This window comes from Bos javanicus, chromosome 12 (genome assembly GCF_032452875.1).
Source record: "Bos javanicus breed banteng chromosome 12, ARS-OSU_banteng_1.0, whole genome shotgun sequence".
Taxonomy (NCBI): Eukaryota; Metazoa; Chordata; class Mammalia; order Artiodactyla; family Bovidae; genus Bos; species Bos javanicus.
The window spans coordinates 18,758,404-19,021,301 of NC_083879.1; the positions used below are offsets into that span (position 1 = coordinate 18,758,404).

General features: G+C 40.0%; 3 protein-coding genes, 3 long non-coding RNA genes and 1 other non-coding gene across 15 annotated transcripts; 4 read left to right on the forward strand and 3 right to left on the reverse strand.

The window, feature by feature from the left end:
• The first annotated feature begins 74,738 nt into the window (after nt 1-74,738).
• Nucleotides 74,739-188,224, forward strand: FNDC3A (fibronectin type III domain containing 3A). 8 transcript variants are annotated; one of them, XM_061434622.1, is made up of 27 exons: nt 76,226-76,314; nt 89,562-89,722; nt 96,559-96,696; nt 115,408-115,483; nt 139,390-139,466; nt 152,244-152,481; nt 155,199-155,468; nt 156,554-156,612; nt 157,987-158,144; nt 160,063-160,122; nt 161,332-161,470; nt 163,593-163,646; nt 165,911-166,035; nt 166,408-166,582; nt 168,158-168,244; nt 170,786-170,924; nt 171,444-171,512; nt 172,299-172,417; nt 173,782-173,887; nt 173,975-174,150; nt 175,480-175,593; nt 176,273-176,422; nt 176,518-176,801; nt 176,904-177,116; nt 179,402-179,568; nt 180,756-180,883; nt 185,717-188,224. In XM_061434622.1, the coding sequence occupies exons 2-27, from the start codon at nt 89,720-89,722 to the stop codon at nt 186,029-186,031; spliced, it is 3,639 nt and encodes a 1,212-aa protein (XP_061290606.1). In that variant the 5' UTR covers nt 76,226-76,314; nt 89,562-89,719; the 3' UTR covers nt 186,032-188,224. The 8 variants fall into 8 exon arrangements, with proteins under 8 accessions (XP_061290608.1, XP_061290606.1, XP_061290607.1 ...); XM_061434623.1 differs by having other exon boundaries at nt 76,227-76,314; nt 89,565-89,722; XM_061434621.1 differs by lacking the exon at nt 76,226-76,314 and adding an exon at nt 76,706-76,994.
• TRNAW-CCA (transfer RNA tryptophan (anticodon CCA)) lies at nt 92,552-92,623 on the forward strand. Its single transcript has one exon. It is a non-coding gene; the product is annotated as a tRNA-Trp (tRNA).
• LOC133258240 (uncharacterized) lies at nt 140,161-145,977 on the reverse strand. Its single transcript, XR_009739882.1, has 3 exons — nt 145,907-145,977; nt 142,345-142,410; nt 140,161-140,397 (listed from the first exon to the last, which is right to left on the reverse strand). It is a non-coding gene; the product is annotated as an uncharacterized LOC133258240 (long non-coding RNA).
• A 16,838-nt stretch (nt 188,225-205,062) lies between the features above and the next one.
• On the forward strand, nt 205,063-207,867 carry MLNR (motilin receptor). The gene is made up of 2 exons (XM_061434631.1): nt 205,063-206,050; nt 206,853-207,867. The coding sequence occupies exons 1-2, from the start codon at nt 205,153-205,155 to the stop codon at nt 207,221-207,223; spliced, it is 1,269 nt and encodes a 422-aa protein (XP_061290615.1). The 5' UTR covers nt 205,063-205,152; the 3' UTR covers nt 207,224-207,867.
• A 14-nt stretch (nt 207,868-207,881) lies between these two features.
• On the reverse strand, nt 207,882-214,548 carry LOC133258238 (uncharacterized). Its single transcript, XR_009739880.1, has 3 exons — nt 214,461-214,548; nt 212,066-212,237; nt 207,882-209,247 (listed from the first exon to the last, which is right to left on the reverse strand). It is a non-coding gene; the product is annotated as an uncharacterized LOC133258238 (long non-coding RNA).
• Nucleotides 214,549-214,723: 175 nt separating this feature from the next.
• CDADC1 (cytidine and dCMP deaminase domain containing 1) lies at nt 214,724-245,517 on the forward strand. Of its 2 annotated transcripts, XM_061434629.1 has the most exons (10): nt 214,724-214,927; nt 215,996-216,093; nt 220,644-220,718; nt 223,770-223,947; nt 226,675-227,244; nt 231,289-231,338; nt 234,223-234,392; nt 236,019-236,208; nt 238,693-238,753; nt 242,603-245,517. In XM_061434629.1, exons 1-10 carry the CDS (start codon nt 214,846-214,848, stop codon nt 242,674-242,676), a joined length of 1,548 nt encoding a protein of 515 aa, XP_061290613.1. In that variant the 5' UTR covers nt 214,724-214,845; the 3' UTR covers nt 242,677-245,517. The 2 variants fall into 2 exon arrangements, with proteins under 2 accessions (XP_061290613.1, XP_061290614.1); XM_061434630.1 differs by lacking the exon at nt 220,644-220,718 and having other exon boundaries at nt 214,738-214,927.
• LOC133258239 (uncharacterized) lies at nt 243,236-247,796 on the reverse strand. Its single transcript, XR_009739881.1, has 2 exons — nt 246,532-247,796; nt 243,236-246,272 (listed from the first exon to the last, which is right to left on the reverse strand). It is a non-coding gene; the product is annotated as an uncharacterized LOC133258239 (long non-coding RNA).
• Between the last annotated feature and the right edge of the window lie 15,102 nt (nt 247,797-262,898).

The following is a 262,898-nucleotide window of genomic DNA, read 5'->3' on the forward strand; positions in this document are numbered from 1 at the left end:
ACTTTGATTACTTGGTTAAAGGGATTTCTGCCAGGTTTATACTTTTAAAAGTTACTATGTGGGGTTTCCCTGGTGGTCCAGTGGTTAAGACTTAGCCTTCCAATGCAAAGGGTGTGGGTTCCATCCCTGGTCGGGCAGCTAAGATCCCACACGCCTTGAAGCCAAGAAACCAAAACAGAAAATAGAAACAATACTGTAACAAATTCAATGAAGACCTTAAAAATAGTCCACATCAAAAAAAAAAAGTCTTTAAAAAAATAAATAAAAGTTACTCTTTTCCTTTTACATTAAGAATGTCTTGAGAGGGAAATTGTGCAAATATCTGTTTCTCATGATGTCTTCTCTGCTGATTTTACCATCCACTGATGGTACTTGAAACAACTATTACAGAAGTGTTTGCAAAAGAGTGGTTTTTCTATTTCAGTCATTCCTTCTCCATTCTTTAACTGGTCGTCCATAAGGAAGAGCAGTTCTCTCTCTCCCTCTCATTATTTACTCAATTATTTATTAACATCAATATGGATTCTTGGTTATTTGTCTTATTTTATGCATTATAATCAATCACTATCATTATTTATTCTGCTGCGCAAATTGTCCTCAGCTTGGCCCTGAGGAGCTCCAGAAAGGCCTAAAGGTTTCAGCTGTCTCTGACGTGACCTGCAGAGGAGATCGAAGTTCACTTGAGGGCTTTTGAGAAAACCAACCAAGGGATGTGTTTGTCACTCTTTTATGAAAACAATTCTGGGCAAGCATAGGTATTAAAGAGGAAGTTTGGACTCTGTTCAAAATTGCCTGGGGAACAGACATTCATTTATGTTTACTACCATAAATCCAGGAAGTATTAACATGGGTTAATATCCTTTGGAGTTTCTCTGTTCAAATGTACAAAATCACTTTCATCCCTTTTGGGAAGTCAAATTCTCCCATAGATAAAGGAGTGTCCAATAACATTTCTTATTCCTCTCTCCAGTTTATTACAAGCTCCTCCCCAAAGGGAAGGAGAATTGCCAATCTGATTAGAGATTAAATGCTAACTGCACTGTATTTAATAGTGGGCCAACTTACTGTGCGATATAAAAGATAGATAGTCATGCTCGGCTTTTTCTCTTGCTGAACCTGTGAGGTAAGCTAGCCTGCAAGGTTTGCTGCTGAAACAGCCCAGTCAAGGCCTCTCTCAGGCCCATTCTATTCTATTCCAAATGAACAGAGACACTGCCCTTCTGTTTTCAAGCGGAAATGAATCCAGAGCCTTGCTGGAGCCTCCCAGTCTAAGCCACACTTGAAAATACAGCTTTTGACTAGAGAACCCTACTGTGGAGAATGTTGGGTGCTTATTGTGTTGTTGATTAGTCACTAAGTCCTGTCCGACTCTTTTGTGACCCCATGGACTATAGCCCTAACCCTAACCTGCTCCCTACTAGTTTCATTTGGCTGAGAGCTCAACCCACTCTTTAACCTTTCCCCACATATACACAGGGGAAAAAAAAGACCAAACTCTGACATGTGGGGATTATCCTGACCTCTTACCTTCCACCGAGCTTTGTTTTTTTGGCTGCACTGGGTCTTCGTTGCAAAGTGTGGGCTCTTCCTTGCATTGCGTGAGCTTCTCTAGTTGTGGCACTCAAGCTGAGTTGTCTCTTGGCATGTGGGATTTTAGTTCCCCCACCAGGGATTGAACCTTCGACCTTGCATTGAAAGGCAAATTCTTAACCACTGGACCACCAGGGAAATCCCTCCATTAAACTTTTTAAAGACAGGAACCAAGTCATAATATTTTTTAATAATCCCAGAAATAATTAGCATCTTGCCTTAAAATTTACGATACTAAACTGCATGGAGAGGTTCTAGTTTCAGATAAGATGGAATAAGCACATGCTACCTGTTTCTTTCACTGAATACAGAATGCATGGGGCAGTCATTTGACGATTCTGTAAAGAGTGGTAGGCAGATTAGGGGAGAAAACCGATTTCAAAGTACCCTCAAATCCACAGTGAATTAATTACATTTCCCTTATATTTCCCCCTACTGTCTCCCCTGGTCTAGGCTAAAGGCAGCCCAAAACCTGGAAGTGGGCATTGATGTGGACAGAGAGAACTCCAGGAGAAACCCTGTAGTTCAGACTCAAGGAGGAGTCAGTCCCAGCAGTGACAGCAGGGCTAGTGGGGACCCACAATGTCTGCTGTCGAGTTGGTGCTGAATTGCCCAATAATGACGGTGATAATAATACATTATACAATGATGGTATTAAAAACACTAGCTAGTATTTACTAAGGTCTTATTATGTGTCAAGAACTCCTCTTGAGTTCATGGCTAACTTCAGCTTCATAAAAATGCCATGATGTAGATAATATCTATTCTATTTCAGGGATCTGCAAGCTTTCTATTAAAGGGTGAGATAGTAAATATTTCAGGTACTATAACCAAATGATCTCTGTCACAACTACTCAACACCACTGTTACAGTGTGGAAGCAGTCATAGACAGACAATATGTAAACCAATTACATGGCTGTGTTCCAGGTAAACTGTATTAGTAAAAAGAGACAAGAAGATGGGTTTGGCCCAAAAGCCGTAATGTCATATATGTATACATACACGTGTATGTGTGTGTGTGAATAAATATTTATTCTTATCTTTTCTCTTTGTATTAGGGTATGCTGCTGCTAAGTCGCATCAGTCATGTCCGACTCTGTGCGACCCCATAGACGGCAGCCCACCAGGCTCCCCCGTCCCTGGGATTCTCCAGGCAAGAACACTGGAGTGGGTTGCCATTTCCTTCTCCAATGCATGAAAGGGAAAAGTGAAAACGAAGTCGCTCAGTCGTATCCGACTCTTCGCAACCCCATGGACTGCAGCCTACCAGGCTCCTCCGTCCATGGGATTTTCCAGGCAAGAGTACTGGAGTGGGGTGCCATTGCCTTCTCCGTGTATTAAGGTGTAGTCAGTTAACAATTCTGTGATAGTTTCAGATAAACAGCAAAGGGAGTCATGTATCCATTCTCCCCAAACACCCCTCCCATCCAGGCTGCTAAAGCCCATAATTTTCTAAACCCTTTCCCATTTCGAAGATGGGAAAATTGAAACCCAGGGTGGTTAAGTAACTTGCCCAATGTCACAGAACCAAGAAATGGCAGTGGTCGTGTGCGCTCAGTCATATCTGACTCTTTGCGACCCCACCAGGCTCCTCCTCTATCCATGGGATTTTCCAGGCAAGAATATTGGAGTGGGTTGCCATTTCCTTCTCCAGGGGAATCTTCCCAACCCAGGGACTGAACCCAAGTCTCCAGCATCTCCTGCAACACAGGTGGAATTTTACTACTGAGCCACTGGGGAAGCCCATAAAGTGCAAACCTGGTTGAGTCTTAATCAACTATGCTACATTGACATTTTTGAGTTAATGAATGAAATGATGACATAGAGATGGGCCCAAGAGACATCTTTGGTATGAAACTTTTCAGAGCCCGTGAGTAAATGCTGAATGTCAGGACGTGCCAAAGAAGATAAAATTACAAGCCTGAATAGGACTGTACTTGTTTCCCATTGCTGCTCTAACACGTCACCACAAATGCAGTGGCTCAAAACAACACAAATTTATTATCTTAATATTCTGGGGGTCAGAGGTCAAGAATCACTCACTAAGCTGAAATGTTGGGAAAGATTGAAGGCAGGAGGAGAAGGGGATGACAGAGGATGAGATGGTTCATCTAACCATGGACATGAGTTTGGATAACTCTGGGAGTTGGTGATGGACAGGGAGGCCTGGCGTGCTGCGGTTCATGGGGTCGCAAAGAGTTGGACACGACTGAATAACTGAACTGAACTGAAGCTGAAATCAAGGTATGCACAGGACCACACTCCTTCTGGAGGTTCTGGAGGATAAGCCACTTCCTTGCCTTTGTTTCTACTTCTAGGGGCTGCTTGTATCCCTTGGTTGTGAACCCTTCCTCCATCTTCAAAACCAGCAGTGTAACATGACTGGCCCTCCTCTCTAATAAAACCCTGGTGACTTCACTGGCCCACCTGGATAGTCCAGGATAATCTCCTCATCTTAGGTTCCTTGATGTAATCACACCTCCAAGTCTCTTTTCCATGCAGGTAACATTCACAAGTATTAGAGATTAGGACATGGAGATCTTTGAGGGGCTGTTTTTTCCACCTATCACAAAGACCTTTGGGACAAACAGCACTGACTCAGCTGCCTTTTTCCTCTAATGTCTGCTCACAACACCTCTGGCAGTGAAAGCAGAACTCGTAGAAACTGTGCTGTGCCCTCGTGTCTTCGTGCAATAAGTGTGCACAGCACAACCCACTGTCGGAGGAAAAATTAAACACTTTAGGACCTGAGATAAACCAAAAATAAAACAACATGACACTTTATCTGGGTATTTCTGGTCTAACTGAAACTGTTTACCTTGGACTGGAACTTGAACACATGTGCTGGGACTCAAACCCAACCAAAACCCATGGAATCTGTTTTCAGGACCTAATGAAGCTTGGGTTCTTGATGCCTCATTGCAGAAAGAATTCAGTGAGAGACAAAGTGATAGATAAGAAGTGGATTTATTCAGATTCAGAGAGAAGCACACGCCACAAACAGAGTATGGGCCATCGCAGAGGGCAAATGCAGTGTGATTAGTTTTTATAGGCTGGGTAAAATATGCTAATGAGTTGGAGGGTTATTCCATCTATTTTGGAGAAAGGGTGGAGATTTTCAGGAATTGGGCTACCGCCTACTCCCTGGTCTTTTGATAGTGCCTTGGAACTGTCATGGGTTTCCCCAATAGCTCAATTGGTACAGAACCTGCCTGCAATGCAGGAGACCCCAGTTCAATTCCTGGATAGGGAAGATCCACTGGAGAAGGTATAGGCTACCCACTCCAGGATTCTTGGGCTTCCCAGGTGGCTAAACTGGTAAAGAATCTGCAGGCAGGAGACTTGGGTTCAATCCCTGTGTTGGGAAGATCCCCTGGAGAAGGGAAAGGCTCCCCACTCCAGTATTCTGGCCTAGAGAATTCCATGGACTATATAGTACATGGGTCGCAGAGTCAGACACGACTGAGCGACTTTCACTTTGGAACTGTCATGGCGCCTCTGGGTGTGTCATTTCACTTGCTGATTGAGGATCAAGGTCTAGTCTTGTCTGCCATCTTGGTCCCGTTTGATTCTAATGGGTGTATGTTGTATCCTTGGGCTACGTCATTCTTTCAACAGTGGTGCCCTGCCCCTTTCCTTTCTGTTACATAACTACCAAAATAAGTGAAATCTTAAGCCTTTCTTTAACAGAATGGTGATGTTTCGGTTTTGTTTTTCCTAGCAAAAATGTCAACCCTGACCTGTTGCTGGTCTCTGAAGATATCAGTGTTGGTCTGGGTTTTCTGGGAAGCAGGGGTTGAGATGGAATCAGAGATGCAAATATTTATTGAAGGAGATGCTTATAAAGAATAAGGGGACAAGGGAGCAGGAAGAGGCTGAGAGCTATCTATGCCAGGAGAGGAGAAAGAAGACACTGTCAAGATGAAGAAGGGGGCTTCCCTTGTGGCATAGTGGAAAGGAATCTGCCTGGCAATGAGGAGGACATGGGTTCAATCCCTGGTCTGGGAAGATCCTACATGCCTCAGAGCAGCAAAGCCTATGCATCGCAACTACTGATCCAGTGCTCTAGAGCCCATGTTCTGAAACAAGAGAAGCCACAGCAGTGAGAAAATAATTTTTAAAAATACATGTTTAAAAAAAAAAAAGATGATGAAGAGAGCCTTGCATCTCCTTCCTGCTCTTCTATCTCCCACCGCAGCCTCCCCTTGGCCAAATCGAGTCAGACACCAAAAGGCAAGAAAGCCTGGGAGATGCAGGCTTCAGGGATCAGCCCCTGTGAAACAGAGCTGGACAGGGAAAGGGCAGAGCAACCTAGTCTAGGATACACTCAAGCTCTGTGCCACGGCCGGCTCCCTAGAACCTTCTAACTAGCTTATAAGGAAAGAAACTGTCCTCGAGACAGATAAGGATGCACAGGTTAGAGGTTTCTTTCTCATATGATGTTGCCACATTTTCAATAAACTAGCTTCAGATGGAGTTATGTAGCCTATAAGAGGAACTCTTTGTTTTTCTACAAACTGTTTATCTTCTCTAAATGAACAATGCTTCTTTGAAAATCAGTTGCTCACGACTTCATGGTCATTCTTTCAAAGAACCGATATTGTGCAATGGTTAACTTACCAAATAAACATTGGTAAACATAAACATTTTTCAGGTATCTTTTTAAATTGTAATTATAGTAATTATATTCAAAAAAATTTCACACCTCTTCAGGATTTAAAATAATCTGGGATATTCAATTCAATACTTTAGCCACCTGACGTGAAGAGCTGCTCATTGGAAAAGACCCTGATGCTGGGAAAGATTGAAGGCAGGAGGAGAAGGGGATGACAGAGGATGAGATGGTTGGATGGCATCACTGACTCAATGGACATGAGTTTGAGTAAACTCTGGGAGTCGGTGATAGGGAGGCCCGACGTGCTGCAGTCCATGGGGTCGCAAAGAGTCGAACATGACTGAATGAACTGAACTGGAATATTCAAAATTCCTTAGAATTCTCAAGGGCAGTAGGACAAAATATTTGAGTTATACACTTCTTCAAATTTTTAAATGTAGAATCCTTCCACTAAGATTACATTTGCTCCCAAGTAAAGCATATGCCTATAGGAAAACACATTGCAGTCCAGCTCAAAAGACCAAAATACATTTCAATTTCCTGTGAAATTCAAAGTGGGATTGTTTATCAAATGTATGGATTCCTTTTGGAACTGAGGATCCAGATAGATAAGGGAACATTGACCTTAAACAAATACTATCTTCATCTATGTACCAGAAAATGGGTTAACAGCAGTCCGGTCATGGAAGTAGCCGTGTCTTATACTGTAAGTAATACATAGTCACAAGGACTTCCCCAGTGGCTCAGAAGGTAAAGAATCCTCAATGCAGGAGGCACAAGAAATGCCGGTTCCATTCCTGGGTCCGGAAGATCTCCTGGAGAAGGGAATGGCAACCCACTCCAGTATTCTTGCCTGGAGAATTCCATGGACAGAGGAGTCTGGTGGGCTACAGTTCATGGGATCACAGAGACCTGAAGATGACTGAACGACTATCACTTTCACTTTCACACAGTCGCAAACAAGGTCAGAAGACTACCCGCACCTGTCTATAAGCCAAGTTATAGCTTGGGGCACTGCTGGGAGGATTCACACTCATGTCAACAACTGCAGGTCACCATTCTAGGAGTCCTTTGTCTGGATTTCACTGTCCTCCTTCTCCCCTGGGCCTGCATTTAACTGAACATCCAGACTCCCAGTCATCATAGGAATTTTCAAACTTCTTTCTGGCTCTCCTTCTCAGATTTCTTTTTTAATTTCATCCCTTTGGTTTGGCCCCTAATCATGACTTCATCGGAGAAGGCGATGGCACCCCACTCCAGTACTCTCACCTGGAGAATCCCGTGGACGGAGGAGCCTGGTAGGCTGCAGTGCATGGGGTTGCTAGGAGTCGGACACAACTGAGCGACTTCACTTTCACTTTTCACTTTCACGCATTGGAGAAGGAAATGGCAACCTACTCCAGTGTTCTTGTCTGGAGAATCCCAGGGACGTGGGAGCCTAGTGGGCTGCGGTCTATGCGGTCGCACAGAGTCGGACACGACTGAAGCAACTTAGCAGCAGCAGCAACAGCATGACTTCATACTCATTTTTTTTTTTTTTTTGATTGAAGTATAGTTGATTCACAATATTGTTTTAGTTTCAGGTTTTCAGAAAAGCAGTTTAGTTTTATTTTTTAGATTATTTTCCATTATAGGTTATTACAAGATATTGAATATAGTTCCCTGTGTTATACAGTAAATCCTTGTTGCTTATCTATTTTATCTGTAGTTGTTCATATCTGTTACACTCATACTCCTAATTAATCCTTCTTTGGTAAACATAAGTTTGTTTTCTTCGTGAATCCGTTTCTGTTTTGTGAATAAATTCATTTGTATTGCTTTTTAGATTCCACATATAAGCGATATCTATTAATAGCTGCCTCTGTCTCACTTACTTCACTTAGTTTGATATTCTCTAGGCCAATCCGTGTTTCTGTAAATGCCATTATTTCATCCTCTTTTATGGCTGAGTAATATTCCATTATATATATCACATCTACTTCTGCTTTATTGACTATGCTAAAGCCTTTGACTGTGTGGATCACAACAAACTGTGGAAAATTCTGAAAGAGATGGGAATACCAGACCATCTGACCTGCCTCCTGAGAAATCTGTAAGCAGGTCAAGTAGCAACAGTTAGAACTGGACATGGAACAACAGACTGGTTCCAAATAGGAAAAGGAATACATCAAGGCTGTATATTGTCACCCTGCTTATTTAACTTATATGCAGAGGACACCATGAGAAACGCTGGACTGGATGAAGCACAAGCTGGAATCAAGATTGCCAGGAGAAATATCAATAACCTCAGATATGCAGGTGACACCACCGTTATGGCAGAAAGTGAAAAGGAACTGAAGAGCCTCTTGATGAAAGTGAAAGAGGAGAGTGAAAATGCTGGCTTAAAACTCAACATTCAGAAAACTAAGATCCAGGCATCTGATCCCATCACTTCATGGCAAATAGATGGGGAAACAGTGGAAACAGTGGCTGACTTTATTTTTGGGGCTCCAAAATCACTGCAGATGGTGACTGTAGCCATGAAATTAAAAGATGCTTGCTCCTTTGAAGAAAGGTTATGACCAACCCAGACAGCATATTAAAAAGCAGAGACATTACTTTGCCAGCAAAGGTCCATCTAGTCAAGGTTATGGTTTTTCCAGTAGTCATGTATGGATGTGAGAGTTGGACTCTAAAGAAAGCCGAACACCGAAGAATTTATGCTTTTGAACTATGGTGTTGGAGAAGACTCTTGAGAGTTCCTTCGACTGCAAGGAGATCCAACCAGTCCATCCTAAAGGAAATCAGTCCTGAATATTCATTGGAAGGACTGATGCTGAAGCTGAAACTCCAAAACTTTGGCCACCTAATGCAAAGAACCGACTCGTTGGAAAAGACCCTGATGCTGGGAAAGATTGAAGGTGGGAGGAGAAGGGAACAACAGGATGAGATGGTTGGATGGCATCACTGACTCAATGGACATGAGTTTGAGTAAACTCTGGAGTTGGTGATGGACAGGGAGGCCTGGCATGCTGTGGTCCATGGGGTCGCAAAGAGTCGGATACAACTGAGTGACTGAATTCAACTCAACTCAACTCAACTCAACTCGTATACCACATCTTCCTTTTGATGTGGTATATACATATATATCAGGTTTCCCTGATAGTTCAGTTGCTAAAGAATCCACCTGCAATGCAGGGGACCCCTGTTCGATTCCTGGGTTGGGAAAATCTGCTGGAGACGGGATAGGCTACCCACACCAGTATTCTTGAGCTTCCCTTGTAGCTCAGCTGGTAAAGAATCTGCCTGCAATGCAGGAGACCTGGGTTCAATTCCTGGGTTGGGAAGATCCCCCGGAGAAGGGAAAGGCTACCCACTACAGTATTCTGGCCTGGAAAATTCCATGGACTGTATAATCCATGGGGTCACAAAGAGTTGGACACAACTGAGCAACTTTCACTTTCATACATATATATCTCATGTATCTTTCTGAATTAGAGTTTTCATCTTTTCTGAATATATGCCCAGGAGTGGAGTTTCTGGATCAGGTAGGAGCTCTGTCTTTGGTTTTTTAAGGATGTGGCCTCATACTTTTGACTCACAGTACCAAGTCTGTCTCCTCCCTCTTGTTCCAACACACCTTCTTGTCCCTGAGTGGGCTTCTAGCCCCAGCCTTTCCTGGCTTGGCCCACCCTACCCCACTGTCCCCACAACAGGATACCTTATATTTACACAAGTATTAATAACCTTGCCTGGTTGACCAGGCCAACCCCTTAGTAGTGACTACTTAAAATCTACTTTTGGAAAGTATTCTGAGGCCAAGCTGTAGAACATACTATGATTGATTGGCAAGATCTGCCATGGGCAGGGTACTTTTTATATTAACTATGATGACAGAGAGAGCTTCTAAAGTTTGAATGCTTGCTGTACATCAGGCCCTGGGCTTAATAGAGCACTTACATGCTTTCTTATTTAATCCTCATGAAGAAAAGGAGGCTCTTGTAGTTAGCAACTTCCCAGAATCACATAGTTAGTAAGGGAAAGGCCTGAGACTTGAACTCAGGTTTGTTTCATCAAGAATCCTTGCTTTTAGATCAAACACTTCTTGATATTCTGAAAAAAGACATAAGAGAACAAGCGCCCATTCCTGTGGATTGTACACTCGTTAGGTGTATGATCATCGGTAAGCCATGTGCTTGTCTATTAAAATATACCTGTTCAGACCTATAAGGAAACTGGAAAAAAAGCAGAAGCTATGAAACTGAACCACTGTGGTGGGCCATCAAATAGATGAGTGCAATGGAAAGATCAAGCAAGAAAGATCTAGAGAAGACAGTAACATATGCTATTTTAAACATGGTGTTGAGAACAAAGCATTCATCTTACTCCCTCGATCACTGTACCCTGTGTTGCACACACTAAGGCCCTGCAACTTGAAGTCTCCCACTTGGGATTTTTGTTGGAGAAAAATTCAGCAAAGGAGCTTCAACATGCAGCTATCTGTTCCCCAGCCAAGGATTTGTCTTTGCGTGCATGTTCAGTCATGTCCAACTCTTGGTGACCCCGTGGACTGTGAAGTCTACCAGGCTCCTCTGTCCACAGGATTCCCCAGGCAAGAATACTGGAGTGGGTTGCCATTTCCTCCTCCAGGGAAATCTTCCCAACCCAGATATTGAACTTGCATCTCCTGTGGCTTCTGCCTTGGCAGGTTAGCAGCTGAACAACAACTCAAAACTTTCCAGCCACTGAAAGCTGGGGGGCCCTCCCAATACAAAAGCCCCATTTCTTGTCTGTAGGTTAAAGACTTCAGCTTTCTAGACTTTCCCTGAGTTCCAAAGGGTATATTCAAACAGTTATTAATTGGGAAATAAGGGGATGCAGAAACAAAGGAAAAGCTGTGCAACAATAGAGCAGCAATAAAACAGAGTCCTGGTTCCTCCTCAAGGGATCCACATACAAATATGTCTTTGAATTTTTCTAAAGGAACTAAGGCCCTCGCCCGGAGGGAGGATGGTAACTTCAGGCTGAGGACAAGATTCCTGGAGCACCACCCCACTATTTCACCACCAACCAATCCAAAGAAAATTACACACCCTACAACCCTCACCCCAAATTTTGCCTTTAAAAATTCTTCCGCCTAAACCATCAAGGAATTCAGATCTTTTGATCTTGAACTGCCCGTACTCCTTGCTTGACCCCACAATAAACATTGTGCTTTCCTTCACCGCAACCTGTTGTGAGTGAATTGACTTTGCTGCCTAGTGAACAAGCAGACCCCAGTTCGGTCTGGTAACAGCACCGTGTGACTACACCCAAGCAAAGGGATCTCAAGGAGCCCAGAAAGGGTGGAAGGGATGCCAAGTATGGGTCTGGCTCCACTCACCAAACTGGGTGCTCCAGGCTCAGCTCTGTCAATCTTGGAGAAAGAATGGGACGGTTTTCTAATTCTTACCCAGAGGGCACACATTTTTTGAATTCAGGTAATAGCTATTTGCCTGCTTGTAGTTTTTTCTTGGCCTCACCAGACCAGATTTTGTCTATTCTGTAGTTCCTTAGACCTTTCTCTGGGAGTGGAATGAGCTAGAGATGGAATTTGTTTATGTTGTCGTTCAGTCACCAAGTCGTGTCCGACTTCACGACTACATGGACTGCAGCACACCAGGCTTCTCTGTCCCTCACCATCTCCAGGAGTTTGCCCAAGTTCATTTCTAATCAATCAGTGATGCCATCCAAACATCTCATCCTGTGTCACCCTCTTCTCCTTCTGCCTTCAATCTTCCCCAGCATCAGGATCTTTTCCAACGAGTCAGCTGTTTGCATCAGGTGGCCATAAACAACGTTTATGTTGTTACTTTGATTATTTATCAACAGCCTCAGAAAAGAACTTGGTAGACTCTCTGGAAAGCCTATTGATATCTCTGAAAAATACATTGAATGGTTATCAGTAGATCAAAAAGATATGTTGGTAAATCTCTAAAAGAATTACAGAGAAACAAAAGAAAATGTTGAGTATTGGTTTATTTGCTCAAAACCATAAAATTCTAGAGAGAAAACCATTCTCCACTGCAGAGATTGGCTTTAGTGCCTAACAGCCTCCCTACCAGCAGGGGAGACTGGAAAACAATTTCACAAAGAACTCTACAGTATTCCAGGCTCTGAGCACGAGGAATGCAGAAAGTCAACAGTCAGTCTTACAGAGGTCTCCACAGTGGACATCCAATGACTACATGAACCAATGACCCAGGTTCTATTTCTGTCTTTTAAAACATTAAACCATATTGCTCTGTTCAAGGCAACGTTTAGTGATTTTGATTGATTCAATTCCTATTCTTGTAATATCCAGATGAAGGCTAATTACTCAATAAATATTAGTTGCCTTAAGCTGTCAAATTCCAATAATATTTCATCATTTTCAAAGGCACTCAGATATAGTGCTGAAATGTTAAAAAGAGACAGAGGGATCAGCATATTTATTTGATTAAAAATAAACTACCTTGTTCACTTTCTTTGCTGGTTTCTTTATCTCATCACTGTAGCAACACAGAAGAGTTTGGGAGCAACTCAACTGCATCCCACTGCACCCATCTCCCCAGTCCTACACAAAATGGTACTGGCAACCAAACGTCCCTACATCACAGCAGGAGCAACTCTGGTTCTGCAGGGAGGAATCTCAGAAGCCACACTCAACACACACGGGACACAAGTGACAGGTTGGCATGAGCTCCTCAGATTTCCACTGGGCTAATTCAGCTTTAGCTATTTTACTAACACGTGGACAGCCCACTACCTCGGGGGCTCATGCTCTTAGTTCACTTTGCTGGATTCCAAATCCTTGGCCATGGCTGGAAAGCTTACACCATGGATGTTGTCCTGGATACTGCACCTAAAAGGACTTCAGTGACTTTGCAATGTTGTTTTCCTCTCTGAAGGGAATCATTTGTTCATACAACAGATACTTTTAAAGCATCCAGTAATGTACCTCAAACTATTCTAGGCTTTGGAGACATAGCAGTAAGCAAGACAGACACAGTCATAGTAGAAGGGGGAGTCAGATAATATACAAATATAACATGTGGCAATGATAAAATGAGCATGGAGCAATGTAAGAAAGTGAAGGGAGGAGGTACCATTTTCGAAAGGGTTAAAAAGCAAGACCTCTTTGACAATGTGACATCTGAGCAGAGAACTGAAGGAGTGAGAGAGTAAACTATAAGGCTCTTGGAGGGCAAAAAAGCGTGTCTTACAGAGAAAAGGAGATGCAAAGGTCCTAGAACAAAAGTGGGCTTGGTGTGGTCAAGGGACAATCGGGAGACCAATATGATCAGAGAGACCAGCAGCGATCTGTAGGAGAGATCAAAGAGGTAATAGGGGCTGGGGGGCTGAGGCTTTTGCTCTGGAGTAGATGGGAAGCCAATGGAAAATGTTGAAAAGACATAACCTTTGATTTTAAAAGAATCTTTAGGTTTTAAAAGGCTGCTGTGCTGAGAATAGACTAAGACAAGGAGCTGGGAGGAGCCAAGAGTAACATCAGAAAGAAGAGTTAGGGGACACTTGCAATAACCCAGGGAAGAGATCATGGTGGCTGCAGTCAGGGCATCAGTTGAGGTGAAGAAGTGGTCAAATTCTGAATTTGTTTGAAAGATGGTACCAATTGGATTTGGCCAATGGATTTGATGTGAGATGAAGAAAGAATTAAAGTTGACCTTGAGTGCCTGAGCAACTGGAAGGATAGAGATAGATGAGGTTTGTAGGCGGAAATCAGAAGTTAAATATTGTACATATTACATGTGAAACACCCATTAGTCTTTTAAGAGGAGGTGTTGAATAGAGGAAGTGAGAAAGTGGTGTGCTGGAAGGCATTGTTTCAAGGAGGAAGGAAGATTGTTTTCAAAAGCTGCTAAGAGAGTAAGTAAAATAAGGACTGAGAATTGACCTGCAGATTTGGCAATTTGTGGGTCGATCGATAACAGTCTTTAGAAGAACTGTTCCAGTGAAGTAATGGGGCAAAAACCTGATTGAGATAAATTCAAAGGAGGATGAGAAGAAATGAAAGTATCAATAGGAACAGTGAGTGGAGGCAATTCTGTCAAACATTATTAATGGGAGAGAGAAACATAGCTGTAGTTGGAGAGGGATGGGGAAGTTATAGGGCAATTATTTTGATGGAAGACACTATAACTTCTTTGAATGCTAATCAGAATGATCCAGGACTTCCCTGATGATCTAGTGGCTAAGACTCCATGCTCCTAACTCAGGGGGCCTGGGTTCGATCCTTAGTCAGGAAACTAGATCCCACATGTCGCAACTAAGATTTGGTACAGCCAAATAAATAAATAAGTTTTTTTTTTTTTTTTTTTTTTTAATGAGAATGAGGGCTTTCCTGGTGGTTCAGTGGTGAAGAATCCACCTGCCAATGCAGGAGACACAGGTTTGATCCCTTTAGTCCAGGAAGATCCCACATGCTGAGCAGCAACTAAGCCCATGCTCCACAAATACTGAGCCTGTGCTCTAGAGCCTGGGAGCCACAACTAATGAAGCCCACACACCTAGAGCCCGTGCTCCACAGGAAGAGAAGCCATTGCAGTGAGAAGCCTGCACGCCACTAGAGAGTAGCCCCCGCTAGCCACAACTAGAGAAAAGCCTGCACCGCATCGAAGACCCAGCACGGCCAAAAACAATAAATACATAATTTAAAAAAAAAGAAATTTTAACATTGAGAATTATCCAGTGGTAAGGGGAAATTTGATGATACATGAGAGAAATACCCCTGAAGAGGAAGGAGGGGAGGAGGTCTGTGTGCAGGTAGCTAGGTTGGCCTAGATAGGAGTTCCAGCTGGGCTCTTATCTTCCCACTCTAAGAATAGATAAACATCTCTTATTGAAATTCTTTGATTCTTTTCCTTCACCCACCCACACCCAAGCAGGTTTTTCTTATCTGCCCACAGCAACTCCAATATGTAACCTACTTTCCCCCTATTTCCTAACTAACTGACATTGCCGATTTTCCTTGATTTCAATAAATTTTTCTCTATCACAAGCCCTTTGCTTCACTGGATTATTTAGTCAACAAACACACCCTTCTAGCTCTCCAGTTCTCACCATCCTTAAGTTGTGGAAAATAACTACCATCCTAGAATTCTACATCCAGTGAAATTACCTATCAATAACAAAGTCAACATGAAGACATTATATAAACAAAAACAGAAAGAGTCAGCCACTAGCAGGACCTCAAGGAAGGAAATGCTAAGGTATTATTGTTGTTCAGTCATTAAGTCATGTTCAGCTCTTTGCAGCCCCATGGACTGCAGCAACCAGGTTCTTCTGTCCTTCACTATCTCCTGGAGTTTGCTCAGATTCATGTCCAGTGAGTCAGTGATGCTGCCTAACCATCTCATCCTCTGCTGTCTCCTTCTCCTTTTGCCCTCAATCTTCCCTAGCATCAGGGTCTTTTCCAATGAGTAGGCTCTTCACATAATGTGGCCAAAGTATTGGAGCTTCAGCATCAGTCCTTCCAATGAATATTCAGGGTTGACTTCCTTTAGGATTGACTGGTTTGATCTCCTCACAGTCCAAGCTTAAGGATGTACTTCAGGCCAAAAGAAAGTGATTGCAAATGGAAGAAAAGAAGTGCATTGAAAATAATAAATATGTACATAAATGTAAATTAAGATCATATGAAACAACAATAATACTTATATAGTAATAATTACTATATTAATAATACTAATAATACTATATTATTAATGTTTAAAACAAAGTAAGAATTAGATATTTAACATTTATACCATATTGGTGAGGAATGTGAACAAATGCAGTGTAAGAATCAGAAGTCTTCATGTTATCTGGAAAGAAAGTTAAGCTATTAAATTTAGAATGATGTCAGTTAGGGCCCACGGTATAATTTCTGGGGGAGTGAAAACCAGTGCAAGAATAAAAATGAAGGTGTGACTGTTAAGCTAGTCTATTACTTCAAGTTCATGGAGAAGCAGATACCACAAGAGGATTAGGAAAACAAGAGGTTTGCTGGAGAAAAAGTCTGTGAAAGAGAACAAGCCTGAAGTCAGAGACAGCAGAAAAAACCTTAGACAGACTCGGATGCAGATCTGACATCCATGAGGGACGGGGGAAGGAAGAAGGATTGAGTAGGATCTGAGCTACTACTGGGGGAGAATGTTCCAGGAAAAGGAGGAACAAATACAAAGGCAGAAAGGAAAGCTTATGAAGCATTTGTCATCGTCATTCAGTTGCTCAGTCGTGTCTGACTGTTTACAACCCCATGGACTGCAGCACGCCAAGCTTCCCTGTCCATCACCAACTCCCAGAGCTTGCTCCAACTCGTGTCCATTGCGTCGGTGATGCCATCCAGCCATCTCATCCTCTGGGGTCCCCTTCTCCTCCTGCCCCCAATCTTTCCCAGCATCATGTCTTTGTTTTTTTTCCTAGTGAGTCAGCTCTTCTCATCAAGTGGCCAAAGTATGATGTATTCAGCAACCTACAAAAGGTTCAGTGTAACAGGAATATTATGCAAGGAGCTCCAAATAGCAAGACAGCAGGAGATGGAACAGCCTGATAAGGGTACAGTCCCAAGGACCTTACATGCCAACCCAGGAAGAAGTATGAATTTTAACTTGAAAGTGATAGGAAGTCATTGGATGACATTTTCTAAGAAAATGGCTTCTGTTCAACAGGTATTGGAACACCTACTACACACGAGGCAGCCTGGCTGCCTCGGAACAAGACAGGTGCAGACCTCACCTTCCAATCAGGATTGGCAAAGGAGGTCATAGGCTTCTGGGGAGGGCCAGTCAGCGGATAGCAATGTGGGGAATTAGCGTTATGAAAATGAATCAGTACAAGTAAACAAAGGATAAGACTCAAAATGTAATACCAGGCCAATGGCAGAGTTCCATCGTGTCTCTGTGGGGCCCAGACTAGGGAGAGGCAAGCAAGATACCCAGGGGTCAAAATTTAATGAGGCATTTACTTCTAGGCTCATGCAAGTGTGGGGTTCACACCCGAAATGAATGCCACCTTATTTTTTTCTTTTAAATAATGGCTTTATTGGGAATTCCCTGGTGGTCCAGCAGTTAGGACTCAGTGTTTTCACTGCTGAGAGTGTGGGTTCAAACCCTCTTTAGGGAATTAAGATCCTGTAAGATTTTCAGCCAAAACAAAACAAAAGAAAAAAGTGGGGGGGGGAGTACTAGCTTTATTAAGATATAATTCAGTACCCTGAAGTTCATCCTCTTAAACTACGAACTTTAATTCTCAGTATTATTCACAAAGTTTTGTCTCCACTACCGTTCACTCCAGAACATTTTCATTACCCTAAAAGAAATCTCATACCAACCAACCCTCAAATCTCTGTCAACCACTAATCTATTGTCTGTTTCCATGAATTTGCCGACTTGGACAGTTCATATAGATGGAATCAGACAATCTATCTGGCTTCCTTCAGCTGGCCTTCTGTTTTCAAGGTTCAACCATGCTGCCGCATGTATTGGCACATACATGTGTCTTTCCTCTTTCTTGCTCAATAATGTTTCATTGCATGGATCTACCTTTTCTTTATCCATTCATCCATTAACACTTCCATTGTCTCTACTTTGGGGCTCTTAAGAATTCTACTGCTGTGAACATTCACATACAGGCTTTCGTGTGTACATTTATTTTCAGGTCTCTTGGGTATGTACATAGAATCATATACTAATTCTATCTTTAACCTTTTAAAGAACTACTGAAGTGTTTTCTGGGCTTCCCTGGTGGCTCAAATAGTAAATTGCAGGCTCCTGCCTGCAGTGCAGGAGACCTGGGTTCAATCCCTGATTTTGGAAGATTCCCCTGAAGAAGGAAATGGCAACCCACTCCAGTACTCTTGCCTGGAGAATCCCCATGGACAGAGGAGCCTGACAGGCTACAGTCCATGGGGTCACAAAGAGTCAGACACAACTGAGAGACTAACTTTCACTTTCAAAGTGTTTTCTAGGGCTGCTGTATCACTTTGCATTCCCATCAGCAATATATGAGAGTTCCAATTGCTCTACATCCTGACCAACATTTATTTTTCCTTCCTTTTCATTATAGCCAAGCTAGCTGGTGTAAAGTATTATCTCATTATGGTTTTGGTTTGCATTTCCCTAATGACTAATGATGTTGAGCATATTTTCATGTGCATCTTTTCAACACACTCATCACCCAACCGTCACCTTAGAATCTAAAGAAATGAGGAAGACAAAAACATCTCCTCAATAATGTAAGAGACTCTGGGCATACCTGTCCTGTGTCATTCCTATACCCAGGAGGTGCTTAACTAATTCCTCCTAGCAAGAGAAGTTCAGGATGTACACATTTTACCAATAGGTAATCAAGCATCCTAGGTTTCAATCACAGACTCATGCTTACATCAAAATCACCATAAGATACCATTTCCCTTATCAGGAGAAGACTTGGGGTTTCCTCAAAAACAACTTGCCTAGAAAGACCCATAGAAAGTATGACTCCTTAACCTCATTATTGAACTTAGAGCTAAACCACATTTCACTCTTCTCCAGACACAGGAGAATAAATTCAAGCATTTGTTTTTGTTTGTCTGGGTTGAGCTGAAATGTCAAATATTCTCTATGCAGACAAAAACACTTGCCAGACTATCAGGCTGGCACAGCTAAACTTAAATGTTCACGTGTGATTTATTCAGTAGTAGAGTAAATTACACAGCTTGTTTATATCAGCCTTGTCAACAGCAAAATGAAGCCACATACCAAAAAACCATATTGATAGAGGTTGCTGCTATGACACAGGACTGAAATCTGACTGAAAGATATCAAGAAACACCATCTGTGTTATGATTTATGACAATGCTTAAAAAAAAAAAGTTGTAAGACTGCTTTGGAAATACTAAATGCATTAAGGGCTAAATGCAGCACTTGGTACTACATTTTATAATTTGAATACATTTTAAGTATATCTGTCTTTGAAATGCACTGCAGTTTCAGGGGAAAAAAAACATTTTTCTTAAGTCTGATTTGTTTTGAATAAGGATAATCATGGGAAAGTTAGACATCAGCTTATTAAAACTTAAGCCAACACTAAGAACAGTTTAATTACAGAGAATCCTTGCAATTAGACCCTGTAGGAAACTTCTCTCTGACTAAAATGTTTCCATATTTTGTTCCTTATTTTTAAGGCGAACTTCATCAGCCATGAATCTACTATGAATCACTGAATTGGAACAAATGTATCTTAAGTTATAAAGAATGAGAGCCTTTCTCTATTAGTGTGGTATCAATTAAATTTGAATTTTGCCTTTTAAAAGAGTTTTCTCACAGTAAGTTTCAAGATTTTATAAGGAATCAGTTGAATGTCAAATGGCTGCAAATTACACAATAAGAACACAAATAAATCTATGTTTAAATGAAATTCCAAGTTGCATTTTTCTTTATTATTTTTCCTTCTAATTAAACAATTCAATTCTACCTTTTTTCCAGCCTTCAAGACTTCTGTCATTGGGATACACATTCCAGTTCTTATAAGCAATAAGCACAATCCTTTAAAGGCTTTTGTTTTATAACACTGGATTTCTGAGTAAATAGTTACCTCTACTAAAGTGATAATTATTGCTAATGGTTTGTAAATAAATGTTTCTTCAATTCTCTCATCGCTTTGCTGTCTCAGAGTATTACTCACTCAGGGTAATAAGAAAATTGTAAGAAAGAGAGTCAAACAGGGGTCTGAACAGTTGTCCCATAACTTCGAACATATCCTTCCATTCTCTGCTTTGTAGTGCCCATGCCAGGACCTTGCAAACCACATTTCTGCTTTGCCACCTGGTTCCCTGTCAGACTCACCGTAAGGCAGCACTAGAGGGAGACCGCAAGGCTGGAGGAAGAAGAAAGGACTTGCACTTCCTGTTTGCTTCCTCTTTGCTTCTTGTCTGTTTCCGGCTCCTGTGACTATCATCCTACATCCCGGCAACTTCAGTCCCTTCCCGTTCCAGCAGTTCAATGAGTTTGCAATTTTTCCAACACTCACAGACAAACCTCATTACACTCCCTTAGAGGCACGAGCACCAACTGGCTAGTGTCCCCACCTCAGGAGTCTGGGCCCCACCTCCACAGGGCTTCTCCTTCAGGTTCAGAGACGTCACAGACAAACTGTGTCCCCTTCCCAGTGGTGTGAGTTCCTACTCACAGCTGGGGGGGCGGTGGGAGGCGTCTCCTCCAAATTTTTGAATTTTAATAACTCCAGGTTCTTCCCTTTGATTGCCCAGCCACAAAGATGGAAACTGTCCCCCCAGTTGCTGTCTTCATGATGTATTAGTGTTCTCGTTCTACCTCTTCTGTTACCTAGTTATAAAAATTTTCTTTTAAGATTATTTTGGGACTTTCCTGGTGGTCCAGTGGTTCAGAATCTGCCTTGCAATGCAGGGGATGTGGGTTCGATCCCTGGTGGGGACACTAAGATCCCGCGTGCCTCGGAGCAACTAAGCCTGTGTGCTCTGGAACCCCTGTACTACAACTAGAGAGAGTCCAGGGGCAGCAACTGAAGATTCCACATGACGCAACAGACATCCCTCGTGCTGCCTCTAAGGCGTGACACAGCCATAAATAAATGTTTTTTTAAGTTTTTTTTTTTAATGTGGACCATTTTTAAAGTCTTGATTGAGTTTGTTACATTTTGTTTCTGTTTTATGTTTTGGTTTTTTTGGCTGAGAGCCATGTGGAATCTTAGCTCCCGTGACCAGGGCTCAAACCCACACCACCTCCATTGGAAGGCAGTCGTAATCACTGGACCACCAGGGAAGTCCCACATAATTATCAATTTAATACCTAGTTAATCACTCTTTATATTAAATTATCTCTGTTAAAATAACTTGTATAAAGTCTGTCTCCTGAGACATCAACTACACATGAATTAATACCAGAAATTTCTAAGGGAAATTATTAAAACTATGATTTAGGGGACTGATTTGGTTGTGTCCTTGAGCTTGAATGTAGTGCCTAGAGTGAATACTAGTGATTCATGCATTGGTAGTACAGTTAATCAAATTATACCTGTGGTTGGTTATGATAAGTTCTCAATGGATTAAGTACTTTGGAGACACAAATGATTGCTTCACTTGATTGTTATGTTGACTACAAGGATTGTGGCATTGAATGGATTCTTCTGAGTGCAAAGGGAGCAGTTACAGAAAGAAAATTACGACTCCAGGTCTCTACACACTCCAGCTTGTCACAGATTATCGGGTAATTTCTGTTCTATCCCTGAAAGAATCTCTTATATCTGGTTCAGTTCAGTTCAGTCGCTCAGTCGTTCCGACTCTTTGCGACCCCATGAATCACAGCACACCAGGCCTCCCTGTCCATCACCAACTCCTGGAGTTCACTCAGACTCACATCCATCGAGTCAGTGATGCCATCCAGCCATCTCATCCTCTGTCGTACCCTTCTCCTCCTGCCCTCAATCCCTCCCAGCATCAGAGTCTTTTCCAATGAGTCAACTCTTCGCATGAGGTGGCCAAAGTACTGGAGTTTCAGCTTTACCATCATTCCTTCCAAAGAAATCCCAGGGCTGATCTCCTTCAGAATGGACTGGTTGGATCTCCTTGCAGTCCAAGGGACTCTCAAGAGTCTTCTCCAACACCACAGTTCAAAAGCATCAATTCTTTGGCACTCAGCCTTCTTCACAGTTCAACTCTCACATCCATACATGACCACAGGAAAAATCGTAGCCTTGACTAGACGGACCTTTGTTGGCAAAGTAATGTCTCTGCTTTTGAATATGCTATCTAGGTTGGACATAACTTTCCTTCCAAGGAGTAAACGTCTTTTAATTTCATGGCTGCAGTCACCATCTGCAGTGATTTTGGAGCCCAGAAAAATAAAGTCTGACACTGTTTCCACCGTTTCCCCATCTATTTCCCATGAAGTGATGGGACCGGATGCCATGATCTTCGTTTTCTGAATGTCGAGCTTTAAGCCAACTTTTCACTCTCCACTTTCACTTTCATCAAGAGACTTTTTAGTCCCTCTTCACTTTTTGCCATAAGGGTGGTGTCATCTGTATATCTGAGGTTATTGATATTTCTCCCGGCAATCTTGATTCCAGCTTGTGTTTCTTCCAGTCCAGCATTTCTCATGATGTACTCTGCATAGAAGTTAAATAAGCAGGGTGACAATATACAGCCTTGACATACTCCTTTTCCTATTTGGAACCAGTCTGCTATTCCATGTCCAGTTCTAACTGTTGCTTCCTGACCTGTATATAAATTTCTCAAGAGGCAGATCAGGTGGTCTGGTATTCCCATCTCTTGAAGAATTTTCCACAGTTTATTGTGATCCACACAGTCAAAGGCTTTGGCATAGTCAAGAAAGCAGAAATAGATGTTTTTCTGGAACTCTCTTGCTTTTTCAATGATCAGCGGATGTTGGCAATTTGATCTCTGGTTCCTCTGCCTTTTCTAAATCCAGCTTGAAAATCTGGAAGTTCATAGTTCATGTATTGCTGAAGCCTGGCTTGGAGAATTTTGAGCATTACTTTACTAGCGTGTGAGATGAGTGCAATTGTGCGGTAGTTTGAGCATCCTTTGGCACTGCCTTTCTTTGGGATTGGAATGAAAACTGACCTTTTCCAGTCCTGTGGCCACTGCTGAGTTTTCCAAATTTGCTGGCATATTGAGCGCAGCACTTTCACAGCATCATCTTTCAGGATTTGAAATAGCTCAATGGAATTCCATCACCTCCACTAGCTTTGTTTGTAGTGATGCTTTCTAAGGCCCACTTGACTTCACATTCCAGGATGTCTGGCTCTAGGTCAGTGATCACACCATCGTGATTATCTTGGTCGTGAAGATCTTTTTGTACAGTTCTTCTGTGTATTCTTGCCACCTCTTCTTGATATCTTCTGCTTCTGTTAGGTCCATACCATTTCTGTCCTTTATCAAGCCCATCTTTGCATGAAATGTTCCCTTGGTATCTCTAATTTTCTTGAAGAGATCTCTAGTGTTTCCCATTCTGTTGTTTTCCTCTGGTAGCCACAGGCAAATATCTTTGAAAACTGAATGCAAAATTTAACAATACAGGTTGCAGAATTACAATGTAAATTGAATTCACAGTCTGCCTAAGTCTCTAATGTAAAAGTGAAGGAATTGATTGGATAAGAATAAGATGAGGTTTGGAATGGAGATGTCTGCTTGGGTTCAGAAGATGAGAATTTTAACCAGCTCCCCCACACAGGCCCTGCCACCATCACCATTACTAAATCACTTCGAGATTCTCTCACCAGTAGAAGGAGCCTGCCCTACATGTCTAAAGTGAAGCGAAAGTTGCTCAGTCATGTCGGACTCTTTGCGACTCCATAGACTATATGGTCCATGGAATTCTCCAGGCCAGAATACTGGAGTGTGTCTCCTTTCCCTTCTCCAGGGAATCTTCCCAACCCAGGGATCGAACCCAGGTCTCCCGCGCTGAAGGCAATTCTTTACCAGCTGAGCCACAAGGGAAGCCCCTTCCTGTCTACGGAGACTCTCTATTCCTTGCTTGAATACCCCATAATAACATCATCTGAGGCCGTTGCCTTATAAAGTGCCACTCATCCTCCTGACGAATTTGCCTCAATGTTCCTTGTTGTCACCAGGTACCTACAAGGTTAGGTCTCATCGTGTTCAAAAGGGGAAAGTACATAGGGTGATTCAGGAGAAAATGGCTTAAAGAAGTGCAAGCGTTGTTGATTGTGCTGACATAGACATGGAGAAAATGTGTGAGAATGTAAACCAGAAGGTGAAAGATGAACCCCATGAAAATTCAGGCACCCATCTCCTCAGTAAAGTTTCCGGATTCCCATGAACTAGAACATGCTGAGAAATCTATCCAGGCCAAAAAGAAAAACAAGTTGCTGCACCTTCTACCACCAACCACTAAAAAAGTGGCACGACACGTGGTGGGCTTTTATTTTGGATTTTGGAGGCAATTTATACCACTTTTTTTTTTCTTTTTCTGGCTGCACCAGATCTTAGTTCCTGCAAACTAACACAACACTGAAAATCAACTGTACTTCAGTAAAAATAAAAGCAAAAACAAAAACAATAAAAAGAAAAAAAATGTTTTTAATTTTCAGCAAACCAGAAAATATAATTTAGAAATAGAAGCAAGCTCGAAACTTAAGAATAAATGTAATACATATCTATAAGAACTTTATGAAAAAAACTTTAGACTTTTATTAAATATAATGTTCTTTAAAAAGACCTAGAGAAATAGTTCCCCCAAGCACAATTTTAAGACAGGGGTGTTTTTTTTTTGGAGGGGAAAGGAGCATGGTTCTATGAATCTTTGCCCTGGAGGACTGCTGGGATTTCCATCAACTTAGAGAGATATAAATAACCTAGCTTGATAAAAGTTATAGTCTGTAAACAATATTTAAAGTCCTTACTGCTCCAACCAAGCCTTTGGCAGCCCCTCAAGGAATGTATACTATGCTCTTGCCATAGAAGCAGAAGTTCTGGGGTCCATATGGTTTCTGCAATTAACAATATTGGGAGGAGTGATTCATCTGCATGATGGGCCCTCTCCTTCCCTCTTCTACTCCTTTTAAAGGTAAAAGATCTCCCTAATAAAAAAGGCAAGGGAGGTAATTATGCAAGTAATCACAATATTGATAAATTAGAAATCAACTTGAACCATAAGTACGGTAATAATGATTGCCAACACATATGGAGCTCTCACTGTGTGCCAGAAGCACTTTACAAGTATTATCTCATTGAGTCATCACAATAACTCTAGGAGTAGGTAATAATATCCTCTTCTTTTTATAGAGGCAGAGACTAAAATATAGAGGGTTAGTTAACCCCAAAGTCACATCTAGTGTATTGGTTTCTTAGGGCTTCCATAACAAATTATCACAAACTTGTTGGCTCAAAACAACACAAATTTTTTTGTGTTGAGTCTAGAAATCAAGATGTTGGCAGAGATGATTCCCTCTGGAAGTTCTGAGGGAGAATCCCTCCCATGCCTCTCTCTTAGCTTCTCTGCAGCCCTTGGTGTTCTTGGCCTTGGGACTGCAGAACTCCTGTCCCTGCTTCCATCTTCATGTAGCCTTTTTATGTATCTCTGTCTTTTCTCCTTTTCTGCTTCTAATAAGGATAATTGTCATTAGATTTAGGGCAATGCAGGAGAACCAGGTTCGATCCTTGGGTCGGGATGATCCCCTGGAGAAGGAAATGGTTACCCACTCCAGTATTCTTGCCTGGAGAATTTCATGGACAGAGGAGCCTGGTGGGCTACAGTCCATGTGGTCGCAAAGAGTTGGACGTGACTAAGCAACTAACACTTTCACTTTCTAATCCAGGATGATCTCGTCTTAAGAGCCTTATCTTAATTACATCTGAAAGACTTATTCCAAATAAGGTCACTTCCTGAAGTTTCTGGTTGACATAACCCAGTACAATTAGTAAATAGTAGAATCAGGGACTTATATACAGTCCCGTTTAAGATCTCAGTCTCTTATCCATTATTTTATACTTCTTTTTTTTTTTACCAAGTATTACATATAGTAGATGCTCAATAAAAGCTTCATGGCTGGACAAGAAGTAAAGAATAAATAAGATACTTAGTCTTAGAGTTTGTTGTACTGGAATTTAATCTCTGGTCACTTCTCAGAAGACTGATTCTGATTAATCACACTGTGTATAGTTACTAGTCCTTCTACAAAGATATCACTAACTTGCCACTTCCTCCTTGTCATTATCCAGTTCCTCTTTGATCCTTCACAATCTGTTCTTTTAAAAGCAGAAACCAAAGGCAAATTACAAATTCACTCAGGAAAGAATTAAAGAGAGAGGTGTGGTCAGTGCGCCCCACTAATGAGGTAAAATGGTCAGTACCATGCTTTATTCCCACTGATCAAAAGGCAAAATGAGCAGTCACAGGCCTCTCTCGGCGTCTCTGTTTTTGACTCTCGAGTAAACACTGGACTGTAACACTAATCCACTTCTAATATTTTCCAAGAACTAGAGAACAGAGTTCCTAGAACAAAAAAGGTAGCCGGGTCATGGGGTGTTCTTGGGCTTTACTGTGATTTGAGCCTCAGGATGTTTCTGAGGTGGTTAATCTCTCATGTCTGTGTCCCAGAAGTGGAAAAAAGACGAGAAAGAAAAAACAAGAATTCCATCCTAAGTATCTTTTTAATTGAAAAATGTGGTCATGTGAATGATTAATAAAATGTTTGAGATGAGGTTACCAGTGAAGGCTATCAGCTCTTTCTTTTTGAGATGACTTCTCAAATCTATGAAAAGAAAGATTTAGGTTCAGAATCATTAACCATGTGAGGTCATCTCAGTATTTGTACACTGAGGAAGCATGTTATATTCCCACAGTCAGTAAAACCATTTCAAAGTCAATTTAGTGCATATAGGTTATTGTGAGCTATCTTTCTAATTATGATATGTCAAGTGCAATCATGTTCTTAGAGGATGACAACGGAAAATTATTTTGGGGGCTATGTGGTATGGAATTAAATTCTTCTCAAATTGTCTGATTGCCTCCTCACCCCTACAAAAGCAGGGCTGGGGAAGGAAATTGAGAGACACAGTTAGGAACTGGTGGATTGGTTGGTTGGTTGCTTGCTTGCTTTTATCCATGATGTCAAGCTTTCTAGAAACTTTCTATTTCCAATCTCCCCACCAGAAAGAATTGGTTTAACCAAAAAATTCATTTGGGTATTTTTTCATAGAAAAATCCGAACAAACTTTTTGACCAAGCCAATAGACAGTGTTTGGAGAAGGAAATGGCAACCCACTCCAGTATTATCACCTGGAGAATTCCATGGACAGAGGAGCCCACAGGCTACATTCCGTGGAACTGCAAGAATAGTACTGACTTAGCAACCAAACGGCCAACCACCAACAGACACTGTTATCTTACTGAGAAATGATGTCTTACAGTGATAACTTATTAAGTCAATGTCTTTATGCTTCTTTAAGACATGTTATCCACATTTTAAAATTAAAAAGTAAAGCCATGGAGCTCACAATTCCACCACTCCAAAGCACATGTTTGCTATCCAGAACTAATATTTGATGCATCCTGAGCAAGCCCTGGATCTCAGATACACCAAGAACTTGACTTCTTTCTCCTTCTCACCCCAATCTTCCTTGAATGGTCTAGGACTCATGGTTGAACTTCAGCTTGCATTATCCCAGTTCCAAAATTTTGTCCACCTTTGACACAAAGCTCAGTGGTCTTAGGATGGTTTATGTCCGGTTTCACCCAGATCCAACATTCCTACTTCATCTCTATGTTGTTTTTGTTTAGTTGTTAAGTCATGTCTGACTCTTTGCAACCTCATGGACTGTAGCCTGCCAGGCTCCTCTGTCTACGGGATTTGCTAGGCAAGAATACTGGAGTGGGTAGCCATTTTCTTCTCCAGGGATCTTCCTGACCCAGAGATAGAACCCACGTCTTCTGTATCTCCTGCATTGGCAGGCGAATTCTTTACCTCTAAGCCACCTGAGAAGCCCTTCATCTCTCTGAAAGCATTTGTTAATGATGCAGGTACACCATTACTTTGACTTCCAGGAGACTTCTATATTCTAATTTTCTCCTGCCTCTCTGACTACTCTTCTTCGTTCTCCTCCTTTGAATTTCTTTCCCAAGTCAACAACTTTTAACACTGATGTTCCTCTGGATTCTTTCCAGAGCTTCTGGCCTTTGCAGCCTCCCGCCCCAGGCAATTTCACCCAATGCTATGGTTTAAACCAGACGTCAGCAAGCTATAGCTCCTGGGCCCAATCTGACCTTTGCCCTTTTTTTTATAAAGTATTATTGAAACACAGCCACGTTCATTTACTTATGTATTGTCTATGGCTGTTTTTGTGCTACCACAACAGCACTGAGTCATTAGACCTCAGGAAGGGAATATTGGTGGAGGAACAATTTTAACAGGAATGAAAGGTAGCAAGAGAATAGGTTTAACTTTGCAGTCTTTTCAGTTGTGTGCCAGTAGGACAGCAGTTTACATCAAGAAAAAGTCAGAATACGGAAACTCGAGGGGAAAGTGTGAGAAACCAGATTTGGGAGTCATCAGAGTTTACACAAGACCTGAGTCCTGAACTAGGAATGAGATCTACTGGCAGGCATGTGGAAAGTATATTCAGCAACCCCAGGCAAAGGAGGCCAAGAGAAATGAATATCTTCTTTGGTGTAACCCTAACTCACTAATTTGGTAAATGCTGATACTGCTTAAGAAAAGAGAGAAGTTAATCCACAGAAGAAGACAACAGATCTGTGCCCCAAGTGCCCCATGCCAGAGATCAAATGCTCGAAATCTTTGTTGCTGCAGTAGCTGCTGTCGCTTTAGGCAGCCAACCTTGTAACTTTAGATAGTTTGATAGAAAGATAAGCAATTCCCTGGCAAATTTAATCCATGCAAGCCACCAGTTCAGATCAATCTTAGCATTCATTCTCAGTGACAAATTCTTTTATCTGAATATCCTGGCTAACTATTCCTATACTCAGTAGACTTTTTTCATTAAAGGATTTTTGTGTGTTGACACATATAGTTATATTTCAAATAAAACATATTACTTATGTTTACATGTAATGGATTTATTTTTTTAAGTAAACTTTTCATTTTGGAGTGATTTTACATTGACAGAAAAGTTATAAAGATAGTACATGGTTCCTATACACCCCTCACTCAGTTAACCCTGATGTTAACATGTGACATTGTTATTATTGTTTAGTTGTGTCTGACTCTATTGTGACCTCATGGACTGTAGCCCGCCAGGCTCCTCTGTCCATGGGATTTCCCAGGCAAGAATACTGGAGTGGGTTGCCATTTCCTTCTCCAGGGGATCTTCCGAATCCAGGGACCAAATCCACATATCCTGCATTGGCAGCTGTATTCTTTACCACTGAGCCACCAAGGAACCCCCAACATATGACATTACAGTATAACATTTGCCAAAACTAAGAAACCAAGATTGGTACATTACTATTAACTACATTCCAGACTTTATTTGGATGTCATCAGTTTCCCTACTCAGATCCTTTTTTTAAAATTTTTTTAATTTTTGGCAGTGCCACACAGCATATGGGATCTTAGTTCTCTGACCAGGGATTGAACCTGTGCCCCCTGCAGTGGAAGCTCAGAGTCTAAACCACTGGACTACCAGAGAAGTCCTTCAACTCAGGTCATTTACCTGCCCCAGAATCCCAAGCAAGTCACCACTTGGCATTCAATCATGTCTCCATTGTCTTTTCTGCTCTAGAACAGTTTCCCAGTCTTTTGCTTTCTTTCCTAACCCTGACAGTTTTGCAGAGTATTGATCAGGCATTTTGCAGAATGTGCCTCCATTTGCATTTATACGATGTTTTCTCATGATTAAATCAGGGTTATGGATCTTGGGGAAGAATACCTCATAGGCAAGGTGCCCTTCTCATCACATCGTATCACTGGGCACATGATCTCAACATGACTTATTGCTGGTAATGCTGACCTGGATCATTGGCTAAGATAGGGTTGCCAGATATCTCTATAAAGTTACTATTTTTTTCCTTTGCATACTCTATTCTTTGGCAACAAGTCGCTAAGTTCAGTCCACACTCAAACTTCATGTTGTGGAGAGGGGAATATCTACTTATATTATTTGAAATTCTTCATTAAGGAAGACTTGTCTCTTCTCTCCTATTTATTTGTTTATTCAATTATTTTTTAAGTTTTACTGATTTCTTTATTTTTGGTTGTGCTGGGTCTTCACTGCTGCGTGGGCTTTCTCTTGTTGCGCAGAGTGGGGGCTCCTTTTTGTAGTGCTTGGGCTTCTCATTGCCATGGCTTCTCTTGCTGTAGAGCACGGGCTCTAGGCAAGACAGCTTCAGCAGTTGCGGCACTTGAGCTCAGTAGTTGCGGTTCCCAGGCTCTAGAGCACATGCTCAGGAGTTGTGGCACCTGCGCTTAAGCTTCCCTGCATTGGAAGGCAGATTCTTTACCACTGAGCAACCAGGGAAGTCTCTGTTTATGCAATCATTTATTTATATCAGTGTGAACCAACACATATTTATTTTGTATTTGGATTGTGATCTAACGCTGTGCTGTTCCCTTTGCCATTCTAATTGTTCCAGGTCATTGGTAGCTCCTTTAGGTTGGCTCCCGTGTCCCTTTAATATGTCTTCATCTTTTATTTTTTTAGCACTTCCAGGCTTTCTTGCACTACAGATGCCCCAAGCTCATCTTGTATTTTCTCTGCTAGAATCACCCACTTCTTAGCCATTTAGAATAAAGGAAACAGTTTGGCAGTAGCTTCAAGCATTAAACATATAGTTATCATATGACCCAGAAGTTTCCTTTGTAAGAGAATGGAAACATATGTTTACATAAATACCTGTATGTAAACGTTCATAGCAGCATTATTCACCATAGCCCCAAAGTGGAACAATACAAATGCCCATCAACTGATGAATGGGTAAACCAAATGGAATACCCTGCGGAATAATATTCAGGCATAAAAAGGAAAGAAATACTGATATATGCTCTAACATGTCTAAACCTTTAAAACATTATGCTAAGTGAAAGAAATTAATCACAAAAGGCCACATATTATCTGATTCCATTTATATGAAATGTGCAGAATAGTCCAATTCACAGACACAGAGACTAGGTAAGTAGTTGCCAAGGGCTAGGGAGAGAGGGAACAGTAAGTGACAGCTAGAAGTTATGGGGTTTCATCAAGGGGTGATAAAAATTTCTAAAGTTAGTGGTGAGAGTGGCATAATTCTGTGAATATTCTAAGAACTACTGAATTGTGTACTTTTTTTGATTTATTATTATTATTTTTTAAATTTTATTTTATTTTTAAACTTTACAATATTGTATTGGTTTTGCCAAATATCAAAATGAATCCGCCATAGGTATACATGTGCTCCCCATCCTGAACCCTCCTCCCTCCTTCCTCCCCATAATTGTGTACTTTAAAAGGATCAGTTTTATGAAACGTGGATTACATCCAATAAAGCTACTGTTGAAACAAAAAACTTTATATGATTGTCCTTCGGACACCTAAAAGCCTTCATCAATATACAAATATGGTAAGATTTTTCAAGTAAATAAATCTTTAAAATACTGAATGAGCACGGCAATAATAATGGCAATTTTTTTTTTTAACTGATTTGGCAGTGTGGGGTCTTAGTTTCAGCACTTGGGATTTGTAGTTGCAGTATATGGGATCCAGTTCCCCGACTAGGAATCAAACCCGGGCCCCCTGCATTGGGAGCACAGAGTCTTAGCCACTGGACAACCAGGGAAGTCCCAATAATGGTTACTTTTAACTGAATACTCACTATATCTGGAGAAGGAAATAGCTATCCAATCCAGAATTCTTGCCTGGAAAAATACGTGAACAGAGGAGCCTGGCAGGCTGCAGTCCATGCGGTTACAAAGAGCCGGACACAACTGAGCATTCGTGTGTGCAAGTCAAGACTAGATCCTTGAATGCATATCATTTTCAGCACCATAAATGTCCCCACTGGCTAGCAAATAGTTCCAATGAGGTGAACTGAGTTGCCTGAGGTCAATGAATACCTGGAAAAGCCAGGATTTAAATCCAAATCTGCCTGCTGCCAATGCTGAGCTCATTCTGCTGGTCCTTGGTGGCTCCCAGAGTAAAGGGGGCTATTGAATCTTACATGTGATGATTCTAACCATTATTTTAATGAAAATTAGCCATATACAAATATACTTGCATTTAAAGGGGGCAGGGAAAATTGAACTACTCAACTTTCAACTTGGCGTAGACTCTTGAAAAAGCCCATATCAGAGCTTAGCATCTTCTGATTTTAGACTTTTCAATTTTAAGGTGTTAGTGCATCTCTCAAATTGCTAATAGTCCTAACATCTGTAGGTAGGCAGAACGCAATATTTTTAACCTTCTGACTCTTTTCTAGGACCAGAGGGGACGCAGGAACTTTATGCAAAACAGAGACAATCAGTGTACACAGGTTGGACAAGACTGTTGACTCTGACATAAACTGCTCTTTAAAAAACTTTTGTTATGTGCATTCCATTTGCTTTTTTGTTTGCTCTGTTTTGGTTTTTAGGCCTCCCAGCATGTGGGATCCTAGTTCCTGAACCAGGGATCAACCCACACCCCCTGCATTGGAAGTGTGAAGTCTTAACCACTGGACCACCAGGGAAGCCCCTGACATAAACTGCTTTTAATCTTCCTTGATTTGTTTCTAACTTTATCTCAGGATTTCTCTATCCTATAATTTGGTCTTGTCCCAAATTCTCAGAGTTTGATGTGAATGCAAATTTTTAATGACTAGAACTTTTTCTCCTCTGTCTCATGCCAATTTCCTCTTTTATTTGATGCTTTATCTCTCTATGTCTATTTCTTCCAAGTTTCTCCATTTGAGAATTAGCATCAAACCTCTTCTCTGTGTTGAAAGAAAGTGAAAGTGTTAGTTGCTTCAGTCGTGCCCAGCTCTTTGTGACCCTATGGACTGTAGCCTGCCAGGCTCTTCTGTCCATGGGATTCTCCAGGCAAGAATACTGGAGTGGGTTGCCATTCCCTTCTCCAGATCTTCCCCACCCAGGGATTGAACCTGGGTCTCCTTCATTGCAGGCCGATTCTTAACCATCTGAGCCACCAGGGAAGACTCTTATTTGTGTTGTCACGTTAAATGTCATATGAATGCTACAAAAAAATAAAGTTTAGACTGTATCTCTAAATATATATTTATAGGCTGGGTTTTTTGTGGGGGAGGGGTGGAGCATGTTAGCATTTTCTACATGGTCTTACAGAGTGCAGAGGGAGTATGTGTGTGGTTGGAAGAAAATAGAAAGGAAATAATAGCTTCCCCACCCAACCTCACACTCCCAACACTTACCCTGTTTTGTCTCCTTAGACCTCAACACCATCTGACATAATATTCGTTTGTTTCTCTCTCCCCACATTCAAATGAAAATCCCAGAAGGGCAGAGTGGTTTGTTTACAGTTATATCCCCAGTCTAAAATGGAGCTCGGGCTATTGAAGGCTCACAATAATCATTTGTCATATAAACAAATGACTTAGTAACAAAAATACAAAAGAAACAATTACCTTAAGGAGAATGACAGGCCTTTTTTTCCTCTAAAATTTTCTCTACAGTTATGATATCGTATTTAACAACCAATCAAAAATGAAAGGAAAAAAAAATGCTTCTTATTCAACCTGAAAATGTTAAGTTCAAATGCTGACAAGCTTTGTGAGACTAGCTGACCGGTCTGAAACATGAGAGGAGGGTAAAGATTAAATGATTTATCTCAGGGAGAGGAGCAAGCATGGGGGCCCCTGAGCAGGATGACAGAAGGAAAGAGAAGTTCATTTGACAAGACCATGGAATACATTTTTCCTTCTTTTATTTTTTTCCTCTTTCTCTTCCTTTGATGCATAGCTGATTCATTTGTCTTCAAATTAATTGCAATAATCGAAAAGATCCTAATTAAGAGCAAACTCTGTTTAAGCAGGGCGAGTAGATTATAACCCAGTTTGAAGGCATGTGGCCTTTGGCTGGGGGAAGAAGTGATTCTGAATGGCTGAGCAAGTCAGGCCACATGCTCAGAGCCAATTAGATTTGCCGAATGTCCAAAATGTAGCAATTTCTAGTTTAAAAATGAGCTTCCCCCCCTCCCCACTAAAGAGCCTTACTGCCATTTAAAGACAAACTCCTTATTATTATGAGGGTTTTTTTTTTTTTAGTAACTATAACCTGTCATTCACCAAAATGACACCTTAAAAAAGTCAATTTCAAGAATCACCTTGGCTGTCACTCAGTCTCATAAATCTTTCCAAATCCCTTTAGAGCCTGCCTGACAGCACAGCCTCACACAATTTAGGATGTAAGTCAGCTACACCTGTTGCCTATAAAATATGGTTTATTACAACAAATACAATTGTAAACCTATACGCCCCAATGCTGTTTTATGGCAAAAAGCAAGCACTCTTGACTCTTGTATTTGATGCTGAGTGGTTGTCTTGAATAACACACAACATTTAATCTCTCTCAACATGGCTGTTCTTGATGCACATAGATCATAAGCTGGACTTTTGTGAATCATGGCTTCCCTAAGATAAACCATATTGCCTATGAAATGATTAAAAGGTAAACAAGTCCATCGTGTGATCTCTTGAAAAGCCTTGCATTTTTCTCAAATAAGAATACAGTATGTCTTTGACATAAGTTTCCTGACCAGATTACAAATCTAGTAATTATATCCTGATGCTATAAATCTACCCCCCTTTCATTTCAGATGAATGAATTATATTCATCTCATCTTAAATGCTAGGGAGATTTGCTCTGCACAGTTAAATTGCTGCCATCCTTCTCCCCAGAGAGTAATAATAATTTACATTTGTATAACTTGTCACAATTTGCAAATTCCTTGCACATAGCTTTCTGTCTTTTAATTTATCATAGAATACCTCTGAGCCAGGTCTTATTAGCTCCAATTTTACAGAAGAGAGAATTGAGGCTAAGAAGAGAGTGTTAGTCACTCAGTCATATCCAGTTCTTTGCAGCCCTATGGACTGAATAATGGAGTAGGTTGCCATGCCCATCTCCAAGGGATCTTCCTGACTCGGGGATCTCCTGCATTGCAGGCAGATTCTTTAGCGTCTGAGCCTCCAGGGAAGCCCAAGAAGAGTTAAGTAAGTTGCAAAAAGTCAGACAATGATCTTTCTCATGCATTTCGGCCTCAGGCAGTGCTATCTTTTATCAGTAACTTCAGCCCTGTCTGAGTTCTGACCAAGGTGGAGGGTATACGAACATTAGGAACCTCAGGCACTGATCAATAGAGGTTTGAAGCTGGTCTTGGTGCACACCAGAGTCAGCCAGTCCTGGGCATTCTGATGCCCGGGGACCTGCTACTCTTCCCTGCCTCTGCTTCAGCTCCATCCCAGAACCTGGTTCCCATCTCAGTTCTCCCCCTGGTACTGGAGTTACAGTGAGAGCCCACTCCCGCTCGTCTTGGCTTAAAACTTGACAATATGCCAAACTCATGCCAGCTTCATCTCTTTAGGAATTGAATCCAGTACCCTTAACTGCTGCTGGAAACTTGCCCTAATCCATCTATCTTGTCTGTGTGTGAGCTCAGTGGTCTCAGACTCTTTGCGACCCCATGGACTATAGCCTGCCAGGGATAGGGCTATAGTCCTATGGGCTATAATCCTCTGTCCATGGGATTTTCCAGGCAAGAATACTGGAGTGGGTTGCCATGTCCTCCTCTGGGAGATCTTCCCACCCCAGGGATCAAACTTGCATCTCCTATGTATCCTGCATTGGCAGGCAGATTCTTTTAATACTGAGCCACCTGGGAAGCCCTAACCCATAGAATTCCCCTAAAACTACAATATGTTAAGGCCAACACTGACCTGCAAAGAATGAACCACTCTCTGGAGAATGTCATCCAAGAGCTCCAGATACCAGATAAGACATGAGCCCTGTGAAGACTATGGAAAGAGACCAGTCACTAACATAGCTCCTGGAAAGAAAGTCCTACTGTACAAAATTGCACACATTTGTTTTATTTAAGAATTGATTATCAAAACCCAAATTTGCTCTCAGTTGTTTCTTAGCAAGTAGTAAAACACCATGTTCTTGAGAGATCACCACCTCTTCTTGGGATCCTTCAGACATGCACATATAGAACAGGAAAATCCTGAGTCAGTTGGGATTAGGTTCAGCTTTAGTATTAGAAAACTCATATTAATAGTAGCCAAAACGTGAAATACTTTATTCTAAAGTTCTGAATTGATACTAACTACAGAGTTGGTATGAAATCCATAAAGTTCTAAGGAACATAAGTTCCGTCCAGCTTTCTGCTCTGCCAACCATAACATATGGGCTTTATTGACCTGGGTCAAAATGGCTGTTTGAGCTCCAGCCAATGCTTCCATATTCCAGCCACTAGCTAAAGGGAAAGGATCAAGAAGAGAACACCACAAGCCTTTGAAGATTTCCCAGGAGTCACATATGACACTTCTGCTTAAATCCCATTGGCTATATTTTAGTTACATGCCTACACCTAACTGCAAGAGAGGTCAAGATTTAGCGTTGAGTCTAGGTAACTGTCGGAGAAGGCAATGGCACCCCACTCCAGTACTCTTGCCTGGAAAATCCATGGACAGAGGAGCCTGGTAGGCTGCAGTCCATGGGGTCGCTAAGAGTCGGACACGACTGTGCGACTTCACTTTGACTTTTCACTTTCATGCATTGGAGAAGGAAATGGCAACCCACTCCAATGTTCTTGCCTGGAGAATCCCAGGGACGGGGAAGCCTGGTGGGCTGCCGTCTCTGGGGTCGCACAGAGTTGGACACGACTGAAGCAACTTAGCAGCAGCAGTAGCAGCTAGGTAACTGCATGTCTCTCTGACAATTTTCCTAACAGAAAATTAGAATTCTGTTAATAAGTAATAAGGATTCCCTGGTGGCTCAACTGGTAAAGAATCTGCCTGCAGTGTGGGAGACCTGGTAATGAATGTGTTCAGTTTGTGAAAATTCAGCATTTATACTTAAAATATATGCATTTAAGATGTATACTATACAGCAGAAACGAACACAACATTGTAAAGCAATTATACTCTAATAAAAAATTTTAAATATATATTATGCTTCAATAAAAAGAGTTTCTCTTAATGTTTAAAAATATTTCCAGACGATTCTGTTGCATGTCAAGCTATGGAAGCACAGAAAACAAGCTTAATCAAAACTTGACTATAACTAGTTTCTGGAGTCAGAACCTTTATCTATGCTATTTCTCCTGGCTTAACTGCCATTATTTTTCACACCAATTTTACTGAGGCACTCATTTATTCACATATTGACAACTGAATGTAGGTTTGAAACAGATGGTAGGAGAATGTGAGTTGGAATATTCTTCTGCATTTTTTGGGAAGATCTGAGTCCATGCTACCAATTTTCAGCCTCTAGGAAGCATTCGAGGATATGTTTTGTTTATATTTTTTATTGATTTCCATTCATTTTCTCCTCTCTCTACTGGCTTCTCCTCTGTGTGGGCTACCTTTCACTTGGAGAAAGACTGGCCATTGTCACAAAAAGCAGTAGAAGTAGAGGCTTCCCTGGAAGTCCAGCGGTTAAGACACCATGCTTCCGTTGCAAGAGACACAGGTTCAATCCCCAGCTGGCAAACTAAGATCCCAAGTGCCAATGTGGTTCGGCAAAAAAAAGGTAGAAGTAAAGAAGAGGTCAGATGGACAGGAAAATGAGTTGTAAAAGAAGAGATTCTATCTACCTAAGCCAATCTTGCTCTGCACATATGAGAGATGAATGCAGGCCTTCTTGCCCCCGTGAAATGACAGGAAAATCACCAGGGCACGGCATGCCATCAACAATTCTGGGCTCCATTCCTATTTGAAGTGTCAAGGCATTGTACAAAGACATGACCCAACATAGGCCTGTCTTGAAGTTAAAAATATTAGAAAATTCCCTGTAAGAACCAGCATGCTGAAGCAAAAACTACCTCACAGTCCACCAAACCTTGCTTTTCCCACAAAAAAGTATGGGTGGAGATGTTTTGAAATACTTGCCTATCTTATCAACTCCAAATAAAACTTTCTGCTGCAGTCATAACAATTTTTACCTTAGATCCATTTTGAAATGTTTGCTGATGATGCAAACACTCCTGTTGGAAATGTGCTTGCCTTTAAGACAATGCCAAATGAAACAATTTTTTGTGCATATAGAACATTTTATTTTGAAAACCCTTGCTGATGTATGCAGGGTCTGTGCAATGTCAAGAAACATGTTTAATCAAACATCCCTGATAGAGCAGCTTAGTACCATTAGCCTCATCATACAGATAAGAACACTGGGATCTAAATAGGTTAACTAGGGGTTGCAGAATGCTCCGTAACAGCAGAGTGCTCTAAAAATACTGTGCATACAGAAAGAAAAATGTGATCTCTCATAGGAAAGAGACCAGGGAAAACAGCTCAGAGGCAAGGAGAAGTTATATTTTTGTTTTGAAAGCTTTCATAGCTAATGTCAAAGAATACATTGTTCTCCTGAACCATGTACAATTTTCTCATCCAATATTTTGGGGAATTATGGCACTTCATCTCCAGAATTCAAGCAAATTAGATGCATATCTGTGGCTTTCCTCTATGGAGTGCAAAGCATAGTAAGAAAAGTCTGGCTATGTTATTGCTATCAATATCATGCATTACCAGCACATTGCTGATGGCACCATATTCCATACACACCTTATAAATAAATTGCAGGAACATATCAATTCTTGTTTCTTCATTCATCCAACATTGATTGGGTGGCAGCTTTGGATCAATCAATGAGTTAAGCCTGGAGATTCAACAACAAATAAGATAACCCCTACTCTCTAATAGGGACTTTCCTGGTGACTCAGTGGTAGAGAACCCATCTGCCAATGCAGGAGATACAGGTTCAATCCCTGATCTCAGGAGATCCCCTGGAGAAGGAAATGGCACCCTCTCTAGTATTCTTGCCTGAGAAGCCCATGGACAGAGGAGCCTGGCAGGCTACAGTTCACGAGGTCATGAAGAGTCAGACACGAATTAGCAACTAAACAACAAGTCTCTAGTAGCTTAGCATGTAGGAGAGAGAAACAAAACATAATCAAATAATTGGAAGATAAAATGATTAGTTAAATTAGAAATACATACCAAGTAACCAGAAAGTACAGAGAAAAGTACAATCTTCTCTGGTTAGAGAAAACAGCAAAAGAATTAGGGGCTGTGACATTGAAACACTAAAACAAAACAAGGCAAACAAGGTCAAAGGCATTGCACATAGATTAGAGGTATACATGGAAGGGCAGAGAAGTACAAAGGGCATACTATGGGAAGAGATGGGAAAAGTGAAAGTTTGATCACTCAGTCGTGTCCGACTCTTTGCAACCCCATGGACCAGGCTCCTCTGTCCATGGGATTTTCCAGGCAAGAGTACTGGAGTGGATTACCATTTTCTTCTCCAGAGGATCTTCCTGACAACGGAATTGAACCCAGGTCTCCCACATTGTAGGCAGATGCTTTACCATCTGAGCCACCAGGGAAGAAATGGGAAATGAAGATAAAAGATCAAATGAAGAGCTACACCATTCAAGGAGCCAATAAACATTGTAAAGAGGAAAGGGACACCATCACACTTGTATCTTAAAAAGACAAATTTGAGTATAGGAAGACAGACTGAAGAGGGACATACTGTAGGTAATGGGGCCCATGAGGAAATCCTGGGTCTGTGCAGTGATTCATGACAGAGGTGATGAAAACTCAAAGCTTCTCAGTGGCAGTGAGGGTAGAGAACAGAGAATGGATTCAAAAAATGGTTGGATGGTAGAATCCACACGACTCGGAGACCAATGCTAGAGGCAATGACTTGGGTTTTATGGGATGCTGGTATCATTATCTGAGTTAGGATTATGGGGAAAAGAGCAGGTTTGGGAGAAGATAATCACTTGGGATTTTATGTATACATGATTTTCTTCCTGAGTGAACAGAGTGCAGGAAATATACCTGAACCCTTTATTGATTGTCTTGCATTAACGTACAAACATTGTCCTGAAATGAAGAGTTCTCCAAGTCCATCAGAAATGTATAAGTATATGACTTTGGCAGTGCTTGTTTTGAAGTTTCCTTTTTGCTTGCCTTGAGAGAGAGGCTTCCTTCCTGGCCCCCAAATATAAGCTTTGCAGAGCTATTTCAGAATATATTTATTGAGTATAAAGCCTGATAGAAGTCAACATAGCAAAGGTGCATGTGAAATGGGAATTGAAAGAGACAATTCAAGACAAGCCTTTCTGTCCTTGTGTTCCCAGCTTCTAGTAGAGGATACAGCCCATGGACCATGCTAATGAAATTTGAATCTCATTATCATCCACTAAGATCTGTAGTAAGTCAGTGTGGGAGGTCCTGGCTTTGACCATTAGAAGCAATTAATGACACAGATTTGGAGATACTGTTATTCAGGAAACGCTTCAAAAAGAAAGATTCATAACACACTGACCTTGTGAGTGACATCGGCCATGGAAAAGTTTAAGCATAAGCGTCCTTGGGTAACCGCAATTGTGTTTAATAATCTGACCCAGAAGTCGCCATGGCACCCATGTTTCTGCCTAATGGAAAAGTTGCTTCAGTTTAGACCCCAATTAAGAAATTATTCTCCCCATCCCCATGACACAACAGATCACAGCAGCTGGCCAGAACAATTAGATTAAAGATAGAAAAGGTATAGAGCCACAAAGAGAAGAAAATTATTCCCAGGTAATGAATAATAAGTAGTGGAAGGCATTTTATAGATCACAGTAAAGAGAGTAACTTCATTTACACATTATTAAAATAAGATTTATACTCTGAACAATCACATAAGAATTGAGATTTTTGGCAAATAATGAATTTGATTTTAAAAGAGTCATTTTAATCTCTCATTTGACTAAAATTTTAAGATTATATAGCACACATGACTAAAGACTTCTGTCTCTCAGAACTATTCAAAGCCTGCTCTGATTAGGGGACTGTAGGACTCACCTGTTTACCTTCACAGGCATGATACATATACAAGGATGCAAATGTGGTCTTTCTGTTCTTCAGTAAATTCCCTTTTCTCCCACAAATTTGGATGTGTCAGTTTGTTGAATGCTCTATAAAAACTTCAACCAGCTTCCCTTCTCAAACCACCAATCTGGATTTCTCAGTTCATCATTTTGTTCTTGTTCAAAGGCTTCCCTGATGGTTCAGATGGTAATGAATCTGCCTGCAGTGCACAAGACCTGGGTTTGATCTCTGGGTTGGGAAGATCCCCTGGAGAAGGGAATGGTCACCCACTCCAGTATTCTTGCCTGGAGAATTCCATGGACAGAGGAGCCTGGCAGGCAACAGTCCATGGGGTCACAAAGAGTGCGATACAACTGAATGACTAACACCAAAGAACAAAAGGATTCAGGTACAATTAGACATTTACTGATTATTGTCATATTATTTACCTTGTGGAGAAATCTGTCAAGAATCACATGAATCTGTAAACATTTTTTTACCTTTACTTGCATTCCTTTGAGAAACAAGAGTTGATTACAGACAGTGCAACACAAATGCAAGTTCAGTTATTGATCCTCATAGATGGTCTGTACTATAATATTTATGGTCAAATGGGAAACACCCTTGCAGTGCAGACAGAACAATTCAACTCTTATTTCAATTATTTGAAGGCGTGGTCTCCATTTTCCTCTAGTAATCCTAGTGATATTTTCATTTTGTTTTGTTTTATTCTACTTGTTCACTTGTTTATTTTACTTAACTATTTCTGATGCCTGATTATCTTCAGAAAAAAAAAAGAGACTTTCATATAAGTCCCTGAAACTAACACTATCTTTAAAATATGTCCTCCAAAGGGTAATTGACTCATATTTCCTGATTCCAGGCAAAACATTAATCCATGTAGTAACTTGAATTACATGGTGAGTTCATCAGAAAGCTATTTTGTTTAAAAAAAGAAATATTCCATGGGAGCATTACTGAGATTTTTCTTGGCCAAAATTATTTGTCATGCTCAATGGGTTAAAACTTTCAGGAATTCAATCATATATTTTTCATGGGCCTAAGAGGGCTCACTCTTTCTTGAAGAAAGCTTTTCCTCTGAAAGTTGCTTGCGATATTAAATTATTATCTTCACCAGCTTTTCCTGTAGCTTGTCTGAATCACCCAACTAAAAAGTGTAACAAATGCATTTCAGGTTAACTGATGTTTCTAGATAACTGAGCTCTTACTATTATAAATGATTAATAATTTTTTCAACATAGATTCCATGTATTGAATGTGACTTTAAAAATGCCTTTTCAAAATAGCTTGTCCTGTTTCAAATGAATAATGTCATTGCAGACCACCTCAAGGATTGTGGCTGCAGTTCAAAGGAGGTTTCTTCAAACATAAATGCTTTATGTTTCATTATTTGGTTCTCTGTTACAGCCATTCACATTTCTGTCTGTTTTAAATAATCTTACGATAGACATTAGCCCACAGCTTTTTACTTTATGAATACATGCAAACTGATTTCAATGTTTTTAGTTCAATGTTTTATTTGGAGGAAGAAGTAACTGTGGACTGTTCTTAATAAGCATCAATTAAAGAAGAAATTATCTTTCCTGGAAAAGTGGAGTGTGGTAGAAGCAAATGGTCATTATCCTCATTTCAAACTATTCCTAGGAATGTTTTCACCTGAGTATTTTGGTCAGTGGGATTAAGGGGAAGAAAGGAATGTATCAAGACTTTGTCCAAGAGAAATAGGATCCGAGTCATTTCGTCTGCAAATGGAGTCAGTTTACAGCCAGGTCAGCCTCCAGACAGAAGTGCTCTGCCATCCGCACCTTTGTTCTCTTACAAGGCAGAAACTTGTGTTCAACAGGAGGAGGGGGTGTCTGGAGATACCCTAACAAAAAGAAGTCATTTACTGCTCAGCGTTTACATAAAGCATGTAACTTTTCAGTAAGTCTCTTTGCTCTCACTGAGCTGTGGCAGATACTGAAATTACATGAATCTATTATTTCCTGTGACAAGATACTGATATCGTTATGATTTTGAGATTGAAATTGCCCTCTCAAAAATACTGTTTGGATTTGGTCAACATAAAATGATGTCTATCCCTTGTTCCCTATCAAAAACATTGTGCTAAAAAAAAAAACCAAAACACTGTGTTAAATCCCACATTTAAAAGTTTCCAAAACAGTATATTTAGGACCTTTGGATCACAAGTGTTTGTTTCTAATGTGTTAAACTTTCCATCTTAATGTTTATCCAGTCATTCATCCATTCAACAGTACTTATATGTATAGTTCTGTGTTGGTGCCATAAGGCGTTCAAAAGAAGCATGAGGAAAGGCACACTCCTATTAAATATTTAAGTGACATAAGACAAAAATTTAGCAATAAACTGAGTGGTGAAAGGAATTCAAAAGAGAAAACTATGTGTGTGGGCAGGAGTGGTCTAGAGTAGCTTCATTGTAGAGTCATCTTAAAGCCAAGATTTTGAACTAAGATCATGGCATCTGGTCCCATGACTTCATGGCAAATAGATGGGGAAACAGTGGAAACAGTGGCTGACTTTATTTTTTTGGGCTCCAAAATCACTACAGATGGTGACTGCAGCCATGAAATTAAAAGACGCTTATTCCTTGGAAGGAAAGTTATGACCAACCTAGACAGCATATCAAAAAGCAGAGACATTACTTTGCCAACAAAGGTCCATCTAGTCAAGGCTATGGTTTTTCCAGTAGTCACGTATGGATGTGAGAGTTGGACCATAAAGAAAGCTGAGTGCCGAAGAATTGATGCTTTTGAACTGTGGTATTGGAGAAGACTCTTGAGAGTCCCTTAGACTGCAAGGAGATCCAACCAGTCCATCCTAAAGGAGATCAGTCCTGAGTGTTCATTGGAAGGACTGATGCTGACGCTGAAACTCCAGTACTTTGGCCACCTGATGCGAAGAGCTGACTCATTTGAAAAGACCCTGATGCTGGGAAAGATTGAGGGCAGGAGGAGAGAGGGATGACAGAGGATGAGATGGTTGGCTGGCATTACTGACACAATGGACACGAGTTTGAATAAGCTCTGGGAGTTGGTGATGGACAGGGAGGCCTGGTGTGCTGCAGTCCACGGGGTCGCAAAGAGTCAGATACGACTGAGCGACTGAACTGAATTGAAGAAGTTGCTCCCTTCCACTGCTTTCCTTTCAATACCCCTGCCTCCAGGTACCCGTTCCCTGCTGTCACCTTCCTCATGCCTCCCTCAATCACATATAAATCCAGCACCAGTGGGTGCAAAGAAGCCCATTATGAACTTCTTCAAAGCAGATTGCATGAGATCTTTCCTCCCTATTCTTTTCCTATAATTCATCCAGTCTTACTATACATTAGACTATCTTCCACGGTGGGTATTGTTTTCTGCTACACAACTTTCCCACATATCCCATGCCTTCATGACTAATTCAAAGAAATGGTTTGACCATGATAATATTGAACACCAGAGTGAACAGGTTGGTGGTAGTAATATTTTGACAAGAAAGTCAATCTAAGCAGCCACAGCTTTCGCCAACACAACTGGCCACACTTGGCGCTAGTGGTAAAGAGCCTTCCTGCCAATTCAGGAGATGTAATAGACTTAGGTTCGATCCCTGGGTCGGGAAGATCCCCTGGAGGAGAGCATGGCAACCCACTCTGGTGTTTTTGCCTGGAGAATCCCATGGACAGAGGAGGATGGTGGGCTACAGTCCACAGGATCACAAAGAGTCAGACAAAACTGAAGCGACTTAGCACGCAGCATGTATGCATGCATTTTGACTATCTCTGTGTTAAACTGGCTTCCCTGAGAAGAGGGGTAGATGAGGTGTGAACTGCAAAAACTTCACTTAGAGAGTGCTTTCAGGACATTGTCCTATAAGGGAGTGAAAAACAAAGTTAAAAGCAAAGGAGCTGACCTGCAAAGTTGTTGCAACTGAGTCCTCAGTTCAGTTCAGTCAGTTCAGTCGCTCAGTCGTGTCCGACTCTTTGTGACTCCATGAATCGCAGCACGTCAGGCCTCCCTGTCCATCACCAACTCCCGGAGGTCACTCAGACTCACGTCCATCGAGTCAGTGATGTCATCCAGCCATCTCATCCTCTGTTGTCCCCTTCTCCTCCTGCCCCCAATCCCTCCCAGCATCAGAGTCTTTTCCAATAAGTCAACTCTTCACATGAGGTGGCCAAAGTACTGGAGTTTCAACTTCAGCATCATTCCCTCCAAAGAAATCCCAGGGCTGATCTCCTTCAGAATGGACTGGTTGGATCTCCTTGCAGTCCAAGGGACTGTCAAGAGTCTTCTCCAACACCACAGTTCAAAAGCATCAGTTCTTCGGCGCTCAGCCTTCTTCACAGTCCAACTCTCACATCCATACATGACCACAGGAAAAACCATAGCCTTGACTAGACGAACCTTTATTGGCCACTCAGCCAACCCTTTAAAGGGCTCTGGGGCTGGGTGTGGTTCCATACTGAGGCGTGGGGGCTGGTCCTTTTCTCTCTATATCCTCCAGTCATCGTCACAAGCCGCTGCTTAGTGAGAGCAGATCCTTGGGGGCAGTTCCACTGAGAAATACAGAGTGAGCTGAAAGCAGCCAGTGTGCTCAGCAGCCGGGGGATGAGAGTATTATTCCTGAAGAGAGAATCTGATAGGGGACCAAAGTATGAGGGCAAGATTGGGAGAGTATCTATTAGTATTAGGTAACCCTTGGCTCCCAAATTATTTTTAAGAATAGGTTTCCCACATTAACAGGGTGAATGCTAACATTACTCCCTTATATATTTTGTGATCAGTAAGTTTGATGACTCATGATGACTGTCTCCATCACCTTAATAGAGCTCCCAGGTGACAGGAACATGGTTCAAGAGAGCCTCGTCTAAATGATGTCATCAGGTTCCTGATGATCCTTCTGGAATCGTTCAGTGAGCTCTTCGATTTTAGACTGCTGTAACAACCGCCTGACTACTAGCAAATGCATTCAGGCTTTTAAATTCATACATACAGAAAGAAGCTATATTTTTGAAACTCTTTATTTTGCAATGGGGCAAGAAATTTGGTCTCTACACGTGCTCAGTCGCTCAGTAGTGTCCAACTCCTTTGCAACCCCATGGACTGTAGCCCAGTTGACTCCTCTATCAGTGGAATTTTTCAGACAAGAATGCTGGAATGGGTCACCATTTCCTCCTCCTGGGTCTTTATGGAATCAATTCATTTACACATGTGGAAGCAAAATAGTCCTCTGAGATACCACGATTTTGCAAACGCTTGATTTCTCAAGTAATTAAAAATGGGATTTCATGCTTTCAATTTAGTATGCAGTTCAAATTTTAATTTATTACACTGTACTTCTAACAGGGATTCTCATGAAGAGGACAAAGTTCCTTATTTTAGAACACATAATTTAATGTGGTGCCATTTCATTTGAAATATTCAGACTCAACCTTCTACCAAAACTAGCTGGTGTTGAATTCAAAACACATCCCTCTGGGCTAAAAATTATATCCTCTAATTATCTGGTCTAAATTTATGATGTTCTCTATTGAGTCTCTAATCTGTTTAGACATACCCTTTTCTGAATCATTGTACTTGTGACAGATATTCAGATTGTTATTTGGAACTCCTTAACGTCATTTTGAAATTCAATTTATATCCCTCGAAATATCATTTCTATCAAATCATGAGCTCTTTGGCCAGTTTAAAGCTGGATGACTTTGGAATTATAACTCAAGAGGTTGAAAGCTATGGGAGATTGCTGGGTAAGCATCCAAGTCAAAACTGACTTCACACAAAGGGTCTGATATTCAATTAATTTAACTGGCAAGTTAAGGCTGTTATTGAAGCATTGGACTTTACTTCCATCACCAGTTACATCCACAGCTGGGTATTGTTTTTGCTTTGGCTTCATCTCTTCATTCTTTCTGGAATTATTTCTTCACTGATCACTGATCTCCAGTAGCATATTGGGCACCTACGGACCTGGAGAGTTCATCTTTCAGTGTCCTATCTTTTTGCCTTTTCATACTGTACTGTTCATACATTCTCAAGGCAAGAACACTGAAGTGGTTTGCCATTCCCTCCTCCAGAGGACTATGTTTTGTCAGAACTCTCCACCATGACCAGTCTGTCTTGGGTGACCCTACATGGCATGGCTCATAGTTTCATTGAGTTAGACAGGGCTGTGGTCCATGTGATCAGATTGGTTAGTTTTCTGTGATTGCGGTTTTAGTACTTCAACAGTACATCAACCATGAACTTCCAGATGTTCAAGCTCGATTTAGAAAAGACAGAGGAACCAGAGATCAAATTGCCAACATCCACTGGATCATCAAACAAGCAAGAGAGTTCCAGAAAAACATCTGTTTCTACTTTATTGACTATGCCAAATCCTCTGACTGTGTGGATCACAATAAACTGTGGAAAATTCTGAAAGAGATGGGAATATCAGACCACCTGACCTGCCTCCTGAGAAATCTGTTTGCAGGTCAAGAAGCAACAGTTAGAACTGGACATGGAACAACAGACTGGTTCCAAATCAGGAAAGGAGTACGTCAAGGCCGTATATTGTCACCCTGCTTATTTAACTTCTATGCAGAGTACATCATGAGAAATGCTGGACTGGATGAAGCACAAGCTGGAATCAAGATTGCCGGGAGAAATATCAGTAACCTCAGATATGCAGATGACACCACCCTCACAGCAGAAAGTGAAGAGGAACTAAAGAGCCTCTGGATGAAAGTCTTTCACTCCTCTTTCAGGAGAGTGAAAAAGTTGGCTTAAAACTCAACATTCAGAAAACTAACTGGTCCCATCACTTCATGGCAGATAGAAGGGGAAACAATGGAAACAGTGATAGACTTTATTTTGGGGGGCTCCAAAATCACTACAGATTGTGATTGCAGCCATGAAATTGAAAGACGCTTGCTCCTTGGAAGTTATGACCAACCCAGACAGCATATTAAAAAGTAGAGACATTACTTGCCAACAAAGGTCCATCTAGAAAGCTATGGTTTTTCTAGTAGTCATGTGTGGGTGTAAGAATTGGACTATAAAGAAAGCTGAGCGCTGAAGCACTGATGCTTTTGAACTGTGGTGTTGGAGAAGACTCTTGACAGTCCCTTGGACTGCAAGGAGATCCAACCAGTCCATGCTAAAGGAATTCAGTCCTGAATATTCATTGGAAGGACTGATGCTGAAGCTGAAACTCCAATACTTTAGCCACCTGATACGAAGTGCTGACTCATTTGAAAAGACCCTGCTGCTGGGAAAGATTGAAGGCGGGAGGAGAAGGGGGCAACAGAGGATGAGATGGTTGCATGGCATCACCGACTCAATGGACATGATTTTGAGTGAGCTCCGGGAGTTGGTGATGGACAGGGAGGCCTGGTGTGCTTCAGTCCATGGGGTTGCAAAGAGTCAGACCCGACTGAGTGAGTGAACTGAGATGAAGACTATTGTTAATTCCCTGAAAAGGGTAAAAACTTCCCAGTAACTAATCTCTAGAAGTATATGACTCTTTTAGGAACACCTAGACAAATTTACATCACCATATTGCAGTTAAAGGGCCTGCACAATGCTTTATGAGACCCCAAGCTAAACAGCCGCATGTTCTTGTATTATTCACTCAACTGGGGGGAGAGGGGCAAGCAGTACCACGTACGAGCATATTGTTAAACCTCATTAGCAGAAGCAACCTGACTTCTCGAAGATACAAACAAACATGCAGGGAAGCCCTGTAATAAACTGTGTTTATTAGAGCTAAGAGGAAAATTAGAGGTTAGATTCCTGTCTCTCTCCACGTGTAGATTTGACTGAAATGTAGCAGCGGGGGTAGTGGGGACTCTTAGGAAAGATTAGATGGTTTGGAAATAATTTATCCTTCCCAGTTTAATTGGAAATACTAATAAGGACAGGTCCTTTTGTCTTTTCCTTTGAGCTCTTAAAAGACAGGATGTTCATAATAATGCTTAATACCTAAATAATACCTTTCTTCTTCAAAGAGTTTTAAATACAGTAACTACCTGCTAGAATCTGTACCCAGCAGGCCAGGGGAGCCTCTTACCTCCAACCTCATCTAACTGCTGAATGGCACTTGTTAAAGTGCAGTGAGAGTGGGAAATAGGTAGGAAATAATTGATCTACAATCACCCCATACCATAAAATCATAGAGTGACTGGTTAAAATCCTGAACCCTTTTATATCCTTTCAAACCTACTGTATTTTCAAATAAACATTTAGGATTTTTTTTTTCTTTTTACAAAAGGAACATGTGCTTATTGCAAAAAACTTAAGAAGCTCAAGCAAGGGGAAAAAAAAGCTTAGTGAATTGCTAATTCACTTTATATGTTGTGATGGTTGGCCTCATGACCCTTTTTTGTCCCTTTTTTGTTTTTAAAAAGTGCAAATGGGCTTCCCAGGTGACTCAGTGGTAAAGAATCCGCCTGCCAACGCAGGAGGCACAAGAGATGTGGGTTCCATCCCTGGGTCAGGAAGATCCCCTGGAGTAGGAAATGGCAACCTGCTCCAGTATTCTTGCCTGGAAAATTCCATGGACAGAGGAGCCTGGCAGGCTACAATCCAGAGTCAGACAAAACCGAGAGACTGAGCACACACAGGCACGAACGCACACACACACACACACACACACACACACACACACGCATACAATGAATCACAATAAAAGACTGAAGGTTTAAACCTGAAAGCAGTTGCAGTGTAACTAGAGAAAACAATGAGTATGTACATTAATGAGAAAGAGCAAGGTACATTTAAATCAAGCAACTTGATTTTTTTTTTGTATGTAATTTTAAGCCAGCTATTCTTAAACAAGATGCTTTGGTTTCAATTTCAACAGCCAAAACATTTACTGGAATGTGTTAACCAGGTTTTGCTAATTTTTTTCCCCTCTGAATCTTCCTTGTTCTTTATTCATGTAGTTATTCATTCAGCAATTAAGTACTGAGACTATCATGTTTGAACAGCTTGTGCCAGGAGCTGCAAAAGGTATTTAAGCCAAGAAAAAACTGAGAATCTGACTTCTTGTTCCCTGAATTGGATTCATCTAATTTTTAACATTATAAGTAAATAATACTAACATAAGAAAGAAAGATTTGAGTAAGTATTTAGAAAATAAAAGCCTTTAAAGGTCTCGGATTTCTCTTGTTTTGTTTTAAATGTAATATTTTACAACAGATTCTAGATCAGGCTGATTAAAGGATTTATTTTTCATACTACATACTTGCTGCTGCTGCTGCTAAGTCGCTTCAGTTGTGTCCAGCTCTGTGCGACCCCATAGACGGCAGCCCACCAGGCTCCCCCATCCCTGGGATTCTCCAGGCAAGAACACTGGAGTGGGTTGCCCTTTCCTCCTCCAATGCATGAAAGGGAAAAGGGAAAGTGAAGTCGCTCAGTCGTGTCCGGCTCTTAGCGACCCCATGGACTGTAGCCCACCAGGCTCCTCCGTCCATGGGACTTTCCAGGCAAGAGTACTGGAGTAGGGTGCCATTGCCTTCTCCGACTACATACTTGAGCCTTATCTAAACTACATAGACCTGTGTCCTCTGTTGAGAAACTACCTACAGTGCTTCATATATAACACTTCATGGAATGTGAATTTCACTGCTAAGAGAAACATTATATAAATTATAGGGTAGGAAATTTTTTAAGGGTAAAAAAATTTTACTTAACTCTTATTAAGTAAAGAACTTCTAGTTCAATGAGCTCCTTTGGAATAGGGAAGGTGTTCTATTGTGTGCCTGTAAGATTTCCTGCCTACCTTCAAGGACCAACAGGATGATGCTCTTTCCAGGCACTTTCTAGATCATGCTGGCCTATGTGATTGTCTTCTATCCTTGAAATTCTGTGGCACTTATTATACGTGTGTTGTACATAAGATATGCATATAAGACAGAAATCTTATTGGTTATCTTGCTGCTTGAATATATTTGCCCTCTCAAGCCGGATTATAAGTCCTTGGAGGAAATGTTGTGATGGCTAATGTTACTAAAACAAACCAAAAAAACCTCATTATGTCTGGGTGTGTCTGTGAAGGTATCTCTGGAAGACATTATCATCGTAGTCCAGGCATGAGTTGGAAAAGAATTTCCAGACACGAGGCAGAATGAAAGAAGAATAAAGTTTATTAGAGTGGGGAGGGGCGAGTCACTGCCAGCACAGCAGGCTGGCTTCCTGACAGTCAGGGAAAGCCGACAGTGAACAGGGGTTCTTGATTCATTTTTATACCCTGGTGTAAGGAGTGGGAAAGTGGTCTTATGGGTCATTTGCTGAATCAATGAGGTAGGTATGTTGGGTGCGGGGTGAAGAGTAAGGCAAATACCTTCTCCCTATATGGGGAAAGGGTGGAGAAGGTTATACTGGTCAGAAGGACCTAAAATTCATTAATAGTTACATCATTGGGGATGGGAGGGAAGGTCAATAAGAGTCTGGTTTTTCTGTTCCTGGCATTCCAAGACCCTCCTGGGTTTTATCTGCTCTTTTGTTCTTGGGTCATCACAAACATCATTTGAATCAGTAGACTGAATAAGGAAGATCACTGTCACCCATATGAGTGGATGATGAAATGATGAAAGCCGTTCAGTCACGTCAGACTCTTTGCAACCCCATGGACTGTAGCCCGCCAGGCGCCTCTGTCCATGGGATTTTAAAGGCAAGAATAATGGAGTAGGTTGCCATTTCCTACTCCAGGGGGGGGTCTTCCAGACCCATGGATCGAACCCGAGTCTCTTGTGTCTCTTGCAATTGGCAGGTGGATTCTTTACCACTGTGCCACCTGCAGGCAAATTTGTTCTCTCTTTGCTAAAGCTGGCACTTCTGTTTTCTCCTGTCCTAACACACCTGGTGCTCCTGGTTCTGGGACTTTTTGATTCAGACCAAGAGCCGCACCATCAGTTCCCCTGGTTCTCAGACCTTCAGACCAGGCCTGAATGACACCCAGGCTTTCAGTTCTTCTGCTTGCAGACACAGATCATGGAACTTCTCACCCTCTCTAACCATGGGAGCCAATTCCTATAATACATCTGTTCTTATATCTATACATCCACATATATCCTGTTGGTTCTGTTTCTCTGGAGAACCCTGCCTCATACAGCTGTATCCCTTACATTTCATTGTATTTTCCCAGAGTACCTCCCAAACCACTGTTGCTATGTAACTGCAGGAGATTCTGTTTACATAAAATCCTAAAAAGCTGCAACACTGTAGCCCTGGAGATTTTCACAGTGATGATTGTATATGCTAGTACATGTTCTCTTTAGAACTACTCTAGCGAATTCCCTGGTGGTCCGGAGGTTAGGACTCCTTGTTTCCACTGCAGGGGGCACAGGTTCAATCCCTGGCTGGGGAAATAAGATCCCACATGCCATGCGGCACAGTCAAAAAATAAACAATGAAAAAATTTTAAATAAACAAAAAAAAAAGAACTACTTTAAATCCTGTCTACTTTATCCAATGTCCCCATTCTTCTTCTTAAACATACTGATCACTTAGTAGCTTCCTGTGTTTAACTATAGAAAGATTTTAAGACGGCTGCTTGTAAAACAGGTGGGACAGGACAAAAAGTAACCCTGGCACAATGCCCTCAGTCCCAAGCAGGGCCAGGACACTGTAGAGGAGAGTCACCCTTAGACAGTAAGTCTCCAGCCTTCGAAGTGGATTCCGGGGTAGGTAAGACCACTATCCCAAGAGAAGAGAATAGTGAGAGCTCAAGATCTTCTCTTTTTCTCTAACAAAAATCATTTTATTATCTATCACCATGTTGTAGGTCAGGGATCAGCCAGGTGATTCTTCTTTGCCATGTGGAGTTGATAGGGTCCAAGATGACTTCTATCACCACCTGGTGCCTTGGTGACAATGGCTAGAAGCCTGGGCTCAAGTAGGGCATGGACCTATATGTGGCCTTTCCATCACAGTGGTCCAGCCAGACTTTCAGTGGCAGCTCAGGGCTCCCAGGGTCCTCCTGGAGCCCAAGTACAAGAGCCCAAATCCTTTCTGATGACTTAAAAGCTTGTCCTTTGCTTCATCCCTACAGTTGTTGTTTAATTAACTAATACTCTTAGGAAAGATGTTTTGTTTTTAAGACTACGAATGTTCTTACTATTATATATAACTTTTTAAAAGTTGTGTTATTATTTTTGGTATTAAAAGTTCATACATCCACAGTCATGTAAGAGATGCAAGAAAAATATAAAATTACAAGAAATGAAATAAACATAATCTAAAATCCCACCACTGTCAATTATTGGGGGCTTTGGTAAACATCTAAATAGCTACGTATTTGTATACATATATACTTATTGAATATACACACACCATATATGACTATAAACATGACATTGATTTTATAAATGCCACTTTAGGACTTCCCTGGTAGTCCAGTGGTAAGAATCTGCATGCCAATGAGGGGGACATGGGTTCGATCCCTGGTCCAGGAAGATGCCACATGCCACGGGGCAACTAAGCCCAAGGGCCACAACTACTGAGCCTGTGGCCTACAGCCTGGGCACCAGAACAAGAGAAGCCACTACATTGAGAAGCCCCTGCACCGCAACTAGAGAGAAGCCCCTACTCTCTGCAGCTGGAGAAAGCCTGACCATGCCAGCAAAGACCCAGCCCCGAAAAAATGCCACTTTATAAATTAGTCATGGAGAAAGCAGATGGAATATATATTTGATCTCTGCTGCTGCTGCTGCTAAGTCGCTTCAGTTGTGTCTGACTCTGTGTGACCCCATAGACGGCAGCCCACCAGGCTCCCCCGTCCCTGGGATTCTCCAGGCAAGAACACTGGAGTGGGTTGCCATTTCCTTCTCCAATACATGAAAGTGAAAAGTGAAAGTGAAGTCGCTCAGTCGTGCTCGACTCTTAGCAACCCCGTGGACTGCAGCCTGCCAAGGCTCCTCTGTCCATGGGATTTCCCAGGCAGGAGTACTGGAGTGGGGTGCCATTGCCTTCTCCATTTGATCTCTATAGTGGTCAAATAAACAACCAAGTAATAGCAAGGAGATCCAACCAGTCCATTCTAAAGGAGATCAGTCCTGGGTGTTCTTTGGAAGGAAGGATGCTAAAGCTGAAACTCCAGTACTTTGGCCACCTCATGCAAAGAGTTGACTCATTTGAAAAGACTATGATGCTGGGAAGGATTGGGGGCAGGAGGAGAAGGGGATGACAGAGGATGAGATGGCTGGATGGCATCACCAGCTTGATGGATGTGAGTTTGAGTGAACTCCGGGAGTTGGTGATGGACAGGGAGGCCTGGCGTGCTGCGATTCATGGGGTTGTGAAGAGTCGGACACGACTGAGCGACTGAACTGAACTCAACTGAATAACAAGTTCTTTCAGTGTCCTGCTGCGCTAACATAGGTTCACAGGAATGCAACCTTACTCATTGATGAGGCTAGGTAACTATCAGCCAAATGTTTGCATTTTACTGCAGAAACCCCCCAAAAAATGGAAGGTGGGGAAAAGAAGGAGGGGTGGGAGGAGGAAGGAAGGGGGGGAAACAAGAGAGAAAGGGAAGAATAACTTGAATAAATTGGGGTTTTATTTTTCTCTAGCTGCAAGAAATCGAGAAATAGAAATTCTAGGGCTGGTCAGCAGTTCCATGATGTAATCAGTTTCCAGGTTCCTGTATCCTTCACTCAACCATGCTTCTCTGCTCATCACTTTGGGCTCCCAAGATGGCCACTTCACTTCCCAACAATGTGTCCATGTTCCTGATGGAAGGAAGCTGAAGGTCTAAAGGGAAAGGGCAAAAATGTTCAAACCAGCTAAACCTGTCCTCCTTCTAAGGGTTTTCCTGGAGGTCTTGCTCAATAATTTATGTTCCCATCTCAGCATTGGGAACAGGATTGTCCTCTTCTGCAAGGAAGATTGGGAAATATGAGTTTTTGTTTTGTCTTGGCAGCTTGCTTGTAAGAAGGGGCATTCTCACTTTAGGAAGGCAACTATCTCTGCCACAATAACTAATATGTGGTATTTTCAATACACGTTGGTGAATGTATATGTACATATTCCCAAGAAACTTGATCGAAGAAAGGAAAAGATGAAATGGATAAAACTTTTTTTTGCCAGTGAAGTTTCATTTGGGGCAAAATGAGGACTACAGCCCTGGAGGCAGCACCTCAGACAGCTCTGTGAAGCTGGCTCCTAGGAGGCAGTGGGAGATCAATATATGTGATTTTGGTGAAGGAGGAGTTCACATAATTAAGCACTTATCTTACAAAGGTTTTCTGCTAGTCACAAACAGCTGATGTCACCATGAAGGGATTTAGTGCTCTTCTAGATATGAGGAGATGCAAGGATTGGGATCATGAAATCAGTTCCTGAAAATATCTAACTATCTAAAGACCTGTTCCACCAGTTTTCCTGGAGCACAAAGTGCCCCAAAATGAATAAAACTTTCGTATAGATAGAGAAGTCTGAAAGTTTGAGATTGATTTTAGAATAAAGTCTATGAGAATTTTCAATGAAAAGAGAATTTCTTCATTTTCAGTTCAAGTTAACGAATATCTAAGATATGAGAAGGAAAAAACCCATGATGGATAGAAATATTTTCCTGCCCTCAAGGATCTTAGCCTAGTGACACAGGTGTTCGAATAATTTAATATAAAAACCCCTTTTGCATGAGAAATGTATAAAGGAATATGTGAGGGGTGGGAGAACTTTGGAAAGGAATAAAGATAGGGTCTCCCTGTGCAGTAGGCTTAACAGATAAGTAAAAGTACATCAAGGGGATGGAATAAGAGAAGGACTTTTCAGGGCAATGGAGTGGGAAAATGCAATGTATATCAGGTTCCGACTGGTCCCTTTAAAATATTGTGTAAGAAGCCCATGTGTAGCCCGGGTTGCGCAGAGTTTGGTCTGTGAATCACCCATATCACCAATATGATACTCCAACCCCTAGTGATTCTGATTCTACTAACTCAGTGTTTCTGAACTTACTCTTCAGAATTCTTAGGCACACCAAAGTTTGAGAACCCTAGGTCTAGCTTGATGGAAGAGAAACTGGGTCAAAGAGACTATTATCTTATCAGTACCTTCTTGTATTCCTATCTTGTACAGTCTAACTATATTTCTGAGTTATGTTGACTTCTGACTCCTTCTTGGACACTCCCTCACTGAGGTCTTGGTTCTGAACCCCTACCATGGAGCCAATGTAGGCCAAATAATTTGAAGATGTTAAAGCCCTGGCTCTGAGATTTTATCCACTTTTTGGGTGAAAAACCCCTTTGGTAATCTAGTGAAGATATGGCACTCACTTCTAAAAATAATGTTTTAAAATTAAATTAAATTAAATTAAATTAAACACATAAAACAAAGTACATCAATTATGTTGAAAAATAGTTATCAACATATTGAAAGAAGGAAGTAAATTTGCCCTACCATTATATACTTTTCTTAATGTTCTATATAACAGGCAAATGTATATAAATTATATGCAGAGAGATATAAGTTATATAGGTTATACAGTGATAAATAGATGGGGTCTATAAGTTCTCACATTATAGACCAATGTGAAGGTTATTGTTGCTGGGCTTGAACAGAGCGTTAATGGTGGTCTTTGACAAAGCAACAAAGTATGTTGTATCAAGTGTGAAAGTCTATGTATTTTTTTTTGGAGTCCACAGATCTCCTGAAATCACATGAGCTTCTGCGGACCCAACATGAAGAACCACTATCCAGGAGATTAACTAGTTGAGTTGGCCTCAAATAGGGCAGTACTGCCCTTATGATGTATGTGAGAAATGTGAGGAGGCAATTTGAGTTATCACAGTAATTGGGAAGATACTATTGGTCATTAGAAGACAGGCGGGCCAAGAATGCTGGATGGTCAGCTCTATGCCGAGGAAGTCCCATTCAACAAAATACTGTTCTGTCCTGAATGACTCTCTAATGTTCTACCATATATACATAGAGATGAAAATCCTCTCTATAATCTTCTGAACCTAAGACCTATCTCCATTTTTACATAGGAACACAAAAATTGTTCATAAGATAAGTCATATCTGACTCTTTGTGACCCAGTGGACTGCAGCATGCCAGGCTATTCTGTTCCCTACTATCTCCTGGGATTTGCTCAAATTCATGTCCATTGAGTTAGTGATGCTATCTAACCATCTCATCCTCTGTTGCCCCCTTCACCTTTTGCTTTCAATTTTTCCCAGCATCAGGTTTTTTTCCAGTGAGTCATCTCTTTGAATTAGGTGGCCAAAGAATTAGAACTTCAGCTTCAGCAACAGTCCTTCCAACGAATATTCAGGGTTGATTTCCTTTAGGATCTACTGGTTTGATCTCCCTACTGTCCAAGGGTCTCTCAAGAGTCTTCTCCAGCTGCTGCTGCTGCTAAGTCACTTCAGTCGTGTCCGACTCTGTGCAACCCCATAGACGGCAGCCCATCAGGCTCCCCAATCCCTGGGATTCTCCAAGCAAGAACACTGGAGTGGGTTGCCATTTCTTTCTCCAATGCATGAAAGTGAAAAGTCAAAGTGAAGTCGCTTAGTCGTGTCTGACTCTTAGCGACTCCATGGACTGCAGCCTACCAGGCTCCTCCACCCATGGGATTTTCCAGGCCAGAGTACTGGAGTGGGGTGCCATTGCCTTCTCCATCTTCTCCAGTACCACAATTCAAAAGCATCATAAAAATAATATATGTTGAATTACCCAGAAAAACAACTATGATGCAAACTCAGAGAGGGACCATTGTAATTTGTGTCATTTAAAACTTTGTACTAAAGATTTTTCACTATTTTGGAAAACTATGTCACCAATAGCAAGGCCACTGAAGAAATTTGAGTCCCAATAAACAACACATCTGCACCCTGTAGCTATCATAGTCATATGATTCTATGTATGGATGTGCACACATATTTAGCCTCTTTATTTAAATGTAAAATGTGAAGTAAAATATAAAATAAGCAGTAAATAACATAAAAAAGAAAATGTAAAATTAAAATATGAAATAAAAATACTGATAATATTGAGTTAAATATTGCTTTCCTTCCCTTAAATCCAAACTTAAACATGATAAGTGTATGTAAGCATGTGATTACTTCATCATGCCTTCTAGTGGTTGTATTCAAACTTTTATTTACATTAAAAAAAATAGTGCTTTTTAAGAATTCGTTTATTTTTGCTGCACTGGGTCTTCGTTACTATGCACAGGGTTACTCTAGTTGTGGCCAACCGGTGCTGCTCTTCCTTGCGATTCTAGGGCTTCGCACTGTAGTGGCTTCTTTTGTTGCTGAGCACGGGCTCTAGGCACCCGATATTCAATAGCTGTGGCATGTGGGCTCAGTAGCTGTGGCTCTTCTGCCCTAGGGCACTGGCTTAGTAGCTGTGGCACATGGGCTTTGTTGCTCTGCACCCTGTGGGATCTTCCCAGAGCGGGGATTAAACTCATGTCCCCTGCATTGGCAGGCAGATTCTTAACTACCAAGGAAGACCTCCAAGGAAGCACATTATTTTTTATAATTTCCTTTCCTTTCACTAAGCAGTTGTGACATTATATTGATTGCTTAAAATTTTTATGTATTGCTGTTATATTATCTATGTATTTTATTTCATGAAGTAAAGAAGGCACTACAAAATACTAATTACAAAAAGATGTATCTAGGTCAGATATGGTTAAGAATCATTTGATCCTGACCAAAATTTTCACCAAAAGAGCTATTAAAGTACATGCTTCATTCCACTAGAAGAAAAATGAACTTACAGGGAAATTCTAGGATATGAGATGTCACATGGAGAACAGAAATAGCTAAAAATATGCCAGTAAATATGAATAACAGTATAAATTAATGCACAAATATGTATTTTGCTCAATTAAGAAATACACTAAAACTTTAGATATAACCAAAAAAAAAAGTAACAAAATGGGAGCACTGAGAAAGCAGAGGAGTTGTATTTACTAAAGAGTAGGAGATCCAACCAGTCCATTCTGAAGGAGATCAGCCCTGGGATTTCTTTGGAAGGAATGATGCTGAAGCTGAAACTCCAGTACTTTGGCCACCTCATGCGAAGAGTTGACTCATTGGAAAAGACTCTGATGCTGGGAGGGATTGGGGGCAGGAGGAGAAGGGGACGACAGAGGATGAGATGGCTGGATGGCATCACTGACTCGATGGATGTGAGTCTCAGTGAACTCTGGGAGTTGGTGATGGACAGGGAGGCCTGGCGTGCTGGGATTCATGGGGTCGCAAAGAGTCGGACACGACTGAGCAACTGAACCGAACTGAACTGAAAGTTTGCCAAGGTGGCACTAATGGTAAAGAACAGCCTGCCAATGCAGGAGACATAAGAGACATGGGTTCGATCCCTGGGTTGGAGAGATCCCCTGGGGGAGGGCATGACAACCCACTTCATTACTCTTGCCTAGAGAATCCCATGGACACAGGAGCCTGGTAGCCTACAGTCCATAGGGTCCCAAAGAGTCGGACACAACTGAAACAACTTAGCACGCACACAAGGTCTGCCAAAATGGGAACTGTGCTCAGCGAGAGGACAGAAACAGAAACAAGTAAATAAATCCACTCAAGAACAGAAAAATAATCTGCAATTTCCAAGCCAGCAGAGAAAATTATGGGGCACATGAAAAACTTTGTTTAACCCATTAGAGAGCAGAAAAGGAGAAAGCAAAGAAAAATACAATTTAAAAAATACAACTAGTGTGTAGAAATATGTCTAAATAGATGAGTAATCACGATAAATATTTAAAAATTACATTCATCTATAAAATGATAGAGATAATCAGAATGTATAAAAATATAGGCTCTAGATGTTTATACAAGACACAAATAAAACAACTGCACAGAAAGACAAAAAAATAGAGAGAAAAATGATGTATGCTAAATCAGACAAATAGAAAAGCATTTAATAGCAAAAGTAAAATGAGCCAAAAGAGAATTAAGGCAAAGGTATTAATAAGATAAAAGAGACATTGAATAATAAGAATGATCCACCAAGAAAATATAACAACCTTCAACGTGTAGTGTGAAAGTGTTAGTCACTTCAGTCATGACCCTCTGGATTGTAGCCCACCAGGCTCTTCTGTCCATGAAATTCTCTAGGCAAGAATACTAGTGGATTGCCATGCCTTCCTCCAAGGGAAGCGTGGATCTTCTATCCTTCTATCCTGACCCAGAGATAGAAGCCAGGTCTCCTGCATTGAAGGAGGATTCCTTACCATCTGAGCCAACAGGGAAACCAATGTGTACTTTAAAACATAGCTCCAAAATTTCTAAAGCAACATCTTGCTAAATTACTAGGAGACATGAATGAATTGATAATCTCAGTGGGAGATTTTAAATGGAGAGCTCAAACTCAAAATGACTAGTAAGAATTTTCAAGAGTTGAACAACTAAACTAAAAGGCTTAAGCCAATAGATATGAATAGATCTCTGCATCAAATAGAAAATATACATTCTTTTCAAGTGCACGTTTTTTTAAAAATGACTACATATACATCACCAAAGAGAGTTCAACCACTTCAATGAATCAACTATTGTATAAAATATGTTATCTGCCCAGGATAAAAAATATTAAAATTCAAGAATAAAACATGAATTTAAAATGTTTGGAAAGAACAAAAAGTACTCCTAAATAACTCTATGGATCATAGAGAAAATCACAATAAGAAGTAAAACATTTGTAGAACTGAATGGCAATGGATGAACTACACAAAAAGGCCCTCAGGAAGTACTTGTTGAAAGAGTAAACTAGTATCCAGAATTTTTGACTCCCAGGTTGGTGGCTTTCAAGTGTTATTATGAAAAATACAAAATGAAGAATTTTGAAAACAACAGATGAAAATAAAGGACTAGGTAAACTCTAAATTAAAAAGATAACAATTTTCAAACTGTCAGGCTGGCTTCAAAAGATACTTAGGGTATCTAATGAAACAAAAATGTTTTTAATTTAAATTTTAATTTAAATGTTTTTAAGATCTCACTATAAAGGGTATTTATAAGATCTTTATATATAAGATATATATAAATATAAAGATATATATAAATATAAAAAATATATAAATTTTTATATATAAAAATTATATATAAGATATATATAATATAAAGATTTAAATATAAGATATATTTATTAAGATCTCACTATAAAGAGAAGGAAATGGCAACCCACTCCAGTGTTCTTGCCTGGAGAATCCCAGGGACGGGGGAGCCTGGTGGGCTGCCGTCTATGGGGTCGCACAGAGTCAGACACGACTGAAGCAACTCAGCAGCATAAAGGGTATTATCCCTACCACCTACATGATAAATAGACCAGGAAGAAACCTGGTTTATAAAAGAAGCAAACAAAAATTCCAGGGGTAAACAAATAAGCCACCATTATGAATGATAATGGAAACCATTTTAACTGATGGCAAATCAGAACTTCATATCATATACTGTCCCAAACTATCAGCTATAAATTTAAAAAGCTTAAAGAAGTCTCCAGTTGAGAGAGTAGCATTGAAATATATACACAACCATGTGTGAAACAGATCGCTCGTGGGAAACAGCTGTATAACACAAGGAGCTCAGCCACGTGCTCTGTGACAACCTAGCTGGGTGGGATGGGGGCGCTCAAGAGGAAGGGGGTATAGGTATACACATGGCTGATTCAGGTTGTTTGGCAGACACCAACATAACATTGTAAAGCAATTATCCTCCAATTAAAAATAAATTTAAGTAAATAAATGTCTTCAATAAAGTACAAGTTGAAAGAAAAGAGAAATATCTCTTATTTTGCTGTATCTATTTCAATTCTTTCTAAAGAGGAAAAAAGAAATCACTTGAAAGAGTAAAATTAACTGGAAATCCAGGCAAATGTTTTATATCATTTTCCTGAACAACAAATATTTCATTCCCTGGCAAAGAAAAAATTTAACACCAGGTTTCATTTACACGTGTTTGCCTACATCTTTTGGTGTAGTGTTCAATGGAAAATTCCTGCAATAATCCCTACAGTTCTAGTCTAGAAAATTTTCACCTACAGGATACAAAGATCATCATTAAGCATAGTTTAAGCAGGCTTTTTAAGATTAATGGATGCAGTTCTTTTCTTTGAGTTACCTTTGTATCGTAGAGAAAAGCTATGCAAAAAGATAACAAATACTGTCTTCATGAGATAAATGCTCAGGTGTTTTTTTAATTCATCATTTTACTCTTTCTACTTATAGACAAAATGCTTGCTTCCTTATAATCAGACCATTAATGGGAAAAAAAGTCATTGGGTTTGCCTTTTCTTCACACTAGGTGGGTTGCGATTTTAAATCCCGTTTTCCCAAATAAGGTATTGGATTTGAAAGAAAGATACTAATTTGAAATCCTCTGAGATTCAGTAGAGTTAAAACCGTGTTATAATAGACAATCTACATTCAAAGCACAGGCAGTCCCTAAGTTGCAAATGGGTTATATTCCAAAAGTTAATTTGAAAGTCTGCTGTTTAGAACTTGTAAAGGCATTTTGCCATGGAAACAAAGTTATAAATGACAGTTGAATTTCCAGACTAGCCCACAAAAGTCTATCTAACCCATAATGTGTCTGAATCCAATTGCTTCAAGGAGAGGTTTGTAACAGAACATAATAGTCCACTGACAGGTTGATGGGTGGCCCACTTTATTGGTGTCTCTCAATTTAGGGTTGCGGACTTGTCATTTTAATATTTCTTCATTTTATCCCTGAAAAATGTATTAGTCAAATAATAATACCTTTCTACAGAAAGTCCTTAACATTTTTCATGGCCATGTAGATTATTTTAGGACTTTGACTTACCTTACAGCAAAGGAGAAACAGTACTCTTCTTTTTCCTCTGTGATAAAAACCAGTTTCATTCTCTAAAAGTTTTTCTTTTTTTTTTTTTTGCTTGATGTTTGCTTTTTTGCTAACCCTGAAATCTATGCAAAGTTAAAATTCCTTTTCTAATCACTTGTTTTGATGGTTAATCCATAAAGGTTTTTCTCTTGTCTTGTTTTTGTTTGTTGATTCTTTAAAAAGCCTTTGGTAACAACATCGGCTTGACAAATAACAGAGATGAAGTCCATTAATCAACAATACCAAACAGCTTTTCACTTCTGCCATTTCACTTCTCGGATCCCTGATTTAAAATATGTGGTTTCTAAATTCCTCATGTGCCACCCAAGGTCCTTCTTAATCTGGCCCCAACCTACTTTTTTTGCCCTGTGTGATGGCTTTCATCACAAACTTTTGCACAAGTTTTATTTCTTATCCCCAGGAATACTTGGCATTTCCCCAATCTCATGCCTTTGTTAGCTATCGTTTCCACTAAAATGCTCTCCTCTGACCATTCTATTTGAAGCTTATTCTTCAAGATCCACCTCAAGTATCACCCCTTCTGAACTAACATGGAATAATGGAAAGGATGCATACACAGACCTAGGTATGAATCTCAGCTTTGCTACCATCTTAGCTGTATGTGAGCATATATTTAACCTCTCAGAACCAGTATTTCTCATCTATAGAATGAGAACTAATAGTACTTTGATCACACTGTTGAAGATTAAATCCAAAAAAAATTAATTGAAAAAGCATGGGACTTCCCCAGTGGTCTAGTGGCTAAGACTCCTCGTTCCCAGTACAGGGGACCTGGGTTTGATCCCTGGGCAGGGAACTAAGATCCCACAAGCTGAAACTAAGAGCTCACATGCTGCAACTAAGACCTGGCACAGCCATACAAATAAAGAAAATTATTTTTTAAGAAAGAAAAGGCATGATGCCTGTGTTTGATCAACCCATAGCAACTGATTGGCTGCTTTTTTGAATCCCAGAAGGATATTTTATCAGAGTAGTTTATTTCAAAGGTTATTTTTCTGAATGTTTCTTTTTTTTTTTTTTTTGGCATGAGTAAATATTGTCTCCTTGACCAGGTATTTTAAATCTACCTGATTAAAATCTACCAATAGGAGTCTAGGCAGGAAATCAGAAACCATGCTAGGTATTTCAGATGGAGGAATTTAATTCAAGGAATTAGTCACATGGATACTGTAAAACTGAAAGGGAAACAGGAATGGTAAAGAATCTACCTGCAATACAGGAGGCCCAGGTTCAATCCCTGGTTCAGGAAGATCCCCTGGAAAAGGAAACAGCAACCCACTCCAGTATTCTTGCCTGGAAAATTCTGTGGGCAGAGGAGCCTGGTGGGTTACAGTCCATGGAGTGGCAAGAATCAGACATGACTTAGTGACTAAACCACACTCACATGGGGTATTGAAAAACTGAAAGGGCAACAGTAATGCTGAAAGAATTAATAGCTAAAAACTGCTGAGTTGGGCTGGAGCAGGACAGAGAACTAAATGAAAACACTTCTTGCTTATGGGAAGAGTCTTCGTATTGTTAATACCTGGGTCTATGAGGAAAGTACGTCAAGGCTGTATATTGTCGACCTGCTTATTTAATTTATATGCAGAGTACATCATGCAGAATGCCAGGCTGGATGAAGCACAAGCTGGAATCAAGATTGCCATGAGCAATATCAATAACCTCAGATACGCAGATGACACCACCCTTATGGCAGAAAGTAAAGAAGAACTAAAGAGCCTCTTGATGAAAGTGAAAGAGGAGAGTGAAAAATTTGGCTTAAAGCTCAACATTCAGAAAACAAAGACCATGGCATCCAGTCTCATCACTTCATGGCAAATAGATGGGGAAACAATGGAAATCATGATAGACTTTATTTGGGGGGGGGGGGGGGCTCCAAAATCACTGCAGATGGTGACTGCAGCCATGGAATTAAAAGACACTTGCTCCTTGGAAGAAAAGCTATGACCTATCTAGACAGCATACCAACAAGGTCCATTTAGTCAAAGCTATGGTTTTTCCAGTAGTCATGTTTGGATGTGAGAGTTGACTATAAAGAAAGCTTAGAGCTGAAGAATTGATGCTTTTGAACTGTGGTGTTGGAGAAAACTCTTGAAAGTCCCTTGGACTGAAAGGAGATCAGCCAAATCAATCATAAAGGAAATCAGTCCTGAATATTCATTGGAAGGACTGATGCTGAAGCTGAAGCTCCAATAACTTTGGCCACCTGATTGGAAGGACTGACTCATTGGAAAAAAACCCTGATGCTGGAAAAGATGGAAGGCAGGAGGAAATGAGGACGACAGAGGATAAGATGGTTGGATGGCATCACTGACTCGATGGACATGAGTTTGTGCAAGCTCCAGGAGTTGGTGATGGACAGGGAAACCTGGTGCACTGCAGCCCATGGGTCACAAAGAGTTGGACACAACTGAGTGACTGAACCGAACTGATGAGGGAGGTGTTGTATGGCTGGTGTTTACACTAATAAGGAAGCAGAAGTTGACTAGTCCTAGCAGCATTGGAGAGGTGTGGCATCGCTGGTCTAAATATGCCCAAAGATATTGAAATCATTTTGGAGCTGTTATATTTTGACAGGAATTGCAAATAGAAAGCAAGCCCTGTCTCCCCTTTACCACCCTTCCAATATCTCTTTAATTACCACAGCCTCCACTAGGTGACCCTAAGATGAAGGTAACTGGTAAGGGAGTTTGGGAAATGTAGTTTCCAGACCCAGACCCAGCATCCCAGAGCAGAATATGAAAGGGTGGGCATGGAGCTGAGAGCACAACATAAATAATCAGCACAAAAAGTAAATTTGTTAAGGTCAAGGCATTTGTTCTTTGTACAGAGCCTTTAATATAAAAGGCATTCTATAAATATTTCTTGATTGATTCCTTTGCAATGGAGAGCTTCCCGGATGGCTCAGTGGGGAAAGAATCCACCTGCAGGAGACCCTGCTTCGATTCCTGGGTCAGGAAGATGTGCTGGAGAAGGGATAGGCTACCTACTCCAGTATTCTGGTCTGGAGAATTCCATGGACTGTATAGTCCACGGGGTTGCAAAGAGTTGGACGTGATTTTCACTTCACTTTTTTGCAATGGACTTCTCTCTGAAGCAGATTTGGATTATCAGTTTAAATTCTTAGGAGGAAGTAGTTGTTCTTTTTCAATGTTGAGTACGATGCCTAGTCTAATATGGATGTTTAATGAAAGTGAAGTGTTAGTTGCTCACTCATGTCTGACTTTTTTATGACTCCATGGACTGTAGCCCACCAGGCTCCTCTGTCTGTGGAATTCTCCAGGCAAGAATACTGGAGTGGGTTGCCATTTCCCTTCTCCAGGGGATCATCCCAACTCAAGGATGGAACCCAGGGCTCCTGCATTGTAGGCAGATTCTTTACCGTCTGAGCCACCAGGGAAGTCCAATGTTCAATAGAAGCTGTTATTAAGAATATTAATATAGTAAATCATCTCTTAAACATCCAAGACCCTGTTCAGAAGTTGTTCTTGTAGCTGGGGTCACAGTTTGAGCTAAGCTGTTTTTTGGTCTAGGATTTGAGCATGTTTGGGCACATTAGCAAAGCAGTAGAGCAGTCTATTTACAGAGGAAGGGAAAAAGCAACTCACCCTAAGTGAAGAGAAGTACGAAAAGTTCGCTTTAAGGTCAATAGCCCAGTGTTAGAGAAAAAGGCTTAGTGGAACATGTTGCCTATTCCATGAACTCATGCCTAAGTCCTAGAGCTACAAATAAATTATATAATTATATGTTTTGCAATAACGTACATGGGAGTTTGGGAGCTAAAGACAAGAGCAAGGGGAAATAGTGCCGATGGCAAACTGTATCTTGGTACAGACATGAGCGCCCTTCAAGTTAGGGGTTGGCCCCTTTGGCACAGACAGAACTGCAGCGGGGGAGTTTTGTTGGGTTTGGAAATAACAGGAGAAAATACCTCAGTACAGCAGGGGAGGGAAGGAGGAAGTCAGTGAACGCCACGGGGTTTCTCAGAGGGCTAATTTCTTGGACTGTACCTGTGCAAATCCCTGGGGATTGTTAGAATCCTGTGGAAAAAATTTGCAGGTGGACGGGAGAAGAGGGTGAGACTACTCTGCGAGTTCTACCACAGCTCCGTTTTTAATTTTACTTTGCTGTAACTTGAGAAAATGGGCTACATCTGAATTTCTAATGTTTTAAGTCAGTAGTTTCTCTAATTTGAATCTAAATATGTAGTTGGTGAAGTCATCTTTCATTATTTTTAAAGTGAATCTCTTCATTTTACTTTATTTTAATAATGGTAATTACTTCTAGTAATTCATTTTAGTTTTTGTCTTTTCAATAGAATGGTACTAGATTTATATCTTGGATGTACACTGTAAAGAGAAAATAAGATCAAAGGTCAAATGTGTCTTGATTTTTAAAAACTTTATACATGAAAATTTGAAATTAAATTAGTATTTTATTTACCTCATTGAAAGTATTCAATTTATAAACAATTTCCCTAGTTTTTCCCATTCGGAGAAAGCAATGGCAATCCACTCCAGTACTCTCACCTGGAGAATCCCGTGGACAGAGGAGCCTGGTGGGCTGCAGTCCATGGGGTTGCTAGGAGTCGGACATGACTGGGCAACTTCACTTTCACTTTTCACTTTCATGCATTGGAGAAGGAAATGGCATCCCACTCCAGTGTTCTTGCCTGGAGAATCCCAGGGACGGGGGAACCTAGTGGGCTGCTGTCTCTGGAGTCGCACAGAGTCGGACACGACTGAAGCGACTTAGCAGCAGCAGCAGCAGTTTTTCCCATTACTATACCTCATTGTATATTTAAAAGATGCCTGTTTCACTTGTATATGTAAAAATTAATGATAACATTATATAAAGATATTTGCTCTACTTACCACGAATAGTTGATTTGCCTGTTACTTTGAAAATGCAACTCAGTTTAAATATTTACTTCTGAAGTTTGCGGAAGAACTTTGGTGACAATTGCATTTAGATTATCTGAATTTTCATTTCTTAACTTCTTTAAATTTTATTTTTATTTTTTCCAGATTAACATCCCATTGTTATCTTGATAAAGTATTGCTCTGGTTTTGAAATTTGATTTTTTGAGAAACAAAAGGTAGGTAGTTTGGAGATAGTTTTTTTTGAATCCTAAGTCATCTTTGGCGTTATTATCCTTATAGATGGCTATCTCCTTCTTCTGTCTTTAAAACTGATTCATATGTCATCTGGTTATGCTGGATAATGATTGTGGTGTGTTCAACTCCAGGGCTGCTATCACTGCCTCCTAAAGCTGTACAAAACATCAAAGACCTGTTGACAGTCTAAAAGACAGATATAAAAACCTTATTTTCTCAACCTAGAGAAAATCCTTATAATCTGGCTATTATTGTACAGCCCCTTCAAATCAGGAACCTATTCAATAAGTCCTGGCCAGTAATCAGATAAGACTTTTCCCTCTTTGGAAGTAAGACTGTCTCCTGTAGCATTGCTTTGAAATCATATCACTAACATTAACAAATTTGGACTATTAGGATATCATTTTGTGATTAAGGCATTAGGAATTAGTCTTTCCTAATTGGTCTCTCTATAAAGAAACAACATGAAAGACTTGAACCATAGACGATCAGTTTTCTTGAACAACTAAGTCAATCCTAGTTTAACTCCATGTCACAGAAAAACCATCTCATTTGTGAAAGCTGACTGCTGTTTGAGGTGTTCTAAGATGTTCAAAGTATGGCCCATGGACTGCCTTTTTCAGAAGCTCTTGGAGTGCTTATAAAATAAATTCATGAATCCAAATCTTTGTGTGGAGGACACATGGTAGAACCACTGTATTTTAAGTAAGCCATTCCAGGTGTTTTTCATTCATGCCAAATTTTAAGAACTACTTCTGTAAAACAGAGTTAACTCTTTATCAAAAATCACTGAATAGATCTTTTTTATTTTTTGAAAAGAAAATAAGGCTTCCGAAGCTATTTGGGATACAAATGAGGACCAGAAAACAAAAAGCAAAATATCTGAGTAATAAATTGAACAAGAATTTGGAAATTGTCCCAAGACAGATTTGGGGGGTGGGTCCCAGAAATTTAAAAAATCATGGGGGAGGTTCTTAGCAGAGTGAGGATCCGAGGCAACAGAGTGGCAGAGTGGGATCTGAGGAGAATGATGGCCTGTGAGAAATTTCCTGTGATGAGAATGGCCAGCGTTCAATGTCAAGTTGCTTTCTATTTTATTCCGTGTTTCCTTTGCTTTTAGGGAAGCAGCTATTTCATCCACACAGGAAAGCATGGGTGGGAAAGTGCAGTGAAGCATGGAAATTGCAATAGGATCAAGAATTTGAAGCAAAATTTGACTCTGACCAACTCCTGTCTTTGGAAATACTGAGGAAGGTTCTGAACTTTCCTACCCTCACCAGGACACAATTATCCAGGACATCCTAATCATACAGTTAGTAATATTACTTATTTATTGAGCACCGGGCATATACCAGGCATTGTCATGCATCATGCCACTTACTCCTGCAAAGTAGATATTTTATCCTAAGATTACAGGTGAGGAATTGAGGCTCTGGAGGATAACATGCCCAAGATCGATCAATCGGTCAGAAATAGAGCTGAGATTTGAGCCCAGATTTACCTGATTCCAAAGCCTTTCTCAGGCTTCCCAGGTAGCGCCAGTGGTAAAAGTACCCACCTGCCAATGCAGGAGACATTAGAAACCTGGGTTTGATCCCTGGGTCAGGAAGATCCCCTGGAGGAGGGCATGGCAACCCACTCCAGTATTCTTGCTTGGAGAATCCCCCATGGACAGAGGAGCCTGGTGGGCTACAGTCCATAGGGTCACAAAGAGTAGGACATGACTGAATTGACTTAGCACTCTCACACGCAAGCCTTTATCTCCTCCCCCACATTTACATCACACCCCTCAGAGACAAATGAAAAACTTCAGACTGCTTTAACTGGTGTGCCTCCAGATCAACTGCTTTTACCTCCCTTTCCTCTTCCTGACTTGCAACAGTTCCCTATCCAAAGAGGAGCAAATGACAATCAGTGTTCTCTCTGGCTCTGTTCTGAGTTATGACTCCCAGGGTTGCTCAGGTTTGACCAGCAAAATGCTCCCACTTCAATCTCTTGTCCCAGCTCTCTTCCTCACGAGACTTTCCCCCCAAATTTCCCAAAAGACAAATCTCCACCTGCTGTTTGACCTTTTCATCTCTTTCTTTCACTTCAACGCATTGTAGCTTGTTAAGAGCTGTGAAGGGTCTGAGATTTTACACTCCTTGCAAGCTAATAACAGCCTGCTACAGTTTCTTGGATGCTAGCAGAAGATCTGAATCTTCTGGGTGAAAGGAGTGTAATACATATGGCATGGGCTTCCCTTATGGTTCAACTGGAGAACCAGCCTATAATGCAGGAGACTTGGGTTCGATCCCTGGGTTGGGAACATCCCCTGGAGAAGGGAAAGGCTACCCACTCCAGTATTCTGGCCTAGAGAATTCCATAGACTGTACAGTCCATGGGGTTGCAAAGAGTCGGACATGACTGAGTGACTTTGATTTTCACTTTTTCACAGCAAGGAGCACCAGCTTCCTGTTCATAACAGTTCCCTTGCCTCCCAGGTCTCAGCCAGGGAAATACGGAGTAACCCAGGTGATGCTGCATATGCAGTGGGTTTGCATCAGAGCTGAAGAACCTCAAGCTTAAGAAGCCTACATCTTTTACGATAAGCTACAGGTAACTTATATGTAGAGTACATCATGTGAATTGCTGGGCTGGATGAAGCACAAGCTGGAATCAAGACTGCCATGAGAAATATCAATAACCTCAGATACACAGATGACATCACCCTTATGGCAGAAAGTAAAGAAGAACTAAAGAGCCTCTTGATGAAAGTGAGAGAGTGAAAAAGTTGGCTTTTCACTTAAAACTCAACATTCAAAAAACGAAGATCATGGCATCTGGTCCCATCACTTCATGGCAAATAGATGGGGGAAAAATGGCAACAGTGAGAGACTTTATTTTTGGGGGGCTCCAAAATCACTGCAGATGGTGACTGCAGCCATGAAATTAAAAGATGCTTGCTCCTTGGAAGGAACGTTATAACCAACCTAGACAGCATATCAAAAAGCAAAGACATCACTTTGCCAACAAAGGTCTGTCTAGTCAAAGCTACGGTTTTTCCAGTAGTCACAACTGGATGTGAGAGTTGGACAATAAAGAAAGCTGAGCACCAAAGAATTGATGCTTTTGAACTGTGGTGTTGGAGGACTCTTGAGAGTTCCTTGGACCGAAAGAAGATCAAACGAATCAATCGTAAAGGAAATCAGCCCTGAATATTCATTGGAAGGACTGATGCTGAAGCTGAAGCTCCAATATTTGCAGTTAAAAAAAAAAGGAGGTCTATGAAGGCTAAGACAACTATTATGGAGGTTGAAAACTACTTCTCTAAATTAAGGAACTGTTGAATAAGGAATCTGGATAGTTGTTTTAATTAACTCTGGCATGCATGCTAAGTTGCTTCAGTCATGTCTGACTCTTGAGACCCTATGGACGGCAGCCCACCAGGCTCCTCTGTTCATGGGATTTCCCAGGCAAGAATACTGGAGGGGGTTGCCATTTCCTCCTCCGGGGGGATCTTCCTGATCCAGGGATTGAACCAGGGTCTCTTACCTCACCTGCATTGCAGGCAGATTCTTTACTGACTGAGCCACCAGGGGAGCCCATAGATAGACTATATGAAAATAAAAGATGACTACACTTAGATCAAAGTGTCAAATAAGCCTGGTCCTGAGTTAAGAGAATGGGGATAGGTAGGGTAGGGCATTAGGAAGGAGGAACAGTGATTGTTCACTCAAGTGCCCTCTTTATATTTAACCTTTAAATAAGATGGAATTTCTTGTCGCTTCCAGTAACTACATTATCTTTGTGTGAGTTAAGACATCCTACCTTCAGTTTACTTCTCCACTTATTTTTTCTCCCTGTGTCCATTTACTTATATCTAAAATCAATCCAGTACTCTTGCCTGGATAATCCCATGGACAGAGGAGTGTTGTAGGCTACAGTCCATGGGACACGACTGAGCGACTTCACTTCATTTCAAAATCAATCTTTGGCCATCTAATGTGAAGAACTAACTTATTGGAAAAGACCCTGCTGCTGGGAAAGATTGAAGGCGGGAGGAGAAGGGGACAACGGAGGATGAGATGGTTGGATGGTATCACTGACTCGATGGACATGAATTTGAACAAGCTCTGGGAGTCAGTGATGGACAGGGAAGCCTGGTGTGCTGCAGTCCATGGGGTTGAAAAGAGTCAGACATGACTAAGCGATTGAACTGAACAGGTAAACCCATTCAACCTTCACTACAGAAGGAGAAGTTATCATATTGGATGGTAAACAAGGTGCGCCTCCTGCTCCAGTGGGAAACACAATCTCAACCTTCTAAATCTGATATACAAACATCTGGAAAAGATAGTCTAGAGAAAAACCGCTGGTGTCTCTGCTTACTAGATGTTACTGAAGTATGACAGCTCTGTGAAGAATTGTCTGCCAACGTATACCATATCTCTTTCCACTAATCATACAAACGTTTCCTCTCTCAGATCTCCTAATTGCATGATTCAACAACTTTCCAGAATGCCATAAGGAACGTCAGAGGACAGCATTCATTTAAGAAATATTTATTGGGCAGCTATTAAATGCCAGGCACTGTGTAAGCAAAAGTAGGTTCAGTCCTTCTCCTCTTGAAGGGAACAATAGACACATTTGCAGTATATACGCATACCAAATGCTACGTATGTGTGCTCAGTCGTGTCCGACTCTTTGCAACCCCATGGACTGTAGCCTGTCAGGCTCATCTGTCCATGAAATTTTCCCAGCAAGAATACTGGAGTGGGTTGCCATTTCCTTCTCCAACCAAATGCTAAAAACTGAGGTAAGTCATAGAGGGAAAAGTACATTAGTTGTAGAAGGGCTTCATCAACAAGGGGTCTTGAACTTGTCTGGGAAGTTAGAAATGCTTTTTCCATACTCAAGTTAAAAGGGAGAAGAAGGTCATGTGCACAGAGCCTGTGCTGTTGAGACTGCAGCATGTTTGAGAATATAAAAGGTGGTGGGGAAGTCTTCAACACAGGAAGCCAGGGGAGAGTGGTATCAGATCAGACTAGAAAAGGCAAGACCTCACATGCTCTGTTAGGCCACCTTAAGAATGCTAGTCTTATCTTAGAGCAGGGAGATGCTGTTTAAGGGTTTTATGTGAGAAGAGGAATAGTCTTACTTGCTTTTAGTAAAACTGTTTTAGCTGCAAAGTAGAGAACTGATGGAAGGGCTCAGATCATATGCAGTGAGACCAGATTAGATTGGTGACAACAGGAAAGAAGTAGGCCAATTTGAGAGATTTTGGAGAGAAAATTGCCAGAACTTGGTGTTGCAATGAATCTGAGGGAGATGCCAGGGGGTGACTACTGCCTGTTTGATTTGAACAACTAGATAGATGAGGATAGGGCTTCCCTGATAGCTCAGATAATAAACACTAATATAAACAATCTGCCTGCAATGCAGGAGATCTGGGTTCAATCCCTGAGTCGGGAAGATCCTTGGAGAAGGGAATGGTTACCCACTCCAATATTCTTGCCTGGAGAATCCCACGGACAGAGGAGCCTGGCCGGCTACAGACCATGGGGTCATAAAGAGTCTGACAACTGAGCGACTAAAATGTGCATACACACACATAGATGAGGAGAAAGGAAAACAAGAAGAGTTTATCAACTAAGTTGGTCTAAACTTTGTAACTTTGAGACTTCAAGTGACTAAGTTAATGAAGCAGTTGATTTGGAATTTAGGATAAGGGTCAGGGCTAGAGACACATACCTGGTAATCATCAACTTTTGACGGTAACTAAAATAATTGGGGTGGGTGATGATGTTCAGACCAAGAGATTATAACGAAAACAGAAAAGAACCCAGACTAAATTGTGAGGTACTCCTATATTTAACAGTTAGGGAGAGGAGAAGGAATCTGTGAGGGAATTAGAGAAACGATACCCAGAAAGGTATCTGGAAAAGCTAAGCGCGTATAGTGCCAAAGGAAGAAGAACTCTTCGAGGAAATAAGTGATCCAAGTGTTGGGTATTACTCAGAGCTCAAGAAAGATGAGAATTTTAAATAACTTTTATTGATAAGGAAAATGAAGCACTGAGAAGTGACTTGTTCAAAGTCAGTGTAAATTAGTGTCCCTCTCTGGATTCCCAAAGAATTCATACTGGTGGCCATGCTAGGGTTATTTATGTGTGTGATTCATTCTCTCCACAGAACATAAATTCCCCAGTCCTCACTTGACTCAACCTTACAGCATCGCATATTGTTGACTAATCTATGTCTACTTCAATGGTATTCTGAATTATGTCTTAGTCTCCTCCAAAATAGCTGTTCTTTCTTGTTGTGCCTATACATGTAGGCATGCCCCAAATATAATTTTTAATAATATAGTTTTTTTAAATGACATTTTTTTCCCCCTCATCCCTACCCCAATGCCAAAGGAATTAAATTTTGTGGGATAGATTACAAGATTCTGTCTTTTTAAAAAGCTCCTGAATAGGAAGCTTTGGAAATTACTTAGAGTTGTCTTTGGAAACCACTAGCTTAGTCTTGCGGAGAAGGCAATGGCACCCCACTCCAGTACTCTTGCCTGGAAAATCCCATGGATGGAGGAGGCTGGTGGGCTGCAGTCCATGTGGTTGCTACCAGTCTGACACGACTGAGCGACTTCACTTTCACTTTCACTTTTCACTTTCACATTGGAGAAGGAAATGGCAACCCACTCCAGTGTTCTTGCCTGGAGAATCCCAGGGACGGGGGAGCCTGGTGGGCTGCCGTCTATGGGGTCACACAGAGTTGGGCATGACTGAAGCGACTTAGCAGCAGCAGCAGCAGTAGCTTAGTCTCAGACCAAATAGAGCTAGGGAAGCAATATGGAGAAGCCACCCAACTCACCCACACTCTGATAAATCCTATTTTAAAACATAGAGTTATGCTTCAGTTATTCAGAGATCAGCTTTCCAGCAATTGTCTGGAAGAGGGCCAAATCTGGAAGTTAAGAAAAGGAAACACCTCTCTCTCTTGCAGGAAAAGAACTTTTGAGAGTGAACAACAATGAAAATATCTCAAGATACCATTTTATATAGTCACTGTCCTATTTACTGATGGGAAGAAGAGGAAGAAACCAAATCTCTCATTGGCTGATTGTGGATATAAACACCTCATCAATCATTACCTGGCGCCATAAAGAACACAAGAAAGGAGAAAAGAGTAAAAAATAAACAGTAAAGTAGAAAGGATGAGAAGAAGGATCTGAGTGGTTCAAGAGGCAGATGAGAAGAGGAGCAGCAGTAACAGATATTAGGAAAGGTGATGAGAACATTCCAAAGAGAGAGAGAGAGAAAAAAAAAAGAGAGATCACCTAAGTAGAGACCCTATATACCTCAGCAATCTTTTGGGACTTTAGGTTATGGCCAAGGTATGGCATCTGATGGCCAGTCATCAACAAAGGATTTCATTAACCACTGTATTCCTTAAGAAGGTAGGGAATAAATACATTTTCAGAGAATTCCTGTTAAAAGGTGGAAGAAAAAAGCACTGCTATTTTTGAAAGGCAGCACAATTAAAAAACCGAAATAAAGCCAGACAAAGAAGCCTGGTTACATCACCATTGTTTCTGAAGGGACAGTTCCTGGGTTAGACTCCCCGTCCCAAGGACTACCCCCATCCCAAGTCTTCTAGTAGAACCCGCAAAAGGAAGCAGCCCAGGGCAGCCCTCAGGCATTATTGCAGCGCCCCCAGTCGCTGGAGGTTCAGGGAAATCTCGACTGCGTTCCCTTCCAGGTCTTCGGGCTGGAGCACAAATTAAGGTAATGGGATTCCACGCGATTTGATTGGGGAAGAGACTAAAAAACTAACCCCCACATTTTCAACTGCAGTAAATATCTAAGTATTTTTGCTTGCTGAGGAGATCCCGGGCACTAAAGCGTTTGGAATTGAAAACATCCAAGCCCACTTCGGTTGGCTTCCTGTTCCTCGGGGGAGTGTCTTTAAAAGCACCTGCCGGCATTAAGTTTTGCGCTTTCGGAAAGAGGCAGACCCGGTGCGCCTCACAGGGAGCCTTTTAGAGTTTGGACTGAGAAATTGTGTGAGTGGTCCCAGGAACGTCCATTATTAACTCCTCATTTCCCTAGTGTCGCCAGCAGCCTGGCCGCCGCGGCGGCTACGACGACTCGGGCGCAGTCGGGCCTCGGGAAAGAGCCCGGAGCCCGGGAGGGCGGTGGGCGTCCGGGCTTGCGGCGTGGTGGGGTTACTCGGCCGCCCGGCGCTCCGGGGAAAGACCCGCGGGGCGGCGGGCGCGGGGCGGGGACGCGGGGTCCGGGCCGGCCGGGGGCGCCGTCGGCGGGGCTCGCGCAGCCGCACTCGGCGAGCCGACTCCGGGCTCCTCCTCCCGGCTCCGTAGTAAGCATGGCGGCGGCGGCGTTCGCGGTCCCTCGGGTGAAACAGAAAGCGGGAGCTACGCGGAGAGGGAGCGAGGAGCGGGGCTGAGGCGGCGCCGTCACTGCCGGGAAACCACCCCAACAGTCAGTGCGCCGGCGGCTGCGGCGGCCCCGAGAGCTGGCTCTGCCGCTGAGGTGGAGCGAGGACGATCAGGAACCCGAAGAAGAGGCACCGGGGTAGCCGCCTTCCTCCGCCTCAGAGCGGCGTGACTCGGAGGTGAGAGCGCGGGCGCTCCCTTCGGGAAAGGCGGGCGTCGCGCCCCGGGGCAGGCGTCACGGAATCCGTTAGGCTGAGTGTGAAGGGCCGGGGCGCCGAGAGGGGGTTCGGGCCCGTCGAGGGGCGCGGCCCACCCCGTCCTGGGGGCGCGCGCTCTGCCGAGCGGGGGGAGTGGGCCGCGGGCGGGACGCATCCGCTTGTCGGGCACCTGCCGGGCCCCAGTCTCTCCGGGAGGCTCTCGCGGGGGCGCGGCCACGGCCCCGCCACCAGCCCGCGGAGGCGGCGCGGGGGCGCGGGCGGTCCGCCCTCCGCCCCCCCTGGCCGGCGGCCCGCGGCGAGCAGCGCCGCTCCTGGCGGCGCGGGGGTCGAGTGCCGGAGCCCTCCAGGAGAGGATCGCCGAGCGTCCGCAGCGCCCGGGCTTGTGGCCGCCCGGCGGCCGCCGAACTTGAACGCCCCTCTGAAGAGACCCCCGCGCCTGTTGGGGTTCAAACCTCGAAAACCCGCCCCGGTGTGTTTGATCTTGTTTGGCTGGTCCCGGTACCTGGCCGTTCCTTCAGCGGGCTGAGTTAACCACCTGTTCAGTCGCGGGGGGGTTGGACTCCAGGCTGCAGTCCTCGCCCTGTTTAACAACCTGGATCTTTGAACTTTTGACACGGCGGTGGAAGGACGTCATGTGTTAGGTAAAGGAAAATGAACTCATAATTTAGCCGTAAAATCGCGGGCAGAAAAGGGGCTATTTTAATTAATGTAAGTCGTTCTTTTATTAAACTGTTAGCGTTAAAAAAAAAAACCTTGGGATTTTTTTTGTAGGGGTAGGGGGTGGATAATGGATAGTGGGGGTGCTAGGAATCGTAAATTCGGGATTTTCTTTTGTGAAATTTCATGTAAGTTCCTTTGGACACCTTTGCGTCTGAGCATCTATTAACTAAGAATACCAGGCTGACAGGATTTTTTTTGACTCTGTAAAGCTCATGTGCATGTAATTTGTGGACTCGAAATTGAGCGGCAAAACAATTTTGCTGCTTTCCGTGTTTTTAGTTCTTGAAAGCAAAATTGGTTTTTTTCTGTACTATAAGAATGAAAAGTTGAACTGTTACTATAATATTTTATCACCACGATAGTACCAGCACTAGTGCTAAACATATGCCACCCAGGAGTTGGAGCCATATGTTAGGCAGAAACTAATTGAGTCTTATGGCTATGATCTTGTATTTGGATAAATATTTAGTTTTTGTGTATTTGCTAAATCTGTAGTTCTTGCCATCGTGTAAGCTTTTAAATCACCTAAAAATAGTCCAGAGAAATGAATCTCCTGCCTTTTTGATATTTTCTCGGTTGATTTGATTTTGCTCAAGTAATGAGATAAAAGTGCACACTGAGACAGATGGTGGACTTAAAACAGTGATAAAAAGGATTGGTTGTAACACATCTTCTATAATGTAGTGCCTAAAATTTTGCTTTCAGCTTCTTAACCCACTGATAATTCTTGCCATCACCACTTATACCAGTTAGTGGGAAGAGAGGGTACTGACTTGACAGGAAAAAAAAATTTTTGTTAAAATTTTTATAAGTAATTTTGTTTCTGAATTTTAGCACTATCATAGTAAATTTTATGAAATTTTCTTTTTTCCTTTCAGAGAACATGTCTCAGTTTTCTTGGGTAGGTTAACTGAAAATTTTTTTATCTCAGGCTGGCTGCTTTTAACCACCTGTATGCTTCTGAATGAACTCCCTCTTTTTCCATTTTGTCTGAACCCTCAAAAATCATTGACTGTTTAGGAAAAATTAACTGCTAGTTAACATTGGTTTCAATCAAACATAGGGGTAATTTACTTCTCCCAAATTAATGGTATGCATTCAAAAAAACAGATTTAGGATTATCTTTTGATGTCATCTGTGTCATCACTTTCCCCCTTTATATGAGTAACTGAAAGCTGATTTATTTTCTCCTGCATTTAGTAATTATGTTCTAATTTTTTAAGTTCTATGGTATAATATTGAGCATATTTTATTACTGATTAAGAAAAAATTTCTTCCTCTTCTCTGACCAGCCAGGCAGAGGTCAGGATTGAGAGGCTACAAAACGCAGAAAAGAACAGGGATGCATGATTAATATTCTCATCATCTTTAGTAGCTTTACTTGGGTAAAGAGCATTTAATTTATGTTTTTAGTTTAGATTGATGGTTAATAGTTATGTCTGTTTAAAAAATATTTGTATATTTTAATGTGTATATACCCAAGGCTTGTGCATCTTCTATTTTGCCTGTATTTTTAAAGTACAGTTTGATGAGGTAATCTAAGGTTTTTTTTTTTTTTTAATGTTCTTGTTGCATTTTTCTATGAAAATGAGTCTAGATGATGTCTTTGAGAATGATGTAGGGCTATGCATATGATTTCCAGTTTTATTAGCCAGGTGATCAAAAGATAAATGATTGCTTTTTTCCCTCGAGCAGTCTCTAGCAGATTTCAAATAAATTCACAATATTGTAAATCCAAAGGTTTAGAATGCTCTGCCTGCAATTCCACTGAGTCTTTTTCAGTGCTTCTGTTTATCACATTGCAAAAAGAAAAAGAAAAATGGCCCCTGTGGATATCAGTGTCGAGAGCTGCTTGCTTGAAAGAAATGAATGACCAATAATGGTGAAAGACAATTTTTTTTCACCTGTTTTGAGAGCTTTTAGTATTTTCTTAATATTTTGGCCTCATTTTATTTCAGAGTGTTATGCTGTGGCCTCCTTATCCCTTGATCTTATCTCCATCCTCCCACTGTGGTAGTTTTGCTTTACCTTTCACATATACTTTATAAGTTTGTGGTGTAATCTATGGTCTTACATCAAGTTCCTTTGTATGTGTCTTCCTTTGATATTTCCAATCACTTATCATCCATTACCAGGCCTCAGGCTTTTTTTTCTCAAGATAGAGAGTTGCATGTGTCATCTCTGGGGAGATGACATGCTCAGACGATGGTGAGCTATTAGAGTGGGGATACAAAAGCAATGGGATGTGTTTCCTTCCTTCAAGTAGTTTACAGACTAGTTGGGGATACTAGACTAACACACAAGAAATCCTTAACAAAAAATACAAGATGGCCTTATTAAATTATGTGGTAAGGACTGGAATTTAAAGGAAAGTGAGGCTACTGAAGGCAGGAATGATCCTGGAAGGCATTCAGAAGAAGTCAGACTTGAATCTTAGGAAGGATTTCGGGATCAAGCAAAAGGAAGGACATTCAAGGAGACCAGTCTGCGAGGGTAAGTATCAGGAGGAAGATGAAAAGAAGGTTAAAGACAAGATTTTGGCCAAGTGCCAAGACATGGTCAAGAAAGGAACAGGCAGGGCTGGACAGGACAGTTTGCCCGTATCATTGTGAAGCCATCACTGGAAGAGTGCTGCATCTACTTTGACATATTAATAACTTAAGCTTTATGTTTGAAGAATAGCTTATATATTTTATATGTGTGTGTTTATAGCTTAGATCAGGGATCAGCGGACTTTCTGTAGAGTGCCAGATAGCTAATACTTTAGGCCTTGTGGGCCACTTATAGTCTCTATTGAATATCCTTTTTTATTTGTTTCTTCCAATCGCAGAATTTGACCAGCGGGCCTACTTTGCTGATTGTTGGCTAATAATTGGCTAGTTAATTGTCCATATAGCACATAATGTGAGCTGCCTTACATCATTTGTCTACATGGTTGTTTTGTGTTTTGAGTATCATTTATCTTTTTCCATATGTTAAGATAAAAATAAAGAGAACATGCAGAAATAACTTCTATTGTAATTGTTATTTTGTGACCAGACTTCTAGCAACTGCCTAGACTGAGTTTCACAACTAGGAAGTGAAAGAAGAAAAGCCTTTGAGCTAGTCCTTAGAGCAGTGAAAATAGCTACTCCAGGGATTGATTTAGAATCTGTATAAGACTAAGTATATCAACTGCCTATTCAGGTTGTACATATTTTAAACTACAGCTGTCATTGTAGAAGCCTTGGCTAGGATGCTGGTGGCCTGCAAATGACAATTGGGGAGCAGGCAGCAGGAAACAGCGTCTGTAAAAGTAGTTGATGAGGAGTTAGTAAAGAGTAGAGCAGTTGCAACATCCCTCAGTAACTCCAAGAGTCACATAATTGACATTCACATTGATGAGCTTGAGTCATCAAGAAAAGATTGTATCACGTGTAGATTGAGGCAGAGAAAAAAGACCTAGACGTCTCTTTTAAAATATTTTCATTATGATTGTTTAGAGATAAGTTACAGTGATTTAAAGGGTAAGTATCGGTTATTTTGAAGATTCCTCTACATGAAATACCTCTTTTGAAGTTTCTAAATTTATAGGTGTATGTTTCGGCAGTTCTGTTTCCTTCAGCACATTGTGTTTCATGTACCATTACCAGCTAAATAGTGGTGCTTCAGGTTATGGTTGCATGAATAAAATTGGCTAGGGTTACTCTGTATTTTGTCTTATCAAGAAAGTAAGAATATAGCACGAGAGGTTTCTTTGAATCAGTACATTCTGTATGTCAGAGATAGCATTAGGTGTTGGGAAAAGTAAAGATATATAAGATGGAGAGCTGTCTGGGTAAAATCAGTAGAGTTTCTTTTTTTCCTCTTAAAGACATTAAAAGCAGACAAAGCAACAAAACCCCCAAACTGAAGTTAACTCTTGCCCTTTTACTTGTACTAGCGTTTTCCATGCTTTGTGTATGTGTGTACTGTTTTCGGTTTTAAGGCATTATAGACCTTTTGAACTAAATTTCAAGCCTTCATGAATTGCTACATAATAAAAGTTCAGCTTTTTAAATTTCACTTTAAGGAGAAATTAACAATTCACTTTGCCACCCCACTTTTGTCAGAATTTGAAACAGCTTCATTATTCCAGCTGTTTCCGTTTCCTAGATAGGAGATAAAGTACTTTGGATTTTAGTTCCAACTTACCCTTATTAGCCATATGATTTCAGATTAGGTGTTTTTTTTTTCAGTCTCGGGTTCCCAGTTCTTAAAATGGAGAGTAATATATATCCTGTTTTCCCCACAGAAATATTGTGAGCATCCAAAGGGATGTTGGAAACCATGGTGGTATTAATGTACCATATGTTTTTACATTAATACTACTACATTGGAAGCAGTGCAACCTTTTTTTAGTAAGACCAGAAATCACGAGTTCAAGCTTTATCCTCCAAAGTTCTGTAAATAATAGTATTCCAGTAAACATTTGGTTTACTCAAAACTTTTAACTGCCTTCTTGGCATAGACGGTGCACATTTTAAAAGCTTTCTTTCCATTCTTATTAATCTTTCATTGTCCCTATCCAACGCCTGTGTTCCTCTTTGCAGGAGAATACTGATCTACTCAAAGGAAATTCAGCTAGTCTTTCCACAGTGGGATAGAAATATGCAAAAGTGAATTCCTTATGTTTTTTTTTTTTTCCCAAGTAGATGACTATTTCTGTATGTATAGTAATAAGATCCACTTGAACTCTGACTGGAAAGTTGATTATATTTTTTAAAATCCTATATAGACTGCCAGATATGTGGTGGTACTCTGATTTTACAGATGAAACTATTCTGATTGACTTCCATCTCTTCCTGCCTCACTTCTTGAGATTGCTTATGTGCTAGTTGTTAGAAATACAAAGTAAGTATGATATGTGCTTTGAAATAAACCTTGGTGTAAAAGATCTCTAAATTTGACAGATTGTTAATCAGCCTCTATCAAAAATGTCTGAAAGTCACCGTGTTCTGCTTTCCTTCTTCAGAATCCACATTTTAACATGTATTTGAACAGAATAATTTGAACAATTTAAGTAATATCTTAGTGAAATCCAATTCCCTAGTGAGGAGGAAAAAAAAATCTGCCTACTTCTCTGGCAGTTCTAAACAGATGTTTAAGTACATTTTAAAGCACAGTTAAGACTTTTCTTTAAAAAGTAATTATATGCTTTCTTTGCAGGAATAGATGTCAAATACAACTGTGTTCTTCTGTTGAGATCTAGCTTGAAGGGAGTAATGATTTCATTTACTTCAAAATCCATTTGTCTTAAGATTGGCTTAAATAAAAATAAAAGTGAAGACATAATTTTTTGTGATTTTTATTATGTTTTCATTCTCTAAATTTTTTGGTTGGCTTGTGATAGCCATTCTTTTTTGTTTTCCAAAGATTTCTTTTTTTTTATTAGAGTATAGTTGATTGACAATGCATTGTTAGTTTCGGGTATACAGCAGAGAGATCAATTATGCTATGCTATGCTATGTTATGCTAAGTCACTTCAGTCGTGTCCGACTCTGTGCAACCCCAGAGACGGCAACGCACCAGGCTTCCCCGTCCCTGGGATTCTCCAGGCAAGAACACTGGAGTGGGTTGCCATTTCCTTCTCCAGTGCATGAAAGGGAAAAGTGAAAGTGAAGTCGCTCAGTTGTGTCCGACTCTAGCGACCCCATGGACTGCAGCCTACCAGGCTCCTCCGTCCATGGGGTTTTCCAGGCAAAAGAACTGGAGTGGGGTGCCATTGCCTTCTCCGGAGATCAATTATACATGGATCTATTCTTTTTCAAATTCTTTTCTCATTTAGGTTGTTACAGAGTATTGAGCAGTGTTCCCTTGCTGTACAGTAGGTCCTCGGTGGTTATCTATTTTATATATAGCAGTGTATACATGTCAATCCCAAACTTCCATTGTATCTCTCCCTCCCACCCTTCCCCTCAGTAACCATAAATTCATTCTCTTAAGTCTATGAGTCTTTTTTGTGACAGCCATTCTCAATCACAGTTTCATTCTTAGACTTGATTTTTTTCTATGTCATATTTTCATTTGCAATATATATTTTCCCTTACATTTTAGTTAGTAGTTTATGAAATATATTTTTGTTTCTTCTGTATTAGGACTAGCTCTTTCCAATACTTCAGATCATTATTCCTCAAATGCCATAGTGTCCTAGAATTATATTTTTTTTATCGATTACTTGAACCTGGCCAAAACTGGTCTAATGTGTGTGACAGAGTAGAGTGTGGGTAGAATATGTGGGCAGCTGTCCCTCTATCTAGTTCATCTTCAGGCTGCTTCCAGACTGTTCCTTCAAAAATACAAATTTATTTAAATCATTGCTCAGTTTTAGAAATTAAACTACACTACATTTCCTGCTGTGTCAATTATAATGTATTCTGTCTTTATCTTCAGAGTTTGTACTCTGATGATATCCCGTAGCTGGGCTTCCCGGGTGGTACAGTGGTAAAGAATCTGCCTGCAGTGCGGGAGATGCAGGTTTGGTCCCTGGGTCGGGAAGATCTCCTGGAGAAGGAAATGGCCACCCACTCTAGTATTCTTGCTTGGGAAATCCCATGAACAGAGGAGCCTGGCCGGTTACAGTCCATGAGGTCTCAAAGAGTCGGACATGACTTAGCAACTAAACAATAACAAATTCTTTGACTATATCTATTTCCCATCACTTGCCAGCTTTGTAGTATAAACAGCCTGTGTTTTATGTTAGGCAGGTATAGGTTGTTATACCTTACTGGCTGTTATGAACATGAACATATTACTTTACCTTAGTTTCTTATGTTAAAGAGGGGTAATACAGGGATCTGTCTCCTAGAATTAGCTGTTATAGGGATTAAAAAAGAAAGAGCCTATTAAACATGGCAAGTAAAATACTTGCCATGGGATACATATATCTAGACCTTTGATAGGCATTTCTAGTCATTGTTAGGTATCCAAATTCTTGTTCTCACCATTTACTTATATATCTATCATTTGTTAAAAAGTTTAAATGTTTTGGATACTTAGAATATGAATGTCACAGAAATCAACATTGTATTCCTTTTGTGTAGCAATTCACACACTTGGATAAAAAGGAAAGGCATATAAAAATATTTTAAAATGAAAAGTAAATAAAATACCTCTTCTCTTATCTCTCTTTTCTTGTGTGAATCCTTTCTGTAGTTTAGTAATGAACTGCTGTATGCTTCCCCAGTATGCTCAGAATATCATGAATGTGTACGTAACATACTGTAGCATGTATATATATATTTTAACTTGCCTGTCTCATCTGTTAGACTGAACTCTGTGAGTTTGAAGAGTACTTCACAGGTTGGCAATTTTGTTTTGTTTTTTTCTTGTAAAGGAGCAGATAGCAAGTATTTTAGGCTTTGTGGCCATATGAACTTTGTTGCAACTACTTAACTGTGGTTTAGGAGCCTTAAAAATAGCCAGAGATAAATTGTAAATATTAGATATAACCGCATGCCAATAAAAGCTGGCAGGAGGCCAGATTCAGTGCACAGGTCTTCGTTTGCTGACCCCTATAATGCAGCATACCTTTTGGCTGGCAAATGTAAGGCACTCAGTAAATGATAATAATTATTTATGTATTAAATGATTTCTGTATTCTGTATACTATTGTAAACAACTTTATATATATTAGTTTACTTAATCCTTAAAACGACTCTTTGAGGTAGATATTATTGTCATCATTTTTAAAATGAAGAAACTGAAGCACAAAGAAGTTAAATCATATAAGCATTTTTGCTTAAAATCATATAACTAGTTAGTGAAAGATTTGGGATTTGAACCCAGCATCTGACTCAAGAGCCTAGCTTTGAATCATACCAGTTCTGATATGTAGAATTCCAGGAGTGTAATATTGATTCAGTATTAGGAAATATATTAATGTAATTCACTATATTAATAGGTTAATGGGGGAAAGTATGTTTCTCTCTTTGATGTTAAAAAAAAGAAATCATTTTCTAAAATTCAGTTATCCCTGACAACTTTTTATCAACCAAAAATAATCTTGTAAAGAGAGTACCAGAAACCTGTATTAAATGTCATAGTGAACTATTAGAGTACTTTCATTAAAAGAAAGGAACATTGGTCAAAGTAGCTAGTACATTAAGAAACAAGAAAAATAACCTCTAAATAACGGGGAAGAGGAGTGAGGTGGAATATATTATGGTTACTGTTTGCAATTGATATGATTATCTACTTAGAAAATATAAGACAGGCAACAGAAAATTATTTGAATCAAAAAGAGATTTCAGTAAATCAAGTTGCTATCGGATAAACTTAGATTCATTAGCTTTCTTATAAACCAGCAATAACCAACTGTGAAAAACAGTAAGAAAAGTAGAAGCCTAAATTATAAAATACTTAAGAAATTTTTAGAAATATGTTGTACCGTCTGAAGAAAAAAAGTACAAGAAGATCTTAAATTGATAGAATAGTATATTTCTGAATGTGAGAACTTAATTACCAAATTATTCAGTAAAGACAGTGTAATCCTAATTAGAAATCCAACAGAATTTTTAAAATGGGATTTGACCAACTGATGTTTCAAGTTTTGAGAAAGAAAGTGCACCAGAATGGACAGTTAAGTTTCAACATGAAGCATAACAAAAGGGAATTTACCTTTTGTTTTCAAAGATAAAAAACAGGCATTGAAACATGTATAATATCATATATGAAACGAATCGCCAGTCCAGGTTCGATGCATGATACAGGATGCTTGGGGCTGGTGCACTGGGATGACCCAGAGGGATGGTACGGGGAGGGAGGTGGAAGGGGGGTTCAGGATGGGGAACACGTGTATACCCATGGCGGATTCATGTTGACGTATGGCAAAACCAATACAATAGTGTAAAGTAATTAACCTCCAATTAAAATAAATAAATTTATATTAAAAACTTAAAAAAAGATAAAAAACATACTGTAAAATTATAATTATTAAGAGTTTGGAGTAGGAATGAGCATGTTGATCAAAGGAACAGAATAAGGAATTCAGGACAAGCTCCATGGTTACAGAAGAATTTATTATATGATAAACAAGTGAGTAATGGAAGAGCTAGTCTATAAATGATGTTAGACAATTGGCTATCCTGTTGAGGTAAAGATAATTAAGTACTCACTTTGTGGCACTCTCAAAACTAAGTTCCAGTTGGACTAAATACATTCAGTAAGTAAAAAATAAAATGGCAAAAATTTTGGAAGACATGAATTTAAAAAAAATTTCAGGGCAGTGAAAGCCATTTCAAATGAGATGTCAAACTTAAATGGCATTAAAAAAGACAAGCAGTGATGGCCTGGGCTAAAATATTTGACATGTAATAGACAAAGTTAATAGTCAAGGTATACAAGGTGTGCCTACAAATCAACCTGGTAGAAAATGAGAAAGGATGTAAGTAGGAAATCCATAGGAGTAGAAATGTAGCCTATACAGTTTTGAAGAGATACTCAAACAGCAATAATAAGAGAAATGTAAAACATCGATGAGATAAGATATTTTTAAATCTTTGCTAATTGGCAAAAATTGGAAAACCTTAGCTAAGTATCAAATTGGAAAGTAGCCACTCAAACTGTTGAACAGAGTATGAACAGTTTTATCTTTTTAGGGTAGAAGTTTAGTTGTATCTATCAATTTTGAAAGTGTATACTTCTAAACCAAAAGTTTCATTTCTGTGTATCTATAATACAGAAATAATATCATAGGTTCATAGAGAATATTACATGATTTTTCCTTGAAGAAAGGGAAATACATGAAGAAAGATGAAAGCATGTCGTGCTCATCACTGGAATAAATTACAGTGTAGCCCCTGGTAGAATATTAGATAGTCATGAAAAAGGATGGAGTAGATACAGATACACTTCTTTAGAAAACTCTTAAGACATTTTACGTGAAAAAGCAAGACACTTACCAGTCTGTACAGTTATATTTAAACCACTCCCCTAAACCTCATCCAGGCTTCCCAGGTGGTTCAGCAGTAAAGAATCTGCTTGCCAAGCAGGAGACACTGGTGCCCAGGCTTCAGTGGTTGCGTTCCCAGGCTCTAAACCACAGCCCTGATAGTTATGAAACATGAGCTTAGCTGCTCCGTGGCATGTGGTATCTTTCCAGACCAGGGATCGAACTTGTGTCTCCTGCATTCACTGAGCACCAGGGAAGCCCTGGCTGTGTCAGGTCTTAGTTGCATCTTGCAGGATCTTTACTTGTGGTGCACAGACTCTCTAGTTGCCATGTGTAGGCTCAGTTGCCCTGCGATATGTGGGATCTTAGTTCCCTGACCAGGGATTGAATCTGCATCCTCTGCGTTGCAAGGTGGATTCTCAACCACTGGACCACCAGGGAAGTCCCAAATTACATATATTTTTAAGAGTCATTTTTCTGGAGTACCATTAACATCAAACAGGGTAATTTAATTAATTAGTCTTAGGAAAAATATAATCTAACATCATGTACTTATTGTTAGATCTGTGAAATGTTTGTTTTGGGGTTCTGATAAGAAATAATAAGATTTTGCATAGTGATTTCTGTGACTTTCATCTTGGTAAGTTTCACTGCAGGGGAATTTTAAAATGCTCCCCCTCCTCTTTTTTTAATCTAATGTACTATGAGGTAGCACAGAGTCGGACACAACTGAAGCAACTTAGCAGCAGCAGCAGCAGCAGCAGTCAAGTTTAGAAAGTAAAAAGTCCAGACATTGGAAAAAAAATAGGATCTAAATTGGAAAAGTAACATTTTAGGATATCAGTTCAGATGAATTAGTAATTTGGATAAAAGTCCAAGTTCAAGCAGAATTTCTTGAAATTTCCCTGAAAGGGTATTTAGATAGTTTATTACAGCTGGATGTGACTCTGTAGTTGCCTTGAGAAGTTGTGGCTTCTTGAGACTGTTCATTTTTAAATCAGAATTTTGATAAAAGTGATATAACCATAGCCACATTACAAAACAGTTATACTGTAATTCCACTATCTTAATATAGTTGCTACTGTAATTTTAATACTTTTACCTAATGTTTTTTCATATGTATATTTTCAAGTAATCCTAAAATGTAGATTTAAATGTACTAAATCTACCTTGGAGTATATAAAAGTCTTGTGATTTCATGTGTGGCCTTGGAATCCTATAATTTTTAGTTTCATTGATTTAGACAAGGCAAAAGACCAAAAAAACATATTGGATTTCTCAATGTATTAATAAATGTACATAATTTTCCTATGTGTCTGTCAGTTACACTCTGGCTGTAATCCAAGTAGGATCTTTCTTTGTATTTTCCCACATACTTTTTGAACAAGTAGAGCTGAAGTTTCAAACCCCCAGCCAAGCTTATTTCCATGAGTTACCTACCTTGGCTTCTAGGTCTCGACTGTTATCATTATGACAGCAGCATCATTAAAATAGAACAAATTCATGTCGAATGGATGGCTGTTAATAAGGTTAGGAAATAAAGTGTATGCACAAGGAAACTAGTACAGCTTCAGAATTATGACAGGGACTGAGTGAGAAAACAGTACTGTTTCTAAACCTAGTAGTGTTGTCCCTGAATATCTCCTCCCCCCACCCACCCACACAAACTCATATCTTGAAGCCCTAAACCTCAGTGTGATTGTTTTTGGAGGTGGAGTCTTTGGGAGATTATTAAGCTTAGATGGGGTCGTGAAGCTGGAGCTCTCATGATGGATTCACTAATTCTTATAAGACACAGAAGAGGGCAGAGCTTTCTCTCTCTTGGCCATGTGAAGATACAGCAAGAGAGTAGCCATTCGCAGGCCAGGAAGAGGGCCCTCACCAAGAATCTGTGCTGGCACCTAATCTTGGACTCTCAGCCTCCAAGAACTGTGAGAAATAAATGTGTGGTGTTTAAGCCACCCAGTCTATGGTATTTTGTTCCAGTAGCACAAGCTAAGACAATAATTGGTATGATAAGTAGAGTGCAATGGTAACATATTTATCTAAAAATGTACAAGTGGCTTTGGAACTGGGTAATGGGTAGAGTTTGGCCACCTCATACGAAGAGTTGACTCATTGGAAAAGACTGATGCTGGGAGGGATTGGGGGCAGGTGGAGAAGGGGACAACAGAGGATGAGATGGCTGGATGGCATCACCGACTCAATGGATGTGAATTTGAGTGAACTCCAGGAGTTGGTGATGGACAAGGAGGCCTGGTGTGCTGCAATTCATGGGGTCGCAAAGAGTCGGACACGACTGAACAACTGAACTGAATGGGTAGAGGCTGGACAAACTTTTGACGTATGTGCCAGAAAAAGTTGTGCTGCAGTCCATGGGGTTGCAAAAAGTTGGACGCAACTGAATGGAACTAAGGTCCCTAGCATGAAAAGACTGAGCTGGGGAGAAGGAAGGGCAATTTGACCCATGTTAATTTCACCTACTTGGAGAAGGGGCGGGAGCAGTGGAGAGCAGTAAAAGTCACTGTTTCTTTAACATTTTGGTCTTTGAATTACTCCCACTTCTCATTTCCCCCAGTAGGAGAACACTAAGCCCAATCAGGTATACCTTGCAAAGAGGACAAATAACCCTTGGACCCACAGTAACTTTGACCCCTCCAAGAAAGAAATGATGAGAATCAACATTCACTGAGATCCTACTATGGGCTAGATGTGGTCCTAAGTGCTTCGTATGTGATGGTAAGTGATACAGGCAGCATTCCTGTGAAATAAGCAGTGTTCTCATTTCAATATGAGGACACTCCAGCTCAGAGAAAAAAGTAACCTGCTCTAAGTCACAAAGAACTTACTTGTCAATCACTTGTTGCACCATCCAGCACCGGCGAGAATAGAGCACTAAGTGGTCTCACCCAGCTTAGTTCTCCCCATGAAGTGTTTTGGAAATCTGTAGAATTTATCTTCCGGTTTAACCATGTACGTGTTGACATACATATCAGGTTATATTCTTTAGATTTCTCTTTCATGTGACAGGTGGTATTTCACATTTATTTTTTATCTGTATAGTTAGATTGCATTACCTGTGAATTTCATTTCAGAATAGGAAAGGGATATCTCAAAACATGTGATTATATGAAGGTAGCCTCTGAGTCTGAGCACCCTGAGAGCTACTGCACTAACTAGTTACTCCCAGGTTCGTGGAGCGTTGCCTAAGTTTTGCAGGCAAATTCTTTACCGATTGAGCCACCAGGGAAGCCCAGAATTGTCATTAAGGGACTGCTAAAGGCAAATAGTGAGAGCTTAGAAAGAAGAGAGGAGAGCTGGAGGAGAAAAGCTCCATTATTTTAGAGAATTCATAAATGATCATGAACAGAATGTTGGTAGAAATATAGACTGTAATGGCCATTCTCATGAGGTCTCAGATGAGAATGAGGAACTTGTTATTGGACAATGGAGAAATGGTGATCCCTGTTATAAAGGAGTGGAGAACTAGGCGGTGTTGTGTTCATGTTCTAACATTTTGTGGAAAGTGAAACTTGTGAGTGATAAAACTAGATATTTAACTGAGGAGGTTTCTAACCAAAGTGTTGAAGGAGTGGCTTGATTCCTTCAGACTGTATAGCAAAATGTGAAAAGAGAGAAATGAATTGAAGAAGGGTTTGTGAAGCAGAAAAGAACCAGAAGTTTAAAACTATTTGGAACATTCTCAGCCTATCCAGGTTGCAAAAATGAGAAAGCACCTTCAGAAGAAAACACCAAGAGTGTGGCTCACCAACCATTTAATAAGGATATTAGTGTGGACCTGAGCCAAGGACTTAATCAGCATCTCAACAGAAGCTAGGAAGAGATGGAATTATACCATTAAAAACACTGCCAGGTGGGGCTAATGGGCCAGGTGTGAGACTCAAGGAAGCAAGGAGAATGCAATGAAGGAAGGCTTTAAACATGTGTTACTCTTCAAGAATAGAGAAGTATCCCAAAGGATCAGGGTCATCAGGGCAGAGTGCACAGGCCTGAAGGGCAGGGTACCTCCACTTTGATTTCACAGAATGGAACTTCTGCCTTGCAGAGCCACATGGGCAAGACTCTGCCAAACGAAAGGAATGTCTTTGGAAGTGATAGCACACCCCTTAGGGTCCAGAGGGCAGAGCCTGAAACCAAAGATATTCTTATTCTCTGGTCTGAAAAATCTAATGGTATTTGCCTTGCTAGATTTTGAACTTCCTCGGGACCTGTCACCCTTTCCTTCTGATTTCTTCCTTTTGTAATGAGACTGTCTATGTTAGGCCTATTTTACTGTTGCAGTTTGGAAGCATGAAACTTAACAGGTTTCACAGGTTCACAGTGGGAGAGGAATTTTGTCTCAGGATGAATTGTACCTCAGGTCTCACCCAAATCTGATTTAGGTGCAATTTTAGACTCTGTGTTGAAATGAGTTAAGCCTTTTGTGGCTATTGGGATGGAATGAATGTGTTGTTTGTGTGTGTGTGTGTGTGTGTGTGTGTGTTTAAATTTACATGAAAAGAGCCGGGGGGATGGGGGGCCCAGGGGCAGAATTTAGTATGGACTAAATGTTTGTGTCCTTCCAAAATTCATATGTCATAACCCTGTACCATTATGTGTTGATATTAAGGAGTAGGGCCTTTGTGAGGTAGGTGATTCATGAGGGTGGAGCCCCTATGATGGGATTAGTGCCCTTTAAATCCAGGAAGAGGAAGATAGACCAGAGCTTTCTCTCTCTCGGCCATGTGAGGGTACAGAAAGAAGATAGTCCTTTTGCAGGCTGGGGGAAGGGCCCTCACCAAAAACCTGACCATGCTGGCATCCAGATCTTAGACTTCCTACCCTCTAGAACTATGAGAAATAAATGTCTGTTGTTCAAGCCTCCCAATCTGTGGTATTTTGTAGCAACTGGAGCTAAGTTTGCAAGTGTTTTTTTCCATTTCCATAGGTTGCCTTTTCACTCTATTCAGTGTGTCCTCTGATGCACAAAAAGTATTTGAGGTTGATGTCCTATTTGTCTATTTTTGTTTTTGTAGCCTTTACTCTTGGTGTTATATCTAAGAAACAATTGCCAAGTCCAGTGTCTTGAAGCTTTCCCCCTGTTATCTTCTTGGAGAGTTATGGGTTTCACATTTGGGTCTTTAATTCATTTTGAGTTAATTTTTGAATGTGGTGTACAAGACAAGGGTTTAACTTTTTTTTTTTTTTTGGCATGTGAATATGCAGTTTTCCCATCACTGTTGAAGAGACTGCCCTTCCTTGTTGACTGGTCTTGGCATCGTTGTCAAAGATCATTTGACCATATACGTGACAGTTTGTTCCTGGGCTCTCTGTTTTATTCCATTGGTGTATTTGTCTTTATGCCATTATCACACTGTTTGATTACTATGGCTTTGTAGTATGTTTTTTGAAATCAGAAAGTTTGAGTCGTCCAACTTTGTACTTTTCGAAATTATTTTTCTGTTTTGGATTCCTTGAGATTCCATAGGAATTTTAGAATGAATTTTTCTGGGAAAAAAAAAAAAAGCCATTGAGATTTTGATAGAGATTACATTTGCTCTGTGATCTTCCCTGGTGGCTCAGAGGTTAAAGCGTCTGCCTCCAATGCAGGAGACCGAGGTTCAATTCCTGGGTGGGGAAGATCCCCTGAAGAAGGAAATGGTAACCCATTCCAGTATTCTTGCTGGAGAATCCCATGGATGGAGTAGCCTGGTAGGCTACAGTCCATGGGTCGCAAAGAGTCAGACACGACTGAGCCACTTCACTTTCACTTTCACTTTTCACTTTCACATTTGGTCTGTAGATTGCTTTGGGTATTACGGACATCTTAATAATATTAAGCCTTCTAACTCTGAACACAGGGTATCTTTCCATTTATTTGTGTCTTCTTTAATTTCTTTTAGCAATATTTCATGGTTTCACAATACAAATCTTTGTTCTCCTTGGTTAGATGTATTCCTAATTAGTCTTTTTAAAAGTACCTGAAACATATCAGATTGTTTCAGTTAGTGTATAGAAATGCAGCTGATCTTTGTGCATTAATTTTTGCATTGTGTATTTTTACCAAATTTATTTGTTCTAAGTTTTTAAAAAAAATCTTTAGGGTTTTCTACATGTAAGATCCTGTCATCTGTGAACAAAGATAGTTTTACTTATTTATCCCCAATTTGTATGTCTCTTATTTCTTTTTCATGCCCAGTTGCTTTGCCTATGACTTCTAGTACTGTGTCCAATACTATGAATAGGTGTGGTGAGAGTGGGCATTCTAACCTTTTTCCTGACTAGAAGAAAGCTTTCAGCCTTTCACCACAGAGTGTAATGTTAGCTCTGAGGTTTTCACACATGGCCTTTAATACGTTGAAGTAGTTTCTTTCTGTTCCTAGTTTGTTGAGTATTTTTATCATGAAAGTGTGTTGAATCTTATCAAGTGTTTTTTTTCTGCGTCAATGGAGGTGATCATGTGTTCATTTTAACTTTAAAAAATAATTGTATTGAAGTATATGCAGAGAAGTACATACATAGCATACAGCTAAATTTATAATACACTGAACGTGAAGTCGCTCAGTCACGTCCGACTCTTTGTGACCCCATCGACTGTAACCCGCCAGGCTCCTCTGTTCATGAGTATTCTCCAGGTAAGAATATCTTCTCCACCCAGAGATTGAACCCAGGTCTCCCACATTGCAGGCAGATTCTTTAACCTCTGAGCCACCAGGGAAGCTTATAACACACTAGTAATTACCATGTAACAGCCTCCCAGGTCAAGATGTAGAGCAGTAGCAGCAACCCCAAAACTGCCTTCCTGCCCCTCCCGGTCCCCATCCTTTCTTCCTTTCCAAAGGCAATCACTACCTGATTTTTAATACCAGACAAATTTAATTGGTTTTTAAACTTTCTATAAATTGTTCAGTATGTACTCTTCTGTGTCTATTTTTCATTCACATTGTATTTGTAAAATTCATTTTTGTTCTCTGTATCACTAGTCCATTAAATTTTTATTGCTGTATAGTAGTGAGTTGGATGAATCAGATACAGTGTTCCATTTACTGTTGAGGGACATTTAGATTATTTACAGTTTGGGGCTATTAAAGATGAATGCTGCTGTATATACCTTCATGTACTTATCTTTTGATACACATGCTCATGCATTTCTTTTTGGTGTATACTAGGAGTCTAATTGGAAAAGGCAATGGCACCCCACTCCAGTACTCTTGCCTGGAAAATCCCATGGACGGAGGAGCTGGTAGGCTGCAGTCCACGAGGTCGATAAGAGTCGGACACGACTGAGCGACTTCACTTTCACTTTTCCCTTTCATGCACTGGAGAAGGAAATGGCAACCCACTCCAGTGTTCTTGCCTGGAGAATCCTAGGGACGGGGGACCCTGGTGGGCTGCCGTCTCTGGGGTTGCACAGAGTCGGACACGACTGAAGTGACTTAGCAGCAGGAGTCTAATAGCTGAATCATAGCCAGGTTATAGAATATTCATATTCATGTTCAATTTTGGTAGATAATATCAAACTGGTTTCCAGAGTGATTTTTATGAGTTTTCATTCACATTCCTTATGATTGTGTCAGTTGCTCTGTAGCTTCACTAATACTTGATATTATCAGTCTTTTCCATTTTTATCATCCTAGTATGTGGTAGGCATTTCATTGTGATTTTAATTAACTTTTTCTCAATAATGAACTTGAGAATCTTCTCATATGTTTATTGGTATCTTGAGTTTCCATTTTTGTGAAGAGTGTATTCAGGTCTCATTTCATTTTTCTTTTTTTTTAAAACTCAATTTGTTAGGAGGCCTGAATTTGCTAAATATGTGCTCTTTTACAGTTATATATGTTGTAAATATCTTTCATTCTGTGGCTTGCTTTCTCATTCTCTTAAAGATTTTTTTTAATGAATCATAGTGCTTAATGAAGTTCAGTATGTCATTCTTTTACTTTATGATTTAAGAAACATAATTTATACCCTGTTTAAAAAACCTTTCTCTGTCTCACAGTTATGAGATTTTCTTTTGTGTTATCTTTAGGAGCTTTTTGTCTTACCTTTTGCATTCAGATATGCAATGTATCTGGCATCAATTTTTTAAACATTGTTTAATTTGACAGTAGTTAGAAAAAAAATTTGCAGTAGTACTGCTAGACATTAAATTACTATCACATAGACGGTCAAATATTGACATATAGATAAAGAGAGTGATATGTTGGAGCCATCTTGTACTTATGTACAAAAGTGATTATTAAAAATTCAGGCATTTTCAGGTCAGTTTTTAAACCATGGTGGCTTGGAATGGACCGTGGGGGAATGTGTATTCATTCCATAGAAATTAGCAAGTGTGACAAATCACTTCTCTTTTTTTTCACATATCAAATTTATTTAAAAAAAAAAAACAAGTGAAAATAGATGCATAATTTAAAACAAATGGGTATTTGTGGTCACAAAATGAGAACATAGGAACTGAGTAGTAGCAAAATTAAAAGAAATTGATTGAAAGAAGCTGACAGGGCAGGAATGAAAGGAACTTTTAGGTTTCCAAATGCAACATTTTAGTTGCATTACTGAAGTTTCCAGTTTGCAAGCTGAAATAAAACCAACTGCTTTGCATGTAGTGTGAATATGGCCATACAAGAAAGCAATCCAAGAAAACTGCAGGGGGCGAGGGTTTGATACCCGTCATGGAACTGAGATCCCACATGCCGTGCAGCACAGCCGTGATGGATAAGTAAAAACAAAATTCCATTTAAGAAAGCTAAACATTTTGACCCTACTGAATTGTAGACTACTACAAGCATCCAACAATGTTTATTTTACCTTTCAGTATAGATTTGATAAAATTTATGATTGACCTCAGTTGTGCTCATTTTGACATGTAATTTGCTGACATTGGTTGATATTATACATGGTGGATTGATACTACCTCAAATCTTTTACTTTTTATTAAAATATATAACAGGTGATACTGTGTACACAGTTAAAGTGTTCTAAATGTATGAGCTTTCATCACTGAAATGATTTGGCTTATTGTAAGGTTCTTAGGAAGAAACAATAAAACCAGAATGACAGAAGACCAAAGCCAGAACTTAACACTTGAAGTTTCTTTTTCTAATCCTGAAGAAATTTTTCTACCGTTTTGCTCTGAGGAATCAATAAAAGATTGTAGTTCTTGTGTAGTTCCTAGAGACTGATAGGGTGATGAGAGTTAATTGTTTCTTCATAAACACCTTCTCGGCTCAAATTAAAAAGAATCAGTGATAGAGTTGCCTCACTCAGTCATGCATTTTAATTCTTATTCCAGGGTTTAGCTAAAGTAGTGGCAGTTAAATAAATGGTATGTAGAAATGGAAGGAATAGAGAGACAGACAAGACAGACATGGCATTTAAATAGAAGCTCCTGATAACGTATCTTGATTTGCTGTCTACATTGACAGATGTTTGGTAAACAAGAAATGTGTTTCCTTAAATGATCTGTTGACAGAAAAAAGAGTCAGAATATCTCTTTATCTTGAATGCGTTGTATTTTAGTGTATTTTTAAGGGTGTACATACAAATGGCTATATATTTTTGTTTTTCAGAGTTGGAGGGTTATCCGGTATATTAATGTCTTACTGATAATGGCAGAACATCCACCACTACTGGATACAACTCAGATTTTAAGTAGTGATATTTCTCTTCTGTCTGCCCCTATTGTAAGTGCAGATGGAACACAACAGGTAAGGAAACTGAAATGTTTATTTCTGATGTCTAGTACACGTGTGTTTCTTTCAGAAGAATGCAAAATTTAGAACAGAATGAGGCATCACAACAATGGGTTCCTGTTAATATTTTAAAATCCAGTTCACACTGTTGTTCTGGTTTCATAGGAAAATGAAATGAGACTGTTTTTGAAGCTGCTTCTAAAATGTCTCACTAATTAATCGTTCAATTTCTTGTGTTTCTATTTAGTTGCCACTGAACTTGTTTTTAACATTTTACTTTAGGCAAACAGTGTACTAGTCCCTGAACGTTTTTTAACTAAGTTTAACCTTGTGCCTCAATGGTTATTATAGATCATTACTTCAAATCACTATGAAATCATGATTTAATTATATGATTAAATGACTGCCTGCATTATATTAAAATCTTTTCTTCTCACCAGAATCCCCCTCCCCTCTAAAAGCAAACACACAATTCCTGGTGTGTTTTTCTCCCAGGGCTTTATAAATAAAGTTCTGTTATTTCGTTGATGCCTCATTCCCTCAGCAGTCCTAAAGGGATGAGAATGATGGGCTTTCATAAGTACCTGTGATGTGCCAAGCGATGTACTTAATTCTCACGGCTACCTTGTATGGTCTGGATTTTAATGTTGTGAGTAAGGAAACAAAGATTAAGGACATAATAAATAATAATGAGAGAAGAGAAGGAACAGTTTGAGTTCTCACTATGGGAAAAAACATGTGCTAAGAACTTTATGATCTTATTTAATTTTTTCAGCAATCCTGTCCCTATTGCAGATGAAACGAAATGAGTTTCAGAAAGGCCCAAGATCACACAAAGCTTTTTTGCTCCATTATTCATATTGCTTCCTTGGGAAACTAAGAGAAATATAATTGTATTTTGTTACTTTATAAACTTAGTATCTACAGTGGGCAATTATTTGCTTACCAGATAACGAACTACTCTGTTCACTTTGCTATTGAAAAATTGAGTGATGAGCTTTTCTGTTTTGAATAAACGTGGTATGAAAAGTATACACTGGTTTTTATTTTCACATGTGCTCTGATAGCTTTTAGCAGCAACTTCATGTCACTAAAGTTGCTTTTTATGATAAAATTCAAGTCTGTTAAACAGGTTTTTTTCTCCCTTAAAAATAATAGATGTGGCAGATATTCGTTTACTTTAAGGCTCTGGGAGTGCCTTTTATCATTGTTGCCTTAGGCAAATCACTGGCTTCAAGTTGTTTATAGTGTAATACAAGAAAGAATCTCTGAAGCAGTTAATTACAGTACACTGATGTAGCTCCTATAGTGTATAGTCTGTTAAAGGGAAGACAAAAGGCTGAATCAAGACCAGAATGCCCTCTTAAGATTTCTTTCTTTCTTTTCTTTCAAAAGGAGATTCTTTTGGCAGAATTTTTCTTGAGATCTTACGAGCACCATGGCTAGCATATAGTAGTGATTGTGTAGACGGATACAGAGAAAGGAGCTGGGAATAGAAGAGCTTACTAGAGCAAGATTTGAAGGATCGGGTGGAGTCAGTAGTTCTAGAAGACAGGTTTTTATGTAGGCTTTGAAAAGTCAGGTGTCAAGAGGTGGAATAAAGCCTTAAATTCTAACTAGCACTCTTTGCTAGTTAGGGGAGAAATATCAGTGAATGGAATGAGCATAGGATTGGTCGATAGATTTGATTTGGGTGACTTAAGACAAATTACTTCACTTCTCTCTGAGAGAGAGGTAATAATAACTGCTTACAGTAGGTGTACCTTTGAGGGTGAAATGAGCTTCAGTAAATATTTGCTGAATTTGAATTGAAGCACTCGATGAATGCTTAAAAGACTGAAGAAACTCTATAGGTATGTCAGTCAGGACTTAAGTCAACAGATATAGTAAGCTGAGAAATAATTACAACTGATGCTGAGTATAGGTGTAACAAAATAGGCCCATAGCTATGGTAGACTGTAAGGAGCTGAAGCTAGCAATAAGTAGGTAACAGTTGACAACACACCCCTCTGTCTTAACTCAGGAACTTACTGCTGTGCCAAGCATGGCCAAATTAAGAGCTTGCCTCTGGTGATATGACACCACCGGGTTGGTGCCCAGAGTAAAGAGGCAAGCTGAAGACAGTTCCTGACAGAAGGAAGTCTCGTGTACATGCATGATGTTAACAGTTTAGGATAACAGATAGGTTGTGCTTTGTCTTTACTGTCTTGGGAATATCATTCTGTTTCCTCTTGGGAATATGAGATGATTTCTGTTCTACCTCTTGAGATCAAATTAATTTTCTTATGGTTGACCATCCAGATTATCTAAAATACTCATCAATATTTTCTCACTTTTTTATAGCAAATGCATTTTATACAATGTCACATACATAGTGGGTCTTTTGGCTTATGAATTAAACTGGAAGGAATCACTCCTGACATCATTACTGCTAGTGTTGCTTTTAGGGAAGCTGTGATAGACATTTATCTTTAATTTTGACTGGCAGCACCTTTACTGTTTTTTGTGTTTGAAAAATTTTATTCATCTTTTTTGTATTCTTGGAGTGTTTTAGGTTTACAGAAAAATTGAGCTGAGAGGTTTTCTCATTTACATCTTACCCACAGTTTCCCCTGTTATTAACATCTTATAGGTACAGTTGTTGCAATTAATAAACCAATGTGCTTAATTGCTCAGTTGTGTCTGACTCTTTGTGACCCCATGGACTGTAGCTTGCCAGGCTCCTCTGTCCACAGGAATTCTCCAGGCCAGAATACTGGAGTGGTTAGCCTTTCCCTTCTCCAGAGTATCTTCCCAATCCAGGTGTCAAACCCAGGTCTCCCACATTGGAGGCAGATTCTTTTCCATCTGAGCCACCGGGGAAGCCCAATAAATAAACCAATAAAAACCAATATTGATACATTATTGTATCAATAAACCAATGTTGATACATTATTAAGTTCCACAGTTTACATTAGGGTTCATTCTTGCTGCTAAGTCGCTTCAGTTGTGTCCGACTCTGTGCAACCCCATAGACGGCAGCCCACCAGGCTCCCCCGTTCCTGGGATTCTCCAGGCAAGAACACTGGAGTGGGTTGCCATTTCCTTCTCCAATGCATGAAAGGGAAAAGTGAAAGTGAAGTTGCTCAGTCGTGTCCGACTCTTCCCGACCCCATGGACTGCAGCCTACCAGGCTCCTCCATCCATGGGATTTTCCAGGCAGGAGTACTGGAGTGGGGTGCCATTTTTGGCATTGTACAATTCTGTGGGTTTTGAGAAATGTGTAATACTATGTATCATTATTATAGTATTATAAAGAACAGTTTAACTTCCTTAAAACTCCCCAACGCTCCATTATTCCTCCCTCACTCCCCACCCCTTGGAACTTTGGCAAATAGCTGTATTTTTACTGTCGCTATAGTTTTTATCTTTTTCCGGAATATCTTATAGTTTGAATCATGCAGTATGTAGCCTTTCAGACCAACTTCTTTCGCTTAGCAATATGATCTAGAAAATTTCTTTTTGTGGCTGTTTCAGTAGCTCATTTCTCTTTATTACTGTATGAATGATGCTGTTGTATCATTCATTATATGATTGTATTGTATGAATAATACATTATATGAATGATACTTCATTGTATGAATGTACTGCTTTATTCATTTACCTATTAAAGGACTGCTTGGTTGTTAATAGTTTCTGGCAATTATAAGTAAAAGTGCTTTAAACATTTATATGTAGGTTTTTGGTTAGACATAAGTTTTCAACTAGTTGGATAAATATCTAGGAACATCATTGCTCGATCTGTGTTTAGCTTTATAAGAAACTGACAAGCTGTTTTCCAGAGTGGCCGTGTCATTTCACATCTTCAGGCACGTGCTTGATCTGAGATTGTATCTTTTCTTGGTAAAGCCCTTATGAGTGTTCCTCCTACCCTGTTAGAACCCCCACGTGTGCTTTAGGGAATTTGAGCTTTAAAGTACATGAAATGCTCTTAGTTCTAGTCACTATTGGTACCAACAAAAGGAAAGTTCAGATATTTTGGTTTCTTGTGTGGTTCAGCACTTTCCTATTTTAACTTTACCTTCTCTAATTTCTGTTCATTTACCTTCCAAAAATATTGAATGCATGTAAACTTTTGGTAATCTGATCACACGGACCACAGCCTTGTCTAACTCCATGAAACTAAGCCATGCCGTGTGGGGCCACCTAAGACGGACGAGTCATGGTGGAGAGATCTGACAGAATGTGGTCCACTGGAGAAGGGAATGGCAAACCACTTCAGTATTCTTGCCTTGAGAACCCCATGAACAGTATGAAAAGGCAAAATGATAGGACACTGAAAGAGGAACTCCCCAGGTCGGCAGCTGCCCAATATGCTGCTGGAGATCAGTGGAGAAATAACTCCAGAAAGAATGAGGGATGGAGTTAAAGCAAAAACAACACCCAGTTGTAGATGGGACTGGTGATAGAAGCAAGGTCTGATGCTGTGAAGAGCAATATTGCATAGGAACATGGAATGTTAGGTCCATGAATCAAGGCAAATTGGAAGTGGTCAAACAGGAGATGGCAAGAGTGAACGTCAATGGCAAAAACAAGACTAGGAGCTGACTGTGGCTCAGATCATGAACTCCTTATGCCAAATTCAGACTTAAATTGAAGAAATTTCCCTAGACCATGCAGGTATGACCTAAATCAAATCCCTTATGACTATACAGTGGAAGTGAGAAATAGATTTAAGGGACTAGATCTGATAGACAGAGTGCCTTATGAACTGTGGACGGAGGTTTATGTCATTGTACAGGAGACAGGAATCAAGACCATCCCCAAGAAAAAGAAATGCAAAAAAGCAAAATGGCTGTCTGAGGAGGCCTTACAAATAGCTGTGAAAAGAAGAGAAGCAAAAAGCAAAGGAGAAAGGAAAGATATGAATGCAGAGTTCCAAAGCATAGCAAGGAGAGATAAGAAAGCCTTCCTCAGCGATCAATGCAATAAAATAGAGGAAAACAATAGAATGGGAAAGACTAGAGATCTCTTCAAGAAAATTAGAGATACCAAGGGAACATTTCATGCAAAGATGGGCTCAATAAAGGACAGAAATGGTATGGACCTAACAGAAGCAGAAGATATTAAGAAGAGGTGGCAAGAATACACAGAAGAACTGTACAAAAAAGATCTTCATGACCCAGATAATCATGATGGTGTGATCACTGACCTAGAGCCAGACATCCTGGAATGTCAAGTCAAGTGGGCTTTAGGAAGCATCACTACGAACAAAGCTAGTGGAGGTAATGGAATTCCAGTTGAGCTATTTCAAATCCTGAAAGATGATGCTATGAAAGTGCTGCACTCAATATGCCAGCAAATTTGGAGAACTCAGCAGTGGCCACAGGACTAGAAAAGGTCAGTTTTCATTCCAATCCCAAAGAAAGGCAATGCCAAAGAATGCTCAAACTACTGCACAATTGCACTCATCTCACACGCTAGTAAAGTACTGCTGAAAATTCTCAAAGCCAGGCTTCAGCAATACGTGAACCGTGAACTTCTACATGTTCAAGCTGGTTTTAGAAAAGGCAGAGGAACCAGAGATCAAATTGCCAACATCCACTGGATCATCGAAAAAGCAAGAGAGTTCCAGAAAAACATCTATTTCTGCTTTATTGACTATGCCAAAGCCTTTGACTGTGTGGATCACAATACATTGTGGAAAATTCTGAAAGAGATGGGAATACCAGACCACCTGACCTGCCTCTTGAGAAACCTGTATGCAGGTCATGAAGCAACAGTTAGAACTGGACATGGAACAACAGACTGGTTCCAAATAAGAAAAGGAGTACGTCAAGGCTATATATTGTCACCCTGCTTATTTAACTTATATGCAGAGTCATCATGAGAAACGTTGGAGTGGAAGAAGCACAAGCTGGAATCAAGATTGCCGGAAGAAATATCAATAACCTTAGATATGCAGATGACACCACCCTTAGGGCAGAAAGTGAAGAAGAACTAAAGAGCCTCTTGATGAAAGTGAAAGAGGAGAGAAAAAGTTGGCTTAAAGCTCAACATTCAGAAAACTAAGATCATGGCATCTGGTCCCATCACCTCATGGCAAATAGATGGGGAAACAATGGAAACAGTGGCTGACTTTATTTTTGGGGGCTCCAAAACCACTGCAGATGGTGATTGCAGCCATGAAATTAAAACATGCTTACTCCTTCGAAGAAAATTTATGACCAACCTAGACAGCATATTAAAAAGCAGAGACATTTCTTTGTCAACAAAGGTCCGTCTAGTCAAGGCTATGGTTTTTCCATTAGTCATGTATGGATACAAGCGTTGGACTATAAAGAAAGTTGAGGGCCGAAGAATTGATGCTTTTGAACTGTGGTGTTGGAGAAGACTCTTGAGAGTCCCTTGGACTGCAAGGAGATCCAAGCAGTCCATCCTAAAGGAGATCAGTCCTGGATGTTCATTGGAAGGACTGATGTTGAAGCTGAAACTCCAGTACTTTCGCCACCTGATGCGAAGAGCTGACTCATTTGAAAAGACCCTGATGCTGGGAAAGATTGAGGGCAGGAGGAGAAGGGGGGACAACAGAGGATGAGATGGTTGGATGGCATCACCAACTCGATGGACATGGGTTTGGGTGACTCCGGGAGTTGGTGGCCTGGGAGGCCTGGCGTGCTGCAGTTCATGGGGTCGCAAAGAGTTGGACGCGACTGAATGACTGAACTAAACTGACACTTTTGGTTAAGGTCTTTCAAAACTCAGTGCCTGTCTAGTGTTTTTATCAGAATCTTCTCCATTTCATTAATTTTTTAATTGTTATTTTACAAATCTCCATTACTATTTTATCTCACTTGTCCCTGCAGGATTTTAATTCATGGAGGTGACTTGAGTAATGACATAGACTAAATTTGTGTTACTTATATTTCCTGAAAGAAGAGAGCATGCCATGCCACTCTGGACCACAGGGAAAATACCAGATTTTGGTCTGGAAGCGGAAGCAGAAACAGGCAGAAAGCCTAGACCAAAGCCATTAATTAGTGTTTTCTCAGGAAAGACACAACAGGGTAAACAACTTTGGATTGGCTGTTCATTAATTGTGGCAGGGAAGAAATCAGTATTGACAAGGATGTGGAGAACAGGGCACCCTTGTTCACTGTTGATGGGAATGTAAATTGTTGCAGACATTGTGGAAAACAATATGGAGATTCCTCAAAAAATTAAAAATAGAACTACCACATGATCCTGCAATTTTACTTCTGGTATTTATCTGAAGTAAGTGAAATCATGTCTCAAAGAAGACATATGTACCCTTGTGTTGTGTTTGTTACAGCATTGTTTGCAATAGCGAAGACATGGTATGGTCTCACTTATATATGGAATATACATTTTTTTATTAATTTATTTTAATTGGAGGGTAATTACTTTACAGTATTGTGGTTGTTTTTGCCATACATTGACATGAATCAGCCTCGGGTGTACATGTGTTCCCCATCCTGAACTCCCCTCCCCATCCCATCCCTCTGGGTGGTCCCAGTGCACCGGCTTTGAGTGCCCTGTTTCACGCATTGAACTTGGACTGGCCATCTATTTCACATATGGTAATATACGTGTTTCAGTGCTGTTCTCTCAAATCATCCCACCCTCACCTTCTCCCACTGAGTCCAAAAGTCTGTTATTTATATCTGTGTCTCTTTTGCTGTCTCATATATAGGGTCATTCAGTTCAGTTCAGTTGCTCAGTTGTGTCTGACTCTTTGAAACCCCATGGACTGCAGCGCACCAGGCCTCCCTGTCCATCACCAACTCCCAGAGTTTACCCAAACTTATGTCTGTCAAGTTGGTGATGCCATGCAACCATCTCATCCTCTGTCGTCCCCTTCTCCTCCTGCTTTCAATCTTTCCCAGCATCAGAGTCTTTTCAAATGAGTCAGTTCTTCACATCAGGTGGCCAAAGTATTGGAGTTTCAGCCTCAGCATCAGTTCTTCAAATGAATATTCAGGACTGATTTCCTTTAGGATGGACTGGGAGGGTTGTCATTACCATCTTTCTACATTCCATATATATGCGTTAATATACTGTGTTGGTGTTTTTCTTTCTGACTTACTTCACTGTATAATAGGCTCCAGTTTCATCCACCTCATTAGAACTGATGCAAATGCATTCTTTCTAATAGTTGAGTAATATTTATATAGAATATATTTTTAAATGAGCTCATAGATACAGAGAACAGATTGGTTATTGCAAAGTGGGAAATTAGGGTGCTGGGCAAACAGGGTAAAGATGGCCAAAATGTACAAACTTCCAGTTATAAGATAAATAAATCCTAGGAATGTAATGTACAGCAGAATGACTGTAGTTAGCAGCACCATATTTTAAAGTTGCTAAGGGAGTAGATCTTAAAAGTTCTCATCACAAGAAAAAACTTGTAACTGTGTGGTGGTAGATGTTAACTAAATTTACTGTGGTAATTATCTTGTAATATATTCATATCAAATCATGCTGTACACTTAAAACTACCAATACAATGTTTTGTCAATTAAATCTCAAGAAAATAAAAAAATGATTCTGGCAGATTTGGGGCTATACAGGTGGTCTTTAGTTGCCTGTTACTTGGCCCTGGGGTGACTTAGAGCAGCAGAAATACTGGCTTGTAAGAGTTCAGTAAGGGGGTTAGTTGGATCTGTAGACTTGTAATTGGTTGGTTTGCATGTGAGGGGTGTGCTCCTGACTGAGCCCTTTGCCACTTCTAAGAATTGGTTAGCCCTGGGATGGGCAGTCTCTTCCCTAGCCAGCTCAACCATAAATGCCAAAGCATCAAGAACACAGAAAATAAGAAAATATGGTTAAAGTAATTGGTCCTGTGATGAACAGATGCCAGAAACAGAATCTAAGAAAACAGGGAACATACCCTCAGCTTACTTTTTTCAAAACCTGTTTAAATTGTAAGTTACAACCTATATATATAGAAAAGTACATAAAACAAAGATATAGCACATGACTATAAAACATAAATTCTTATAACTGCCAGCCAGACTAACTGCCAACATCCTAGAAATCCCCTGTGTATTCCTTCTACATCACAACACCCATTTTTGGAGGTTACCATTACCTTTACTTTTATGGGAATTACTGCCAGACTGTTCTTTATAGTTTTATGTATATATATATCACTAAGCAATAATGGTTTAGATTTGCCTATTCTTGATCTTTAAAGTAATCTTTACTATAACTGATCTTTTGTGTCTTCCTGGTTTTATCCAACATTGTGATTCATTTTTTGTTGTATGTTGCTGAAATGTGTTCTTTTCCTTGCTGTATAGGATTCCATGTATGAATTTACAACAGTATATTGATTTATCTCTTCTATTCTTAATGGACATCTAGGCAGTTCCTAGTTTGTTGCTGTTTTTTTCTTTCGATTTGTCAAAACCCTTTGTATATATTCTGGATATAAACCTTTTATCAGGTACCAGTGTAGTGAATTGGAGAAGGCAATGGCACCCAACTCCAGTACTTTTGCCTGGAAAATCCCATGGACGGAGGAGCCTGGTGGGCTGCAGTCCATGGGGTCGCTAAGAGTTGGACACAACTGAGCAACTTCACTTTCACTTTTCACTTTCATGCATTGGAGAAGGAAATGGCAACCCACTCCAGTGTTCTTGCCTGGAGAATCCCAGGAACGGGGGAGCCTGGTGGGCTGCCGTCTATGGGGTCGCACAGAGTCAGACATGACTGAAGCGACTTAGCAGCAGCAGTGTAGTGAATGTTTTCTCTTATCCTTATAACCATACTTTTCAGTATCTTGATGAACAATTCTTAATTTTAATGTAGTCACATTTGTCAGTTCTTTTATCTAGAGTTTGTATTTTTTGTTTGTTTAAAAAATTCTTCCCTACACTGAGGTAATAAAAATGTTTTTCTACATTATCTTCTAAAAAGTATGGTTTCACTTTGAACATTTTATTCAAAAATCCACTGGAGTTTTCTTCTGTGAATTGTGTTAATCTGATTATTTTTCCATAGGTATATCAAATTATCTCATACCATTTATTGAAACAACTGTCATTTTCCTGTTGCTTCACAGTGATATTTATGCCATAAATTAAGTTACCATAAATCTGTGGAATCTTTTCTGATTTATTAATTCTATTCTGTTGATCTGTTTTGATTATCCCTATGCCAAGAACACACCGATACTTTAAATAACGTCTTGAAATCTGGTAGGGCAAACTGTCTCACTTTGTTGTTCTTTGAGAGTGTTTTGACATGCTTGGCCTTCGCGTTACATACAAATTTTAGAAATAGCCTCTCAGTATACACAGATACAACCTTCTGAGATTCGGATTTGGATTACTTTGCATCTGTAGATCAACTTAGGAGAGAATTGACATCTTTACAGTATTGAATTTTTCAGTCCTTAAAGTTCAAGTTGGTATATCTAAGCTGTTATAAATTGTATCCATGTGTATGAAATTTCATGTTCTGTTGTTGGTAAATAGAAACACAGCTTATTTTTGTATATTGCTTTAATATCTAGCAACCTTGCAGGATAATAATCTCTTATTATATTTTTATTGCAAGAGAGTGGTATCCCTCTCATTTTTATCCCTTGATTCTTGGACTTGGACTGGCTATGAGAGAAACAGCAACATATATTGGACACCAATTTAGAGCATATGCCACCTCCTAGGAAACCTTGCTGCAGCCCTGCAATGTACTGACACTTAGCTGTTTCTATAACTTAAAACATTAAAATTTTTACATTATTTTAGTGAAATATTTATGAGTATATACACACACTTAAACCTGTTGTGGAAGACAGAATCATCAAATCTAAAGGGAACAGCATCTTAGTGAAATAAAGCATAATGGTCATGGAATTTTGATGGACTCTGATCTAAAAACAATAGATATTCTATTAAATTAACTCCTGGATAGTATACAGTTAGAATAATTCCTAATTCTCTAGTTAAGGAATTCTGTACTTAGTCAGCTCCTGTGCCCCAGAATCATGTAAGAATTGTTGACTTTTAAGAAATGTAAGTTGGACTGAAGTGAGGAAGAAATAAAGAGTAACTGGTAAGCAGCACTAAATAAATAAGGAAATGCATTCAACTGAAATTTATCCATGGGATACTAAAAATTCTTTAAAGTGAATCTGATTATAAACTTCTGTAATAAGAGACACTAAATGAAAAGGAGACTTTTTACAAAGATGATTTTTCCCATGATCTTTTGTATGTTCTTACGTTAGCTTAATACAAAGCAAGATTTTTTTTGTCAAAAACTATACAGATGTTTGTAGAACTAGAAGTTGAATTCTGCTTTTTCAGTTCTCATAATGTTTCCCTTTCAATAATATACTTATGGTTGTTTTATATTCAAGTACTGTTGTATATCTACTTAACCGCCAGATAAAATGCCCAGGAGTCAAATTCCTGAAATGCATTTATGTGATATTTCAAAAAAGAACATTTTGAAAATCAGACAAATATGCACACATATATAAACACATGACAGAAAATTATACAAGAAATTATAAGCAGGGACTGACCCCAGAAAAAGAGTTTACATTTTATACAACATTTTGTACTGTTTGAGTATTTTTTTAATCTTGTGGATTTATTACTTTTTAAACTTAAAAAAAAAGTTCTAACAATTTAAAAAAGGAAAAAAGCCATGCAGTTCCAAGTATACATACACATATATCACAGGAAGAAAAGCTCTGTACACATATATATCCATTTATTAACAGTAGTTCTTCTTAGGAAAGAGGAGCTTGTTGGCAAGAGGTTAAAATTTTGCTTTATCTGAACTGTTTAAGATTTTAAGAATGTCTTTATTTAAAACCAACATAAGTCAGAGAAGTGCACAAATCATTTATGTACAGGCCAATTAAAAAAACTGAAAGGAGCATAACCCCTGTAACCATCCTCAGGTCAAGCAATAGAACTTTACCAGCACCCCCAAGAGGCTTCTTGGGAAGGATTTGAAAGGTAATCCCAAGAAGTCTCTTGGGAAGGATTATGCTTTTAATCCTTCCTAGAAGTATTCCCTCTCTCCCAAAGAATATCTATCCCTTTTTACTTCCCCAAACCAAAGATTAGTTTTCCCTGTCTTTGAATTTTACATAAGTAGAATTATACAGTATGCATTATTTTGGTCAACATATGACATTCATTCCTGTTACCATTCATAGCTATATATAGTATTTGCTGTATAATATTCCATCCTATAAATATGCCTTAGTTGCTTCAATTTATTGTTGATGGAAAATTGGGTTGTTTCCAGTTTTTGCTTACCACAAGTGATTCTTCAAGAACATTCCTGTACACAACTTCTGCACATGTGTATGCAATGGAGTGCATGGGTCATAGGGAATATATTAATACATGTTCAAGTAGTAACTGCTGTTTTTTTTGTTTGTTTATTTCTACTTATACATCCCCAATACCTCAAATACAATTGAACTCCTCTCATATTCCCTCAAACACCAAGCTTTTATTACTGCTTCAGTTTTTCCTTATTGTAGAGTACTATTATTTTCCCCAAATAGCTGCTGCTTCCCTCTAGGGTAAGATTATTTTTTCCTGTCCTGCTATTGGCAAAAAAAAAGGTTTCCAAAGAGGCAGCACCAGTTCCACAAGCAGTATGTTTTTGGCATTTGCTCTGCAGTCAGATCAACATTTGGAATTGTCCGTCTGTTTCATTTTATCTATTATCATGATAGATATATATACTATTTGAATTTTAAAGGAAATATCCACATGCCTCTTGTGTGAACAAAAACAGATATGCCTCTACTTGGGGAATATCTAAATAAAATACCTATTATTAGTAAACATCAATTCCAGTGTCTCCTAAGGATCTGTAAACATATAATTGACCGAGTATTGGTCTGTGTACCTATGTATGCTTCCCTAATGGCTCAGTCGGTAAAGAATCTGCCTGAAGTGCAGGAGAACCAGGTTTGATCCCTGGGTCCGGAAGATCCCCTGGAAAAGGGCATGGCATCCCACTCTAGTATTCTTTCCTGGAGAATCCCATGGACAGAGGAGCCTGGTGGGCTATGGTCCATGCAGTCACAAAGAGTTGGACACGACTGAGCGACTTAACACATGCCTATGTAATATAAAAACTCATCTTTTAAAACTAAAACCATTGGTAAACTTAACTGGCACATTAATGAGTGCTTAGAGTATAAGGAAAGAATTTCATGTTAGCTGCAAAGTTGGCAACAAAGTGCCTGTATGTAACAAAGTACCCTATCTTCTTGGGGATGATTCACTGGACTAATTAAGGGTTTTGGGAGAAAAAGGAGTTTGGAACTGTTTTGAAGAAGGGAAATGCTAATTAAAACCTTAGTGATAATGTAAATATTAAGAAACCTGAAATATAGTAAGTCTGTGGAGCAGTGGAATCCTTCATACACTGCTGGCGCAACTATTTTTGGAAGTGGCCTAGCAATATTTAATAAAACTGAAAAAGTGCAGACCTAATATAATATTCTTCTAGGTAGTTATCTTACAGAAAATCTTATACATGTATACAAGGGCACATGTGCGTGCCTTTTCATTGCTTTGTAATAACAAGAAAACAAGAAGTAATATAAATATCTAACAGAGAAATGAATAGGATTTAGAGGATTCATATGATAGAATGCCTGTGTGCATGCTGTCACTTCAGTCGTGTCTGACTCTTGATACCCCATGGACTGTAACCCACCAGGCTCCTCTGTCCATGGGTTTAGCCAGGCAAGAGTACTGGATTGGGTTGCTGTGCCCTCCTGCAAGGGATCTTCCCAACCCAGGGATCAAACATGTGTCTCTTATGTCTCCCGCATTGGCATGTGGGTTCTTTACCATTAGTGCCACCTGGGAAGCCCTCATACAATGGAATGCTAGAATATGATTACCAGTATTCCATTGTATGAGCCTCTACTATGGATAAATCTTAAAAAGTAAAAAGGTGCATAAAACAGCAAATTAGAGGAGGGATATTATATATGATCATTATATTAATATAATGATGCCACTGACGTAAACTGGAAAAAAAAAGCCTTACAAATCAATAGTTATGTATCAGTACTAATATTAGATATATACAAACATGAATAGTGAACAAAAATGAAAAAGATACACCACAAGTTTAGGGAAAAATTAACTATAAACACGTTTCTTCTTTCAAAAGAGCTTCTGATGCAACATTGTAAATCTGTCAGATCTTGTATTCAGAATATTTACAGAACTCTTAGAACTCAGCAATGAAAAGACAATTAACCCAAATAAAAACTGGGCAAAGGTTTTGAATGCTCATTTCTTCAAAGAAGGTATGTACATGACCAATAAGTACATTAAAAGTTGTTCAACATCATTAATGTTTCAGTAATGTTTCATTAATGTTCAGTTCAGTCACTCGGTCGTGTCCGACTCTTGGCGACCCCATGGACTGCAGCATGCCAAGCCTCCCTGTCCATCACCAACTCCTGGAGCTTACTCAAACTCATGTCCATTGAGTCAGTGATGCCATCCAACCATCTCATCCTCTGTCGTCCCCTTCTCCTCCTGCCCTCAATCTTTCCCAGCATCAGGGTCTCTTCAAAACAGTCAGTTCTTTGCATCAGGTGGCCAAAGTATTGGAGTTTCAGCTTCAGCATCACTCCTTCCAATGAATATTCAGGACTGATTGCCTTTAGAATGGACTGGTTGGATCTCCTTGCAGTCCAAGGGACTCTCAAGAGTCTTCTCCAACACCACAGTTCAAAAGCATCAGTTCTTCGGCGCTCAGCTTTCTTTATAGTCCAGCTTTCACATCCATGCATGACTAGTGGAAAACCATAGCTTTGATTAGATGGACCTTTGTTGGCATTAACGTTCAGTTAATTTAATTAATGATGTCATTAATGTTTAGAAAAATGCAAATGAAACCATACCCAGTAAAATGGCTAGAATAAAAGTCAAATAGTAGCAAGTGTTAACAAAAACCTGGAAAAATTGGAACATTCATACGCTGCTGGTGAGAATGTAAACTGGTGTATCCACTTTGAAAACAATATGGCAATTCCCCAATCAAACATGCAGCTATGCTATGACCCAGCAGTTCTTCTAGGTATTTACTCAAGAGAAATGAAAACATGTCCATATAAAAATTTGTACAGCTTTTTTATTAATAGCCCAAAGGTGGTAACAATCCAAATGTCCATCAACAAATGAATAAACAAAATGTGATACAGTGAAATGTTATTCTGCCATAAACTGTAATGAAGTATTCCACAGTCTAGATAAAAGATTAAATGCAAAACAACCCTAATTAAAGGAAAAGTTAATTGTTTTTGAGGGTCTGCTGTATGTCAGGCACTGTGCTGGCATTTTACATACAGTGTTTCTGTTAATCCTTCAAAAACACTACATTTTAGAAGAGGACACTAAAGTTCATGGAGTTTAAATAATTTGTCTAAAAACCACATTTATTAAGCAATAGAGCAGAATTTCAGTATAGAATTGTCTGATTCCAAATTCATATTTTTTCTATTATAGTGCTTTATTTCTAAAAAAGCAATTGTGAAGACAGATGACCCTAATAGAAAGTATTTTCTGTTTATCACATATTATATTGCATACCTTGTATTCTAGCTTAGCATTGTAATTGGCTGTAACTAATTTCCCTTAATGATTCATCTGTATATTCTCAGCTCTGCAAAACGTGCCTAATGTTTAGTATTTGCTCATTAATTACTTGTCAGTTAAAAGAGTGAATGGTTAACAGATCTCAATTGTTTCTCTATATGCTGGTATTCTTACCTGAGTTTAAAAAGTCCTTCATAGGACTAAGAATTAAACTCAAATTCATTAGTTTGATAGCTGCCCTTTTATTTACAGTTATTAATCTCTTTGTAGACTTCAGCTGAAATGTGTTACATCAGCCAGCCCCTCTACAGATTGACAGGATCCAGTGAAGAACAAAGCATGATTCAAAGTTCTTAATAGTGAAGTCAGCTTAATAACATTTTGATGTTTAAGTAGTTCATACTTGTTTGTGAAATCAATTTCCTGGCTTAATTTCTTAGGAAAATCATATAATGAATTTAAATTTAGACATAATAAGATTGGGTATCTGCATTTTATCAAGGTAAATAAATCCAGAAATTAGTTGGAAATATAATTTTGGAGTTTGGGGAATCTAGAGCTATACTCAGTAGCCATTAACTACATGTGGCTATTTAATTAAAATGAAGAAGATTAAAGAAGATGAGTTCTTCATTCTCACTGGTCACATTCCAAATGCTCAGTAGCGCTTGTGTACATTTTCAGGCCATGTATAGCCAAATATAGCTACAGGCTATTATCAGACAGCACCATTATAGAATACTTTCATCATCACAGAAAGTTTTATCAGCTAGCCCTGTTCTCAAAGCCAGAAGAAAAGATTTAGGAGCTATTTAGAGACTGAACAGTAGTTAATTCAGCAAACATTTCTTCATCTTCTGTAGTCTCTGCGTATAAAAATAAGTAGACTGAAGTAAAGGGCTCATGTGTATTGTAGCAGAGTTGACAACATGCAAACAAGTGAATACAGTCATGTACCAAGTATTTTAATAGAAGGATATACAAAGTGCTGTGTCTCTAATACAGGAATTACCTAACTCTGCTTTAGGGTGTCAACTTGTTGAAGGAAGAGTAGTGTTTCCTAAAGAAGGAAGTAGTTCCTCATAGGAAAATGTCAGCAGAAGTCAAGTGTGTATCAGATAGTGCTGGAGAATAGTAAATAAATCATAGGCCAGGAAATGAAGATGATGAAACTTCTGACTATGGAATACTAGATTGAATGGAATAGAGCAGACGGATAGCTGAAAAGCTATAGGGCGGTCAGTACAGGAAAATATGGAAAGTAAGAGGCAGGCAGGTGTCCAGCATCAGTTCAGGAGAAATCTTATAAACATTGTGTCCAGTGTATGTTCTTTCTCTGTCCTGTAAATTTGTGCGTTTCTCCTATGCTAGAGGGCATATCCTTAAAGCAACAGATCTGTGCTGATAAAAATAATAAAAAATTGTTCACTCATTATTGTGTTTCCTTTAAAATACATGTAGATATTACTAATAAATGACTGTGCCCTGACATTTGGATACAGTTTGGCACTTTTATGTAGTAGTTCAGATTCCAAGGTGGTAAATGTCCATTTGAAATTGCCTCACTTTAAGTAGTTAGTTGATAAGTTTTAAGTCCACTGCATTGGGAGTTTACCTTAAGAGAAAGTTTGTTTGAATGGTCTTGTAAGATGAAGTAACTTTTCAGTAACAACAATAATCTCTTATTTTACTTAAAAAAAAAAAAAATCTGCGTTGGACTAAATGATACCTCAGGTTTCCTTAGCTCTGACTTTCCCCAGGCTGTATGCCCTGTTTGTTTAGAGGTATTCATGTCAGGCTTCCTGATTTCTGTTATCTGTCAATTCATCTTGGTCCTTCTCTTTCTTTCTCACTCCAGAGATGTCTTTTTCTGCTGTCTTGCTTTTTTTGAAAATTATTTCTTTCTTTAAGAAAATAATTTTACATTTGATCCTCTTAAATTTTATCTGTTTTCTTCCATAATTTCACCAAGCCACTGTATTTTTTTTATTATTAATTAGGAAATTTAAGAAATGTTCAATGTTAATTACATTTTTCTAGATTTTTCTGGTCTTCATTAGTGTATATACTAAGCATGGTTATAACTTTAATCAGGGACATTTTCATTACACTTTTTTGTGTTACATTTATGTACCATTTTGTATTAGTATTTGCATGTATCATCATGATGTTGTTAAGTCGCTAAGTTGTATCTGACTCTTTTTCAACCCCATGGACTGTTGCCCTCCAGGCTCCTCTGTCCATGGGGTTTCCCAGGTAAGAATACTGGAGTAGGTTACCATTTCCTATTCCAGGGATCTTCCCAACCCAGGAATTGAACCCACATCTCCTGCATTGGCAGATGGATTTGTTACCTCTGAGCTACCCAGGAAGCCCATGTATCGTCATAGCCTACTTGTAAAGTCTCCATGATATGGCATTATTTACAGTCATTGTCAACTTTAATCTGCCCTTTGGTGGTAGCCATCTTATCCAAAACATATGTTTCAAGCCTATGTTTTATCTGTTATTCAGGAAGTAATATAAATATTAGTAGTATTTAAGTTCAGAATACTTAATGCTCAATAGCTGTATGTATCTCTGTTCAAAATGGTAAGAGAGCTAGAAGTTAACTATTGGCAAATATTCAGGCAGTTACTTTTATCAGTTGTCCACTCACCCCCTGTTGACAGTATTAACTGAAACCAGGCATTAAAAGCATTTTCTCTAAAGAATGACAAAAGAAAACTGCCCGGCTGATCTGTCCTGCGAACTGAGTGAGGTCTCAAGAATGGCAGCATGGATACGGGGATGTAAGAAATGGAAGAAGCTGAGTGGAGAAGGGAACCTATTCGGTAATTTGACAGAGAGTAGTGTAACTGTCAGATCCGAACTCTGGTTTTTTAAAGGGGTTAGGAATTGGAAGGTCAGCAGTGCAGTGTCTTTTTTTATTCCCTTACTTTTGGCTTAAGTCTGATCTCCAGAAAAGTGAAGTAATTAATTTTTTCAGCAAATGTGTAGTCCCCATTTTCCTTCCCTATTAAATAGCATACATCTACTCTCTTGCAACGTTTAATATCTTGATATGCAGATTTGATCTGCTGTTCTTATAATTAATACTTCTTCCCCTCATTTTAAGGTTATTCTGGTACAAGTTAACCCAGGGGAAGCATTTACAATAAGAAGAGAAGATGGACAGTTTCAGTGCATTACAGGTAAGAATGGTAATTTATTATCTTTTGAGACAAGACTAAAGTTTATGATAACATAAAAGTGTCATATGCTTGTGGTTTCTTCCTTTCTTTCTGACTGCCACCACACCAAGGCACGAACTTTGCAGACTTTATGGCTTAACTATTGTAGTAGCATCCTAATTTGTCTCTTTCCCAGGGTTTCTTGGTTAATATACTGTAATGGTCTTCATGTCACTCCCCTGCTCAAAAATCTTTGGTGAATCCAGTTCAGTTTCCTTAGTCTTTTCGAAAGATCATTTCATCATCCTTGCTTGCTTTTTTCCCACTTTCCTTTCAATACTGTTTTCCTTTAGTCCTGCTAAGTTGGCTTATCCGCTCTCTCTGAACCCTTTTTATATTGAATACTTTCTGTACTGTTCTTATCTACAGTTTATCCATATCACCACTACCTCCAGCCTATCCAAGTGCTTCCAGACTGAGCTCAGATCTTATCTTTAAAAGGTTTTTTTATAAAGACCCATCATTATGTGTACTCATGTACTGCTTGGATGAATTACTACATAATTCTTCTGTAGTAAAAGAATTTTGGTTGTGTAAGTTCCAGCATTCATTCTAACTGAAGAGTCCTTGATTCCAAAGTAACCTGTTAATTAAACTAAAATCTTAGTTAATTTTGGAAGTGAGTACTCTGAATGAGAGTCCTAAATTTAACAAATATACCTGTGCAGAGGCACATTTCAAAGAGTAATTGAGCTAGTGAATAGTTATTGCTCCTAATAGACCTGTATAAATAGGATGCCCACTAGCTAATTTACTAATTCAAATTCCTAATGAAATAAACACTTGTAAGAGAAACTTCCACTAAACTTCAAAATTTATAGAAATAATGATGCTGTCTTTAGCTTGGTACATAAAACCTTATTTAATAAAAATGTTCAAGGAGTATTCGCTTCCTTCTGTTTTGATTTCTTAACAACAAAAACTGTGTCATTTTTACTTTTGATTCTCTGTGCTAAAATAATGCCTTTTGCTTAGTAGGTGTGCTGTTGATATTTATTAAAACTAACTGCTAAAATATTTTTAAGTATATTGGTATGCTTGTTTGCCTTGGTAACTACTATGTACTGAAAATATATTTTTATACTCAGAGATATTTTAGTGCCTTAGAGTTTTCAATATGAGCACCAATTAAGATTGCATGGTAATATGGAAATTTTAATGTAAAAATATAAATGTAGTGAGCCATAAATAATGCCTAGATGTTAATCATTTAGCCAAATCCTGGATTTCTGGCTATTTTTTTATGATTTGACTCTCACGTGTAAAAAAAAATTGTTAAAGTGAATTCAGGTTTGTTGAAAGCAGTAGTGCACCTTACCTCAAGAAGTCAGGAGCTAATCAACAGTTCCCCAGTGTGTCGATTCCGCGCCCCTTCACCCACTAGAGTTAGTATGCCATTGATGCTACCTCTGCCTCTAAATCTCCCTGCTTTCCTTTTCGTTTCCAGGTAGCTCTGACCAGCTTCTCAGTAGTTACTGATGTGTGTTTCACCACTGTTGCTGCTGGTGTCACTTTCTAGTCTGCCGGTGGGAGGTTACTGGACTCTTGGTGCTTCTGCTGCATCTAACTCAGAGAGTGACCCGCACTGTTGCTCCTGGGGCGGTTATTGTCAGCACCGCTGTTCCTGTTTGTCTTCCCTTTACTGCTGCTGCTCTTGATTACTGCTTTTCTGCTCTCACATTCTCTCCTCATACACCTGATCTTGACTCTTCCTGCCTTTATAGGGGCTTCTGATGTTAGGGAACGTTTGTCCCCACCAGGAAGTACCACTCTGTTCTCCATGTGTTTTGGGATTATGGTGAGGATAAGCACACACGTAGTCAGCTCTTTCGTATTTGCCATCTCCTTTGCAGAGCATTTTGTTAGTAAGTCTCTCCTAAACTGAGCCACATGACATTTAGGTCCTTAGTAAAACAACATTTTGTTAAATACTTACAAGCTCTGTATCCCAATTATCCCAACTCTGTTACCCTAGAGTGAGTTCTCTGCACTCCAGATGTTGGCACTTCTGGCCTCTGTGTTCTAGTCTGAATCCTTGTGCTCGTTAGGTCTGTTCAGAATGCTTTTGTCTTTATAGTTTTACCTTTGCTAGTAGTAGCTCATAAATGAAAGCATATACAGAATTTTCCTTTTGGCTTCTTTTCACTTAGTATAACAAGTTTGAGGTCCGTCCATGTTGTTCTTGCATCATTAGTTCGCTCATTTTTATTGCTGAGTTGTGTTACATTGCATGAACACCCACATATTGTATCTGTTTAGTCATTTGTTGAGGGACCTTTGAGTTGTTTCCAGATTTTGGCTAACATAAACTAAATGGTTGCGAATATTCGTGTTTTAAATAAGGGCCGTTTTCTCCCAGGATGTGTTTGTTGGGGATGGGAGAGGAAGATTTCATCCAAGGAGGACCCCTAGTGACCTGCTATGATGATCTAGAATCCCTGAGACATGTGTACAAACTACACCTTAGGCCCCGTGAATCTTGTTAGATTTGTCAGATCTTTGATATTAAAAATGCCTAAAATTTATTAGAAGTTAAGTGTCTGTTTTATATATCATGGTCACTATATTGTTTGCTATATTACTGTAACTCACAGAATGAAATATAATTTTTCTTACTAAATTCACAATAAAACTTTAAAGAAATATTAATAACAAAATGTATGAATTACTTAATTGTGTATTTTTAAAGGTACAAGTCTGGGAGTAGGTCAGCCTGGGTTCTGGGACTAGTGGGTGGGAGTTAAAGGAAAACAGATTTAGCTTAATATGAGGAACAACTTTGTAATAAACAGAGCTGTCGGAGAGACTCAGGAGCAATCAGTTTCCCATCTGCCTTTGTAGGTGGTAATGCATCTACTGAGTCTTCACTTGATGGGGCCATTAGCAGGTTTAATTTCTCTTCAGTGGATGGTTGGAGTTAATGCCTTTAAAGGTTCTTCACAAGTCTAAAATGTTCTGATTCTATATCCTTCAGTAGATTACTTAAATTCTGCCCATTATTTTGCACATCTGTGAAATGAGGATGCACTAGTGTGAATTAGATTCAACAATTTTTCTACCAGCTCTCAATTTTTTAGATATTCATAATTATGGTAATATCTTATGCCATATCTTAAATTTATTTTAATAATAAGTAGATCAGGCTTCAGCAATATATGAACTGTGAACTTCCAGATGTTCAAGCTGGTTCTAGAAAAGGCAGAGGAACCAGAGATCAAATTGCCAACATCCACTGGATCATCAGAAAAGCAAGAGAGTTCCAGAAAAACATCTATTTCTGCTTTATTGACTATGCTAAAGCCTTTGACTGTGTAGATCACAATAAACTGTGGAAAAGTCTGAAAGAGATGGGAATACCAGACTACCTGACCTGCCTCTTGAGAAACCTGTATGCAGGTCAGGAAGCAACAGTTAGAACTGGGCATGGAACAACAGACTGGTTCCAAATAGGAAAAGGAGTACATCAAGGCTGTATATTGTCACCCTAGTTATTTAACTTATATGCAGATTACATCATGAGAAACGCTGGAGTGGAAGAAGCACAAGCTGGAATCAAGATTGCCGGGAGAAATATCATTAACCTCAGCTATGCAGATGACACCACCCTTATGGAAGAAAGTGAAGAGGAACTAAAAAGCCTCTTGATGAAAGTGAAAATGGAGAGTGAAAAAGTTGGCTTAAAGCTCAACATTCAGAAAATGAAGATCATGGCATCACTTCATGGGAAATAGATGGGGAAACAGTGGAAACAGTGTCAGACTTTATTTTGGGGGCCTCCACAATCACTGCAGCTGGTGATTGCAGCCAGGAAATTAAAAGACACTCCTTCGAAGGAAAATTATGACCAACCTAGATAGCATATTCAAAAGCAGAGACATTACTTTGCCAACAAAGGTCCGTCTAGTCAAGGCTGTGGTTTTTCCAGCCGTCATGCATGGATATGAGAGTTGGACTGTGAAGAAAGCTGAGTGCCAAAGAATTGATGCTTTTGAACTGTGGTGTTGGAGAAGACTCTTGAGAGTCCCTTGGACTGCAAGGAGATTCAACCAGTCCATTCTAAAGGAGATCAGGCCTGGGTGTTCATTGGAAGGACTGATGTTGAAGCTGAAACTCCAATACTTTGGCCACCTCATGGGAAGAGTTGACTCATTGGAAAAGACTCTGATGCTGGGAGGGATTGGAGGCAGGAGGAGAAGGAGACAACAGAGCATGAGATGGCTAGATGGTGTCACCGACTCAATGGACATGAGTTTGAGTAAACTCTGGGAGTTGGTGATGGACAGGGGGGACTGGCGTGCTGTGATTCATGGGGTTGCAAAGAGTCGAACACGACTGAGCGACTGAACTAAACTCAGATCAGTATTCCAAGAATTTTTTAAAAGACCACTGATTATCTTTGGACTAAGGGCTCTTTTTTTACTACAAATATGACTGAACTACATGAAGTTTTAAGGTATATGGAAATTATAATTAACTCAAGTCCAAACCATATGTAGTAGTCTCTTTACCATATGATTAGCTGTTATTTACTTTTTTCATAATTTAACAAACTAAATCATGGAGAAGTTATATCTTTTATACATTACTTAGGAAAGCTTAACTACCCTTAGGAAATACTCTAAAAGTATAAGTAACTATGTGGTGGAAATCCACTATTAAAAAATTTGTTCTCTACATTTTTCCTTCTAAAATGAAAATATCAGTTTCGCTGCTGCTGCTGCTGCTACTGTCGCTTCAGTCGTGTCTGACTCTGTGCGACCCCATAGACGGCAGCCCACCAGGCTCCCCCATCCCTGGGATTCTCCAGGCAAGAACATTGGAGTGGGTTGCCATTTCCTCCTCCGATGCATGAAAATGAAAAGTGAAAGTGAAGTCGCTCAGTCGTGTCCGACTCTTAGTGACCCCATGGACTGCGGCCCACCAGGCTCCTCCGTCCATGGGATTTTCCAGGCAAGAGTGCTGGAGTGGGGTGCCATTGCCTAGAGAGGCTCAAAAGACTCATTTTGAAATATTAATGAGTCTTGTTTTTTAAAATGAAACATAATGGATCATCCATTCATAAATTCAGCCCATTTTAGGTTAAGTGAATGATTCATCCTGAGTACTTTGTGTAATAGTCCCAGATTGTCCCTAAATGCTATTAAATGTTACTTTTCAAGAGAAACTGTGTTATATATGACTTGGTTAAGAGAACACTGCAATGTTTATGCTAAAAAAGGAAAATTCAGGCAAATTAAGTTGTCTTCAATTCTTTATGTTCCTAATGAATAAAATATTATTGTTAAAGTTGTTCTCTTGAAAATAGGAAATCTCAACCAGTTCAGTGAGTTCTGTTTTTTTTTAAGTGATAAAAATTTCAATTAAAAAAACTTTAATGAGTGGTGATGGCAAAAGGAATGTAAGACCTAGAAATATAATTGCGTAAAATAGCTAGCAAGGAAATGAGAATCTTAGTCCTAGAGCCATAAGAATCTCAATTCCACCACAGCCTCATGAGATTGGAAAAGGACTCCAGCCTCTAAATGAGAACACACCCTAGCCAGTACTTTGATTTTCACTTTGTGAGACCCTGAGTAGAAAACCCAGTTTATACAACACACGGATTTATGAACTACAAAACTGTGGGCTAATAAATGGGTGTTTCTTAAAACCACTAAGTTTGTGCTAATGTTAAAAGAGCAATAGAAAACTATGACAATTATAATGTGAACATTTTTTCTCTCATGCGTCATGTTCAGAGGTCTGTTAGTATTTGTATGGAGTTCTTTGCCCTATAGGTAGTAAAGGAACTCAGGTTACTTCCATCTTGATCTGCCATCCCTAGAATATTACACTCGTCTGCATGATCCATGGTGGCTCACCACCAATGTTCATGGCCCAGACAGAATGGAAAAGAGGAAGAGAAGAAGAGATAAAAGATATGCCCTCTTTCTTTAAGGACATACTTTGGAGATTATACAGGTAACTTATGCTCACTGGCCATAGCTTAGCTGCTCACGTCTAACTAAATAAGAAAACTAAAAGTTGCCTTTGGATGAGGTGCCCATGGATCCAGCTAACACTCAGAAGATTATTACTATGGAAGAAGTGAAGAACAAATACCAGAAAACAACTGATAGATGCCACAGGCTATTTTAAATAATAATAATAATTGAAAATCTTCAAAGATCCTCCAAAAAATAATTACAGTGTTTGCTTATGGAGTGGTGGTGCATAAAATTGGGAACAGGGATGAAGGGAAAGTTTTTCTTCTCTTCTTTTTTATACTTTTTCATTTTTGAATCTTGTAAAATATAAGAATTGTATATAAGAACCGCCCCCCTTTATTTTTACCCAAAAGATACTTGTCTACCTTCCCTCAGCCACATTTTACCTGTCCCAATGTGATTAGTATTTCTCCACTGTTCCTCCTTGTCCCTCTTGAGATTTTCATCATTTGGAGTTTGTTTAGTCAGTGACCTCAGCCCAGTGGAGGCCATGTCAAATATATATATACACACACACATATATATATATATGTATATACACTGCATATACATATATATATATATACCTTAAGTATATAAGGTATTTTTAAGTATTTGATACATTCTGATATATTTTACAGTAACAGAAAAAGGTCATTCTACTCTGTTGTCATCGCACATGCACAATATTTTAACTACTTTCTAGGCCATATCAGTACTTATTTTGTGAGTTTTTAATTATAGCAGAGCCTTACTACCATTTATAAAGTTGAAAGCATGGAGTAGTACATTCTGGATTTGAAATACCTATTTTGCCAGTTGACTTTCTAATAAGTTGAGTACTGTTTGTATGAAGCAGCTTCTTCCTAAATGAGGAAACCAAGGCTGATGATACTGTAATTTATCAAATGAATCTGACTAGCTGTATAAATTGGGGAAAGTGAAAATGTTAGTTGCTCGGTTGTGTCCAACACTTTGCAAACCCATGGACTGTAACCGCCAGGCTCATCTGTCTGTGGAATTCTCCAGGCAGGAATACTGGAGTGGGGTTGCCATTCCCTTTCCAGGGGATCTTCCTCCCCCAGAGATCGAACTCGGGTCTCCTGTATTGCAGGCAGATTCTTTACTATCTGAGCCACCAGGAAAGCCCTTGAAAAACTGGAGAAATTTTCACAAATAGCCACATTAGAGAGCTATACTTTCTAACTGGATTTGATTAAAACTTGTCACAGAAATCTGTTTAAGTATGTATTATACCTAACTGACGGAGAAGGCAATGGCACCCCACTCCAGCACTCTTGCCTGGAAAATCCCATGGACGGAGGGCCTGGTGGGCTATAGTCCATGGGGTCGAGAAGAGTTGGACACAACTGAGTGACTTCACTTTCACTTTTCACTTTCATGCACTGGAGAAGGAAATGGCAACCCACTCCAGTGTTCTTGCCTGGAGAATCCCAGGGACGGGTGAGCCTCGTGGGCTGCCGTCTATGGGATCGCACAGAGTCAGACACGACTGAAGCGACTTAGCTGCAGCAATACCTAATTGAGTAGTTTCATGCCCTTTTGAGCACGTTACTGTGAAAGTCGCTCAGTCGTGTCCAACTCTTTGTAACCCCATGGACCATAGAGTGTATGGAATTCTCCAGGCCAGAATACTGGAGTGGGTAGCCTTTCCCTTCTCCAGAGGATCTTCCCAACCCAGGGATCAAACCCAGGTCTCCTGCATTGCAGGCAGATTCTTTATCAGCAGAGCCACAAGGGAGGTCTTTTAATAAGCACATTAGTCCCACATTGATTTGGATTCAAATTTCTTTACAGAAATGTTATTTTCCATATTTGTTTCTGTAACTACAAGTTTGGCCTTCCTAAAGCACGACTTTTTTTTATTACTATGCTAAAAACAAACTAAAAAACCTTGCCTTCTTTCATTTCATACAGCATAGGACTCTTAGCCTTATTTTCTAGGCACTCCACCAACTCATTCCAGTCTTTCTTTCTAGTTTTAGTTTCAGAAATTTCTACTCCAGATATACTAGAATTAGTAGATACTCCAGTTTCTACCTCTGGAGAAGAGCATGGCCACCCATTTCAGTATTCTTGCTCGGAGAATCCCCATGGACAGAGGAGCCTGGTGGACTTCAGTCCATGGGGTCGCAAAGAGTTGGACACAACTGAACGACTAAGCACAGCACCAGTCTCCATATATTTCTTACAGAGACCCCTCTCATACCTTTGTTTACATTGCCCCTTCATTGAAAATTACATAAGAGTGTGCATTCACATGTGTACACACAAGAGCTTTCTGAATTTTTTGCAATTCTTCAAAACGCAGTACAAACTAGTTCCCCATCTCTTGAGATTCTTTCTGACCACCCCAGGGTTAAAAAGTACTCCTCAGTTTCCTTTTCCATTCATTGTCTGGCCTATATCTCTAACTTGGCATATGTCTTTTATTGATTTATATGTCACTTACTGGTTTTTGTCTTTTTTCTGTTTTAGAGTCCACCACTAATCATGTAATTGAGTTCTCATTGTCTGACAGCATTGTGGTGTGTACAATTAATCTTACTTAAACCTTAACAGAGTGAGAAACTTGAGGTTCGTTAGTCTCATAGCTAGTTACTGAAAGATCTGGGACTCAAAGGAAGGTCTTTCTGGCTGTAAAGATTAAAATTTTCATCCCTTCACCAAGGGATCAGACTCAACAGGGAAGTTTAAACATGCAGGTGTCTAGACCCACATTAGCCTTTCTCAAATGATTATGGTACAGACCATATTGTGTCTAGATCTCCTTTCCTTCCCCGTTAGTACCTGGAACTGTCCCTTGCATTTATAGAAACTGTAAATGTTATTTGACTTATTTTAGGAATAAGCAACAAAGTTGTCTTTATTTCAGCACTTATTTCTAACTGCAAAACCAATGCTCTATAGAACTGCAAGTAATGGTTAAAAGGGCAGAAAGTGACTTATAATTTAATTAGCATGTATGATACTATCTAATGGTTATTGAACAATTACTGTACCAGTTACTTTTGTAAACATTCTGAATGTAATTAATCTATTTAATTCTCCTATCACCCCTGTGAGATAGCTATTACTGCCTTCATTTTATGGACAAGAAGACTGAGACCTAGGTTAATAACTTGGCCAGTTTCGGGTGACTGAACAGCTGAGCTGGGACCTGAACTCTGGTAGTCTGGCTGCAAAATCCACACTTTACAGCCATTTCTCAAACATAAGTATCTGAGATGGCACTCTACTCATGACTTAACAATAGTTAGCTTCTCTCAACCACATACTTTTTTCCGAAATATTTTCATATATTTACTCCAAGTCATTCAAAATTCTATTCTAGAAACGGGAGTGTCTTATTTCAAAAGATCCAAAACCAAATTACTATACCCTAAGGACTTTATAGATTCATCTCTGAACCCTAAGACCAACCCTATCAAAAAGTACAACATAGCTTTATGTATGTTGTACTACAGGATGCTAGGGGGAAAAAAACCCTCTTACTTTTCATTGTAAGATATAATTTTTTCCTCAGAGCACTGAGAAAGCATGTTTCATTTCATTTATTGATCTTCGAGGAGAGAATCTACCATAAGAAATTTAAGGAGTAAATAGTACCGTATTTTATATATTGGGATTCCCTGGTGGCTCAGACAGTAAAGTGTCTGCCTATAATGAGGGAGACCCAGGTTTGATCCCTGGGTTGGGAAGATCCCCTGGAGAAGGAAATGGCAACCCACTCCAGTACTCTTGCCTAGAAAATTCCATGAATGGAGGAGCTTGGTGGGCTATAATCCATGGGGTTGCAAAGAGTCAGACACGACTGAGCGAATTCAAACTCTATAAATACTAGAATTTGAAAAGGTTCTTTTTCATTTATACTTGAGAAAGATCTTAATTTATATTACCCTAAAATGATGGGGATGGTTGACAGGAAGATTTGTATCTTTCAATTCTACCTTCTCATCTTTTGGGGAAGAAATTTTCATCAGTTGGATTTAAGTATTTTTGCTAAAGATGATATTATTAGAGTGTTGATTAAGCAGTCTAACTTAGTATGGTGTAAGGTATATGCCTTAAACTTTAACCTGGGGCAAGGTGTTCTTGTTAAAATACCTTTCTGATTAACTGAAAACCAGAAAATCTTTTTCCAAATCATGTAACTGAAAATATTTACAAAATAAACACTTAAATTTAGCCTTAGTGAACAGAATGTACTGAAAATAATTTAGAATCTTCCAGTGCCCTAAATCATCATAAGCATTAAAACTGTATGGTGGTATAGCGTAGATTATTTAGAAGATTGAGTTGCTGAGTAAATTGCTGAGTCTAGATTAGGATATTAGGTTTCATTTAAAAGCCATTCTTTTATTTAGCAAATTATTATGAACTCAATATGAACAGTTACTATTCCAAAACTCTGGGGATTTACTGGTGAGTAAGATAGACCCTATCCCTGCCCTCCACAAAGTTTGTGATCTCATAGGGAGATTGTCAGTAACATGAGACAAGGGCTGTGGTGGAGGAAAACAGGAAGGGTGCTATAGAAGCTCTGGTAGGAACATCCAAACCAGCCCAGCGACTAGGAAAGACTTCCTGAGGGACACACAAGGATAAGCTCTGGTTTTGCTTTTTATTTCCCCCAAATGGAAGATTAAAAAGATTATTAATTAGTAGTTTTGTTTAATCAGGACTTGAATCTTGAAGTCTCTTTATTGATTATACATTACTGAGGGTGTCAACATAATTAGCTTTTTTGTAATAAGGAAAAATATTACTTTTAATGAGTACATATGCATCAAAAGTAATTTGAGCACATTTCCTTCAAGTGCCTGCCCCTATGTGGTAGGATTATAGGAATGTCTTTCCTTGTTTATGTTTTCTGTATAACTTGATAATTTTGATGAATATTAATTGCTTAAATAACCATATAAATGTTGTAACTCTTTTAAAATTTAGTCCTGATTTTATTTTATAAAATTTAGAGTTTGGGTTTTTTTTAAGCTGAGACCCTGAGCTTATTAAGGAAAATGGTGGACCATTTTGGTGCAGATAAGTGATTTTTTAACTAGTGAAAGCTAAAAATATGGGACATACCAAGCTTACAAGTATATAATATTAGTAATAGTCTGACAATTTTTGAAATCAAGGGGGTGGAAAAAAGAAATGTGTAAATTTGATACCATAATTTAGAACTGGCTTAAAGAATTCTGACATTCAAATGGACAGATGTGAACCCAGGGCAAAAACCATTAAATGTTGAGGATTTTTGTCAGCCCCAAAAAAGTACCAGTATAAGTAAGCTAGTCCGTATTTATGAAAGGAGAAGTGTTTGTTTGGATCCCCTCTATTTAACCAAATCATTCTGTGAAGGGATGCTAGAAAAGGAACACGTATTTACTACAGACCTACTTTGTGCTTTGCATTCTTTTTCTTAACCTTATGTCAGAATGTCTAGAAAGACCAGACTCTCTAAAGTTAGCATCACTGGAAGGATCTCCTGGTGAGAAGAGCAACTGAATACAAACTGATACAGAGAGTTATCTTATTTTAGCCCTGTAGTGACTGCAACCATGAATTTGGACTCAGGCGAAGTGTTAATTAAGCAGTCTAACTTAGGCATAAACATTTCTGTTTTTTTGCCCCCAAAGCGTAGCTGGGACAACACAAGGCTACAATCTTCAATGAACATTTATATAAAGTTATAAAGAGACTACCATGAATTAATTATATAATCTGATTTATATATCCTTTTACCTATTGCAGAGACTGTCCCAGGAAAAAGAAAAGATCTTTTCTGGTTCCTTTCTTTATATGGCAACAATATTGAATGTGATTTTTAGTACCTACCTAGATAATAAAGGGCTAGAAAAAAATCATTCTTACACAATTCTCATTTTCCTGTGTCACAGCAGCTAACACGAGGCATAATTTCATATCTAGTACAGACCCTTCTTATATTTATAAAAGTATGACTTTGCCTCTGACTGTGGTTATGGTGTTATATTAAGGCACATCCAAACATGCTGCCATTAACCGTAAGAGTCAGGCAACAACATAATAAGGGTGGTGGGAGAAGTTTTCCTTGCAAGTCTGTATTAGTTTCTCTAAGGCTCCAGAGGCAAAGTTACTGTCTGCCAGAGTCATAATTTTAACATACGACTCTGATCTCAAAATATGTGCAGTAACATTATTTAAGGATGTTGATTCACTTTTAGAAGGTGAACTTTAGTCAAATCCTGTTCCCATTATTTATGGATCAGCAAAGTTCTCTTGTCTTTGACATCTTCTTCTGCTTCATTTTATCATATAATCCCTCAATTTTGGGGGGAAAACTCTTTATCATTACAATGAAAGATCATATTTCAATATTTTACATAATTTTTAGTCTTAATATGTTGGAATTTCTCACCATCCTGTACTCAGTCTCCCATGCTTGGGTGTTGCCAGAATACAGAAGACATGATACCTAAAAGTGTGTGCATGCTCTCTTCCTGGAAAGAGAATTTGCCCAAATCTCTAACTATTCTGAAGAACAGCTCATTCTTGACAGCCATTTGAAAGACTTAGACCCTGCCTCACAGCATAGTGGGGAAGAAAGGCAAGTAATCTACAGTTAAAACCGAGAGGGTGATATGTACTATGATGGAATTCAGTATCCTCAGATACATATTGGAGGCCAGAGGAGACATACCTAACCCAGCTAGGAATATTTGTTGAGTACAGTTCAAAGGGTTGCACGGAGTCGGACATGACTGAGCGGCTGGGCACACACATGTGCAGGAAAAAGCTTCCCAGGTGGCACAATGGTAAAGAATCTACCTACCAGTGTAGGAGACGCAAGAGATGCGGGTTTGATCCCTGGATAGGGAAGATCTGGAGGAGGAAACGGCAACCCTCTCCAGTATTCTTGCCAGGATAATTCCATGTACAGGGGAGCCTGGCAGGCTACAGTCCTTAGGGCCACAAAGAATCAGACACGACTGAGTGACTGAGGACACAGACAGGCACGTGCAGGAAAAGATGATGATTAAAGAAATAGTTGTTTAGCCAAGAGGAAAAATAACTGAGAAATATCTTAGAAGTAGAAAGAATAGCATGTGCAAATGCATAGCACAGAGAAATTAGAGGAGACTGAAAAGGTATGAATAAAGAAATATCATGAAAAAGAAAAAAAAAAAGAAATATCATGGAAAACAGAATACACTGAGGAGTATCTGAAAATGAGACTAAAAATGGAATAGGTGCTCAGTCAACCTGAAGTCAAACCCACGTCTCTTGCATTTCCTGCATTGGCAGCTGAATTCTTGACCAATGTGCCACCTGGGAAGCCCCATAGGGTGTGTTACAAATACCTTTATAGCATGCTAAAGAGTTCAGGTGTTATCCTGAAAGGAACAAAGAGCCACTGAAGGATTCATTTTAAGCAGGAAAATAGCAACAACAAAAGCAAATAAGTAATAAGGATAAGACCTAGGCACTCAGTGTGGAGGGTAAGAAGAAACTAGAATGATTTACAGATTTCATAGTCAGTTGAGCATAAAGATAAATGACAGTGTCTTTCACTGTGCTGCAACATATACAAGGAAGAGAAAAAAAATTGGTTTGGGTAGAAGGATAGGGATGATTAATTTATTATTGAGCATGTTAGGTTCAAAATGCTTTTTGGTTTTATAGCTCTTTCTCATAAGAAAGGTTTGTAACGTGTCTTAGGGCTCTCCAGGAAGTCCCAGTTTGATAACTGTTTGGTAAGGGTGTGTTGATAAGAATGTAAATACAAACTCTGAGATTTGATAACTTGAAAAACAAATTCTCTTTGATATAGCTATTTCACGTCTAGTAATTTATCCTGTTGACATACTGAAACATCTATTAATTATGTTTGTGCAGAGATGTTCATTACACCGTTGTTTGTAATAGCAAAATATTGAAAATAAGTTGAGTATCAGTAGGGAAATAGTTAAATTATGGGACATTGTTATGGTGGAGTACTATGCAGCCATTAAGAGACTGGAGCAGCCTGTGCCTATGCCCACATGGAAAGCTTTCCGAGCAAACTATATTATTAAGGTGCAGAACAATGTGTGTAGTGTACTGTCACTTGTGTTTTTAAAAGAGTAGACACATAATTGCTTTTGTATGCATTAAATACCTCTATTAAGATTTATACACTCGAAACTAACACAGCATGGTTAATCAACTATACAGCAATAAACGCAAAACTAACACAACAGTGTAAATCAGTTATACTCCAACAAACACTAAAACAACAACAACAACTCACCAGCCTTTTTTACGTTCTCATAAAAAGCACCATTAGTTGAGGAAACAACATGAAAACAGGTGCCTGAAAGCTTGGGAAAGACATGGTTTCATGTTAGCCTGATTATGTCAAACAGTGATAGAAGGAAACACCTCCAGCTCTCATCTCCTTCCGGCCTACCAGTTCTCCTGGGAAGTGACAGTCCTTGAGGAGAACATGAGAAATGAGAAGGAAGGGTGATGCTTTACGTGTAGAGACCAAGTTCCTTTTCAGAAGAACTGAACGTTGGAATGTGGCACATCTCCAGGGGTAGGTTCTGTTCCTGTTACAGGAGATGAAATCTCTAATTCCAGGTGGGTACGCATAATTCAAAGAGAAGGTATTTTGAAACCTGATACATGGTTATTCTTAATAAGCTATGTTTTCCAATCTATCTGTAACTATAAGAAATTAATATTTTGATGCCAATAAAACTGAAAACAGTAACTGCTCAAAGAGGAAGGTGACGGTGGGAAGAAGACTGAGGGAGCAGCAAACTCTGAGGCCACGGTGTAGTGCTTCAGATCTAAATCTGAGTGTTGTTTGTTAGGCATGCATTATATAAAATACTTAGTGGTGGTGTAGTCTTCAAAAGATTGGTCTAAAGAGCCTGGCTACGGAGGCCATTTTCCAGATAACTCATGTGGCTGTCGGAGCCTTAACATATGTTTTAAAGGTCCAGACCTTAAACCACAGAAGCTGTGAGGAAACTTAAAGATAAATATAGAGTCTATATGTGGGAAATCTATAATTAAAATAAAAAAGTTAAACTGTTGTAAAAAGGACTAACACAAGCCTCTTCATCGGCAGCAGTCCTGATTTAATGCAGTCTGTACATGTTGGATGACGGGTCTGCCCTGCCATGCAGGCACTATTTTTTTTTTAACCTCTGTGGCCTTAATGTTTGATCCTGACAGGATTTGCGTCACTGATCCATATCACTGCCTGTGTGATGTCAGCATGTGGGTGTGCAGTTAGTGAGACCTAGTTAACCTCATGTGCTGTAGTAAATCCCAAGCGCCATTTCCTACTAGGATAACAAAGAATGATTCATGGTTGTTCACATTGGACTGGTGCTAAAAATAGTGATGTTCACAACCTGCTGCATCCACGCACATTAATATCAGAGCCTTAGTAGCTTTCTAAACAAGAGCCCTAAAAATAACTCTTGTTTAGAAGCAGGTGCTTGCTTGGTAAACATATCTACTGTTTTCTATCTATATACAGCTTGATTTAGTGCTAAAGATAGATTCTAACCATAGTATGATAGTCCTTCTTCATCCTTTTCCTACTTGATATGCTTGTCACTGATACATCTGAATGCTTAGCAAGTCTGATTATAGAAATTTTTAGTTACCTGTACACAGATAAATGAAATTACCCGTAATTCTGAATCATCCTTAGACCCCTGATTTTAATAGTCTACTTCATCCAGCCTTAAAAAGGAATAATAAATTTTCAAGGAAAAGAAAGGCCCCTAAAGCAGTGAATAATAATTACCTTGATCTTTTTTCTTTAATCTCCTACTTCATTCTTTTCCCAAATTACAGTTGTCACACACTTCTAATGCCCAGGATTAGTGTTAGAGTCCATACTTTCAAGGACCTTTCAGTTACACTAAGAAAAATATATGATAAAAAAAACACATACAATCAAATTACAGTCGACTAACTCAGTTCAGTTCCAAGACTGTATAGGCTTGTGTTGATTGCCAGCCTCATGTGAATAAAAATTATCAGGTGTTTTGTAACCTTAACAAATAAGCATCGCTTATTAATAGGGTGACCTTATGTCCCATTTTGTCTAGGACAATCCCAGTTTATTCCTCTCATCTTGATGTCTAACTGGTTTAACATTTGTTCCAGACTTTTCATTTTTTAACAGAGTATAATTAATAGTTGCATTAAAATAAGCTCTGATGTATATGATCGGCCATCATTTTGTGTTGCCAGTTTCTGCCATGATCTCCTCTAAGCAGCTTGTCTATCTCTTGTTTTTACTTTAACCTGTGATTATACTTAAAGGCAACTAGAATAAACCATTTTTCTTTTCGTGACCCCTGTCAGAAGCAGGTGAAGCATGGCAGTTAAGGTACCTAGTAGTAGAGCAGAGTGGTCTTTGATAAGGAGGGCTAAGGACAGAACTCCTTCCAGTCTCCTGCCGGTGGCCACAGCAGTATGTGTTGCTCATGCCCCTGATGGCCACTTGGTGTCACCAGGCCTCCAGTAACCCTCTGCAAACATTGAGGCAGTGTTGAGAAAATAAAAACCATGAGCCTTTTGTTTGTTAAAATTGTCATATAATCAGGTACAAAAGGGAAAATGAAAAATGTATTCACCACTGCACCTGTAGTTGAGGATAGTGAGGGGATAGAGCAAAATCTTGTTAGGAGGGTACCTGAAGACAGACCTCATGCTTCCCAGGTGGCGCTGGTGGTAAACCAGACAGGAAAAGAAGTACGTCAAGGCTGCATATTGTCACCCTGCTTATTTAACTTACATGCAGAGTACATCATGAGAAACGCTGGGCTGGAGGAAGCACAAGCTAGAATCAAGATTGCTGGGAGAAATATCAGTAACCTCAGATATGCAGATAACACCACCCTTACAGCAGAAAGTGAAGAAGAACTAAAGAGCCTCTTGATGAAAGTGAAAGAGGAGAATGAAAAAGTTGACTTAAAGCTCAACATTCAGAAAAGTAAGATCATGGAATCCGGTCACATCACTTCATGGCAGATAGATGGGGAAACAGTGGCTGACTTTATTTTGGGGGCTCCAAAATCACTGCAGATTTTGATTGCAGCCGTGAAATTAAAAGACGCTTACTCCTTGTAAGAAAATTATGATCAGCCTAGACAGCATATTAAAAAGCAGAGACATTACTTTGTCAACAAAGGTCTATCTAGTCAAGGCTGTGGTTTTTCCAATAGTCATGTATGGATGTGAGAATTGGACTATAAAGAAAGCTGAGCACTGAAGAATTGATGCTTTTGAACTGTGGTGTTGGAGAAGACTCTTGAGAGTCCCTTGGACTGCAAGGAGATCCAACCAGTCCATCCTAAAGGAGACGAGTCCTGGGTGTTCATTGGCAGGACTGATGTTGAAGCTGAAACTCCAATACTTTGGCCACCTGATGCAAAAAACTGACTCATTTGAAAAGACCCTGATGCTGGGAAAGATTGAGGGCAGGAGGAGAAGGGGACGACAGAGGATGAGATGGTTGGATGGCATCACCGACTCAATTGACATGAGTTTGGGTGGACTCTGGGAGTTGGTGATGGACAGGGAGGCCTGGTGTGCTGCGGTTCATGGGGTCGCAAAGAGTCGGACACGACTGAGCGACTGAACTGAAGCAGACCCCAGTAGAGGAGGAAGTGGAGATCAGATCAAGACTAGAAGGGGGGAGATAGCTTTAATACAGTGTGAAAGGACAATGATTCTTCTGAAAATAGAAGAGGTGAGAAGAGTTTGTAAACAACATTGAAAGAGTTCAATTTTATGCTGAGGTATGTAGTTGAGGTTGAATTGGGGGACATCCTTAAAGAGTGGTGGGGATCTCTGATAATCCCTGTAGAAAACAGCATATAAGTTTATTAGCCAGGAATAAATTCATGAAAGGATTCCTGAGCAGTGCTGATGGCTGAGTTAAGGTTGGATATAATTAAATTCATAAACACGCCAGCCCACATAACATTTGATTTCTACAGTTCAGGTCTATGAGAAAATAATTAAATCTGGTTTATTAAAATTGGGTATTTTTAGTGAAGGCAAGGTAAAAGGAAGACATGGATGGGAAAAAAGATCAGGCCATGAAGACACAGGTGGATCAGGAGAAATAGGAGATCACTATGAGGAAGACCTGATGTCGTAGAAGAAAGACAACTTGTGAGATGATAGATACAGTGACCAGAGACTGAAAAATGAAAGTTTTAACATTTCAAAGATGAGATCCTGTAGTGGAACTCTAAGTGATAAATTCTAAGATATATCATTGAACATGCATTACTCAAAACAGAAGAGTTCAAGAAAGGTATAAGTTAGGTTTTCTTGGACACGGAAGTCGTCTTGCTGATGGGCAAGAGCTGGGAAAAACACTGTGAACATGGTGCGGAAGTTCTCAATAAATGACAGCAGTGAGAAGGGGCAGAGGGTGGTGTGTTACCCAGTATTACTATGGCATGATCTCAAGGGAAAAGAAACTGAAGCATGAAACAGTAACAGCAGTGGCGCTGGGAAGCAGCCCTCCGGGTGTCTGGAGCCTGCCTCAGGAGAGAATGAGAAGCCACTGCTCCCACCAGCTACTGGAAAAGCTGTCCTGGAGGCGAGCTGGGTTTCATTTAAAGAAAGCCCATGAGCAGGTGTTCTGTGAAAAGGTTGAGGATCTAGGGGAATTTATAACAAGGAAAATGTTCCAGTGAGCACAATGGGAAGAAATGAGAAGATCATCCGTTAAAGAAAGAGTCAAGAAACGGAAACACAGCTGTGTGAGAACATGAGCCAAAATGAGGAAGTGGGCTGCCAGGACTTGCTTTTTGTTTAGGGGCTAAAGATCAGAGGCATGGTTGGATTTACTGGGAGCCTGAATCCAACATTTATGAGAAGATTCTGTTGAGACCAGAAGACTTTTAGGTATTAAGCTATGCTCTTCAGGGCAGCTTTGCCTTTTAGTGAGACTTAGAAGGTAATAATTATCCTTCCCCACTAGTGAGAATGATACTTCAGTGTCTTATCTCCTCTGAAATGTCTGGCATCTATTTATTGAAACCTCCAGGCTATCCCTTGCCAGTTCTTTTCCAGCTTTTTGGAAGACTGAGTCTTTGAACATGGTTTATATATGTTTAAAATATTGCCTTATTGTTAAAATGATCGTGGCTTTGCCTCATTGTGTGCTCTTGGCAAGTTACTTAATTGCATTCTGCTTCAATTCCCTTACCTATAAGTGATGCCTATTTCAATTATTGTGAGGATTGAGTTAACACATGTAGAACATTGAATAGTACCCTGTCCATTATTACTTTCTCAAACGTGTGTGTGTGTTCAGTCATGTCTGACTGCGACCCTGTGGACTGTAGCCCGCCAGGCCCCTCTGTCTATGGAATTTTCCAGGCAAGAATACTGGAGCAGGTTGCCATTTCCTACTTCAGGGTGTCTTCCTGACCCAGGGATTGAACCCATGTCTCATTTGTCTCCTGCATTGGCAGGCAGATTCTTTATCACTGAGCCACCTGGGAAGCCCCATAGTGACCATTCTTATAATAATAACTATCATTTATTAAGTGGTGCCAGCCAGTGTACTTGGTACTTTAAATTTATCTAGTTTGATTCTCACAACAATGCTATGAAGTTGATTGTTTTAACCATTTTATAGAAGGAAACTGAGTCTCAGAGAAGAGCAGTAAATTGCCTTGCTAATAAACATTGATGCTATTACTAAAACTTACATCTTTTGATGCCAAAATCCACTTTCTTTCCACTGTTCAATTTATTACAAATCACATTCATTATCATTACCTGTATATTTATATTAGCTATAAATAAATTTCCTTAACTACACAGCACCATAAAGTAATGAAAAGCCCTCCAAAGTTCTTACAGTCTTATTCCCCTCTCTTATAACTTATAGTTATAAGAGTTATCCCCTCTCTTATAACTTTAGTCTTCTTCCTGGTCTCTACACATGCTTGAGTAAAGTAAGCCCCAATCATGACCTGTCTTTTCAGATTTCATGAGCATGAGTGAGAATACCATCTACCAAGTATCTGTATTAGTGTCCAGGTTAAACCTTTAGAAACAACAAGAAAAAATCAGAAAAAAAGAAAGTAAAACCAGTAATAAAAAAAAAAAGGTAGTGTTTATTAACTTGAGATGTTAAATGCCAGTCTGAAATAGAAATCCCATGCTTAAGGAACAAGTTGATCAAGCCTGTATTCTGTATATAATTCTTTTGTGTACTGTGGGCTTTCCTTAAGGGTTGCCCACAATACACACAAGAATTTTAAGGGATGAGTATGGAGAGTGCATCAAGTTACACAAGGACATTTAGGAGTGAATCTTCTAAATAAGTGTTATATGTGTCCTAAAATTTATAAATGAAAAGCAGCCGGCTGGGGTAATAAAATTTGAATTAGTAGATAGTGTGTAGGGCTTTCCAGGTGGCTCTAATGGTAAAGAACCCATCTGCCAATGCAGGTAGACTAATGAGACGCTAGTTCGATCCCTGGGTTGGGAGGATCCCCGGGAGAAGGGCGTGGCAACCCACTCCAGTATTCTTGCCGGTAGAATCCCATGGACAGAGGAGCAGAACAGGCTGCAATCCATAGGGTCGCAGAGTCGGACATGGCAGAAGCGACTTAGCACACAGGCCTATTAGTTATAAGAGGAAAATAAGAACAAAGGGAATTATTTTACATCAGATATCTATGTTTCCATGAATATCTTGATGAGCTTTTGAGTTGGTTCATAAAGCAGTCTGAAAAATTTCAAATTCGGGGCAGAATCAGTAGAAATCTTTTAATCATTTACTGTATGCCAAACACTGCCAGAGGGAACGCTTGCTCCCCCCCTTTTCCGCGGGTCACTGCAGGTCACGTGGTCAGTGTCACGTGACTCGGTCAAAGGATCTTTTCCTCGTAGCTTTGCAAAAAAAAAAAAAAGCAGCAGCCGCGGTTCTCCAATTAAAGCTGTTAACGTGTACTACGCTGTTTCCTTGTTGGATTTTCTTGTTCTCTGCTGCTACTGTAAAAACAAAATGAGTGGTAAGATTTACTGGTTTTGAACCTTCTGCTTTTATTTAAAAACGTAGCAAGTATTGTATTACTCTGAAGTCATGCCGTGTGTTTTTTCAATAGATGCCAGATCTGTCTCTGTAAAAATTTTACGTTGTGGCCATGTAGTTATAAAAAGATTAGACTCTGTTTAGAGCTGGGTTGATTTTATATTCCACAGAATATTCCTTTCCAGAGCCTTTACTAGGATTTTCTTTTTACAACTAAAATCTGCAAATTGGCATCAGATTATTTGGAAGCCATTGTGAAAGCTTGCTTGTGAGAGAATGTGTGGCACGTCAGCAGCCCGTTGCATGTTAAGAATTTGAACCCAGACAGATCTCTCGTTTTGTTTTGTTTTTTAATCAAATGTCTGCTAATGTCTGCTAATAAAGAAAAAATTTAAAAAGAGTTGACATTTTACTAGATGAAATACCGTCTTTACTAAATCATTGATGGCAATTTTTAAGGAATTGAGGCTTCTCAAATTTCTTAAGGCAATTGGTAAATAGAGTTGTTTACTCTTATGCAAGATTTTAGAAAAGGAAATATGCCCTTAAAAATCAATAGGTATATGATTTGTGGTAGATTTTGCTCAAATCGTATATATTATTAAGGAGTTCCTTGGTGGATCTACAGTGGTTCAGATACAGCTACTCTCCTGCCAGATGTGTGTTTAATGGTACAGTCTGTAACAGACTTAGCTTCTTCTCTGGGACAGGAGCTCCGTCACTGCCCTTAATCAAGAGTTTGTAGTTAATCTTTTCATACCTCCTAAATTAAAAAGTATTGTTGGAACTAAGGAGGTGATGGAACTGCATCATCAAGTAGGTTTTGAAGTTTTGCTGCTATAGACAGGAATAGCAACAGAAATGGTGCTGTAAATATTGTAGTTCTAAGCAACAAAATAAATACCTGCATTTATTTTGTTCATACAATGGGAGTTTTATAGGTTGTGTTGCATGTTACTTCACACCAGTATTTTAGATATTAAATAATGCTATACATGAAGTGTGTGTGTTTTTTGTTTTGTTTTATTTTTTTTAAGAAAAAAATATAACCTTGTACCATTTTCCCTCAGGGTTAGAAAATTCACTTGCTAAAGTGAAAAGATTACTTCATAGGGATATGAGTTAATGATTATTTCTGGACTGCAACTAGTTATGGGTTTACTGCTGGTTTATTTGAGATTAGGTTTGTTTTGAGCTCTCTTCAGTAATCACACTTAGATATAATTAAAGAATAAAGTAGAATTTTGTACTACTAAATTATAAACACTTAGCAGCTTTCAAAGTATATTATGGTTTGAATTGCAACTACTTAGTGTTTATATATTCATATCTTTCGTGAAAGAAGAGCAACCCAAAGCAGTTATGTAGTTTTATAAGTTTACATGTAATTGGTAATAATTTATTTTTTACTCTGATGGCTAAAAAACAAAAGCTTGTTCTGATAACTTGAAATAGGGATTAAACTTGACCACATATGCAAGGAACCAGTCTCTGGCACATACAGTAGAAACACAATAAAGTAATTTCCTTTATTAAGATTATAGATAATAGTTTTCAGTGAATTCTCTTTCTGGTTCTCAGCTAAATTTCACACATTGTGAATAATCTCTAAGCCAGACCTCAGGATTCAGAAAGCTAGCTTGCTATAGTTTCTATAAATTAGCTAACAGAAGTAAACTAGCATAACTTTAAAACTGCTGTCATTTCTTGAGTCCAGCATATAGAAGTTGAAAGGTGAGTTTTGGATGAAGCCTCTCTTGCCTAGAGGTGTAAAGCACTTCACAAGTATTGTTTAGTAAATTTATAGGTAATGTTGACTTAGATGTAGAAAAATTTTGTTTTTGTTTTCCAAGGATATGAAAATAAAGAAGGCCTTACTTGTTCTTAGAAGCATCAGAGCATATTTCTTAAAGCTCATTACATCAGTTGCTAAAAAATACATAATACTTCAGTGTTTACTAAATACATAGTAGAAATATATCCTTAGATATGAAACAACTTTTTAAAAAGTTGTTGGGAAGGGATATTACTATAAAAATGAAAGGAAATGTAGAATAAGACAAGCTGAGTTTTCTTTTTTTTAAAAGGACTTTTCAGTGTAAGAAACAAAAAAGGTGTCTTTGGGTAAATACTCGTATATTCCATTTTTGTAACGTTCTCAAGCCCCTAAAGGCATGACTTAACGCATTACAGGGTTAAAAGAGATTTTTAACCCTAAGAAAACAAGTTCCAAATTTCTAACTATTTCCTCTTACTGCTGCTTCCTCTTGACTTTTTCTTGATTTTTCGTATTGTTTTTTCAAATTTTGCCTTTTGTATTTTTCATTGATTTTATATGCAAAGTTTGGTTTGATTTTCCAGTGGGTCATTGTTTCTTAATTTGCACAATTTGCACAGGAATTACCTGGGACATTTGTAAGTACACCGATTCAAGATCCACACTGCAAGCATACTAAACAAGAATCTCTAGCTCCCTGACCAGGGATTGAACCCGCAGCCCCTGCAGTGGAAGTGCAGAGTCCTAACCACTAGACTGCCAGAGAAGGTGTGCTTTAAAAATCTCCCCAGGTGACTGTTATGATCACCAGGCAGGTTTGAAAAACACAACTGTAGGTAAAGAGCAGTCAGTGCCCTTTACAAGATAAACATTTCTATTTTAGCAGGCGAATCATCTGAATTTCCTTTCATGGTTATACACTATTAGTTTAAGGGTTTAGTTTAAAATGAAGAATTCAAAATGTAATTCAAATTGCTTTCCATTTTTGCTTGTTAAGTAACCCAGGATTAATACATGATTTCTGTGATCTGTTCAGGTCCTGCTCAGGTTCCAATGATGTCCCCAAATGGTTCTGTGCCTCCGATTTATGTGCCTCCTGGCTATGCCCCACAGGTATGTTTTGTGTTACTTTTGTCTATATGTGTGTGTGTGAGTGATTGTAACGTTACTATTTAATGCAAACAAAATTTAGGTGCCAAAGCTTATTACCCAGTATAGTATATCTTTGGTAAATCTATTTCAAATATTTTAGCACATTCAATGCTATTTGGAAAGGAGGAAAAATTAAGTTAATAGCACTCATCATTTGGCCTTGTCTTTGGGTGTTGAATTATAATAAAGAATTAATTTTAGAGTTTTTTCTCCTTGGATATATGAATAATATAATTAATATCATAAGGTTTAAAGGCACCCATGCTAACATTTTAAAATTAACCATTTACTTAAAAGTAATCCAAGCCAGTGCGTCCAACTTCTTTTTTACACTTGTTCACAGGTGCCCATGATCATTGCATGGCACATTCTGGTCTGTACAAGAGAATTTAGACCTGTAGACCTACAACCCTAAGGGCTAAGGGGATCAGTATTACCACACACCTGTAGTTCTTTCTTACATACAAGTTGAAAAGCTCTGACTTAGCTTACTTATTTGCACAGGCAAACTTAGTAAAACTGTAAAATCTATAGATGTCAATATCTGCTACTGAGATCCTACGTAGTCAGCACTCATTGCTTCAAAAGCTTTTTGGAAATAGCCAGTTTCTTATCCTAGCACTGAATTTATACTTGAAAATTTTTTTAAGATGTATTTATTTATTTAAATTATGGCTGTGCTGGGTCCTCATTGCTGCACGCAGGCTTTCTCGAGTTGCGGTGAGTGGGGCTGCTGCTCGCTGCCATGTGCGGGCTTCTCCTTGCAGTGGCTTCTCCTGGTGCCGCTCCCGGGCTCCAGGGGCACAGGCTTCAGTAGTTGCAGCACACAGGCTGCATGCGCTGTCCCGCAGCATGTGGGATCTTCCCAGACCAGGGATTGAACCCGTGTTCCCTGCATTATAATAAGGCAGAATCTTAGTAGAATATATTAATAAATTAAATATAATTAATGTATATATGATTATATTAAATATATAATAATTATATTAAGATATATCTTAATATAATAAGACAGATTCTTAACCACTGAGCCACCAGCAAAGCCCCTATACTTGGACTTTTCTTCAGAAAATTCCTCTCTTATATCCTCCCTGATTATGCCAAAATACTGGTGGGCTATTGTGGTAGTTCACTGGCCACTATGTGACGCCTACCCCACTATATGAATGACAGCAAAAGAGGACCATGATGCTGGGGAGAATGAAAATAGTATGAGAATTAGAGTCAAAAAGCTGGATCCATATCATGTTTAAAACCCTTGCTGGCTGCATGGCCTTGGACAGATTAACTTCCTTGAGCCTCAGTGTCCTCACTGTAAGATAAGATGATAACATATATGAGATAACATAGTTGAAAGTGAAGAAAGAAATGGCAGCTCACTCCAGTATTCTTGCCTGGAAAATCCCATGGACAGAGGAGCCTGGCGGTCTACAGTCCATGGGTTCGCAGAGTCAGGCACAACTGAGTGACTGATACTTTCACTTTCTTTCATATTTGAAAATACTTGGTAAGCTTTCCAGAAGAATAATCCGCTCATTATTTCTGCTTTTGTTTAGCACACTGACTCCTTAGCCTGCCTGCCTTTTTTATCCTACTAAATCTACTCTCTGGTATACACTACACCAAAGCCTTCTTCCAGCATAATCCTCTTTGACCTCTAAACATTTGTTAAAAACATAGTCATGTATAGATGGGAGAGTTGGACCAAAAAGAAGACTGAGCACTCAAGAATTGATGCTTTTGAACTGTGTTGTTGAAGAAGACTCTTGAAAGTCCCTTGGACTGCAAGGAGATCCAACCAGTCAATCCTAAAGGAAATCAATCCTGAATATTCATTGGAAGGACTGATGCTGAAGCTCCAATACTTTGGCCACGTGATGTGAAGAACTGACTCATTAGAAAAGACCCTGATGCTGAGAAAGATTGAAGGCAGGAGGAGAAGGGGACGACAGAGGATGAGATGGTTGGATGGCATCACTAACTCAATGGACACGAGTTTGAGCAAGCTCTGGGAGATGGTGAAGGATAGGGAGGCCTGGTGTGCTGCAGTCCATGGGGTTGCAAAGAGTCCAACACGACTGAGTGAGTGAACAGCAACAGTCCTCTTTGACCTCTGAACATTTGACTCTTCCCTGGTGGCTCAGTGGTAAAAGAGTACGCTTGCCAATGCAAGAGCCTTGGGTTTGATCCCTGGGTCAGGAAGATCCCCTGGAGAAGGAAATGGCAACCCACTCCAATATTCTTGCCTGGGAAATCCCATGGACAGAGGAGCCTGGCGGGCTACAGTCTGTAGGGTCACAAGGAATTGTACACTACTTAGCAACTAAACAACATTCATATGATTTACCCCAGATTACCCCAGATTTTCTTGAAGTAATGCTATCCTGATTCTTCCTACTTCTCTGTTTACTCCTTTTCAGACCTTTCTCCATCTCCCTAAAGAGGATTACATAGCATAGCTCAGTTTAACAAACATGTTGAATGGCATCATGTGCCAAGCTCTGTATTGGGTGCTAGTGACATAAAGATGATTAAGACATTATTCAAAGGCAGTTGTAGGAATTCTGCTGTTCTCTCAGCTAACAGTACCTTTCATTTTTATGGCAAATTTCTACTCTTCTCAATTCACTCAGTTATGACCTTCTAGAATTAACTTTCCTTGAACCTTTTCACATGGCTTTCTGTTTGGGTTCTCATAGCACATTATGTATATCCCTCTTTTAACAAATTTTTCACATTGTTTAGTTAATAAATTCTCTTTCCTGAGAAGAGAAGATTATGAATTCATACAGTTCCTGTATTTAACAGTAGTCAACAGATATGCATTGAGTGCTCTTACATGTTAGGGACTCTCAGTGCTTGAATAAAAAGAGGCAAGGACCTCTGTACTTCTGTAGTTTACATTCTGTGGGAAAAAGGAAACAATAAGCATAATAAATGGGTAAATTGTATAATGTATTAGGTGGTGAGTAAAATGGGGGGAAAAGAAAGAAAACGGAGCTAGTTACATTTTAAGATAGGGTTGTCAGACTAGGCATCATTGGAAAGGTGCCTTTGAACTAAGTCCTGAAGGACATTTGGGAGTTAGCCATGCATTTATTCAGGGAAAGAGGATTCTGGGAACAGAAACAGCTGGTGCAAAAGGCCTAAGATGAGAGCATGCTTGGGAACAAGGGGGCCGTTGCGGCTGGACTGAGTCCTTAAGGCACAATTATAGTAAACATGAGGTCAGAGAGATAGTAAGACTAGATCATACAGAATTCTCATTCATCTTTATTTCCTCAGTGCTGAGTACAGTGCCTGTCATGTATTAAGGGCTCAATAAATACTAGTAAATCAATCAAATGGTCATCCAAGTTAAGATTCTGTATCTTTTTTAAAATTTATTTTGCCATGCCACACAACATGTGGAATCTTGGTTCTCCAACCAGGGATTAAACCTACACCCCCTGCATTGGAAGCACAGTGTTAACCCCTGGACCACCAGGGAAGTCCGAAGTGCTGTATTTCTAGGGCAAGAGCCACTAAAATAATCTTCCTATATAACTTCTTGAATTTGTTCACTTCTGTGCTCATTAGTTGGCTTGTCCACTCAGTGCGGTCTAGATTTCTTGACACATAAGGCCTTAACATGGTTCTGTTCTGGTTTGTCTCTGTACCCTTCTTTTGATAAATGTAATCACCTATCTATTTTTTCAGCCAAACATGACTACTCATGCTCACTTGATGTTCTTCTTTCTCCATGGTTTTCTTAATGCTGTTATCCGGGAAATGTTATTCATTCCCTCATTTCTGCCTTTTGAAATTCTACCCATCTTTGAGAACCTAGATCAAGTTATTTGTACCATTCTTTAGTTACATATACCTACCTGATACTATAATTGTGTGTCTATATATTCTCCTTAAATGGGATTTTAATTTCCTTGAGTGTATGGAGGTACCTTTTATTATTTTTGTTCTGCAGTAACTCAAATACAGTATGTATTTCATAAATATTTGTCAAATAAGTGAATGAACTTTAACAGTAATCATTGTCTCTAGGAAATGTACCATTTTTAAGCACACAGTGGTAATCCAAAAACAAAAATCTATTCTCATCATTATTGAAATAATTTAAGTACCTAGTGTGTAAGAATGAATTCTAACATTTTGACATCACCTTTGAAGTACAACCCCTATTGCCTGACATACACAATTTCTCATGTTAGAAAATACTTACCAAGAGCCAAGTTCTCGGCACAGCTAAGAGCTTGGTAATTGTCCAAAATTTGACGCATAAGCAAACATAATTATATTAGCAAAAATAAAGCTGGGAGTTGAACCAAACATTAAGACACGTGGATGGCTGTTATAAGGTGCATGTTGTATTCGGCTCAGTGGGAACTAAGGAGCACACACACTAAATCCAGGAATAGCTGTCATCTGCAGTCTCTTTCTAGACTTCTGTACACTGTTCTCCCCTTGGGGCAGCAGTTTAATCAACTCCATCCCTGCCTTCTGTGTATCTGTTGCTGAAGGCCAGTGGTCGAAGGAGGGTCAAGTAATGTTTTTGCTATCAGATCAGATCAGTTGCTCAGTCGTGTCCGACTCTTTGCGACCCCATGAATCGCAGCACGCCAGGCCTCCCTGTCCATCACCAACTCCCGGAGTTCACTCAGACTCACGTCCATCGAGTCAGTGATGCCATCCAGCCATCTCATCCTCTGTCGTCCCCTTCTCCTCCTGCCCCCAATCCCTCCCAGCAATGTTTTTTGCTATACCATCATGTAATTCAGTACATACACTAACAGGATTCAGCAAATGTAAATATCCTAAAACATTTGGTCAGACAAGCAAGGACTGCAAAAACTAAAATCCAGTATGGCAGAAACTAACACAATGTTGTAAGGCAGTTATCCTCCAATTAAAAATAAATAATTTTAAAAAATTGAAATCCAATGTTGTGACTCTCTAGCTCTACCACTGAGGAAGTAATCATGCTACAAACCAAAGAGCATATTGAGGCCGAAAAATTAAAGATTCAAAAGATAATAATCTTAGATGAAGATCAAGATTTAACAAAGTACTTAAGTAGAAATGAAGAAATCATGATTTACCCAGGATAAATCAACCTTCAAATTTTTTGTTTGTATGAATGCCATCAAGTTTAGAAGCACTTATCAATAATTCACATATATTTTAACTTGATTTTTGAGAATAACAGACAGGGTATTATATGTTAGGTAATTTGGGGATTCATTGGTTTTGTTTTTCTCATTTGCAATTTGCAAAGCCCAAAGTTGCCGTTAAAATTGCCAATTTTGTTATACTTTCTTTGCTTCTTTTATCTAAGAGTTCTATAATATTGTTAATTTATATTTGTACCTTATTTCTCTGATACTTCAGCATTCTATGTAGCTGTAATGAAAATAGTCTTAATTTTTTAGTTGCATAGCTTTTGTTATTGGATCAGAAAAATGGATCATCATTTTTAAAAAATTTTTATTAACCATCAGGTACTTGCAATATGATGGGGAAGCCTAAAGTTAATTAAAATTTTATGCATAAAGTAGTCCTGGGTGTTCATTGGAAGGACTGATGTTGAAGCTGAAACTCCAATACTTTGGCCACCTGATGCGAAGAGCTGACTCATTGGAAAAGACCCTGATGCTGGGAAAGATTGAGAGCAGGAGGAGAAGGGGACGACAGAGGATGAGATAGTTGGATGGCATCACTGACTCGATCGACATGGGTTTGGGTGGACTCCAGGAGTTGGTGATGGACAGGGAGGCCTGGTGTGCTGCAGTTCATGGGGTCACAAAGAATCAGACACGACAGCGACTGAACTGAACTGAAAATGTAATTGTTCACCAGAAGCTTAAATGTCAAGGAATATTAATTTTGCAAGCAAGCCAATGGGAAATGTATTTAGTGATAAAGAACAAATAGAGTTGTACATTTTCTGATCATTATTATATGGAAAACTTGGAAAACATGTAAAAGGGTAGGGGAAAAATTCCATTGAGTGTTATAACCCAGAGACACTCTCTGTAAACATTTAGTATGTTTCCCCTTAGCCTTTTCTCTAATTACAGACATAATTTTAGACATAACCTTAAGGAACTTGATTATTACAGTTTAACAAATAAGAAAGGGAAATTTATGAGTGATTTGACATACTGCATAGAGACAGAAATATGTGCCAGCTGAACTCAGACACCAAAGGGAGAAACAGTACAGTAAACAAAAACAGTGAAAACAAATGATGACACAGAAAGCATATGGTGACAGGTGTAGAAGGAACTTAGTTTCCTGGCAAATAATAACAACTTGTAGTCCCTAAGGGCATTGCAGCTCAGAATAACACTTGATATTTTAGTGATGAAGTTAATGAATTATCAAGAAAATAATGTAGACTTAACCTGAATGGGACTCCTGAAAGGTAATACCAAAAGTTCCTTCCTTCTGCCTTTCTGTAATGGCTCCTTGTTTTTTATGGAATGTGGGTTGTTATGGTGATGAGAGGGTACCTAACAGGGAGGGGATTGTAGATCTCATAATATGGGGAAAGGGCCTGTGTCAGCGTCATGAAAAGTTTCAGATTACTCCTTTGAGCTGGACTTGGTATTTCACTGAGCCTTTATGTCAGCACACAGCAATGAGGTTAGTAAATCTTTCAAAGATTGTACAAACAAGTCTCATCTCAGTCTTTGTCTCTCCTGGAAAGAACAACCAAAACAGATGGACAGCAGTGTAAGAGACTGAAAGGGGATTTAGAGGTTTAGATGAGGATGAAAAGACACAGTAAGAGCTGGACAGAAAGGTTGTAGTCGCTTACGTTGCTGTGTGCTTGGTTAGATGTTGGATGAATCTGTTAGATGAATGGCCAGAAATATCTGTAATACTGTTCAATAGCTTAAATTTGGAGTTGTTCAGAATGATGCGATAGAAGTAGGTTGCTAGAAGTAGCAGGGAAGCAAAGGTTGTAGGAATTGAAGAAGTCACAAAACCCTAGTAGTTAGCTATTGTTAAGGCGGGTGGGAGATTTGAGTAGAACCAATAGCATTTATTTCCGGTCATATCAGTCATCAAACATTTTTTGAGCATCTGTCATACACTACATGTACCGTACCAGTTATTGGGGAGAAAACAGGATACAGAACAGATCTGTCATGGAATGTCCATTCTGGAGCACAATATAAAATATCAGATAGCAAACACAACCTCCTTTCTCTGCAGCCCCTCTCAGTTACGTCTGTGTTCAGTGAAGGAAACAAAACAGGGTTTTTGTCTAAAATTAGATATTGCATGGTGTATGTGGTTAGGTGGTCAAACTGTGTTGATATTTCCATTTATCTCATCGTCTTTAATTTTTTTAACATAGACTATGGATTATATTTTACCTTTTTTTCCTTCTCAGAACTTGTTGATTTTATCTTAATCTCTGCCATCATTGTACCCTGTTGGTGTAAAATTCATTGTCTTGGCTATTTCTCGGCAGCTAGAGACTAGGCGGATAGTTTGAGGTCTCTGGCTTCACTCTGACATTACTGGCTGCTCAGATGATTTCTTGAAGTGGTGGAGTTCTCCACACCCTCTTGATCCTGATCTGGCTCTTTTTTTTTTTTTTAATCTCTGTATCTTAGTTTTTTTTTTTTTTTTCTTTTAATTGTAAAATACACATTAAAAATATAACTGTTTTAAAGGTTCAGTTCAGTGGTATTAAGTACATTCACACTGTTGCACTACCATCCATCCCCAGAACTCTTCTTGCAAAACTGAACTCTGTACCTTATCAACCTTAAAAATAAAATACATAGTTAACAGCAAAATGATGTTATTCATGAAAAGCAGAGAAATTGCAGTGCAGGACATGCAAACTATGGCAAACCATAGGCAAGTTCCCAAAATAAAGAAGAGGACCGTTCTTAACGAAAAGAGGGGAGTTGGGAAGGGGTGGTTTTTGAGCAAAGTCCATTGGAGGAAAGAGAGTTGAGGGTTATGGCTGCTTCTGATTAGGCTAGTTGTGGTAGTTTCTCATTGGCCATACTAAGCAAGGAGAAAATTTTTCCTTCCTCCAGCTGGGGTATGTAAAGTAAGCTTCCTTCCGGTTGGGAAATGCAAGGTATGTGATTCCTGCTAGAGTCTGCAAGGGACAGCAAACAGTAGTGCATGAGAGTTTCCCCTCTTCAGGGCTTCCAGACTATTTTAAGTCAGGTTTCTTGTTGAAATCTCATTTCACAACCTTTTAAAACAATTAACTCCCCAGTCTCCCTTCCCTCAGCTTATCTGTATATTTGAAATGTTCTTATTCAGCAGAAAAGTGGTTTTAATTTCATAAGCAATTTAGCCATTTCTTTTTTAACTGATGAGATCTCACTTGTGTTTGTGAAATTTAAAAAGGCACTAGGAGGCAAGTATTTGTCGATTTTGTGCTAACAAAGTGAATAAGAACATGGAATTGAAGTCAGTTTATCTGAGCTCAGTTACTAGTTCCTCCACTTACTGCCTGTGTGACATTGCAAGTTATTTAACATCTCTATGCCTCAGTTTCCCTGTCTAAAAAAAATGGAAATAATAATGCTACCTATTTTAGCATTGTTTTGAGGATTAAATAGTTAACACATGTCCCTTGAGAAACTTACAGTTAAATTATAGAGTAAGACATGTTGGAAAATTAACAAATACTACAGTGTTAGGGATACCAAACAGATGATAGAGAATAAATGTAGTAGAAGTGATAGGAAAGAGAGAACACTGAGATTCTGGTATCTAGGAAAGGGTTCACAGAGAGCAGTCAAGGAAACTACAGACTGCTAACCCCACATCTCTTTCAGCATCTGAAGTTACATTCTTTACCTTCTCATCTCATCAGTCCGTAATTCTCTTTCATCTAGATCAGACTTTTCTGCTCCTATCTAAATCCTGTGCCCCAGCTGGAGTCCTGACTGTCCTCTCCTTTTGCCTGCTCAAGGACATTACTCTAGCTCTCTCTCTCTCCCCTACATCACAGTTTCTTACTCTCTGATGGATCATGCTCATTAGTATATCAGCATGTTGTAATTGCTCCCACTAAAAACAGCAACATTTTTTAAGCTGCTTGACTCTTCTACTGTCAGTTACCACCCTACATATTCCCTTCTATAGGAAAACTTTCTAAAATTGTGAGAAAATTTAGCTCTCTAATTCTCCTCCCCACTTTGTCTCTTCAATCCTCTCCACTCAGGCTTTGCCCCTATGATTATGCTAAAACTGCTCTCATCAAGGTCCCTATGACTTCCAAATTGCTAAATCCAATGGTCAGTCCTTAGTCTTCATCTTATTGAACCTATCATCGACACTTAACAAAATCGATCCATTCTCCCTGATATACTTAACCAAACTCTAGAAGTCCAATGCGCTATCCATTGTGCTACGGAGCCACCTATAACCAAACTCTACACTCTTAAGTTTTCTTCCTCCCTTACCCGTTTGTCCTTTCCTATCTTTCTGGAACTGCAGGCCACTATTATCTAACTGCCTACTCAACATTTCCACTTACAGACTTACCAAACTTACACATGCAAAACCTAAAACTCCAGATCTTCTCCCTACTCTGCTGAAGTAACTTGTTCTAACCTATAGCTTTCCCTTTCACTGTTGGTGAAATACCATGATTCCAAAACTTTTTCACACTTCTCCAGTGGAATTATCAGCTGAGCTTGTTGTTCTGCCTTTAAAGATATGCTAACTGTGGGCAGCTTCGCACTCCCTGCACTCCCTGCACCCTGCACCACCATCTCTTGCCTAGATTTCTACAATGACTTCCTGAATGATCTCCCCATTTTTGGCTTTGCCCTACAATCTATCCTCAACTCAGCAGCCAGAGTAACCCTAGTAAATGTAAAGATATATCAGGATTTCTCAATCTTGGTACAATAAACAGTGTAAGCCAATAATTTTTTGTTATGGGGGGGTGGTGGGGGGGGTTGTCCTCTGTGTTGTAGGGCATTTAGCGCCATCCCTGACCTCTACTCACTAAATAGTACCTCCAGTTCCAGGTGTGACAACCAAAGACTCCAAGCATGCTCAGTCGCTTCATTCACACTCAACTCTATGGACTGTAGCCCACCAGGCTCCTCTGTCCATGGGGATTCTCCAGGCGAGAATACTGGAGTGGGTTGCCATACCCTTTTCCAGGGGATCGTCCCAACTCAGGGATTGAACCTGCGTCTCTTATGTCTCCTGCGTTGGCAGGCAGCTTCTTTACCACTAGCACCACCTGGGAAGCCCTAAAAATGACTCCAGATACTGCCAAATGTCCTTTACAGCAAGGGTCACCAACCTCCAGGATCTAATGCCTGATGATCTGATGTGGAGCTGATGTAATAATAATAGAAATAAAGTGCACAATAAATGTAATACGCTTGAATCATTCCAAACCCATCCTTACCCTAAGTCCATGGAAAAACTGTCTTCCGTAAAACCAGTCCTCCTAAAAGTTGGAGACTGTTGCTCTAGGGAGTAAAATCACCCCTCAATGAAAACCACTTGTTTCTGTGATGGTCCTCCACCTCACTGAGTACATATAGTCTTTAATAGCCTGTACAGTACAACCTGCCTGACATGGCCATCATCTCTACCATTTTGTATCTGTTGATCTTATCTGCTTCTGTCTTTTCTCCTCCTTTACGCTGATCCAGTCACACTGGCTTCCTCCTAACCAGTCCTACTTTAAAGGCTTTGTTCTGACTGTTCCCTCTTCCCAGAACAGTCTTTCAGATTTTTGCCTGGCTAATTCCTTCAATTCCTTCACATCTCTGCTCAAATTTCACTTTGCCAATAAGGCCTATCCTGATCATTCTTTTCTATTATGACCGTCCCCCTCTTGCGGTACTTCTGATCCCCCTCACCTGGTGTGTGGTTTTTTCCCGTCGTGTTTATTGCCGTGCAGCGTGCTAAATGACTAACTTGCTGTCATGTTCGTCTGCCCCTGTTAGTGTGTGTGCCCACACAAACGTGTCACTGGTTTTTTCTCTCCTAACTTACCACTATCTTCTTGTTCAAAAACAAATTTTGTTTTAATGAATGGAGGTGGTTAGTGCTAGCTTTGGAAGGATAGATGAGACTCTCATAGGTACAGACTGGGGGAAAGTAAAATGAAGAGAAGATGGCATAAGCCAAGGTACAAGATAAAGAAATATGCAGGTAAGTATGAAGATAGGTGTTTTAGTAAACCAGCCTGGCTGGAATGAAGGGTTCAGAGCTTGGTGTGGAAGAAAGATGACAGCTATAATGAGAGGTTGGAACCAGATGGAACGCTAGGTTGAAGAGTGTGTACCATGCAGTCCTGTCAGCAGTGGAGGTCATTTAAGATTTGTGAGTCAGACAGTTGATAAAGGTGAAAGTGGTATGTTAATGGCAGACATTGTGGTTTGGCTCACTCAGAATCCATTTCAGACTTCCTCTCAGGTCCCTTCCTATAGGTTAGAGGCTGAAAAATGGTAAACAGATTCCAGATTATCTTCAGCTAGGGTTCCAGATAGGACGTTGTTTCCACCAGTCATAGGCAGTTGTCCAGGCTTGAATCCAGAACTGGGTTAAATAGGGAGACATGGGATATGAGGTCTCCATTGTGCTGGAAACAAATGTTGTAGTCTTCACCGAGTGTATCAAGACAGTGATTCATTTGCTTTTCTGGTTCCGTGTTATCTCACAAGTCATCTCACACTTCATCAGGGAAAGTTTAATAACCTATTTAATAGCAACTATATTCTTCCTAAAGCAGTAATTAATTTGTAAGTTAGGCTTATCTGTATCCAAGTAACTGTGTTTTCTAACATCCTTACCAAGCACATTTGTTTATAAACAAAATTTGCTATTCGTTTAGGCGTAGTAAAACTTACTCTTCGATAGTAAAATGCGAAAATATTAGGATTTGCCTTTAAGTTACTACTTTACATTTTAATCATTTTCTGTTATTAGCTGTTTGTTATACTTCAGTAGTAATTATTTAAGTCTAAAAGATAAAGAACTCTTCTTGTAGAAGTATTTCTAATCTTGAGGTAAAATCTTGTATCTTTTTAGTCCTTCCTGTTTGTTCTTGTCCCAGTGAGGTTCAAAGGGAAATCTGTCATTTTAAAAAATATTTTTCCACAGTGTGACCCCTTTGTAGAAATGTGTAATTTCTAAGACTTAGAGCCACAGAGATTTTCCTTAACTGGGAGTGTTTTTGCCTCCCTTGACATGATCTTCAACTATTAAAATTGTTCTGGTCGTGGTCCTAAGAGTTTTATGTCTAAATTCAATATACAGTTGATCTGGGGAGTTTGGATCCAGTTTTTTCCCCATTGCTGTTTCACAATTTCTGTTCTTTCCGTATCTTATTTTTCCCCTACCTCACAAAAAGAAAGAAATTCCTGACCCTGTTATATTGAAACCAGAAGGTCCCTTGAGACATTTGGTCCCATTGCTACATTTTAACTGTATCACTAAATGCATGTCACACCTAAATACCAAATATCCTAACTCACTGTGTATATTATTATTTAGCCAATCTTGTCAGTGTTTTAAGATTTATATTGCATTGTATAACAAAAACTACTTCATGTTGTTCGGTGCTAATTCATATGTATGTAATGTATTTAATAAAATCTTTTCATGTTCTGTAAAATTTGTTAATTAACTTCTGATCGATGTAATAATTTTTACTCTCACATATCTGGAAAAAACTGCTTACGTTCTATGGAAGAAACTTTTAATCTGTTGTTCATTTTATAGGTTATTGAAGACAATGGTGTTCGAAGAGTTGTTGTGGTTCCTCAGGCACCAGAGTTTCATCCTGGTGGTCACACAGTCATCCACCGCTCTCCACACCCTCCTCTACCTGGTTTCATTCCTGTCCCAACCATGATGCCCCCCCCACCACGCCACATGTACTCACCGGTTACTGGAGCCGGAGACATGGCAACGCAGTATATGCCACCGTATCAGTCTTCACAAGTATATGGAGATGTAGGTAAGACATCTAGAAAGCATTCTTGTTTTATGGAGTTGGCTGGTCTTTGCTTGGATGTAATAGGTGCTATTATCACATTATATAAAAGAAACCAAAAAATGGTAACTATCACAATAATTTTCTGTCACTCAAACACTGTGTTAAGGGAATTCTAGTCAGTACTCTGTAATGACCTATATGGGAAAAGAATCTAAAAAAGAGTGGATATATGTGTATGTGTAACCCATTCACTTTGTTATACAGCAGAAACTAACACAACATTGTAAATCAACTATGCTCCAGTAAAAATTAACTTAGAAAAACATGTTAAATGTGTCATCTTCATGCCCAGCCTTCAAAGCAGGTGAGTAAACAGAAAATCAGAAAGGGAAAGTAACTTACATCGTGCAGCAACGTTCAGTGGGGACACACTCAAACAAGAGGTCTACTTGTCTGTCCTGCTGCTCTCTGAGGAAATTTTTTAGTTAGGGGTGATCATGCTGCTGTTTAATTTTGAAGCCTCTGATGCCACTAACTAACATTGCTAGGTTCTATAAGATACTGGGGGAAAAAAACGAAACAATCTCTGCCCTCAGGGAGTTAATAAATTGTTGGGAAGACTAGACAGCTACATATACACAAAATAATCATCTTACTCTTTCCTGTGGCTTTAAATACCATCCATAGACTGACAGTTTTTTTTTTTTAATTTGTATCTTCAGTCAAAAACCTCTCCTCTGAGCCCCAGGTTTTTATTTCTGTCTGTGGTGTTTTTTTTGGACTGTGCTGCATTCCCAAGCCAGGGATTAAATCCAGGCCATGGAATTAAAAGCCTGGACTCTGGAATCCTAACCACTAGGCCACCAGGTTACTCCTCTAACTGCCTTCTTGATAACTCCACTGAAGTGTCTCATACATCTCAGTTATAGTATTTTTAAACATAGTTATGGAACTTGATTTTCTGTGTCATCTTCATCTCCATGAATGGTACCGCTGTCCACTCAGTTTGCACAGTTAAAAACCAGATGACCAAATTTGATTCCTCCTCTTTCAACCCCCACATCAGTTGATATCTTACTTTCAGAAGATTCCCAGATGTGACTGCTTTTCTCCACTGCTACTCAGACTTAGTCCCCCGTCACCTCTGGTCAGGACGCCTGGAGCAACAGCCTTCCCGTGGGTTTTCCGCTGTCATTCCTGCCCGCAACCATCCACACTCAGCCAGAGTAATCATTTTAAAATATAAATCAGACCATTCTTCTAGTTAATAGAGTTCAGTGACTTTCCACTACATTTAGAATAAAATCCTAAACCCTTCCCCTTGACCAGAATTTCTCAACTTCAGCACTGTTTGAAGAAGGATGAGTCTTTACTGTGGAGGACAGAACTGGCTTTGTAGGATGTTTAGAAGGATCCCTGCCCTCTACCCACTAGATGCCAATAGCACACAACTCCACCCTCACCCTCCTCCAACTCAGCTGTGACAACTAGAAGTATCTCCAGACACTGCCAGATGACTCCTGGGGGCCACATTTGGGCCTGGTTGCCAACCACTGCCTTGGACAAGATCCTGTTCTGTGGCCTCAGTCTGCCTTGTCTTACTTGTTCCCATGCACACACCCCACCTTCGGTTTTTCAGAACCAAGCTCTTTCTTGCCTCAATGCCTGTACACATGGTGGGCTCTCTCCCAGAAGTGCTCTTCCCCCCTTTACATGCAGGCTGCTGCTGCTTTGGGGTTTTTGTTTTTTTGTTTTTTTTTTGCTTTAGATGTTAGCTTTCAGAGATCTTCCCATAACCTTTCCTTGTCAATCTCTAAAACCTGTTTCTTTCACAGAACTGAACACAACTTGATTATTTTTGTTTATTTAGAAGTCTTTTTCCCTTATGTAACTGTAAACCCCTGAAGAACTGTATCTGTTTTTTTCATCACTGTTTTCCTTGCACTTAATCAGTACTTGTTCATTCAAGCTTAGTAAATTTGTAGAAGAAATAACTCTAAATACAAATTTTAAATTATGCAACACACCCTGTAAGTAGTAGATATATTACATATTATGTCATATATTACTTTTTTTTCAAACTTATTTCTATTGCCCAAGTAATGCGTATTAATTCTGTAGATCTGAGTGTGGTTTGAGTGTGGTGTGTTTTTCTGCATTTCTAACAAATTCCCAGATAAGTCTCGTGCGGTAGCCCAGTAAACATACTTCTGATAGCATGAGTTTATACTACAAATCAGTCTCTTTAAATTTTTTTACTCCTAATTATGACCTAGTTTTTTTTAATGTGAGAAAATTATAAGAAAAATCTTAGCTATTACAGTATACTACTATTTTACATTGTTAAAAGCCACTGTTAGTCAGAGGAGATGTTTGAAGTTGAAAGAGATGCTAAAATTAATGTAGAATAAAAGAACTCTACACAGCTCAGTTCAGGTCTTATTCCGCTCCTGTGACAGTCATAGCTTAGGACCAAGCTGTTTCTATGGAGATTAATACTTGAGAAAAGAAGAAGAAAATAAATATCTGTAAGATTATAATTATAATCAAGTCATAAAGCTTGGTTCTCTTCAGTTAGTGGAGACACAGAAATAGCTTTGTGTTGTGCAAGATTTTTCTTTGAAGTATTTTATAAGTTTTATATAATGATAGATTTATTTCCTACTCTTTTCCCCTGCCATAAATGTGTTTGGAGAAAGCAACCTTTTCTAAATGATTTTTACTTTATTTCTTCTTAGATGCTCACTCTTCACATGGAAGGTCCAACTTTAGAGATGAAAGATCTAGTAAAACATACGAACGTTTGCAGAAAAAATTAAAGGATCGCCAAGGAACACAGAAAGATAAGATGAGCAGTCCACCATCATCACCCCAGAAATGCCCTTCTCCTATAAGTGAACATAATGGGCTTACAAAAGGGCAGAATGCTAGTGGTACGAACACAGGATCAGTGAAGAACAAGTCAGGAAAGGGGAAAGGGGGTGCACAAGTTGATACAGAAATAGAAGGTAACTATTTATATGTTCTAATTGTCTTTTTATCATCATTTAACCTACTAAAAGTATATAGTCTGACCTTTCAGTCATTCATCATGCTTCACATAAACTGTAGGTTAATAGCATAACACGGTCTAAATGTGAGGGGTAAGTTTTAGAACCTGAATTGTTACTAGGGTATTTCTTTTTACATTTTGGGAAAGCTCAATTAACACTTACACCTATATCATAAATTTTACTAACCACGGGAAATTTCTGTTTGATAGGAAAACTCAGAGTTCATCCAGATTCCTTCTTTCTGAACCTAAATAAGGCTAAACTGGTTTTTAATCAAAACTCTTACTCTTCTCAGCTTCTTATACAACTCCCTGATAGCAACTAGTTATGTAGTTCACCAATCCATTTATGTACTCTGTAAATGTTATAGTTAGGATAGAGTCTTGTCCATTTCTTTGTTCAAAAGTTCTTTTCTGTTTCCCTTAGATCCTTCCTCTAACCTGTGACTTCCACTATACGGACTCTGAGCACTACTTCTTTTCTTTAAAATTTCTATTTCCCATCAATTTAGTGCTTTCACAGCCTCTTGGCTTGTAATATAAACATTTATTAAAATGTTCTCCCATATTTTTGAGACCTTCTGATCATTCTTTTCAGCACTGATGTTTCAGAGGAGTTAAGCTAAAGTTTCAGATACTTCAATGGTGGTTTTAAGTTATGGTCAAGTCAATTATATTCCTATTTGGGAACCACAATTAAGGCATTTATGAAACAAGTGCTTAGTTAACTTGTCATTAAGAGGTATGAGATTGGCAAATAAGGACTTTTAAGAGAGAGTACTTTATTTTTTTAAAGGGATTATATATAGTAGTACTATAAGTAGTTATTATGGTTAAAAGGGAAATAGAAACTGAGGCAGAACAACTCTATAAAAAGCCACAAACTGCTGAATATGAACTAAAGGAGTAAAAACTAGAAAATAAAATTCTCAAATACCAACCTCTTGTTACATGTTTTAGAAGACATATTGTGAAGGGAGCAGAATGATTGCATTTAAGTTTTTTTTTTTTATTATTCCAAATTTTTTTTTTTTTTTTAAGAAAAAGATGAAGAAACTAAAGCTTTTGAAGCACTTCTTTCCAACATTGTCAAACCAGTGGTAAGTATCACATGTATTTTCTTGACATTTACATTTAGTATATTCACAAAGGATTTTGGTAGGTTCAGGGCTTACTTACAATTTAACTATATGTCAGGAATGTGAGATCAGTAATAATAGATCAATACAGATCTGACATAAGGAGAGCGAAGCTGTTAATCAGTGTGGCAGAATACTCAACCAGCAGTTCATTTTTTAAACAAGGTTTTAGTACATGCTCAATGACATTCAAAATCACTGGACCAGGCAAAGATCTAATGAAGAGTGTAGGTACAACTGATTATCATTTTTTTAAAAAATTGTTATTTCCATATAAAATACATCCAATTAACTCCAGTTGCAAAAAGAGTTAAAATCAAACCATAGAGGAAAGTTAATAGTCCCCAATACTATTTGTGTGCAGATGTAATAGAAAAAGTCAGAAAAATGTATGACAGCAAAACTGGCTACATAAAATTTTCTGTGTATTTTGCATGCATGCATGCTAAGTTGCTTCAGTCGTGTACAACTCTGCAACCCTATGGCTATAGCCTACCAGGCTTCTCTGTCCATGGGATTCTCCAGGCAAGAATACTGGAGTGGGTTGCCATGCCCTCCTCCAGGGGATCGTCCTGGCCCAGGGGTCGAACCTGCATCCCTGCATTGGCAGGCGGGTTCTTTATCACTAGCGCCATCTGGAAAGCTTCTGTGTGTTTTAAAATAGCCTAAATAAAGGCTATCATTCTGATAGGAAAAATATTTCCATCAGATAAAAGATTAATATTAAGTAAAATGCTCATACAAACTAAATTTTTAGACCCATTAAGACCCCAAAGTGTTCTTCACTAGTAATTAAAAGAAATATAATAACTTTTCTCAAATGATGAGGTCTTATTTTTCAGTAAAAAACTTACACAAATGAAGAGAAAGTTATGCTCTGTACAGAGTGTTTAATTATGAAGGTAGTTAGATACATTTTTGTTTTTTAAATACGATTCAATTATATTTCTTTGGACAGTCCCAGTCTTTTGCTAATTTTTCTTTTAAGGTTTTGATCTTTTTCTTATTGTTAGACACTTTCTAAAGTGAGGAAATGAATCCTTTCAAGTATGTTACAAGTGATTTTTTTCTGCCATTCTTTCAACTGTATATGATGTTTACAGTAATCGTTTTAAACAGCCAAAAAAAATGGTCTTTGAACTTTGTTGAACCCATCTACCCTTTCATGGCAGATTGTATCTCATTTACAAATGGGCAGGTTTCTATTGGTGAGTCATTTTATGTAAGTAACTACAGATAAATTTTATTTAATCTTGAAACCCTATTAGATTTTGTGCTGTTTGTTGTGCACATTACAGTTGTTTCAGAGAGCTTTTAAATGTTATGTTTTTGCAGGCCTCAGACATCCAGGCAAGGACAGTGGTTCTTACCTGGTCACCACCTTCCAGCCTCATAAATGGTGAAACAGATGAGACCACTGTACCAGAGCTCTATGGTTATGAAATTCTGGTCTCAAGCACTGGAAAAGATGGGAAATACAAAAGTGTTTTTGCGTAGGTATTTGTTTTGTTTTACTCCTTCCCGTTATATAAGTTAATGGTTTATCACAAAGAGCTTAATACTAATTCTGTGCTGTTTTCCCTCTTCATGCTTTTGTTTTGAATCTATAAGTTGACCGGTGATTCTCATTTCAATGTAAATAGTCCACATGCCAGCTGGTTCACATTTCTGTCTACAACTCCCTTGGAATAATTCACTTTCATTGGCCACATTCAGCTTTTTTATTTTTCAATAGGCTCCCTAATAGATATTTCACTATCCACATATTCCTGAGACATAAATATAAATTGTAGTATGTAGAAGCCAGGACCAGAAATGGAGAACTCTTACATTGTGAACTCATGCAGTGTTGCTCCTCTAGGGAGTTGGATTTCATTCCTACATATACAACCTCATGTCCTATTGTGAAATGAATTTAGTATCCTTGTTCCTCATTTGTGTGTTGAAAATGCCATAGTTCTCTTTCCTTGGTTCAAAAGTGTATTATACTCCAACAAACCTTAGAAAGTCTCAGTGGCTAAAATTGTGACTTTTTGATTGACAGCTGTAAAATAAATTATTTTTCTGTTCTTGTTCATATAGAAATTGTTTATTCTGGTGAAAAAGAGTAAAATTGATAACTTGTATAACTTCACCAGGAAGATTGTAAAGGAGGACGTGGTTAGCCATTTGAATGATCGTTACTAACAAAACACTGGATAAATCAAACTTCTTGGTGTATTTAAAAAAAAAAGCTAGTATGGGGAAGAAAGGAAAGTGAAACTGCTTCAGTGACTGCCATCTAGTAACAAGGTCTCCTCCTCTTTGTTGAGACTCCCTTGTGTGTATTTTGTTTCATTTTCTTAAAAGAGCAAACGTACCTACGGGCTAAATAAAGGACCATCAACATAAAGGTTTCTTTTTTGTGTTAATGGCTGTTCTAGTTTGATATGACTGCTTCCTAAGGGAAAGAATTTATCTCCATTTGCAGCCTGACCAGAGAACACAAGAGGGACATTAGTCAACCTCAGTCATCTCGTTATCCTGCACCAATTAAAGTCTCTTTCTGAGGCTGCTACTACAACTGCCCCGATTCAGTAAGGTGTCCTTCCATCAGTGAGACATGTTTCCTTTTTCATACTGTTCACTGGCTTTGATTTGAGAAACAGGATACCTGGAAGGAAAGTGGGAGGGGGACGGGAGGAAGAAGTCCATTAAGTGGAGAGGAGCGAAACTTGACTGAAGGAAATGAAACAGAGCACAGTGATTTAAAAGAAAAGGAAGAGAAAACAGGCTAACTTGTTGGCTACATGCCCAAATAATAGTTGTAGCAAATAATTAGGAAAATATGTGCTATTATATTTGAAAATGTAATAGTGGCTATGAAAAATGCTTTACCTTAAATTGTGACTCACTTTTTAGAAACCTACTCATTAAATTCTAACATTTTAAATAAAGTTCCACCTTATATTTTAAATAAAATCCAATAGTGGCAGACTCCTTGTAAAAATTTGATAGTTTTGACTTCAGTTTTGATTTCATGTGTTACTTAGTATTTTAACTATATGCCAGTAATTGAAAATGGTTCTATTTCTTCAGTTAAGCTGAATAGCTATCCTAACTACACACACACACATACACACACAAAGTCTTGCTTATACAGTCCATTTACTTAGCACACTTTTTTGTTTTCAAGTGTTATGCAGGTACATACCTAAGTGTGGCATATAACCTAAATACGCAAATTGCTTATTGATACAGTCTGAATGTGGTTACAGTTGGGAACCACGAAGTAAGAAGCAAGTATAATTTCAAGTAAGAAAGTAAAAAGCAGTATAACTTCATAAAATTCCACAAACTGTAGTATACATAACACATTCTCTAAAAATGCTATATTTATCAAATAATGATATGTTACTTTTTTCCCCCCAGAGGAGAAGAAACCAGTGTCACTTTAAATGATCTCAAACCAGCTACAGATTACCATGCAAAGTAAGGAATTCCTATATGCTACTTTTATGTGATGTATTGTAGCATAGGGTTTGTTTTTAATGATTTCCTTAAAAGTCTAGACTATAATTTCAATATTAATTTTGGATTAAAAACATGGAGTTTGTGGATTTTGATTTTTCTTTTGCTATAATTATCAACACATTCCCCCAAAAAACATTTATCTCAAATGTTATATTGAAGGGTAAATGGCCTGGTTTGTACGACTTAGGGATTAGAATGAATATATATCACCGACTCAATGGACATGAGTTTGAGTAAACTCAGGGAGTTGGTGATGGACAGGGAGGCCTGGCATGCTGCAGTCCATGGTGTCACAAAGAGTCGTACACGACTGAGCAACTGAACTGAACTGACAGATAATATGTATACTATATCTGTAATACCTGATTTAGCACTGGAAGACTGTGCCAGCTTTTGAAATTTTTACAAAGCAAAATCATAAATAATAATTTCCACTTATGTATATTTATTCCATCCTATTTTGTAAGAGTTTGGAATATTAAAACTCCTAGAATTTGGTAACATTTAATTGGGATAGCTTAGATACTACTGTTTTACTCTGCACAGTTCTTCTATTATGATTTCACAAAATTATTTTTTAGACTATAGGGCCTCCCCAGCTGGGACTCGTATAACAGTTTATTCAGTCACCTATTTTTAAAAAGAACACTTGTACTTGAGATTATCCTATTAAACTGTCTTCAATTATACTCCCTGTGGAGGAACCCTAAGTATTATCCAACCTAATATTTTTCAAACTGTGGATTGTAACCACTGTTGAATCATGAAATTAATTTTGTGGGTTATAGTCAGAATTGTTTTAATATAATCAAATGGAATAGAAAATATCAGTATATTACCCAATTAAGGATATTGTTTCAGAATACTACTTTTGTTGTGTATGTGTGTGTATGATGTATATGTGTGCGTATGTATAAATACATATTGCAGAGACAGTCATAGTTTAAAATGTATTTCTTTGAGCAGTTAGAAAAAATATGAAAGCCACTTGTTTATTCTATTTTTCTTTTTTTTTTAAAGGTTACCCTTTATTTCTGATATGCGTATTTCTCGATAGAACATTTAGAGGGCACTTTACTGACTTGCACATACTTAAAGGTGATGTTATAGAATGGTAGGATACAGTGATTCTGCAGGATAAAACCACAGTTTATTTTATCACCACAGAGTCCAGGCAGAATACAATTCTATAAAGGGAACTCCTTCCGCAGCTGAAACCTTTACCACCTTGAGCTGTGAACCTGACATACCTAATCCACCAAGGATAGCCAACCGGACCAAAAATTCACTTACTTTGCAGTGGAAGGTAAGACTAGAGTGTTTCCAACTGGACATTTGTTTCCCTTTTTTTTTTCCCTTTACTATTAAACTGCATTTGTTTTCGGAGACAAAAGGAGGTTTAAGCTAACTTGCTCTTGCTCTTCACATATATTAAATAGGCATTTGTTCCTTATATCCTAAAATAACACTCTTATCAGTTTTTCTTATATAACACAAATATAAACGTAACATAAATGTAACAGAAACATTGTTATAAATTATATATATGTTATATGTAACATATATATAACAGAAACATAAAATATGTTTTTATGACATATTTTTATGAAAAATAAATATTTATGACACGTTTTTATGACAGAAACATAAAATATATGTTATATATAACATGTATAACAGAAACATAAAAATAAACAGAAACATAAAAATATAACATTTACGTAACATAAATATAACAGAAAAGATTGGCTTATAATTAGCAGTCCTTATACTGAATGTGTGATGACACTGCAATGTGTGTTTCTCAAACTAACTGCTTTCTATATTTTGTAATAACGCCTTTGTATCCTGAATTTTATCCTAAAATGAGATTCATAATAACTTAACCCAAATATTAATATGATGCCATAAAGGAGGAATAAAATTATTTCTAATGGAATGCATGCTGTGTCATTTCAGTCATGTCTGACTCTTTGCAACCCCATGAACTGTCTATGGGATTCTCCAGGCAAGAATACTGGAGTGAGTGGTTTGCCATGCCCTCCTCCAGGGGATCTAACCAACCCAGGGATCAAACCCACATTTCTTACATTTCCTGCATCAACAGGCAGTTTCTTTATATTTTTTTTAGTGTATAAATATTTGGACCCAATATTACACAAGAAGATGTAATAAAGTGGATAGACACTAGATAGAATTGGATCCTAGATACAACAGGCATTGTTGTCATTGGTGACATGATTTTCTGAAATCCTAACATAGGTCTTGGTAAATTTCTGAATAAAATTAAGTACTGCTGCTGCTGCTAAGTCGCTTCAGTCGTGTCCGACTCTGTGCGCTCCCCCGTCCCTGGGATTCTCCAGGCAAGAACACTGGAGTGGGTTGCCATTTCCTTCTCCAATGCATGAAAGGGAAAAGTGAAAGTGAAGTCACTCAGTCATATCCGACTCCTAGCGACCCCATGGACTGCAGCCTACCAGGCCCCTCCATCCATGGGATTTTCCAGGCAAGAGTCCTGGAGTGGGTTGCCATTGCCTTCTCCGAAAATTAAGTACAGTCTTTCCCAGATTGCATAGTAGTTGCATTTAAGGGAATACACTGTTAAAATTATACCACTGATACCTTGGAAAATGGAATCAAGTTCTAGGCTATAATAATTGTAAACAGGTATTCATCTATATGGGTATCCAGGAATACATTCAAAAGTCCTGGAGGAAGAAACCAACACAATATTGTAAACCAATTATCCTCCAATTAAAAATAAATAAAATTTAAAGGAATTACCAAAAAGAGGATGGAAAAAGAAATAGAAAAAACTTAAATTATCATAGGCTCTCAAAAAAAAATGTCCTGGAGAAAAAAATAAAATTTTTCATTGTTCTGAAAGGTGAAATTCTTTAGTTCTAGAGTGACCAAATCCTGGGAGAAAGACTAGAACTGAAATTTTCACCATTGAAAATGTAACAGATTGATGAATTAACAGTCTTAGGCAATCAACACATGGAGCCCAGAAGTGGAGATCCAGATAGTATGCACCCTTGAAGTTCCTCTTGCTCTTTTACTTTTTAGTGTATTACATGGTATCACTTGCAGATTGTATTGATAAGTTGAGTTTTAATGAAAATGACAGGATCTGTCCCAGAAGCTTAAAGATGATAAAAAACCTTCTGATAAAAGATAGTTCTTGATAAAAGAGATTGTTCAGAGTTGAGAGAAATCTGAGTAGCCTCCTGCTTTGCTTTCTTTTCTGGCAGTTAAAAGGATTATAGGATGTACATCTATATCTGTATTCTCTGTGCAGATTTTTCAGGGCTAAATCCCAGAGAACATCTATAGCACAATAGATGCCTTAGATTAGATCATCACCAATACCTTTTATAAACGTACTAACTTGTACTCATTTGGGGTTTTTTTGTTGTTTGTTTTAGGCACCTAGTGACAATGGCTCTAAAATCCAAAGTTTTATTTTAGAATGGGATGAGGTAAGTACATTTGAACTTTTAAAATTAGCCTAAAATGTATGTATACCTTCAGGCAGAAATACCTTTCTGTTTAATAATTTTTTCCTCATTTCATGTGGTGCTTGAGTCAGTTGATGGTGTTCTTAGAAAATGTTACTGACCAGACCTCCTGTTGTTTTAGTTTTTTCCAACTAAACCAACCGCAAAGCAACCACTTGGTTAATTAACTTGATGGAATATTTTCTTTCACATCAGCCTTAAAGGCAAGCATGTTTGTTTACTGTCACTGCTTTAACAAATTACCACAAACTGGGTGCCTCAGAACAACACTTTTATTCTTATAATTCTGGAAATCAGAAATCCAAACTGGCTTTCACTGGGCCAGAATCAGGGTGGCACCTGAGCCCTGCTTACTCCGGGGACTCTAGAGGAGAACCCATTGCCTTGCCTTTTCCAGCTCCTGGAGGCGTCCTCATTACTTGGTTCATGGCCACATCAGATTGCCTTTTCTCCCCCTACTGCCCTTATCACATGACCATCTTCTGGTCCTTCTCTGCCTTCCTCTAGAAAAGATACTTGTAATTCCATTGAGGATGCACCCAGATGACCCAGCATAATCTCTCCAGTCTCAGGAGCCTGACCTTCACCACATTTATACATCCTCTGCTGCCATCTGAGGTCATATTCATGGGTCCCAGGGGTCAGGATCTGGGTATCTTTGGGGGCCTACCACAGCAAGCATCCTGGGCTTTGCTATTTAGTACTTTGTTTTACTGTCATTTGTCATGCTCTCTTTTGCCCTGCTGCTTCACTGCAGCAAAGAGGAGGGGCCAGAGGGAGTAGAAGAAATTCCAGCCATACATTAAAACAGTAATGAGGCGCAACCCAAGGAAGTTTTATTCCAGAAGTTCTAAGTGAATACAGAATTAGGCAATCTATTGCAGTATCAGAGTACTTGATAAGAAAAACCATATCATCTTGATAAATTATGACAAGTATTTGATAAAATTTATTACCAGTTTCATTTAAAACTCAAATTAGGAATAAAAGGGTAATCCCTTATTTGATAGTTTTGTATTAAGTGAAGTACTATCAGTAAACAATAAAAGCATTTCCAGCCAAACAAAAATAAGTCAAAGTTACCAGTTTTTCCTACCTTTATTTGACATTACTCAGGAAATTATAGCTAAACAGTATCAAAAAAAGGAGGTAGAGCTATGGTGGCTGGCCTGGGGGACAAAATTATCATTGTTTAGAGATGATATGAGTTTCTATTTAGATAACTCAATAGAATAAACTATAAACATTATTAAAACTAACATGAGAGTTAAAGCAACCAAATTCAGACTAAAGATTTTCTCTGACAGAGGTCACTGTAACCACCCTTCACGTGTGTGTGTGTGTGTGTGTGTGTGTGTAAGTCACTTCAGACTTTTTGTGACCCTATGGACTGTAGCCCACCCGCAGGGGTCCTCTGAGGAGACTGTCCAGGTAAGAATACTGGAGAGGGTTGCCACGCCCTTCTCCAGGGGACCTTCCCGACCCAGGGATTGAACTCGGGTCTCTTATGTCTCCTTCATTGGCAGGCGGGTTCTTCACCACTAGCACCACCTGGGAAGCCCTATCCTTTCACTCTACCACACAATAAAGAGAAAGGGGTAGAAAATGAGAAATTTGTCGATTTTATATAACACTTAAATTTCTGAAACTCTTCACTTGTCCTGAACTGCAAGCTTTTCTCTCTCCCATCTTAATACATATAATGGAGTTTTTCTATCTATTTATATTTTTTCAGTGTTAAATCTAATCAGTAGTAGCATCAGCGTTTACTTTAGGGACATTTAGCAGCTATCCAGGTGGTTTGAAGATGCACAGGGGGGACCTTTTTTAAAACTGTTTGCATAAAACTTTTCATAGGTTAAGGAGAGCAGCCAGATACTCACATTGAAGATCAACCAATTTCTGCCACTACCCCATAGAGTTGTGGGGTCCATACTCAGAAAGAGTTTCTTTTATTAAAAGCCAGAGGTTTAGCATCAGCTCTAAAATCGTATGTTTAGTTCAAGAAGCTATACAGAGATGCCTACTCTTTGGTTTTCTAATTTGCATTAATGAACAATGAGTATCGTATAAAGGATGTGTTATCTCAACCTTCTCTTGAGATTCATGACATGTATGTAACAAAGATGACTTTAAATGTATACTAGCTAATATGTTACTGTCAGGAATTAATGTGGATTTCTTTTTACATTAATGTACAGTGATGTATAAAAACTTTCTTTTAGGGAAAAGGAAATGGAGAATTTTGTCAGTGTTATATGGGCTTACAGAAGCAATTTAAAATTACTAAACTGTCACCAGCAATGGGTTGTAAATTTAGACTGTCAGCCAAAAATGACTATGGTACAAGGTAAGATACATTTTAATATAGGTATTTTAGACTGTTCATTTGTATAAATTATTTACAGTCCAAATTAACCACTAAAAATTCTGCCTTAGTGTATTATCACTTTGTTGATACGGTTAAGATGTGTTACTAACCTAGCAAAAGCTATAAGAGAAAATTAATTATGTAAATGGCAGTTTTAAAAGAATAATTCATCGTTAGGTATCTGACCTAGTTACCATAAAGATATTATCACATCAAAGATACATTATTGGATTATAATTCATTATCAAATTTATCATTTTCACCAAAAATGTCATTTATCAAAACTGTGTTCTTTGGCTTTAGAAAATTAACTTTTCTTCATTCCTTCTTAAAAACCATTTGTTTCAACAGCGGTTTTAGTGAAGAAGTCTTATATTACACCTCAGGCTGTGCCCCATCTATGCCAGCAAGTCCTGTATTAACTAAAGCTGGGGTTACTTGGTTATCCTTACAATGGAGTAAACCCTCAGGAACGCCATCAGATGAAGGAATTTCTTACATTTTAGAGATGGAGGAAGAAACTTCAGTAAGTATATGTATTTTAAATGGGATATTTAGAACATTTTAGTGTGACATTAATCCTGATACAGTAAATACTGCCACAATAGCTAGCTCCTTCCCCGGACCCTTTGAAACCTTGGTTGGTTACTGTTTGGAAAGGACTGGAAGTGAGGAACAGCTCAGTCTTTTGCTTTCTCAACATGTTGGAGGGGGGTTTGTTTTTTATGTGTGTATGTATATATGCATTTTGTGCCTGGGAACAACACAGACCCCATGTAAGTATATATGTTTTAGGGAGAATAAAGAGAGGGCAAGATCATCACAGCCTTAGACCAAGCAACTGTAAAAGATAAGAAAAGAGCGTGTCTGCATTCTCCAACTGTGTGCAAACGCTGCCTCCCCGAGTGCCACAGAGACTTTGAAGAGCCTCACATGATACTACCCAGTTACAGTGTCTCATCTCCTGTGAGACAGCACTGAGCTGAACAAGTGTTAGACTGTCCTCTGTTAGTTACCTATAGCTCCATAGCTTTTCAGAGTTACTTTGAAAAGGTTCATCCTAGATATATACCCAGAAGAATTGAAAGTATGTTTGTACAAAACTCTGTACCCCATTGTTCATAGCAGCATTAATCATAATAACCAAAAAGTGGGAATAACTGAAATATCCGTCAACTAATGTTAATAATTGGATAAACAAAATGTACTATATCCATGTAGTAGAATATCATTCAGCCATATAAAGGGATAGAGTACTGACATATGCCACACATGAATGAGCCTTAAAAACGTCATGCTAAATAAAAGAGCACAATCACAAAAGACCCACACATCATGTGATTCCATTTATATAGGTATTGGCAAATTCGTAGAGACAGAAAGTATATTAGTGTATACGAAAAGAGAGGAAGTGACTGCTAACCAGAAAGTCAAAGTACCTTATTTAGGCTTTATTCTGGAACTAGGAATTAAATGATGGTTTTACAAGCTTATGAATATACTGTAAACCATTGTTTTTTATACTTTAAAATGGGAATTTCATGGTTTGTGAATTATATCAGTTTTTTGTTTTTTTTTTTTAACTTTTAAAAATAACATTGTGAAAGAAGTGAAGCATTGTCCCTAGGGCTAGAAATAATAATGCCAAATCTAAATAACATCTCAACCTGCCAGCCCAACCAATCACTCATCTTTCACCGAAACACAAGTGTGTGTTCAGGGAGAGTTAAATATGTTAAATAGTTACAGTTTTGTTTAATTCTTGCAACGTCCATCTGGGAAATTCACCTTAGTTTTAGGGATAAGCTTACCGATGGTGATGTTACCACTGCCTCTGATTTTCCCTCAACACAAAGATCTTCCCTTGGTTACTGTATTTACTGAGGATAAGTGCTGGTCTTCATCCTCCTACAAATGGTCGGCAGCATTTCTTGATCTGTCTTCTCAAGATAGAAACACCAAGGAGAAGATTACAGTCAACCAGGCATTACTCACATTGCACACAGCAGAAGATGAAGAGGGCCTGAATCTTTTCACATATTGCTTATTCCCCATATTTCTGCTGTTAGCCATCTAATGAAGACTTTTTTTCCCTTTCCAGGGATATGGTTTTAAGCCTAAATATGATGGGGAAGACCTTGCTTACACAGTGAAAAATCTCCGACGCAGTACAAAGTATAAATTTAAGGTAAGCTTTGAAAGCCCTTGAAAGGTTTATTGTTCTTACTGTTTTGTTTTAAAACCAAGTACATGCCTCATTCTCATAATTTTAAATCTTAAAATATTTTGGCCTTTTCTAGTGAGCTTTATTGTTTTACTCTCTTACTATATAATAATGCTTCTCAAACTTTATGTATTTAAATTCAAAGCAGTCTTAATGTTTAACAAGACTCTGTAAAATGTGAACAAAACATCTTTTAAAATGTGGGTGTCATTGAACATAGTCAGAATATGCTTTTTTGGCAGGTATATCAGAAAAAAGTAATGCTGTTCTGCTCTTTGAAGTGGTGGTCCACTTACTAGTAGCTACTTAAGGTGATATCTACCATGTTTCTTTGCTCTAAAGTTGTTATTTCTCCCTTTGTAATAAGTATTTTGTAAATACTGTATAGATATCTTGTTCCTCATCAAAGTCTCACCCACTAGTTTTAACATCCATTGATTATTCTTGCCCTGAATCATTCAGTAACTATAATTAATGGTTGCCAAGTGGTGGTTTTTAAAATTTCTTCTACATTGATTAGTTGGCATTATACTAAAAGGAAAAGCTTTCTCATTTATATTAGTATGAACTCACGGATTCCTGTTTACTGAGTGGGTTATATTTTGTTACTGTACTTATCAGTTATGAGGTTCAAATTGTCTTAGATTTTGGGAGCCCTTGTCAAGCTGACTTCTGATTTTTTTGACATGTCCCCACCCCATCATTCTTTGAGCCCCTCCTTTCTGGCACATACTACATTCTCATCATTTACTTTCTCTTCTTCAAATTTGACATTGACCATTTCTCAGAGCACCTGGGTCCTTTAAGCAGACAGTGGCGTTTAGAAGTCAGGATCTGGGTAGTAAGTATACTTAATGCTATAGGATTTTTGCCACTCCTAGGCCTCCTCTCAGTGGACAAAGCCAAGAACTAGATGTACATGTGTATGTTTTGTGTGTGTGTGTGTGTAGACACACATAGACCCTTTACATGCAGGAACACATATTTCTACATATATATCTGTTTTTAAAAATCATGAGTTTGCACCCTATACCTCCATTTGATCTAGTGCCACGGATTAATTCTGATTTTCTCACTTTCCTTATTTCTGACTCCCATCATCATCAGTGAGAAACTCTTCCCTATTTATGTTCACGGTATTTTACTTACTGGATGAAACCCCTCTTGCCCTCATAGCCTTCCCGAAAGTCGTATCCAGAGCACTTGAGTTTGTGCAGGGTGAATGCTGCTGCCTCTGCCCAACCTTCGTCCATCCCCCAGCACACGTGCTTGTCTCACTATCCCATCTGATGGCCTTCAGACTTAATTATTTTAGGAAAGTAGAGATACTCTATATGTCATTCTTGCTCATTGGAGGCCTGGAGACTCTACATATCATTCTTGCTCACTTGAAGCAATAGCAAGCTTTGAAAATTCTCCTGTGAGAATCTTTAGGATTCTTCTGAAATCCTGAATCTTTCCAAGCATCCATTCTAGGATATAGTCCATCTTTGACTTGGTCAGTGATACACATTGCTATTGCTTGGCAGACAGGGCCTTGAATTAGCTAATATACAATTTAATATAAGCCAGCCTTCATTTTCGTACAGGGGTTTTCCCAAAAAGGTAACAGGATGCTTACTAGTTGACAAATTCAACATTTGAATTTTCCTACCATTGTTTGTTTAAACACATTATTCCAAATAAATGATAGAAGCCACTGTAAAGTGTTTTCACTATTAAAAAGAAAAGTTTTATTACTCCTTGAGAACCTAAGAAAGAAAATTTTAGTGATATCAGGAAATTTGTTTATGTAGTGCATAATTATATCTGTTATGTTTTATTTGGGGCTTCCCTGGTGGCTCAGACAGTAAGCAGTATGCCTGCAATACTTATTTTGTATACTAGCTTCATTTTCAAAACTTCTGATAGCACTGGATCATCTTAATTTTCAAATACAGTTTTTATGTTGACACAATTTACAAAGTATCTAAGGAAGATGTACATTTATTCCAGTTTCCTCTTACGATGTTGGATTGCATTTTTGCTTCAGTTAACAATTATAAAACCTCACCACATGGGCTTCTCCATAGGAAAGCTACATACATCATCATTTCTGCTACATACTTTGTTAGAAGCAAGTTATTAAGGACAATTCAAAAGGAGGAGGAGTTAACCTTTATCTTTTAAAGAGAGGAAATTCAGAGAATCTGACATTTTTTTAAATCCCTGAAGACTGTTAAAAAAATAAGTTAAATCAAGCCTTGCCAAGTATCATCAGATTATATAGCTTGTTCCAGTGATGACTCTTGTTTAGTGTCAAAATGTTAGACTCACTTGTATTTTCAGGACTGACCGAAAGGGGATTATACCTGAATTCTCTTCATATGTGCTGAGTTCCTTTTGCAGACAAGCAGTTCTCACATAAATCATTTGATTCACCCTTTTTGTCTCCCATCACTTTGTTCATTAAGCCAGTATCATTAAGTATCAGACATTAATTATGTCTTTGTGTTCTCATCATAGGTTATTGCTTATAACTCAGAAGGTAAAAGTAGTCCAAGTGAAGTCGTAGAGTTTACGACCTGTCCTGATAAACCCGGAGTCCCTGTAAAGCCTTCAGTTAAAGGAAAGATACATTCACATAGTTTTAAAATAACTTGGGGTAAGATATTATGCATATTTGTATGTCATTACTTTTATATTTGATTTAAATGATTTGAATATTTAGATCATTTTAAAGATACTTGAGTAGATTTGTTAGCTCAGTGAGAAATGTAAGACTCACTGTTTGATGATCTGCTTTATGGAGAGCATTGTACTGATACATACTAAGTTCAGGTTTGATGGAGGAAGAACTTGGGGTCACCTGTAGAACTCTGAACAGGGGCCGCCTGTGTGAGATGAAAGAGTATTGAATTCATAGCTAAAGTTTTCATGGCTCATTCTGGTTTTCATGAGAAATTAAAATCACTTACTCATTTAAAACAAAAATTTATTGAGAATCTGCTTCTGTAAAAACAGGAGTAAATAAGGTGCTGGTATTAATTTTTAAAAAGTCATTACAGGTGATTCTTCTTTCTTTTAGAGCAATCCTGAGTTTGGTGTTCCGTTTATTATGAGTTTATGTCATTTTTTGAATTGTATATACTCTGCCTGATACCACTTTTGCTTCTTTGGATAGACCCACCAAAAGACAATGGAGGGGCAGCCATCAATAAATATGTAGTGGAAATGGCAGAAGGTTCTAACGGTAAGAATAACTATTAAAACTTTAGTCTTCATGGTTCTAAATTTTACGTGATGTCTTTTCTTTCCTCTTGATTTTTTTCCTTTGTTTGTAGCAGATAAGATTTTGCCTGTTATGACCCACTCTAAGTTGTAATCTCCAGATATACAGTGACTCAAATGTAAGACTGCTGTATACTTACATTATTACATTTTCTTATTTTTTCCTCATTGGTTTGCATTGCTCAATTCTAGTATACCTAAAGTCTTCGGAAGGTTAGCTCACTCAGATTTATACCCAGATGTATCAGAAAAATCTTCTAAAATTTAACTTATAATAGTTTTAGTAATAAGTTCTCTGTCTAGTGATCTTTATTCTTGAATCACACATTTTTATCTTTATATCAAATGGCCTATTTCCTTGCAAAAAATTAAGATGTCTTTTAATTAAGACTAAACTTCCTATGGTATTGGTTCTTTCTATTCTTTGTGTGTTATAATGTTATTACTGGGCCAGTAAGCACATTTAAAATGTTTAATTAAAAGCAAATTATCGATCTAAGTCAGAGTCTGTACAGAGTTACAGAGAGATTTCACTTCAACAAAGCCATGCAAATTTGTCTAGGAAGCTATACACATAAAGAAAATTATATCATTTCCAGGAAACTCAAAAAACAGGCTTAAATCATTTCTGACAAATTACATAAACGCTTACTTAGTGAAGTGAAGCTAGGATACCTGCCATGTCCTTGATACCAAAATGTTAAACATTACCTTGTCGCTGATGGAGCATAATTCTTCCATCTTACAGGAAGCAAATGGGATATGATATACAGTGGCGCTACTAGGGAACATCTTTGTGATCGACTGAATCCAGGCTGTTTCTATCGTTTTCGAGTTTACTGCATCAGTGATGGAGGACAGAGTGCGGTAATACTTAGTGTAGATCTCTTTTCTCAAGTTTGGTCAAATGAGATGAAATCATCAGATGCCACCTCAAATATTGAAGTACATCCATAAAATGTATAACCCAGATGGTTAAATTTTTAGTGACCAGACTGGACTAATGTAGTATTTAGCTTGTAGTGAATATCTGTTGTCTGGTTGCTGTTTAGCTTTGGAAAAAATAGGTATACAAAAACATTGCAGAAAATTTTATAAAGATAAATTTTAGGATGATGCTCAATTAACCCTACCTAACAGAAATAGAAACAAAATCATTATTTAAACACAAATTCTAAATATATACTTATTTCAGAAAAGTTTGGCAATTATTTTATTTCTTACTAGAGACAGAAATGGACTTAAATGTGCCATTGATTATATATGAGACATTTGTAATGTTCTGGAAAAGTATAATGTTTTTTAATAGGAGTGATTTTTAATGAATCCAACCAATAATGTATCTTAGAGCATTCATAATTGTTATTTTTTTCAAATGAGATTTAATGCAATGAAAGTAATTTTTTTTAATGAATTAGGAGCATTTTGTTGAAAATAGGAGTACAGTGAAGTTGAGTTGCAAGTCCTGTGCAACAGGCTTTGGATCCAATTGCTTCATTTTCTTTAATATGAAATCTTAAGTGTGAACCTTACTGTTTATAAAATGTTAAGTATAAACCTTAATACTGTGCAGATAATGAATATAGCACTGAGTTTGTGTCAGTGCTTTTAAGAGAATGTCTTTTAAAATAAAACTAAAAGTTTTTTTTAGTAGCATAGAAATGAAAAGTAATACCAAATACCTGGAAAGATGCTAAATACTTGAGAACACTTATCTGATTTTTAAATTATTTTTAGGATGAAAGAAAAGAATTTTTTGTTAATATTAAATTAGCGTTTAGGTTGAAAAATACAGTCAAGTGGTCAAAATAGTCTAAACCTCCTAAAAATACAGCAAATAGCATTTATAGAATGTTAGAACATTCTTTAGAAGAGATTTGTAGATCCATTTGGACACCAAAAATAATGTCCATTAGGTTATGAGGAAAGTTTTTTTTTTTTTAATTATGAAAAGAAGAAAAGAGTTCTTTGTTGGGTTTTTTTTTTTTTTCTGGTAACTTTATATCCAGTAGGCACGTAATACTTGTCCTTATTTTACTTGCCTATATAAAATTTGTGTTTTAATGATTTAATTAGATTTGATTTTATTCAGAACTTTATTCCTTTTCTTTTGATACTCAGATGCAAATTATTGGTGCAGTCTTTGTGTTTGTCTGATTTTCCTTTAACAAAAGCAGTCTGATTATTTGGCTTGGGGCATTTTTGTTTTGTTTTTGCTTTTGTTTTGGCAGGTATCTGAATCTTTACTTGTGCAGACTCCAGCTGTGCCTCCTGGCCCATGCCTCCCTCCCAGATTACAGGGTAGACCCAAAGCAAAAGAAATACAGTTACGATGGGGTAATTTTCATTTTGGTAATAAATTATAATTAAGTTGGTACTAAATATATTCCTCTTGTTTAACTGTGGAAATCTTTCCACCTTTAGGACCCCCTCAGGTCAATGGTGGATCACCCATTTCTTGCTATGGGGTGGAAATGTCTCCTGTAGAAAGAGATGAACCCAGAGAAGTTTACCAAGGTCCTGAAGTAGAATGTACAGTGAGCAACCTTCTTCCTGGAAAGACTTACAGCTTCAGACTACGTGCAGCTAACAAAATGGGGGTAGGAAAACTGAGCTGACTGAATTATAAATCCCAGTGGTATTTCATATAACATGTCATTGTGCCCATTATTTGACCATTTTGCTTTCAACATGTGACTCCAAATTTTATAATTTTTAATAAGCCTCTGTTGATAAATGAGAATTCAGTATATACCATAACTTAACAGTTACAGAATAGCAGTACTTTAAAACTCCAATTACTAATATGTGACACTTTGACCTTGAGCTGAGCCTTTCAGGCAGTACTAATGGAGTTTACTTAGTAAGAAGAGGAGAAACATGATCATAAGATGAAATAAGTGTTTTGAGGCTGGTTGTACGCAGTGTTTATTTCCAGTTGACAACTACTCGTGATTCATTTTTTTTACCAAAGGGAAAAAACTTAACATTCTAAGCATTTCTGGTTTTGTGTATTTTTTTGTTTTTGTTTTTAATTATCTCTGTACCTGTGTAACTCCATAAAATGGACAGAATAGGTGATATCTCCATTTTACAGCTGAGGAACCTGGGGCTCAGGAAAGCTAAACTCCTTGCCCCAGCACTCACACACACTAAAAAGTGGGAGACATCAGTCACTCTGTCCAACTCTGGAGCCAAAACCCTTTCCGCTCAACTGGGACATCTCTCATCTCTCTGAATTAAAAGTTCTCTGAGGACCAACCAGTCACTTCTGACTTTGAGTTAGCACTGTGTTTCTTAAAACTACAATATAATTAAAATTTCATGAAATTAAACTGACAAGTCTTTCCCCATTACTTCAGACTTCAGTAAACTCTGATGATCTTGGCAGCCCCTCAAGGCTGTAGGACACGGGGTAGCATCTTTAATACTAGTGTCTTTAATCTGTGTTTTCAGGTTTGTGATAACTTGTCAGAATCATCTCAAGTAAATATTTGTTCCCTATATTTTCACAGAATGCATTTTTACACCCTATTAAAGCTGTTACTTAAGTTTAAGTTATAATTTATGCCTGCAATCTCTCGTGCTTTTAATTGGTATTCATTTCTTCACTCTTGACATGATTTCTTCTTTTTATTCGACCTAATTCCTAAATTCCCCTCCGTTCTTACAAAAAACCAATTGATGAAAGAATAAGGGGCAAGAGAAGAAACTATAGTAAAGGAAACTTTAAAATACCTCACATATTTACTTCCATGATCATTAATTAAATCTTTACTTTCTGTGATTTCTTTTAGGAGAATTTTATTATGACTAATTAGTCTTAAAGGAAAGGGATGATGATTTTAATTATCTGTGAATATTTATGGAGAGCTGTGCAATTGGTAGGTGAAAAATGAAAACACTGATATTAATATTTGTTTTTCTAGTTTGGGCCATTTTCAGAAAAACATGATATTACTACAGCCCCTGGACCACCAGATCAGTGTAAGCCCCCTCAAGTGACATGCAGATCTGCAACTTGTGCACAAGTGAATTGGGAGGTATTGTCATTTCCTTCACTTATATTTGCTTTAAATGATTAAAAAAGAGAATGAAGATACTATTCATTTCATCTCCATAGATTATACAAAGAGTAAAGTCCTAAAAAGTAAAGTCTTTTCTCTCTTTGAAGTATTTAAATAAGGTATATGTTTACAAGTGTTTAGATTCTTGTCCATGGTGGTGCCCCGTCTCAGTACTGAGATATTTACCCATGGTGCACTTAATGTTCAGAACAGACATTCATAGGAATTAGTGTATACTATTTCTCTCATGTTTATTATCTCCAGTATACTTACTGCATATAGTAGTAATCAATAATGATAATTACATTTTCTGTTTCCTTTAAATTTAACAAAATATCCTTGTATGATTTAACATTTATATTACTTAATAGAATTATTTAAAGTGTATTTACCTTAAGATACTCTTTAAAGTGATTGAATCATATTTCTGTGTCTGATTGAAAAGTTATATTTTTTGACAGATCTTTAATTCAGGTGGCCTTAATGAATAAAAATGTAATATTAAACAGTTTATGTTCTGTTAAACATTTTTTTAGAAATCCAAAAACAGTTCACTTTTTTATGTGCTTGGGTAAATAACATTTTTGCCCCCAAACTATGTAATCACTATCAGAACTTAAGACAAAAGACTTTATCCCCTTTTCTTAACTTTAAGGTCCCTTTGAGTAATGGAACTGATGTCACTGAATATCGATTGGAATGGGGAGGAGTTGAAGGAAGTATGCAGATATGTTACTGCGGACCCGGTCTCAGTTACGAATTAAAAGGACTTTCACCAGCAACCACCTATTATTGCAGAGTCCAGGTAAAGGTGGTCAGGGTTTTGTCACTCTAGAGTTTTGTGTTTTGTGAGCATTTGCATAATTATGTCTTTAACTTTGGGGCTCTATTAATTTGTAGGCTCTGAGCATTGTGGGTGCAGGCCCTTTTAGTGAAGTAGTAGCCTGTATGACTCCACCATCAGTTCCTGCTATTGTGACTTGTCTTCAAGAAATAAGTGATGATGATATAGAAAATCCCAATTATTCACCATCTACATGCCTTGCAATAAGCTGGGAAAAGCCTTGTGATCATGGTTCAGAAATCCTTGCCTACAGCATAGACTTTGGAGATAAACAGCCCTTGACAGTGGGAAAGGTTACAAACTACATTCTAGACAATCTGCAGCCAGATACAACATACAGGTACACAGTAAAAACTATCTTAATTTTTGCCTAGACCAGAGAGACACTTTAAATAGAATAATCATAAACTAAACCTTTTTTTTTTTTTAACATGGCACTTAGAATACGAATTCAAGCCTTGAATAGCCTTGGAGCTGGTCCTTTCAGCCACATGATAAAATTAAAAACAAAACCCTTCCCTCCTGACCCACCTCGTCTGGAATGCGTTGCCTTCAGCCACCAAAACCTTAAACTGAAGTGGGGAGAAGGAACCCCAAAGTCATTGTCGACAGATTCGGTTCAGTACCACCTTCAGATGGAGGATAAGAATGGAAGGTGGGTGTTTCTAATTGCTTCTTTATATTGTTTCTTAGGTCTCAAGTATATAAATTTTTTTAACACTAGAAATAAATTGTTTTCAAAAACAGTTCTCATAAATAATTTTTAAGTATGCCATTTTTGAAACATCAGAAGACATAGTGAAGAAAGAAAATAGGGGATCTGTTCTTTGGCTCTCTAACCCATTCACTGTCTTCAGGCTAGTGAAAGGAGCGATCTTTACTGCAAAATAAGTTTGTCAATGCTGATTTCCAGCAAGAGGTAGTTTTTACAGTAAACAGTTGATTGGCATAAGATTTTTGAAATCCTTGAGGGTTATGTCTCACCCTCCACACACTCACGGCGTGAACACCATGTGAATGCAGGAGTTCACTTCCTCACCATCAGATCTTAGACCCTCTGATAAATAGTCCAGTCCCCTGGCTACTCAGGTTCTTCTCTGTTCTGTCCTTTGCCATCTCATTAAATGCGTGCTGTTTTATTCCACTAAATCATGCATTTGAATTATAGTGTTACTCAAAGTAATTAGTGTAAATTATTCAAAATCCAATCCAGGGCAGTATATTGATGTTAAATCCAAAATAAACAATGCCATATATCTTCCTCAGTTGATACTTTAATCTTTTAAGAATTCTGTTTTGTTTTTGTTTTTTATGTTTCACTCAATTTGTTAGAAATAAATTTGTATGTCTGATAGATTCAGAGTACTAATGACAATTTTTCCCTAGGTTATTTTGTTTTTTTGCATTGGGTTTGTATGTCAGCCAAATATTCAATAATGGAATACTCAGGGTACTTGTATATCAGTACTCCCTATCAGAAATAATTATACATTTAAAATAGCGTACAGAATTAAACATCCTGTATCAATCATAAGAGCATTACACAGAGCAAATAGTATTGATCATTTATTTCCTGAAATCTGTGCCTCTCTGAATGTTAGCCTTTGCTCCTGGCAGAATTTGTGTACTCTTTGTAACCTTATATCTGGAAGGAAGATTTTTGCCTTGCTGCACGTTTTTGGTATAGCCATTTATCTTTAATATATGTTGTTATTGTTAGGTGAATTAATTAATTCATATTTAGGGTTGTGCAAGATTTACTAGAAACAGATTTAATTGGTATTTGGTTGAAAAATAATAGAACAAAGATTCTATGAAGTATAGATGATATTAGTCTATATTGTAGATATTATTGTAGATATTCTATATTGTAGAACTTTAAGCATGATTAATGTTTAGCTGGCATCTAGAGAACTGTTGCAGGGTGTGGGGTATGGCTTTATGGTCTTCGTGGAAAATAAAGAAATTAAAGTGTTTTATGATATTGTAAATTTACCACATAGGTTTCATAAATCAATTTAATATCTTTCTTTAGTTACTTTCCTTTGATTTTTCACAGCTCTTCACATTTGTGTGGGATTGTGTCAGAATGCTACCTCATCTGTGCCCTGACCACAGGTTTTTTATTGTGGTTCAGCTTTTTACAACAGTGGCTTTGCCACTGGTTTTTTAATCCTCTCAGTTTAAAAAAAAAAAAAATGGAGATTCAAAAGGCAAGGCTTATCCAATTCTTGGAAACAGTGTTACTAACGATCATTAAGTATTCCTTCATTTTAAACTAACTACAATTTTCAGACTATTAGAACTACGTAAGTTCTAATGTAGAACTCATTCCTCAATTTCCAAAAATTTTTAAAACAGCCAATTAAAATTTTGGAGAACATTCAGCATATGTATGTCATATATGACACTAAGCTTTGCATTGAACAGTTCAAGTGGATAATTTATGGGAAATTATATACAATATTATCTCATACTGTTAGGTAAATATTAAGAAAACCTCACTAAATCAATTAAAATTATGCCTAGGAAAGGGAATTACCTTTTTTATGTGACAAACTGTATGCCTGTAACTCTAGTTAGAAATAATTGATAATGAAAATTGTGATGTTCTGAGTATCTTTTAAGATGTATACATTAAAAAACAGCAGTCAGAAGCAAAGCGATACCAGAAGCCTAAAAAGAAACAGTTACTGTGATTGGATATGAAATTTTGCAATAAATTTTCAGGAAACTATGGCAAATTGGGAAATTAACTAATTCTGTGATTTCCATCTGATGAAAAATAAGGATTTATTGAGTGGCAAAACACTGTGGCGTTAAATTCTAGGGGTAACTTACTGCTGCTAAATAGTGTCCGGACTGTTCTTCTTTAGTGGTTTTTAAACATTTTTCATAAGGTAGTCAAGGTTTATTTTTCATAAGTCATTTCCATTTTAGGTTTGTATCCTTATACAGAGGTCCATGTCATACATACAAAGTACAAAGACTTAACGAGTCGACGTCCTATAAATTCTGTATTCAAGCTTGTAATGAAGCAGGGGAAGGTCCTCTTTCCCAAGAATATATTTTCACTACTCCAAAGTCTGTCCCAGCTGCCCTGAAAGGTAAGTTCTCCATCCTCAAATTACTTTCTTTTAATAGTAAATTAATTTTAAATGCTCTTTCATAATGTACTTTTTGTACAATTAAAATTTATCATCTAGTATGTGTCTAAATTTAAATTATAAAAAGGAAATGAGCTAGACAAGCCTACTTACTGGGAGCTTCACTTAATAATAAAAGCTATTTTATCTGGCATAGTAATAATGAGTGCTGTTTTTTGTCACTCATCTTTTAAATAAACATAAGTACTAAATTGAATAGATAGGCTGGTTTTCTAATAGGGCCATTTACCATTTTCACTATTATTATTTTTAAAAAATCACAATTCTTGTTGTTTTGAGTCATTGCTATTTCATTCATTTGAATTTCAGGGGGAGAGGTCATCTGTTTTAGTAAAACCTAATACTCAGTTAATTTGAATTTTTAAGTCAAATTTACATACACATTCACACATTTGTGCATGTATTATATATTTAAGATTAATTTCAGCAGAGTTCTTATTTTAAAATGACCCTGACAAGTATTGTACTTTGTGCATTTAGCCAAGAAAAAACTAAAATTCCTTTCCCTCTGAGGACAAATCACAAACACTTCTAGTACAGTGTCCTGGATCATATACTTGAAAGCACCATCTGTTAACTGGACCCATAATAGCAAGATTGTTCTTGAATACACCTTCTAATAATGTTGATGGATTTCACAAAGTTATTTTTCCGTTCCTTCATCTGGTTTAGTTGTCTCTTAACCTTAAGAAGATTGCTGGTTTTAACACCACCTACCCTACTACTGAGTGAGGTAGTCATATGTGTGGTCAAGAATTTGGGGGTGTTTTTCAACTCATTCTCTTAGGAAATTTCTTAAATTATAAAATTTCATGTTCTAGTTATGCTCTTTGAAGTACCATGAAAGATGTTGTAGAACTACCTCTAGCTTTTTAGCTCAGTGAAAACAGTACTTCTCTTGACAGATCTTTTAATCAGTCTGCGTTGTAATGCTTATAGATTGCGTGGCCTGGAGGATAGTAAGAGTTAGCCATTGACCATTTCTCGGCAAATTTCAAACATTCTCTGATGCTTACTTCAAGTTTATAACTAGGTTTTAAAGTCTGTTGATTTTGACTAAAACAAATGTCTGTGTGACGTGCCAAGTGAAAAGTCAAGCAGATTTTATTTATATTTCTTCTCTACAGCCCCCAAAATAGAGAAAGTAAATGATCACATTTGTGATATTACATGGGAGTGTTTACAGCCAATGAAAGGTGATCCAGTTATTTACAGTCTCCAGGTTATGGTGGGAAAAGATTCAGAGTTCAAACAGGTATGTGTCAAAATATAATTCTATAGATACATGTTTTTACCGTTTTTCACTTTAACGTGTTTTCAGTACAAGATTTGACTAACCTTTATCTTCCTAATTCAAAGACATTTGTTCAGTGCTTACTGTGTTCCAAAGATTAGTAACTACACAGTATATCAGGATGCAAAATCTTTTAGGTATGAGCTGAACTTAAACAGAGTATTCATTCATTTGATAGGCTTTATTGAACTCTGTGCCAGGCACTCAGGACATGCACGGAACAGAAAGTCCTTGCCTTCATGCAGCTTACATTCTAGCAGAAAAAAAGAGATACTAAAAGCAGATAAACACATCACTGTATCAGTGTTAGATAGTGATGAGCACAATGGAGGAAAAAAAACGGGATAAAAGGAGTAGGGAGAACTAGGGCAAGGGACAGCTAGTGCTGTTTCATACAGGACAGCAGGTAACATTTGAACAGAGACTCAAAGGAAGTGAATATGGGGAGAAGAGTGTTCCAAAAAGCAGGAACAGTAGGTGCAAAGGCCCTGAGGTAGGAGCATGCTTGTTACATTTAATGGACAAGAAGAAAGTCACCGTGGCTGGGGCAGTGTGACCAAAGGGAGGAATAATAGATGAGGTCAGGGAGTTAATCAGAGAGGGTCTGTGAGTGGCATGGAGGTCATGCAGGGTGTTACAGGCCACGCTTCTGCATTTACTCCACGTGAAATGAGAAGCCAGTGGAGGGTTGTGACCAGAATAGTTACACGATCAGACACAAAGTCAGTGTGACTAGAGTAGGATGAGGACAGATGCAGAGACACCACTGAGGAGGCTTGGACAGTGTTGGTAATAGTCATAGTTAGAGTGCAGAGTTGCCGTATGGAAGCCTAGAGGAACTATCCCCTTCCCAGCCAAGAAATTTCAAAGACGGATTCCTGGTAGAGAGTGAATAGCCGATGAAGTGAGGAGCTGTCAGTGTTCATTATAACTTATAAAAGAAGTCTTTATGCAGCTCAAAGGCCTTATTTCTTTTAGGCATTTCATCTGCTTCTCCCTTTTTGCTGTCAAACTTCGTGATTTTTGAGGGCTTTTAAACTGGGTTGTTTATTGAATTGAATTTAGTATCTTACCTTGTATTTTCTTTTCCCAGGAGAAAAACCAGTCATTCATCTATTTTATTTCATTCTTGTGCTGTTATAATTATTAATAATAGATTACTTCTCAATATAGGTATAATTTTTTCCTTTCAAGTTTTGCTAAATATGGAAGCATAATTTCTTAACCAAAATTACAGAAGGCCCCAAAGGGTCAGATTAAATTTGGAATGTGGTTGTTTTCTTTATTAAGTCATCTGCAAATTGACATGATAATTGGATTTGAATATAATTTACAGATAAGCAGGTTTCCTTCCAAGGAAGAAATCAAATTAATACTAATGAAAATGTAATTGCACTACATGTTTAAAGGAAATAGGGATCCCATATTGAGTAGTATGTGAACACATCACTACATGAAACAGCAGTGCTAATTCTAATTTAAAAGCTAAATTATCCCCATCAACACTCTTTAGATTGTAAGCATACTGTAAAACTGATTTCCTTAGAACTTCATCATATATATGCATGTACATATGCTCATCTAAATCTTTTAAATGTTTATATAATTTTATAATTTACTGACAAATACCAAAAGTTTGAAGGTCATTTTTTAAGAGTTTGATCTCATTCATGGAATTTAATACTTTACTTAAAATTTACTTGATTTTCAACACATATGTATTAAATACTACATATGAAGAAATTGAGGAGGCTACATTATTAATATTACTGTTCTTATTTTCCATTTATTACACATTAGCAAGCAAGCAGAAATACTATAATTGACATTTTGTGTAAGCAAACAAATAAAAGGTCATAATAAAGATAAAACATAACTTTATAAAAAGGAATGATTTCCCCGCCCCCCACCCCGGGACTTTAGAATGTTTTCCAAAAGGATTATCACTGAAGGGACTCTTGAGGGGGCTGGTTACCTCTCAAGTGTGAGTTGAATAAGGCTCAAGAATGGAGTGTGGAGTGGAGGAGGCCAGGTCTTGGTGGGTCTTTATTCTACAGCAGTAGGAACTGTTGATGTTTTTAAGAAGGGGATTATTTTTTTAAAAGTTGGTGGTTGACTTTCTAGGCGAGCCTCTAAAAACCTATTTAACCTGTAATGTTGCTGGTTTGAGGGGTCTGAAAGCAAATTAGTGTGGCAGCAACTAGTACTTCTGACCCTAGACCGCACTTAGAGTTGTTTATCTTCTTCCTTTTCTGCCCTGTTTGGGCAGTCATTGGCTTTGACCAGACTTCCCACTCGGTAGCACCTCACCAAGGCTTGGCCTAGTTCTCTAAAATCACACTCTTGCCCTGACTCTTGCCTTCCTCCCTCACATACATTGTAACTCTCATCTCCACAGTATAACTGACCTTATGGGCATTAGGAGAAAAACTTTTTGCTTGGGAAAATTCATATCAAAAGTCAAGTGTCTGCTGGCTCTTTGATCCTCCCAGCAGTGTATACATTTTTTAAAGCAAGTGCTTTTTAACCAAAGCAGCATTTCAAGTGGCATAACAGGGTGAAGTAAAAATATTGGGGGACAGTAGAACCACCTTCAAAGTAGATAATTCCCATTTGGGAGTCTATACCTGAGACAGTTCTTGTGTCCAAGCTCATTAATGTTACAAGTACCAGGAAAATTAATTCAAATTGGCGTATAAAGTATAAATCCTCTTACAGAGAACCCTGTAGGTAGACAGGTTGATCCAGGAGCTTAATGCAGTCATCAGGGACATAGTTTCTCTCAGTGGTCATTGCCTGCCACGGGGAACTCTTGCTTATTCACATTCAGCGAAGTCTTGTATCTGCAGTTACCTATAGGATGTCTCCCTGTTTAGACATCTTCCCAACATCTAAAACAAAACGATCTTATCATCTTCCTTCCCAGTCTCTTCTCTCCAGCTTCGTCCTAATTTATCACTATCATAAACTCTTCGGTATCCGTAAACACTTCCCTGATAGCTGGTACAGAATCCGCCCGCAATGCAGGAGACCCTGGTTCAATTCCTGGGTCGGGAAGATCCCCTGGACAAGGGAATGGCTGCCCACTCCAGTACTCTTGCCTGGAGAATTCTATGGGCAGAGGAGCCTGGCAGGTTACAGTCCATGGGGTCGCAGAGTCAGACACAACTGAGCAACTAACACTTTCACTTGAAAGCTTGTGCTTTTATCACCAAGAGCCCCTGTCATGCCCAGTTCCCTCAATCCCTCACTCAGCCTTATGATCAGGATTCCTTAAACACTGTTTAAATACACACAGTAAAGTGGCCCTAAGTTTCCAGTTAGTGTCTTAACATGGTCCTCTTCCCGGTGTCAAATCGCCTCACCTGTCACCCTCATGCCATTTGTTGAGGCTTTTTCCCAAATCATTTTACCGTGATCATTTGGAGACAAATGGAAAGTAAAGAAAACTTCAAAGGCAAAAATGAGTATCATTCACTGTACCTATAGGACAAATACATATTTTTTAACTTTTACTAAATTGACCCACTGTATGTATATTGTTTCACACTGCTTTCTAATACAGTGTTCTGATTTACTTAACTTCATCCTTTTACCATCACTGAGACATAAATCATTTCTATGTTCCCACTCCCTGAAATGCTCATCTGCATCTTCAGGACTAAGGCATATTCAGCATTTTTTAAAGATTCATTTTTCAATAAAAATTCATTTATATATCTTTTTAGTGTCTACCAATATACATTTGATATATACATAGTCAGTACTATTATAGTGGCCTTTTATTAATAAGTACCTATTATATGCTAGAGGCACAAAATTGAGGGAAAGATCGTACCTTGCTCCTTTGGGAGCAAACCAGTATGTAAAAATTTAGATTTATAACACAGATACAAACAAGGCAGCTAAAATTGCTTGACCTTACTTGTAACCCACCAACTAGCTGGGGAATCTCAACTGGGAAAGCACTGAGTCTTGGTCTTTTCATTTAGCGAATGAGTGAAGGGATTCAGTAATGGAAGTGAGAGCTTCCGTATACTGAGCACTCGCTATATGCTGGGCACTATGCTGTAACATGTTAGTTGACCTCATTCTCGTAATTACAGGGTGACTGCTGTCACACCATCACGGCATGTGCAGGGTAGAGCAGAGCTCGGAGCCCAGTCCCTGCAGCCCCTGGCACTCTGCCTTGAAAATCTGTGGAATTCCATTCTTCTTATTGCCCTTCTGGGGGATTGAGCAGAGGATTTGGGTTTTAAGATCTAATTCTTTGGTTCTAAGTGGTCTCTCACTTTAAAGAAAATGATTTGCCACAGACACCTGTAGGGAGCTCTCCTTTTTCATTTATTGTTTCATTCATCACATCTGATGGAAACATTACAGAAAATCAGTTTTACAAAGATACCATGGGAGAGGAAGATCAGACACTTCCTCTTTTCATGGAATGGTTTCACACAAGTTTGACTTCTTACATCTGGTGAAACCAGAGAAATGCTGTGGACTGACTGTGCTTATTCTGTAGCTACTCTGGGGGCACAGCTTCCCTCTCAGCTGGTCTGTAAGCTCTGCGAGGGCAGACAGCACACCCTGACTCTTCAGATTTCCCCTGCCATTATACAGCAAACAGCTGAGTTCTTTAATATGTAGGTATTTTAAAATCTCGTTTAAAAGAGCCAGGCAGTGGCTCTCACAAGCTTCCATGTCAAAAATAACTCTAAACCTAGCCAGTTTTAACACAGATTTTCTACCCAGCCTTCACATACAGTTCTTCTTTTCCTCATGCCTTGCTATCAGATTTACAGAGGTCCTGACTCTGCATTCCGGTATTCAAGCCTTCAGCTGAACTGTGAATATCGTTTCCGCGTGTGTGCCATTCGCCAGTGCCAAGACCCCGCGGGGCATCAGGACCTCGTCGGTCCCTACAGCACGACAGTGCTCTTCATCTCTCAGAGGACTGAACCACCAGCCAGCGCCAGCAGAGACACTGTGGAAAGCACGAGCCCCGGGCGGGCGCTCAGCGACGAGCAGTGCGCAGCCGTCATTCTTGTGCTCTTCGCGTTCTTTTCCATTTTGATTGCCTTTATCATTCAGTACTTTGTAATCAAGTGAAAATATAACTTTATTTTTAATATTACCTTTTATTTTGTCATGTACTAAAATTATTTCTGTATTGCTTTTACAAAAACAGTGGCATTAAGCACTGGCATTGAGACTCTAGTACATCATTTTGGCCATTTTTAATGCTTTATATTGCTAGGTAGAGGCTGGCACCTTATTAGAATGCAAGCCACAGAAATAGCAATTTTTGGCTTTTTGTTTGGTTGGGGCTCTTTTTTTTCTTTCTTTCTTGTTTTCTTTTTTTTTTTTGACATGCCTTCTTGTGAAACAAAATTTCTGAGAGGCAACAATACAATATATAATTGATATTTTGACCAGTCGGCATGAGTGTAACAGTGACATCCTGATCTGTTTGTTCTAAAGATTATTACCTAGTGAAAAATTCAGAATGGTTAAAATTCACACTAACATGCTATATAAAAATGTTAAAGTATGATGATGCTGTGAAAGCAATCTAGTGCTATATTTCTACCTCCTCATTTGTCTTAATTTGGTAAGTGGGATTATGATGAATAACTGGAGGGGCTTAGCAGACAAAAACTGGATGAAAGAATATGCATGGAAAAAAGCTTCTTGTTTGATAAATGTGGAGTTCTTCATTACAAGTATATATTCATGAATTCACAGATAAGTCACTTGAAGAAAGCACAGACAGTTTACTTGGCCTAAAAATATTTTAACGTTTACTCAGAAACACATCTTCAGGTCTTGAAAACATGGAAAAGAACAGAGGGCTTTTAGATAGTTAACTTTTTAAAAGTAATTCATAATCAATCCTGAATTTCAGACTTATTTTTGAGCCTTTGAACTATACGTGTGTGTATAAGGACATGCACGTACATATGGCTTTATATATACCAAGTGTAGAAATATATATATATAATATACACACACACACATACACTCTCACTCCATCTATCTGGTAGAGGCTAATTTTGAAGAACTCCTGTAAGTTTTGCTGCTTCTCCCATAACTACTGCCATCACCATCAGAATTCATAATCAAACCTAACCTTTTTGTTTGGGGCACCAAATCTGAAGACAAAATTAATTTGCACCAGTAAACTTCAAGCTGCTTTCTTTCTTGAAAAACTAATGTTTAATGTAATGTCTGTTTGGATACTGTTCCAGTTGTTGATTGCATGTGGTTAATGTTGCATTAGAGCACTTTGCAGTTACATAATTCATTAATGTTTTGTGAGCTTGCATTTGTGAGTTATTGGATGATCAGATTGAATCTTGTCAAGTATCACATTGTACATCTTGCATAGATGTCCATGACTGCCAGTAATAATACAGTTTGTAATGAAACTATCTAAAATTCTTGTTTTATCACATCTGTTATCTGTAAAACACTTGTAACTAGCCTTTTTAATTTATTATTTGAATTTTAGGATAGTGAATCACTAATTTTTAGTTGCTGAGGTTAGCATTTTAGTGATTACTAAGCACTTCTGTCAGTCTTTGAAAAAAAGGACGTATGTCTTGTGCTTTGAAGATCTCTGAAGAATTTCTTCTATTAGAATGGGCATGTATTGTAATTGTTTTATGTCAAATGATCTGTGCTGTAGAAAAAAAACATTAACTTTTGTTCAAAAAAGAAATGGATAAACTTGGCCTTCCCAAGTGGTAAGAATGATCTGTCACTATAAAATACTGTATGTTTACATTTTATTTAAATTTAATCTCTTATATGTAGGCTGATAACGTCCCCCGAAACAGTGATTGTTTTCTAGAAACTTCTTAAAAGTGCCACATGTGGCAGTACAAATGAGTTTGAGTGTAATAGCCCAGAGATTTCTATATAGTTGAATGTCTAAAATGGTAAAATGTGCCACTGTGGCAGTTACAGTGGCTTATGTTTTTCATAGTATCTCAAATGAACTCCTATTTTTGATAGTAAATGTCATTTAATAGTGTACTTGCCATTTGAGCCTCACTGTAAAATGAGTGCAGAGGAGAAACAATTTTTAATGTAATCTTGATTTTACCTCATATACTGTACATTCCAAAAACTCTAAACTTTTTAAAGATTATAGATACACTACCAAACATATCACCTTAAAATTGTGTAAGGATGAACTTCATACAGATGAAAAAATATAATCTCATAAAAATACATAAACTATGTAGCAAAAATATCTTTAAAATCCATGGAAAATAAAAGTTGTATCATTCTTTTTTTGAGATATGTTTATTGTATTCATAAACATTATTTGCTGCCTCTTTTGGAGAATGAAATGTTAAGGTCTCCCTTCTTGCAATTGGCTTACAACAGTTTTCCCAAAATAATTAAATCTTCAACAGGAGAGGATCCGTATTCAAGAAGGTCAAGTTTTATCCTAGTGAGCTGATTTTGTGCAATTCATTATATATCTATATATAAAGAAAACAAGATATCTAATGAATAAAGATGGGTCTGAGGTAAACTTCCCATTGGAAAGAAAATCGGACCTCTCCTCACCTATCCTGCATTCTTTGCCTTCTTTCCCACCTACAGGGGCCCAGAACTAGGTCTGCTTGCCACCAGAAGGTTCAACATTCCCTCCTACTTAATACTATAAAGTTCTCACAGGTACCAGGACATTCAACATCCCTTCTCATTTATCTCAAAATTTCCATCCCACAGACCTCATCCAGGGATACATGGCTTTTTAAAATCCAAGAGGATCTATAATTGCTGCAATGGTAGGCACCATGAGAAAGTTTAAAATGTTAGGCTGGGGAAGAGGAGAAACGATGTAGGGGCATTGCTGCATGGAAGCCACTGAGTTGGAATCCACCCTTGAGAAGAATAGGATGCTGGATTCACGGTTCCACGGCACCTCGCTTTTTTTTTCCCCCTATAGATTGGAAATAGGAATGTTGCATGTTGTGCTTAAGCATTTTGTGTGTTGGTTTCCAACACGTGTATCTACCTTAACATCATCAACAGATTCTCTGCAGGAAGATCCCATGTCTATGGTGGCTCAGTTACGCAAACAGACTGCAAAAAGGAAATGGGTCTCCTAAACCCAACACTTGTCATCCTAGAATCTAAACACCTACCATCAACATAGGTGACCATAGGTAGTGCTTTGTGTTTTTTAAACGCCTGGGTCTCCCACATTGCAGGTAGATTCTTTATTGTCTGAGCCACCAGGAAAGCCTTTAAATACTACAGGTTGAGAATAATCTGTACGTGTCCCTCTACTCATTTTTTTTCTCCCTGACTCTCTTAAAGAAGTTGAAAGAAGAACTAAGATTTTAATAGTTGGGGTCAGCAGACCTTCAGTGTCTGCAGTGGTGCCTTCAGATGTTTAGATGTTATAAGGACTATTTTTCATCCTATATATAACAGGATGCTGTGGGAAATTTGCCAAGAGGAAAGTTTCAAAAACAGTTTAAAGCCACATGACCCATTGAAATCATAATAGCATCTGTTGACCACTTAGTGTGTTAAAGATGTTGTATTCAGTGTTTTACCTTAGTTATTTCACAGTCCTCTTAATTGCTCCATTAAGTATAATAAACAGGCACAGAGCATTATCCGCTAAAGAGCACACGGCTAATAAGTGAGAAACCCGAGATTAGATATTTGAATCCATGTGACTGGTCTAGCGCCCCCAAACTTGACCACTATCCTCTGCTGTCTCCCAGAGAAGCCCTAAACTCAAGGAAATCAAGATAATAATTGACTTTAATTAAAAAATTCTGAAAGAGATGGGAATACCTGACCACCTGACCTGCCTCTTGAGAAACCTGTATGCAGGTCAGGAAGCAACAGTTAGAACTGGACATGGAATAACAGACTGGTTCCAAATAGGAAAAGGAGTACGTCAAGGCTGTATATTGTCACCCTGCTTATTTAACTTATATGCAGAGTACATCATGAGAAACGCTGGGCTGGAGGAAGCACAAGCTGGAATCAAGATTACCGGGAGAAATATCAATAACCTCAGCTATGCAGATGACACCACCCTTATGGCAGAAAGTGAAGAGGAACTATAAAGCCTCTTGATGAAAGTGAAAGAGGAGAGTGAAAAAGTTGGCTTAAAGCTCAACATTCAGAAAACAAAGATCATGGCATCTGGTCCCATCACTTCATGGGAAGTAGATGGGGAAACAGTGTCAGACTTTATTTTTGGGGCTCCAAAATCACTTCAGATGGTGATTGCAGCCAAGAAATTAAAAGATGCTTACTCCTTGGAGGGAAAGTTACGACCAACCTAGATAGCATATTCAAAAGCAGAGACATTACTTTGCCAACAAAGGTCCGTCCAGTCAAGGCTATGGTTTCTCCTGTGGTCATGTATGGATGTGAGAGTTGGACTGTGAAGAAGGCTGAGCGCCAAAGAATTGATGCTTTTGAACTGTGGTGTTGGAGAAGACTCTTGAGAATCCCTTGGACTGCAAGGAGATCCAACCAGTCCATTCTAAAGGAGATCAACCCTGGGTGTTCTTTGGAAGGAATGATGCTAAAGCTGAAACTCCAGTACTTTGGCCACCTCATGTGAAGAGTTGACTCACTGGAAAAGACTCTGATGCTGGGAGGGATTGGGGGCAGGAGGAGAAGGGGACGACAGAGGATGAGATGGCTGGATGGCATCACTGACTCGATGGACATGAGTCTGAGTGAACTCCGGGAGTTGGTGATGGACAGGGAGGCCTGGTGTGCTGCGATTCATGGGGTCACAGAGTCAGACACGACTGAGCAACTGAACTGAACTGAATTGCATTTATGATAGCATTTATTGAGTACTTCTTGAATGTCAAGCTGAACACCTCACCACATCCAAAGCAGCTCACAGTCCTCTTAAAACTGAACAGAAGGAAATCAGACTAGGAGAATCTGGTACAAAACAAAAACAGAAAAACCCTGAAAAAGAGCAATGAGAGGGGATTAGCTGCACTAAATTATAAAGCCTTAAGAACTTATAATACCAGCACACACATACACAGAAAAGAATAGAAAGCCCGTAGTCCCAAGTACATAGAGAATCTGGTACAGGCATTTCAGACCAAACATAAAGCTCTAATTTCTTTCCTCCAAAATTTCATCCTTGGATACACTGATTCCCATTTTGAGCCCCCACTCTGCCCTAGGTTTAACTCATTCTCTTAAACACTCATTCATCCACAGGTGAGACAAGCTCACTTGTTCAAAAAGGAAATATAGCTATCAAGTTGGCCAAAAAGTTCATCTGGGTTTCTCCGTGCCAACAGAAAAACGAACTTTTTGATCAACTCAGTACAACGTGGGTGAAACTTGAAAACAGGCTGAGTGAAAGAAACTAGACACAGCAGGTCATGTGTGTGATTCTATTCATTGGAAACATCAAGACTACATAAATCCATATAGATAGAAAGATGAGTGGTTGCCAGGAGCTGGAAGGAGGAGATGGAGAGTAACTGCTTAACGTGTATGATGTTTTACTGGGGAAATGTTTGGAACTTGACAGAAGTAGGTGGGTGTTGTGCAGCATTGTGACTATGCTAAGAGTCCCTGGCAGTCCAGTGGCTAAAACTCCATGCCCCCATTGCAGGGGGCCTGGGTTCGATCCCTGGTCAGGGAACTAGATCCCACATGCTGCAACTGAGACCGGCACAGTCAAATAAACAAAAATAAAAACCCCTGAAATGCTCACTTTAAGATGGTTCATTTTCAGTGACTTTTTTAACCTCAATTTCTAGAAAGGACTATAAGACATTCCTAAAGACTGATATACAGATAGCACATGACTAGAGAATCCTGGACATTGAGTCAATAAAATAACTTGACCTAGTCATTAAGTCCACGTTTTTAAGAACAGAGACCAACTTCTCACTTCCTTTTCCAACTTCTCTGATGTCCTTGGGTGTTCCCATCCCCTCTAGTTGGTGGGTTGTACCTGGCAAAATGGAGTCTTTTATGGATGTCATTAATAGCTATTAAATGATTTGGCCTGCCCACTAGTTACCAGCTCCGTTTCTAGGATGACCCCATGATGTTGGAGAGGAAGTTACATTTTACAGTTTCAGTTTACCGATGACAGTAGCTGTGCGGTAAGAAGTTCATATAGGGTAGCATAAGACCTTTTTCCTTACAGCCTGTATTCTGAAAAGCAACCTAAAAATCGTGAGGAAAATTCATGCATTAATGCTTCCCTGGTGGCTCAGACGGTGAAGAACCTGCCTGCAATGCAGGAGACCCAGGTTCGATCCCTGGGTTGGGAAGATCTCCTGCAGAAGGGAACGGCTACCCACTCCAGTATTCTGGCCTGGAGAATTCCATGGACAGAGGAACCTGGTAGGCTACAGTCCATGGGGTCATAAAGAGTCAGACATGACTGAGCGACTTCCACTTTTTTCAAGTACTAATACTCATAGAATTAATTTATGATTCTCTAAATGTGATTCAGACCTTTAAAACCAGCATGAAATCTAGTATCCAGTCATGCTATGAACAACATGGATTCCAATCATTGTAAATCTGGCTCAAAATGACCTCAGAGGGGGACTTCCATGGTGATCCAGTGGTTGAGAATCCACCTTGCAATGCAGGGGACACGGGTTCAATCCCTGGTCGGGGAACTAGGATTCCACATGCCAAGGAGTAACAGCCCGCATGCCACAACTTTAGAGCCCACTTGACAATGAAGATCAGAGTACCGCAACTGAGATGTGAAGCAGTCTAATGAATTAACCAAAAATTTTTTAAAAATTACCTCAGAGGGGTTACAAGTATAAAACTACAAAGGATCCAGGGAGAACACATTATTCTAGAAAGAACACACACAGTTTACGACTATCATCAATAGCATTTTAAAGGGACACCAGATTTTAAAAGATAGTATAAATCTACTGTAAATAAGTACACTGTCATTCATTTGGGAAAACAAAAATAGAAAAATGCTGAAAAAGAGCACTGAGAGGGGACTAGCTGCACTAAATTATAAAGCCTTAGTAATACCAGCAGAAAAGATTTGTTTGGAACTGACTGGAAAGCCCATAGACCCAAGTACATAGAAGAATTTAGTGCTTAATAAAGCTGGCACCTCAAATCAGTAGAGTAAAAATGAACAAGTCAACAAATGATGGGTAAAGAATCTGCCTGCCAAGCGGAAAACATGGGTTCAATCCCTGGGTTGGGAAGATCCAACTCCTCCGTGGAGGAAGAAATGGCAATCCACTCCAGTAGTCTTGACTGGAGAATTCTATGGACAGAGAAGCCTGGCAGGCTACAGTCCACGGGGTCCCAAGGAGTCAGACACAGCTTAGCGACTAAACCACCAAAACAAATGATATTGGTAAAATTGGGTAGCCACCTAAAAATTAAAGTTGGAGCCATATCTCACACCTTATACCAGGATGAATTCCAAATGATTATAAATATAAATGATGAAACTAAATAAATGAGAAGATACGGGAGAATTCCTTTATAATCTTGGAGTTGTGGTGGCCTTTCAAATTGTGCCTCAAGACATAGAAGTCACAAAAACTGATCATTTTAATGCCATAAAAATAAAGACTTCTGTATAGCAGTAAACAAAAATAGTTATAGCAAATAGCCAACCAGGAAATATCTGCACTAATATCCCAGAAAAGGGCTAATCTTTCTAATAAGGAAAATGTAAGTTCTGAAATATGGAAATGAAATAAGAAACATAAAATAAAAACCCAGAAAAACCATTTTCATTCTCACTGGCAAAAATGCAAAGCTTTGATTACACACCATTCATTGATAACTGTAGAAAAACAAGATCGTGCTGGTGGAGCTTAAGCTATACACTCCATATGAAGGGAAATTAAATTTTTGTTTACACTCTTTGAGCAGGCCGTCCACTAACAAATATTTATCTACAGACATGACACACTGGACAGCACCATTCATTGCAGACCCGTTTGTACCAGCAAAAGACCAGAAATGACCTAAATGAGCAACATGCGAGACTAGTTAAATACACTGTACACCCGACGCAATGGAATACCATATGCAGCTATAGCAAAAGAAGTTAAGGTAGCCTCCCATTGACTGATCTGGAAAGAGCGCCAAGATAAGTCGTTAAGCTAAACGACAAAGTGCAGAATAATGCAGGCACTCCAGTCAGGTGCCCTTGTCCTCAAATTTCCTGGATCCAGGCCAGACAATGAGAGAATGAGCTTTCCGCGATGCCATTCCCCAGGTATCTCCCAGCCTTTGGGGTGTCAGCCTGTTGATTGTGTTACCGAGTGCAAGCTCGCAGGGCTTGCTGCACGACAGGTCAGTAAACTGAGAGACCAGTTGTTGGGCCAAGTAACGGCGACTTTAGTTGGAAAGCCAGCAGACCGAGAAAGAAGATAGTAGATTAGGGTCCCAAAGAACCATCTTGCCTGAGTTGGGATTCAGGCTTCTCTTATACTAAAAGGGAAGGGAATAAAGTCAAACCTTGCCTGGTTCCGGCCAGCTGCTGGAGAGAACGTGTTTCTTACTTCCTGCCTGCATTCATTCACAGATGGGCCTGGTCAGGATGTTTCCCGTGAGCTGAACAAAGGTATTTACCTCAATACTCATTAGCTGGGAGGCAGGGTTCCCAGAAATGAGCCATTTATGTATAATTTAAGCCTATAGGCAACATCCCTTTAGTGATTAATTTGTAATAGAATACAAAGGTTCTTCCCTATTACAATTCCCCAGTGTCAATGTCAGTTCCAGAATCTTGTGGGAAAAAGGATGAAGATGGTTCAGGCTACTTATTACTGAATGGAGGTGATGAATATTCTTAGAATCTCTAATCAATTCTTTTTTTTTTTTTTATCTACAACTATTTGAATCTGATGAAATCCTGCTTCTTCACAAAATAGGTATGTGTGCTGTGCTTAGTCGCTCAGTCATGTCCAACTCTTTGCGACCCCCATGGACTGTATGTTCCCTCCAGGCTCCTCTGTCCATGGGGATTCTCCAGGCAAGAATACTGGATTGGGTTGCCGTGCCCTCCTCTGGGGGATCTTCCCAACCCAGGGATCAAACCCAGGTCTCTGCATTGCAGGCAGATTCTTTAATGACTGAGTCACCAGGGAAGCCCAAGAATACTGGAGTGGGTAGCCTACCCCTTCTCCAGGGGATCTGCCTGACCCAGGAATCAAACCGGCGTCTCCTGCATTGCAGGCGGATTCTTTACCAGCTAGCTATCAGGGAAGCCCCAATATAGCTACAGAGTCATTCAAAAGCCACTGTAAAGCCATAAATAGCAATTGCTCATCTCTAATTATTACATTACTTTGCCAACAAAGGTCCATCTAGTCAAGGCTATGGTTTTTCCTGTGGTCATATATGGATGTGAGAGTTGGACTGTGAAGAAGTCTGAGCGCCAAAGAATTGACGCTTTTGAACTGTGGTGTTGGAGAAGACTCTTGAGAGTCCGTTGGACTGCAAGGAGATCCAACCAGTCCATTCTAAAGGAGATCAGTCCTGGGATTTCTTTGGAAGGAATGATGCTAAAGCTGAAACTCCAGTACTTTGGCCACCTCATGCGAAGAGTTGACTCATTGGAAAAGACTTTGATGCTGGGAGGGATTGGGGGCAGGAGGAGAAGGGAACGACAGAGGATGAGATGGCTGGATGGCATCACTGACTCGATGGACGTGAGTCTGAGTGAACTCTGGGAGTTGGTGATGGACAGGGAGGCCTGGTGTGCTGTGATTCATGGGGTCGCAAAGAGTCGGACATGACTGAGCGACTGAACTGAACTGAACTATTAAAAAGATGCTTTTTTGCTTTGGCATCAACCAATTAGGATTACAAAGCGGATGAAAAGACACTTGGCTACTTCTGTGACATACAATTTAAAATAATTACTAAAATTATAACATTATAATTTACCAGGATATATCAGAATTTTAGGAATCTCACATACTTTCTAAAATGTGTATATTAACATTTACCGATACATACAATCTAAGAAGTTCTATGATACAATCTATTTCATCACCATTTATTTGACAATGCGTCTTATGTAGTTTAACATACCAAACAAGCCTAATTAGCTTGACATTCCTCTGAGGTGGAGACAATAATTCGAGGTATTCCAGGGACCCTTTGGAAAGCCTCAAACTTAGCTTGAGGTCACATGAACTTGATTTAGAATTTGATCTTTGGGCAGTTTGTCAGAAATATCAAAAGTTTTAACCAGTGATAAAAAAGTATCTCAATGACAAATACAGAACACTTAAGGAAACGCACAATTATCAAAAGCAGTTCAATATGTTAAGAAAATCTTGTTGTCTTTAGAGAACGAAATTCAGGTTTTGTACATTAATTTTAAAATTCATTTTCTTAGTTCAGTGTTATCTTAGCCAGTCCTGACCATGCACAAAACTATTTCAGTGCTCCTGCTCTAAGAACCTTCTACAATTTCTGTATCTGTATTAATCTATCCCTCACTTTCTTTTCCATTCAGACACAATCAGCTCAGGACTTTCCTATGGTCCAGTGGTTAAGAATCCACCTTCAAATGCAAGGGAGGTAGGTTCAATCCCTGGTCAGTGCCACATGGCAACTAAACCCACACTCTGTAACAAGAGATGCCCACATGCTACAATGAAGGCCCAGTGCAGCCAAAATTTTAAAAATAAACTTATGTATTAAAAAGAAACAGTCATCTCTAAGACAAAACCACCTTTTTTGCTTTAGTAAAACGCATTTTCATTCCTCATACCTTCTTTGCTGAAAACACATGTCCTGTATCTTCTCATGCTGAAATGTTAGCTTGCAATTCTGAACCTTAAAACCTTCACCTCTAGTGAAAAACCAAGAAGCAAGGAATTGGAAACTGTCATACCGCATTTCCTAACTGACAAACTTGAGCTTTAGTCTTCCTCTCCTGAGAAGGCAAAGGGAGGTAAACTTAGACATGCCCAGCAATTAATGTCCTAATATTTTATCCCATTTGAAATGACCCAGATATTCAATGGATCCTCCTCATTGAACTTTGTTGAATTTCAAGTTACATAAATCTAGAGAAACTACTTGAGATAGATATTCCCAAAACATAATTATTCCTATTTGTTGTTTGGGGACTAAGTCATGTCTGACTCTTGGGACCCTATGGACTGCAGTCCCTCCATGCTCCTGTCTATGGGATTTCCCAGGCAAGAATACTGGAGCGGTTTACCAGTTCTTTCTCCAGTGGATCTTCCCAACCCAGGGATAGAACCTATGTCTCCTGCATTGGCCGGCTGATTCCCAGCTGAGCCACCAGGGAAGCCCCAGCTATTTCTACAGTGTTTACCTAAAACTCTTACCTCATTTATCTCTATTTACTTAAAAGCTTTGTCATATTGTTATTTTTCTTGCTGTAATAGGAATAATAAGGTCTTACAGTATTTGATTTCTAGCAAACCTAGGCACTATGAAAGTATTATACTTGATGTTGATGACCTAAAACATGTCTGTATTAATCAAACCAACAAGCTTAAGCTAACTTTAATACCAGACATTAATTCAATACTGAATATTTCCTAGGTCACATGAACCTGAAATTCCTTCTGGCCAGTGTTTTAAAAAATATTTGAGTATTTATTTAAGCACTTAAATTCCTTTGAAAGAGAAAGTCACTCAATCATGTCTGACTCTTTGCGACCCCATGGATTGTAGCTCACCAGGCTCCTCTGTCCCTGGGGATTCTCCAGGCCAGAATACTGGAGTGGGTAGCCATTCCCTTCTCCAGGGGATCTTCCCAATGAAGGGATCAAACTCAGGTCTCCCACATTGCAAATTCTTTACCTTCTGAGCCATCACGGAAGCCCAAGAATACTGGGGTGGGTAGCCTATCCCTTCTCCAGGGGATCTTTCTGACCCAGGAATCGAATCAGGGCCTCTCGCATTGCAGATGGATTCTTTACCAGCTGAGCTACCAGGAAAGCCTAAATTCCTTTGGGTCAATTAAATTCTTTTACAAATTAATTCTGGCAATGCCAGACATCTGTAACATGGACAAACAAACACAGCTCCCATTCCAAAATTTCAGTCATGAATCAGGTATAACATTGTATAACCCATCAGTTACAAAAGAGAGTGGATACAAATTGGGTTTCTGTCAGAACAAATCCTGAGAAGGCAATGGCACCCCACTCCAGTACTCTTGCCTGGAAAATCCCATGGACGGAGGAGCCTGGTAGGCTGCAGTCCATGGGGTTGCAAAGAGTCGGACACGACTGAGCGACTTCACTTTCACTTTTCACTTTCATGCATTGGAGAAGGAAATGGCAACCCACTCCAGTGTTCTTGCCTGGAGAATCCCAGGGACGGGGGAGCCTGGTGGGCTGCTGTCTATGGGGTTGCACAAAGTCAGACACAACTGAAGCGACTTAGCAGCAGCAGCAGCAGTCTAGATGGCAAAACTCCTTACTAATATTCATGGAAAAGACACATCTATTTCTATTTGTAGCTTTCGGTAATTTTAGGAACCAAGTGGAAGATTTCTCTTCTTCCTGGGAATATCCCATTCTTGGACAAAAAAAAGACTTTGTTTTCTCTTTGCTTTTTTTTTCCTTTTCCTTACCTCCACTTGACATCAGTAAAAAAATTTTAAATATCACAAAAGCGGGCTGGCTATAAATGGGGAAAGAGTATCAAGCAAAATTAAAAGAAAAAACCCAAAGGACAATCAGAAAATCTAAATAAACCCTCAATTTTGGTCTTGGGGGCTTTACATATGCCAATGACGTAGGAGACCCTAAATGACCTAATTAACACAAGGATAGCAGTACAAGGCGCCCAGGGTGCCCAGATAACCCTGCCTCAACCCCTCCTGGAGATCCTAACAGGCACTGTGGCCACACCTTGTTTCAATAAAATATCTTCCTGTCACTCATGGGTTCACAGCTGTAATCAGATCACTGATCCAAAATGCACTGCAGAGGACTTTCTTCGGGGATAGTTGAAACATTTCTCCGTTTTGAAAGACAGAAATTCAAGACAAACAAAGCATTCTGTAAAGCAATTATCCTTCAATTAAAAGGTGAGTAACTTTTTTAAAAAAAGACAAAGCACAAACGGCACATATGAACACTAGCACCCAAAGAAACAAACGAACGGGCTCACGAATCAGGTAAAAGCCCAACAGCTCTTTCCTTTCTCCAACAGGGTTCCCCACTCAAACACAAAACAAACTGGCTTATTCTGGAGAAAAGCCCCAAACGGAGAGGAAATAAATTTTCTGGTTGTACACACCAGAGCAACTTACCCTACCATATGGAGCCTGTCAGCCTCCAAATGCTGATTCCTTGCTCCAACTGCCAAGCGCTGGGGCAGCCAGAGCCATTCTGGGGAAGATTTTTCAAGACAAGTTGTCCCAGCAGTTGCTAGGGCCTTACCCGAAAATTCCCCAAAGGGGACCAGCTAGCCATGAGTAGCAAGGCTCCTGGCTGACTGCACCAAAATTTGTTATCAAATCCAAGCTGGTACCACTCGCCACACGACAGGCCAAATCAATCAAGCAACTTTATTCAAGAAGCCAGCTGACCAAGAAGCTGGGGAGCCATCTTGCCCGAGTCAGAATTCAGGCTTCTCTTTTGCTAAAAGCGTAGGAAGTAAAGACAAACACGTCCGGTTCCAGGTCAGCCTCCAAAGGGGATGTGTTCATTTCTTCCTCCCTGCAGTCATTCAAAGGTGGGCCTGGTCAGGATGGTTCAGCTACCCAAAGGTGTTTTAGCTTAATGCTCATTACCTGGGAGGCAGGGCTCCTTAGAGGTGGGCTATTTACGTTTACAGGAAACATCTCTTTAGTGATTAACCTGTAATAGAATACAAAGGTTCTACTCTGTTACAGCTGGGCGGAGAACCTCCACACTGACCCCTCACTCTGCCTGAGGACCAGGCTGGGTTCCTGTGGCCCAGTCTCCAGGTACCTGTGCAGATGGGAGAGGCTGCAGCCCAAGGGCAGCTCCCGAGTGAGGTGAAGCTGAGTGGCAGGAGCCTGCTCAGTGATGACTCAACCCTACAAGGGCTCCAGGAGCATGGGAGATGGCACTGTAAATATGAGACTAACACAGCATGGTAAATCAGCTACGGTGGTTGTTTAGTCCTGAGTCATGTTCGACTCTTGTGACCCCCTGCACTATAGCCTGCCAGGCTCCTCTGTCCATGGGATTTCCCAGGCAAGAATGCTGAAGCGGGTTGCCATTTCCTTCTCCAGGGGATCGTCCCCGTCCAGAGATCGAACTCAAGAATTTTGCATTGCAGATTTTTTAGTGCTGAACCACCAGGGAAACCCCAAATCAACTATACTTCAACTGAAAAAAAAACTTCTGTTTCCATTTGTCCACAAAAATCTGGTTTATAGAATACGAACTAAAAGATATGTTCTGAGCAGAAGCTGATCACACGAACCATTCCTAAGACTGGTTGTGCTATGGCCTACCAAGCGAGAGGCCCTGGCACAGAGGTCGTGCCTCCGGCCTTGGGAAGCTGACACTCACCCGCTGCGTGACCTAAGGCAGCTTCTCTGTGCCTTGGTCTCCTCATCTATAAAATGGACATACTGAAAGCACCCGCTCAAAAGGCTGTGGTTAAAGACGCAATGAGTTACCATATGCAGGTACTTGAAAATGCGCCCTATTTTTTTTTTCCAGAATATTCCAGCCTATGAGGCTTCCAGCCAGGGGTGAAATGCCTATTAAGGACATCAGCCCTTGGTTCCAGGGAAGCAAGGGGAGATCTGGGTCAGACCTAGGCTCAGTTTTGCCCCCCACCCCCCGCCCCGCCACAACAAGCAGCAAATGTGAAGGTGGATACTTCACATTTGGTAGAGGAGGGTAGCCAAACACCTGCTGCTGCTGCTAAGTGGCTTCAGTCGTGTCCGACTCTATGTGACCCCATAGACGGCAGCCCACCAGGCTCCCCGGTTCCTGGGATTCTCCAGGCAAGAACACTGGAGTGGGTTGCCATTTCCTTCTCCAATGCATGAAAGTGAAAAGTGAAAGGGAAGTTGCTCAGTTGTGTCTGACTCTTCGCGACCCCATGGACTGCAGCCCACCAGGCTCCTCCATCCATGGGATTTTCCAGGCAAGAGTACTGGAGTGGGGTGCCATTGCCTTCTCCGAGCCAGACACCTGGACTACTGAAAATTCTCCCTCTCCTCCAATGCAATACAACGTCATGAGCTGGTGGATGACTTAGAAATACAAAGCAGAAAGAGGGTTTAGTCATTCTTCAGATATCTGGCCCCATTTCTTCCTAAAACATGGAAGGCCAAGCCATCATAATAGGGTTCAGATCTGCCCCAGGGGCCAAGTCATACTTGAGCCAAAACATAATAAAAACCTGTCCATGAATCAAATTCTCCGTATCAGTATTCTATCTCCAACCAGATTATCAAGGAGTGCTTGCTGAACAGCCCCTGTAATCAGAGTACTGTTCTCAACTGCAGGGAATTATAAAGAAAATAGCTGGTGCCCTGTTCTGGAGAGGCTTATTCATGCTCTGAGATTAAGAAATATTTATTGAATTCTCACTTGGTACTGGGCACTAGGGAAAGATGAAATCCTGTCTTCCGGAGCATGTGATGTCGGGAGATGGAGGGGGCCAGATAACAAACAGCTAAGTAGATTCAACAGCAGGTCAGTTGGTCATAAGCTCCATAGAGAAAATACAGCAGGCAAGGGAGGGTCTGAACGGAGGTGTGCAGTACAGACGAGATGGAGTTGGCTTTTGTGAGCCTGATGTGCACACACGCTCTGAGCCCCAGTGGGTCTTTCTCAGAGTTGTCATGTGGCGGAGATGGGTGAGGGAGCCTTTCAGCAGACGTGGGCAGACCACGAGGCTAAGGAGCAGAAAGGACCCAAGGAAAGAGACTTGTGGGGGCTGCAGCCTGTGACAGCCGACAGCTGGTACCTACCAGCTGGTACCTACATGTTCCTGGGAGCATCACAGGAGTCGAAGAAAAAGACCACAGGTTCACGAGCCACAGACCTCTGCCTTCAGGTCAGCAGAGCACCTGGTGACCAAGGGGGACGAGGACCCTGAGCTGGAGTCCAGCAAGTGCCAGTCCCCCAGGAACCAACACAAAGCTAGGCAGCCCCCTCCCTCCTGGTTTCCTAAGGCCCTTTAAGCCACCTGACCTTCGCTTCCCGCCCACCTGGACCGTCTTAGGGAAAGACGAGGCAGAAGGAGGAAGCCATCAGAGAGAAGAGGGCCGAGCACTGCTGAGACGAGCTGTCTAATTCATTCAACCGGACAATGCTTTATGCAGGCTAGATAATTGTTTCTTGCTACCCGAGGGAGTAGGGAGAGTTCAGATCAACTAGAGATGGAGAAATTACATTTCTGCTGCTTAGGCAGAGAGGGAGGGGGAAGGGAGGAAAAGGGCAGACAGTGGATGCAGAAACTCTTTTGAGTTTTGCTGAAAACATGGAAACGATCCAGAAGAGGGAGGAAAATCTGATGATGCGTGTGAGAGAGAACTTCCAGAGTGATTTCTAGGATTTCGAGGAGGTGAATGAAGTGCCGAGGGGCAGAGTTCAGTTCAGGTCATTCATATGTCCAGAGAGTGGAAGCGGGTATGTGTATTGAAAAGCAGAGACATTACTCTGCCAACAAAGGTCTGTACAGTCAAGGCTATGGTCTTCCCAGTGGTCACATACTGTTGTGAGAGCTGAACCATAAAGAAGGCAGAGTGTCAACGAATTGATGCCTTCAAACAGTAATGTTGGAGAACACTCCTGAGAGTCCCTTGGACAGCAAGGAGATCAAACCAGTCAGTCTTAAGGGAAATCAATCCCGAATACTCATTGGAAGGACTGATGCTGAAGCTGAAGCTCAAGTATTTTGGTCACCTGATGTGAACAGCTGACTCACTGGAAAAGTCCCTGATACTGGGAAAGATTGAGGGCAGAAGGAGAAGAGGGCATTAGAGGATGAGACGGCCGGATGGCATCACCGATGCATTGGAAGAGAACTTGGGCAAACTTTGGGAGATAGTGAGGGACAGGGAGGCCTGGCGTGCTGCAGTCCATGGGGTCTCAAAGAGGCAGACTGGGTGACTGAACAACAACATCCACTCATTCATCTGTCTGGGGATTGGGGGGATGGTGGCTGTGGTGATGGGAGCATGTAGTTCTATTCCAACTGTTTATATTCTTCCCAGGAATTAAAGTACGAGGTCACCACCTGAGCGTGAGGATGGGAAGGAAGTCTTGAGGATCAAGAAGAGAGGAGGATGTACAGAGTGGTCTGGAGGGTGGGAAAAGCAAATGAAATAGGCTAAGGATGAGGATGGTGGGAGAAGACTAAGCCCCCAGCTAAAGGGTGTGAATTTCAAGACATGCAACTCTACTCAAGATACTTGGAAGCCTGCACAAAGTAAGCAGAGGGTTCAGCTTCACCAGGGTTACTCTGGCCAAGGAGACCAGAAAGAAAAGAACACAGGCATTGAGAGTGTTTTCCTGGAAGCCATTAATATTGCTCTTGGAGTTTAAATTCGTTACAGTCGGTAAGTGTGGAGTTGAGGCTCATGAGGGACAGGGTGGAGGAGAGGCTGAATGGAGGTCCCACTGAGCTCCTGCAGTTGGAGGACTGCAGAAGTTATCAGAGAAAGTGAGCTAGAAAGACAGGGGGTGGAGGTCAGAATCTGGGGTGGCTGAAACTGAGATGAAGGCAGGCCCCAAGGTCCTGGGAATGATAAGGCGTAAGGGATGTGTTCACAGGGGCCACTGCCTGAGGCCAGGTGGAGGACAAGACGACGGATAGAAAGGAGAGGCAGAGGAATTGTGTAGGGGTGTGTATTTTATTAATATCAGGAGCTCTTGAGAAAATGAAGGTCTGGCACCAAAATTCTCAAGAATGAGGATGAATGAGGGGAGGGGCTGGAGAGGGCACAGTGTGAGGAGGTTAGATTTAAAGATAGGCTTTAGGACAAGGAGGACAGTGATGATGAGGGCGGTGACTGGTACCCCTCCTCTGAAGGGCTGAGCGGAGCAGGGGGAGCCAGGCTAGAGCAAAGCCTGCTTTCAGTTCCAGGAAGAGGAAGGGAACTCGGGAAAAGAAGTTGAGGATTTAAACCACGGTAGGATGGATGGAAAAAATCGCTAGACGGTGTCCATCCACAAAGAACTCAGTTCCAATGACTTGAAAATTAAATGGAAAGCACAGCACCGGACACATTCTGAGCTCTCAGCGTCAGCTACTGTCATCAAGACCACAATGAATGGACTCATGACTGTTTTCAGTCTTTCCCCCAGGATTTTAGTTCTTCCTGTGTGACTGTCGCTCAGTGGGGTCCGACTCTTTGCAACCCCATAGACTGCAGCCCGCCAGGCTCCTCTGTCCATGGAATTCCCCAGGCAAGAATACTGGAGTGGGTTGTCATTCCCTTCTGCAGGGGATCTTTCGGACCCAGGGATCAAACCCAGGGGTCCCGCATTGCAGGCGGATTCTTAACCGTCTAAGCCACCAGGGAAGCCCCTTAAAATGACCAGACATAGTCATGTCCATAGATTTCAGTCATAAGAGATCGTTCAAATTACTTGGTCAACTCCATCACCATTTGAAAATTTACAGACGAGGAGAACTGGCTGTTGCCCCTTAGGCTGGGGCTGTCCTGAGATGACTCGGCTGTCGAGCCACTACCAGAACCCAGGAGGGGCTCTAGATTCTCCCTCCCGCTATTAGTCCTGAGGCTCCCTCCCGAGCTGTCAAGACGCAGCCACCAGCCGAGGTCCCTCAGAAGGTCCCTCTCAGAACCCAACCCCCCAAAAAGCGCCCGCACTCCGCTGGGTGCAGTAACCTACATGGTTGGGGGCTCAGAAATCGCTTTCCCGCGTCGGGGCAGGCGTCGTCCGGGGTGGCCGCCTCCCGCGTTCAGTTGGGGAGGGAAGAGCCTGGAACACGACGGGCCGGGGAGAGGGAGCGCCCGCGGGGCCGGGGCGGGCCGGGCGGCGGCCGGGGGCGGGGACTGCGCGCCACCCGCTCTGCAGCCCTCAAAGCGGACCCCGCGGAGTCGCGTTCCGGCGCGCGGTGCAGCGGAGCTCGAGCCGTTCCGGCGGCGGGAGCTCAGCGCGCACTTCGCGCCCCGGCCGCCGAAGGAAGCGCTTTCGCAGCGGGGCCAGGCGCTAGGCACCCGGCCCTGCCCCGGGGACACCCCGCGCGTCCGTGCGTACGCCCCGCGCGCCGCGCCCATGGGCAGCCCCGGGAACCGCAGCCACGCTTCGCGGGGCTCCGGGGAGCCGCCGTGGGCCGCCCTGCTGCCGTGCGACGAGCGCCGCTGCTCGCCCTTCCCCCTGGGGGCGCTGGTGCCCGTGACCGCCGTGTGCCTGGGGCTGTTCGCCGTCGGGGTGAGCGGCAACGTGGTGACGGTGCTGCTGATCGGGCGCTACCGGGACATGCGGACCACCACCAACTTATACCTGGGCAGCATGGCCGTGTCCGACCTGCTCATCCTGCTCGGGCTTCCCTTCGACTTGTACCGCCTGTGGCGCTCGCGGCCCTGGGTGTTTGGGCAGCTTCTCTGCCGCCTCTCACTCTACGTGGGCGAGGGCTGCACCTATGCCACGCTGCTGCACATGACGGCGCTCGCCGTGGAGCGCTACCTGGCCGTCTGCCGCCCGCTCCGGGCGCGCGTCCTGGTCACCCGGCGCCGCGTCCGCGCGCTCATCGCCGCGCTCTGGGCCGTGGCGCTGCTCTCCGCCGGGCCCTTCTTCTTTCTGGTGGGCGTCGAGCAGGACGCCGGCCACGATGCGGTCCGGGACCTAAACGGCACTGCGCGGCCGTCCCCCTTGCCGCCGCTGCCGCCGCCCTTCCTGGGGTCCTCTCTGGCTTCCTCGCGATCCCCGCCGTCGGGGCCCGAAGCAGACGCCGCCGCGCTGTTCAGCCGGGAGTGCCGGCCGAGCCCGGCGCAGCTGGGCGCGCTGCGCGTCATGCTGTGGGTCACCACCGCCTACTTCTTCCTGCCCTTCCTATGCCTCAGCGTCCTCTACGGGCTCATCGGGCGCGAGCTGTGGAGGAGCCGCGGGCAGCTGCGAGGCCCGGCCACCTCCGGCCGGGAGAAGGGCCACCGGCAGACGGTCCGAGTCCTGCGTAAGTGGCGCCGCCTCTGCTCCAAACACCCCAACCGCTCGGTGCCCCTTCCCTGGATCTCCCAGCCCTCGGCGCCCCTTCTGGCCACGCTTCCTTTTGTGGTTCGACCCCAGCCTCCACCTGCTTGTCCCTCCAGTCTCCGTAGAAAACCATCTCCCGTCTTCTAGGAGCTCTGTGTCACCCAGGGAGCCCTGTGACGATGGGATAGCCAGGTCTGGTAAATAACTATTATTTTCCAAAGCTTCTGTGAGCAGAGAGCTAGACTGATCCAAGATGAATGATTGCAGGCTCTTAAGCCCACTGCCTGTGTCCTTTAGATGCCACAAATGTGGAATTATTCACAGAACCCTGGAGAAGACGGGATACCTCACGTTAAGATAAAGTTTCTTTACTAAATGTTATGTTATTCTGAAGACTAAAGTGAATCGTGCCCGTATCAAAAAAAAAAAAAAAAAAAAAGATCGTGCAGACATTGCATACTTCTTTTCAACGGAAAATAGAGAACATGTTTCTGAAATAGGTTTGTGGAAAGAAACGATTTCTACTTGTTAGTAGAAATCACTCTAGTTTATGTCCGGCCTTGCTAGTGCATGTATGAGGCGAATATTCAGTTGTTGTTGGTTGTTCTTGAATATTCAATTACAAAGCAAACATCGATGCTGTCTGTAACCTGGTAGTTTTTCTGGGGTGGGGATCTGGCTAGGCAAGAGTTTTATTTATTTCGCTGTTAATTACTGCTTTAGTGGGAACTCTTGTTTTCGGATGCTTTAGCTAATTCTGGTGCCTGTGTTTTGTTTTGCAGTGGTGGTGGTTCTGGCGTTTATAGTGTGCTGGTTGCCTTTCCACGTTGGCAGAATCATTTACATAAATACCAAAGATTCCCAGATGATGTACTTCTCTCAGTACTTTAACATCGTTGCTCTGCAACTTTTCTATCTGAGCGCCTCCATCAACCCCATCCTCTACAACCTCATTTCCAAGAAGTATAGAGCAGCTGCCTGGAAACTGCTGCTGGCCAGACGGTCCAGACAGAGAGGTTTCTGCAGAAGCAGGGAGGCTGAAGGGAGCCCCGCCGGAGACAGGGCTGGCTGCACGGAGAACAGCGCCAACGTGCAGACGTCAGCAACCAGCACTGCCAAACCCGACGCCCTGTCCCATGGCTCTGGGACTTAAGGGAAAACAGGTCTGTAGGGAGAAAAGAATCGGGAGGGAGGAACGGACGCTGTTAGGGAGAACTGGAAAGAGTAGCTGACATTTTGCAATATAAGGAAATCAACCCTAAATACTCATTAGAAAGACTGATGTTGAAGCTGACGCTCCAATACTTTGGCCACCTGATGGGAAGAGCCGACTCACTGTTAAAGATCCTGATGCTGGGAAAGATTGGGGAAAGGAGGAGACGGGGGCCACAGAGGATGAGATGGTTGGATGGCATCATTTGCTCAGTGGACATGAGTTTGAGCAAGCTCCAGGAGATGGTAAAGGACAGGAAGCCTGGCATGCTGCAGTCCATGGGGCTGCAAAGAGTTGGACACAACGTAGCAACTAAACAACAAGAAAGAATGGTTGTTTGTCAGCAACTTAGCATGAATTTTTTTTTTTTTTTAAGCAAAGGTATGGGATGTATCTGTACCAATCTCTCTGGCTTTCTTTTCATGTACCTCCTTGGGGAAGTTCATTTCATCCTCCTAAAATCCCACATCACACATATGTGCTCTGGGGAGGTTTTCTAAGTCCTCACTCTCCTATTCTCGGGATATGACACTCATTTTCCAGTTAACAAGTAATCCAGACAGACGCTGCCATAAAAACTGTCACCTGTAAAGTCAGAGGTGTATTTTGTTTTAGATATATGTGTTATGTGTTGTTTTTGTTTTATGTTTAGATAAATGTGATGGTGCATCTACAAGGAATCCAGGATAATGAGGGTTTGATTCAAGAAATTACTTAATGTTTACATATGGCAGCAAAAATGTTTAGAAACAAGTGAAAGGAATTCTGGGTAGAAGAGTCAAGTGATCAGGGGTCTCACCTCTCTCAGGCTCGGAGAAAATCATTTACTGTAGGCACAGTACCCTCTGTTCAGAACCTAGTCACTGAAGCCTGAGGGCAGGGAGCTGCAGCAGGACTTGGCTTCCACAGAGACTGCTGATCACATTGATTAGAGCTTTAATATGCCTTATTGGCCTTGGCTTGGTGGGATAAGTAATGATGGATTCAAGTCTCAGGTCTGAGTCTGATCTCTTAAGAGCCTTACCCACTCCCACCCTGAGAAGCTACACTTACAGAAAAACATAAGTCAAGGGAAAGATAGGGGGCGACAGAGGATGAGATGGTTGGATGGCTTCACAGACTCAACGGGCAGGAGTTTGAGCAAGCTCCAGGAGACAGTGAAGGACAGGGGAGCCTGGTGTGCTGCAGTCCACGGGGTCGCAAAGAGTCGGACTCGACTGGGTGACTGAACAACAACAATGGATGCAGTCAGGGTGAGACTGTACTGGATATTCTGGCCAACAACTGTGTAACGTTTTTTACAGTTTGAAACATAAACCTGTTTTTAGAGGGCTGCTGCTGCCTCTGGGAACTCCAAAGGGCCTCAGCCACTGCCAGGGTCTTGTGAATGGTGGCCCCTGGAGGTAGGCAGGATACAACTAGCTCAGCTGTGAGCTACAAATGGTGACTCCATAAACCAGGGTCTGCTCCACATGCTGACCAGGTCCTTTTTCATGCTTTTTCATGTGATTAGCTATATACGTGATGCCTTCAAGTCCCCTTGAAGCATCCTAATGCCCTGGCCCTGCCCTCATGCAGCAGTGAGGAAGCCTCCTGTCTACATTGGGCTTCATCCAACTAGTGGAGGAGGCATACTGGTCACTTGGGGCAGCAGTCCCTAAACTGTGTTCTGCGGATTTTCAGAGAGCATTTGAAAAAAGGATTCTGTGGTCAGCTATGATAGAAAAACACTGCATGCTGTACCCACCTCCCCAAGAGTCACACATCACAAAAGTTCATGTCGGAGGCTCTGAGTTATTGCTGGGGACACTGCTTGGGGGAGCTCACCGTGCTCTCGGTGCAGCCTTGTGCCTCTGCCCCTCGTTTGTTTGGTGGCACTAAGTGGACACGTGCTGGAGCTGCAACCACACAGTCTTTCTTCTCATGGGAGTTCCTCTCTGGGGCGGTCAGAAGTGGCTTCTTCCCTGTGGAAAATTTACAGTATAATGCTTTTATGTTTTTATTTATAATGTTTTATTTATGGTATAAAGTTTAGAAGCAAAGAGCTCTCCTTTGAGCTTTCTTGTTCAGATTCTAGAAAAGAGGGATCTGCATCACACTTTCCTGTGACAGACGTGTGTTTCCAGGTGTCACAAGGAGCATCACCCTTCCTTAGCACTGGGTCCCTGAGATGGAGTCTCTGAACTCCATCACTCCTGTGGATGGCTGGGCACCTGCTTTCAAAATGCCCACCTCATCCCTTGGCAGACTGTGAGATAAGTGCAGTCTGACACGTTTATTGGAATGTGAATAGAATAATCAGTGTATCATGTGTAGTAAGGCCAACTGTTATGTTGTGAAAATTTTTTTGCAATTATATATCGGTTGGTATCTTTCATGGTTCATAAAATGTATTCTCATTGTGGGTCATAGTCAAAAATATTTGAAAAGTTGTTCTAAGGTCTAAAATTGTTCTGTGTTTAGTCATGTCTACAGAGAAGGCACTGACACCCCACTCTAGTACTCTTGCCTGGAAAATCCCATGGATGGAGGAGGGCTGCTGTCCACAGGGTTGCTAAGAGTCAGACATGACTGAGCGACTTCACTTTCACTTTTCACTTTCATGCATTGGAGAGGGAAATGGCAACCCACTCCAGTGTTCTTGCCTGGAGAATCCCAGGGACAGGGGAGCCTGGTGGGCTGCTATCTATGGGGTCGCAGAGTCGGACACGACTGAAGCAACTTAGCAGCAGCAGCAGTCATGTCTAACCTTTTGCAACCTCATGGATTGTAGCCCATCAAATCCTCTGTCCATGGGATTTTCCAGGCAAGAATCCTGGAGTGGGTTGCTATCTCCTTCTTCAGGGGGATCTTCCTGACCCAGAGATCAAACCCATGTCCCCTGCATTGGCAGGTGGATTCTTTACTACTAGCACCACCTGGGAACCCCCAAAGTGTTCTCTAGCACAGCAGAAAGTGTCCTCTTGAGTTGACCACTAGCTGTAAAAGGGAGAGGCATCATGGGAAGACATGAGGAGTGGCCTCACAGGTCTCAAGTCAAGGGTCACTGGAGAGCGATGGGTGGCTGTGATTTCAGTCCTGGGCCTCCCTCTACCCTGCAGATGGTGTCCTGGATGCCCTGACTGGGAACTCTCGCTGACCCCAGAAAGAGCTCTCTTTGAGCCCCCCAGCTTTTTTCAAGTGAGGCACCAACCTTGGGGAAGGGTTTGTGTTTCATTAATTGACTCCACAAATACTCACTGAGCAAAGTATATGACAAAATACTCTAGAAACATTAGTTCATGTTATGGGGTTGAAATCATCTCGACTTTTGAATGGCCTTTTTGGCCTTGAAATTTATGACTGTATCATCTACAGTCATACATCTGAAACACAGATTCAGCTCACAGGCCAATAAAAGCACTGACATCAGAAAGGCCTGCAGAATTTCAGGTGATTTAAAAGAAAAAAAAGGTGGTTCTGTACAGATTCTGCTTTGGTAGGTCTGAAGTAGGGCCCAAGGTTCTGCATTCCTAATAAGCTCCTAAATGATGCTGATGTTGCTGGTCCAAGGGCCTTAGCTTCCTTGCCTGTAAAATGGAGATGATGAAAATCTGCATCATAGATGTTGTATTAAATGAAGTGATGAGCATTTATATCTTTCTCCCACCCCTCAAGCTGAGTCTGCTTGATCAAGGTACTCAATGTCTCAGTTCCTATCAGTAGGGATAAAAATAAAAATACATACTTCATACGGTTGTTGGAAGGAGTGAATGAATGTGTAAAAGGGACTGGGCTTCCCAATTGGCTCAGTGGTAAAGAACCTGCCTGCCAACGAAGTAGACGTGGGTTCAATCTCTGGATCAGGAAGATCCCCTGGAGAAGGAAATGGCAACCGATTCCCAGTATCCTTGCCTGGGAAATCCATGGACAGAGGAGCCTGGCGGGCTACAGTCCATGGGGTCGCAAAAGAGTTGGACATGACTGAGCGACTGAGCACTGAACACATGCAAAGTGGCTAGAACAGTCTGGAACGTAGAAAACGCTCTGTACTGTAAGATACCATTATTATTACCACTGTCATTGTTATACAGTTGATTCAAGTAGCTATTCCCCCAGCATTAGTTCCCTGTTCCCTGCCTTACCTGTCCTCTCCTTCCTACCCCTCCCTCCAGTCCTTGGACTTCTAACATGAATCATCAGAGAACCTCTTCAGCTGCTGATTCAGAAACGCCCAAACCCAGTCCAGACGGTGCTGCACACATGGGGACCCTCACGAAGCATGGTCGTGGACATCACAGGGGGCGGGCCTGCCAGTCCTTCCCACCTCGTGAGGCACGCCTGCCGGTCCTGTCCACCTCGAGAGGCACAGACGTCCTCAGGGTCCCTGGACAGTCTTACTTTGTAGCACATTGATCTACGTGGCACCAAGTTTACTTTTCTGAGGACACCAGTAGGGACAACATATGGAAAACTTGAGAAGTGATTTCCCTCTGGCAGCTCTGCCCTCCATAACAAAGCAAATGTGCCATGAAGGGCGTCTGGACTTTGTTTTGGCTTCTCTTTGCTTCTTTGAGGTTGAAGTGCTGCCAGGAATTGCCTTCCAAGAACTCTTTAGGAAACCTCAATTTCTGGATTCAGGGTGGTGCTTATGGTTACATCCTTGCCTAAAATGACCACATGAGGGCCGATCCTCTGTACAAGGGCACACTGGCCAGCAAGGGTCCCTGTCAGTCCTGCGGTGACCTTATCTCCAGGCGTGCAGGAGGCATGGTCCTTGGTCATGGTATGCCTTCCACATACCAGAGCAAGACCGAGGGTGAGGTAGGTTTTCTTCTACAAGCCAGGTATTCAGTCTCTGCCAAACTTCACCAGTACCAACAAATCCAGCACAGACACCTCAGCATGTTTTATTGTAAGAGGATTCTATCCAAATACACACACTGCTGGGACCAATGTTCCCAATCAACAGGACCTAGAATAAAAGGAAGAGATCCGGGTTATCTACAAAGAATAAGTAAATGAAACACAAAGCGGGGAAGGATACTCATTAGTGATGTTGAGCACCTATTCTTTACAGGCACCGCACTACCTGGGATCATTGAGTTTTTAAGAAAATTTGTGATAAACATAATAACCCTCCCTCCCTTCCTCCATCCCCTCCATCTGTCTCTCCCTCCTTCTCTCCCCATTCTCTGAATAAGTTGGTCAAAAAGTCATTTGCCAGGACTTCCCTGGCGGCCCAGTGGTTAAGACTCCGCCCTTCCAATGCAGGGGGTGTGGTTTGATCCCTGGTCGGGAAGCTAAGATCCCACTTGCCACAACTAATATTTTGTATGTGTAACTGAAGATCCCGCATGCCACAACTAAGACCCGGCACAGCCAAAGAAATATATAAATATTTTACAAATAAGTAAAACTTACATGGAAGATTAAAGGGTCAAGATTAACCAAGATACTCGTGAAGAAAATAAGGTGGCTTTTTTTTGGGGGGGTGGGGGGAGTTAAGGGGCAGAGGTATAATAAACCAATAATATACAATATAGAACCCAGAAACACGTATATATGGAAACTTGATACATGTCAGAGGTGACACTGCAGATCAGTAAGGAGATAATGCTGGGCTAACTGATTATCCAAGTGGAAAAGAAAGTGGATCCCGACCTAACATCATACACTGAACTAAATTCTAGATGAATGATGATATAAACATGAAAGGAAAAACTTATGGTTTTTAGAGGAAATATAAAAGTTACTGTTAAAAAACTGAGATATAATTGACAGACAAATAAAAGATATCTTTATAAATGTATAAAAATGCTTTTTGAAAAGATATAAAACCCACCTAAGAAAATTATTCATATATTTGGCACATTAAAATAAAGAACTATGCACTGAAAAAATAATTGAGTGAAAAAGCAAGTGACAAATGGGGAGAAGATATTTACCATACACATTCCCACCCAAGAATGAGTATCGAGGATGTATAAAGAATGCTTACAAATGAATACGAAATAACTACCAAATAGAAAAATGGTTAACAGGGATTTCATAGAGAGGACACATGTATGGCCAGTGCACCTAAGTAGAAATCAGGGAAAATCATAACCACAGGATATCATTTTATGCCAACCAGATTGGTAAACATTAAAAGTTTGACAATACCCCAAAATTAGTGGGGATACAGAGCTATGTAAATTGGTCCAATCTCTCCGGAAAACTTTTCAGCAGTATCTGGAAAACTTGACAACTCAAGAATAATTCTACTCCTAAGTGTAGTCTCTAAAGAAGTGCATCCATATGAACATAAGAAAATATACACAAAGAAGTTTAAAGCAGCATTGCTTGCAATAGCAAAAAGCTGGAGATAGAGCAAACGTCTCTTGACTCAAATATGGATAAATAAATTGTGGTATATACCTACAATGAAATACTATACAACAGTGACAATCAATGAACCACCGTCATATCCATCAACACTGAAAATTCTCTTCGGTCTTTTACAAAACAATGTACTTTCATAACGCTGGCTTTTGCTTTCATAGTCTTGGAGCGGGTTTTGTGCCTATTTTTTAAGTATTTCAAATTATGATAACAGCTTAGGTTGGTGACGGAAAATGGGCTGAGTCACTGGGGGGAGGGAGGAGCTTCATTCTGAGTCATGCCTAGGACACATAAAACAATACAACTAAATTGCACTGAGCACAAATCCACAATGTCTGATAATTCTCAGATTTTCCAAGGGCCACTTCCTCCATCAATTTCCTGAGGACAGTTCTACCCTCAATGTCTTCATGTGTTTAAGAAGCAGCAGAATGTTCTTGTGGCGGTCCCTGGTACTAAGTTGCCCCAGACTGGCCAATCTTAGAGGATAACCACCTGGGACCGCCCAGCTCCCACCTCATTCGCCTCTCAAACTCTCTGAGACCCTGACCACTAACTGTATAGGGGCTAGTTTCCATCTTAATGGCTCAGGCAGTTAAGAATCTGCCTGTAATGCAGGAGACCTGGGTTCGATCGCTCGGTCGGGAAGATCTCCTGGAGGAGGAAGTGGCAACCCACTCCAGTATTCCTGCCTGGAGAATCCCGCGGACAGAGCAACCTGGCGGGCTACAGTCCATGGGGTCGCAAAGAGTGGGAGACGGCTGAGTGATTAACACTGACTTCCACTTCAATTCTCCTTCACTCTCGGGCCTACCCTCATGTATGCGAAACCCTCATCGCCTTCGCCGAGTGTGCGCAACTTGGGACTTCGAGCCAAGACATCCTCAAGCGACCAAACTTCATTCAGCAAGCCCTAAAAACTCAAACACGAGCGTCAAATGATTCACGGCCCCGTGTCCCTTCTACTCGCCGGGTTGCCGAGGGAGGAATAGCCCCTAAGCCACGGCTGCCGCGCCTCGCCGTGACGTCACACAGGGCGCCCGGAAATGCCAGCCGAACCCGTGCGTCATCTGACCGCGCCGAGATAGCCGTCACCGTCCTGTCTGTTGCTGGGAGGAGGCGAGAGGTGGGGTTGTTGGGGCAAAGATCATGCAGGACTGTGAGAGGTTTCCTGGGCAGCAGAGGCCGCTAGGCTGGGGATGAGAGAAGCGGGGCAGATGCAAAATCTGGAGAGCGCGGGGGCCGGACGGTCAGTCAGCACCCAGACGGGCAGTATGACCGGTGAGTGCCCGGAATCCTGCTCCCGCCGTCAGCCTCTCGCTTGGCTCTGCGCGTCTCCTGCCGTTTCACTCCAGGTTTCCTGCTTGCTCTTCTGCGTTTCTGCTCCTGGGTGTCCCATCCCTGCCCGGGGCGCGTCACCCCCTCCGTCACCGGGATCTCCTGGCCCGGCTGCACTGGCTTCTGAAGTTGAGGTCACTCCTCACTCCCCTTTACTTTTTCCTCCCAGGACCTGGAGCTGGGATTTCTGGGGATCGGCGAGCCTGAAAATTCCCTAAACCGTGTTTTGTTTTGTTTTGTTTTTAAAATTTGATTCCAAAATTAACCGCACGCAGCGCTTTCCTGTATTTCAGCTCCCTTACCTTTTAAGGTCACCGTATTTTTAGTTCTATGTTCTAATCCCTGCCCTTGTTGCAGCGCCTCATCACAGTTCAGAGTAAAGGTTGCTCCACCGTGATGTCTGATGCAAGGATGTTTCATAACTTTTATTTATATATATATATATATATATATATATATAAATATAAATATAAATATAAAATTCCCATAGCTACGTGCATCACTTGTACTTTTTTTTTTTTTCTGCTGGGTTGAAAGAGGGCCCAACTTCGGAAGGTACTGAGGCTGAAACTTTCTGATAAGAAAGTGCTTTGATTCTTTTGCACACGAATCCTTTTTCTCTGCTGCTACTGCTGCTAAGTTGCTTCAGTCGTGTCCGACTTTGTGCAACCCCATAGACGGTAGCCCACCAGGCTCCCCCGTCCCTGGGATTCTCCTGGCGAGAACACTGGAGTGAGTTGCCATTTCCTTCTCCAATGCAGGAAAGTGAAAAGCGAAAGTGAAGTCGCTCAGTCGTGTCCGACCCTTAGCGACCCCATGGACTGCAGCCTACCAGGCTCCTCCGTCCAGGGGATTTTCCAGGCAAGAGTACTGGAGTGGGGTGCCATTGCCTTTTTCTCTGCCTCTTGCTAAAACAGCGAAGCCCAGGCTGCAGCACCCAGGTGGCAGTGAGCTTAGTTCTTATTTTCATCATCAGTAAAAGTTTTAAGTGTTTGCCCTCTATTTTTGTAGGTGAAATACCAAGGCTTTCTAAAGTCAACCTTTTCACTCTGCTCAGTCTCTGGATGGAACTCTTCCCAGCAGTGAAAACCCAAAGACAGAAATCTCAGGTATAATTTTTTTCATAGATGGTTTTTCAACCTGTAGACAAGCGGTGGTCTGAAATCTGATTTTATTGCTCTAGTTTCCTTCACACTTAAAAACAAACTCACCAAGCCTTCAAATTGCAAAACACTCTCATGGTTTAGTGTGATGCTTGTAGTTCATAGCTGTGATGGTTTCGCTTTCCAGACTAAAAATAGAATATTAACAGTTACCCTCTCAAACTGCCATCTGTGTTTTCTTTGGTCAGCTGGCTGTCAAGGTCTTTGGCCCACGTTTTAATCAGGTTGTCTGTTTTCTTATTGTTGAGTTTTAAGAGTTCTTTGTATATTTTGGAGAGCAGTCTTTTATCAGATGTGTCTATTATAAATATTTTCTCCTAGTCTGCGACTTGTCTTCTCATTCTCTTGAGACATTGTCTTTTGCAGAGCGGTTTTTAATTTTAATGAAGTCCAACTTACCATTGATTTCTTTCAGGCATCATGCCTTTGGTGTTGTATTTAAAAAGTCATTGCCATACTCAAAATGATCTAGGTTTTCTCCTATGTTTATTTTCTAGGAGTGTTATAGTTTTGGTCTGTGACTCATTTTAAGTTAATTTTTGTGAAGAGTGTAAGGTCTGTGTGTAGATAGGGAATTTTTATGATAAAATGATAGTTCTCGGAGTGGTTTTCTCCCAATACCTATGTGAAATGTTTTATAAATAAAACATTATTTAAGATGTTGTGCATTTTTATTTCCTATTTTTCAACCACTTACTATTATTGGCTTTGAGAAAGTTCTTCATTTTCTTCATGGATTTTGAACTCCTTTATTCTTCCTAGTTGTTAATAGCTTAGTATTATTTTATAAAAATAGAAGATTGCCAAGCTGTTGGTTTTTTTGGTTTTGGGGTTTTTTTGCTGATGAAATTTGTCTTAAAAAGACAGAAGCAAATGTTTAAGATTTAAGCCTTTTAAAGTGCGTTTAAAAGCTGGACTTTACGTTGCCGTGTTATTCAGCTGTGAGAAGGAAGGACGTCCTCCTATTTGCAGCACAGTAAATGGACCTTGAGCACATTATACAAAATGAGGAAGTCAGACAGAAAGACAAGTCCTGTACGGCCAGGCTCGGAGACAGTAGAATGGTGGCTACTGGGGGCTGAGGGGACAGGAGAGATGTTGTTTAAGGGTACGGGCTTATGAGTAGTAAATACGCCCTGGAGATCTAGTGCACAGTCGCAGGGAATGCAGAAAACAATACTATTTTATAATCATCAAACATTCTAAGAGACTAGGACTTAATTATTCCAAGTACTAGAAAGAAGTGAATAGTTGTGTAACATGATTGAGGTGCTAGTTATTGCTATAATGGCAGTCATATTATAATATACAAATTTATCCAATTAATGCACACCTTAATTTTCTACAATGTTATATGTCAAATGTATTTCAGTTAAACATTAATTAAAAGTGGGGCTTTTTACAAATTGAGTAATAATTTTGAAGAACCTTTTTTAATATAAAGATTTGGTATCATTTTAATTCATTCATACACACCACACCACACACACACACACACACACACACACCCCAAAATATATCTTGTTCTTTTTCATCAGACAGGCACATTAATTTATATAAATAATTCCACTATTAATTGCACGATGTTCACAAAGTTGATAAGATCTTTTTCCTATTAAGAAAAATGTTCTCTAAGCTAAAGTAATAAAGTCGTTTCACTTATTAAATTCTTTATCTTGCTTTTGCTATAGATAGTAAGCCACAGAAACTCTAAGATGCAATTTCATATGTACTTGTATTGGAAACACTGCTGTTGACACTCTAAAAATCTTTGTCTTTTTAAAAATAAAATATTTTTATGTGTTACAAAAATAATACATGTTTATTATTTACAAAATAGAAGGGAAAATATGCCTCATAATTGCACCACTTGGAGACTACTAACATTTTTGTGCTGTTTCACAATACTTTTGCTCTATTTCCTTTATTACTTGGATATCATTTAATTCTGGATGCTGCCCTTTTGACTTAACAATATTGAAAATGCTCATGTTATAATACTGTTATAAGCACTGGAGTGGCGACTTAGTCTGATGCTTTCAGAGTAGCCAGTGGTTCAGCGATTTCTCCCGCCCTCACCCCTATCTTTGCCAACCATCATCCTATTCTCTGTGTCTCTGAAAACTTGGGGATTTTTGTTTGTTTCTTTTGTGATCCCATATAAGAGAGGTCTTATGGTCTTTGTCTTTCTCTGTCTGACTCACTTCAGTTAGCATATTGCCCTTGAGATCCCTTTATGTTGTAGATGGCAAGATTCCATTCTGTTCTATGGCTAAATAATATTCCATTGTGTGTATTGAATACTCACACAATGTTTCTTCTCCATTCATCTGTTGATGGACGCTGAGGTTGTCTTCATATTTGGGCTATTGTAAGTAAATAATGCTGCAGTGAACACGGGAGTGTATATATCTCTTCAAGTTAGTGTTTTCATCTTCTCTCGATAAATACCCAGAAGTGAAATTGCTGGTTCATGTTATAGTTCTATTTTTAATTTTTAGAAGAAGCGCCATACTATTTTCCATAGTGCCTGAACCAATTTACACTCTCAGCAATGGTGGATGAGAGTTCCCTTTTCCCACACCCTCCCTAACACTTGTCAATTCTAGCTTCTTTGACGACAGCCATTCTAACAGGTGTGAGGTGATATCTCATTGTGGTTTTGATTTGCACTTCTCTGATAATTAACGATGTAGAGTATCTTTTTGTTTACCTGTTGACCATCTGTATATCTTTGGAAAAATGTCTATTCAGCTTCTGCCCATTTTTAATTGGATTTGTTGATTTTTTTTTTTTTTTGCTGTTGAGTTGTGTGAGTTATTTATATATTTTGAATATTAGCCTTTTGTCAGATATGTGATTTGCAAATATTTTCTCCAACTCAACAGGCTTTTTAGTTTGTTGTATTTCCAGTTGTTTATTTTTGCTTTTGCTCTTTTGCTTTTGGTGTCAGATTCAAAAAATTACCAAAACCTATGTCAAGAAGCTTACCACCTGTTTTCTTCTAGGTTTTTATCATTTTATTGTCATCTTAATGATTGCATAACAATCCATTCTATCAGTGTAACATGTCTATTTCCTTATTATTGGACATTTAAATTATAATTTTTGCCAACCTTAGGGAATTATTAACTACAACCATTTCTGAATATAACTGTTATCTGAGTTTTCTGTGTTGTCAAATATTTACACTGTATGAATGTGTCTTGAGGTTTGTTCAGCAAAGTATACATAGTATAAAGAGTAAGAATTTTTAGTTATCCAGTCTAAAACTAGATAAATGAGTGGGACTTCGGAGGAAAAAAATAAAAAAACACCATAAGTACTTAAAACTTTTAGAATAATACACAATGGAGTATTACTCAGCCATTAAAAAGAATACATCTGAATCAGTTCTAATGAGGTGGATGAAGCTGGAGCCTATTATACAGAGTGAAGTAAGCCAGAAAGAAAAACACCAATACAGTATACTAACACATATATATGGAATTTAGAAAGATGGCAACAATGACCCTGTATGTGAGACAGCAAAAGAGACACAGATGTAAAGAACAGTCTTTTGGACTCTGTGGGAGAGGGCGAGGGTGGGATGATTTGGGAGAATGGCATTGAAACATGTATATTACCATATGTGAAACAGATTGCCAGTCCAGGTTCGATGCATGAGACAGGGTGCTCAGGGCTGGTGCACTGGGATGACCCAGAGGGATGGGCTGGGGAGGGAGGTGAGGGGGGTTCAGGATGGGGGACACATGTACACCCGGGGCAGATTCATGTCAATGTATGGCAAAAACCACCACAGTATTATAAAGTAATTAGCCTCCAATTAAATAAATTTGAAAAAAAAAATTTGGAATAGAAATAGAATACTATTGAACATGGCTGTCATTTAAAAATAGTTCTCTCTCCTACTGGTTCATAGTTTTAAATTTTAGTTAAGTAAGACCTATCTAAAATTTCCCGAATATTACTTCATTAAGACTTTAGAATAACTGCATTGTTCCCTCATGTTTCTGTATACATCATGTATTGTCTTTCTGTCCCAGCTCTTCCCATGGTGTCCTCTGGGACCTTATCTTTATGCTGAAAGACCTCACATACCTTTCCAGGACAGAAGTAATGTAGCATAATGATGAAGACAATGGATTAGGGGCTCGGATCCCTGCTTACCCATTTATTAGCTCTGTGACCATGGTTGAGATATTTTATCTCTATCCACAGTTTCTTCATCTGGAAAATGAGAATAATCATAGCTACTTTGTAAAAGCTGGGAAAATTAAAGAAGGTGATTTAGGACCAGATACATGGTAACTGTTAGGTATTATTATTATCGTCGTACGTACAGTCAGCATTACCACTACCACCCCCCACACCTCCATCATTTCATTACCAACATCACTGCTTCCTCCACTTCCTGTTCTTTACATAGGAAATATTGAATTAATCACATTTTATGTACTAATCCTTCCCCCGCCCCTTAATCTGCTTTTAATTAGGAAAAGGAGGAAGGAAAGCATGGACCCTTAGGAGACAATGAAGAGATGGCCAGAGTATCTGCTGACAAAAAACAGGTGCATTTTTATGATTTAAAAAAAAGACATGTTCATAATAACAAAGCAAAAGGGATGATACAAAGTAGAATAAAAGTTTCTTTTATATTCAAGTTCCCCATTCCCATTTCCAGGAGAGTTTTTGTGTATCTTTCTAAAAATCATACATTTACAAGACTATGTATGTTTCTCCAAAGGCTGGGGGTGGGGAGGTGAGACCAGATAGGATTATATAATCTATAATCTGTTCCTATATCTTGCTCTTTTTTTTTTTTTTTTAACATTTTCAAATTTCACTCTCGTCACCTTCCCATGTGAGTTCATATAGAATGTGTTGAGAAACACTCTTCCATATTCTCTCAAACTCCAACACATCCTGCTGGTCTTGGCAAGAATGCAAGGCCCTCGCTCGCTTTGCCCAGGCCATTTCTCAGGAGTTGAGTTTGCAGCAGGTGACCTTGAGGGTTGAAGTAATGTCTCTCTCTGGGACATAGAACAGGTTTGCACTATTCTCAATAAAACACAGCAGAATTCCCGAGCGCAGTATTCCTGTCCTGTGACGCAGCTAGCTCACTCTGTGTCTAGAAATCCATACAGGCCTGTCCTCATGACCCCTTGTGGGCAAGGGGACCGTTGCAGACATGAGGCTCGCCCTGCTTGCTGTACATGAACCATAGTCATCATTTCTGACATAGGATGTCTTCTGCTAGCATCTATGGAACAGCACCAGGCCAACTTACTAGCTTATAAGTAGAGTAACATCAAAGCCCAGACCTGACCAGATGAGCCTCATTCTTTTTAATATGCCTGGTATTTCCTTGCCATCTTAATCTTTTGGGTTTTCCAGAGAGACTCTGTGATTCATCGGGTGTGGAGTAGAGACAAAACATTCACATTTTGAAAAAAGTTACCTTGTTGTACATTTGTGTTGTTCAAAAAAGTTACCTTGATGTACATTCCTGGAGACTTCTGGTTATTTCTGAGAGTGAGTCTTGAAAATGCCCAACAAGAATATAGAAATTATTTGTTTTAGAATATGTAGATGTTTTTAATTATAAGAAAGGAAAAAGGAAAAAAGTAGTGAACGTATACAAAACAGACTGTCCTCTTTCACTTCTGTTTTACTGTAAAACTCTGTGATTAGGTTTACATAGACGACTTGTCAAGATGTTAGAGAAGTGAAGCAAAATCAGGATCCAGAACAGTGACTCACTGCAAAGATTTAGTTCTGGGAGTCGGAGTAAGCAGAAGTCCCAGAATGGAATGCAACAGAGGCCTTTATTGGCTTTAAATTTGGGATGGAAGAATCCTGGTCTCAAACTTGAGGTTTTGGCCCTGGCTAAAAACAAAATGGGAAGAAAAAAAGATATTTTCGAAAGTAAAAAGTACTCTCAACAAAAAAGTGATAAATGTGGCCTAAAAGATTGTTCCAATAAAAAAATTAAGTGATGAGTAATGCTTCATTTTTTAAGAATGATTTTTAGATATTCCACTGAGTCTCATTTTCCACTGTTACAGAAATTTATACTCATAACTGAAACCGAAACTTGGCTCTTTTAGTTTGGTCTCGTCTTGAAAGTGAGTTCAAACGTGTCCTCTTGGGAATAACTTTAGAGTAAAATCTTTTGAAAGGGAATAGGGAATAATGGACACTGTGTTCTCAGCCCAAGTCCCCCTCATATTGTGAAATCCCTTATGAACCCAAGGATTAGTTTTATGTCCCTTCCTTCAGAATCTTTTGCTGTGAAAACAGCTATTTTGTGGCACACGCAGAACTGATTTTTAACCTTAATGTGTTTTATCTGATGTAATATTGTTACAGTTGCCTTTTTGATTAGTATCTGTATAAGTTAGGTCACCTTAGGTTTAAAGGAACCACTCTTTAGCCCTCCAGCCCATGCCCAGCTTTTGGGACTGAAAAATAAAAGTCAGCCCAGCCCTTACTGTGGGCGGGAGACCGCTGAGACGGCTGTGGCTGACTGCTCTCGCTTTGAGTTCTCTCTCCTTTCTAACACCCGAGGTTATGTCTTCCTTTCCTTGAGCTTGAATATATGTTTTTAAACATTTTAAAAATTATAAATAACCTATATTTTTGTGGAAGGTGAATCCTAACCACGTTAGTCTAGACTGCCATAGTCTTAAAAATTAGTAGAATCATTTGTTAGAAAGAAGTTGAGAATTATCTTATTTTAGTCAGCATTTAAAATATTTTAGGGACTGCCCTCATGGTCCAGTGGTTAAGACACTGTGCTCCCAATGCAGAGGGCACAGGTTCAGCCGCCGGTCAGGGAACTAAAATCCCACATGCCGAAGCCAAATAAGTAAATAAATAAGAATAAAAAGTAAAATATGATAAGTTAAAAATTTTTTAGTTAGTAGATGTAAACTTTTATCTATATAGAATGGATAAACAGCAAGGTCCTATTAATTGGCATAGAAAACTATATTCAGTATCCTATTGTAAACCATAATGGAAAAGAGTGTATATAAAAAAATGAATGTATATATGTATAACTGAATCACTTTGCTTTACAGCAGTAACTAATACAGCATTGTAAATCAACTATATTTCAATTAAAAAAATTTTTTTTAATTTAAGATGACCTCTGATTTAGTTCTGGCTTTTACCATCTGTGAGTCTTTCAGAAAGTCATGTAAATTTTCTGGGCTTCACTTACCCATGTGTAAAATCACAGGTTTGCCAAAATTTTCCTTCTTACTATCTAGAACCTTAATACTAAGTAGTCTTAGGCTAGATGTTATAAGAAACAAGTCAAATCAACTTCATTATTGCCCTTTACTAGGGTAAAAAGTAATTCATTTTTTACTAGGATAAATTTGTGATAATTGAATGCTTGTTTGGTTAAGAAAGCCTAGATTTAGAAGACTTCTGGTGTAAAGTCAACATTTTAAACCTTCAGAAAATTTTTTGGACCTAATGAGAAATGTGTATTTGTTCAAACTATGTTCAGATGAAGAATTAAACTTTAATTTTATTCATACATCAAGTATAATCCATGAGATGATCATTAGATATTATAAAATAAATTACTATTTTATATCTTAATATAGGTGAAGAGAACTGGTCTTGTGGTGGTGAAAAATATGAAAATTGTTGGTCTCCACTGTTCAAGTGAAGATTTACATGCTGGGAAAATTGCTCTGATAAAACATGGGTCAAAGCTGAAAAACTGTGATCTCTATTTTTCCAGAAAGCCATGTTCTGCTTGTTTGAAAATGATTGTAAATGGTAAGTGTAGATAAGGCTTTGTTGGGGATTAATAGCATTTATCTGAGAACAAGTCAAATTGCCTAATATAATTTTAAAATATACATATGTATCTGAAGACAGTTTGATATACTGTAAGAAGAAGAATCGGAAAAGATGTATTCTGGTCTCAGCTGTGTCACTAGTTAGGTGACCCTCAGTGTACTGGTAGACTAATACTAGCTACTTTAACAAACACCAACAACATTTCAGTGGCTTAATTTATTAGACACTCATCATGCATATAATAGTCCAGTGCAGGTGTTATCAAACAGCAGCCAGCTATTCTGTGGTTGATGTGTGGGCCTCAGCATCTTCTGTCGTAAGCTCCTGGAATCCCTACTGGCCTCTCCTGTATCTAGAGACAGAGGAGAGCAGGCATGTTTTTGTTTAGTCATTAAGTAGTGTCCGACTCTTTGAATGTTTAAAAAATGTTGCTTTGTTACTGTTGTTTAGCCTCTAAGTCTTGTCTGCTTCTTTTGCGACCTCGTGGGACTGTAGCCCACCAGGCTCCTCTGTCCATGGGATTTCCCAGGCATGAATACTGGAGTGGGTTGCCATTTACTTCTCCAGGGAATCTTCCCACCTCAGGGATCAAACCCGAGTCTCCTGTGTTGGCAGGCATATTCTTTACCATCGAGCCACTAGGGAAAGCAAGAGAAAGCATACCTGTTTTTTAAAAACCCTGGCCTGGAAGTCACAGACATCATTTTTGTTCGCGTGCATTGTGGGAACTGTATTCCTGGCTGGGTGGCTGCCTTCCAGTGACTACTCTACCCCTTGGAAGGAGGAGCACAAAGAATTAATGTATAGCTATCTATACACACTGGGCTCCTCTCTAATCTTTGTGTTTATGATTCTGTTTTGCACCTAGGTATGTATCCAGACCATTTACCTATTTAAAAAATGGTGCATCTTTTACATGGGCTTCCCAAGTGGCTAGTGGTAAGGAATCTGCCTGCCAGTGCAGGAGAGTAAAGATCAGATTGGTGTTAAGGGGAGTTCCCTTGAGCTATAGGCACTTCCAGAAGAAGTGGTCACATGCTAGAGCCTCCTTCAAAGGAGGCCTTCACAGTTACCTTCCAGCCCAAGCCACAGTAAGAGTCTGTAGTAGCAAGGAGTAGATAGAAATGTGCATTTGTTCAACTCAGATGTTTATTATTTTGAATATAGAAAACCTGTGGGCCATCTGGCTATTCACCTCTGGGCACAATGATAAAAAAAATAAATGCCTTTTCTAATGGAAATTATATGAGACATGAGCAAAGGGGTTTCTTTGTTTTAAATACTAATTAATTGATGAATGTTTATGTGTTTCTGTATCTGGCATCTTGTTGTTCAGTTTCAAACACAAATTTAAAACTGTTTTCATGTTTGTTATTCAGTTTTGCTTTCTCTTTTGTAAATTTACTTTCTCTCTTGTCAATTCACATGTGCTCTCAAGAATTTCGATCTCTGTATGTTAAAGATGGGACTCCTTGGTGGCTCAGTGATAAAGAATCCACCTGTAGTACTGCTGGGTTTGATCCTGCTTCTGGGTTTGATGTGGGTCAGAAAGATCCCTCTGGAAGAGGGCATGGCAACCCCCTCCAGTATTCTTGCCTGGAGAATCCCATGGACAGAGGAGCCTGGCGGGCTACAGCCCATCAGATCGCAAAGTGTCAGACACGACTGAGCCACTAAGCACAGCAGCCCATGTTAAAATGACTAACTATTCCTCTGCTACGTTGACTGAACAATGTTCCTTCTAGTTTGTTGTTTTGTCTTTAATTTTGTATTCGTAAAAGCAGTTCACACTTCTTCCTCTCCCCCTGCTTCCCTGTTCCCGTCACGTTATAAATTCTTTGTGGATGTTTTGGATAACTGTATATTTTATTATGAGGAGGACTGTCATGTGTTAAACTGTTCCCCTGTTTTGGCCATTTAGATTTTTTCTATTTTTACGGTTTTAAACAATGCTGCACTAAACATATACGTACATGAATTTTTATTTTTTGTCTTTACTTCAAATATTTTCTTCGACGAGCTTCCCAGAGAAAGAGTTTAAAGTACCAATACATTTTTCATGCATGGATGAATTGTTTATTTTAGGTTCAAAACTCTAGTCAATATCAGTTATGCTGCACTATTTCTGGAAGCAGCCATTTCATTACTTGGAGGACTCTGGTACATCTTCCTAGCTCTGGGCTTTGGGACCACACTTAGCAAAACCATTGATTGCATAGATGCTTCCCACGGGCTTTGTTGTCAGCAAACATTTCCTATAAAGGGCCACATAGTGAGTATTTTAGGCTTTGCAGGCTGTATCGTATTCATACAGCTATTCAGCTCTCAGCTAATCCATTGTAGTACAGAAACAATGAGAATATGTCAGTGATTAGGTATGTCTGTGTTCCCACTAATCTTTACGGGCACTGAAATTTGAATTTTATATAATTTTCATTGTGTTACAAGTATTTTTTTTTTCTCAACTATTTAAAAACTGTGAAAGCCATTCTTGACCTGCAAGCTGTACAAAAGTAGGCAACGGGACAGATTTGGCCTGTGGCCATAGTTTGCCAACACTCAGGCTATATTACTGGTGATTTGGTAGTAGACATTTATTACACTGGGACCTCAGGATCAACTGCAATGATATGATGGATTTATCAAGAAAACCCTTAATTTCGGCAGGCATCTGCTAACTAACTTTCATATTCTTTATTTCAGCTGGAGTTAATCGAATTTCATATTGGCCTGCTGACCCAGAAATAAGTTTGCTCACTGAGGCTTCTGGTTTCGAAGACGCAAAGTTAGATGCCAAAGCAGTGGAAAGACTGAAGTCAAACAGTCGGGCCCACGTGTGTGTCTTACTTCAGCCTTTGGTCTGTTACATGGTGCAGTTTGTAGAAGAGACCTCTTACAAATGTGACTTTATTCAAAAAATTTCCAAAACATTGCCAGACACTAACTTTGATTTTTATTCTGAATGTAAACAAGAGAGAATAAAAGAATATGAAATGATATTTTTGGTTTCCAATGAAGAAATGCATAAGCAAATACTGATGACTATAGGTTTGGAGAACTTGTGTGAGAATCCGTACTTTAGCAATCTAAGGCAGAACATGAAAGACCTTGTCCTTCTTCTGGCCGCAGTAGCTTCCAGCGTGCCCAACTTTAAACACTACGGATTTTATTGTGGCAACACCGAACACAGTAATGAAATTCACAATCAAAGTTTGCCACAAGAAATTGCAAGGCACTGCATGATTCAGGCCAGGTTACTGGCATATCGAACTGGTGAGTTACACGCTTAGTTCCTAAATCGGGGTTGATGGGGTCGTATTTGTGTCAGACATAAAGTGGTGTTCGTTTCACTTCTGGTAGCGTTTATTGACTCTTAGATACTAAAGTGTTGCTGCTTATACCAATATAGAGAAGTTAATGAGACCCTTGAGTAGACAACTCTTTCTTAGAGCAGTTTTAGGATTTCTTGTGGCCTATATTGGATGCTGCATTTATAAATCAGGATCTAATTCAGCCCTTTCTGCTGCTTGCTTTTATCATTTCCCAGTTGAATGAGCCCTCCACTAGAGAAAGGACAAAAAGAGAGAGAGAGAACCAGAATTATTCCTCTTTTTTTAACTACTCAATATTCTATATCTATTCAATATTTAGTAAAAACTTAGAAAAATCTTTAAAATATGAATTTCAAATAACCAGTAGAATCGAAGAAAATTTGGCAGATTCTTCCAATTTCTGATATGTTTTCAAACAGCAAGGGGAGAAATCAAACATTTTTAACTTTATTAAGTTGTACATGAGTATGTATGTGAAGAAGGAAAATATTACTTGGGAATTTTACCTTACCATGATAAAGGGTGGTATCTATATTTCCAGTTACAGAATAGTATTTTTACATCTTACCAGACATAACATTTTTGAAAGTAGAATGATGATCACTTTTTAAAATGCGACTTTGGAATAGGGAAAAGAAAATTCCGGCAGGAGGAGCAGCAGAGGAATGCCTGGTGAGTGGGCTATAGTAGGAATTTTAAAATTTATTCCAAGAAGAGAAGGAGGATAGAGAAAATCTTCAGAAAAAGTCCATACAGACGCACTGGTCTGCAGTACATGCTCAACAGAGACCACGGGTTGAAGTAATTTCAGTAAAATGGAGGTTTGCAAAAGGCAGCTTGTCAGGGTCACCATAGAAACTTAAAGTGAAAGTTTAGTCACAGTCGTGTCCGACTCTTTGTGACCCCATAGACTGTAGCCCACCAGGCCCCTCTGCCCATGGGATTTTCCAGGCAAGAATACTAGAGTGGGTTGCCATTTCCTTCTCCAGAGGATCTTCCTGACTCAGGGGTTGAAGCCAGGTCTCCCACATTGTAGGCAGATGCTTTACCATCTGAGCCACCAGGGAAGTTCTCAGTACAAATGCTCAAATTCTAACCCAGACACACTAAGCCTGGTCCCTGTGGGTGTGTCCTAGGCCTGTGAATTTTTAAAATTCTGCAAGGGATTCCAACATTCAACAGGGTTAATCATCACCTTAAAAGAATTTGATTCTGCTACAGGCACAAACTGTATGATGCCAAACAACTGAAGGGCATCTAATCTTAACTATCTGGTTTAAGTGTGAGTTTTGATTTCTTTTTATGTCCTGTTTTCCGTTAGACTAGGTGTTTTCCAAAGCTGACAATCATGCCTTCCTCCTGAACCACACAATGTTGATGATGAAAGTAGGGTGACATAGCCAAGAAGGCTTAACTGTTTCAAATCATAACTCAGCGGTTCTCAACTTTCAGTTGAGGCGATGCACATGAGAAGTCTACGTTCCCAACTCTGCTGCCTCCCTTGGAGAGGTTAATTCAGGGAGTTTCCATGGGAGTCAGGAGTCTGCTTTTTGAACAAGTATCCAATGGTTCTGATGCAGTTGGTCTGTGGACCACACTTGGACAAACCCTGATGTGACCACAGTATTGGGAGTGAAAATAACCACACTTGTGTTCCAGAACAATAGCATAAAGAGTCCTCTGACTTTCGGTGATCAAAGGGTCCGAGGAGTTTGGCTCAGTGATTACAAGTTGACCTTTCCTTCAAGGGTATACAGAGAAAACCCTGTGAATGAGCAGATCCTGGGTAGCAATTTATAGACATGAAAGAATTTTTTAAAAGAAGTTTTACATAAAAATTACAGATGTGAAAAGATTTTTGAGAAATTACCTCATCTGTCATCCAACCTTGAGGGCTGGGTGAAACCTACTCCATTGTATATGGATGAAATTTTATTCCGATTTCAAAAGACATGTAGTAAAGTATATTCTCTTGGTGAAACTATCCTTAGCTAAACAGTGGAACTTAGTTTAAAAATCATGTTTTGGGAGGCTTCCCTAGTGGCTCAGTGGAAAGAACCTGCCTGCCAATGCAGGAGACACGACTTCAATCCCTGATCCAGGAAGATCCACATGCCTTGGGACAACTAAGCCCATATGCTACAACTATTGAACCTGTGCTGTAGAGCCCGGGAGCTGCAGCTGCTGAGCCCGTGTGCCCCAGCTCCTGAAGCCTGGGCGACCAAGAGGAGAGCCCATGCTCTGCAACGAGAAGCCACCTCAGTGAGAAGCTCTCGCACAGCAACTAGAGAATAGCCCCCGCTCACCGCAGTTAGAGAAAAGCTTGGACAGCAACAAAGACCCAGCACAGCCATAAATAAAATTCTAAAAAAAAAAAAAAGAAGAAAAAAAATTTTTTAATCACATTTTTTCCCCCTCTTGACAAGATTTAGTCTGTCCTTAGACTGAAACAGAAAAGGTGGCTCCTGGACTAAAAAATAATAATATGAAGAATGCTTAGTGTCAGTGGTAGGAAAAGTAGACTTGATATGAAGAATTTCTCCCCCCCCCCCACCCAGCAAATAGATATTCTTATTTCATTAAAATCATATTACTCTGTTTTTTTCATTCAGCAAACCCTTTTTGAGCTTTTACCATATGTTAGTCACTGCCCTGAGCTCTCTAGATAAAGTTAATATTTTTAACTTTTAAAATTAAAAACTTGGGATTTGAAGAATTTCTATGAGTTTTTCATTTTTTGTTCCAGATTTATGCATGTATTAAGTACAGTTTTACTTAGAGGTTTTCATTTTTAGCTTCTGCAACTTGCCTTAGAAATGAGCATAAAGCCATAATTATGTTCTTTTCTCACCATGTTATATTCTGAAGATCTTGGAAGGCACAAGACTTTGTTTATCCCCAAATCCCTTTGCTGACAGTCTCCACCTCTAAATTGCATTCCTGCCACCCTGTTCCTCGGCATCACACTCCTTTCCTTTATAGCCCAGCACACTGCCTTTGCTTTTAGACTCTTGTTACCACCTTCCTCCCACACCAGACATGAGCTTCATGAGTGTAGGGACTCAGGTATGCAGGGAACGGAAGTCTTGGTTACGAAATTCTTCATGTCAGAGGAAGGCAAGCAGGTTGGGTGAAGAGACCTAAATCTTAATCACTTACTTTGAATATGTAGAATTTCTATTTTGGTTTTGTATTTTCTGTTTAAGGTTAATAGTTTAAAGAAATACAGCTTTGCTTGTTGCAGAGTAATTAAATTGGTTCTGCAGGGAAATTTTAATCTAACATTTATAACTTCTACCACTTGATTTAGAAACGAGCATCACGTCAACAACTTGGCATTCTTCTCCCCACATGGTAAACTCTGAAGGTCAGGGAAAGGACATCATTTTGTGTAAATTAAAATTCCTTTCATGTACCTACCAGCAATATATATATATATGTGAAGGCCCATAAGGGTATATGTTTATGAGTTTGAACTTTTTTCATAGTAAGAACACATCCATGAAATGTGTTTTCCTTGATAGAGTACAAAAAATACTAGGAGAAGACAGATTTGATTGTTGTGAATGGTTTATTACACCAAATCCATTAGTTCAGGAACTTCTGTCTTACTTTCATCATCTATTAGAAATAGGTATTTAAAACCTGACTTGGTGGAGATTGAGTAAAGTTACCCTAAAGTCTGGTTACAGCTTTGAAGTCACCCGAGTGTGGGCACTGCTACTGCAGTGATCTCTGCACACACATCGTCTATGACTGGGTTGGCAGTGACACTGTCTTTAATTAGTTCATCCCTAGCTCCCATAGTCTATGCTTGACAGTATTCTCATACTTTTCCATAATTAGTGAGGTTGTCAAGGATTGCTGCTACATTTATGAAGTGTATTTCAATAAATACATGTTTATTATTTTTGGAAAAACAAATCTATTTCTGAAACTAACAGATCATTGGTTTTCACTGAGTCACATGCCATGTATCTTTCAGAGGATCATAAAACAGGAGTTGGGGCAGTCATCTGGGCGGAAGGAAAATCTGTAAGTGTGAAATTAATTCTTTATAATCATTTAAACTTGATTTTGTTTAACATATTTTGATCTTAAGTGTATGACATTTTGTTGACCCATGGGGATTAATATTTATTAGGGTATTTATTTATTAAGTTCTAAAAACATTTGCGCTTTCTTTCAGTAGTTTTCTAGATAGATACATTCATTTAATAAACCTTCATTCAACTTCCACAGGACAGGGTAGACTCTGTGCCCCGGTGAACAGTGGGGAGTTACAGGCCACATATCCCACCCTTCATGGCCTTACAGTCTAGTGATGGAGACGGAGGTGAAAAGGAGACGGGCGTATAGCTGTAATCATAACATGACGCCGTTAGAGCATAGAGGAGGCCTCTTACTCTGCTTGGACAAATAAGTAACGCATTCTTGGAGGAGGTTGGCTGCTATTAGTCTTGAATAATGAGGAGGAGTTCATCAGCACAGCAAGTTAGTGGGACTCGGAGGGCAACACGCAGAGGTAGTGCGTAGGAATATGGGGAAATGCAAGTGATTTGGCACATTGGAGTCCAGAGTCCTATGTCTAGTAGAATAGCAAAAACATTAGGCTGCACCGTGAAGAACTTCATATACCATGGAGAGTTTAGACTTTATCTTTTAGACAGTGGGGATGCCCTAGCATCGCACTAACCAGCAGAAATAAAAAGCAAGCCACATACATGATTTAAAAGTTCTTAGGAGCCACATTAAAAAAAATAAGGAACAGGTGAATTAATTTTAGGAATATACTTAATCACCTGTTGAGAAATATTACCATTTCAGCATGTAACCAATATAAAAATATTGGTTAATATTTTTAATAAAATATTTTGCATTTGAGAGGAGTATTGAGTCTTTATAATTCTGTGCGTGTTTTATACTTATTTGTTGTTGTTTAGTCACTTCGGTTGGAGAAGGCAGTGGCACCCCACTCCCATACTCTTGCCTGGAAAATCCCATGGACAGAGGAGCCTGGTAGGCAGCAGTCCATGGGGTCGCTAAGAGTCGGACACGACTGAGCGACTTACTTTTCACTTTTCACTTTCATGCATTGGAGAAGGAAATGGCAGCCCACTCCAGTGCTCTAGCCTGGAGAATCCCAGGGACGGGGGTGCCTGGTGGGCTGCCGTCTCTGGGGTCACACAGAGTCGGACACGACTGCCGCGACTTAGCAGCAGCAGCAGTAGCAGTCACTTTCAGTCGTGTCAGGCTCTTCTGCGACCCCATGGACCGTGGCCCCCAGGCCCCTCTGTCCGTGAGTCTCCCAGGCAGGAACCCTGGAGTGAGTTGCTGTTTCCTTCTCCGGGGCATCTTCTGGCCGCTCTCAGTTTGCACTGACCACATGTGCCCAATGGCCACTGTATTGGACAGTGCAGTCTAAGAACATCTTAAGTGGGAAAATGATCAGATTTGCATTTTAAAAATAAAGTGGGGCTAGACAGGAAGTAGGGAGATTAAGAAAAAAGATGATGAGGACTTGAAATTATGGGGATGTGTTGAGAAGGAATGGAGCTAGGAGACAGTAAATATGATACTGTTGATACTATCATATGAGTAATTATAATATTAATATATTGAAATTTAGTGAGGTTTATAGCATTTTCCAAACTATTATGAACAGGTTTGGTTTATTAAATATTTTACTCTTAGAGTTGATAAAGCATTCATATTAACACCTAATATGCCACTGACCAGGATAAAGAAAAATGCCACTTAATGTAGGAAGTTCTATTATTTATACACACACACACACACACACACACATATACACAATAGAGGCTCAGTAAACATAAAGATGAAAGGAAAATACATTATAGATTTTCCAACTATATATATAATAGCACATTTTTAACCCCAAACAGAAATTGTTCAAAATATTTTTGGAATTTCTGATTTGCTAACAACTAGCACAGCACAGAGCATATAATAACTTAACAATAATTTATAATAATATAGAGTACCTGCTCTGTATGGACCACTATAATAGGTATGCTTTAAGGGCCAGAAAGACGGTATAAAACATGGTTTCTGTTCTCTAGGGTCTTAGAACCAATCAGGGAGGGATGTCTGAGTCAAGTGAAACAGTTTGTGAATTAAGCTGGTATTTCACTAACTGCTAAAATGAAGGACTGTCTTGATATTATATACTAGAGATGATCAGCCTGCTTGAAATTTAACTTTGACAAGATCACCCTGCTGAAGGAAAATCCAATACTATATTTTTCTGATGGCTCAGTTTATCACTGTTGTTTATTGTTGAGTCACTAAGTCGTGTCCGACTCTTTGCAACCCCACAGACTATAGCACTCCAGGCTTCCCTGCCCTTCCCTGTCTCCCAGAGTTTGCTCAAACCCACGTCCATCAAGTCAGTGATGCCACCCAGCCATCTCATCCTCTGTCGTCCCCTTCTCCTGCCCTCAACTCTTCCCAGCATCAGGGTCTTTTCAAATGAATCGGCTCTTTGCATCAGGTGGCCACAGTATTGGCACTTCAGCTTCAGTCCTTCCAATGAATATTCAAGATTGATTTCCTATAGGATTGACTGGTTTGAGCTCCTTGCTGTCCACGGGACTCTCGAGAGTCTTCTCCAGCACCACAGTTTGAAAGCATCAGTTCTTCAGCACTCAGCCTTCTTTATGGTCCAACTCTCACATCCATACATGACTACTGGAAAATCCATAGCTTTGACTATATGGACCTTTGTCAGCCAGGTCTCTGCTTTTTAATATGCTGTCTAGGTTTGCCATAACTTTATTGTGTATTATGGAAAAGTGAATCCATTCTACAAAGTGTGATGCTAGGCTTTAAAGATACAATGTAAGATGCCTTTTCAGAATGTTGAACACAGCTTTGTTGGTTTGCTCACTTTCCATAGAGAAGTTGTGATGGCACAGGCGCCATGTACTTCATAGGATGCGGTTATAACGCTTTTCCTGTTGGATCCGAGTATGCTGACTTTCCGCACATGGATGACAAACAGAAAGACAGAGAAATAAGGAAATTCAGATACATCGTACATGCTGAACAGAATGCCTTAACATTTAGGTATGAAATCCGTTTGCCTGTATTTTGTATAAAATGTAGCAAGGGTTAGTTGAAATTAGCTTTCATTTTGCTGTAATTTATTGCCTTTTTAAAAATTCCAAGAAATATTCTTTTCAGAAGTATACCTCTGGTTGTACTTGGTTTTTGCTACATGACAGAGGCCATTGTCAGGGATCCTCCAGGCCTTCAGAGCAAATCTTTTTTCCTTTCTTCCTTCTCTCTCCAGGATAAAACTGCTTCAAGTGTGTCCTTAGGGTCTTGCATATTTCTGCATTATAAGATCACCTTTGTTTTCTAAATTCTGAGCATATATTTATGAATATATAGATTTTATTATGAACCAAATTGCTTTAACATAGTTTTTGTTAGAGCTTATCGCTGGCATTACCTCCTTCTAATGTTAATTTAGATAATTTCCACAAATATTTCTTAGCATTTACCATTTAGTGGGTGCTCTTGGGAGATTCAAATCTGTATGAGTCATGGTTTCTGTCCTGAGGAGTTTATAGTCCAGTGTGGGATATAAGACTGTACTCAACATGGTCAGTTGTGTGGGAAGGGCCAACACAAAGTGGGTGGAAATTCAGGGGCTGCAATAAATGGAGAGGGAGTGTGAGGGAAAACCTTTATGGAGAAACTGGCATTTGAGCTGAGCTTTAAAGCTTTGGTAGGATTGTGGCAATTGAAGATGCTTACTTGAAAGGAAACCATTCTTGCCTGAGGCATAGCAGTGGGCTAGAAGACAGAAAATGCTTGAGTGTTTAGCAACATAGATGTTCCAGTTAGGCTGGACCGCGGGCCAGCGTGGGACTGACAAGGGAGACTTGGAGTTTAGTCTTCCTTTGGAAGTAGTGGACAAATGGAAAGACACTGACAGAGCTACAGTAATGATTACTTAGGTTGCAGGTGTACGGTTTGAACAGGCTAGATGCATACAATTCTGCTTCCCTGGTCCAGGGGAAGAGAATGAGACTCTAAACTGAGGACATGGGTGCGGAAGGCTGGTTGGGGAGCATACAAACGAGAGCTTTGTAAACCACAGAACCCGGAAGTACAACTCGTCTATCCTAGGTCCTAAACTACCCCGGCGTGCAAAATTTCACTACACAGGTTTTTTTCCCTTGAACTCTTCATTACAGATTTACTTGCTTCATTTTGTCAAATCCAAGTGTTTGTTAAATTACCCTACGTGAGGTAAAAGCAGTAAGGGAACTATAACTCAAAACAGAACTCTAACATTAATCCATTTAGTAAGCATTTATTAAATATCTCTCAGGCACCAGATGAGAGGTAGACCTTCGGGCTACCATGATGACTTAGTGTCTCATCACATGTGGCACATTCTCAGGGAAGGCGTTAGTTCTGGCCCGTAATTCTGGCTTTATAAAGAGTTTCCTACTTAGAAAGCACTATTCCCTCTGTTTTCATTTCCTTTGTTGTCTAAATACTGAAAATCTTGGCATTGACTAATTCAGCAAGAATAAGGCTTGATCATTATTGTGTATAATGTTGTAAATCTATTTCCAAAACGGCTCAATTTTAATGTTCAAAGATTTTTCTAAAACATAACTTACCCTTTTAGAAACTACCTTCCTAATTTTTTCATATGTATATATATTTTTGTAGGTGTCAAGAAATAAAGCCAGAAGAAAGAAGTATGATTTTTGTGACCAAGTGCCCTTGTGATGAATGTGTACCTTTAATTAAAGGTGCAGGCATAAAACAAATCTATGCAGGGGATGTAGATGTTGGAAAAAAGAAGGCAGACATCTCTTACATGAGATTTGGGGAACTTGAAGGTGTCAGCAAATTTACAGTAAGTAGATACACATTTTTTTCAAATATACTTTGTATTATGTTGATAGCTGTTGTTTAGTCGCTAAGTCATGTCCGACTGTTTTGTGACCCCATGGGCTGTAGCCCACCAGGCTCCTCTGTCCATGGGATTTTCTAGGCAAGAATACTGGAGTAGGTTGTCATTTCCTCCTCCAGGGAATCTTCTCGACCAAGGGATCGAACCCGTGTCTCCTGCATTGGTAGGCAAACTCTTTACCACTGAGCCACCTGGGAAGCCCATGTTGTTAAGTTACTCTGCTGCATATTTTAAATTAGTGATTCTTGCCCTTTTAAAGAGTTTCAACAAAATATTATCATTGAGTTTATTTTTATGTGCAAGCACTTGCCTAGTCACAGATGTTCAGCTTGGGATCTGCCTTATGAATATATATCTCTAAAGAGAGAATTTTACCTTGACCTTGTGCTGTACTGTGCCAGGCTCTTCTGTCCATGGGGATTCTCCAGGCAAGAATACTAGAGTGGGTTGCCATGCCCTCCTCCAGGAGATCTTCCCAATCCAGGGATCCAACCCAAGTCTCACATTGCAGGTGGATTCTTTACCAGCTGAGCTACCAGGGAAGAACTTGACCTTACAGACCTTGAATTAGTTGGTTCTATAGTGCCATCTGGTGGCTAACAAAAGAAAGTACCTGACCCACCTCTTCCTGCAGCCTTTTTTAAAAATTCAGTAGTTCAGTTCAGTCGCTCAGTTGTGTCTGACTCTTTGCGACGCTGTGGACTGCAGCACGCCAGGCCTCCCTATCCATCACCAACTCCCAGAGTTTACTCAAACTCATGTCCATTGAGCCAGTGATGCCATCCAACCATCTCATCCTCTGTCGTCCGTCCCCTTCTCCCACCTTCAGTCTTTCCCAGCATCAAGGTCTTTTCAAATGAGTCAGTTCTTCGCATCAGGTAGCCAAAGTATTGGAGTTTCAGCTTTAGTATCAGTCCTTCCAATGAATATTCAGGACTGATTTCCTTTAGGATGGACTGGTTGGATCTCCTTGCAGTCCAAGGGACTCTCAAGAGTCTTCTCCAACACCACAGTTCAAAAGCATCAATTCTTTGGCACTCAGCTTTCTTTATAGTCCAACTCTCACATCTGTACATGACTACTGGAAAAACCATAGCCTTGTCTAGATGGACCTTTGTTGAGAAAGTAATGTCTCTGCTTTTTAATATGCTGTCTAGATTGATCATAACTTTTCTTCCAAGGAGTAAGTGTCTTTTAGTTTCATGGCTGTAGTCACCATCTACAGTGATTTTGGAGCCCCCCAAAATAAAGTCTGCCACTGTTTCCACTGTTTCCCCATCTACTTGCCATGAAGTGATGGGGCCAGATGCCATGATCTTAGTTTTGTGAATGTTGAGCTTTAAGCCAACTTAAATTCAGTAGTAGATAGAGGTGAACATAGTTTAAGATTACACAAAAGAAGGGGGCACATACACACGTGCGCGCGCACACACATACACATGCATTTCTCATGAGAAAAATCAGGAAAAAATTAGAAGCGATTTGAGCGACTTCACTTTCACTTTTCACTTTCACGCATTGGAGAAGGAAATGGCAACCCACTCCAGTGTTCTTGCCTGGAGAATCCCAGGGACGGGGGAGCCTGGTGGGCTGCCGTCTATGGGGTCTCACAGAGTCGGACACGACTGAAGTGACTTAGCCTAGCCTAGTATTTGATATTTCCAAAGAACTGCTGAGGTGGTAATTGTTTTGTGGAAAACTCAGAACTTTAATTCCTCATGGTTATTTTAAACTACTCTGGTTCCTAAAAACCTTTCTCTTTTTAGAAATAATCTCAAGCATGCAGAAAAGTTACAAAAATACTACGAAGAATTTTTTTCCAGAAACACTTGAGAGTTAAGTTGTTGCCATGATGCCAAGTCACTCTTAAATACTTTCTTGTGTATTTCCTGAAATAGTAGATTATCCTACATAACCACAATACAACCACAGAACTCAGGAAATTTTCATTGATATGTTGCTACCATTTAATCCACAGAATTCAGTCAGGGTCTACCAGTTGTCCCAATAAAGTTCTTTATAGCAAAAGGATCCTGTCCAGAATTATGTGTTACTTTTTAATGATAATTCTGGCACTTAATATAACTTTTATATGCTATAGTTTGCAGTAAGTACAAAAGATATAATAGTACTGTTTATAGATTTCAACTTGACTTTTCTGTTTGTGTCCAGAGTGCCTGGAATATATAAAGCACCTAAGAAATACTCACTAAACCATATATATAAGATTCTCTAAGAATACTGATCCTTTATCCAGCAGTCATATCATTCAGGGTCGTCCAGAGTTGTTATTAGGGCTTGGGTGGTGTGACACACTAACTTTTCTTACTGTTTTAAGCTGTTTTGATATTTGAAAGCACAATGCTGAAATGCTACTTATTAAAACCTTCTTAAACATATACATAAAATGTTTGTGTCCTTTTATAGTGGCAACTGAATCCATCAAGACCTGGTGTTCTTGAGCAAAATGAGCCTGAAAGCAGAGAGAGTAAGTATCTACAAGTCCTTTATTGAGGTTGACTTTGTTGCTAAGAAAAGAAAAATAGTGACTTATAATGATCAGGTGTTGGAAATTGCTGTGGTTGGAGGTGGAGCATATTCTTTTTGCAGATTAGATTTTTGCCATTCAGTTTGTGCACAAACACTTGTGTATCGACTATATGCTAGATGTCATGGGAAGTGCTGATGAATGAGTAGTCCTATGGACTCTGCAGTTTAATACAAATAATCATGCACAAATTGAATTTATAAATTAAATTTATATGAGACTATAGGCAACAGTGCTCTTCTATACCAAAACAAAAGCCTTTTGGGCAGTTAGAAAGAAAAAATACATCTAATTAATACAGATGGAACCAGGGCCAAATTATGAGGCTATGTACATTCTTGTTAGAGTAAAGCCACATTAGCTCAGATTGGCCAGAGAATGGAAATATCCTGGTTATTTTAATAATCTAATTAAGAGTCATCACAGTTACCATAAATGAATTACTAGTCTTCAGAGTTTTACTGTTTATATATTAACACATATTTTTAATGCAATATAGTCTTTAGGAGACCTTGCAATTCTTCATGCATATTATTTTGAATATTAATTATTACTGTACAATATTATTTTAAAATATTAGTTATCTTTCTGTTTGGATTCAAGGTAAGTAGAAATTCAATATAATAAGTAAAATTTTCTTGATAATAACAATGATTTGATTACTCTGAAAAATCAGTAAATATAAAAGTCTTTATGAAAATAATGTCTATGTGAATATCCTGATTTTCTGTGTTCTAACTTAGCTTTATTTTATTCAAGTAGTGAAATTTTAATTTGCAGTCAGGAAAAAAAGTACATATCCACTCCATCTTTCTTTTTAAAAATTTATCAGGGGGAAAAAAGTGGTTAAAGATAAAAGGAAATGAAAAAATACGGATCTGATTAAAGAATATGTATTCAATAATAGTGTTCGAGGGGGGTAAGTTAATAATTCCCTGTTGTTAGGGAGAAGACACAAAAAAGCATTAAACATAAAAAATGAATTCATTTATCTGTGTTAAAATAAAGAACATCTGTTTGTCAAAAGATAGCATTAAAAGAGTACAAAGGCAAGCCATGAAAGAGGAGATTTTTGCCACTTACAATCAAGAGTCTTGTAGCCAGGATTCCCTGTCCCTAGATCACTAAGGAAGGGGAGACGTGCTGTCGGGGGGTGTCCTGAGATGAGGAGGGGTCGTGGTGGTGAGGGGGTGAGAGGAGAGCTTTCATTTTGCTGGGAGTGCTTTATTTCTTGACCTGGGTGATGGTTAAATGTGTTTGCTTTATGACTGTCCACTGAACTGCAGGTTTGTGTTCTGTATGTATTTTTTAACAAATACATATTTGTTAAAAAAATTTGTTAATATATAATGTATTTTTGTGTGTATTTTTATATCAGTAAATAATATCCTTATCTGTTTTTCAATTTTATAAGAGCTTGATTGAGGTGTAATCTATATACCATAAATTTACCCTTTTAAAGTACTGAATTGGGTGGGTTTTGGTAGATTCAGAGTTGTGTAACCATCACCACTGCCTAATTTCAGAATTTTCCATCAGCTCAAAAAGACTCCTCTTACCCGTTTATTAGTCATCCCTGTTTCCTCCTACCTCCAGCCCCAGGCTACCACGAATCTACTTTGGTTATTTGGATTCATATATTCTGGCCATTGATTTTAGATCGTTCCTCTTTTCTCATATATACATTCACTGCTGTATATTTCTCTCTAGCATTTCTTCCACTGAATGCTACAAATTTTGATAAGTCGTGTTTTATTTAGTTCAAAATTTCAAAATATTTAAAAATTTATCTTGAGTTTTTTGGTTTTTTTTTTTTTTTTTTTTTACTCATTTGTTATTTAGCAATGTATTATTTAACTTCCACATATATTTTGGGATTTTCTAGTTATGTTTCTACTAGTCATTTAATTATATTGTGGTCCGAGAGCAGACACTGTATGCTTTCTATTCTTTTGAATTTATTAGGGTGTGTTTTATGGCCTGGCATGTGGTCTCTTGGTGAACACTCCATGTGAGTTAAGCATAATGTGGATTCTACTGTTGGCTGAGGTAGTCCATGGTTGTCAGTTATATACGGTTGATTAGTGGTTGAGTTCATTTGAGAATGGGTACGGGATAGTTTCAGGTATTTCACAACAGAAGAAACACAGACATCTAATAAGCACATGAAAAAGTGCTCAAGCTCATTAGCAGTCATGGAAATGCAAATTAAAATCACCGCAACGTTTACACCCCTACTGCTGTGCCTACTAGAGTTGCGGAATTCAAGTTGAGGACACCGAGTGCTCGTGAGGAGGTGGATCCTTAGAAACTTGTATATTGCTGGTTGGACTGAAAATGCATACAGCCACCTTGGGAAAGCAGTTTAATGTCATCTTTGTAAAACTGAAGATGTGTCTATTCCATGATCCAGCAATCTGACCTCTAAGCATATGCCCTAGGAAAATTCTTACATGTTTCGTAGAAAAGACAGAGATAGATAATTCATTGCAACATTGTTCTTAAAAGCAAAAACTGGAACTAGCACAAAAATTTATCTCTGGAAATTAAAATATTACAGTGGAATATTATAAAGCAGTGAAAGTAAAATGAACTACAGCTACATTCTTAAACATGGGTGGATCTTAGAAATATAATGCTGAATGAAAAAATCAAGTTTCAGAAGACTAAATACATTATAAGGCAACTTCTATGTAAAGTTCAACAGGAAGGCAGTGTATTGGTTAGTACATGTGGCAAAATTATTTTTAAGAAGCAATGGAATGATCAACGATTCAGCGCAGTGGTTACCTCTGAATAAGGGGGATAGAGGGATGGGATTAGACTGGGGGGCACCCGAGAGGTGGTAACATTCTAGTTTTGGGGTTGGGTAGTAGGTTCTTGAGCAAACTCTGGGAAAGAGTGGAGGACAGAGGAGCATGGGGTGAAAGAGTTGGACACGGCTTAGCGACTGAACACCAACAAAGTAGGTTCTTGAGTGTTAATTTATTATTAGGCTTTAGGACTCCCATCTGTATCACACACAGTCTTCCTTTTTTTAATGTTTCCAATATTACATAATAAGAGAGAAAGCTTTCCAGATCTATTCTCCCTGCACCCTGATGCAGGTGTCCTTAAGACTAGGAAGAGCGAGGTGAGCACAGAGGCTTGGAGGGCAGGCAGATCCCTGGAAAGACAGAAAGCAGCAGGATAAAAGGAGACTCAGAGGTGGTGGGTATACTTACCATCTTAAGGGTGGTGGTGGTTTCTCAGATGTGTGCTTGTGTTGAAACCCATCACATTGTGCACTTTACACGCACACAGTGTGGTCCCAGGAAAGCCAGGGAAATCAGGTCATGGGGCGAGGTGGAAGCCAGGCCCGTCTCCCACATGACCAAGGTGATGAGTCCACTTGCCTTCCGGCGGGGGGTGTGTCCGCTCACACCTCACTGCCCCACAGACGACTCCCTTCTCTCCTTGGACAACAGACGGGTCATTTTGTCTCCTCCAGCCTAACAGTAATAACTTTGCCTCCCAAAAAGTTTTGTGAATTGTTGTCTATACACTGTCGATGAATCCAGTTTGTAAAAGGTCAGGTACATTGTGTCAGCTGTGAGTGACTTATCTAGAATCTGTTCTTTAACAGTTGAGAATTTTAAAGATAAAATCAGTATGCCCTTTTTCATTTTTATTTTTAAAATATTCCTCTTTAGCTTAAGCATTGTTTTGATCTTACAGCTTCTGACTTTAACAAATGCTCGTTTCTTTGACGTGACATTTTCCTGACGCTAAGTTATTCTTGACCATCAGATGGCGTGCTGGGATCCGTAGCCCTGGATGAAGAACCACACCAGAACAAGAAGCTGCGTCTTGCAAACCACTAAGAAGTCGTGTCTGAACAAGGAGTGAAGGCCTTGAGAATTTTTATTGCACTTTTAAAATCCAGCCTTGTTAACTCATAAAATAAGAATGGATTTTGTAAATAGTTGAAAAAAATTTTTAAAGGAAGCTAATTTATTATTAGCATACGAATGATACTAAGGAGAATATTTTTATTTAGATTTATTTGTATGTTTTCCAGAGTATAGTGATGTGTTCTTTTCTTACACTGAAGCAGGTGTCAATCATTTCAAGAGACCATTCAGTCGGCTACAGGGATTGATTTCTCCTGGTCTTAGCTTTAGGGGATCCAGTCAAAGGGGCTGGTTCATTGGAGGTCACATCTCAGCAGAGAAGTACACACCTTTTCAGAAATATTAATCCCTTTGGATTATGAAGGTGATAATTAGTAATCTACTCCAGGGAAATAAACAGCAACCTGACCATTTTTAAGTCAATATGTGACTCACCAAAAGGCCCCATTTATACCCAAAGCTTTCTGGTAATCAGAATTTACTTGATTAGCCTGGAGTCATAAAAATGAATTTGGTGGACCTGCTCTCCATTATAAAAGTGTGTTCCTAACAGGGTTATTCATTTTTTTTTTCAGTCTTTCAGTGTGTAAAAATCATGATCACTTGTTGGACTGATTCAGGGCAGCAATAGGAAGATAGCATTATTCTCGGACAATATTATTCTCTGATCTCACTGACTCTTGAAACCACTAACAAGAGAAGAAATATTTTAGTCTGGAATTCATTCATAAATGCTGCCCATTATCCCCTCCATATAATTAGCAGAGAGCGTTTCAGGGCTCTGAATGGAAGGCCTTATAAAAACATTTGCAAACCTTAAGAATACTGAAAGCCTTGACAGTGAACATGATGGTCAATTCAGTTATTTTCCAGATTTTTCTTAATGAGTCCTCTCATTTTTTATTTGTTGAGGAAACTTTCAGAAAATTAGCCCAAAGATGAAGGCACAGTCTTTGTACTTTCCTGGAGATAGGGAGGGAGCCACTTGGCCAGTGGCCCGCAGGCAGCCCTGGGGTGTGACGGGCTCTGTGTGGGGAGTCAGCTTCACCTGGGCTGTCGCCCACTTTCTCCCCGGGGCCTCTCGTATCCTCACAGGGCCTCCTACCAGTCTCAGGAGAGTGCACAGGCCACCCTGCACGTGGGCCGGTGCCCCTGTTTGGACAGCAGCTCGCTTAGCCTCTGTTGTGTGTGTAAATTTTTTTTTTTAACTGCTGAATCTAGTGCCTGCAACAGTGTCTGGCATGTGACAGGCATTCAATAAATATTTGTTGACTGAATGACTGCTGGACACTGTCTAGACCCTGGAGATGAGACGTGTAAGAAATGCTCCCTGACCTCAAGAAACTTGCAGTCTAGTGACAGATGTAAGCGTAAAGTCACGTATTAATAATAGTGCTTCTCAGAGTGGGGTCCCTGGACCAACAGCGTTAGCCTCATCTGGGGACTTGTTAGAAGTGCACATTGTTAAGCCCTAACCCAGACCTGTTGAATCAAACTCCGGGGCTGCGGCCAGCATTCCCTGAAGGTGACTGACGACCTTCAAGGTTGAGAACTGCCCTGTGGATGTAACTGAAGGAACAGTGGTGGAAGGAACACATAGGAGGACAGGCAGACACTTGGGTGAGTCACGGAAGCAGGGCCTGTAGGAGTGGAGGCCGCGTAGAAGTGGAGGCCCTGAAGGGGCTGCAGGGAGTGGGCCGGCAAACAGTGGGGGTGAGATGAACATCTGAGAAAGTAATGAAGATGGGTGGTCACCCCGGGAAGTAGGAAAGGGAAGCGATTGGGAACTCATGCAGAGATTGCTAACCTGCACCAGGAGCCCCCTGGGGCAGCAACAGTGCAGCCTAAAATCTAGTCACCCACAGTCAACAGGGGTCACCCCTCAGGCTGAGAAATCGGAACTTGCCCTTAAAAATACATCACCATTAATTTCAAAGATTGGGAAGACGTAGTAAATGTATAATTTGAAAAAGAGCTCTACATTTGTTTACTGCCAAGGACAGCAGCTTTGCCGACTGGAGGTGGGGTGAGCGCAGGCCTGGCTCGGCGCTCGGCTGTTAGGTGGGGTATGTGAGGGTTTACCTGTATCTAATCACTGCCAGCGCTTTTTCTTTTATTCGGCTTTTCCATGGGTTTCTCTTCCTCAGTTACTTAATGAGTTTGAGAATATACCTTCTCATAAATCTTCCTCGGTTTATGCACAAACAGTTGAGCTTTCAGATCTACCACAGCAGTCTGCTTTTAACCCACTTTAGAGCTATGTTTTGAAGTTCTGGTATTGCCAAGAGTGGCCGCTTAGCATTGAGCTGCGGCTGTTACTACTGCTTCTTAAGTCAAGGAACAGTTTAGAACCTTCATTTCATGTGTTATATTAAGGGGTTTTTCTGTGATCATTTAAAATTATTACATATTTTTTACATATAAGAAAAGTGAAAAGCCCTAATAATCAGTACCAGTTGAAAACAAGGCCTGTTTACATGGAATACCCTTTAGAAATGCGTCCATAAAATGTGTTTACCCTATTCAACTACTGCACTTAAACAGACTCAGATTTCAAAGGAACTTAGATCTCATCTATTTAGAATACTCCTCTGCAGAACTGGAAGCACAAGCGTCCAGAAGGTGAATGATTTCTTAAAGTCTAGCTCAGGATGTCACAAGGCCCTAAAATCATATCAGCTTTGGTTTTTTTCTCTCTTTACATTTTCAGTTTTGTTTTTAATATCCGTGCTTATTTGCCCTGTACCTGTTGACGTATTAGCTGATTTTAACATGTATGTGACAGTAATAAAAGACTTGTATCGTTGTAAATTAAGTCATTTTTTAAGTAAAATTACACCTACAAATTTAAAATGAGCAAAACAGATCTATGAACCTTTCTTTGAAACAGTAAGACCCACTCTGTCTTCTGTATCACCCCTCCCTAGAAGCCACCAGGCTCAAGGATTTTAGCTGATTGACTTTGTATTTGTCTCCAAATCACATGTTTCTTAATAGTGTTTCAGTTCTAGGTATTTTCTTTTGAATTTCCATTATGGAAGGGCTTTCTTTCACCTCCCTCTCCTCAGCACACACTTCCCATCTCTCCATCCTCCTAATATTCTTTCAATTTGGTTGCATCAGTATTCATTGTTTGGTATTATGACTGTAAGTGCTACGCACAGCTTTATCACGTTATGTACTGTGATGACTTTCTGTATAAAATGTATTTTCGTGCATTTCAAGTTTGTTTTTCCTGTGTGGGGCTGCAGGGACCTTGATTTTGTATATTTTATTGCTAACCTGTAACCAAACCCTTCTCCCAGCTGTGTAACCTTCTCTCCCTACTCAAGCACACTGGGTGTAAAGCTTTTCTTGTTGAAGAAGTGCCTCCCAGAGCCTCTGACCGCCTCCCACCTGGTGATCAGTCACTGGACCTTCCGCACTGCTGTCTTCCCGGGTTCTCCCTCCGCAGCGCTCCTGGGGTGGGGGAGGGCAGGGACGGAGGCATCCTCCACCTTCTTGAACTGGAACCCCCAGAATCCAGACTTTTTCTCAGTTGGGCGGGCATATCTTTCAGAAGGTCCCTGAGAAAAGGTACATGATGGTGAGATGACTGTCAGAACAGACGTTGCTGGGGAACAGTTTCAATACTGTGAGTATCTGTGAATGTCTTTATTCTGCCCTCAATTTAGATAGTTTGTTGGGTGTAGAATTCTAGATTGGGAATAACCACCACTCCCGCCCAGCCCCGCACCCCACCTCACAATTCTGAAGGCCTTGTTTCATGATCCTGGTTACACTACTGGAATGAGTTTCAAGGTTTGGGCTGTCAATCAGACTCACGAGATTCAACGAGGGCTGCTGGGCAACGTCTTTCAGGACAGTATAGAGCAGAGCACAGCCTCGTGCAACGAAGCGCGTTCCCGGGGAAGAGCCTCTGACTGTCCTCACTGAGTCCTCTGTTCTGTCTGTCCTGAGCTTATGTTTAAAACAGAGAAAGCCAAAACTTCACTCTCATGTTATGATTTCGGGGGCATAAACAGAGGTAAATTAATATGTTTGTTCACTTCTCTGCTTTCATATTTTCTGTAATGTTTTGGCCTTAAGCATGAAATTCCTGCAGTCATTTAAAAAAATTAATGTATTTAGTATAAATGGGCTCAGTTGCTTGAGTCGTGTCTGACTCTTTGCGACCCTGTGGACTGTAGCCTGCCAGGCTCCTCTGTCCATGGGATTCTTCAGGTTCCTCTCTCCATGGGAGTGGGTTGCCACGCCCTTGTCCAGTGGACCTTCCCAACCCAGGGATCGAACCCATGTCTCCTGCATTGCAGGCAGATTCTTTATGGCTGAACCACCGGGGAAGCCCATTTAGTACAAATAGCCACCCCCTAATATTATGTATCTTTCCCCTGGGGATAAGCCCCCAAAGATATTGTGTCAGAGGAGTATGTGTTCTTCTGCTGAGGGCTATTTTTTAGATGATGAAGGTGAGGAAGGCATACCTGAGAAATACAGATTTTCTAAAACACAATCTTTGGGGATAAAGAATTAAAATCTATTCAACATCACTACAGCATTTGGGTGTCTTTCTATTTGTTATTTCTGATTATATATTTAAAAAGGCTTGAAAACAGAAAACACATGTATTTTGGTTCATATTAAATGTCTGCTGGAATTGGTCCACTAGGTGGCTTCAGGCTCAAGTTTACTTGCACAGTATATTATCTGATAGAGTTGATGCCTCAAATATACAAAGAACTCATAAAAGTCAACTTTAATAGAACAAAGCACCCAGTTTAAAAAAATGAGCAGGGGATCTGAAGAGACAAATTTTCCAAAGAAAATATACAGATGATCAACGGGCACATGAAAAGATGCTCAGCATCACTCATCAGAGAAATGCAAATCAAAATCACAAGAAGATACCATCTCACAGCTGTCAGAATATTTTGTTATCAAAAACACAATGACAGATGACAACAGAGAAAAGGTAACCATTGTTCACTCTTGGTGGGAAGGAAATTGGTATAGTCACTGTGGAAAAAATTGGAAAATAAGTATGGCTATTTCTCAAAAGAAATTAAAAATAGATCTACCATATATTTTAGGAATTCTACCATATATTTAGGAATTCCAGTTCTGGTTATTTATCTGAAAAGAATCAAAACAATTATAAGAAAATATATATGCACCTCTACAATCAGAGCAGCATTATTTATAATAGCCAAGCCAAGAGCCCATTAATGGATAAATATTATACATACATACATATACACAACAGGATATTACTCGGCCATAGAAAAGAATGAAATCTTGCTAGTTGAGACAGCGTGAATAGACCTAGAGGGTACTATGCTAAGTGAATAAGACTTAGAAGAACAATTATTGTATGACTTCAATTATTGGTGTAATCTAAAAAACAAAGCAAATGAACAGATAACAAAACTAAACAGATTTGTAAATACAGAGGAAAAAGTAGGTAGTCACCAGGGAGGGGAGTGGGAGGAGGGAAGAAACAGGTGAGGGAGATCAGGAGGTACAGACTTGCAAACAAATCAACAGTCTTGGGTATGAGATTTGAGAAATGTAGTTAATAGTTACGGAATACTTACCTATATAAGATGACATACACAGACTTTTACTTGATCATTTTGAAATGTCCAGAAATATCTAATTGCTACGTTGGGCAACCAGAACTACCAGTGTCATAGGTCAATTATAGTTCAACAAACGAACTCAGAGTAAGAGAAACTTGTGGTTACCAGACGCAGTGTACTCCAGGTTACAGGCTTGGAGTACAGAATGCAGCAGGGAAAAGGCTAACAGAATTTTGCCAAGAGAATGCGCTGGTCACAGCAAACACCCTCTTCCAGTAACACAAGAGAAGACTCTACACATGGACATCACCAGATGGTCGACACCAAAATCAGATTGATTATATTCTTTGCAGCCAAAGATGGAGAAGCTCTACACAGTCAGCAAAAACAAGACTAGGAACTGACTGTGGCTCAGATCATGAACTCCTTATTGCCAAATTCAGACTTAAATTGAAGAAAGTAGGGAAAACCACTGGACCATTCAGGTATAACCTAAATTAAATCTCTTACAATTATACAGAAGTGAGCAATAGAATCAAGGAATTATCTGATAGAGTGCCAGATGAACTATGGACAGGGGTTCATGACATTGTACAGGAGACAGGAATCAAGACCATCCCCAAGAAAAAGAAACGCAAAAAACCAAAATGGCTGTCTGAGGAGGCCTTACAAATAGCTGTGAAAAGAAGAGAAGCAAAAAGCAAAGGAGAAAAGGAAAGATATATCCATTTGAATGCAGATTCCAAAGAATAGCAAGTAGAGATAAGAAAGGCTTCCTCAGCGATCAATGCAAAGAAATAGAAGAAAACAATAGAATGGGAAAGACTAGAGATCTCTTCAAGAAAATTAGAGATACCAAGGGAACATTTCATGCAAAGATGAGCATATAAAGAACAGAAATAATATGGACCTAACAGAAGCAGAAGGTATTAAGAAGAGATGGCAAGAATACATAGAAAACTGTACAGAAAAGATATTCACAACACAGATAATCATAATGGTATGATCACTCACCTAGAGCCAGACATTCTGGAACGTGAAGTCAAGTGGGCCTTAGAAAGCATCACTATGAACAAAGCTAGAGGAGGTGATGGAATTCCAGTTGAGCTATTCCAAATCCTGAAAGACGATGCTGTGAAAGTGCTGCACTCAATATGCCAGCAAATTTGGAAAAGTCAGCAGTGGCCACAGGACTGGAAAAGGTCAGTTTTCATTCCAATCTCAAAGAATGTTCAAACTACTGGAATTAAGATTGCCGGGAGAAATATCAATAACCTCAGATATGCAGATGACACCACCGTTATGGCAGAAAGTGAAGAACTAAAGAGCCTCTTGATGAAAGTGAAAGAGGACAGTGAAAAAGTTGGCTTAAAATGCAACAGTCAGAAAACTAATATCATGGCATCTGGTCCCATCTCTTCATGGCAATTACATGGGGAAACAGTGGAAACAGTGACAGACTTTATTTTGGGGGGCTCCAAAATCACTGCAGATGGTGACTGCAGCCATGAAATTAAAAGATGCTTACTCCTTGGAAGAAAAGTTATGACCAACCTAGACAGCATATTAAAAAGAAGAGACATTATTTTGCCAAAAAGGTCCATGTAGTCAAAGCTATGATTTTTCCACCAGTTATGTATGGATATGAGAGTTGGACTATAAAGAAAGCTGAGTGCCGAGGAATTGATGCTTTTGAGCTGTGGTGTAGGAGAAGACTCTTGAGAGTCCCTTGGAGTGCAAGGAGATCCAGCCAGTCCATCCTAAAGGAAATCAGTCCTGAATATTCATTGGAAGGACTGATACTGAAGCTGATACTCCAACACTTTGGCCACCTGATGCAAAGAACTGAATCACTGGGAATCACCTGATGCTGGGAAAGATTGAAGGCAGGAGGAGAAGGGGACAACAGAGGATGAGATAGTTGAATGGTTATCACCGACTCAATGGACGAGTTTGAGTAAACTGGGAGTTGGTGATGGACAGGGAGGCCTGGCATGCTGTGGTCCATGGGGTCGCCAAGTCAGACATGACTGAGTGACCGAACTGACTGACTGATGCAATGTATGGGTGGAGAAGGAACTGGATGAATGCAGCCAAAGTTACAAACTTCCAGTTATAAAATTAATAAGTGCTAGGGATTTAAGGTACAACATGACTAATATAATTAACACCCCTTTATGTTATACATGAAAGTTGTTAAGAGAGTACATAAGAGTTATCTCAAAATTTTTTTGCTATTTCTTGAATTTTATACCTATATGAGGTGTTGAATGTTCACTAAACTGATTGGGATAATCCTGATATATGTTCATCAAATCATTATGCTGTCAACCTTCAGTTCAGTTCAGTCGCTCAATCGTGTCTGACTCTTTGCGATCCCATGAACCGCAGCACGCCAGGCCTCCCTGTCCATCACCAACTCCCGGAGTCCACCCAGACCCATGTCCATCGAGTCAGTGATGCCATCCAGCCATCTCATCCTCTGTCGTCCCCTTCTCCTCCTGCTCTCAATCTTTCCCAGCATCAGGGTCTTTTCTAATGAGTCAGCTCTTCGCATCGGGTGGCCAAAATACTGGAGTTTCAGCTTCAACATCAGTCCTTCCAATGAACACCCAGGACTGATCTCCTTTAGGATGGACTGGTTGGATCTCCTTGCAGTCCAAGGGACTCTCAAAAGTCTTCTCCAACACCACAGTTCAATTCTTCGGTGCTCAACTTTCTTTATAGTCCAACTCTCACATCCATACATAGCCTTGACTAGACGGACCTTTGTTGGCAAAGTAACGTCTCTGCTTTTTAATATGCTGTCTAGGTTGGTCATAACTTTCCTTCCAAGGAGTAAGCGTCTTTTAATTTCATGGCTGCAGTCACCATCTGCAGTGATTTTGGAGCCCCCAAAAATAAAGTCTGACACTGTTTCCCCATCTATTTGCAATGAAGTGATGGGACCCGATGCCATGATCTTCGTTTTCTGAATGTTGAGCTTTAAGCCAACTTTTTCACTCTCCTCTTTCACTTTCATCAAGAGGCTCTTTAGTCCTTCCTCACTTTCTGCCATAAGGGTGGTGTCATCCGCATATCTGAGGTTATTGATATTTCTCCCGGGAATCTTGATTCCAGCTTGTGCTTCGTCCAGCCCAACGTTTCTCATGATGTACTCTGCATATAAGTTAAATAACTAGGGTGACAATATATAGCCTTGACATACTCCTTTTCCTATTTAGAACCAGTCTGTTGTTCCATGTCCAGTTCTAACTGTTGCTTCCTGACCTGCATACAGGTTTCTCAAGAGGCAGATCAGGTGGTCTGGTATGCCCATCTTTTTCAGAATTTTCCACAGTTTATTGTGATCCACACAGTCAAAGGCTTTGGCATGGTCAATGAAGCAGAAGTAGATGTTTTTCTGGAACTCTCTTGCTTTTTCCATGATCCAGCGGATGTTGGCAATTTGATCTCTGGTTCCTCTGCCTTTTCTAAAACCAGCTTGAACATCTGGAAGTTCACGGTTCACTTGTTGCTGAAACCTGGCTTGGAGAATTTTGAGCATTACTTTACTAGCATGTGAGATGAGTGCAATTGTGTGGTAGTTTGAGCATTCTTTGACATTGCCCTTCTTTGGGATTGGAATGAAAACTGACCTTTTCCAGTCCTGTGGCCACTGCTGAATTTTCCAAATTTGCTGGCATTTGAGTGCAGCATTTTCACAGCATCATCTTTCAGGATTTGAAATAGCTCAACTGGAATTCCATCACTTCCACTAGCTTTGTTTGTAGTGATGCTTCCTAAGGCCCACTTGACTTCACATTCCAGGATGTCTGGCTCTAGGTGAGTGATCACACCATCGTGATTATCCGGGTCATTAAGATCTTTTTTGTACAGTTCTTCTGTGTTGTAGACCTTAAACTTACACAATGTGGTATGCTGATATCTCAATTAGACTTGAAGAAATGAATAATGCCTTAATAAAGCTAACTTTAGGCTTCCCGGGTAGCTCAAATGGTAAAGCATCTGCCTGCAATAAGGGAGACCCAGCTTCGATCCCTGGGTTGGAAAGATTCCCCAGAGAAGGGCATGGCAACCCACTCCAGTATTGTTGCCTGGAGAATCCCATGGACAGAGGAGCCTGGTGGGCTACAGTCCATGGAGGTCACGAAGAGTTGGACACTAGTGAGTGACTTTGACATTCACTTTCAAAGCTAACTTAGGAAAAAACTTTATACCAAGATTAAGTGAGTCTAACACCAAAGAATCCAATGTTTCGGTTGTTAGGAAATATATTAATATAACTAATTGACTTATAAATTTAGGAAAAGCATGTGATCAACTTGATAGACACAAAGTAGCATGGTAGAATATTACAGGGAACAATTATAAAAATAAAAAAGATATTAACGCTTATGTACCCAAAGAAATCTCCAATACCCACGAGTTCACCTATACATTAATTTCCTGTAATTGTCAGAAAGATTACTAGTAGACAGGAACCCCTAACAACAGTTTGAGTAGTAAAGGAATTACTACTGGAAAAGAAGAATTAAAGTCATCTCCATTTGTAGAGCATGTGGATCTATATCTAATAAGTCCGAATAACAGATGGAAATTCGTTACAGAAAATAAGACAAAATATTTTAAAGACTATAGCATAAGTATTTCGTACACAGTTCACATAGACACATCAGTTAAAAGGTATATTAAAAGGGAGGCTGCGATTTTAAAGGTATAAAAGAAAATAAAAATAAATCTAATACCACATGTGGAAAGTGCTCATATGAATAAAATTATCATGAACTCCTCATATAGATAAAACAGGAAAAAATAACTGAAGAAAAGGAAAAAACAACTTCCTTAAATATAATAAGAAATCTTACATGTAAAGAAAAATATACCAATATCCAAATGTGTAATGGATATTTGTGTATGTCTGTGTGTGTGTATATATATACAAACACATATATAAGTATTTTTCTGAGGATAATTTATGGTTTACATGAAATATTTTATGAAATTAAAGGTTAGTTATTAACTTAAATATATTTTACATACAAGATACTTTACATACATTTCATGGAAACTACAAAGGAAAAATCTACTATAGCTACACAAAAGACAAAGAATTAATTCATACCATATCCAAAAAAAAAAAAAAAAACCCTAAAGAACTGTTGTAGCCAGCTTTCCGGAAAACAAACTCACTCAGGACAATGCAGATAGTAGAGTGCAGTTTATTACACCTGCAGGCCCAAGGCAGAGTCTCCTCTTAGGCAAAGACCCCGACCAGTTTTTGTGAAAACTTTATATACCCCAAATTCCCTGAAACTAGTCTGAACAAAGGAAAAAGAAAGATAAAATCAAAGTTAACCCGTGATTCATATGCCTTAAGCCTAGGTAGTTAACAGTGGACAATTATCAGTAGGCCTGTGGTCATACCCCAGTAAGCATAATAGAATGTATGATTCTCTTTGGTTACACAGATAATTAGGGTATTCTTTTAGGCAATGGAGAGCCCTGGGGTGCTTCCTTCTGGGGGCCTGGTTTTCCAGTTGGTATGTCATTTCCATAGATACTGTGCATGTAGCTCAAAGTCCACAGTCCGGCCCTAGGTGGACTGCTTTCAAGACAGAGCCTGTTGTTTCCTCCTTCAGAACAACAACAACAAACAGAAAACAATGAAAATCCTTATCAACAGCTTAAACATTAATGGATGGAATTCTCCAATTAAATGACACAAAGTGACTGAATTAATTTAAGAAAGGAACCTACAGGGAATTCCCCCGGAGATCTAGAGGTTAAGTTCCTGTACTTTCACTGATGGGAACCTGGGTACTATCCCTGGTTGGGGAACAAGGATCCTGCAGGCCAAGCGGCATGTCCAAAATAAAACAGTAATTTTAAAAAGAACGTGCAATATGCTGTTTACAAGAGACTTAATTCAACATAAGGACATATATAGATTAAAGTGAGAGGATGTGAAAATATATTCCATGCATATAGCAGCCCAAAAGACAGCGGGAATAACTGTACTTAGTACATGTTTTCCATCCAAATCAGTCACAAGAGACAAAGAATGTTTCCCTACAGTGAGAAACGGGTCAAATTATCAAGAGACTATTACAAATATATGTGCACCCAGCACAGGAACATGTAGATACTTAGAGCAAATATGAACAAAACTACCTACAAAGGAGCAGTAATGAATAGCAAGGTACTTCAATATCCCATCTGTAAACACGGATAGATCTCCAGGCAGAAAGTTAATGAAAAACACTGACCTGCATAACGCTTTCGAAAAGTAAAAAGTGTTAGTCACTCAGTCATGTCCAACTCTTTGTGACCCCTCGGTCCATGGGATTCTCCAGGCAAGAATACTGGAGTGGGTTAGCCATTTCCTTCTCCCACAGATCTTCCTCAACCAGGGATCAAACCCGGGTCTCCCACCTTGCAGGCAGACTCCTTACCAACTGAACCATCAGGGAAGCCTTAGAAAAGTAAACCTAACAGATATATGGGCTTCCCAGGTCGTGCAGTGGTAAAGAATCTGCCTGCCAAACGGAGGAGATGCAAGAGACCCGGGTTCCATCCCAAGTGAAAAATTCAGAGCTTTTCCTGTAAAATCAGGAACAAGATAAGGCTATCCACACTCACGACTCTTATTACAGACAGTACTGAAGTCCTAAGCAGAGGAATCTGACAGAAAATAAGAAATAGAAAGGCATCCAAAATGGAGAGGAAAAAGTAAAGCTTCTTCTTCTGTTTTCAGAAAACGTGACCTTATATATGGCTCCCCGCCCCCAATGGTATTAATAGTAGTCGTAAGTACAATAAGGTTGTAGGGTCAGAATCAACATACAAAAGTCAGCTGCATTACATATTAATACAATCTTTTATCATTCAGTCGCTAAGTGGTGTCTGACTCTCTGCGACCCCTTGGACTGCAGCACGCCAGGCTTCCTTGTCCTTCACCATCTCCTGGAGTTTGCTCAAACTCAGGTCCAGAGTGGATGATGCCATCCAACCATCTCATCCTCTGTCGCCCCTTTCTCCTTCTGCCCTCAATCTTGCCCAGCATCACAGTACAATAGTGACCAAATATTAGGAAGAAATAAAATAATTCCATTTACAATTAACTATCATCCTCGACCACCCCTAGGCCCTCTGTGACCGCGCGGCTCGGCCCTTAGTCTGCTGAGCCCAGGGCTTCGGGGGCTCCTCCAGTCGCATCCGCTGGCCCCTCCCCGCTGGTTCTTGATCTAACAGCGGAAGGAGCACAGAGCCACTTGGCTAAATCAAGGGACTTGCGAATCTATGGATCAATTTTAAGCCCGAGAACTCGAGAGGCAATTAAGTATTACTGGAAATTCCACTGTAAGGTGGGGGCAGGTTAGGAGGCTGAATCCCGCCCCCGAGGGTGCAGACCCAGGACCCCCGCACCCACCCGCACACACTCCCGGCCCACAGGAGGAGGGGCTCTTTGACTCCAGCCCGGACTGTCCCGCCCGCTCCCCGATTCCACGCGGGGCCGAGCCAGTCGGGCAGAGGGCAAAGGGGCGCAAAGAGAGAGCCACATTCCCCTGGACTAAGGTGCTGGAGGAGAAGGGGACGACACAGGATGAGTTGGTGGGATGGCATCACCGATTCAATGGACACAAGTTTGAGTAAACTCCGGGAGGGAGGCTTGGCGTGCTGCGGTCCACGGGGTCGCAAGAGTCGGACACTACTGAGTGACTGAACTGAACTGAACGGAAGGTGCTGCGGGGCCGCTCTTCCGAAGGAGCAGCCGCAGCTCGGAGCGAACCCCCTGCGCCTCAAAAGTCGGCCTCGCGCCCCCCACCCCCACGCCGACCCACGCCGTGCAGGGTCCGGGCCAGCGCACCTGGAGGGCGGCCCCAGGTGTGGTCTGGGCTTCAGCGGGGGCGGATGGCAGAGTCGCGGCTCGAGGAGTTCGGGCTCCGCAGTGACCCCCAGCTCCACTCCGGGCGGCGGGGCGCTGGGCCCCCAGTCACTTGCAGGGTCTGTTGTCAGGCCCCGCCCCGCCCCGGGCGCTAAACGCCAGGTGTCCGGGATGGAGGGCAGGTGGGAGGCTTTTAGTCATCTAACCCAGCTCCACCGCTCAGTCTGCCCTTTAAGCCTGCAACTTCAAAAGTTGGGAACTCTTCCTTGATCCCAGCACCTCACATAGCTTTTGACGCCAAGTCTAGGATCAGTGATTGGGCAACAGATGGATACATGAGACCCTTCTGCTGAGGGAAGAAGGGGTGTGGGGACAGGAAAGAGGCTCAGATGGAAAAGAAAGAAGTTTGGGGCGGGGGGATCTCTCGAGAGAAAGGGCGCAGGGATGAGCACAGCCTACCCGCCAAAATACCGCCGCCTTTACAGGCTGCCGGTTCAGGACCGCCACCCCCCCATCCCCCCTTTTTCAAATGCCAACACCCACGCCGGCAAGCCGCAAGTCCCAGAGTCAAGCCAGGTAGTTCTGGGTCCAGCGCCCTGCCTCTTCAGAAACAGCCCGTCAGCCCGTCTAGCCCCTGAGCCACCCGATCAGAGGGGAAGTGACCCATCGGATGCCGAAGGGGCCTCTGTGAGGCCAAGCAGTTTGGGCCGGAGAGTCAGAGGCGCCCGGGAACCAACCTCTGCTCTCTGGGCACATCCTTGGGCTTCCACCAGCCGCATCTCGCAGCCTGGAGGTCTGGCTGAGAAGAAGCAGGTGGGCTCCGCTGGTGCCCTGCGCCCTCTAGAGGCCGTCCTCTCTAAAGCCGACGCTCGGCCCTTCCTCCTGCCTTCCATCCCCAGCACTTGGGCGTCTGCCAGCCTGATTGCGCTCCTCCGCTCCCGCTAAGCGCCGTGAAGTGCCCTACAGACGTTTAGGATCTCTTGGAGAAGGAAGCTCTTTTTGTCAATACACCTTTACCCTGCGAAGGTGGTTTCAAGCATGAGCCTGAAATATTGTTATTTTTCTCCATGTATTTCCAAGGAGAAAGAGCTCTACTTTTCCAAGTTATAAGAAATAAAAAGTTAGGGACGTCCCTGGTTGTCCAGTGGTTAAGAATCCGCCTTGCAATGCAAGAGATGAAGGTTTGCTCTCTGGTCGGGGATTTAAGATCCTTCATGCTTAAACGTAAATGGGTTGAATGCCCCAACCAAAAGACAAAGACTGGCTGAATGGATACAAAAACAAGACCCCTACATATGTTGTCTACAAGAGACCCACCTCAAAACAGGGGACACATACAGACTGAAAGTGAAGGGCTGGAAAAAGATTTTCCATGCAAATTGGGACCAAAAGAAAGCAGGAGTCACAATACTCGTATCAGATAAATTAGACTTTAAAACAAAGGCTGTGAAAAGAGACAAAGAAGGTCACTACATAATGATTAAAGGATCAATCCAAGAAGAAGATATAACAATTATAAATATATATCCACCCAACATGGGAGCACCGTAGTATGTAAGACAAACCCTAACAAGTATGAAAGGAGAAATTAACAATAACACAATAATAGTGGGAGACTTTAATACCCCCCTCACACTTATGGATAGATCAACTAAACAGAAAATTAACAAGGAAAAAAAAACAAGAACAAAAACATGTATCTATAAAGCTCACTAAAGCAAAGCACAGTAAAATGAGGTATGGCAATAAAAGGCGTTAAATTTATCAAATAAAAAAAAAATAAAGTGCAAAAAAAAAAAAAAAGTATATATTTCTGGGAAGCGGTAGGATGGAGGTCTTATCTTGGCAATGGGGGGAGTTTATTAGTCAGCCAGTATCACTGCCCATTGTCCCGCCCACTCAAAGACCTCTTTTGTCCACTGCTCTCCATGGCTGGCTGAGAGGGGACTAGAAGAGAGTCATCAAAAAGATCCCTATTAGAGTCTGAACTTCTTCAGTAGCCCACATCCTGCTGGCACGGTTATGAGAGGCGGGGGCCTGGGGTCACCTTTGAGGCTAAAGAAACATAGGCTCCCATGTTGTCCAGGCTTGAGGTTTCACTGCTAGTCAACTCCCTCAACCTTCTCTGCGCTTTAGAACTGTGTATTCACAGATCAGGACACCACCCTTGCTGTTCTCGCTCTTAGCCGTGAGACTTGGAACTTTGCCCTTTGCCCCTTTGCTTAAATCCAACTGTGAAAGAATAGGTAAGGCAATAACCACACCTGTGCACGCCAGCTCCTTATAAGGATTGCTTAAATCAGAGAGTTCAAGGAAGGAAGGATGTGGTAAGGGTCCAGAAAAAAAAAAAAAAGATCCTTCATGCCACGGGACTACTGAGCCTGCGTGCCACTAGAGAGTTCTGGGCAGCTATGAGAGATTCCCACATTACCCAGTGAGGAGGCCCCGTGCCGCAACCCAATAGAGCCAAATAAATGCACAGTTAAAAATACAAAGTTATAATGTATTTTTGATGTTCTGAGCCAGGACTGTAAAATTAACACTTTAGAAAGTTTGTTCCTTTTGAATGGATCTTTCATTGAAGATAGAATAAAAGATTCCCCTATAGATCCTTTGAAATGTAAATATATGCAATTTCTCTGTGGACTTGGTTGATTCAGCTGTGACATTTGAAAGAGAAAGCTAAAACTGCGCATGAGCAATTTTTCTTCACAAAATTCGTTCGATCAGTCAGCCCCCTTAAATCAAAGTGACCCTTTTGATTAAATCAGTCATCTTAAATCCCATGACCCCCATGAGCTCAATCAGCAAGATAACAGTTTTCATTTCACAGGAAAGTACCAGGAAGTGTTCCCAAGAGCACAGTTCTATTTAGGCAGGTTCACACACACACACACACACACACACACACACACACACACAGTTTTTGAGTTCTGTGCACATATCCTACTATTTAAGACTAGCAGATAATTTATCTCTTTTTCCTCAGTTTTAGAATTTCCATTCTAAAAGGGTAGATGTGATGCTTTGTACTTTGAAAACTAATATCTAGAATCTGTAGTACATTCACATGGTGCAAAACTAAAATATATACATATGTGTTTATATTTTACACATACACATATGTAATACAACCGTGTATTTGAATTTATGGCCCTGTCATAATTCACTGAATCAGTCTCTGTTGATGGAAATGTGAGTCATTTCCAGTCTTGTACCTTCGCCGTCTGCACAAGTATCTTGTGTGTCAAAATAATTTCACAGGGATATCTGTGGAATAATATCCAGAAGTTAAAATTCTGAGGAAATTTGAATATTATCAAGTACCCTCAAAGAGGTTACCCCAGTTTCTACTTGCATCATCAATGCATAAGATTGCTGGTCTTGGGCTTTGATGTTCACTTCTCCCAACTGTAAAAGTCATGGGGCAGTTTGTAAAGTGGGGACCTTGCAGCTGTAACACCGGGCAGGTGCTCTTGTTCCCTGTCGGAATGACCTGGAAACCGAGCTGTGTGGAAAAGGCCACACCAGCGCAGTTCAGACATCCCGGGATGCTGGGACCGGCTCTGAGTTGCTGTCACAGAAGAGGGAAAGGGGGTCCCTCAGGCAGGGCCGGGGGCTGGGGTGCTGGACTGCGTTCCCTGGCTTGTTGCACATCAGCTCATGACCTGTGGCACCTGTGTTTGGCTTGGGGCCCGTGGGAAAGTTCTTTGGGGAGACTAACTCTTCCCTCTGGTTCAGGGCCTCCTCTGTGTCCTGCTTGGAAAGCTAGGCACTGAGTGGTCAGGAAATGATTCCAGGTCACACAGCTGATGCAGGCCAGGTGCCCAGCCCTCTCTCCACCTTCCCAGGAGCCATGGTGATCCCATGCGTCAGGGTCCCTCGGAGAGGCCCAGGTCTTGTGGCTGGGAGCCTCCCTGCCTAACAAGCCAGGGCACTGCCGTGAGAGAGGGGACGGGCCTTTCCTGGGCCCCTGATCTCCAGAGGCTGCTGTCAGCTAGGGGCCATCAAGCACACTGCACTCTGGGCTGTTTCTTCTTGCAAACACCGGGAGGAAAACACAGTACTGCAGGTTCATTCTAGAAATCCACCTTCTCAGGGTTGACGCGTATTGACCAAAAGAGCTTCCTTTTCCAAGAGATCCTAAACCTCCGGAGGACGCTTGTTTGCACTTAGAGGGAGAGGAGGAACAGCATCAGCCTGGCAGGTGCTCAAAGGCCCTAGCGGGCCCCGGGCTGAGGACCGAGGCAGGAGGGAGGGCGAGAGCTGACCCCACAGCGATGGGTCGCTAGAGGGCGCCAGAGCACCGGCGGTTTCAGACCTCTAGGTTCAGGGATGGGGTTGGTGGAACCTCTCCCCAAAGAGGCGGAGTTGGTTACCAGACACTTCTGGCCTGAAGAATTTCATGGACTGTAAAAGTCCATGGGGTCGCAAAGAGTCGGACACGACTGAGCGACTTTCACTTTACTTCATTTCTTCTGACTTTCCCGCCCCAATTGCCTCGCCTTCCTCTTTATGAAGAGCTGGGGGCAGCGTCTTAGTCTAGGAGAACTTTGGCCCCCACGTCTTATGGGAGAGGTGAGGCTCTGTGCGGTCCCAGGGCCTGCTGCAGGGGGACTCCACCTCTCAGCCGCCTAACCACCTTCCTCCTTTACAATACTTTCCAACAATATTTAATGTAGATCCATGGGCCCCCACCTCCAGGGTTTCTGACTGGGTGAGTCTAGTGTTAAGAGTCAAATAATTTGTATCTCTGACAATTTCTCAGGTGCTACTGCTGTTGCTGGTTTAGGAACCACACTTTGAGACCCAATGCTTTATATATTCACTTTATTTAGGTGAACTGCGCATTAACGGAGGACAGCTTTGTGGAGAGGAAAGAGATCTGACATTTACTGAATACCTATGACCTTTGCTTTGTGCCGGGTATCTTGGGGCTTCCCTGGTGGTTCAGATGGTAAAGAATCTGCCTGCAAGGCAGAAGACCTGGGTTCGATCCCTGGCTGGGGAAGATCCCCTGGAGGAGGAAATGGCAACCCACTCCAGTACTCCTGCCTGGAGAATCCCATGGATAGAGGAACCTGGTGGACTATGGTCCATGGGGTCACAGAGAGTCAGACACGACTTAGCGTGCCCACAGGCAGGTGCCTCAGCAGCACTTTGCACATATTGCCCCATGTAATCCTCATATCTGCCCCACCGATCAACGGATCAATTCAGTTATTTACTGAGGCCCTGTCCTGTATCATGCGTCATGCTGTGCTAGGTTCTGGGGTTGTGGAACCAACCCTACAGACGTAATCAGGGAAACATGCTTGAGCAGATAATTGCAAGGGCAATTAGTTCGACCCATAGAAAGTGGAAGGCCACTGAGGTTAAATTTCTAAGGTTACCTAGCTAGTGGGAGATAAAACAAACTTAAAAAATCGTTTTACTCCAAAATGTACTGTTTTTCAGCCAAACCAGAGGTTCTCGAATTTTTGGTCTCAAGACCTCTTTACACTCTCAAAAATTATTAAAGACCCGGGCTTCCCTGGTGACTCAGTGGTAAAGAATCTGCCTGCCAGTGCAGGAGACACAGGTTCGATCTCTGATCCAGGAAGATCCCACATGCCACAGAGCAACTAAGTCTGTGCGCCTCAACTCTTGAGCCTGTGCTCTGCAACAGTGGAAGCCACGGCGATGAGAAGCCTGAGCACTGCAACTAGAGAACAGCCCCCACTCTGTGCAACTAGAAAACAGCCCATGCAGGAACGAAGACCCAGAACACAGCCAATAAATAAATAAAACCATTTTAAAAGTTACTAAAGACCCAAGTGATTCATTTATTTGGGTTAAATCGATTAATGTTTGCTGCTTAGTGGCTCGGTCATGTCCGACTCTTTGCGACCCCGTGGACTGTAGCCCACCAGGCTCCTCTGTCCATGGGATTCTCCAGGCAGGAGTACTGGAGTGGGTTGCCATGCCCTCCTCCAGGGAATCTTCCCAACCCAGGAATCGAACCCAGGTCTCCTGCATTGCAGGCGGATTCTTTTACTGTCTGAGCCATCTATCAATGTTTACTGTGTAAGAAATAAAAATATTACTGTATTAGAAATGAGAACCACTGCACTAAACCAGGCTGCAAATAGTAACATCTTTCTTAGATTCTGAGCCCTGACCTGTTTTAATGACTTTTGTAGTCATCAAAAATGAAGAAACCTTTATTACTTTTTTTTTAATATGAGGGTCTCTTTTAAGCCTTGGCCTGTATTTCTAGTGATGATGGCTTTCTAAAGATAAGCCTGACCTTCTCTGGAACCCCCTTTTTTACATGTGTGTGCATGTGTGTGTGTTTATGATAAGGAAAAGCAACAGGTAAGCAGGACGAACTAAGATGTGGTGGCTTTACTGTCACCAAAGAGTCTCTATCCCAGCCAAGAGCATTTAGAAGTTACAGTTCATGGGGCTTCCCTGGCAATTCAGTGGTTAACATTTTGCCTTCCAATGCAGGAGTGTAGATTTGACCCCGGTCACCAAGCTAATATCCCACATGCCTGGAAGCCCAAAAATCAAAACATACAACAGAAGCAATCTTGTAACAAACTCAATAAATGCCCCACATCAAAAAAATATTTTAAAATGATACAGTTTCTGAAAGTTTGTGACTATGCCTTGCTTTCAGGTTTCTTGGGGGCAAACACCACCCCCGGGGAAACCCAAGGAAGAGCCTTGGAGTGGGTAGC

Excerpts from the sequence above, each read along its gene's own strand:
- FNDC3A (XM_061434622.1), top strand. Across the intron at positions 96,697-115,407 it reads GTGCAGATGGAACACAACAG|GTTATTCTGGTACAAGTTAA; the intron begins GTAAGGAAACTG and ends CCTCATTTTAAG. Across the intron at positions 172,418-173,781 it reads GTGATGGAGGACAGAGTGCG|GTATCTGAATCTTTACTTGT; the intron begins GTAATACTTAGT and ends TTGTTTTGGCAG.
- MLNR (XM_061434631.1), top strand. The coding sequence starts at position 205,153 with ATGGGCAGCCCCGGGAACCGCAGCCACGCTTCGCGGGGCTCCGGGGAG. Across the intron at positions 206,051-206,852 it reads GCAGACGGTCCGAGTCCTGC|TGGTGGTGGTTCTGGCGTTT; the intron begins GTAAGTGGCGCC and ends TTTGTTTTGCAG.
- CDADC1 (XM_061434629.1), top strand. The coding sequence starts at position 214,846 with ATGAGAGAAGCGGGGCAGATGCAAAATCTGGAGAGCGCGGGGGCCGGA. Across the intron at positions 216,094-220,643 it reads CCCAAAGACAGAAATCTCAG|GAAAAGGAGGAAGGAAAGCA; the intron begins GTATAATTTTTT and ends GCTTTTAATTAG. Across the intron at positions 227,245-231,288 it reads GTTACTGGCATATCGAACTG|AGGATCATAAAACAGGAGTT; the intron begins GTGAGTTACACG and ends TGTATCTTTCAG.